The 274885-nt window shown below is 48.8% G+C and overlaps 3 protein-coding genes across 3 annotated transcripts in view; 2 read left to right on the top strand and 1 right to left on the bottom strand.

Moving 5' to 3' along the window:
• Positions 1-1533, top strand: part of LITAF (lipopolysaccharide induced TNF factor) — a gene marked incomplete at its 3' end in the record, with an annotated part of 6560 nt that extends 5027 nt beyond the window's left edge. The window contains exon 3 of the mRNA XM_079719896.1: positions 1425-1533. Within this exon, the coding sequence (XP_079576022.1) occupies positions 1425-1533 (109 nt within the window). The remainder of the gene's footprint in view (positions 1-1424) is intronic.
• Positions 1534-31365: 29832 nt separating this feature from the next.
• Positions 31366-172804, top strand: LOC307063034 (uncharacterized protein; the record flags this gene model as incomplete). The annotated part of the gene is made up of 73 exons (XM_079719028.1): positions 31366-31438; positions 32088-32159; positions 35723-35776; positions 37252-37412; positions 42129-42199; positions 43996-44161; positions 44238-44381; positions 45027-45198; positions 47498-47628; positions 53742-53845; positions 55928-56093; positions 62825-63010; positions 63138-63290; positions 64733-64877; positions 67002-67160; positions 67956-68080; positions 70604-70798; positions 74576-74731; positions 75322-75506; positions 76429-76611; positions 77726-77817; positions 79127-79290; positions 81331-81490; positions 81723-81802; positions 86563-86749; positions 87840-87995; positions 88422-88555; positions 89752-89910; positions 95928-96108; positions 100060-100271; positions 101916-102104; positions 102525-102664; positions 103701-103863; positions 103970-104056; positions 106262-106399; positions 106495-106614; positions 107743-107835; positions 111137-111354; positions 113181-113365; positions 127166-127474; positions 128137-128366; positions 129570-129647; positions 131854-132207; positions 133298-133657; positions 134890-135243; positions 137222-137353; positions 138238-138381; positions 138475-138591; positions 140040-140247; positions 142834-143000; positions 144429-144541; positions 145595-145676; positions 149047-149184; positions 151794-151956; positions 154187-154308; positions 154895-155035; positions 156464-156577; positions 156677-156805; positions 157430-157591; positions 158980-159144; positions 161994-162162; positions 162582-162766; positions 162986-163078; positions 163254-163458; positions 164748-164932; positions 165014-165111; positions 167557-167741; positions 170410-170615; positions 170751-170931; positions 171692-171801; positions 172116-172232; positions 172377-172518; positions 172728-172804. 73 exons carry the CDS (start codon positions 31366-31368, stop codon positions 172802-172804), a joined length of 11394 nt encoding a protein of 3797 aa, XP_079575154.1.
• Positions 172805-213438: 40634 nt separating this feature from the next.
• Positions 213439-217511, bottom strand: RMI2 (RecQ mediated genome instability 2; the record flags this gene model as incomplete). Its single annotated transcript, XM_079720250.1, has 2 exons — positions 213439-213587; positions 217211-217511. 2 exons carry the CDS (start codon positions 217509-217511, stop codon positions 213439-213441), a joined length of 450 nt encoding a protein of 149 aa, XP_079576376.1.
• Positions 217512-274885: the final 57374 nt, after the last annotated feature.

The raw sequence follows: 274885 nt of genomic DNA, 5'->3' as shown, positions 1-274885 counted from the left end.
CAACCCAGAATCTCTCCAAATTAGCTGTTCAAGTGTTTTTAAAACCCAGTCCTCGGGGCTTCCCTGGTGGCGCAGTGGTTGAGAGTCCGCCTGCCGATGCAGGAGACACGGGTTCGTGCCCCGGTCCGGGAAGATCCCACATGCCGTGGAACAGCTGGGCCCGTGAGCCATGGCTGCTGAGCCTGCATGTCCGGAGCCTGTGCTCCACAACGGGAGAGGCCACAACAGTGAGAGGCCTGCGTGCCGCCAAAAAAAAAAACAAAACCCAGTCCTCAGCCCCCCATTCCACCCCAGAGGTCTGTAGTTGAGGTTGAAAGTTCCAGCCCTCTAGTCACTTGGTCTTTCTGGTGACCAGCCCATCCCAAGCCCGTCTAGGGATCCACCCTAGTCACCTCATTAGCATAAACTCAGGTGTGATTGAAAGGGGCTCTTTGTGAATAACAGAAGACACTCCCGTCACTCAGGAGTCCCACGGGTTTTGGAGCTCTGTGCTGGGAACCAAAGACCAAATATATTTCTTCTTACGCCTCAGGCTCTATGGAGGTCCTGCCTGCATGCGCTGATGATGGATTATGCAGGTTAAGAGACATGATTTGTGGAAATTTATATGATTGTTGCTGTGAGAAGCAGGCTCTCTGTATGGAAAAGTGATCAGTCCAAGACAGGAGTCAGCAAACTACAGCCCAGGGGCCAAATCCAGCCTATTTTAAGTTCTATTGAAACACATCACGCCCTTTATTTACAGATTATCCGTGGCTGCTTTCATGCTCCAATGACAGAACAAGACCCATGTAGCCTGAAATACATACTCTCTGGCCCTTTACAAAAGAAGTTCACCGATTCCAATCTAACACTTTGAAAGATGCCTAAATGTCCCAAGACTTGATAATACACCCAGACCAGTCTGTCTGTGAGAGCAGCCTTGGCAATGGCTGGGGTCTTAGTTCCCCAGGGCTGCCATAACAAATTGCCACAAACCTGGTGGCTTAAAACAATAGGAATTTATTCTCTCACCATTCTGGAAGCCAGAAGTCCAAAATCAAGGTGCCATGCTCCTTCCGAAGGCTCTAAGGGCAGAATCCTTCCTTGTCTCTTCTAGCTTCTGGTGGTCCAGGTGTTCTTTGGCTGTGGTGCATCACTGCAGTCTCTGCCTCTGCTTTACGTGGGCTTTGTCCCTCTCTGTATTTCTGTGTGTCCTTTTCTCTTCTTATCAAGATCCCGGTCTTGGAGTTTAAGGAGCCCACCCTCATAATCCAGGAAGATCCCATCTTGGGATCCTTAATTACATCTGCAAAGACCCTTTTTCCAAATAAGGTCACATTTATAGGTTCCAGTGATTAAGACTCCGACATATCTTTTTGGCGGCTATCATCCAAACGACTACAGTCTGTAACACTCTCCATGTGTGGCCTTTTTTGTTCTAGGTGCATTGCAGGCTGCTGCTTCATCCCTTTCTGTGTGGACGCCCTGCAGGATGTGGACCACTACTGTCCCAACTGCAAAGCTCTCCTGGGCACCTACAAGCGTTTGTAGGACTCAGCCAGACCTGAAGGGAGCCGTGTGCTGCAGGAAGGCCTTTCCGACTCTCACCCAGCCCCGCCCCTGGTGAAGGCTCCATTTTGGTGGTCTCATCTCTCCAGGGTCTCCACCTTCGTGTCTTCTTTTGGGGGGAAAATATCGCAAAAATAACACACCTCCAAACCCCAGAAATTGCTGCTTGGAGTCGTGCACAGGACATGCAAAGACATTCTCCTTGAGTGCTGGTTCAAGGGTTTCCTGCCTCCCCGTCTGTGACCCCAAGTCATCCCATCCAACTGTGATCATTGTCCCGTCTGAGTATCTTCTGGTGATTGGCCACTGATTTTTTTGCCTCAGTGGGCCTTTCTCTTGGTGGTCTCAAACTGAGAAGCCCCAGATTGCCTTATTTTTTAAACTGTTCTGGCCCCAGTACGGCTGAACCAACCTTTAGTGCCTACCGTCATAGCCATCTGTTTCCACTTCTGATGACAAAAATCTTGCCTTACAGTTTAAGGGCTTGGCTTTCAGATTCTGTAACTGTAGGCTTTTAAATAGCACACAAATTCACTTTAATTTCTTAATTCGTTTTTAAGTACAGGGAGGGGTTATTCACACCCATCAGACACATAGCCATGAGGTCATAAACGCAGGCTAGGAATAGAAGGCTGGATCTTTTCACTGATCTGCCTTCTTTGGACCAGATCCTCTTTGGACCAGCCACTTTCCATGAAGAGCTTTTTTTTTTTGGTGGAGGAATTGTTTGTATTAACAGTTTTTGTGACCTCCTTTTGGTCTTAAACACCTTTGAACATAATTTTGAAAGGAGGGATTTATAGAACTGTTTTCCCTAACCATATGACTCGTATCATTTTCCCATTTGCCAATGCACTCTCACTTTTTTTTTTTTTTTTTCCTTAACAGAAAAAGTAACGGGGATAATTTCATCCACTGCCTTTACTTGGGTTTAGTGTTGTTCCTAAAGACCTCCATAATGGAACTCTTAAAGCGGGTCCCCTTTTGGGTTCCTGGTGGATATTTGGAAAGACAAAGGAAAGCGTGTTTGAGCACGTCTGAGTACCATGGTGCTGAAAAGTGTGGGGACCTGACTGTTTCAAAGGCATCTGAAGTCTGGATTTTATTTTTCAGAAATCAATTTGTTGTATAACATCTGAAGACATGATTTCTAGGACTGAAGCAGCAAGCCAGAGTTCTCTGTATGCTGCTGTGTCATCTTTGAAATCAAGACAAAGCTGGGCTCGACTTTGAAGAGTCCCCGTTTTGATAATAAATAGGCACAGGGAATGCATGTGAATAATATTATGTAGAAATCAAGCCTAGGTCTTGATCGAAAATCTGTATATTGGTTCAAAATTATAGTCATAACCCATTGATTCAGCTTATTCATTTGATGTTTCGAAAGTTCCAGTAATCATTTTTGCAATGATTATGGATACTACATAGTACTTTGGTGTTATCTGCTTTTCAAAAATAAAGTCTTTTGTTCACTCTGTGAACTATTCATCAATTCTTACGGTGTGAAGAAAGGTCTCATGTTGTGTTTCCAGCCATTGGTACAAAGAACCCTTTATTTGTTCCATAACAGTAGAAAATCCTTCATGATAAAAACTACAGACTTGCTGAATATCCCCTGATGTCAAGATGACCGATGTTGAGTTGGGTGGATAGCTAGCGAGTCAGATTTGAACATTAGGCTGTTGGAACCCAACAGGCGTCATCAGTGGCAGCAAGCCATAGCTTTCAAGTTCTAATAAAATGCACAGAAGAAAGCCGTCCTCATTCATGCTCCGAACAAAACATGCTTTGTTAATTGATCCGGGTAGATGTGAGATGCTAGAAGGAGGGCATTGTAACTCGCCGGGAATATGAATGTCACCCTCTTTTCCTACCTGGTGATAAAGCTTCATTTTGGAAGGTGCCGGAAAACATGCCACCTTGGTGTGACTTTTTCATTTAAACCCTAACTTCTGGTCTTAAAAAATCGCCACTCAGCCTATCCTGAGCATGTGTTTTTCTTGCATTTGACAAAATGGAAGGCCATGCATATTTAGCAGTTTTGCTCAGATGGTGGCATATAAATGGTCTCAAGCTGTTATCAATTACATATGCAGAGTCTTCAAAACAAGAGCCCTATTTCGAGGACCGTAACATATATATATATATATATATATATATATATTCTGGGAAACTTTAAAAATAACATCAGATGCCTGGAGCATGAAGTGTTTGTCAGACATTCTATTTTATTCTTTGAAATACGGGCTTATTCATATATTTTTACAAATTAAAAGGCTCTTTTGTTCTTCCCCTGTTTGTTGGGGACTTTGGAGTTTGTTGCAAACACTGAATCACATTCAATTAATGTGAGAGCTTTATTTTATATCTACTTGGACCTCAAAGAAGAATATTTACCAATTTCAAACCCAAGATGGCTGTACATCTTATATACTGTTAGTCCATCAAGGCCTTGTACACATACAAGTGTTGGTTTGTGTCTTGATATCAAAAAGAATTCAGTTTTTGCATCTGTTTAAGCCAACTTTGAGCACATGACTGATTCCTGGCTGACCACAACATTACCCATGAAAATGTTTTCTCTGGGACAACTGGCTTCCCAGTTGCTACCGAGAACACTTCTATTGGGCCCTGAACTGTTTATAAATGTGGCTTCATATACTCACACACAATTTGGCCTGTTTTCTCCCCAGTGACAAACCTCTCGTGTTTGGGATATTAAAATCCTCTGAATTTTGAGCTCAAAGATCTCTGTTTAGGAGTAAGTGTAGACGTTGGAATTTTACTTACAAAATTCTGATTTGCATTTTGGATCCTATTAAAGTTATCTCCTGCATTTATGACTCAGATGTTTATAATGAGTCGTCTGTTTTTCATGGGCACACCAGTGAATTGAAAGTAGATCCAGCAAGGGCGATGAAAGAGAGAAACCCAGAGTTTTTTTTTTTTTTTTTTTTTTTTTTTTTTTTTTTTGTCTTAAGAATTTTAAAGAAACAAGAATCTGAGGCTTGGAAAGATTTAAAAAAAGAAGGAAGAAAAAAGTTCATGGCCAAGTATACAGTCTAGTGCATTTAACTGTTTTGTGACTGTTCTCTGCAGTATTAGGTTCCTAATGTTCACACGTTGAAATACCTTTTTTTCCCCCTTTTAAATATTTTTTAGAGCAGTTTTAGGTTCATAGCAAAATTGAGCAGAAGGTACAGAGAGTTCTCATACATCCCCTGTCCACACATGTGCACAGCCTCCCCATCATCAGCATCCCCTACATTTGTTACAATTGATGAACCTGCATTGACATCTGATCACCATCAAAAGTCCATAGTTGGCGTTAGGGTTCACTCCTGGTGGTGTACATTTCTGTGTGTGTGTTTATTTTTATTTATTTTTTTGGCCATGCCTCTCAGCTTTTGGGATCTTAGTTCCACGATCAGGGATTGAACTCAGGGCCACGGCAGTGAAAGCCCTGAGTCCTAACCACTGGACCGCCTCATTCTGTGTGTTTGGGCAAATGTATAATGACATGTATCCACCATCATAGCATCATACCAAATAATTTCACTGCCCTAAAAGTCTGTGTGTTGCCTATTCATCCCTCCCTCCCCACTAGCCCCTAGCCACTGATCTGACTGGCTCCATAGTTTTGCCCTTCCCAGAATGTCATACAGTTGGAATCATGCAGAGTTGGAAACATATATACAGAATCATAGCCTTTTCAGATTAGCTTCTTTCACTTAGCAATACGCATTTAAGGTTCTCCATGTCTTCTCATGGCTGGGTAGCTCATTTCTTTACTATTCAGATAATATCCCTTTGGATGTGCCATACATGTAAGTACCGATTCTGTTCTTAGTACTGCGATGTCTCAGTGATGTTGTACCTGGTTTCCCAAACGGGCAAAATCAATGTAGCTCGTGTGTCCAACGTCAGTGTCATCAGAGAGCACAGTATTGTTTGTGAAACCTTTGTTTATATAGTTGTATATGTGTTGGGGGGGTTACCGGGCTCAGCTTTGGCTGCCCGTTGCTCAAGAATCCAATACTGAGAGACAAGTGTTGGGTAAAAGTAAAGATAGCTTTATTGGGGAATCTGGCAATCCTGGGGAGAAGGTGGACTCATGACCCAAAGAACCAACTCCCCACTGTCAGTCGGGGGCAAGAGCTTTTAAAAGGGTGTTTCAGGGTTGGGGGAGGGGGCTACGTGCAGAACAGCACAGTCACCTCCAACAGTCCCTTTGAAATTAGTCGTGTGGTGGCCTGATCAGCATCATCATGGTTGTTTTAGGTACAGTTCATCTTTAATTCCAGAGTTGGTTTGTTGTGAGGCCAGTTCTCAGAACTGTGTAAGATGGAGCAGCTTGTGTGATGGCTGCAGTCTGGTCATCATGTAGTTAACTTCTCCCACCTGGTGGGGGTTTTAGAATCTGCAAAACAGCTCAAAGGATATGGCTCGGAATATTGTTGATAGCCCTTGAGGAGAAACTAAATGTCCTTGACTTCATTTAATGGCTAAACTATTATTATTGGATTGGCCAAAAAGTTCGTTTGGGTTTTTCCGTGACATCTTATGGAAAAACCCAAACGAACTTCTTGGCCAACCCAATATTTTGTCTTGTTTGATTATTTTCCTTTGCTTCTGTATTTGCTCACTTCTCTGATTAAATTTATTCCTTGGCTAAAGTTTTTCTATATACAAGAGGCAGGTGGAGGACATGAGGGGTAGTCCTGGGAAGATTGCTCTGTTACAGGGGGTTCACAGTGCAAAGTGAGTGCCAAGGGCAACATCTGGGAACCTCTGGTCTGGCACATGTGTGGCTTTCATGTATCACTGATTGACTCCTGCTGTATTCAAGGCATTGTATAGCTTGGATACCAGACACAGCCCTGCCTGGGAAAAGTGAGCACTGGGCCTAGAACTACCCTGCCAACATTTCTGGTGGCTTCTTTATTTTTTGTTTTAAGCTAAAATTCATATAACATTATTTTTTTGTAATTTTTATTTTATATTGGAGTATAGTTGATTTACAATGTTGTGTTAGTTTCACTTGTATAGGAAAGTGATTCAGTTATACATATACATACATCTATTTTTTTTCAGATTCTTTTCCTATATAGGTTATTACAGAATATTGAGTAGAGTTCCCTATGCTATACAGTAGGTCCTTGTTGATTGTCTATTTTATATATAGTTGTGTGTATATGTCAATCTCAACCTCCATCATGTAACATTAAAGTGTATAATTCAGTGACATCTGGTGGATTCAGGGGGTTGTGCAGCCATCACTTGTATCGAGTTCCAAAACACTTCCATCAGTCCAACGTAAAACTCCATACCCATTAAGCAGTCACTAGTCATTCCTCCTCCCCCAGCACCTGGCAGCCACCAATTTGCTTCTATTTTTTTGGATTTATCTATTCTGGACATTTCAGATACATGTAATCATAATATGTGACATTTTGTGTCAGGCTTGTTTCACTGAGCATCATGTTTTTGAAGTTCATCCACAGTGCAGCATGTGTCAGGGCTTCATTCCTTTTAGTGGCTGAATAATATTCCATTGTATGGATATGCCAGATTTTGTTTATCATTTTATTTATGCATGGCCCATTTGAGTCATTTCCACCTTTTGGTGATTGTGAATAAGGCTGCCCTGATCATTTGTTTACCAGTTATTATGAGAGTATGTTTACAGTCCTCTTGGGTACATACATACAAGTAGAATTGCTGGGTCACATGGTAATTCAGTTTAACTCTTTGAGGAGCTGCCCGATGGCTTCTTAAAGAAATGTGTCCTATTGTAAAGCCACATCTGGCACAGGCTACCACTCGAAACTGCCCTGCCCTGGAGAATTCTGCCCTCTTCTGCAGTGAGAGCTGTTTGGAGCAGCCTGGTGGCAACAGAGCTGGATTTGGAGCAGGAAGACCTGCTCCCCGGGCTGTCCTGCCCAGACTCCTCAGCTGATCTGAACCCCATTCAATCCTCTGGGGCTCCCACTGAGCCTGAAAAATGAGGAGGGTTGGATGGTGCATCTCAGCCCCTCTGAGTGGACCCTCTAAGGTGTTCAACTGTTTGTCCTTTGTTTACCTGTATGCCCAGCTTGGGATACAGCAGTAAAGTGGGAAACACTGTCCTCTCCCTCATGGAATTGATGGTAGAAGGGGAGAGAGAGACACCAAAGAAGAAAACCTAACATTTCCAACCTGTTACAAACCAGGAGGGAAAAGTGCAGGAAAACAGCGTACAGTAAGTCCCCTACATACGAATGAGTTCTGTTCCGAGAGCGTGTTTGTAAGGCATCTTGCGAGCATTGAAGATGTTATGTCCAATCATTATTATTATTACTGCTATTTGTTATCAGAGAACAGAGAAATGCTGTCCCCCCAGGTCAGCTGCTTGGAGAGTAAGGCTTTGGGGTCCTTTGTTCCTTTAGACTACTCTGCAGGGGGTGATTTGCCAGTGGCCTTACAAGATCCCTCTTGAACTCTAGGTCCACTCTAAACAATAGCTCTTCTCTTAATTGGGAGGCTGGTGTCAGCGGTTCAGACCCTAAAGTCACACACCTGGTCTTATGTCCTGCCTCAGCCATTTATTCACTGTGTGACTATGGGTGAGATTCTTAACCTCTCTGGGCCTCACTTTCCACTTCCATAAAATGACATGATAAATAGAACCCATGTTCCAGGTTGACTGACCCTTGTGTGGGCCATGAGGTGGGCATCATCAAACCTACAACTGAGGGAGAATGTGGAGGTGGGGGGGTGGTCCTAGGAAACGGATCCTGGGGGCACAAGGGTCTAATTTCTGGGATCATCTCAACGGGATGAAGCTAGGCCTTTTGAGTATAAGATGGCAAGCTGTAGGAGTGAATAAAGCCCTGGAGGTGGGTTTGAGTCTGGGGAGGGTTCTGGTTACTGCTCTTTATTTACTGCTTCCTGAAGTGGGAATTAAATGCACTACTTGGCTCAAGTCTGGACATCTAACTAGATGTTCTGAGGTTTCTTCAAACTCTGTAGTTGATGGATAATTTCATCTTTGTCTTATTGGGATCGTACTGGAATTTGTTTTTTTTTTTTGCAGTACATGGGCCTCTCACTGTTGTGGCCTCTCCCGTTGCGGAGCACAGGCTCCGGACGCGCAGGCTCAGCGGCCATGGCTCACGGACCCAACCGCTCCGCGGCATGTGGGATCCTCCCGGACTGGGGCACGAACCGTGTCCCCTCCATCAGCAGGCGGACTCTCAACCACTGCGCCACCAGGGAAGCCCTGTACTGGAGTTTTTAACCTACACCTAAACATCATGACAGAAATGGGTTGTTTATAGTTTCATTCATTCATTCATCCTGCTCTTGTGGATTTCAGGTGGTGATAAGTTCTGTGAAGTATGTAAAACAAGGTAACGGGACAGTCACAGAGATGGGAGGTGAGGTAGAGCGGCCAGGGCAGGCTTCACTGAGGAGGTGGTATTTGAGCTCAGACCTGAATGACAAGCTGAATCCACACACACACAGAGTATTTCAGGAAGTGGGGACAGTGAGTGCAAAGGCCCTGGGGCAGGCAGAACTTGGTGTGTTGAGGAATGGAGAAAAATAGAGGACGGTCAGCACATAGTGAGTGGAGAAAGGAGGAGGAGCTGAGGCTGTGGTGGGAAGCAGAGGGCAGATGGTGCAGGCTTGTGGAACGCCAGTCAGAGGCCTGGGTTTTATTCAGATCACAATGGGAAAGACAGTGGACTACTCAACAATACAAAGGAACCAACTATTGATGCATGCGACAACATGGATGAGTCTCAGAACAAATATGCTGAGTGTAAGAAGCAAGACAAAAAAGGAGTGCATGGTGTATGATTCCATTTATATGAAATTCTAGAAACCACGAACTAATCAGTGTTTGCCTGGATAAGGGAAGGATGACCAAGGGGGCAAGGAAACTTTTGGGGCTGATGGATTCATTCACTATTTTGATTAGTGGCTGTGGTTTGTTTGTTGGACACATATGTTAAAACTGATCATACCGTACTTCTTAAATATGTGCAGTTTGCAATTCGTTGCTTACATGTCAACGAAGCTGGGAAAGATTTGGGAAGCCGCTAGTGGATTTCAGTGGTGAGAGGACATGATCTGGTTCAGCGAACAGACCTGGGGCAGAAGCCTGGGTTGCAGCAGGGCCTGGGGATGCTGCTCAGGCAGAGAGGAGGGTGGAGGGGTCCCCGTGAAGCAGGCGGAGCTCAGCTTCAAGGAATTCAGACCCAGGTGCCCCTTCTGATCCAGCTGTTGAGTAAAAGGAGACCTTGCAAATTCACCTTTTCAAGAGATGAGTATACATTTGAAGCCCATTTATTAAAATCTCATTTTACTCCTCAATGAAACAGAATTGTTTTCCCTGGGTTGTTTGACAGACAGCTGTGGCTGTGAGTTCTGTGAAGGCAGGACTCAGTCAGGCGGAGTCCTTGCTGGGGCCACAGTGCCCAGCACAGGTGTTGGCACGTGCCAGATGCTCGGTGAATATTTCAAATGAAGACATGAATGAATGATTGAAAGCTTATATCGAGTAAGGCAGCTTCAAAGGGCAACCCTCCGGGCTTCCCTGGTGGCGCAGTGGTTGAGAGTCCGCCTGCCGATGCAGGGGACACGGGTTCGTGTCCTGGTCCAGGAGGATCCCACATGCCGTGGAGCGGCCGGGCCCGTGAGCCATGGCCACTGAGCCTGCGCATCCGGAGCCTGTGCTCCGCAATGGGAGAGGCCACAACAGTGAGAGGCCTGCGTACCGCAAAAAAAAAAAAAAAAAAAAGGGCAACCCTCCTGTGTGTCCTAATCCGTAGCCGCCTTCATTCCCAGACCAGATGGTACAACTCTCGGCCCTTCAAAGTTATTGAAAGCAAGGACAGGCTCAGTGTGACCCCTCAGCTCTCCTTAACCAGTGGGAGAAAGTGGGCTGAGGGTTTCCTGCAACAGGCCTGGAAGTTCTGAAGAGAACAGGGTACCCGCTTCACCTCTAACTTGCTGTGTGACTGTGAGCAAGTCACTGTGCCTCTCTGGGCCTTCTCTTCTGAAAATGGGGGTTGAAAGTATCACCTCCTGAGGTCCTCGCGAGCTCCATCTATTCCTTCATCCATTCACTCAAGAAACATCCTGTGATTCTAAAGTTTAAAACCAAAAAAAGGACGTCCAGATCACCCTTGTTAACCAGAAAGTGAAAAATCCCCAGGACGTTCGCATTCCTAGAGCATTGCTGTTGAGGTTTTGTTATACTTTTCCTGGACTTGGTTTTGCTGAATTAGTGAAGCGGTATTGGGAAAGAGAATACAATAGCGTTCAAATTAATAAGCGTCCTGGCCGCCAACAGCTCCAGCCTTTATGTCTCAGACCCTATGCCCCTCATTGTTTTATTTTTGCCCCGTGTTTTAATGCACACCTGTTTGGGAGTAGACTGACAGCAAGGTCAGAGAGTCACTTTTGGTGTCAGGCACGATAATAAATTCTGAACAATTCACACGGGAAGAAGCCTGGGGTCATAGGAAGTCAACCGGACAGGAGTCAAGCAACCTGGTCCCCACCCCAAATCTGCCTCCTCTGTAGTCGTGTGACCCCACTTGAAGTGTGACCCCTTCTCCTCTCCAGCCCCTGGGCCTCAATTTTCTAGGCTGGATCAGAGTATCTTTCAGGAGCCTCAACAAGGTGAAATGACAAAATCAGCTGCATAAGGGGTCAGCAGGTGACATTTGTGAGTGAAGCGGGACTAGTGTGTGATGATGGGGGTGGTGGGGACTGTGGCAAAATGAATGCTGCAAGCTCAGTATATCAGCTACAGGGGGAGTATGCAAGCAGGGTAACCAGATACTTTTGTAGTGATTGTATTTTGGGGGAGGGGCACCTCATCCTCTCAAATTATCAAGTCATTCTGATGTTTTCATCTGCTTAGGGGGCGGCCTTTAGGTTTCACTGCCTGATGAGTCTGAAAACTGTGTTAGGAAAGTTCATTTCTGTCCTGTGTCTTTATGTGATTTCATTTGCTCTGTCTCCCTCTCTGGGGGGGAATCCCTGGATGCCTTCCATTTTCTTTGGAAGAGTGAAACCTAATCCTTTTTTATTTTTTTTGAAACCTAACCCTTTACTCTAGCTCTTGTCCCCGGATTTCCTGTTGATAACCAGGAAGGGCAAGGCTGACTTCAAGTAAGTGGGTGGATTCCAGGTGGGTGTGGTCAGCAGAAATTGTTCCATCTGCCCGGTGGGCCACAGGGTTTTCCCAGGCGTCTGCCGGTGATCGCCTCTCCAACCTGAGCTCATCTGAGCATCCCCAGCAAGGACACTGTGGAGAAAGGGAAAGTGAAACATTTGACAATCACTTTTTCTTTCAGTGGGGATTGGTTTTTTTTTGCTTTGTTCTAGGGCTGGGGGCTGTTCCAGCAGACAGAACCGGGAAGGGAGCATGAGGTAAAAAAAATGCTCACAGCTCTTTAGGGTTGTTTTCTAAGCCATAATTTGCATTTCTTGTTCATGTCTGAAATTAAAGTAGTAGAAAAAAAAAAAAGCTTATCATAAGCCTGATGGGGAGGTGGTGGGTTGAGGTCTCCCCTTTCTGCACATGCTTGAACTTGAAACTCTTAGCACAACAAGGAGCTCCCGGCAGCTGGGGGGACGGGGGTGTGGGGGAGGGGTGGTGGCTCTGAACTCATCGGCTTCATCAGCTGAATCTGATCACTGCTGCCTGTGATGATGTGATTTAGGGATTCTTTCCCTAGTTTCGCTGAGGGCCTGTCTTTTTTTTTTTTTTTTTTAGTTGAAGTATATATAGTTGATTTACAGTTAGTTTCAGGTGAACAACATAGTGATTCAATAGATTATACTCCACTTAATGTTATTATAAAATGTTGGCTACATTCCCTGTGCTGTCCTGTATATCCTTGTAGCTTATTTATTTTAGGCTTAGTAGCTGGTACCTCTTGATCCCCTACCCCTATCTTACCCCTCCCCACTTCCCTCTCCCCACTGGTAACCACTAGTTTGTTCTCTACATCTGTGAGTCTGTTTCTGTTTTGTTATATTCTTTTGTTTACTTTTTTAAATTCACACGTAAGTTGTGGTTGTATTGGTTTACCTTTCCTTACCTTGTTGTTTTTCTAACTAGATATCTTCCTCCTCACTTTATCTTCTTCCTGCCTTCTGGCCTAAAGTCTTATTTTTTTAATTAATTAATTTTTTTGGGGGGGGCACGCCATGTGGCGTGTGGGATCTTAGTTCCCTGAACAGGGATCGAAACCGAGCTCCCTGCACTGCAAGTGCAGAGTCTTAACCATGGACCCCCAGGGAAGTCCCTGTCCTAAAGTCTTAGATTAGCTCAGGCCTTCATCAATGACCAGATCTCGTGTGTGAGCATACGTGTGTGTGTGTGTGTGTTGGTGCACAGCCTCTGTGAGAGTACACGGGGGTCTGGACTTGTGTGTGTGTCTGGGTGTGTCTGTAGATGTTTGCTGAGGGATGGTTCTAGGTGTCTGTGATGTGTGTCTCTGTAGCCACTGTGAGTGGCTCTGTGTGTGTGTGTGTGTCCCTGGGTATTTGCAGGAGAAAGAGAAGTGACAGAGCTACTTGGAGCTGCGTTTCCCTCCAGAGCTCCCTGAAGATGGCTTCAGTCCCTCAGCTTGGGAGGCCTCCAAGGACTTCAAGCCAACCAACCCAGCGGGAGAATGGCTGTCACCTAGCTGATCTCAGGGACTAAGGGGTGAGAATGATCGTTCTTCTTCCACTCCCTACATGTAAGCTGCTTGGAATACTGCATGGGTGTGGACACCCTGGCCTCCCCTACCTTGTCATCACTTCCCATGGTAGGGGGTGACTCCAGTTTGGAAAGACTTATTGAAACCTCCACAGCACGACCAGGCCTGGCCTGCATTCAGCCTGGGCTGGGGGAGTATTTATAAAACTCCCCAATCTGGCCACACCCCAGACCAACTGGATCAGAATCTCCGAGGCTGCAACAAAGCCCAGGGCTGATTTCCCCACTGGGCACCTGGAGCCCATGATATTTTTAGGGACCCAGGGAAATGCTTGATTTTTAAATTTTTTTAATGAGGAGGGAAAAGCCTGTATAAAATAATAACGAATATATAATAATGAATCCAACCTGGATTATATTCCTCTTTCTATCAACGCAGCCTTAAAATACACTTTTGAATATATTTTTAAGGAGGGAGGGGCCCAGGGAAGTCCTCACATGGCTCCAGGTTGCAGGCCCTGGTCTACCATTGACATGATAGACTCAATCGTGCCTCCCTTCTTTCAGTAAAGGTTTATTGGGTGTGTAATGTGTAAGGAGACAGCCCCCTTGCTCTTGGGGAATTTAAATAAGAATTTCATCCCCTATTGTCTTCACCAATCCTGCCAAGAACTCTTCCAGATGGAAAAGAAAAACATCTTTGCTGTTTTACAGATAAAATAATGAAGAAGGACTTCCCTGGTGGTCCAGTGGTTAAGACTCAGTGCTTCTACTGCAGGGGGCGCCGGTTTGATCCTTGGTCTGGGAACTAAGATCCCATGTGCTGCGTGGTATGGCCAAAAAATAAAAATTAATAAAAAATAAAAATAACGGGGCTTCCCTGGTGGCACAGTGGTTGAGGGTCCGCCTGCCGATGCAGGGGACACGGGTTCATGCCCCGGTCCGGGAAGATCCCACATGCTGTGGAGCGGCTGGGCCCGTGAGCCATGGCCGCTGAGCCTGCGCGTCCGGAGCCTGTGCTCCGCGCAACGGGAGAGGCCACAACAGTGAGAGGCCCGCGTACCGCAAAAAAAAATAAAAATAACGGAGACACAGAGTAAGTGTGAGTTACACAGGGCTACCGGGGGACCCACCGCATAGTGAGGCCTTCTTGTCCTAAAATACACCTTGGGCTTGTTAAACATAGATTTCTGGGCCTTTTGCCAGGAGATTTGGATTCAGAAGGCCTGGGAGGGGACCCAGGAATATGCATTTTTATATAAAAGCACCTAGGTGTTTCCTAAAGGCAGGTGAGTTTGAGAAATGCTGTCCCACATGGCCTGGGGCCAGATCAGCCAGAGAGAAGGAACTGAAGTCAGGCCAGGGGAGGGGCCCCGACCTGGGCACTCACTATTGGCACCTTGGTCCAGATCATTTCTTGGGTGGGGGCTGTCCTGTGCATTGTAGGATGTCAAGCAGCATCCTTAGCCCCTACTCACCAGATACCACAAGCACATGCCTCAGTCAGGACAACCAAAAATTCTCCAGACATTGCTAAATGTTCCCGGGGGACAAAATGGCCCCATTGAGAACCCCCAGGATAAGTACATGGGTTGAAGCCAACATTTCCTGTGTTTGGGAGTTGGGGTGTCCCTCACTATCCAAGCATGTGGTTAACATGTAAAATATGCCCATTTCCATAAACAGGAATGGAGCATGGATCCCTGCTACCACGTGGATGAACCTTGACAACAGGGTGCTAGATGAAAGAAGCCAGATATGTGACGTGCAACCTGCTGTATGGCCGAGGCATATCATTTCAACTTCCCGGGCTGAGTTCCTCTCTTCTCTAAAAAGAGGCAGGCTGATCCTTCCAGCTCTAAACATCTGTGCTGGGACATGGGCAGATCAGAGAGAAGGCTCTTGAACATGCCAGAACATGCTGGAACATTCCAGGGGCTGGCTTTCTGGGGGTATCAGAGGCAAGCTCCTGGGCGAGCCAGGAAACCCATGAAGACACAGGCTTGGCATCCAAGAGTCTCAGTTAGGACCAGGCAGTGTCCAGCTTTGATAAGCCGGATCAGAATAGCCAAGCAGGGAGACTAAACCACAAGAACTGGCCACCTGGGTCCCCTTCCTGCCGTCTGCCGCCAGGTGTGAGCATCTGTGTCCGCACACCTGGCTTACCATGGGGATGAAGCCACCTCTGCAGTCATTTGAAAGCCCCCACATTCCTTTCACAAGGGGGTCATGGGGGCCGCCTCCCTCCCTGGCTGGCCCGAGAATGCCGTGTTTAGAGTGACTCTCTTACCTTCACTGACCCAAGGTGAAGGGTTTCTTCCTTGGGTCATGATTAATGGAGCCCACTCCCTGGAAGCAGGAACAAATAAATGCTTGGGCATGGTTTATAGTCCTCATGTGAGCTCACTTATTACCTTGCAGCTGATGTGAATGGAATATTGGGCAGGTGTGTCTCTGTTTGGAGGAGGTGGAGGTTGGAAGCAGGTTAATATAAAGCTGAGGCCCCGGCGCAGTGGCTGGTGGGTCTCTGAGAAGCAGGCGTCGGGGGAGAAGGTTCTGGGAGAAGCAGGCCTCCAAATACAGAGACGTGCTCAGACTCCACTATAGAATCTCCTCTGTAAACAGCCACTGAAAAAGGGCTTCTAGGTAAGAACTTATGTGTTTTTTTTGGTAATAGCTTTATTGAGATATAATTCACATACTATGCCATCCACACGTTTAAAGTGTACAATTCAGTGGTTTTTTAGTATATTCACAGAATTTTACAACTATCACTACAACCCATCTTACAACATTTTCATAATTCACATACTATGCCATCCACACGTTTAAAGTGTACAATTCAGTGGTTTTTTAGTATATTCACAGAATTTTACAACTATCACTACAACCCATCTTACAACATTTTCATCAACCCCCAAAGGCACCCCATACCTTTTAGTTATCACCCACCCAGCTACCCCACCTCACCACCCACCAGTCCTAAGCAACCGCTAATCTATTTTGCCTCTAGAGTTGCCCATTCCAGACATTTCAGATAAATAGAATCATATAGTGCGTGGGGTTTTTTTTGCATCTGGCTTTTTTTCTCTGAGCGTGTTTCCGAGGTTTATCCATGTTGTAGCATGTACTGGTGCTTCGTTCCTTTGGACGGTCAGATGGTCTTCCGTTGTATGGATATACCACATCTTGTTTATCCATTCATCTGTTGATAGCTACCTTTTTCTAAGGAATTCATGGTTCTAAAATGGCTACTCATTGTAGCGGCTGTTCAAGAAAGAATTAGCTGTGCGCCCTTTGTCAGTAAAATGATTGCTGGTTTCCTTCTGTGTTCTTTTAAAATCTTTTATTATGGTAGCAAATCAAGGTTGGAACTTTGGAGGATGAAAGGGGGCTGCTATTTATGATTATACCGGGCAACAGATGGGAAGCAGGGTTGTGCTGGGCAAACCCGAGGTACAGATGCCCTCATTCCTGGGCCAAGTGAGAATGATGAACGGCCTTGTTCAGCGGGCCCTGGGCTGAAGACTCAGGGTGCTCGAGAAACCTAAGTGTGGTTTTTTTTTTTCAGGGCTGGCCAAGTGCTTTCAAAGGCTCTACCTGGCAGCCCCCCACCCCTGCCCTGGGGAGGGGGGAAGGCAGCTGCCCTCCCTGGCGTGTTTGGTGACAGCCAATGAATTGCAGCCTCTGAGGGGAGTTGCAGACAAGGGCCCAGCCCCCCAACGCTGCTCTGCATACCTGCATTCCTAGGTCTTTTTATCTGAGGCCTCGGGCGGTGGTCTCCTTCAGGTGTCCCTGCTGAGGCCTCCCTGTGCTAGGTGGGGAGGAGGGGAACCTTGAAGATGCTCTTCCACTCCTCCTCCCACCCCCTCCAGCTCAGGGTCCATAAAACCGCCATAGACTTTTTGGGGAGCTCCCTCAATAAGTGAGAAAAGCCGCACTTCTGGGCTGATCCCCCGATCCTCCACGGGTGCCAGTTCCCTGGGGGAAAGTGGAACAAAGGGAGTCAGCGCTTTCCCCACTGTAGGAAGTGACGCAAAGTGTAACTCCTTTCATTTTGGGCTTGTTGCATGAATCGGCTGCTCTGACACCAGGCAGATTCTCCAGCTCTCTGCATGAAGCTGCGCGCTCCCGACATCAGCTGGAAGGGTTGCTGGATCTTTGAGTGTACAATGATGTCTGGGGGTGGAGTGGGATGGAGCTGGTGTATTGAATTTAGAATATGCAGATTGTGACTACCTGAAATTGGTACAAGCCACCCACTTGGGTCGTCAGGTAGCTCCCACTTTAGGGAAGTGAAAACCCCAGGGTCGTTTTTTTTTGTTTTTTTGGGTTTTTTTGCGGTATGCGGGCCTCTCACTGTTGTGGCCTCTCCCGCTGCGGAGCACAGGCTCCATACGCGCAGGCTCAGCGGCCATGGCTCATGGGCCCACGGGCCCAGCCGCTCTGCGGCATGTGGGATCTTCCTGGACCGGGGCACAAACCCGTGTCCCCTGCATCGGCAGGCGGACTCTCAACCACTGCGCCACCAGGGAAGCCCCCCAGGGTCGTTTTGATTAAAGGGACAGTTTCAATACTTTCACACCAAGGAAGTAAAGTAACAAATGTATTATTGACAGAAACAGTGGGGGAGGTGATATTGCAGTCAGCTGTGGGGAGGGCAGTCTTCCATCCCAGGTCACAGGGGTCAGGAGATAGACAGTGAGCACCTATGATTTACAGCCTGTGGTTGGGGCAGAGGCCACTCACTTTTCTCAGGCTCAACTCTTAAGTGGTTATTTTTCAAAGCACCCTGGGAAAAGCAAAGCAGGAGCTTGGCAGGGTTGGCGGGTGTACGGGAGGGGAATCCTAAACTCAGATCCTACAAGGCTGGACTCCTGGTGTGAGCAGGGTTGTCATACTGTAAAAAGTTTGGTGTGGACAAAAGTTGCCTGCTATTTCATTAAACAAAGAATGTTTCCCGCTGCTAAGCTATCAGCCACTGTAGCTGCCCCCGAGGGGAATTCAGGATGGAGAAAAATCAGCTCCACACACGACAGGCCAATAAATCGAGAGATGAGTTTTGGGGGGCAAGGAACAGCGACTTTATTCGGAAAGCCAGCAGACCAAGAAGATGGTGAACTAGTGTCCAAAAGCCATCTGCCCTGAGTTAGAATTCAGGCTTCTTTTATACTAAAAAAGGAGAGGGTCAAGTTCTGGTTCTGTTCAGGCTCCGGAGGGGACTTGTTAATTTCTTTCTTCCTGCAGCCATTCACAGGTGGGCCTGGTCAGGAGGTTTCCTGTGAGATAAACAAAGGTGTTTTAGCTTAAGGCTCATTACAAGGGAGCAGGGTTCCCAGAGGTGGGCCATTGTAATTTAAGCTTATAGGCAACATCCCTTTCATGATTAACTTGTAGCAAAAGTAATAGAATACAAAGGTTAAAGTAAAAGAAACAGATCCACTATGGGGTCAGATTTTTTCTTCCCTATTACAACACTGGCCCTAGATAAGATGCATATCAAAGGAATAATTTCAATGAGCCCAGACTCTTGCATCTTCCCATATGTAGAAAAGCACTAAAATCATTAACTTGAGATGTCTGCTTTTGGTGATTAGCAATAATCTTTTGATATTCTATTACATGTTTTCTTCAGCAAAAACTCCTGTATATCCTGGCTCTTCCCTTACCTCTTTGCAACAGTTCCTCAGAGCCATCTGTCCTGGGCTACAGCCCTCAGTAAGGTCCCCACAATAAAACATAACTGGCAACTTTTAGTTTGTGCATTTTTTTCAGTCGGCATTAGGCAACAACTCAAAACAGCTGTTTTCTCATCACAATTGACCCTGTGATGAGGAATACTAGAGGGAGGGGTGGGCTTAGCCCTTGACAAGATACATTGTCTGTTTTCAAGTGTTTCATATCCATGGCCTTTATGGGCCTCCCCACTTTCACCTGCAGAACGTCCAAACACCTTTTCACATTTCTTTTCCCTGATAGCACTGTGTCCTCATCCTTCAGGAGCTGCCAATATTACATCCAGACATCTTGGCCCTTTCACTTATAAACAATTAATTTTTTTATTATATTTTTAAATTTTTCTTTCTTTTTTGGCTGCGTTTGGTCTTCGTCGCTGCATGTGGGCTTTTCTCTAGTTGTGGCGAGAGGGGGCTACTCTTCGTTGTGGTGTGTGGGCTTTTCATTGTGGTGGCTTCTTGGTGTGGAGCATGGACTCTAGGCATGTGGGCTTCAGTCGTTGTGGCACGTGGGCTCTAGTTGTGGCTCACGGCCTCTAGAGCGCAGGCTCAGTAGTTGTGGTGCATGGGCTTAGTTGCTCCGTGACATGTGGGATCTTTCCTGGATCAGGACTCGAACCCGTGTCCCCTGCATTGGCAGGCGGATTCTTAACCACTGCGCCACCAGGGAAGTCCCAACAATTTATTTTTGAATAAACATCATATGCCCCAGAACAAAATTCAAATGGTACTGAGGCAGGAGATAGATGGACTCCAGGCTAGGCATTTATAATTGGCCTCCTTGCATTTCATAGGGCAGGAAAAGTGGGCTTCAGGCTGGACGCTTACAACGAGCCTCCTGTTTGCATTTCCTGAGACAGGAGATAGGTGGGCTCCAGGTAAGGCATTTACCATCAGCCTCCTGTTTGCTCTCCAAAATGGAAGTAACCACTGAAACAGGGTAAACAGCCAGGCTTTGTCTCTTGTGGATGCCCTAACAGTCATGGCAGGAACAGGGGCAAAACCCTATTTGAGTAAAGGATCAAGCGATCACATATCCCCCCCAACACCTTGGGGTAAGGGAGACACCACACATGTGCAGAAAAGCTCCTTGGGCCATAATGAGTCCTGCTTCTTCCAGACGCCTTTGTGTCAGTTCCGTCTTGGCTGAGAGGTGTGTGTGCATCTAGGGGGAGGGTCCTGAAACAAATTAGCTAGGGGGGATAAAACAAGACGATTGGCCAGAAGGAAGACAAAGACCCAGAAGAACTGCCCTATCTAAATGACTTAGCCGCCTCTTTACTGCCCTCCCCCTCATTAGGGAGGATGCCCACGTCCTTTCTCTCTAGGTGTGCATCTCTGCCTTGCTTCTACCTTAACTAAACAAACTTGTTTCTCTGTGTGCTCTCCCACTAGTTGTTGTGCTATGTCTCTAATAATGAACGTTGTACCTGTTTTTACAGTTTTTGCCTCCATGAGAAATGAATTTTTCACTGGGGGCAAGAGCCAGGGAAGAATAGTTTCTAGCCTCTAGCCCTTGCTGGCCTGGTGGCTAGGATTCCTGGTTTTCATCCAGGCTACCCAGGTTTAATTCCTGGGCAGGGAATTAAGATCTTGCTTAGCAACACGGCTCACTTCTCCCTCTCTCAGATCAGTACAGTGAAGATGGACTCCCTCACACCTCTGGCCCCCCATCCAGTTTTTTTACCCCAGACAAAACTGCTGTTACCAGTTCCTGGTGGGTGCTTCTGAAACCATGCAACTCACAGTGGGACTTGAACCCATGCAGCTCGGACTCGAACCTGGCCAAAACCCACTGTCTTCCAACTGAGATCACTCACCTGGCTTCAGGACTTAATGAAGCTCAGGTTCTTGATGTCTTATGGCAGAAAGAATTCAGTGAGAGACAAACTGATAGGTAAGAAGTGGATTTATTTAGAGAGAAACACACTCCACAGACAGAGTGTGGGCCATCTCAGAAAGTGAGAAAGGCACCAGGGTATGGGGTTGTCAGTTTTTATAGCAGTGGGTAATTTCATAGGGTGAGTGGGAGGAGTATTCCAGCTGTTTCAGGAAGGGGCGGGGATTTCTAGGCACTGAGCCACTGCTCAATTTTTGATCCTTGTGCTCAGCCTTGGAACTGTCATGGCGTCTGTGAGTGTGTCATTTCGCTTGCTGATGTGTTAGAGTGAGCCTATACTGAGGCTCCAGGTCTAGTGGAAGTAGAGTTGTCTGCCATCTTGGACCCATTTGGTTCTAATCAGTTTATGTCATGTCCTCAGGCTGTCATTCTTTCAAAGGTTGTGCCCTGCCCCCTTCCCTCCTGTTTCACTTCCAGAGAGTTCTATACATTAACAAGGGTATTTTCTCTCTTCTATCTTTTAACATACAATGGTGGCATATAACATGCAACACCCTGAATCTTTTTTTTTTGCTTTAACAAAATATTATGGATCTGGCCCATATTTTGTCTATAGTACATACAACTCCACTGTGTGGCTATACATGTCCTTTGTGTAATTCACCCGACCTCGTACAAAGGACATGGCAATGGTCTCCAGTCTTTGCCTATCACAGGCAATAATGCTGTGAAAGATCTTGTGGATTTGTAAGCAGATAGGATAGTGGGTCCCCAGAGAAAGAACAAGGCATGGCTTTCTTTTTTTTTTTTTTTTTGCATTACATGGGCTTCTCACTGCTGTGGCCTCTCCCGTTGCGGAGCACAGGCTCTGGACGCACAGGCCCAGCAGCCATGGCTCACGGGCCTAGCTGCTCCGCGGCATGTGGGATCTTCCCAGACCGGGGCACAAACCCGTGTCCCCTGCATCGGCAGGCGGACTCTCAACCACTGCGCCACCAGGGAAGCCCAGGCATGGCTTTCTTGACATAAAAGGAGCCATTTTTGGCCTAAGCCATTTTGTGATCTAAGCCTGACCACAAGGCTTGCCCTTGAACAAGTCTCAGTAATTAATCATCTTAAGGGAAGTGAAGAAATGCAGGAACAAAGGAAAAGCAGTCAAGAAACAATAGTTCAGCAGTAAAACTGGATCCTAATTCTTCCTCAAGGGATGTAGGTAACAATCTGATACAGTCTTTGATTTCTGTAGGAACTAAGTTCCCCACCCACGTGGTGGATGGAATGATGATGTTGACCCTCCTGATTTCAATCAGCTAAAGCTTGGGCTCTTGTCGACCAATTCTATGCTGAATTTTCCTCTGCTCAAGCCCCTTCATGAATATGCATGTACCCTTAGTTTAAAACTTCTCCAGTTTTGCTCTTTGGGAGACACTGCTTTGAGAAAGATCCCTGGTGTTCTCCTCACTTGATAAAGTAGTAAATCCTTCTCCTGATCTTTGGCTTGGTGGTGTCTCTTGGCCTGATGCCCACCAAGAGGTGAACCCAGTTTTCGGGTAACAGATTTACTGTCTTCCCCACAAGGAAGTACAGTTGTGGGATAATGTGGTGGGGAGGTGGCCCCTGAAGATGTCCACGCACGAGTCTCTGGAGCCTGTGAATATGTCATGGCCCAAGGCCAGAAGGACTTCGCAGATGGGATTAAGTTTATAGACCTTAACACAGGGAGATTCTCCTGGATTATCTGGGTGGTTTCAATGTGGTAAACTGAATAATGGCCCCCAAATACATTCACATTCTGATCTCCCAAACTTGTGAATGTTACCTTATATGGCAAAGGGACTTTGTACATGTGATTAAGGTGAAAACCCTGAGATGGGGGAATTCTCCTGGATTATCCAGGTGGACCCACTGTCATCACAGTGGTCCTTAAAAGAGGGAGGCAGGAGAAGTCAGAATCAGAGGAGCAGGCGTGCCAGAACTGAAGCAGAGATTGGAGTGATGCACTTTAAGATGGAGGAAAGGGCCATAAGCCAAGGAGTGTAGGAAGCCTCCAGAAGCTGGTAAAGGCAAAGAAATGGCTTCTCTCCACTCAGAGCCTCCAGAAGGTATCAACCCGGCCAACACCTTGACTTTTTTAGTCCAGTGAGGTCCTTGTCAGACGTCTGACCTCCAGAACAGTAAGAGAATAAATGTGTGTGGTTGTAAGTCACTAAGTTTCTTGTAACTTATTATCACAGCAGCCATAGGAAACGAATACTCCCAATCTATCACATGAGCCCTTAAAAGCAGAGAGCTTTCTCTGGCTGGAAGCAGAAGGATGTAATGGAAGGAAATATTCAAAGCATGTGAGGGGCCACGAGAAAGGCCTGAGAAGGAATGTGGGCAACTTCTGGGAGCAAAGCCAGACTCCCAGCTAGAAACGGAGACCTTAGTCCCACAATCACAAGGAACTGGGTTCTGTCAACAACCTGAATGAGATTGGAAGCAGATTCATCCAGTGAAATAAAATTCATATTTTATGGCAAGACCAGAAAATTCAAACATAAAAATTCTTCTCTGCCCTTTGGCCTCCTCTCTCCCCGCAGTGCATTGTCTGTCTGCATTGTGTTTCAACCAAACCTCCCCCATCCGCAGGAATACCTGCTCAACCATAAAGAGCAACATTCTCCCAGCATCAACAAGACAACTGCTTAAAAGATAACATTCCTTCAAGAGCTAGTAAGGGGTCACATGACCCACCACGATGATGTTTAGATTTGGATTATAATCTGTCAATAATATGTCATTTGATGTACAGCCCTCTGTCTCAAAAAAAAAAAATTATATAATTGTGCCTTGACTTCTAACAGGCAGAACAATTTTCAGAGCTTTCTGAGACGGTCTTCCTGGGTTATAATCCTCAAATTTGGCTTGAATAAAATTGTCCATTTCTTTCTTAGATCAACTGATTAATTTTTCTTTTTTTATTAGTTTCTGCTTTATAACAAACAACTGATTAATTTTTCATCGACAATCCCTAGAGCCTCCAGAAAGGAACACAGCCCTTGGCGGATTACGTAAATGGCACATGGAAGCACACAGTGTAGTAGTACGCAGCTGCAGAAAAGAACAGGTCAGATCTGTGATCTTTTATTAAAGAAAAAATAGGCACAGTGTTGCATATTTTAGGGCACCATTGTATGTTAAAAGACAAGACGGAAGAGAGAAAATACAAGGGTTTGCTTGTCAACGTGTAAAATTCGCTGGGAGGAAGGATCCACCAGGAGCAAGTAACAGCTTGATCTCAGCCTGTGAGGTCTGAAGCAGCTGAGCTAGTGCTGCACCTGGACTTCTGACCTCCAGGACTTTGAGATCATAAACGGGTGTTTTAAGCCATTCGAGTGGTGGTAATGTATGTTATAGCAGTAGTAAAAAAACTAGGTCAATTCCTAAAAAAAAAAAAAAAAAAAAAAAGTTTTCTAAAAGTGGGTCCAAAGTAAGTGCATTTAAATTTTAGCAGCTGCTAAATTTCCTCCTCAAAGTTTGTGTCGATTTCTGCCCTGATGTACTGCATGGAATGCTTGTTTCCCCACAGGACAGCCAGAAGACCATTTGTCACAGTGCTTTATCTTTATCTATCTGGTAGATGAACAGGATATCACATGGTAGATTTTAAAGAGTTTTATTGAGGTATAATTGACATACAGCAAACCACACATATTTAAAGAATACAATGTGATACAAGGTAGGGAAAATACTCATGACCTGCAAAAGTTTCCGCATTCTTTGTTATGTAAATTCCCCATTCCATGCAACTAGTGATCTGCTTTCCAAATTTTCAGTTTCTAGAATTTTATATAGGGACCACCATTCCCCGGTGGTCCAATGGCTAAGACTCCACGCTCTCAATGCAGGGGGACCTTGGTTCAGTCCCTGGTCAGGGGACTAGATCCAATATGCCACAGCTAAGACCCGTCACAGCCAAATAAATAAGTATTAAAAAAAAAAAAAAGACAAGAATTTTATATAAATGGAGACATGCAGCATGTACTTCCTGCCCTGACTTCTTTCAGAATAATAATAATAACATTTTTCTTTAAAATAAATTTATTTATTTATTTTTGGCTGTGTTGGGTCTTCGCAGCTGTGTGCTGGCTTTCTCTAGTTGCGGCGAGCGGGGGCTACTCTTCGTTGTGGTGTGCAGGCTTCTCATTGCGGTGGCTTCTCTTGTTGCGGAGCACGGGCTCTAGGCACATGGGCTTCAGTAGTTGTGGCACGTGGGCTCAGTAGTTGTGGCACACAGGCTTAGTTGCTCTGTGGCATGTGGGATCTTCCCGGACCAGGGATCAAATGCATGTCCCCTGCATTGGCAGGTGGATTCTTAATCACTGCACCACCAGGGAAGTTCCTCAGAATAATTATTTTGAGGTTCATCTATGTTGTTTTATGTACCAATAGTTTGTTTCTCAGGACTTCTCTGGCAATCCAGTGATTAGGACACCATGCTTCCTCTGCAGGAGGCACAGTTTCGATCCCTGGTCAGGGAGCTAAGATCCCACATGTCGCATGGCCAAAAAAAAAAAAAGTTTGTTTTTCTTTATGGCTGAATAGTGTTTCATTGTATGGATGTACTAAATATGTTTATCCGTTTACCTATTGATGGACATTCGGGTTGTTTCCAGTTTTGAGCTTTACAAACAAAGCTGTTATGAATATTTGTGTCCAAGTCTTTGCATGGACATGTGCTTTCTTTACTCTTGGTTAAATATCTCAGAATGGAGTGGCTGGGTCAAATGGCAGGTGTATGTTTGACTTTTGAAGAAACTCGGTAGCTTTATTTTGTATTTCTTTTATGCCTGAGGTTGAGCCTCTTTTATTTTGATGAAAATCTATTTATGCAGTGTTTTCTGTGAACAGGATGCTCATATACTTTGTCCATTTATTAAATTATCTGTCTCTCCAGCTATGTGTGATGCTATTTTCATCATGTGATAATTCCCATGTGTACTTGGTTCCTTTCTGGCCTCTCTCTCTTCCACTTGAACATAATATGGAGCCAGAAGACACTTGAGCAGTAATTTACAACCCCTTCATTTTGCCAATGAATAAATGAGTCCAGAGATATCAAGTGGCTTTTCTAAGATCACACAGCTAATTGAAAAAGTAAAGAGATGAGTTAGCATTCCCCCCCCAACCCTGGCATTTCTAGTCTCACTAACAGCCAACATGGAGCAGACTTTATTTCAAAGACAAAAGATATGGCAAAAAATAGAAGTCACACAGTGTCTGCTTTCAGATCACAATGGAATTAAACTCTAAATCAATATCAGAAAGACAGCTAGAAAAATCCTTAAATACTTGGAGATTGAAACACACTTCTAAATAATACATGAGTCAAAAAAGAAATCTCAAGAGAAAATTTTAAGTATTTTGAACTAAATGAAAATGCAGCTTATCAAAATGTGTGGGGTTCAATAAAGGCAGTGCTTACAGGGGAATTTATAGCACTGAATGCATATATCAGAAAAGAAGAAATATCTAGAATCAATAGGCTTCTGCCTGAGGAAACTAGAGAAAGAAGAGCAAATCAAAGAAAGCAGAAGAAAAGAAATGATAAAAACTCGAGCAGAAGCCAATAAAGTTGGAGCAGGAAACCAGAGAGAATCAACAAAATCAAAAGCTAGTTCTTCGAAAAGATAAGTAAAATTGACAAGCCTCTAGCCAGGCTAACTAAGAAAGAAAGAGAAAGGACACAAATCGCTAATAGCAGAAATGAGGGATGAGACATCTCTACAGATCCCATGGACTTTAAAAGGATAGTAAAGGGGGGCTTCCCTGGTGGCGCAGTGGTTGAGAGTCCGCCTGCCAATGCAGGGGATGCAGGTTCGTGCCCCGGTCCAGGAAGATCCCACATGCCATGGAGTGGCTGGGCCCGTGAGCCATGGCCACTGAGCCTGGGCATCTGGAGCCTGTGCTCTGCAATGGGAGAGGCCACAACAGTGAGGGGCCCGTGTACTGCAAAAAAAAAAAAAAAAAATCCACATAATATGTCATCAGGGAAATGAAAACTAAAACAAGAATGAATACCACTACATACTTATTTAAGTGGCTGGGCTCTGAAACTGACAACGTCAAATGCTGGTGAGGATATAGAACAACAGGAATTCTCATACATTGTTGACAGGAATGCAAAATGGTAAGACTACTTTGTTTTTTGTCTTTTGTGGCCGAGTCGCACAGCTTTCGGGATCTCAGTTCCCTGACCAGGGATTGAACTCAGGCCACAGCACTGAAAACCCAGAATTCTAAACACTAGGCCACCAGCCAACTCCTGGTACAGTTACTTTAGAATAGGGTTTAGTGGTTTCTTACAAAACTAATTATACTCTCACCATATGATCCAGCAGTAGTGCTCCTTAGTATTTACCCAAATGAATTGAAAACTTATGTCCACACAAAAATCTCCACATGGATGTTTATAGCAGCTTTATCCACAATTGTCAAAATTTAGAAGCAACCAAGATGTCCCTCCATAGGTGAAATAAACTGTGGTACATCCAGACAATGAAATATTATTCAGCTCTAAAGGGAAATGAGCTATCAAGCCATGAAAAGACATGGAGGAACTCTAAATGCATATTGCTACGTGAAAGACATCAATATGAGAAGGCTATGTACTGTGTGATTCCAATTATATGGCATTCTGGAAAAGGCAAAACTACAGAGGCAGTATAAAGATCAGTGGTTGCCAGGGACTTGGGGAGGGAGGGATGCAGAGGCTGATTACAGAGGATTTTTAGGGCAGTGAAAATACTCTGTATGATACTATAATGGTGGATGTATGTCATCATACATATCTCCAAACCCACAGAATGTACAACACCAAGGGTGAACCCTAAGGTAAACTCTAGACTTGGGGTGATGATGTGTCAGTAGTGTAGGTTCATCAGAGGTAACAAATGTACAGTACCATTCTGATGGGGGATGCTGACCATGGGGGAGGCTGTGCGTGCACGAGAACACGGGGTATTTGGGAAACCTCTATGCCTTCCTGTCAATTTTGCCGTGAACCTAAAACTGCTCTGAAGAATAAGGTCTTACAAAATATGGCTGTAAGGACAAAATCTTCTGCAAAATCCTCTACCCACGTAAGAAGAGCTCACTGCGCCCCCTACTGGTCAGGTCTTCTCTGCCGTGGGGTATCTCTCGCGGCAGCTCTGCAAAATCAAGCGTCTTTTGATGGTTTAAAAAGAAGTCTTCTTATTTTTGGAAACTCTGACTTGGATGTGATGGACCTTAGTTTATCCTCAGCCTTATTTCAGAAGTGGAAGCTCAGCCTCCAGTTGTCTGCCAACCCAATCCTGCAAATTCTTTCAAGGAGGAAGCAGGACCTAGTTTTCGTCGGAGGATGAAGAAAGAGGTGGGAAGGCTTGTCTAGGAGGATCTGATTGTGAATCAAGTCCTCGAGTCCCGGAGCTCCATCCTATAAGGGCATCAGATTTTTGTCTAGTAATGACAGATACGGGGAAGGGAAGCCAGAGATACCCGGAGCCCTACCCCAGTCAACTCCGGTAGATTGAGTATGGCAAACCCCGATGGTCAACAGAAGGGCCTGGGGGGACGCCCCCCCACCATGGTTCTGATTTTCCAGGCCTAGACTGTGATGTCGCTGTATTAACTGGGAAACACCACATGGAAGGTTGCACAGTTTTCTTTCAGATTCCTGACTGTGAAAGGAGAAGGAATCCAGACTTGTGGGCAGAGACCACAGTCTCCTGGAGGAAGAGATGGAGGAAGTGATAACCATTGAGCAAAGCTGCCCAAGTCAAAAGAACAAGGACTCTGGAGCAGCACTGGGTTTAAAATCCTCACAAGCTGTGTAACTTCGGGCAAGTGACTTAACCTCTCTGTGTCTCTTCTTCTTTGTCTGTACAACGGGATGCTGCTAGTTCAACCTTGCAGATTGTTGTTTGTGGGGGCGGGCGGGCGGGGAGGTTTGACTGAATGAGTTGATATTCAGTGAGTGCTTTGTCCTGTACCTGTACAGTTTTTTTTAAAAATAAATAAATAAATTTATTTATTTTTGGCTGTGTTCGGTCTTCGTTGCTGTGCGCAGCCTTTCTCTAGTTGCGAGGAGCAGGGGCTACTCTTTGTTGTGGTGCGCGGGCTTCTCATTGTGGTGGCTTCTCGTTGCGGAGCACGGGCTCTAGGTGCGAGGGCTTCAGTAGCTGTGGCTCGAAGGCTCTAGAGCGCAGGCTCAGTAGTTGTGGTGCACGGGCTTAGTTGCTCCGCGGCATGTGGGATCTTCCCGGACCAGGGCTTGAACCTGTGTCTCCTGTGTTGGCAGGCAGATTCTTAACCACTGCACCACCAGGGAAGCCCGCAGGTGTTTTTTTAATTGAGATATATTTGACATATGACATTGTGTGAGTTTAAGGCCTCGAACATATTAGTTTGATACATTTATATTGCAATACAGTTGCCATCGTAGCATTAGCTAACACCTCTCTTGCATCATATAATTATCATCTAGTGTTGGGAAAAATTCAATCTAGTTTCTTAGCAAGTTCAATGTTTACAATACCATTTTGTTGTCTATAATCACTGTACTGTGTATTAGGTCTCCAGGACTTATTTCTCTCCTAGTTGAAAGTATACAGTTTTCTAGTAACATTACTATGTATTCTTTGAAGTCCCGGGGAAGTTTCTCCTTTGTAAATTGCTCCCAGTGACTCCCCACACAATAACCATTCCTTTCTAACCAGAGCTCTCCTTGGTACATTTCTTGTTTTTTTGCACGTGCATCTCATTTCCCTTCAAGAATTTTAGCTCCTCCAGGCCAGCCCTGTCAGATGTAGTTTTCTGCTTTTCCTCACAGCATTTAGTAGCCCCCCAGAACACATCGTGGGCCCCCAGGCAGCTGTAAGCTGATGGGCCATTTGAATCTTCAACTCTATGGGGGTTTCTGCACTCAGCCAGTGAAGGTGTTTGAGCTGGAGGAAGGGAAGGTGAAATTACTGGTTTCAAAATGTAAAAGAAAATGGCCCAAGCCTAAAAGCTTAATTAGGGAATTCCCCAGTGGTCCAGCGGTTAGGACTCAATGCTTTCAATGCCAAGGGCCTCGGTTCAATCCCTGGTCAGGGAACTAAGATGCCACAAGCCACGTGGCATGTCCAAAAAAAAAAAAAAAAAAAAGACAAGCATAATTAATTATTTCCATAAGACATGATGTGTCAACCAGTCAAGTGGGTCTTAATTTAACTTTAACAAAATTACATTTAACTGTTAATTGAGGGATGAACAAACAAACAAATGTGGCTTATCCATTTGATGACACAATATTCAGCTATAAAAAGGAATGAAATACACACACTACAGCATGGCTGAACCTTGAAAGCATGGTCTCACTGAAAGAAGCCAGACACGGCAGGCCAGGTATTGAATGATTCCATTTCTATGAAATGACCCAAAGAGGTAAATCCATGTAGACAGAAAGCAGAGCAGTGGTGACCAGGGACTGGGGTGGCAGGAATGAGGAATGACTGCTTATGGGGGGTGGGATTATCTCTTGTGGTGATGAAAATGTTCTAAAATTGGTTCTGGTGTTGGTTGCACAAGTCTGCAAATATACTAAAAACCATTGAATTGTGTACTTTTTTTTTTTTTTTTACATCTTTATTGGAGTATAATTGCTTTACAATAGTGTGTTAGTTTCTGCTTTATAACAAAGTGAATCAGTTATACATATACATATGTTCCCATATCTCTTCCCTCTTGCGTCTCCCTCCCTCCCACCCTCCCTATCCCACCCCTCTAGGTGGTCACAAAGCACCGAACTGATCTCCCTGTGCTATGCAGCTGCTTCCCACTAGCTATCTATTTTACGTTTGATAGTGTATATATGTCCATGCCACTCTCTCACTTTGTCACAGCTTACCCTTCCCCCTCCCCATATCCTCAAGTCCATTCTCTAGTAGGTCTGTGTCTTTATTCCTGTCTTACCCCTAGGTTCTTCATGACATTTTCTTTTTTTTTTTTTTTTTTTTTTTTTTTTTTTTTTCTTTTTTTTTTTTTCTTTTTTTTTTTTTTTTTTCTTTTTCTTAAATTCCATATATATGTGTTAGCATACGATATTTGTCTTTCTCTTTCTGACTTACTTCACTCTGTATGACCGACTCTAGGTCTATCCACCTCATTACAAATAGCTCAATTTCGTTTCTTTTTATGGCTGAGTAATATTCCATTGTATATATGTGCCACATCTTCTTTATCCATTCATCTGTCGATGGACACTTAGGTTGTTTCCATCTCCGGGCTATTGTAAATAGAGCTGCAATGAACATTTTGGTACATGACTCTTTTTGAATTATGGTTTGCTCAGGGTATATGCTCAATAGTGGGATTGCTGGGTCATATGGAATTGTGTACTTTAAATGGGAGAATTGTGTGATATATTATCTCAATAAAGTGGTTTATAAAAAAACACACTTATTGTGGGAAGCAGGTGCCTAAGAGGAGGGGCTGGTCCACGAGGCCTGCAGGGGCTGACGGAGGTGATGCCTGAGGAACTCGGCTGCCTGGAGCCTGAACACCACAGGGTGCAGGTAGATGTGGGGCTTGGGATCACGTGTGAGAGGACCCCTCCCCCCGCTTCCTAGAGGACTTGTGCCCCTTCTCTGCTGGTGGTCCTAATGTGTGCAGGAGGGAGGCCTTGGGCCTGAAGGATTGAAACACCCCTCAGCTGCTGAGAGCCGTTTCCGAGGCTGGGCTGGCCCTTCTCTTTGCTTTGCCCACCATAAGTGCTGGGAAAGACAAGCCCAAAAGCAGACCTCAGAACTCGATAGTGGTGACGGTTGCACAGTGCTGTGAATGTATTCAATGCCAACAAATTGCCACTTTAAAATGGTAAATTTTATGTTATATCTATTAGACCACACACACAAAAAGGCAAACCATGCTACGTTGCCTTCTGCCCTGAGAGCTTCATTTCCAAGGCTTGAAGAGGCAAACCTTTTTTTTTCCCCCTAGACTGAAAAGGGATTTTTCCCCCTCACTGGTCAGAAGCCCCTCCCTCCCTCCCCGTGCTAAGCTCTTTATTGGAGGCTCCTGACTGGCTGGGTCTTCACCCTGGAAGCCACCTCCGCCCCTTCCCATCCCCAACTCCTGTGCTGGGAGTGTGAATTGAAGCTGAGCCCTCCGCTTCGGGAAAGAAGGTTCCTTTCGGGGCTGCTCTGAGCCGCTCTGGAGAGAGAGGCTGGCTGTGTCTCCCTCGGGCCAGCGGCAGTGCCAGCGCCCATGGGGCTCCTTGGTCTGGTCCTGCTCTGGGTGCTGACGGCCGCGACTTCAGGGAGTAAGTAAAGCTGCTGCAACCTTATTCCTTCCGGGGTGGAATGGCGGCAGCCCAGATGCACTGGGGACAGTGTTTTTATAGCCAAGTGTATGTTTACCTGTCCTTCTGCTGCCTCCCTTGGTTTTGCCTTTCATGGGGAAAAGGAGGGAGAGATTACAGGTGGATTCCTCATCTCTCACTCCCAACTTTCACCAACATCCTCTGGAAACTGAGACCAGATCTGAAATCCTGAGTGAGGAAACGCTGACTTCCAGACTCCCTGAGCCTGGGTGCAGGGATGCTTAGCTGTCTGCAGGGATACTAATACTCCGATGCAGGGTAACAATGTGGAATGAACTTTAATTTGTTGTCTATTTACTGCAGGAAGGTACAGGACAGTGCTATCCATTAAAAATACAACGCAAGCCAATATGTAATTTTAAATTTTCAAGCAGCCACATTTAAAAAGTGTAAAAAAAAAAAAAAAAAAAGCAAGTGAAATTAATTTAATAATTATTGTACTTAACCCAATACATCTAAAATATCATTAGAAAATGTAATTGATATAAAAAGTATTAACAAGATATATTTCCTGTTCCTTGAAACCCAGTGTATACTTTATACTTAGAACATATTTCAATTTGGATACCAAATTTTCATTGCAAATACTTGATCTCTTTCTAGATTTCTTAAAATTTCAAGTTGAAAAAGTACTTTTGTATACTAAGTTGTTTCAAACATACTTAAAAGTTTTCCAATAACTGACTTGAGCACAGTTTTTAATTTAAATTTAATTAAAGGTTTCTTCATAACACCAGCCACATTTCACACGTGGCTGGTGGCTACTGTCCCAGACAGTGCAGGTCCGATCACAGCTGTTTTACTCACTGTATTTTCGCCTATTTGCCTCCACACAGCTGGTGTTTAGTGAATCTTGTGCTGGCTGGATATATAAATGAACGGGGATCACAACTGACACCTGAGAAAGCTGAAATGAGACTTGATTTCATTTCTGAAATGAGATGACATCAACTTCAGTCTGTTTCAGATCTCTCCCTAGAGGCGATGGGAAGATTTATTACCTCCCGGCGCTCACTGTTTTCCCCTCCTTGGTTGATTTATTTAGTAGGATCATTGAATAGTCTTTGTTTTTCTGAAACCTTTTTTAAACTTTAGATATGTCTTTTTAAGTGCTTGAGAAATGGAAGGGAAACAGGCTTGGTTCAAGCAGAATGCTCTGAGAACACACTTTACTCCTGGGAGCTTGTGGTGGACCTGGGCTTGTAGGCATCACTGCCCTCGGCATAGCAGGGCGGAAAAGCAGACGTAGGGGTTATCGGTGGAGCAAAGAAGCCAGAATGCTGGGTCTGTGCACAACTGGGAGTTTAAAGATTATGCACACACATGTTCAATCTGACACCCAGGGTCCAAGTGATCAGAGTTGAAAGAAAGTTGAAAGGGAGACTGATTGACTTAAATGTCTTTGAAATGTGATTTTATCCATTGATATTCTACTTTAATGCAAAGAGCATTTTGTTGGATGAGCCAAAACATTCGGGGGAAAAAAAAAACCCTGCCGAATACCCTAACATGTTCTATTATCTCAAAGGGTTTAAATGGAATGGTATAAAATGCACTTTCCCCCCATTCTGGGAAAGTGTATTTTTCTTAAGGGATTAAACAGGCTGGCATGTGTAATGATTACCAGTTGAGGCACAGTGGGGTGGTTTTGAGGATAGAAATGGTATTATTGGAAAGTCATTGTATGAAAATGCCTGCAGATGGACCCCTGGCTAAGGCTGTTCTGGAAGGGTATGGATGATGCCCAGGAAATGCCCAGGCGTGTGGTTGGAAGGAAGGACAAATGAGGAGTGACAGTAGGTGGAAATGGGGAGGCTTTCAGGTGAGGTTGGGACAGGCAGATGGAGAGATGCTGACCCTTCCCAGGCAGGTGGCCTGAGGATCCCCTGCAGAGTGTCCTCAGCAGCCTGAGGAGGTCCCTGGCCGTTCTGTTCATACTCTGGTTGTTCTGCAGCTTAGATGGTGGCTAAATGAGGTATTACGAGATCTGTTGGGGAGCCAAACTAGACAACCATCCTTTACTGCTGTAGCCTCTCGGTCTTGCCTTTGTTGGTTCACCTGTTCCTTTATTCACTCACTCACTCACTCATTACTTCATGATAATGCAGTGGTTAAGGCTGTGGACTCAGGGTGCCTGGGTTGAAACGCTGGCTCCCCTCCTAACTGTGTGCTCTCAGTCCCTATGCCTCAAGTGTCTTTATCTGTAAAATGGGAGTAATAATTGCCCTCACCTCAGGGGATTCTCAGGAGATTGAAGGCGTTTAATGTATAAATTGCTTGGAACAGTGCTTGGCGGACGGTAACTGCTGTGCAAGTGTTAGTTGTATTCATTCACTTAATCATTCCAGTCTGTCCTGGGGATCAGGAGCTGGGGGATACAGTTTTGACAAAGGTGACCAAAATAATGAAATCATTAAAGTTTCACAAGCCTTATGAAGAGAATAGGATGCTAAGGTAGACTACCAGGTCTGTATCAGAGATAGACACTGAGAAGTGAGGAGGGAGAGATGTTTTATTGATTGATTGATTGACTGATTTGGCTGTGCTGTGTCTTAGTTGAGGCATGTGGGATCTTTAGTTGTGGCATACAGGATTTAGTTCCCTGACCAGGGATCAAACCCAGGCCCCCTGCATTGGGAGTGCAGGTCTTAGCCACTGGACCATCAGGGAAGTCGCCAGGGAGAGATGTTTATGCTGAGGCCTGAAGGAGCCTAGGATGTGAGAGCAGGTGGAAGAGTGTTGAGGCCAGAAGGAACAGCATGTGCAAAGGCCTTGAGCTGGAGAAGAACCAGCATGGCTGGAGGTCAGGAGTGGGGGTGAGATGTGGCCAGAGGGGCAGACAGAGGCCAGCTCTCATGGGAAGGATTTTATTATGAGTGCATATGGGTTGGGGTGGGTAGGGCGGGAGACTTAGGGGCTGTTAAGCAGGGAGTGATGTGATTGGATTTAGACTTTTAAAACATGACTAACTGTGGGGGATGAACCGTGGACATGGGGGATAATTAGGAGGCTGCTGCAGTTGTCTAGGTGAGAGAAGATGTGGCTTTGCCTAGAGTGATGGTGATGGGGATGGAGAGAGAGAAGGATGGAGGGAGGGAGGGAGGAATCAATAGAGGGGAGATGGATGGGTAGATGGAGGGAGGGAGGGATAGATGGAGGGAGGGAGGGAGACCTGATGGAATTGGCAGCACTTGCTGACACATGGGACTTGGGGTGATGATAAGGGAAAAGAGGGAAAGCACACACGACTCCCAGGTACCAGCTCTAGCAATGGGGTGACGGTGATGCCAGTGCCCAAGATGGGGAAGAGCAGGGTGGGGACGGGGCAGGGAGTCACTCCCAGCCCCATGAGAGAGAGGAGAGCTGGAATGATCTCTTTTTGTCCCCTTGGCCCCCGGACCCTTAAATGACCTCTTTCAAGAGCAGGTCAATGGCCCATGGGGTGGGGCTGTCGCATGCCTCCTCCTGGCCTTGCCCTGCTTCCATCTGATTTGTGATTTCAGAAATTCCAGACTCGCTGGTGGAGCAGGCGGCCTCCTGCATGACTTCGTGCTCAGGTGAGCAAGTCTCTCCGGAGACCTTATCACACTTCTGGTGACCCTGAACCTGAGACAGGGCCGGTAGGTGGTTGAGGAGGCGAAGCTGACCACTGCCAGGTGTGATTAGGGACAACCCCAGAGGGCCTTGGCTACATTCCCAGGGAGGCCCTTTTGGGAGGAGCAAGACCCGTTCTGCAAAGGCCACCAAGTCACCAGCATTTAGAGAAGCAAATAGCACCCTCAGGTTAAAATGGCCTTAAGCCATCCCAGCCCTAAGGCCCCTGGGCTTTTTCCTCATACTTTGTGGTCTCCAGGTGGAGTAAAAGACTTCAGCCAAGTGATTCTTTTTGCATCTTGGGGTAGAGTAGATTAGAGAAACTTGGGGCAAATTGTTCGGAAAGAAGCCTTTTGGGAATGTGAGATGTGGTTATATTTGAGCACAAAGAAATTAACATGAATATGTTAATTCAATTCCAAGCCCAGGAAAAGGGTGAGGTGTCATAATTAATAGTTTAATAGTATTTTGCAATTGGTCCACTGGTCTAAATAGAAGGTTTAAAAAGCATAGACTCTGATAAACCATAATGGAAAAGAATATGTAAAAATCTCTATATGTTTAACCGAGTCACTTTGCTGTACAGCAGAGATTGGCACATTGTAAATCAACTAGACTTCAATTAAAAAAATAAATAGAAAGAAAGAAAGAAAGAAAGAATGAATCACAGACTCTGCTCCCTAGATCTGATCTTCCCCAGAGCACCTACTTCACCTCCCCACTACCTCCAATACCTCCAGACTGGCCAGCCCTACAGCTCTGTTTTCTGTAAAGATCAGGATAATCTCTCCAACCCACTTCCTGCCCCCACTGATAACCACCAAGGCAGTAGGTGAGGAATCAGACTGCCAAGGTTTGGATCTCAGCTGTGCAACCTTGGGTAAGTTAGTTAACCTCTCTGAGCCTTGGTTTCCAACTCTGTAAAATGGAGAAAATAAGAGTGCCCACCTCAAAGTTGTTATGAGGCTTCCATAAGTTAATATAAAATAGATCAGTGGTTCTCAACAAGGATGATTGTATCTCCCAGGGACATTTTGCAAATTCTGGAGACATTTTTGCTTGTCACAACTGGGGTGTGCTACTGGCATCTGGTGGGTAGAGGCTGGAGATGCTGCTAAACATCCTACAGTGCACAACAGAATTATACGGCCCAAAATATTAATACTGCCGAGGCTGAAAAACCCTGATGTGTATAAAGAGGGCCTAGAACATGAAACACTGGGTAACATTTATTAAGCACTTATTGTTATTATCTTTATTTTCTCCTTCACTCTCTTGGGGTCTGCAGCCACCCAGCCTTCCCCTGAGCTGGGAGCAGGCAGCTCATAGACCAAAGGAGAGAGGGAGGTGGCAGTAAGGATGGCTAAGTAGTCCAGGTGGAGTTGAGTCTCAAAAGGTTTCGGACTGTCAAGGTGACACTGTGTCCTCTGCCCTCCAGGTTCAGCTGATCCCCACCTCCCCCTGGGCACCAGATACACCTATCACTTTTCCACCAACACCAGCACCAGCCTGCAGGGGGCCCAGGAGGAAGGGAGTGGCCTTGGTCTCCAAGGCTTGGTCACCCTTGATGTGCTTGGCCCCTGCCAGATGGCTTTACGGGTGAGTATCTTTGGGTAACCAGGAGGTCATGTTGACATGGGGGAGGGCCAAGGGGAAACCACAGCCCCTGAAATTTCCCATTTGTCTGATAAATGGAGAGGAGCTTTCTGAGGAATCTCAAATTCAGCGAGTGAGGGCTCTAGAGTAACATGGGAACATGGTGCCATTTTGGTTGTAGGAGATACCATGGTAGGTCCAGTGCGGGGAGGAGCGGGGGTTAAAGAAGGAGTGAAGGGTATTTCTTGGAGCAAGTAGAGCCACAGGATGGGGACACGCTGTGTCCTTGGGAGGACTGAGGGTCACAAATGGGGAAGCTGCAAGTCCCAGGGGTGAGCAAAGTCAAAGCAAGTTAAGGTCTTGTAGACAAAGGAGCAGACTAGGGTGGACACCGAAGACCTGGTTGGGGCCTCCAGGCCTCCCCTGGTTTCCTTTGTATAGGCACACCTCGGAGATATTACAGGTTCGGTTCCAGGCCACTGAAATGAAGCAAATATTGAAATAAGGCAAGTTATACAAATTGTTTGATTTCCCAGTGCATATCAAAGCTATGTTCACACTATACTGTCATCTGTTAAGTATGCAATAGCATGATGTCTAAAGAAAGTACATGCCTTAAATAAAAAGTATTGTATTGCTAAAAAATGCTAATTATCATCTGAGCCTTCAGTGAGTTGTACTATCTAATAGTAACATTAAAGATCACTTACACAGCTCATGCTAACAAAATAATAATGAAAAAGTTTGAAATCTTTTAAAAATTACTAAAATGTGACACAGGCAAAATGAGCAAATGTTCTTGGAAAAATTGTGTTGATAGCTTTGCTTGATGCAACCTTCAGTTTGTACAATAAAAAATGCAATATCTGGGAAGCACAATAAAACGAGGTATGCCTATACTGGGCAGTGGTGGTGTTAGTACTGGCTTCAGTCAAGGTGGAATTATGAGCTAGATTCTCTTGGTGGTTGTAGGTTTCTTTTTCATCAAGATTTTCCTGAAGCTCCTCCATGTTCTTGCAAATGGAAATGCCTGCCCATTCTTCTCTGTGCCCTTTCTGATGACTCTCATGTGTTTCCTGGACAAACCCTCCCACCCTGCCTAAATGGTCTCTTAGTTTTCACTAAAGTCTTATGTCCTACTTGGGAAGCGTTTTTGAACTGGCTGGAGCACTTGCTGACAAGAGTTTCTCAAAACTGCTTTGGGGGATTCCCTGGCTGTCCAGTGTTTAGGGCTTGGTGCTTTCATTGCCAGGGCTGGTTGGGGAACTAAGATCCTGCAAGCTGTGTGGTGCGCGGCAAACAAACAAACAAAAAACAAAACCCAAACTCTTTTGTTATGTTTCATGTAGACCTCCGGATGGGGTCTTTTATTGGGTGGCTCTGAGCTGCCTCTGAATTCTTAAACTATCCAAAATGTTAGTCCTGGTCAGAGCTGCCACTTTACTAGTCTTTGCTGTCCTTTAATGTCTATCAAAACACTAGTAGTTGTTTTTTCTGCAGGGCCAGTTTTCACAAGGCAAATTATGTACTGCGGTTTTATTTGCTTGTTTCCTTTGTTTTTAGCATTAATAAAATTGATAATGTCTAATGTTGGCAAGGGTAGAAAGAATTGGCTCATTTCAAAGATTTGTGGCACAGAGACTTCCCTGGCAGTCCAGTGGTTAGGACTCCGCGCTTCCACTGCAGGGAGCGCGGGTCCAATCCCTGGTTGGAGTATTAAGATCCCACAAGCCACGTGGCGCAGCCAAAACAAAAAACAAAAAAATCTATTTGTGGCATAAATGGAAAATTTACAGCCACTCAGGACGCAATCAATTAAATATATTTTTGAGGGAAAAGGGTGAAAATAAGTATTGAGAACAATGAATTTCACTGGTTAAACACTCCCCTGTAGCCACCCCCAGATCAAGAAACCCCCATAACCGCCCTCATTCTCTCTTCCAGTCACCTCTGCCAAAGGCTCTCCTGAGTTCTAGCACCATAGCTTAGTTTTGCCTGTCTTTGAACTTCTCTTTAAATATTTATTTATTTATTTAGGCTGCGGCCGGGTCTTAATTGCGGCATGCGGGCTTCTTAGTTACGGCATGTGGACTCTTAGTTGCAGCATGCAGGCTTCTTAGTTGTGGCACGTGTGATCCAGTTCCCCGACCAGGGATCGAACCTGGGCCCCCTGCATTGGGAGCTCAGAGTCCTACTCACTGGACCACCAGGCAAGTCCCTGAACTTCTCTTTAATGGAATCATACAGGATGTTCTCTTTTGTGCCTGGCTTCTTTTTATTTTGATTAAAAAAATTTTTTTTTATTGTGGTAAAATGTACATAACATAAAATTTACCATTTTAACCATTTCAAGTGTACAATTCAGTAGCAATAAGTATATTCCTAATGTTGTGCAACCATCACCACTCTCCATATCCAGAACATTTCATCATCCTAAACAGAAGCACTGTACCCCTTAAACACTAACTTCCCTTTTCTCCTTCTCACAGCCCCTGGTAACCTCTATTTTACTTTCTGTCCCTGTGAATTTGCCGATTCCAGGTGTCTCTTGTAAGTGCAGTCACTTATCACAAACAACTCATGATCAACCTGTGACCTTTTGTGTCTGGCTTCTTTCACCTTTTATAAGGTCTTTAAGGTTCATCCACATTGCAGCATGTAGTAGAACATCATTACCCCCTCTTTTTTTTTTTTTTTGATATGATACTTTACAGCTTTGTTTCTTTTTTAATATTTATTTATTTATTTTGGCTGTGCCGGGTCTTTGTTGCAGCATGCGGGCTTCTTCGTTGTGGCATGTGAACTCTTAGTTGCAGCACGCATGTGGGATCTAGTTCCCCGACCAGGGATCGAACCTGGGCCCCCTGAATTGGGAGTGTGGAGTCTTACCCACTGGACCACAAGGGAAGTCGCCCCCACCTTTATTTTTTAAATATGTTGGTGTTGTATTTTAATTCAATGTGTATATTTTTATTTTTAAAAATTTTTTGGCCACGCCACACGGTATGTAGGATCTTAGTTCTCCGACCAGGGATCGAACCCATGCCCCTGCATTGGGAGCGTGGAGTCTTGACCGCTGGACTGCCAGGGAAGTCTCCAGAACTTCATTCCCTTTTAAAAAATTAGTTTTTTTTTAAATTGTAAAAACGCTATAAAGTTTACTTTTTTTCATATTTATTTACTTATGTATTTATGTATTTATTTGGTTGCGTCGGGTCTTAGTTGTGGCAGGCAAGCTCCTTAGTTGTGGCTCACAGGCTCCTTATTTGCAGCTCTCTGACTTCTTAGTTGCAGCACATGGGCTTCTTAGTTGCAGGACATGGACTCCTTAGTTGTGGCAGGTGAGCTCCTTAGTTGCGGCTTGAGGGCTCCTTAGTTGTGGCTTGCTGTCTCCTTAGTTGTGGCACATGGACTCTTTAGTTGCGGCATGTGGGCTCCTTAGTTGTGGCATGCGAACTCTTAGTAGCGGCATGCATGTGGGATCTAGTTCCTGGATCAGGGTTAGAACCCGGGCCCCTGCATTGGGAGCGCGGAGTCTTAACCACTGCACTACCAGGGAAATCCTAGTTTACCCTTTTAAAGTGTGCAGTTCAGTAGGTTTTTAAAAAAAATCTCTACTTAACTTTTAAAACATATGCTTTAAAAATACAGTTATCATGGATAGCTTTCAAGCAAGTGGTCAGACATAAGCGGTATTGGTAATGTGGCCGAGGGATTCATTGTCCAGGACCACATCTCAGTGTCAAGTGGAACTGTATTTCACCCTAAGATTTCAAGCCTGGGTTACTGGGGAGGTGACAGACCCTCTGTCAGGGGACGGGAGCTGGTGTTGAGGAGACAGGGGAATTAGGTTTTAGACAAGATGAATGGGGACTAGTTACTTTGAAAAAGTGAAATCACAGGGCAGTGAAACCATGTGATACTATAACGGTGGATACGTGTCATCATACATTTGTCCAAACCCATAGAGTGTATGACACCAAGGAACCCATATGTATACTACGGACTCTGGGTGATAATGATGTGTCAGTGTAAGTGCATCAGTTGTAACAAATGTTCCACGCTGGTGGGGATGTTGATAATGGGGAGGCTGTGCATATCTGGGGGCGGGGAGTATACGGGAAGTCTCTGGACCTTCCCCGCAATATTGCTATGAACCTAAAACTGCTCTAAAAATACTCTAATTTTAGAAAAAATGAAACCAGTCAGGTTAGGGATGCAGGTTTTAGGGGTGATTTTATTCATCTTTAGAGAGCCCATCTTTTGCAATAAGTACACACACACACACACACTCACCCCCCCAAACACACACGCGCAACCATGGTGGTACTGGGACATCCAAGTTTTTTATTCAAGATGACAAAGCTTTTTTTTTGGTTTGCTTTGCAATCCTAACTTAGTTTTGTTTATACCGTGGAGCCATATGAATCTCTCACTCAAAGTTCCAGGGCCTTTTGGGGCAAAACGAGAAGCTAATGAGAATTTTCTGTACATTGAGTGGGGAGCAGAGGTGCCTGGCTATTTGAATGATTTATCCCTGGAGACAGTCAGCATCTACCACCCTGACACTAGACTCTTCCGCTCAAGGGATGGATCTCTCTGCCGAACCCTCCACGTGGGTCATGCTGGGTCCCAGAACTACTTTAGGTGGTGCTGGTGCTGGTGCGGTCCTGGAATTCCCCAGGAGAGGTCACCAGCTCTCCGTGCTTTCTGCTTCAGCTCCAACACTTCCAGGTGACATCCATCCTGGGGTCCAAGGTGGAAGTTCTGAAGGAGTCAGAGAGTTTGAGGTAAGACGCTGGGCCTTGCTCCCGACGGGGCTGGATATGTGAGCCCTGCGCCCTCTTCCAACGGCTGCCGGGCGCTGGGTGCACCAAATTATTTTGGAAGAACCCGATTCGGGTGACCCTGCTGCAGCAGAAAGAGGCTGTCTTGGACTGAAGTTCAAAGAGGGTTCCACCTTTGTTTTGACCGTGTAAACTCCCAGACCAGACCATTGATGAGGACCATTGTGATGTGGGAGCCTTGAAGGAGTCCACATTGCCTCAGGTGGCCTTCCCTTATCTGGTGGAAGGAACTCGCCCCATATGTTCCTGGCTGTCACGCCCGGCATGTCCAGATTTTGTGTCTGCCCAGCACCCTCTGGCCTTCATCCTTAAGAACATTCTGGAAGACACCGGGCACCCGTTGAGGTCTGCCCTTCTTCCTCACCCCCGCTAAGATGGGGGTTTTCCTGGAGACCCATAGCTTCCCCCTTCCCAAGCCAAGCTCCCCTTTGTGACTCAGCCAAGCCTGGAATTCTCCCTCGGCTGTGTTTCCCAGGGCTCCCAGCAGCGGCTTTAGTGGCCTCAAAGCTCAGTCCAGCCACCAGCCTGAGGACAAGCCATCTCCACAGATTCCTCTTCCTTTTTTATTGCAAATTCATTTGTTAAAAAAATAAAGCCTTTGTGTGGGCATACAGGGATGGGGGATGCTGCTGAGGGGTCAGATGGAGCCCTACTGAAAAGCTTAGGGTGGTCTTCTAGGAGGGGACAGCCTGGGCTATTGTCCCTGGGCGCCTCATCAGAAATGCGAGTGGGCAGGGCTGTCAGCTCCTGAGAGACCAGACTGACACTAGCTATTCTGGAAGGGGCGGGCGCCATTAGCATTTCTCTAGCCTGAGGCCCTGGGGGCTGCCTCCAGTGGGGGTAGGGTTGGGGGCCCCAGACTCCACTGGGAGCTGGAGAGGGGGTGGTAACCTCCCCTGGGAGATTCAATAGGGCCACTTTTATCCCTCAAGATTCTGCTTGCTGGCTAGCTGGTGAGGTTTGGGGTTTGAGCAGTTTCCCCTTTATCGTGGGGCACCTCTCTCTTCCACCTCCATCCACTGTCCACAAAGGTGGGCACTCCCCCAGCCCTCACCCCCGACCTGCCCCATCCCCTCCCTCACCAGGCCATACCAGACACAGGCTCCTTGTCGTCAGGCGAGGGGTGGCGGGAAGAGAGTACTGGGCTGAGCTCTGGTCCCAGCTCCTCGCAGACTGGCTGTGTGATCCCCTCCAGGAGCTCCCTCCACCCCATTTTCTCCTCTGTACAGTACTGGAGTCTCAGACACTTCCAGCTCAGGGTTCCTGAGACCTGTGACTCTGGAGCCATCCTGCCTGGGTTAGAATCCCAGCTGTGGCCCTGAGTGTCACCTTACCACTCTGAGCCTTAAGCTCCTCATATACAGCGTGAGTGGGGGATGCTTCCTCCCTGGTGAGCTGGGAAAATGAGAAGTTTTGCAATGCAGGATGCCCTTGGAAGCTCAGCTTTTTGTTCATTCAAGCTGGGTCGACACAGGTACATTTTGTCCAAGTGGCCACAAGGTTGGGAGCAGCTTGGAGCAAAGAGTTGGCTGCCTCCTGTGTAGTTTGAGAAGTAGCTGGAGAGCTGAGCTGAGGAGGGAAGCGAGACCATTTGGGGGGGATATGGGGGTACCTGGGTGCTTCCCATGGGACTGACCCATGGGGTGGCACACAAGAGGGTCAGGGATGTTCTGGCCCTGACGCGGAAGAGGTGGCCGGGGACCTTGGAGGGGTCCCCCTGACGCCGGGCCCCCGCGCAGTGCCGCTCTGGGCCGCGTGCCGCTGCGCTTCGTCCTGCACGCAGGGCGCGTGGCACGCCTGTGTCCTGGCCACTCCGAGCCGCGCTGGGCGCTGAACGTGAAGCGCGCTGTGCTGAGCCTCCTGCAGGGTCGCCCGGGCACCCGCAGCCCCCAGACCGTCGAGGAGGTGAGGTTCGAGCCTGGAGGGGGTAGGTGGTCGAGGGAGGGGGGAGCAGGGGACTGACTGGGCTCCGCTCGCCCAGGTGGATATCCTGGGCAGGTGTCCCACCGTGTACCAGCAACGCGGAACCAGGCTGCACAAGACCAAGGACCTGGCGCAATGCTCCCTGCGCAGGGTGCGCGCCTCCCTGCGCTCCCAGGCCCTGCCCGCGGCGGAGGTGAGTACCGTGCCCGCGACCCTCCCATCCTCTTTGCCGTGCCGCCTTCTTTCCCCTCCTCCCTCCTTAGCTCCCCTCCCTTTTCTCTTTATTCTCTGCTCCCCTCCCCCCTCCATCTCTCAGCCCCTCTGCCCACCACCCTGCTCCCCTCCCGCTGCTTCTGCCCTTTCCCTTCCCCCCACTTCTTCTCTCACCCTCCTCTCCTTCCACCCCTCACCCTACCCCCCCTTCTCCTCCCCTCCTCTTCCCCTCTCCTCTTCCCCTCTCCTCCTCTTGGGTCCGTAGCTCCCTGCAGGTGAAAGTGTCGTGTAAATAATAAGCAACTGTATAAGGATAAGGGATGATCACTGCTGATTATACAAAGCCTCAGCATCTAGAGGCTGATGCAGGACTGCAGACTCTGGTGGTGGTATTCATTTTCCAGCTGAGGCTTTATCGTTCCTCTCCTTGGGGTTACTGCTTACTGCACGTTCTTGCTTTTTTTGGCCTTCCACCTCTCTCTGTGGGGAGGGGGGTCCTGAAGCTCCAAGGCAGCCCCCAGTGGGCTCCCCCCAAGCCTTGGCCCTTGCTGCTGGTTTCAGGGGCCCCAGGGGGGGTTCTCTCACTGCCAAGGCCTGGCCTGAGCCTCCGCCTTTTCCCCCCACGGTCCAGGAGGCCTTCCGCCTGACCTGTGTCCAGAGTTTCCAGGCCGGAGTGCTGGGGGAGGCGTCCTGCATGGAGCTGGACACCGTGGGGCCCCTCTCCGGGGAGGCGAGTGCTGTGCAGATGCGGACCCTTTCCTCGCTCACCCTGCTGTCTGAGATGCCCCAGGACCCAGCGGTCGCAGGTGAATGAGGGTGGGCACAGGGACCCTTAGGTGAGCCTCACAGCCTGCTCTGGCCAGAGGGGCTCAAGCAAGCCTAGGCTCCACTCCTCTGTCCCTGTCTGGACACTTTCTTTTTTTTTTTTAATAAATTTATTTATTTTATTTTTGGCTGTGCTGGGTCTTTGTTGCCGCGCGCGGGCTTTCTTTAGTTGCGGGGAGCAGGGCCTTCTCATTGCAGTGGCTTCTCTTGTTGTGGAGCACCGGCTCTAGACGCGCGGGCTTCAGTAGTTGTGGCATGCGGGCTCAGTAGCTGTGGCTCACGGGCTCTAGAGCACAGGCTCAGTAGTTGTGGCTCACGGGCCCAGCCGCGCCGCGGCATGTGGGATCTTCCCAGACCAGGGCTCGAACCCGTGTCCCCTGCATTGGCAGGCGGATTCTTAACCACTGCATCACCAGGGAAGCCTGGACACTCTTGAACTGTTTCTGAAAGTGGCCATCGTCAGGAGAGTGAGCCTCTCTTTCTAGAAGTTTCTCTGGAAGTTTCTCTCGGCTCACAGGGCCCAGGCTTGGTCTTGGCCTCCTCCCTGGGTGGTCCTCAGTGGAGATGGAATCTTCTGGTTCCCAGCTTTTGTGGGAGAATCCACCTTACATCTGATGACCCTTCAACCTGACCATTTTGGGGGCAAACTGACTCAGGTTTCCTGATTTTCTGGAAAGTTCCTGCCCACATGTAGCATCCCCTGGAGCTTGGGTCCCTTCTATGATTTCGCACAGAAAGAAACAAGCAAGGCATGCATGTGAGGAAAAGAGTTGTTTGTTTTTGTTCTTGTTTTCCATGATGGAAAAATGGCTATTTCCCTGAATAATGAAATAAGGGTAGTTAGTTCTTATTGCTGACAGTTTGGAAGGATTTACTGTGGGCCAGTATCTGTGCTGAGTGCTTTATGTGGATTATTTGATTTAATTCTCATCATGACCCCATTAGGAAGTTACTGTTATTATTAGTTGTATTTTTCATTTAAGGAAAATGTTTCCAAGAGGTAAAATGACTTGTTTGAAGTCACAGAGCTAATGAGAGACCGAGCTGGGACTTGGACCCCCGGGGTCTTTTCTATAGCCCTGGTGGGTTGAATCATGTTTGCCTCGGAGGACAGACTCCCTGCCTGCACCACCCTGGGGAGAACCCAGCAGGTGGGGACTGAAGCCCCGGGTCTTCCCAGCATTCCCTCTGGCTCCACGGAGCCCAGGCTGAGATCCCAGGCTGACCTGCCCCCTGAGCCCTCCCTCAGGCACAGACACTGGCAGTGACTGGGACATCTAGTGTCAGGACCCGGTGGTTCCCCGTTGAGTGGACCGTTGAGTGGAATGAGCTTTTCATACATACGTTTTTTAAACAGCTGTAGTTGAGATGTAATTCACATACTGTGCAACTCATCCATTTAAAGTGAACAATTCAGGGAATTCCCTGGCGGTCCAGTGGTTACAACCCGGTGCTTTCACTGCTGGGGTCCTGGGTTTGATCCCTGGTTGGGGAACTAAGATCCCCCTAGCCGCGTGGCATGGCCAGAAAAAGAAAAAAAAGTAAAGTGAACAATTCAATGGCTTCTAGTAGAGTCAGAGTTGTGCATCTATCATCACGATCAACTTTAACTACGTTTTCATCACCCCAAAAGAAACCTTGCACCCATTTGCTGTCACCTCCTGTTCCCCCAGCTCCTGGCAGCCATGAATCTACTCTCTACATTAGTCCATTCTGGACATTTCATGTTAATAGAATCATATAGTATGTGACTTTTTTTTTTTCTTCTTTTTTTGGCCGCACTGTGTGGTGCGCAGGATCTTAGTTCCCTGACCAGGGATCAAACCTGTGGCCCCTGCAGTGGAAGTGCCAAGCCTTAACAGTTGGACCGCCAGGGAAGTTCCCAGTATGGGGCCTCTTATGACTGGCTTCTTTCACTTCCCGTAATATTTTCAAGGTTCATGCATTGTTGTAGCATGTGTCACAACTTGATTTCTTTTTCTTGCTGAATAATCTTCCATTGTATGGATGAAGTTTTTATGTTTTCTCTGTCAATCCCAAGAGGGCTTTGGAGTCAGCTTATTTGGCCATCCCTTACTGATGGGTACGTAGGCTGTTTCCCGTCCTTTGCTGTTAGCAGTAACGCTGCCATGATTTTCCTTATGCATGTTCCCCTCGCCTGTTGCCAGAAACATGCTGAAGGAAGCATTGGCAGGGTGAGGGGGTGGCTCCCAGGGGTCCCTCTACTCACTCTGGCATTTCCCCCACGTGGTCATCCCTGGCCAGCACTTCCCATCTCAGATCCAGACGATGGAGACTTAACCCCAAGCAGCCTGTTGTACGAATGGGAGGAGACACCGTCCCAGGCTACGGTGGCCATGGTGGCTGAATCAGTGAGGAAGCTGTGCCTGGCTCAGACCACAAGCTTCGAGGTAAGTGGCTTCTCCAGCTACAGGCCAGAGTCTGCCTGGGGCCTGGTTCCCTGGGACACCTTCCTCTTCCTACCAGATCCTTTACGGTCTACTTGCTCAGGTGTTCAGTATCAGGACTGCTGTGTACTGTTGGGTAGGTTGTGCACTGCACAACTATGCCCGGTTGTGAAAGCAAAGAAGGGGAAGAAATCTAGCTGGTGTATGCAAGCCTTGGCCTCGTGCAGGTTGGATATGAGCTTAGAGGAGGCCTTTTTCTCCTCTGTCTGTCTTTGGGCAAATGGTCCTTTTGGGCTCATAGACTAACCTTCTGGACCTGGCCTGTCCTAGAGATCTCTCAGGAAATCTCCAGCCATACCCAAGCCTCAGCATTGAGGAGTTTCCACCAAGTCAAAAACACACGGCCCAGGCCTTCCCTGGAATTCCCAGCTGTTTAAAGTCAAGGGGTGGACATGATGTCGAGGTCTCATAGCTCAGAGAGGCTCAGAGGTCTCTGAGACATCTGTCTGGTTCCCTCCTTTGTGACTGATGACAGTGTTTCTGAGAGTACCAAGGCCATGCTGTGATGATGTGCCTTCTCCCTGCCTGTTCTGTTCTGAGACAGAGCCCTCCACCTGCCTGTAAGAGGAGAGCCCTGAGGAAGGCTTAACGCCCTTCCTGGGGAAAGAAAATAATGCATCTGGGCTCCGTGTGGAGGCTGCCTTCCCACGTTCTCCTTCTGATGGGACCTTCCACGTCACAGGAGCAATGTTCCTATTGGCAGGGCCCTGGTTTGCTTAGCCTGTGAACTCTTCGGTTTGTTCAGCAAGATGAGGGGCTTACTCTGTGCCCTTATGATGAATGAGACGGAAATAGTCCCTGCTTTCCCAGAGCCTAAAATCCAGTGTGGGGGAGATGGATGGTAACCACTGCAAAGGTACAAGGGTTTTAGCTGTTGATGAGCACTGAGAGAACAGAGCGGGGATGTGGCTGTGACCACCTTAGGCCAGGGGTCTAGCAGGATACATTGGAGTTGAGACCTGGGCTGGTCCCTTGGGGATCCAGGGGACTAGTGCTCCAAAAAGAGGGTTTGGCCAGGGCCAAAGTCCTGAGTCTGAACCTCGTGGGCGTGTTTGGGGAGCAGGCAGCTCAGCCTGGCTGGAGCTCAATGGTGAGGACCAGTGGGGTCAGGTCCTGCAGGGCCTCGTGGTCAGGATGCCTTCCAGAACATTCTAGACACATAGTAATCTTTGTTGTAACATCCCTGCCATCCACAGCTTAGAGCTGGATGTCACCAGTGACATTTTGGGGACTTTCACTGTGTCCACTATTTCTGCCCATCTCAGTGTTGCTAATGACTTCAACATGAGAACCCTAGCCTTTCCTGGAAGGCATTAAAGATGCTGGGATTTTTCTGATTCAAGTCCCAGGGCCTGTGTGCCGAGGAGAGAAGCATGGGGTGTTTTTTCTTTGATCCCACAACAGCCTGGGAGGGTTCAAAATATACTTGCTTGTTGATTTGGGATGACGCAAATTTATAAATGCCTGTTTCACTGGCTGCTTTCATAGGACCGAGGACTTGGGGGCTGTCATGTGCCCAGCTGGACAGAAATAGGTCGTTCCAGGCGTGGACAGGGCTGGGTGTGGCACCACTTCTAGGCATGGTGCCAGGCACACCCCCTGCCCTCCGGAAGCTCGGCTTTCTGGGCAGCACTTGGGTAGGGGGCCTGTCAGATATATGGATGCCCAGACCCCAACCTTTGACGTTCTGGCCTGGCAGGTCTCGGCTGGGAACCAGGCATCTGGGTGCAGAGCTTTGTGTTTCTTGGTGTTGCTCACGTGAAGTCAGTGGAGAAGGATGTTATGAGGCCAGTGCCCGTCCAGCCACAGCCTCAGATCCAGGAGTGCCTTTACTGCCGAAAATGTCTCCATCTGGAATTCTCAGCACCAGAGGCCCTCATGGATGCCTCTGGCTGTGTGAGGCGAAGCATTTAGTTCAAAAGAGAACAGGGCTGGGGGCATCCAGACTGGGGTTAGCACCCCTCAGTCCCTGGGGTCTGGGCTGAGATGGCTCAGACCCTTGTGTCCTGCTCAGATGCAGGAAGCAGAGCCAGGTCCCACTGCGCCTGGGATCATGGGCCCCAGGGGGCTGGGGAGACAAGTAGAGAGGGGAAAAGGGGTGAAGGGGGCAGGTGGGGGAGGCTTGGGATGCAGTTGTAAATGATGGATGCCTGGGAAGGCCCCACGGGGGAGGTGATGTTGAGTAAGGACCAGGAGGTGAGGAGTGAGTGGGGTGGATAGGGGTTGCGGGGGGACTGCCAGAGGGGGCGGGCCCAGCATGTGCTCCAGGGCAGGAGCTGCACAGTGAGCGAGTTTCAGCACCAGTTTGAGTGGCAAGGAGGCCTTGTGACTGGAGCAGAGTGGGAGGGTGAGAGGGAACAGGGTCGCCCCCTTAGGGGAGCACCCAGATTGCTTTTTCTTTTCTTTTTTTTTTTTTTAACCTCACCGTGTGGTATGTGGGATCCTAGTTCCCTGACCAGGGACTGAACCCCTCCCCCTGCAGTGGAAGTGTGGAGTCTTAACTACTGGACCGCCAGGGAAGTCCCCAAGTTGCTTTTACTCAGGGTAAATTAGGAGCCTTGGAGGGTGTTGTGATCTGGTGTACATTTCAATGCTGACATTCTGGCTGAGGGTGGAGAATAGACTGAGGGCCAATGGGATGCCGGGAGACAGGTTAAGAGGCTGTTACAGTAACACAGGTAGGAGGTGAAGGAGGCTTGGTCTGGGGTGATAGCAGGGGGGTGGGGAGAAGAATCAGATTCAGATATACGTGGAAAAAAACATACCTAAGAATATGTTGAATATGCATAAAATATGTTGAATATGTCATCAGTAAATACAGACTAGTATATATGCACATACTGAATGCATATTGAACACTCATACATGTACACACACGATACATTTTGCGTGTGTATAGCAGAGACACGTGTGCAGCTGGCTGTTTACTGTTTCAGGGACCGGGAGGGAGCCAAGGCCCATACTCATTGCTCTCTGGAATCCTTGATCTCCTGGGCCTCACGGGGGTCAGAGAGCAGCCCCAAGGAGAGGGCCCTCAGCCCTGTGAGGTGTGGTCCAAGCCCACCAGCTAGTGGCTGACAGAGCCGACTGTTAGTCCAGGCAGCCCAGCCCGCAGCGGGGATTCTCACCCTGGCACTCCTGACTCTTTGGGCCGCCTTGTGCACTGTTGGATGTTCAGCAGCATTCCTGACCATTACCTACTAGATGCCAGCATCACCCGCATCCCAGTCACAATAACCAGAGGCTGCCAGCGTCCCCTGGGGAGCATGGTCACCCCCACTGAGAACCACCGCTCTACATCCTGTGTTCTAACCTGCCTCCTCCCGTCTGGCTCCCTGACTGGGCATTTCCTGGCAGAGGTGGCTCGGGGCCAGGCGTGCCGTGGGCCTGTGTCTCCCCTCCTGGAGACTGGCAGTGCCGGCCCCAGAGGGTGCAGGGCGGCTGTCCTGTATTTATAGTGCTAACAAGGAAGCAAATTGTTCCCACTAGGGAGGTCCCCTGGGCTGGGGGTGAATTACCAAGGACCTTGTTCCTGAAGATGGCTTTTCAGGGATGCCTTGGTGCATGCACATCGAGCAGTGCCTTGGCCTCCCCGGGAGGGCTGAGGGCCCGCCGGTTACCGGGGGGACCGACCCCGTGGGCTTCAGCTAAGAATGCCTTTGCCCCTCCCCATTGCTGATGGGCAGGAGACAAGATTGGTTTTTCAGTCTGGAAACAAAACCAGGACCCAGGACTCAGTAGAGAGCAGACCCTCCGCAGAGAGGCCCCCTGAGTTTCCACGTGGGGGGCAGCGGGCTGGGATGGCCAAGAGCCTGATGGAGTGAAGGAGAGGATGGGGAGAGAAGCAAGGCGGGTCGGGCCCCACCCGCTCCCAGGGCTGCCAGGGAGGACGCCTGGGGAGGGCACAGCTCCTGACCACCATCGGGTTCCTCATAATAGGACACCCAAGTCACAGATATTGATTCAGCACTGACTGTGTACAGCGAAGTGTGGACGGTGGTGTGCGAGGCTGGCTTGTACCGATTTGCCAGAGCCAATGGTTAGATCCCAGAAATCCTGCAGACTGGTTGTTAAACGGACATTACTAAGACTAAGTTATACCGACTTACAATGAAAATGAATCATATTCTAAACAGAGGTAATGAATACTCAAAATCGTCACTACCTAGTTATTTTACTACATTTTTATCTTTGCACTGGAGGGTATTTGCACCTACTGCAGGGTGGAACTGTGACGCAGTGCTGTGCTTCTGCACAGTGACTCCCACGTCTGCGTTCAGTGCTGGCACACGGGCCGCTGGTGACGGGCTGCAGTGGGAGTATTCGCACCTGGGAAACTGGCAAACAGGGCTGGCGCTTTTTTTTCCCCATGGCCTTGAGTGTAGGACTCTGGTTAAGAGTGTGGATTCAAGTCTTGCTCTGCCACTTAGTAGCTCTGTGTCCACTGGCACCTGACCTAAGTGCTCTCTGTTAAGTGAGGATAATGACGGCCCCTCACAGGATTAAGGTCAAATGAAATGGTGCCTGTAAAGTGCCTAGAACAGCACCTGGCACACAGCTGAGGCTCCAAACAAAGTAACAATTGTTGTTGTTATTATCATTTGCATAGATGTTGTTAGTGGCGATGGTGGGGGCGGGCTTCTCACCCAGGAGGCAGGAATGACATCCTCCTTCCTCCACCCGCAAGCCTTCCAGGATGAGCTGCTACAGCCCCCTCCTGCTGTGTCTGGCTCTGGAAAGCTGGTCCTGAAGCCAACACTTGCAGCCTGAGGCCTCCCAGAGCAGGAGGCATGCTCCTGAGCGGATGCCCAGACAGGCCCGGCAGTTGCACACGTGCTGGAGGTCTTAGAAGCAGATGTGTTCCGAGTCTAGGGAATCACAGATGATGCCCGGGCAAGGCAGCCACTAGCTGGAGGGAAATGCACATGAGCCTGTCCGGAAGGCGGCAGGGTTCCTGGGGTAGGTGCCCCAAACTAGGCCGATGCTGGTCAGGGCCACTCTAAGGGTGGTGGTCGGCCCCAACAGGGGGCTGCTTGTGTGTCCTGCGTGAGGAAGTAAAGGCAGAATGAAGGGTCCCCACTGGCTCCACCAGCAGAAGGCACACGATGGGGATGCTGTCCAGACCCTGGGGGCAGACATGCTGGTGAGAAGGGAGGGGAGAGTGGGCTAAGCTGGCCTGTGAGGGGCCTGTTTCACGTTTGCGTCTTGCTGAGGTCAAGCTCTGTGCACGGGGACTCAGTCCCAGCTTCTCAGAGCAGAGGAGGCCTGAGGTGAGGCAAACCCATCCCAGCAATAGTGGACCCCTGGCTGGGTGGGGTGAGGGCTCATTCTTGGCCTTGGCCAAGTGCAGCAGGAAGCCAGTACCTCGTCACTCTTTCTGTGGCTTTGGGCTCGGGCCGAGGCAATGAATCTGAGACTGAAGAGGCACGGGGGAGGGAAGGCAGGATGTGGGGTCGGCATCCCAAACCAAGCATCTCCTGAAACCCGAGAGGTGCGGGCTCTGAATAGAGTCCTTTATTTCCTTGAGTTTTTGGAGACTTGGTGACTGTGCTGGTCAGACCTGCAGACAAGGGGCAAAAACTGCAAACTCCTGTTGATTAGTCATCACTGCTCATAACTCTGAAAAACGTTCACATATTTTTTTCATTAAAAATATTAGAAAAGATGGCTATCTCACTAACTTTGTGAAATATGCTGACTCATTATAATAACTAGATTATAATCATAGTGAACATGTATTGAGCTTTTATTAGAGCATAAAGCCCACAAATGCAGATGCCATGTCTCTTCTTCACCTGCACATCCCTGGCCCCTAAAGCATGCCTGGCATGTAGTAGGTGCCCAATAAATGCTTGTTAAATTAACGAAAAAAATGGGCCAGCCTGTGTGCCAGGAGCTGGGATTCAGTGGAAGCCCAGACGAGCAGCCTCATCTCTTTGGGTCTGTGACACCGTAGGCAGGAGATCCTAGTGTTCCCAACCATGCCTGGAGGCAAGGAGACGGATGAGGTGACCCTTGCACTTGGGGCCTCTCACACTTTCCCCTCTGATTTCCAGGCCGCAGAGCTGTTCCTGACGCTGGTGTCTGAGCTCCGGGGCCTCTCTGCAGATGAGCTCATGGAACTCTGGGAACATTCTTTTTTCAAATGCCGAGACAACTGGTAAGGGCCTCTCCCCGAGTCGGGGGCTGGGCCAGGAGCTGCCTGGGGGTCCTGGTGGGCTGGGTAGTCTTGATGCTGTCTTAGGTCCCCATTGAGAGACGGATGGCGACATTTCAGCTCATCCCTGTGATACTGACTTGTCGTGCTTCAGTCTGGGGACGTCTGCCAAGAAGGCGATTAAGAGGGGAGCTTGGAGGGTTCCCACGGGGGCTTCGGGAGACTGGAGGCTGCAGGACCTGGCCGGATAAAGACAGGCATTGTTCCCTCCCCACACAGGGACCCTCTTGCTGAGAGCTGGAATTAGCATTCCAATGCGCCTTGGGTACCTTTCTCCTGGGGGTGGAGGGGTGCTGGGCAGGGCTGGGGTCCCAGCCTCAGAACCTGCTGATGTGAGGCCAGCGAGGGGTGTAGAGAGACCCCCAAGCGTGGAGGGGAACCTCTGAGGACCTAACTCCATCGGCTGAGGGCTGTGCAGGGGAAAGCTTGCGGCTCCTTCCCCGAGTCCAGCTGTTCACTGGGCCCCTGAGATCCGGATTTCAGGCTTGTGAGCTTTTCAAAGGCTCTCAAAAAGATCTTGAGACCTGAAAAAATTTTATCGACTTGGAACTATGAAAGACCCCCATCCCCAAATCAACATTACCAAATGTCTAATTGAATGACCACCAAACTTAGTAGCTAATAATGCACAGATACCTTCCAAGCATTTTGTCTCTTATTCACTCATTTAATCCTCACAATGACCCCATGAGGTAGGTGGTTTTATTATTCCTATGTTACAGCTGTGGAAGGAAACCAAGGCACAGAGCAGTTAGGAAACTTGCCCAAGGTTACACAGCAGAGTCGGAATTTTTGACCCCGGTGGTCTGTGCTGCTCCATCGAATTCTTATGGGCTTAAAGATAAATGATATTTGACTTGGGCACATTTTAATTATCTTTGGTGTAGGAAGGGGCCCCTGAGTCTTCCTGTGGAGCTGCCTGTTCCCTTCGTGACTCACCCTACTTGTCACTCGGGATTTTTCCACAAGCCCCTGTGTCTCACTTGTCTACCTAGATGTTGGGAATCAGGGAGAGGGGAGACCCTCCCCAACTCTAGAAGTTTCCAAGAGGACTGACACTCTTGAGAGATTTTTCTTGCCCTCACCTCCTCCTCCATTTCTGCCCAGAGCCTGGTTTTCCAAGGCCCAAATCTATAAGGAAAAGAGAGGAAACACAAGGGCAAGAGATGGGAAGGACAGGTAGGACGTTCCTCAGATGAAGTGGCCTGTGTTCCTGAGGGCTCACGTTCATCTAGGGGCTGGTCTGGTCATCAGCATTCCCATTTTATAGATGAGCAAACTGAGGCCAGAGACTATTTATGGGCAGATGGTATGTGTGGAGCGAGGCAGTGGGGGGTGCCTGGTCCTTTGTGGCCATGGATGCCACTCATCAGGGTTGATGGGGTGAGGGGTCCCCATCTACCCCACCCCCCCTCCGTGTGCCCTGCTGCCTCGTGTGACCCCAGCTCTGGGGTCCTCCCGTTTCTACTGTGACCTATGCACCCACCCCCGTTCAGTCATCATTTTCCTGTTTAGACCCATCATTGTGCAAAGGTTGGAAACGTTTCCAAAACTTCTCAACCTTTCTGTAATCTTAAAAAAAAAAAAAAAAAGGGAAAAGATCCTGATGTTGGGCTGAGAGCATTAGAGGTTTAGTGGGAGGCAACCTGCTAATTGTTGATTCCTGTTCTATGCAAGGGGTTCTCACCCTACGTGGTGGCCATGGTTGGTTTCTGGAGAGCAGTGGGCAGGGACTCATGTCGCCCCAAACCGCTGTGTCTCCAGGGTAGGCAGAACTGCAGGGGTTTAGACTGGGCTGCTGGTGTCTCTGTGGCCCTAAGAGCACAGGCCCCCGGCCAGGCTGCCTGGTTCCCAGGCCCGGCTCGGCCCCTTCCCGGGGGTGTGAGTGTGGGCAAGTCCCTGCTGTACCTCTCCGAGCCTCTGATCGCTCCTGGATGACCTGAGGCTTCACAAGAGATGTCCTGGAAGGCTCCTGGGGTGTGTGGGTTGCCATCATGATGTTCCCTGGGCCTCTCTCCATCTCAGGCGACCGCTGGTGGATGCCCTGCCCTCCTGTGGCACCAAGCCTTGCGTGAGCCTCATGGCGGAGCTCATTGTGTCCGGGGAGTTGGAGGCAGATGAGACAGAGGCGTGGCTCTGGTCACTGGCCTTTGTCCCGCAGCCCACAGATGCCATGGTCCACGCGCTGCTGGTGAGCCTCTGCATACCACCCTGCCCCGGGTCATCCCTCCTCTGCTCCACTGCTGATTGGATGCAGTGGAGAGGGGTGGGGGAATCTTCTGTCCTCTGGGCTTTGTGCCAGTGCCTCGTGGGACCAGTGGAGGCAGGTCAGAGAAATCCGGGTTGGAGTCTCAGCAGTGTCCCTCCCAGCTGTGTGAGCCTAGGCAAGTGACTTGATCTCTCTGAGCTTGTTTTCCAATCTGTAAGATGGGGATGGAGCAGTACTTCCCTCTTGGGCTCATGGTGAGAAATGAGATGCTGAATGTGAAGCGGTTCTCCTGATGCCTGGCACAGAGTCCAAGCGCTTTAAATTAGAGCCGCTGTTATTCCTGTAATCGAGCATATTTAATGAATCTTGAGATTAGGAAAGCATGTGAAACTAGGCCAATAAGTTCTGACAACACAAGGAGGTCTTATTTAACCCCCACGATGCCTCTGTGAAGTAGGTGCTTTTATTACTCCCAATTTACAGATGAGGAAACTGAGGCCCAAGGAGGCTGGGTAGCTGGGTGATGCAGCTGCTGTGCCTTTCCCTTGGACCATGGGAGATGTCCTCACTCAGCTGGTGGTGGGGTCACTTGTCAGTCCTCACCCTGCTGTCCCAGACTGATAGTGGGCCAGGATTCAGAGGTCACCAGTGGGGAGTGGAAGGGGTGATGGGCCAGCCAGGGTCCCTGGACCCCTGTGCTGGCTGATGAGGGGGTCTCCAGCAGGATCTTTCAGTCCCTCATGCAGGAGGGGCTCTGGCCACTCTGCAGTTGGAGTGTAGGGAGCATTCACCCCTGGCCTGACCCCTGACCCACAACTCCAGAGTTTGCAGTGGGGCTGTTCCAGGCTGTGTGGTTGGCTCCATTCATTAGGGAATCGGGCACTGACTTGGAGCCAGGCGAGGGCCGGGCCCCAAGGGGCATTGCCCATAGCTCATGGCCTAGCAGGTGACACTCTGGCCATAGGTACATCAGTGCCATCCAGGGCCTGCGGGGGCTCAGCCAGTGCTGGGCAGGGTCGGGCTCCCTATTCCTTGCTTGTTTGTTCGGCATGAATGCAGTGGCCAAAAGCACAGACTCTGGTGCTTGATTCCCCTGCTTCAGAACCCAACCCTGTCCCTACCAGCACGACCTTGGGCAAGATGCTTCACTGTTCTGTGCCTCGGGTGCCCATCTGTGCAGTGGGGGTAACTCGTAGGGTGATAGTGCAGACTAATAGTTGTTATTGACGTGGGCTAAGTTTTATGTACGCACTGGTGTCCCTGCTGTGACCACTTGCCAGGGACAGGCTGTGAGCAGAGCAGGAGGGTCCCTCAGCTGTCTTGGAGCCCAGGATCTTCTCTCGCCTGCTTCTCGTAGGTTCTCGTCCTGCTAGACCAGAGCTTGCACCTCTCTGGACTGTATTTGCTTGTTCTCTCAACCTGTCACAAGGATGCACGTGTGCTGTGCTGGGCATGTGCTGGGGATGCAGGCTTGCTTTGTGCAGCCTGAAGGGGGAGGATGGGAGGGAGAGGGGAGTGAGAAAAAGGGGGAGGGGGAGGGAGGAAGGCAAGAGGTTATTTTAATACGCTTTTTATTTTAGGACAATTTTAGATTTACAGAAAAGTTGCAAAGATAGTACAGAGAGTTCCTGTACACCCCTCCCCACTTCCCCCATTATTAACATCTTAAATCACCAGAAAGTGTTTGCCACGACTAAGAAACTGACCTTGCTACCTTACCGTTAACCAACTCCAGCTGTTCAGATCCTACTGCTTTTTCCACTAATGTCCTCTGTCTGTTCCAGGGTCCCGCCCAGGGTCCCACGTTACAGTTAGGGGGTGTGTGTTCTTACATTTTAAACTATACATTCAGGAGACTGCACTGCTCTTAAGTATCCAGTTTGATGTTTTCGCATCCGTGTTCACCTGTATAACCACCCATGGACAAGATATAGGACATTTCCAGCTCCCAGTCGGTGACCCCAAAGGCGATGGTGATTCTGACTTTTCTGACCATCACTAGGTTTTGCTTGCTTTTGACGTTCACACCCGTGGGCTCGTGTGCATCTGGAGTTTGGCTTCTTTCTCCCACATTCTCTGTGAGATTCTGTCCATGCTGCGTGTGCATGCACACGTGTGTGTCGGGACTTTGCTCTGTTCTGTTGCTGGGCTGTATTAATGGTGTCTTTTGATGAGCAGAAGTTCTTCATTTTGGTGAAGTCCAGCTGATCAATCTTTTCCAGCTAGTGCTTCACCTCCCCAAGGTCATGGTGCTTCCTATGTTTTTTTTTTTTTCCTACCAGCTTAATTGCTTGGCCTTTTGGGGAGGGTTGGTTTGGTTATGAGGAACTGGGTTTGGGACAAGATGAACGGGTGTTAAAGTCACGTTGGAAAAGTGGTCGTAGGCTTTGGGATGATTTTATCTTTCCATCTTTAAAAATTAAAAAAAAGAGAAAGTTGAATATTTTAAGCAGACTTTTAATTGAATTATTTTTTCAAAATACTGTTTTATTATTTATTTATTTATTTGGCTGCACTGGGTCTTAGTTATGACATGCGAACTCTTAGTTGCTGCGTGCATGCGGAATCTAGTTCCCCGACCAGGGATCGAACCCAGGCCCCTTGCACTGGGAGTGTGGAGTCTTACCCCCTGAATCATCAAGGAAGTCCTGAACCAAACCTTTTTAAGTCAGAGATTTTGGCATTAAGATCTGGTGTTCTGACTCTTGTGAAATTGAGGGAGGCTGGCAATTCTGGACAGACCCCCAGGGCAGCCATCAAACAAGCAGGGTCATTACTGTCTGGACCCTCAGAGCCCAGGCCTGACACTGACCCAGCTGTCCTGGCCCTGTAGCTCCCAGGTGGGGCCTGGCTCCCAGCAAACCAGTGGCTCCAGCTGTCCTGCCCTCCCCACAGAGCCCTCCCAGGCTTCTGGCTCCATCTTCGGCCCTGGGAGGGCCAAAGTCTGCCCTGCCTTCCCGCTGGCAGCCTTCCTGGGGCAGAGCGGGCAGAGGTGAAGGCCTCTGGCAGGCAGGAACCCTCATCCCGCGGGTCTGAGTGGCTTCTCTCAATCTTTTCATAACCCCTGCGTCCCAGCTGAGCCCTGCTTTCCCTCCTCTGTGTTAGGAAAACAGAGTGTTTGTTTTCATTTGCCAAATCTGGAATAACATGCTTTTCCAAGCCACAGGTCCCCGTTCCTTCCACAAAGGAAACACACACACACACACACACACCCAAGACTCACATACGTATACCCTGAAGACGGTTACATGGGAACATATGGGGACACACACCCACAGGAGGACGCATATCCACACGTACCCACATATTGAGACATATTGAGACATACACACCAAGACTCACACACGTGTACCTGGACATGCAGATGTACTCACACAGACATGCTATACATGTACACACACACACACCAGGACACTCACACACAGGGACAAGTAGGGACATCCACCCACATCTGGACACCCCCCCCCTCCAGGATAAACTGGGACAAGTATGCATTCACACACTGGGACTTGCATGTGTACATACAGGGACACACCCACATCAGTACATGTGCACACACACATCAGGGCACACTCAAATGAGTGCATACACACGCACTGGGACATGCATGTACACTGAGACACGTGCACACCTACCCAGGAATGCACACACCCACAAACACTGAGATTCTAAAACACACACACACTGAGATGGACGCACACAGATATGCTTGCATGGACACACAGACCTGGTTAAGACCATGAACCCAAGGGAAGAATAGCTGGTGCAGAGGCTGTATTTCCCCCAGGCTGCCAGGCAGTCCCTGCTCTGGGCTGTAGGAATAATAGAGGCCACTGCCTGATGCCCAGTGCCCAGGTCTGGTTTTCACAAATGAACCCAGAATATGTATTTTGAGAAACAGTGAGTGCAGGGGGAGCTCCCAGCCTGGGAACCAGACCCTACAGGGTCAAGTTTGGCTCTACCACTTTCTGGCTGGGTGACCTTAGGCAAGTTACTTAACCTCTCTGTGTCTCAGGCTCTAAGCAGGTGACATGTGTGCCCTGTTAACAGCAGAGCCTGGCACATAGGGAGTGCTGTGTGTTTATTAAATAAAATACGTCTTTCTTGTTTTTCCTCCGAGAGGCCTAGAACCAGTGCTCCCCTCTTCTGAGACCCCCGCCCCCCCACTTTTGTCTTCCTCTCAGCTGAAAGCTTCAGTGCCCTGGGGTAAGTGTGGCTGAGCGTCTGGGGGAGCTCTGCTGAGCAGCTGGAGTGACCCTCCTCCGACTCAGCCTGGTCTGAGTCCCTGCCACTGCAAGGCCCCCAGAAGAGAGGGGCCTGTTTGAGCTGGGTGGCTTGGGCAGTCTGACCCCCAAAGGAGGGCTGGCTCTCCTCTTGCTCTTCAGGGAACCAGACCAAAAAGGGCCCCAACATGTGCTGTGGGAGAGTCTTGATTTTCAGGTAGTTTTCGAGCTGATTGATAAACATAGCCATTATTAAAAATTAAATGATCTAAGCTTGCAGTTAGAGAAATCATATTAAAATAAAGGTACGAGATGGATAATTTATTTATTATTTATATTTGGTTGCATTGGGTCTCTGTTGCGGTGAGCAGGCCTCTGATTGTGGTGGCTTCTCTCGTTGTGGAGCACAGGCTCTAGGCGGGCGGGCTTGAGTAGTTGTGGCACCCGGGCTCAGCAGTTGTGGTGCGCAGGCTCAGCAGCTGTGGCGCACAGGCCTAGCTGCTTCGCAGCATGTGGGATCTTCCCAGACCAGAGCTTGAACCTGTGTCCCCTGCATTGGTAGGTGGGCTCTTAACCACTGTGCCACAAGGGAAGCCCTGAGAGATGGATAATTTCTAATGCTCTTACTATGCGGTCCCGTGTCCACACCCTCAGGTTTATTTGCATGGCTTGTGTTGTGTGTGGACCAGTCACAGGAGGTGTGCCTGCTGCTGACTCCCCATCTCTTCCCAGATCCCTTGTAGTGACTCAGCTCAAATCGGCCAGGGTGGGAGCATTTACACCATGGAAATTGGCAAGCACTATACACAAGGGACTTTCTTATTTCCTGGGTCTGTGTTACCAAACTCAGGTTCAACTGCTCACCACTAAAAAGCCAATAATTCGAGAGGCAAGTGTCAGTAGAAAGGAAAGTTGCTTTAATCAGAAAAGCCGGCAGTCTGGGGAGAAGGTGGACTTGTGTGTTGAGACCAACGTTGAAGATTCTGCTCAGCCATGACAGTTTTGGAAGGGAAACATGGGGGAGAATCTCAGTGAATCACTGGGGCAGGAGATTGAGTTCTGCATTGTTCTCTGCATGCAGACTGGCTGACTCTCTCTTCAGATGTTATCTTGCCCGCGTGATCTGCTTGCAGGATTCCTTAGGGGGCTATTGGGGGTAGAGAGCTAGTCATTCTTTATTCTTACTTACTTTCTTCTTTCTTCTTTTTATCTAGGAAAAGAATCAACAGGTTAGGCAACGCATGGTGTGCATTCAGAAAAGCATAAGTCAGGAGGACTTCGTTATAACTGCTTAGTGATCTCATTCCTATGATTAGGCTTTTAGGGTTAGGGGCGGGGACAGAAATGGGTGAACAGGAAAGGGGCAAAAGAGCTGCTTTCATCAGTAGGTGGGCTGGGCAGTTGCTAACCATTTACCCTAATGCTACTGGCCGTGCCTTTCCGTTTGGGTTCTTTTGGATTGGACCCAGCGCCGCCTCTGTTAAAGACAGTCTCCACCCAGAGCACATCCTTTCCTCTTCCCGCCTTTTTGCCCAACTTCCTATCAAGACCCTGGGAGAAGAGCAAAGCCAATGCTGGGTGCCCTCAAGCCCCCACCAGGTCCAGGACAGCATGGCCCCAGTTGCCCCAGCTGACGAGCAGGAGGTCCAGTGGCCTGGGAGCTCTCTCAGCCCTTGCCAGTTCTTCCCTCTCACTCCCAGAACTGGGGGTGGGTGATGCTATTTGGAGAAAACCAGCCTGGTTGGGCGGCAGGACACAGCTTGTCTGGTTTCCGTCTCCCCTGCTGTAGACAGGGGACTGTGACCACTACTTGGGGATCCTGTGGTCCCAGAAGAGATGGTTGGTGTCTCGTGCAGCTTTACAGAAGGGCATAAACAGCTGGCTTACTTGTTTTGCCCGTTGATCACAGAGAGAGAACTTTGGTTTTATTTCTTACACGTTTCATGTATCTTGGGAGGTGGCAGAGCCGTGCCACCACCCGGGGTGGGCCCTGACACTTTGTCGGAGATTCTTCACCATATTCCACCCAGAAAAATCTCACCACCCCACCCTGCTCCCCCAGACTGGTGACTTAGCCCAGGGTTTCTCAACCCTGGCACTGTTGACATTTGGGGCTGGATTCTTTGTTGTGGGGCCGTCCGGTGTCTTGGAGGATGTTTAGCAGCATCCCTGGTCTCTGCCCACTAGATGCCAGCAGCACTGTCCCCCATTTGTGACAACATCCCATCTCTAGACATTACCAAATGTCCCCTGTCCCCACACCCTGAGGTGTGGTTCTCCACCCTCGATGCACATAAATGGTCATCTGGGGTGTTTTAAGAAATGCTCCATGCAGGTCCCACCATGGCCAATTTATTCAGACCCTCAGGGGTGGGGGGCCGGGGCCTCTGTATTTTTAGGAAGCACCCTAGATCTGCACATGGTGAAACCTGTGAAGGACCACTTACCAGGCTTCTCGGCTGGGGTTGGGGGGCCGGTTTCTGTCCCCAGCCACTGCTTCAGACCCCGGAGGCCAGCCCCAGCACCTTCCTGGGCATCTCAGCTCTGGTGCATAACCTCTGTGTGTCTCTGGACGGGCCCTGCGGGCAGCTGCCTGGTGTTGGCTCCCTCATGAGGATCCTGGAAGACGCCTTGGGTGCCAACTGCACCTTCCAGGAACCCTCGGATGCTGATCAGGTGAGGACAGCCCCATCCTGGGCACGGCCCCTTGATGGGGTCCCTGTCAAGTGGGCGAGCTGTAGGCTGAATGGGTGGGCTGGGCGTACCCATCAGGCCTCAAGGCCCCACCACCATCTTGTTTCAGCTCCAGCTCGTGCTGAAGGCCATTGGCAATGCCGGCCTGGCGGCCGTAGCTCTCACCCCCAAGCTGAGCACTTGTGCGTCCCTCAGGAGCTGCCCCCCTGAGATCCGGCTGGGGGCCATCCAGGCCTTCCGGAGGGTTCCCTGCTCTGCAAACGTGAGCTTCTGCATGTTATTTCATCGTGGTTGGCATTGGGCAGTAGTGGGTCTCAAACCACTGTTAATTCACTTCTTTATTTGCTCATTCATTCATCACATTTACCGAGCACCTGCTATATGCTGGGCACTGTGGTAGGTACTTGCGTGAACAGGTGTCCAGGTCTCTGTTCTCATAGAGCCTGTGTCTATGTGGGAGGAATATATTTATCAAATAAATATACAAATAAGTATATGATTACAAACAAACTATACATAAGCCACCTGTGCTGCAAACGCTCTGGTTCAGGGGTCGGCAAGCCATGGTCCATGGTCTACATCCAGCTTATTGCCTGATCTTGTATGTAAAGTTTTGTTGGAACATAGTTGTGCCTGTTCATTTATGTGTGGTCTGGGCTGCTTTTTTGCTACGACTGCAGAGTTGAGTAGTTTGCAAGAGAGACTGCATGGCCTGCAAAGGCAAAAAAAAAATTGACTATCTTTCCCTTTACAGGAAAAGTTTGCTGACCCCTGTACTAGTGGGTCCTGTCTCACATAGAGTCAAAGCCAGAGTCCTTATAATGGCTCATCAGGACCTGTGGTCTGACCACTGACCCACTAGCACCTCTTGGCTTCACCTCCTACTTCCCTCGCCACCTCCCCACTCCTCACCAGCCACGCTGGTCTCCCTGTTGTTCTTCAAGCCTGCAGGGCTTACTTCTGTCTCAGGCCATTTGCACATGCTGTTCTCCCTTCCTGGAATTCCTTTCCCCTGTATATCCCCAGGCTTTACTCCTTTACCTCTGGAAGGCCTTTACTTAGAAATCACTTTGCTGTCAGTCTTCCTTGGCTATTTCACCTGAAATTGACCTTTTCAAGCCCCCCATGCCTCCTGCTTCCCCATTTTATTTTTCCCTCTTTAGCAGTTATTATTACCTAACATATTATATATTTCACACATTAACCTTGTTTACTGTCTGTCTCTCTGCACTAAAATGTAAGCTTCAGGTGGATAAAAGCTGGGTTTGTCTTGCTCATAATTGTCACCCAGCACCTCGCACCTTGCCAGGCACATAATAGGTGCTCAGTAAATACTGCTGCATGAGTGGATGGGTAAATGGCTGTGCTATGAAGGAAACCAACAGGAGCTGGGGCAGACCTGTGTGTCAGTCGCTGTGCTGTGCTGTTTTTGTAAATGAAGTTTTCTTGGAATGCAGCCATGCCCACTTGTTTATCTGTTTCTGGCTAGCCTGTGGGAGGATGGGGATTAGCAGTGACTGGGGAACCTACCACCTCCCGCAACCGGGCCACAGGTGAGAGTGTCCAGAGAGCTCTGGAGACGTCGGGAGAGCTGGGGCAGGGCATCGGGGCCACCTGCTGGAGCCAGTGCAGATGAGGGGACATCGTGCTCTTGGGTGGAGGTGGGTGGTCCCTGAGTGATGACTTTCCCCCTGCCCGAAGCAGCGATCCGTGCTCTCCAGCCTGTACCAAAGCCCCGAGGAGGATGCTGAGATCCGCATCAATGCCTACCTGGCACTGATGAGGTGCCCGGGCGAGGAGGTGTTTGCCCAGGTGCGGCGCACCCAGGCAGGAGAACCGTCCACCCAGGGTGAGCAGCTGCAGGTCGGGGTTGGGGGGCTGGGGCTGGCCTGGTGCCACCTGGTGGGCGCAGGGGTTCGGGAGCCCGCTCACGCTCCATCCGTCAGGGGTTCTGTCCCCTTCCCGCTCCCCTTCTCTTAGCACACTGTCTGGACAGGTGGCCTTGCATGCTCCCCTCATCCACGTGGCAATTGAACAACCTTGGAGAAGTTGGTTCTCTCTGGTCCTCAGTTTCCTCATCTGTAAAGTGGGGTGGAAGTCGCTGAGTTCCCTTCTAGCTCTGGTCAGGTCATGGCATAGTACCTGGAGGACAGACTCGAGGCAGAGGAGGGACAGTGTCTGCGAATCTCAGATCCCTTGTGGGGTCAGAGAGTTCCCTTTAAACAGGTGGAACTTCAAAAAATAGGTTCAACTAATTTTCAAAAAGTTTTTACGTAATGCACAGTGAGTTGACATAATTTACAGTGAGCTGAGAGCCTGGGGCCTGCCAGCCTGGGTTCAAATCCCAGGTCAGCCACTTCCTACCTGTGTGCCTTTGGACAAGTGACTGAACTTTTATGAGCCTCCATCTCCATCTGTGAAATGGGGATAATAACAATACCTCCCTCACAGAGGAAGCATAAAATGAGTTAGTACAGGAAGACATTTAGAACATTGTAAGAGCTGTGTGCATAGCTGTTACTTTTAATGTTATTACCACCATTGTTATTACGACTATGTAGCCAAAATTTCCAAGCAGATGGCAAAATATAAATGGAAAGTTAAAGTCTGCCTTCCATGTCTCCTGATCCCTAAGTCCTGTTTCCTGAAGGTACTGACTGTGACCAGTTCTCTTGTGTGTCCCATCAGGACGTGTGGTGTATGTATGGACATGGGCGTGTATCTCCTTAACAGCAGTAGCAACTCAGGATCATGTTATACATGTCATTTTGCTCCTCAGTCCGTCTGGGAGCTCCTTCCACATTGGCACACTTGGACTCTGAGCTACAGCTGTTCGGTGTTCCACTAGGAGCTTAACCGTAATCGACTTTACCAGCCCCACCGATGGGCACTTAGATTGTTTCAGGTCTTCTGCCATGAGGAACAACAACCAAAATGAATCTCTCTACATATCCACTCCCGGGCCCTTGTGCTAATCTAGCCAGAGGAGAAGTAGCCAGCGTAAAGGGGCACACATTTAAAAGTCTGAAGTGATACTGCTAAACTACCATCTAAAGAAACAGCAAACCCCGCCCCCTTGCCAAAAAGAAAAGAAATGGTGCTACTAGAAGTTGCAGACCGCTGTTGGCAGGTTCAAGGGTGGAATGGGGGTGGGAGAGGGGCCTGTTCTGCATCAATAGGCCACTGGGCCAAGCCCCTCAGAGGGGATCAGCCAAGGGACAGCTTCGATGGAGGCCCTGGGGTATCAGGCTTGCATGTTGCCTGATGGAAACAAAAGGCAGACTCAGCTCTGTTCTATGTGGATTGTTCCAGAAGCTCGATGCTGGGCATTCTGAGACATCCTCTGGGACAAGCAAGAGGATTGGGGTTCCCAGTTAGAATAATATCCTCTGTTGGACTTTCTCATTGGTGCTCTCATTTCATTTTTACCACTCTAGAGAGCCTCAGAGGGTCCCTGTCCCGGATTGCATGTCACCCCTTTCCCAGCCCTTTCAGTATCGTTCAGATACTCAGTCCTTTAGGTCCAGGCTCTGCCCTTGACTGCTCTGCACAAACAGCCCTGAGAGATAGGTCATTATAGTTCATTTTACAGATGAGGAAACTAAGGCTCAGAGAGGTGGAGTAACCAGCCCAAGGTCACACAGCTCATAAATGGTGGAACTGGGATTCAGACTCGGGGCTGACTTTCAAACCAGGGCTTTGCCCACAATACCCCCCTTTTCCTTCTGGAAGCCATGTCAGAATGCCCTGCACAGGCTAGATTTCTAAGTTCCATTAAGGCACTGCTCTTTGCCGCCGTTTCTTCAAAGAGAGCGTGGTTCTCAGTAGCTAGGCTCCTGAGAAGCCCCTGGTGGGTGGAAATAGCAGGACCCAGGAAGGGGGGTTGGGGGGTCTTTTCTCTGGGTTGTGCCAGCTCCGGGTCCTCCCTCACCATTCCCCCCTCCCCTCCCCGCTGGCTGCGCTGGGACTCCAGTGGGCTCCTTTGTGTGGAGTCACCTCCTGCAGCTGCTGGAGACGGGCGATCCCCTGAAACGGGCCCTCCGGGAAGCCATCCCTGAGGACATTGTCAGCCAAGAGTTCCATCCAGAGACCTGGAAATACTCATCCTACTCTGACGTCACCTTCTGCTCAGGTATGGGCATCCTGGGCAGGTATTGTCCTGCTGTGGGACCACAAAGGCTTGGGGACCTGGGGGTTCTAACTCCTGAGGACATGTGGATCAAAGATACTGTTTCCCAAATGTCAAATATTCATATGCCACTTGCTTGATTTTTTATTTTTTTGCTATATCCAAAATAGCACCTGCCATTTTTGTTGGAAGTTAAAAAATAGTTAGGTATGAGCTACTTCATAGCATTCAACTGAATAGTACTTCCATATTTTCTCTAAACTGGTTCTTTTAAACTTACACTTATTCTAAAAGGAAACCTTTTATCCCTACCATTAGTGGAAGATCAATTTAACTCTGTAAAAATAGGGTTATCCTAAAAAGAAATGCTATATCCGTGAAACACTGTTGTTCAGTTCTCATGGATTCTTGCCTGCTGAGGGCTGTGAATTTGAGAACTGCTTTTTCCTGGGTGAAAAAAGGAGATTAGCATCGAAGAGAGACAGCTGCCTCCTTGTAATTAATCAGAATCAAAAAGGGACCCTGTTCTAGCTTAGGTACCCAAACCCCCTCAACTACTCAGCAAGTCTGGGGGTGGGGTGCTCTGGCTGCCCCCTCTCTGCTTATCAGCAGGTGTGGGTACATTTGTGACCCTTCTGTTCTGACCTTCCCTCTGCCCTTGATAAGGCTTAGGTCTGAGCTTCGTATCCTGGCCAAGAGGATGCACTGTGTGTCTGGCCCTGTCTCCGGCGATGGCCCCTTGGTGGCCAGCTCCCACCCGGTTAACGGTGTGGTGTATACTGATCCTGTCTCTTCTAGCATCGGGCAGCCTGGGAGCCAACCTGGAGGGGACGCTTCTCTTCTCTCCGGCCTCCTTCCTTCCCCGTTCTGCCACAGCCAACCTGACTGTCCATGCCCTTGGTCGTGCCTTCAACCTCCTAGAGGTAAGAGGGGGCCTTGCTTCTCCTCAGGGCCTCTCCTGGGCTTGGGGCCATTCACCTATCTTTCCATCTATCACCTCTTGTATCTATAGATCTACTCTCACGTCTATACTTCCAGCTCTTGACATCTACCCACCCATTTATCTGCCTATCCACCCATCTATTCACCCACCTACTGACTCATACATAAATCCATTCAACTACCATCCACCCCATCCCTCCTTCCCTCCATCCTTCTCATCCATCTCATCCATCTATTTACTTTGCATCATCTCTCCATCTACCTTCTCACCTACCCATCTATTCTTCCAGTTATCATCCAGCTGCTCACCTATCCATCCTTCCACCCACCTACCCACCCATCCATTCACACCCCATCTGTCATCCATCCATATATTCATCTATCCATCTCATTAATCCCTCTCATCCATCTATCCATTTATGTACCCTCCTGCCCATCTCTCCATCTACACTTTCACTCAATCATCTATTCTGTCAGTCACCCACCCATCCATCCACCTAGTCACCTACCCACTTACCCCTCCATCCACCTGCTCTTCCATACGTCTATACCTCTTCTCTGTCCATCCATCCACCTATCCATCCTTCTATCCTCATCCATCTATTCATTTATGTACTTGTCTACCCATCTCTCCATCTACCCTCTCATTCACCTATTTATTCATCTACCCTTCCACCCACCCATACATCTATCTATCAGTCTCCTCACCCACCCATCTCTTCATCTGTTCTCCCACTTATCTATCCATCCTTGCATCCATCTATCCACCTGTCATCATTGGACAATATCCATCTTCTACCTGACATGTGCCAGACCCTGTGCTGGGCTCTGAGACTATGATGATGAATAAGAGAGACATGATCTCTGCCCGCTTGGTGCTCACAGCCCAGAGAGGTAGACAGATAAGAAATGAGTAGACACGTGGATAAAACGATGCCAACTTTAAGTAGTGTGTTTAGGAAGGTGAAGTTTCAGCTGAGGTCTGAAGGATGAACAAAAGCGGCCATGTGAAAAGCTGAGGTAAGAGCCTTCCAGGGAGGGGGCCCAGTATGTGCAAAGTCCCTGAGAAGAGAAAGGGCTTAGTGTGTTTAAGGAACAGAAATGGAGTAGAGAACAGTAAGTGCAGGAGAATGGTAAGATGGGAGCACAGTGAGGGGGCAGGGCCGTGTCGAGGAAGGGTTTTGAGTTGCCCAGTGATAACTTGAACGTTCTGGCTGTTGTGTGGAAAATGGATTGTGGGGGGCAGCAGCAGAAGAGGGAAGATCTCTGAGGCCGTATGTCCAGCAAACTTTATTTTTATTTATTTTTTGTGTGTGCGTCTGGCAAGTGTCGATTTTTCTTTATTGTCCAGCAAACTTTAAAGTAATGGATTGCCTTGGGACCCTTCCATCTCTTCCCCCCAGGTCCCTGTAGCTTGTCTGAGGGAGGGTGCTCTGTGCCGTATCCCAACCCTTTCTAATTTATGGAGAACAGGGAATCTATCATCCAGACTTTGCCCGCTGGGCTTAAGGCTGACCCTCTGGTGATTTCTCTGCAAATGCTCTCAGAGACACTTGGATGGGAGGATGGAAAGAAAGGATGCAAGAGTGAGTGGATGGATGGGCAGATGGAAGGAAGGAGGGACTTGTTCATTCATCCATCAAATTTTGAGAATCAACCAGCTCATCTGTTAGTCAGGGTTCTCCAGAGACATAGGACTATTTCAATAGGGTTATGGAGGCTGACAAGTCCCAGACCTGCAGTCAGCAAGCTGGAGACCCAGGAGAGCTGATGGTGTAGTTTCCGTCTGAAGGCAGGAAAAAACCAGTGTGCCAGTCTGAAGGTAGTCAGGCAGGAGGAATTCCCTCTTATTTGGAGGAAGGGCAGACTTTTGTTTTATTCAGGCCTTCAACTGATTGGATGAGGCCCACCCACATTATGGAGGGCAATCTGCTTGACTCAGTCTACTGATCTAAAATGTTAAACCCATCCAAAAATGCTCTAACAGTAACACCTGTAATACTGTTGGACCAAATATCTGGGCACCCCGTGGCCCGGTCAAGTAGACGCAGAATTAACCATACCACCAGGGATTGAGTGTGCTTAGTGAATGAAACATAGGTCCCTGCCCTCATGGAACTCAGGATCTTGCAAGGGAGACACACAGATTAGTATGAGTGTGACCTTGGAGTAGTGTGCTTGACGCTCAGAGGAAGGAGTGATACATTTGGCTGGGGGAGGGGAGGGGGAATGTGTGAAGGGAATGATATGGGAATTTAGGGAAGGCTTCCCAGAGGTGGTGACATTTGAACCAGGGCTTAAAGAATCAGTAGGAATTCTTGCTTTGTGGCACTTGCCAAGTAGATCTGGAGCTTGATGACTTTCTAAGATTGAACCTTTTGGCACTTGGGCCTGGATGGACCCTGGGGAGCTCAGGGCCCCCTGTTCAAGCTTCCAACCCCATAGCTCTTGGTCAGCCTTGTGACTGGGTTACTCCTCCCTGAGTCCCTGGCTTTCTTTCCTAGCTGGGGCTCCGGCTGGAAAATGCCGAGGAAATGGCCCGCAGGCTATTTGGCCCGAAGTCATTCCGGGGGCAGGAAGAGGAGAGACAGGCCCAGGCAGAAAAGCCCCCAGAGCCAGGACCAGGGCCTACACCACAGCCAGCCCACCCCGCCTGTCCAGGAGAACGGTCCAGAAAGATGAGAGACCTGCAGCGGAAGGTAAGGGAAACGCCCAAGCCCACCTCACGCCCATTCCTCTATGCTGTCAGGTGTCAGCTTGGGCTTTGGGACTGCGGGACCCAGGCGTCCATAAACTCTGACCCTGCCCTCCCACCCCCTTACAGAAGCAAATTTCTGGTCCAGGTCTCAGTAGTGAGCTGTATCACATACATAGAGAAGTGCCCACCTCGTGTGTTTCCCCCAGTGGAACACATCTTTACAACCAGCGCCCAGACCCTCATCAGCTCCCCAGACACCCCCTTTGGCCCCCCTCTTCTGGTTTACCCACCCATACCCAAGGGTAACCACTGTTCTGACCCCTAAAAGCATCAATGAACTCTATTTTAAAATCAGCTTTGTTGAGGTATAATCGAACTACAATAAATGGTATGTGTTTAAAGTGTACAATTTGATAAGTTCTGACATATGTATATACCATGAAACCATCACCAACTAAATCAACATATCCATCACCCCTAAAGTTTTCTTCATGCCTCTTAATCCCTTCCTCCTGCCCCCTGTTGTGATAGGCTTTTTCTGTCAAAATAAATGTTTGCATTTTCTGGAATGTTGCATAAATGGAAGCATGCAGCGTATACTTTTGTTTTTAAAGCACGTACTCCTTTTTGGCCTGACTTCCTTTATTCAGCGTAACTATTTTGAGATTCATCCATATTGTAGAGTATACTAATAGTTTATTTCTTCCTGTGGCCATGTAGTGGTTCATGGTATGGATGAACCACAGTCTGTTTAGGTATTCACCTGTTGGTGGATATTTGTGTTATGTCCAGTTTGGGGCTGTTACAAGTAGGACTGCTATGAACATTCGTGTACAAGTCTTCATATAAATATATGTTTTCATGTCTCTTAGGTAAATATCTAAGGATGGGATGGCTTAGCTCATATGGTAGTTGTATGTTTAATGGTTTAAGAGCTAGCTAAACTGTTTTGCAAAGGGGCTGTACCATTTTGCATTCCCACCAGCAGTGTATGAGAGTTTTAATTCTTGTACATCTTCGCCAACACTTGGTAGGATTAGACTTTTTAGTTTTTGCTATTCTAATTGTTTGTAGTAGTATATCTTGGGGCTTTAAAGTACATTTTCCTAATGCTACTGATGTTGGGCATTTTTTTTTTTTTTTTTTTGCTGTATGTGGGCCTCTCACTGTTGTGGCCTCTACCGTTGCAGAGCACAGGCTCCAGACACGCAGGATCAGCGGCCATGGCTCACGGGCCCAGCCGCTCCGTGGCACGTGGGATCCTCCCAGACCGGGGCACGAACCCGTGTCCCCTGCATCGGCAGGTGGACTCTCAACCACTGCGCCACCAGGGAAGCCCTGGGCATCTTTTAGGTGCTTATTTGTCATCCATACCTCTAGTGTACGTTCAAGTATTTTGTCCTTTTTTAAAAATCCGGTTGGCTTCTTATGACTGAGTTTTGAAAATTCCTGCTCTATTTTGAACACAAGGCTTGTATCAGATATGTGACTTGCAAATATTTTCTCCCAGTGTGTGGCATGGTCTTTTCATTCTCTTAACAGTGCCTTTTGAAGAGCAGATGTTCTTGATGTCAATGAACTCAAGTTTATCCATTTCTTTTATGCATAAAGTTTTGGGTGTTACATCTAAGAAATCTTTGCCTAATGCAATGTTACAGAGATCCTTGGGACCCCCTGGAAATTTCCAGAGTTCTTTCTCTGTGTGGCCCTTTCCTCTCTTGTACTCTGCCCTGCAAAGTCCAGCTACCTTGGTCTCCCTGGACTCCCAGATCCTCAACCCTGAGAGTCTGTCATGCCCCGGTGTTCCCCTCCCTGCACCTCAGCCTGAGCTCTCTCCAGGCAATAAGCTGGGGCTCACCTTGCTATTTCCCCATCTCTTGGGTTCATTGTCTCACATTACCTGATGTCTACTGTCTTGGGAACTTTTGTTTAATCTGTTTCATCCGAGTTTTGTGTTGCTCCACGTGGGAAGATAAATCCAGTCCTTGTTACTTGAATATGGTTGACAACAGAGGTCACATCCAGCTTCTTTTGTGAACTTAATATAAATGGAATCATTCACCGTGTACTCTTTAAGAAAATGAGGTGAAGTTCACATAACATAAAATTAACTATTTTAAAGTATACAATTCAGTGACACGTAGTATATTCACAGTGTTGTGCAGCCACCACCTCTGTTTGGCTCCAACATTTTCATTACCCCCAGGAGACCCCACACTCATTAGTGGTCACGCCCCATCCCCTCATTTCCCAGCCCCTGGCAACCACTAATGTGCTTTCTGTCTCTATAGATTTATCTATTCTGGACATTTCATATAAACAGAATCCTACAGTATGTGGCCTTTTGTGTCTGGCTTCTTTCACTGAGCACGTTTTTAAGGTTCATTTGTATTGTAGCATGTATCAGTGCTTCATTCCTTTCTTTTTTCTGTTGCACAAATAGTTTTTTCATTGAAGTATAGTTGATTATAATGTTGTGATAGTTTCCAGTGTACAGCAAAGTGATTCAGTTATATATATACATACATTTATGTATACACACATACGTATATGTATACATACATACACGTATGTATATATACACATATATGTATATATACATACATAACTGAATATATACACACACATATATACTTTTTCAGATTCTTTTCCATTATAGGTTATTACAAGATATTGAATATAGTTCCCTGTGCTATACAGTCAGTCCTTGTTATCTATCTATTTTATATATAGTAGTGTGTATATGTTAATCCCAAACTCCTAATTTATCCCTCCCCAACCCCTTTTCCCCTTTGGTAACCATAAATTTGTTTTCTATATCTGTGAGTCTGTTTCTGTTTTGTAAATAAGTTCATTTATATCATTATTTTTAGATTCCACATATAAGTGATTGCATACAATATTTGTCATTCTCTCTCTGACTTCACTTAGTGTGATCATCTCTAGGTCCCTCCACGTTGCTGCAAATGGCATTATTTCATTCTTTTTATGACTGAGTAGTATTCCATTGTGTATATATACCACATCTTCTTTATCCATTCATCTCTCAATGGACGCTTATGTTGCTTCCATGTCTTAGCTATTGTGAATCATGCTGCTATAAACATTGAGGTGCATGTATATTTTTGAATTAGAGTTTTCTCTGGATATATGCCCAGGAGTGGGATTGCTGGATCATATGGTAGTTCTATTTTTAGTTTTTTAAGGAACCTCCATACTGTTCTCCGTAGTGGCTGTATCAATTTACATTCCCACCAGCAGTGCAGGATGGTTCCCTTTTCTCCACACCCTCTCCAGAATTTATTGTTTGTAGATTTTTTTGTTGATGGCCATTCTGACAGACGTGAGGTGATACCTCATTGTAGTTTTGATTTGCATTTCTCTAATAATTAGTGATGTTGAGCATCTTTTCATGTGCTTTTTGGCCATCTGTATGTCTTCTTTGGGGAAGTAACTTTTCTGTATGTCGAAAATTATTCCAAAATAGAGTTTGATAAAACTCTCTCTTTCTGTCTCTGTCTCTGTCTCTCTCTCTCTCTCTGTCTCTCACACACACACACACACACACACACACACACACACACACACACTGCACTGGGCATTGGGTAGACTGTGCAGGTCCAAGAAAACACATCTGCAGGTTCTGCCTCTGGGCCATGAGCTTTGCGAGCCCTGTTCTGGACCCCACAAGCCCCTCACTTTTCTCTCCAGGTGCCCCTTGCCCCTCCCAAAGTCCAGGTACCTCGCCTGGCTAACCCAAACCTGCTCCTGGTCACAGGTGGCCCAGAGGCATCGGGAGCCGCGGGCGCTGCAGTGTAAGCTGAGCATGAAGGTTTTTGGGCACGAGCTGAGCTTTGTGAACTGCGGGGCGATGGGGAGTCATGTGACACGCCGGTCCCTGAACCTGGCCGAGCTTGCTGTCAAGCTCCTGAAGGTACCTCAGGCTGGGCTCGGCCCCTCCCTGCCCTCTGGTCCGAAGATGTTTCCTTTGATGCTTTGGGGAAATACTAAAGTACTTTCAGACTTAAGAGCATGGAATTTGGAGCCAGACTACCCAAGTTCAAAAACTGGCTGCACCACTTACCACCTTGGGCATGTTGCTGAACTTGCCACGGCCTCAGTTTCTTTATCTGTGAAATGGGAATGATAGAATAGTAATAGTATAATAATATCTACCTCATAGAGCTGTTGAATCAAGTGACTTAATGCAGTAAAAACGCAACAACACGTTTAGAGTGTGCCTGGCACATACTAAGTGCCCTGTACCACAGGCAGGGCCCACACCCCTCCTTACCTGGCTGACCCTGGATGCTTGACCTCTGACCATGTCCCTTGGTAAATTATCTTGGTTCAAACCCCAGCTCTTCCTGTTTCTAGCTACATGGGCTCGGCTGGGTTATTCTATCTGTTTGTGGGCTCTGTTTTCTCATCTGGAAACTGGAGACAATGATAAGGTCCCCTCTGAGGGCTGTGTGAGGGGTAAGTGAGGCCGTCACATGCACTGTTACGGTTCTCTGACTGCAGGGGCAGGAAGTGCAGGTGAACCGAAGGCTGAACCTGGCCATGGAGGAGCTCACTTTTCCCACCATGTCTGGACTCCTAGCCCGGCTCACCCTAAACGCCTCGGCTACCATCAGCATCCGAGTCAGAGGGACAGCCAACTTCCAGCAGCGCTCGGATTTCTCTGTGAATGGTTATGTCAAGCCCAGGTAGCTGGCTCCTCAGAGCTGGGGGAGGTGGGTGGGTGGGGGCCTCCCCCTGCAGAGGGCTGGGGCATCGGCATGGGCTGGAGGGGAGCCCCGCTCTGCTGACCACCTGCTATATCAGCTACTGTTGATGGAGTGTTTTTTGTGCCAAGAGACTTTGAGGGGAACCTGGGTGGCTACACCCACTTTACAGGTGAGAAGACTGAGGCTTGGCAAGGTGAGGTTCCATGCCCGAGGTGGCACAGCAGTGTGAGGCAGCTGGGATTCGTCTCGTGCCACAACTCCACTCTTCCCTCTGCCTCCTCTGCCTCTGAGGGGAGGGGAGATGGGAGAGAGGGAAATGCATTTAAGGCACATGGGCTCTGAGCCCACTGAACACACATGCACTCACGAGGTGGACACTTTCCTTCTTCCCACTAAGGGCTGAGGAAACTGAGACTCAGGATGAGTGCACAGCTGACCCAGGGCCACATGGCACGAAGGATTTTGAGCAGAATTTGACAATGCTCACCTTCCCAGGCCTGCTGGCGATTGTCCCAGCCACTAAGCTGACCTGTCCTTGGTTTCTGGGTCTGACGTGGGGTATGTGGGTGTCCTGTGCTGGCTGCTCTTTGGCATGGAAGACCCTGGGTTTGGGCTCAGTCAGCTGGGGCTCCAGAACTGGCTGTTCCATGTCCCAACTGTGGGACCCATACAGCTGGTGTCATCTCTCTGAGCCTCGGTTTCCCCATCTGTAAAATGAGACCAGTGATGGTGAAGATTCGGTGGCGGTGTGTAGAGTGCTTGGCACACACGGAGTGCATGGTCGGTGGTGTCCATAGTGGAGGGGCTGCTCTGGCTCAGGGCCACGAGAGCAGCCGGGTGGGCTGGTGCTGGCTGTGCCGTTGCTGGGGCTGCAGGATGCAGTTGTGCACCTCTTCCTCAGCGCCCTGCTCCAGATCTCAGCACAGATGGGCACAGTGGGCACCCTGGGGCAGGCTGGGCTGAGGTGGGTGACCGGAGTCCGTGGCACTGCCAGCCTGGATGGAGGGATCCGGACAAAGAAGGGCCAGGACCTCAGGGTACATCTGAACACACCCGAGGAGGCTGTGGAGCTGCTCCGCTTCAGGTGGGTTCCCACACCAGGGGAGGGAGCCCGTGAGTGCACCTGTGTGCGAGCCAGGGTGGGCACAGGTGTGGGTGCATGTGTCTGTGAGAGTGTGTGCACGATCGCCTGTGCGTGTGCACCTGTGTCTGACCACGTGTATCTGTGAGTGTGTGCGCCTAAGGATGTGTCTGTGAGTCGGTGTATGTGAATGTGTGTCTGTGGGCGTGTTTGTGAGAGTGTGTGTGCATGTCAGTGAGTGGGGTGTACGTGGGTGTGCGTGTGTGTGCACGTGTGTCAAGGTGGGGTGGGTGTGTCTGTGACAGGGACTGAGGGCAGCCTAGAGGTGGGGATTCCCACACTCCTCGGCAATTTACGGGGGTCCCCCCTGAGGCCTGCTTGTCCCCAGCCCCCTGGAGAGGTGACACTTGGAGAACAGTGATTTCCAAGGAAACAGGAGAAGCCAGGCTGCCCCCACCTCCACCTGCCTCCTTCCCTGTGTCCCACCCTTGCTGGAAGCACTGCTGCCCTCCTGACCCTCTCCCGGCAGCAGCCAGTAGGGTCCTTTAAAATGTCAGTTAAGTCCTGTCGTGCTCCCCCCTCCCCTGTTTAAAATCCCTTGCTTGCTTCTAGGATAACCCAGCTCCACATGATTCTCCTGCCCGATGGAGGCCCTGCCCACCCCCCTCACCTGTCTCCTGTCACTACTTCCTGCCCCTCACTCCCCCCTTCCATTCTGACCCCCTCTCACCACCCTTTAACTGTGCTCCCAAAGAGCCCCCTTTTCTCCCACCCCAGGGCCTTTGCACCTGCTGTTCCCTTTGTTTGGAGTGCTGGCTCCTTCTCCTCCTTTGATTCTCTGACCGAATGTTACCCGTACAGAGAGTCCTTTCCAAACCCTGAGCTGAAGAACGTGCTGCTCTGTCTCCAAGACAGACCCTATGCCCATGCCGTGCCCCATTTTAGGTTTTCATACTGCTTGTCACCCTCTGTGTTCATGGAGTGTCTCCCCAACCAGTGTGCAGACTCCCCAAAGGCCTGTCCTGTTGATAGTGGGATTGGCCCCAGTGCCTTGCCCTGGTGGCTTTATGGTTGAATGAAAACAACTTGCCTGGCACTTTCCTCCTTTCCCACCCAGCTCTCAGCTGTTTCTCATCACTGGGGATGGCATGAGGAACCTCAGTCACGCTCACATCCCTTCTGAGGCCCAATCCTGTACCGATAAAGAAGGTAGGTGCCAGCAGGGCCTCCGTGTCATTGTCCCAAGATGGTTGTCCTGGGGGCTGAGGGTAAGATGCCAGATCCAAATTCCAGAGTTACTCTTCTGCCCTAAAAGTACTTATGCCCCTTAACTCAATGATGCTGTTTCTCGAACTCTACCTTATGAAAATAAACCAAAATCATTTAAAAATGCCCTGTGCCCAAAGATGGTCTTTGCATCATTATTTACAGAGCAAAAAATAGGCAGCAACTCAAATATCCAACAGTAGGCGAATGGCTTATTATAAGGGCCTTTGAGCTAAGAATAGACTTTTACATTTCCAAATGCAGAAAAATAATCAAAAGGACTATTTCATAACATGAGAAATTTGTGAAATTCATACTTCAGTGTCCATAATTGAAGTTTTATTGGTACAGAGCCACACCCGTTGCCTGTGGCTTTTCTTCAGCAACAGCAGAGTTGAGTAACAGACTGTGTGACCAGCAGAACCTCAAATATTTACTATCTGGCCATTTACAGAAAACGTTTGCCAACTCCTGGTTTAGTAAGGTACTGAGATATCCCATAACTTTTAAGCTCTGTAATGAAGGGCATATTTTAATAGCACGAGAAAATTTTTTGATAATAACATCAGGTGAAAGGCAACAAAAAAATTGAAAACAGAGGGGAAGGAGATATACCAAACAGTCACAGATCTTGCAGTCATGTTGGGGGTGAGGTGGGGGAGGGGCCTACTTAAATGATTTCTTTAGGCTAAATTCTGTCCTAAATGCTTGCTGAGCTGTTAATCCTCACAGCTACGCCATGGGGCTGGAACTGTTATCACTCCCAGCTGACAGATGAGAAACACCAAAGCACAGAGATGTTGAGTAACTTGTCCAAGGTCACACAGCTGGGAAGTGGCAGAACTGGAATGTGGATCCAGGCATTCTTGCTCCAGAGCCTGTGTCCTACACAGTACTGCCTGACACTCTGATAGTCTACACCAGGGGTCCTCAACTGGGGACAATTTTTGGCCCCTCGGGACATTTGACGATGTCTGGAGACATTTTTGGGTGTCATCCTGGTGCTACCAGTATCTAGCGGGTTGAGTCCAGGACAGCTTCCCACAACAAGAAATTATCCAGACCAGTGTGTCAATGGCACCAAGGCTGAGAAACCCTGGTCTACACAGTACTGCCTCACACAGTTAACGTCTACACAATACTGTTTCTCAGAATGTAGAGATGCTCCTTCTTTGCTGATGGGAGCATCCATGGCCCTGCCTCGAGCCCTCTTGCTCTCTACTGACCATGCTGCCTACTCCCTTTCTCACAGCGTCCCGCACTTGGGGCTGGCAGCTGTGCACTGAAGTGAGCTGGGCTCCAGCCGGGCAGCCCTACCTGCTCTCAGTGCCTGTGTTTGCGGCTGTGATGCTGAAGAAGCAGGACCGGGGGCTCCAACACTATCTTCTGGAAGCTGCCTATACCCTCCACCCCCCGGTAGGCCCTACAGAATGGCTCCTCCTTTCCCAGCCAGGTTCTGGGTCTCCCTAGGTCTTCTACTCAGGCCTCAGCCTTGGGGATCACTCATAAAGACATGGGCCTCCTCCCTGGAGCTGGACCAGCTGGGCTGGTCCTGCTGTAGTCTCCCTCCTGCCTCAGGACCCTTGCACATGCTGATCCTCTGTCCCTGGCTTGATGACTTGTAACTCTGAATCAATCTTCAGAGCTCACTTTAGGGGGGTCACCTCCTCAGTGAAGCCTGCCCTGATTACCCCGAAGTGGTCATATTCCCTTGTTATGTGCTCTAGTACATGTTCCTTCCCTTTAGATCACATTTGTGTTCATTACTGAAACCAGTTGGTTAAGATCTGTCTTCTCCACTAGTCACTCAGTTCCTGGGAACAGGCCCAGTGCCTGTTTTTCTCACCCCTGTGTCCCCAGCACCTGGCACAGAATGGGCACTCAGCAGCCCCCTATCTGATTTCCCAGTTCCAGCTCTTGTCTCCTTACCATATGTTCTCCACCAGCAGCCAGACAGACCTTCCAAAATCCCAAAATGACTGTGTCCCTCCCCTGCTCAGAACTCTCCAGTGACTCCTATTCCTCTCAGAGTAGGACCCACTCGCCCTGACCAATAGGCTTTCAGTGATCCAGCCATGCCAGCCTCTCCTCCCCATCTCAGCAAATGTTTACGAGGCTCACCGCTCTCCAGAAACACCGACCTCCTTTTTATTAAATGCCAAGTGCATTGCTGCCCCAGGACCTTTGCACTGTCTGTTTCCTCTGCCTGGAACAATCTTTTCCCAGACATCCACTCAACTCCTTCCCTTGCTTCCTTCAAGTCTCATCAAATGCCCCCTCCTCAGAGACAGCTTCCCTCCCTGACCACCCAGTCCAGAACAATGACCCTGTCAGGGCCCCTGACCCTTTGAGTTTGTCAGCAGAGCGCTCAGCAGCTGGTGGTGGTGAGCTGCTGTCTTACCTACTTCTGTGTCTGGAGGTCCTGTGCCTCCCCCTCTAGAATGTAGGTGCCAAGAGGGCGGGACTTTGTGTCTAACACTCAGTTGCATTCCCTATGCCTGCAACTGTGCCTCACACACAGTAGTCAACATTTATTGGTACTAAATGAATGACGATGATGCAGGGTTGTTTTTTTTAATTAATTAATTTTTATTTATTTTTGGCTACATTGGGTCTTCTTTGCAGTACATCGGCTGCTCATTGTGGCTTCTCTTGTTGTGGAGCACAGGCTCTAGGCACGTGGGCTTCGGTAGTTGTGGCACACGGGCTCAGTAGTTGTGGCTCGCGGGCTCTAGCGTGCAGGCTCAGTAGTTGTGGCGCGTGGGCTTCGTTGCTCCGTGGCATGTGGGATCTTCCCGGACCAGGCCTCAAACCCGTGTCCCCTGCATTAGCAGGCGGATTCTTAACCACTGCACCACCAGGGAAGTCCCTGATGCAGGTTTTTAAAGGGGACCCGTGTCTTAGGCTGTGTTTTCCCAGAAGCAGACTGGAGCCAAGGATTTGAGTACAAGTGTGGATGAAGGAAAGACTCCAGGAGGACCCAGGAAGAGGGTGGAGAAAATAGGATAGGGAAGGGGAAGAAGCTGAGCAGGAGTGATGGCAGGTGCAGTGGCAGCCTCAGCGTGATCCCTGGGCTAAGGAGCCGGGATGTTTTTCCCTCCTGTGCCGGAGGGCAATGCTCTGGAGGTCCCAGGTGCCAGGGGTTAAGAGCAAAGTGCACAGAAGCTGGGAGATGAGCATGCTGAGCTGGTCAAGGGGTCCGAGGGGACCTGGGCAGGGTGCCGATGGTGTGCGATAAGCCTCCTTCCCTGGCTGTTTGCTGAACAAACTGAGATCCTGTCCCTGTGGTCCTGAGTTGTCCTGTACGACTCTCCTCCAGGATACGGATCCCCAAATTCCTGGTTTGGGGGTTCTTATCTGGCGAGGACAAGGATGAGCATAAGAACTCAAGTTTTTGAAGGTGGGGGGGGGGGCCTGGATGGGTTCTTAATCTTGAGGACTCTGCTGTGTTTCCAGAAGGACGGCTGGCTCCCTCAAGAAGCCTCAGCCCACATCTTCATGGGCACGCCCAGGTCGGAAGTGCCCAGGGACGTCGGGGTGGATGTCAGCTACAGCTGGCCCCAGAGGAAGTTCCGGCTCAAGCTTCTCCATCCCAAGAAGAAAATTGAGCTGGACGGTAATGACAGTGCTCCTACCCATCACTGTGCCCTCGGCCATGTGCCAGAGGCAGCCCGCTCACTGTTGATTCCTCAGCCACCTTCTGAGGTCGGCACTAAATATAGCCCTGTTTTATGGATGAGGAGCCACAGGCTCAGAGATTAGGAAACCAGCAGGATGTCCCCTGGTGAACACAGGGGCGGATCCAGGATGTTGAACCCTGGTCTCTAAACTCTCGTTTTGTCTCCCAGGAAAGATCGACACTCTGCAAAGTGCCTGCATGGGTCACCTGGAACTGATACTGGATGACAGGGATGTCTACTACATCAAGGTTTGTTCCCTGTCCTTAGCCCACTGGTGTTGGCTCCTGCCACCTCCCTGGGCATTTCAAGCCCCAGTCCCTGCTTACTCATCGCCACTTCCTTTGGTGTTCTGGCTGTTCTTCTCCTTCCACCTACCAATAACGTTTGTGACTTCTTGTTACCCAGAAGAGTATGAAAAAGAAAAAAATGAGCTCAAATCTCACCACTATTGATGTCATAAATAGATAATATTAGTAACACAGGAGCATGCTTTAAAAAATTCAGAGTAGAGAAAGGTATAAAAAGGTAAGTGAAAGAGTGCCACTCCCCAGATTTCCAGAAGAAATGTCAATGCACACACCAGGAAATCTGTATGAGTTCCCCAGAGCTGCCTTAACAAAGTGCCCCAAATTTGGGGGTGCTTAAACAATGGAAAATTTTCCCTTGCAGTTCTGGAGGCTGGAAGTTGAAAATCAAGGTGTTGGCAGGGTTGGCTCCTTCTGAGGGCTGTGAGGGAGAATCTAGTCCATGCTTCTCTCTTAGTTTTTAGTAGCCTCAGGCGTTGCTTGGCTTGTAGATGGCTGTCTTCTCCCTGTATCTCCACATTGTCTGCCTTCTGTAGGTATCTGTATCCAAATTTCTCTTTTTGTAAGTTTACCAGTCATGCTGGATTAGGGCCCATCCTAATGACCTCATTGGATCATCTGCAAAGTCCCTTTTTCCAAGTAAGGTCACATTCACAGGTCCTGGGGGTTAGGACCTCAACTTTTTTTGAGGGGGAGCACAGTTCAACCCATAATACTATAGATTTATAAAACCTTTCAGTTCTGAGTTTAGTTTTTGTTTTATTCTTTGCATGTTGCTTTTTTTTTTCAGTCAAAAATACATCTTTTTGTACCAGCACATACTGGTACCATTTAATTTAGTTAAAAAAATAGGTAATACATTTAAATGATTCCAAGTTCAAAAGGTACAGAAGGGCATAGAACTGAGTGTCTAGTATGATGGCCCCTATACACATGACTATTTAAGTGAGTCAGAGTAACAGAAAGTTAAAGATATGGTTTCTCAGCTGCACTGGCCACTTCTTAGAACTTTCCCATCATTGTAGAAAGTTCTATTGGTCAGCACAGGTACAGAGTTAAAAACTTTCCCTTATACCTCTCTTCAAAGCCAATCATTGTTCATTTTCTGTGACTCCTCTTAGAAATCATCTATGCCCACAATCCCCAAGTAGATATCAATATATTCCCCCCCATCTTTTATTTTAAAAAGAATGTCTACCATGTTTTTTTTTTTTTTTTTTTTTTTGCGGTACACAGGCCTCCCACTGTTGTGGCCTCTCCTGTTGCGGAGCACAGGCTCCGGACGCGCAGGCTCAGCGGCCATGGCTCATGGGCCCAGCCACTCTGCGGCATGTGGGATCTTCCCGGACCGGGGCACGAACCTGTGTCCCCCGCATCGGCAGGCGGACTCTCAACCACTGTGCCACCAGGGAAGCCCTACCATGTATTTTGAATGGCCGCATAATAGTCAATGGGATGGAATTTATTTAGCTGTTTCCGTAGTGGAGGGCTCTGGAGTTTTTCCCGGGTTCTTGGTCTTATAATCACCTTTCCATCTTCAGGGTAAACTTTTAGCAGTGGAATTCCTGGAGCAAAGGTGTGTGCGTTTTTCTCTTCGTTATAGGTACTTTTTTTTTTTTTGTGGTACGTGGACCTCTCACTGTTGTGGCCTCTCCCGTTGCGGAGCACAGGCTCCGGACGCGCAGGCTCAGCAGCCATGGCTCACGGGCCCAGCTGCTCCGCGGCATGTGGGATCTTCCCAGACCGGGTCATGAACCCGTGTCCCCCACATTGGCAGGCGGACTCTCAACCACTGCGCCACCAGGGAATCCCCCGTTATAGGTACTTTTTAAGGTTCTCAACCAGGAGGACCTGGATGGGACTCAGTGGGTCCATTGAAGCCCCTGCAATTGTGCAGAAGTTTTGTGTCTGTCCCCCTTCTGGGGAGAGGGTTTAGACCTTCCATCTGACGCTCAAGCAGGTCAGTGACTCCAAAAAGGATAAAAACAGCAGCTGTAGACTCGCTCCTGCCAAGCAGGACCTCTGGGCCCCTTTGGCCATGAGGCTGGTCCTCAGTCTCCAGTGATTTCTCAGAGAGGTCTGGGTTGAAAATCTGGAGCCAGGGCTGGAATCTTTGCTACATAAACACACTCTCAGCTCCTAGATCTGCTTCCTGTCCGGGTGGGAAGACCAAGTATCAGGGGAGAGCATCTTCCTCCTAAAGCCCCAGCTGCTTGACGGCTGAGACTACGAGTTGTTTTCAGAGCTCCCGGGAGCCCTCGAAGCAATTCCTGTTCACTAAGCGCACAAGTGCTAATTGCCTGCACCTCCCTGCAGACCTGCCTGCCGCTCTCCAGAGGGCTGTCTGCAGCCTGGAAACATTGGCCTTTAGAGAAACTCCAGTTCTAGCTGCCTCAGACCCATCATGATTAATGGTAACAGCTGGCGCTCTGGAACTTTCCAAAGCCTGTTCTCGGGGGGGCCACGGGTGGCTTTGACCCCGGGTGCCTCTTTTAGTCCTCTCGGTAAGCCCATAGGAGATGAGGAAACTAAGGCAGATGAGCTCAGGAATACAAAGCAGCAAAGCTGGGTTCAACTCAGCTGAGTGTTTATGGGGTTTAAGGATGGCGTGGAGGAAAGTGTTAGATTTCAGCGCCCCCTCCCCTGGGTGCAATGATAGAGCATCCCCAAGTCCCAGGTTACCTGGAGAGCCCCAGTTTACCATTGACCCAGCTCAATGTGATTAGTGGTCTCTTTAACCGTTAAGTGTCCTGGTTTGGATGAGAAATTCTCCAATCATCCTGTTCACGGGCTGCACTTTGAAAACAACTACAGCTAGTGCCAAGAAGCTTCTGATACAAACCAGAGAAAATCATCTCCAAGACACACCGTGAAGTGCGAGAAGCAGAGCAGAGTGGAGAGCCTGCATCTGTTTTTGTGCAGAGAGAGAGGGAACATGCACGTGTGTGGTGGAGTGCACACGTACACACACGTGCGTGCACACGCACATATACACACATACATACAGACTCACGCATACATATAGGCCCATGCTGTCTCTGGAAGATGCCCAAGAGGTGGACACGGTGGTTGCCTTGAGGGAGACTGGGAGACCAAGAAGGGGAACAAAACCTATATTTTTCATTGCCTTTATTAATTTATTCAACGACTGTTTATCAAGCACCTACAATGTGCGGGGAAGACAGCACACAAAAGAAATACACACACAAAATTCTCTCCTTTTGGAGCTTACATTCTCATAGGAGAGATAATCAGTCAAATAAATAAGCAAATTGTGGTGATAGGTGAGTGTAAGCTCTATAGGAAAAGGGAATCAGTGAGCTGGATCCAGGGGTCTGAAGTTATGTGAGAAGAAGGGTCTGAGGGTTGGCTTCAGTTTTATTTTTTTTAATTTTTATTATTTTTTAAAAATTTATTTGGCTGCGCTGGGTCTTAGTTGCAGCACGCGGGATCTTTGTTGCAGCATGTGGGATCTTTCTTTAGTAGCGGCACGTGGGATCTTTAGTTGCAGCATGTGGGATCTAGTTCCCTGACCAGAGATCGAACCCGGGCCCCCTGCATTGGGAGTGTGGAGTCTTAGCCACTGGACCACCAGGGAAGTCCCACAGCTTCAGTTTTAAATAGGCTGACAGGGTAAACCTGATTGAGAAGATAGCTTTTAGCTAAGACATAAAGCATGTGCAGAAGAGAGCCATGTGGTTCTCTGAGGGAACGGTGTTGCAAGTAAAGAGCACAACATGTGCAAAGGTTCTGGGGCAGGAATGTGCACAGAGTGTTAGAAGCACAGCCTGAGGCCCCATGTGCTTGGAGTGGAATAGGAGAAGGGACAGAAAGGTGGGAGGCCAGATCGTGTAAGCCTTTGCCAAAGAGTAATCAGAAGAGAGTGATGTGTGACCGTGGTCAAGGAACAAAGGCAAAAACAGGATTTACAAGAGAGTATAAAGTAGTGGACAGTCTGGAAATAGTGAGGTCGTTTTTACATCTTTTGGGTAAACAGATCAGCTGGCAGCAGCAGAGAGGTCCATAGGATTGGTCCACAGTTGGCGTGGCCGTCAGAGATGACAGCTGCCATTGCTATGGGCTGTAGTTGCTCTGGAAAACCTCAGTGATGGAGACACAGAGCATGTATGGGGCCATCTGTGTGTCCTGCCTCCCGGTGTCTGTGGGCAGTTTTGCCTTCATCTGGCCAGGGCTGTGCTGGTGACTTCTGGAGAAAGTCTTGGCCTTGTTGGCCTTTGCAAGGACTTTGGCTTTTGCCCTGAGGAAGAGAGGTGTGCCATGATCCTGTGAGTCTGAAAGGGCTTGCCCTGGTCACCAGGGTGGGAGCCAGGAGATCCAGGAGAAGAATGTCACAGGAACGCAGTGGCAATGAGCAGGCTCAAGCCGGGGCAGTGGTGCAAGTGACTGAAGTGGTCGGGTCCCAAAATATTCTGCAGGGAGAGCTGGCCAGAGTCCCTGATAGATTGATTGGGGTATTGAGGTTGGGGGGAGAGGGAGGAAGGGTCCTTCAAACTTATGTCTGAATTTGTAACAGAGATGACCTATTTTGAACAATATCGAGCTTAAGAAATTGCAGCAGGATCAGCCTAGAAGCCCATTAACCAGGCTGTGTCTCCTGCCCTCTGTCTGGTCCTGGTTCTTGCGGTCCGGGTGGAGTCTGCTGGCAGAGCCTGTCCCCTCAAGGGATGCTGGGGCCTTTCCAGGGCCGGAGCAACCTGTGGCCAGCAGCAGGTGGTGAGGCTCAGCGGATCGAGGCCCAGGTGGAGGTGAAACTGGTGACATCGGGCAGCCCTGTGGTCCTTGCCGGGAACCTCAGCCGGCAGGCAGGCAGCAGGCTGGCCTTCTCCATGTCATTGAGCAACCTGCTGAGCGACCAGGCCCACGTGTCAGGTAGGAGGAGGGACCCCTTTCTGCCACCTTTCTTCAATGGCCAGGCTTGGGGAGGGGAGGGGAGGGCGGAGTGCCCCCCTTGGAGTCCCCATCACCCGATCCCCCAGTATTCACATTCCATCCAGGGAAAATCCAGGCTCTGTATCTGCTCGCAGCTTCTGCCTGAGTCCCCCAGATGCCCCTCCAATGCGCTCGACTGCTCTGCAGGAACCGTCAACCAGCACCTTTTGGGGTGTTTGGATTCTGACCCACATTACATGTTACACAATGTGTGAAAAAACACTTTTCATTTTGACCCTAATTACATGGGGTGCTGTTTGTATCTTGAACACACAGCCTGGCCTGGGTACTGACCAGTCTGACCAGATGCCCACCCTGGTGCCGGAGCTGGCTTGGAGCCCTCCTGGCGATGCTGCTCGTGGGGTGTTCTCGGAGATTCCAGGGGAGTGATGTGAGTGGCTAGGGCTGTTGACTAGCTGGCCTATGCAATTTTTTTTTTGCGGTATGCGGGCCTCTCACTGTTGTGGCCTCTCCCGTTGCGGAGCACAGGCTCTGGACGTGCAGACTCAGCGGCCATGGCTCACGGGCCTAGCCACTCCACGGCATGTGGGATCTTCCCGGACTAGGGCACGAACCCGTGTCCCCTGCATCGGCAGGCGGACTCTCAACCACTGCGCCACCAGGGGAGCCCTGGCCTATGCATTTTTGGTATTTTAGCCTGCGTGGCTATACCTGTGTGATCTGGCTGAATATCAGTGTAGCAGAAACAAGTTTCAGGAGGTGAAATTTACCTGATGATCCTTGATGCACTGTCATTTATCTTCTGGTCCATTCTATTTTGTTTTGTTCTACTTTATTTAAAATCTTTTGGTCTGGACCCACAAAAGTGACTTTTGGGGTTGCCACCTGGACAGTGCAAAACACTGTCAGTGGCCCTGACATCAGCATTCCTTGGCGGAGATTCAGGCATTGGTTCTATCGGGACACCCCCCTGGGCGGTTCCCACTTCCTTTCCTCACCTGGTGCTGGGGGTAGGGTGTCAGTCTCTGGGGCACAGGCCATGACCACACCATGCCTGCTCTCCCCGCAGCACTGCTGGAGAAGAAGGCGGAGGAAAGGCAGCAGGTGGTGGCCCTGGGTGGCGAGCTCTTCGTGCCAGGGCTTGTGGGGCTGCGCACCCTAGGCCTGCTGCAGCAGCGGGCCCGCCTCTGGACCAGCTCCCTGAGGATCAAGTATGGCCTCCTGGGTACGGCACCGCATGCTGGCTGCGGGCGAGGTGGGGAGTGGCCGGACCTGCACCGTCTCCTGGGGCTGTGGCTCCGAGGGCTAAGGTGCCGCTGTCACCTCGGGTGTTTTGGCCTCACCATGAGGCTCCTTAGCTAGTGAGTCATTCCATTTGCTTTGTATGGAGCTGAGCGCCTGCTTGTTAAAAAAAACAAAACAAACAAACAAAAAACACTACGTGTGTGTGTGTGTGTGTGTGTGTGTTGGGGGGGACATAAATCTGTCTCTTAAAACCTCCCCATCGGTAGGTTCCAATGAGTGACATTAGGTGAGGCAGATCCAGGGGGCTGACTGAAGCTGGGCTGTACTGAACACGCCTCTGCTTGGGATGAGGATGGAGGGCTACCTGGCAGAGGAAAGGCAGGGGTTTTTGGGTTGCCCTGCACAGGTCAGGCGAAGCAGCTGGCACAGGAGTGCAGCACCAGGCAGAAGCTGCGGGTGGAGAGCGGCTCAGAGGCCACCTACAAGCTGGAGCTGGACCACGAGCTCCACTGCACGCAGATCCCAGCATTCAGCCACAAGGTAGGTGCCGGGGCTGGGCAGGGGGTCTGGAGAGAGCCCCCGGGGTTAGGGAAGTGGTGGGTGAGCACCCTGAACCCATCCTCAGAGAGATGTATTTACTCAAGATCGTGAATGGGAATGCATTAGGGATTGGAACTTTAGCCTCATCTTTCCCCTGTTCAGTTGGTGTTTATTAAATACCTACTCTATGCCCAGCACTGGGGGAGAGCTGTGCTTAAGGCAGCACCTGGTCTCTGCCATTCCATTGCTGAGGGAGGGTGTGTGGTAGAGAGCAAGAGACATGGACCAAATCAAGGGAAACATAAGTGCCATGGGTGGTAAACAGGGCAGAGGCCGAGAGAGTGTAGCACAGGGGAGTCTAATTTGGACAGGGCAGCAGGGAAGGCTTCTTTGGGGGAAATGAATTTTAAGCTGAAAATTAAAGTATGAGATAGTTCTGTTCCCAAGGAAGTGTGCCACAGGCAGAGGGAACAGCAAGTGCAAAGGTCCTGGGGCTGGAGGGTGATTGGAGCAGCTAAAGAACTGGTAGTTCATCAGAGTGGCTGGTGGGGTGAGCAAAAGGGAGAAGTGACTGTTCCTTTGTTAATTGTTACAAGTTTGCTTCTCCCCCTGAACTGTTACCCCCACAAGGGAGGGGGCTTCTGGCTTCTTCATTCCTGGCTATCTAGTGCCCAGCGAAGTATCTGCTTGGTACTTGGGGGAAAACGTGTTCAGTGAGTGAATAAATGGATGAGCCTGTGTTGCCTCGACCTGTGGTTCAGAGGTAGGAGGAGACAGTGGCTGCCAGGAGCCCACAGGTGGGAAGCCCTGATCCACAGAGGATCTGTCCAGGGAGCCGGAGGCTGCTGTGGGAGAGTGGGGGGAGGGGGAGATTTTAGGTTCATATGAAGCAGATCAGGAGTCCTCTTCCCATGGCAGCTGGTTCTTTCTACTCCTTATCAGGGCGTGGACCAGCGTGGGGCAGGTTAGTTTTTCACCTCGGGGCCAGAATTTAAGGGGACACCAGAAACTGTGAAGATGAATCGTATTCTAATGCAATATTTTACAAAATCAAAACCAGTGCAAAAAAATCCATACTTCCTACAGAGCTGTCACCCCAGATAAGTAAGCCTGCATCTCAGGGCGGGTGGCTGTGAGGAGGCTCAGGCCTGCGTACACAAGGCTTCCTTGGGGGTCTTCCTGGTGGGGTGTCCCAGGTCCAGCTGCGGCATGAGGAGGGCTCAGGCCACCTCCACTGGGAGCTGGAGGCGAGCTATGGGAGGCACTGGGATGACAGCCGCAACAAGAGGCACCTCCGCATCAGCCAGACCTTCCAGAACGACTCGGGCCCAGCCCTGAGCAATTACTTCATGGAGGTGAGTCCAGCCTCCACAGAGCCACGTCCCTGGGGCTCAGGTTGCACATGGCAACTGGGCAGCCCCGCTGCCTGTCCCTGCAGGTCTTGGTTGCAAGGATGCAGGAGCTAAAACTCAGGCTCAGAGACCTTACCTGTGGCATCTCCAGCCCCCATGCCCCTGGGGCAGTTAAACATTTGCTGGTGTGCCAAGGATTGCCAAGGGGCAGTTTGCAAGAGGGGCTTGGGAAATAGATTTCCAGCATAAAAATGCATTTTGGAAACGGTTCACTTGCAGGTTTTCCTGGAGGGTGAGCTGTTTTTGGTAAATCAGGAGTAACTGAGTGCTTAGCCCCTGAACAGGTATGTGCTCTTATAAGGCACACGTTACGTTTCTGAGTTTCCTAATTGTTTTTAAAAATGTTTAATTGTGGTAAAATATACGTAACATGACGTTGACCATTTTCACCATTTTTAGGCTCAGCAGCATTAAGCACATTCATATTGTGCGCCATCACCACCGTCTATCTCAGAACTTTTTCATCTCATAGAACTGAAACTCTGAACCCATTAAACAGTAACTCTCCATCCTTCCCTCCCCCAGGCCCTGCAACCACCAATCTACTTTCTGTCTCACTGAATTTCACTACTCTAGGTAAACTCATATAAGTGGAATTGTATAGTATCTGCCTTTTTGTGACCGGCCTATTTCATTTAGCATAATGTCCTCAAGGTTTATCCACATTGTAACATGAGTCAGAATTTCCTTCTTAGTCTGGATAATATTCCGTTGTATGGATGGACCCCATTTTTTTGATCCATTCATTCATCAGTGGACACTTGGCTTCCACATGTGGCTTGTGTGAATAGTGCTGCTATGAACATGGGTGTACTAATATCTGTATGAGTCCCTGATTTCCATTCTTTGGGGTGTATATCCTGAAGTGGAATTGCTGGATCATACCATAATCCGACTTCTAATTTTTTGAGAAACTGCCATACTCTTTTCCATAGCAGCTGTACCATTTCACCATCTTAACATCAGCACACAAGGGTTCCAGTTTCTCTACATCCTCACCAACACTTCTTAATTTCTGGGGTTTTTTGATAGAGCCATTTTAATGCATATGAGGATCTTGTAGTTTTGATTTGCATTTCCTTAGTGATTGATGACGTTGAGCATCTTTTCATAGGCTTATTGGCTGTTTAATTATCATCTTTAGAGAAATGTCTATGCACATCCTTAGCCCATTTTGAATCAGGTTGTTTGATTTTGTTGTTGTGGTTGTTCAACTGTAGTTCTTTATATGTTCTGGATATTAACGCCTTATAAGATATATAGTTTACAAATATTTTCTCCCATTCCGTGGGTTGCCTTTTTACTCTATGAATAGCATCCTTTGTTGCACAAAAATTTTTAATTTTGATGTCGTTCAGCTTATTTATTTTTACTTTTGTTGCCTGTGTTTTAGATGTCATGTTCAATAAATCAATTGCCAAATCCAATGTCACGAAGCTTTTCAATCCCATGTTTTCTTCTAAGAGTTTTATGGTTTTAGTTCTCATGTTTAGGTCTCTGATCCATTTTGAGTTAAACTGTGTATATGGTATAAGATAAGGATCCAACTTCATTCTTTTGCATTGAATATACAGTTTTTCCAGCACCATTTGTTGAAAAGTCCTTTCCCCCAACCATAAATGTGAGAGTTTATTTCTGGGCAATCTGTTGTATTCCATTGGTCTATGTGTCTCTTTTATGTCACAACATACTGTTTTACTTTTTTTTTTTTTTTTTTTTTTGCGGTACACGGGTCTCTCACTGTTGTGGCCTCTCCCGTTGCGGAGCACAGGCTCCAGACGCGCAGGCCCAGCGGCCATGGCTCATGGGCCCAGTCGCTCCGCAGCATGTGGGATCCTCCCGGACCCGGGCACGAACCCATGTCCCCTGCATCAGCAGGTGGACTTTCAACCACTGTGCCACCAGGGAAGCCCACAACATACTGTTTTGATTACTGTAGCTTTGTGAGACCTCCCACTTCGTTCTTCTTTTTCAAGATTGTTTTGGCTATTTGGGGGTCGCTTGAGATTCCATATGAATTTTAAGATGGACTTTTCTATTTCTACCAAAAAAATACCGTTGAGATTTTGATAGGGATTGCATTAAATCTGTAGATTGCTTTGGGTAGTATTGAACCTTAACAATATTAAGTCTTCCAATCCATGAACACAAGATGTCTTTCCATTTATTTATGTCTTCTCTAATTTCTTTCAGCAATGTTTTGTAGTTTTCAGTGTACAAGTCTTTTGCCTCCCTGCTTAATTTCATTCCTAAGTATTACGTTGATTTTAAATCATACCAATACTCCATAAATAAATTCTCCTTGTGAAAAAATATAACATTTAAAGTAAGGTTAAAATCCCCTTTCACAGTTACCATCCCTTTTCCTGGTCCCCTCCTCATCTGCCTGGAGAGAACCATGGTTATAATCTGGAGAACTGGAAAGGAGATCTTTTTCTATACATTTGCTCTGTGGAGCTGTCACAAGCACTTAGTTTTGTTTGGTGAGTCATGTTGTATGTCCTTTAGCAATGGATCTTGGAGAACTTCCCGTGTTGTTGTTGTTGTTGTTAATTAGTTAATTTATTTATTTTTGGCTGCGTTGGGTCTTCGTTGCTGCGCATGGCCTTCCTCTAGTTGCGGTGAACAGGGTCTACTCTTCGTTGCGGTGTGCAGGCTTCTCATTGCGGTGGCTTCTCTTGTGGAGCACGCTCTAGGCATGCGGGCTTCTCATTGCGGTGGCTTCTCTTGTTGCGGAGCACGCTCTAGGCACGCGGGCTTCAGTAGTTGTGGCTCGCGGGCTGTAGAGCGCAGGCTCAGTAGTTGCGGCACATGGGCTTAGTTGCTCTGCGGCATGTGGGATCTTCCCAGACCTGAGCTCAAACCCATGTCTCCTGCATTGGCAGGCAGATTCTTAACCACTGCGCCACCAGGGAAGCCCCTATTGAATCATATTCTTGATTGAAGTCGTCCTTGGATAACCTTACCTACCTCTGATCATTCCCTGCTTCTGTCAACAGAAGCAGAAAAAGTTTCTTATTTCTGGAAAACATCTGGCCCCAAGGGTTTTAGTGAAGAGATTAGAGGTTTGTGGCAGCATTTCTGCAAGCCTTCATAAGTGTGACAGACACCATGCTAGGTTCTGGGGAGACAGGTATGAGTAAGATAATCTTTATCTTTAAGAAGCTGACAGTGAGTAGAAGAGGGAAAGGCAGAGTGATCAATGGTGAGCCAGACCATGTGTCAGAGGCTTTGTTTGTATTATCTCATGTAATCCTTGTGAGGCAAGAATTATCTGTTCTCACTTTACAGAAGAGAAATGGTGTAAACAGACTTAGCTGAGGTCTCACAGCTACTATGTGGCAGAATTGGGATTGAAAGTCCAGTCTGCCTCCTTTCAAACCACAGGCTCTTAGCCACTTGGCTGGACTGAATAGTGCCAGACTTAATTTACTATAAAATAATTGACTAAATGATCTGTCAAGAGAAAACTCTTCCCAGTTCATTCTATGCAGCCATTATTATCCTGATGCCCAAACCAGAGAAAGACATCATAAGAAAAGAAAAACTAAAGACCATTATACAGATGCAAAATCCGCAAGAAAATACTACCAAACTGAATTCAGCAATATATAAAAAGGATTATACAACATGTCCAAATGGGGTTTATCCCAGGAATGCAAGGTTGGTTTAACATTTGAACATCCATCAAGGTAATACATCATATTAATAGAATAAAGGACAAAAACCACATGATCATTTCAATAGACACAGAAAAGTATCTGGCACAACACCATACCTTTTCATGATAAAAGTACCCAACAGTCTAGCAATGGAAGGGCACTTCCTCAACCTGATAAAGACCATCTATGAAAAACCCACAGCTAATATACTTAATGGCAAAAGGCTAAATACTTTCCCCCTAAGATCAGTAACAAGATAGGATGTCTGCTTTCACCATTTGTATTTAACATTGTGCTGGAGGTTCTAGCTAGGGTGATTAGGCCAAAAAGAAAAAAAAAAGAAAAAGAAAAAAGAACTGAAGAAAAGGCATCTAGATTGGAAAGGAAGAAGTAAAACTCTTTCTATTTACAGATGATACGATCTTATATATAGAAGACCCGAATGAACTCACCAAAAAATCTATTAGAGCTAATAAATGAGTTCATCAAAGTTTCAGGATACAGGATTAATATACAAAAATTAGTTGTATTTCTCTACATTAGCAATGAAAAACCTGAAAATGAAATTAAGAAAGCAATTTCATTTACATTACCATCAAAAAGAATAATACTTAGGAATAAATTTAACAAAAGAATGTAAAACTTATACTCTCAAAACTACAAAACATTGTTGAAAGAAATTCAAGAAAACCTAAATAAATGGGAAGACATCCCATGTACTTGGATTGGAATATTTAATGTGAAGTTGGCAGTACTTCCTAAGTTGATCTTCAGATTCAATGGTCCCCATCTATTCCTATCAAAACCTGAGTTATCTTTTTGCTAAAATTGACAAGCTGATCCTAAAATTCATGTGGAATTTCAAGGGACCCAGAGTAGACACAACTGTCTTGAAAGAGAAGAACAAAGTTAGAGGATTCACTTTTATCGATTTCAAAACTTACTTCAAATCTACAGTAATTAAGACAGTGTTATGGTAGTGGTATATGGATAGACATATAGACCAACAGAGTAGAATTGGGAATCCAGAAATAAACCCTTGTATTTACAGTTAGTTGATTTTCGACAAGGGTGCCAAGATAATTGAAGAGGGGAAAGAATAGTCTTTTCAACAAATGGTGCTGGGACAATGAATATTCACGTGTAGGAGTATGAAGTTGGACCCTTACCTCATACCATATATAAAAACAAACTCAAAATAGGTTGTAGACCTAAATTTAAGAAGTATGAAACTCTTAGAGGAAAACATAAGGGTAAATCTTTATGACCTTGGATTAGGCAAGGGTTTCTGAGATATGACACTGAAAGTATAAGTAATAACAAAAATACTTTGGTCTTCATCAAACTTAAAAACATTTGTGCTTCAAAGGACACCATCAAGGAAGTGAAATAACAGCCCACAGAAGGGAAGAAAACATCTGCAAATCGTATGTCTGATAAGGGATTTGTATCCAGAATATATGAAGAACTCTTACAACTCAACAAGAAAGAGACAAAGGATTTGAATAGATATTTCTCTGAAGAAGGTACACAAGTGGCCGATAAGTACATGAAAAGTTGCTTAACCTAATTAGTCAGTAGGGAAATTCAAATCAAAACCACAGTGAGATGCTGCTTCAAATCCACTAGCATAGCTGAAACGGGGAAAAAAAAAAGACAATAACAAGTGTTGGTGAGGATGCAGGGAAATTAGAACTTATATTGCTGGGATCATAAAATGGTGTGACTGGAAAAAGAGTTTGGTGTTTCCTTAAAATGTTAAACACAGAGTTACCATATGACCCAACAATTCTACTCCTAGGTACTCAAGAGAATTGAAAACTTATGTCCACACAAAACATTTATAGCAGCATTATTCATAATAACCCAAAAGTAGAAACAACCCAAATGTTCATCAATGGGTGAATAGATAAAGTGATTTATCCACACAATAGAACGTTATTCAGTAATAAAAATGAACTCCTGACACCTGCTACAACATGGATGAACCTTGAAAGCATCATGCTAAGTGAAAGAAGCCAGACACCAAAGGCCACAGACTGTATGATTCTATTTGTAAGCAATGTCCAGAATAGGTAAATTCATAGAGACAGAAAGTAGGTTAAAGGTTTCAGGAGTCTATGGGAAGGAGGCAATGGGGAGTGACTGCTAATGAGTGCAGGGTTTCTTTTTGGGGTGGGGTGGGGTGGGGCAATTCCTGGTAGCCAGGGATCTCAGGTTGCAGTGGAGAGCCAATGGAATGTTCTAGGTCAGGAACAGCATGATCTGATTGGCATCTTGGGTGTGGGTCTCCTCCAGTTTGTGCTGCAGGTGCCCACGAGGCAGGTGGATTACCATACGCAGCTGCACCACTTGAGCCTCCGCCAGCCCCACGTGGAGAGCAGCACATACCTGAAGGTGCAGTACAATGGGCGGCTGCCCTTTGTGGCAGGCTTGCAGTGGAAGGACACATCCAGGGCCACCCTGTGGAAGTGGGAAGGTGAGTGTCATCTAGGGAGTGTCCTTGGCTAGTGGTGAAGATTTCTGCCCTCTAGGCCTTTGCTCAAGCCATGTCGAGTAACTGGAACACCCTTCCCGTTTGTTTGCCTGGGTAATTCAAGACTCAGACCTCACATGTGGCCCAGGAAACTTAAAATCACATCCTGATTTCTTGCCCTCACCCATAGAGCTCTACATTACAGGGCCTTGCCTACTTCTCCAACCTTATCTCACCCCACTTTTCCTATTGCCCATCATCCTGCAGCCCCACTGGCCTCTCTTCTGCTCCCCAGACATACCTCAGGGCCTTTGCACTTGCTGTTCTTTCTCTCTGGAACACTCTTTCTCTTATTTAAAAAATGAATTTACCATGGTTTTATCCTTAAATTAATTTTTGAACTAATTTTTATTTTTATTGAAGTAATACATAGTTTAAAAAGTGAATTAGACTATGACTTGGTAATTGTTGAAGATGGGTGAGTGTTATATGGGAGCTCATAATATTCTCTGTGTTCATGTAATATGTACTTGAAAAAATTTTAAGTTTTTAAAAGTTAAAGTTATAGCAAATACAGTAATTTTCTTCTTCACATCTTCCAATCCCAAATTTTGCTGAAAATGGCAAGCACTGTAAATTCTTTTTGCTGTTTCTCATCAGACCCTCCATCTTTTAAAATAATCACACTTCTTTCTTTTTTTTTTTTTTTTGTGGTACGCGGGCCTCTCCCTGTTGTGGCCTCTCCCGTTGTAGAGCACAGGCTCCGGACACGCAGGCTCAGTGGCCATGGCTCATGGGCCCAGCCGCTCCACAGCATGCGGGATCCTCCCGGAGCGGGGCACGAACCCGCGTCCCCTGCATCGGCAGGCGGACTCTCAACCACTGCGCCACCAGGGAAGCCCCACACTTATTTCTTGATTTTTCTTTCATAGGCATTCTCAATATATTTCTTACTAGAGAGGAAGAAAATTTAACTCTTACACCAGCCCTTTTCACATGCCTATTTCCCTCCATCCCCCTAAAAGAGTTACAGTTTGTTAATATTCAATGTTTACATCATTGTGGTGATAAATGTCCCTCACAGCTGAGGCACATGGTATACTAGGATTCTAACATTTTGTTTTTCCTGGACTTATAATAGCCTTTTTTCCCTGTTTGATTAGTTTTCTATTTTCCTCCTACTGATTATTCCCAGAATTTTTAGCAACAATGCAAAATTCTTCCCCAGATGGTTGAACACGTCAGATTACTTATCAGCTTCAATCAGTTCTCATATTTTTCTTGTAGACCCTCTTCCTGGAGCCTCTGTTCTGCTCCTCCAGTGTAGACCAGTTGCACAGCTGTAGTCGTAGGGCATCCCCTCACTGTCATCCTGGGAGTGCCTTCCACTTCTCTGGGTCACAGGCCCTGCTTCTTGCACTCATGTCATCTTCTTTCTTGGTTAACTCTTTTGTTCTGATGGAGTGCATCTTCCAGTAGCTTCCTGAGAGAGGGTGCATGGGAGATACATTCATTAGCTAGGGCTGCTTTAACCCATTACCACAAACTGGGTGGCTTTAAACAACAGAAATTTATTCTCTCACAGTCCTCGAGACTAGAATTTTGAAATTAAGGTGCCACTTTCTCTCTGTGACCCTGGGTAGAATCCTTCCTGCCTCTTCCTACTTGTAGTGGTGACCACTGATGCTTGATGTTCCTTGGTTTGTAGCTACATTGCTCTAATCTCTGCCTCTGTGGTCACATGGTGCTCTGTGTGTGTGTCTGTGTCTGTGTCCAGACTTCTCTCTTCATATAAGGACACCACTCATATCAGATTTAGGGTCTTCCCTACTCCAGTATGATCTTATTTTAACTAATTTTATCTGCAATGACCCCATTCCCAAATAAGGTCACATTTTGAGGTACCAGGGGTTAGGACTTCATATCTTTTTGACAGACACAATTCAACCTATAACAGGATGTAAACATTTTGAAACCCTGAATGTTTAAACTGTCTTTTTTCTTTCTTTTTTTTTTTTTGACGTGGACGGTTTTTAAAGTCTTTATTGAATTTGTTACGATATTGCTTCTGTTTTATGTTTTGATTTTTTGGCCGCGAGGTATATGGGATCTTAGCTCCCCGACCAGGGATGGAACCCGCACCCCCTGCATTGGAAGGCAAACTCCTAACTACTGGACCGCCAGGGAAGTCCCTAAATTGTCTTTTTTTGATTTGGCTGAATAGAGAATTCTAGGCTGGAAATTATTTTCCCTTGGGATTTTTGAAGACATTGCTCCACTGTTGATTTGAATCAGTTGAGAGGTCTGGTGCTATTTGTGATCCATCATCTTTTGTCTGTGACCATTTTCTCACTCTCTGGAAGCTTCCAGGAGCTTCTCTTTATTCCTAGTGTCTTTAAATCTTATGATGATGAGCCTTGGTGTGAACCTCTTTTCATTCACCGTACTGAGCACTTAGGCCCTTTCCATTTGGAGACACACCATTTGGGTCTTGGTAATTTTCTTGTACAGTTTCTTTGGCAATTTCCTTCCTTCTGTGTTCTGGAATTCCTGTTGGTCAGATGTTTTCCTCAGAAACTACGCCTTTAATTTTCTTTCTTTTCTCTCCTTTGTTCTATCTCTTTGTCCTTTTGTTCTGTTGTGAGGGCTGATTTCCTCAACTTCATCTGCCAGCCCCTCTACTGTTGTTTTAATTTTAGCTAGCTTATATTCCCAAGAGCTCATTTTTTGTTCCTGAAAGTTCTTTTCTTAGAGTGTCCTGCTCCATGAATGCATTGTCTTCTCTTCTCTGAGAGCATAAATTATAGAATTGGGGGGCTTTGGTCTGTTCTCCCTGAGTTTCTTTTTTCTTTTTATTTCTGAAGTTCCTGTTAGTGGCTTTTCCCACATGCCAGGCAAGACTTGGATATGTGCTTTTGTTTAAGAGTTGGTCACTTGGAACTTGTTTGGAAGGGTGCTCTATGTGCGTGGGGGTGGTGCTCTTTTTAAAAAAAATTATTTTATTGAAGTGTAGTTGATTTACAATGTTGTGTTAATTTCTGCTGTACAGCAAAGTGATTCAGTTATACATATATGTGCATTTTTTCGTATTCTTTTCCATTATGGTTTATCACAGGATATTGAATATAGTTCCCTGTGCTATACAGTAGGACCTTGTTGTTTATCCATCCTATATATAATAGTTTGCATCTGCTAATCCCAACTCCCAATCCATACCTCCCTCACCTCACATTATGCAAAATGTCAACTTTTTGATGATGATGATGATTGGTCTTTACTCTTCTGAATGGGTGCTTCCTCTGTCCCAAGACCCAGTGATCAGTACTGTTGTACCCATTTTACAGACGGTGGAAGCACGGGTTCGAAGAGGTCACACAGCTTGGAAGAGTAAAGGCCACGTTCTTGATCACCACACCCCAGTGCCCCCTCTCCAACTGTCCCAGCATTTCTTTTGTCTAATATGTCATCATGAAAAAATTTCAAACATACAGAAAAGTGTAAAGAGTTGTGCAGTGAACACCAACATACTCTCAACCTAGATTCTACCATTAACATTTTACTCCATGTGCCTTCTTACACATCTGCCCACTTATCCATCCATCTTATTTGTTGGTGCAGGTCAAATTAAGTTGTAAACTTCAGTACAATTTCACCCCTACACATGTCAGTATTATATCATTAGCTAGAGCGAATTGCACACATCTCCAGGGTACCATTTGATGAGTTTCAACAGGTGCACAGACCCGTGAAACCCAAGCGCCTGCCAAAATTCAGAACGTTACCATCATTCCAGAAAGTTCCCTTATGCTCCATCCCAGTCATTCCAAGTTTTGAGATACGCCCATAGTGACCGTGATGAGACTATGGGAGCCTCTAGCTCGCTGCCTGCGCTCCCTTCTTCAAAAGCTCCCTTCTTGCCAGGGATACCAGTTTCTTCCTCTCTGCCTCTCTCAGGAGCCTTGAACCTGGATAGTCCGTGGCTGATGGTCTCTGTGGCTCACAGGCTGTACTGGCCCCACCGAGCCACGTTCCAGGCTGTTTTGGAGCTGACGCTGGGCAAGGCCTGGACCCTCAAGAATCTGGTGATGAACGTGGCCTGCAAGAGCCAGGGCCTCCACAGGGAGGGCAAGATCCACGTCTACACCCCAGCTACCACCTACCTCCGGGTGCGCATGCTCAGCCACACCACCTGCCCCTCACTCCCGCCCCCGCAGACAGGGAGCCTGATTTTCTGCAGTTTAGATCTTCTGTGCAGAGGGTTAAAACCGAGGTCTGGGGTCGATAACAGGTCGCAGATGTGTGAAGTCTGGCTCACACACTATTAACATTCTTCAGAATTTGTTGCCAAGTGAGTTTGGGAGAGGGAAACAAAATAAATCTCAATTTCCCATATTCTTGCTTAGCAGCTGATAAAGTAAAATATTAAAGTAGTTTGAACTGGTACCTCGGAAACAAGTAGACATCAGTCGGGCTTTTGCCTAAATCCAGAATGGAAACTTCAAGGATGTGGGTCAGTTTCCCACCACCTGCTCAGTGTGTCTGCTTCTTTGCACACATTTGATCGTTTGACCGTAGAAGCATAACAGAGTTTGGAAGAAAACCAACCAGAGAAGGACTTCCCTGGTGTCACACATGGGAACCTGGCACATCAAGCCTCTCCCTGTGTTGGGATGATGAGCGGACACAGGGTGTGGTCCAGGCCTGGCATGGGCCCAGAAGGAGGCAGCTCGGTGGGCGTGCTAGGGGACAGCTCAGTCCCCTCTGAGGCAGGGGCCAGGCGGCACCAGGGTGGAGTCGGAAGGAGCAGGTGACTCCTGGCAAGCTTAGGGACCCTGAGGAGGCCACTGTGTGACAGATAGACCCAGGACAGGATACAGGGTGGGGCTGACCAGCCCGTTCCTTCAGATGACCCAGCCCAGGGAGGGGCAGGTGGTGGCCTGGTGGTTTGACGGTGTAGCTGACTGATTCGCTGACGGATTTGCTGATGGATTGGTTGGGGGAGGGGGTGAAGAAAAGACAAGTAACCCCAAGTTTTTGGTTCAAGCAGCTGGGTGGAAGCAGGTGCCATTTGCTGAGATGGGGAAGCCAGCAGTGAAGGGCCTGCAGGTTCTGGGGGTGACCTGAGGTTGGTGACATAGGGGGTAAGGTCTTGGGGAGTTCTAGTATTTGTCAGGAGGTTCAGTAATTCCCAAAGCCCATCTTGGCCCTGTCACCTCTCCTTGTGAGTCTCCCGAGGGAGCTGCGTGAACAAGGGACAGAGGCCAGCTGGGCACGAGGCACCTTGATGTTCCTAGTAGGGCTTGTGCCGAGGGCAGTGTGCTGGGGTACCCAGCCCAGCACAGGGCTGAAGTGCTGTGCCTCCCCCAGCCCCAGTGCAAGCCAGAGTAACACCCAGCTCCTCCCAGGGCTCTGGACACCATGACGATGATGCAGGGACAGAGGCCACCTGCAGGCATGTGCCCTTCAAGACACAGAGACCCTGCCTGCTAATAACAGTGGCTCAGTGGATCCTAGTCCCTCCTTGAGCTGAAGGGGAGAGAGGGGAAGGGGTGGTCTTCTCTGATAACTCAGATTCTCTCTCTGTTCAGGGCTGAGAGAGAGAGAGAGAGGTTTTTCCTCTTTCCTCATGACCCTGTACGGAACAACCAATTCTGCTCGGACCCATCGGGAAAGGCCTAGCAGAGATGGCATTGGAGGGGTTTTGAAGGATGAGCGGGAGTTCACCAAGTGGGACTGGGGACAAAGGGCATCCCAGGAGGAGGAAATAGGGTGTGCAAAGGCACTGGTCAGCCTCTTCACCCTCACTGCAGGTTTCCACAGTGACAGCCGTGGCACAGAGCATCTTTCACAGCTGGAGTGAAGTAGAATCAGCCTGGAGTGCAGCAATGCAGGGTGAGATCCATGCCAAGAACAGCCTGGACCGTAAGATCCTTCACGGCTGGTTGAAGGGCCCCCAGCAGGAGTTGAATTTAACGGCGGCCTACAGGCATACAGAGCAGGTAAGGGGTCCAGGCGGCCCGTGCTGGAGGCTCTGCCATCGAGAGACCCCAGATCCATCACCTGGGATGGGAAAGGGCTACTAGCTTGGCCTATGACCTTGGGCCTCCCTGAGCCTCAGTTTCTTCATCTGTAAAATGGACCCCAGCCATATTAGCACAGACCCCAGAGCAAAGGTCAGCCACCTGGAGCTGGAAGCCCAAGTCCTTTGTTCCTGCTGGGCACCTGGGGAGGTCTGGCCATGGCAGTGTCCCTGTGCCTCCTCGTGGTCTGATGAGGTGGAGGCAGCAGCCCTTCTCGGCTGGTCATTCCCAGGGTGATGAGCGGGCAGTGGGAGCTGCCCCTCGTGACCCCCAGGGCAGGGTGTTTAGCAGCTTGGATCCTGTGGGCATCGCTCTGCATCAGCCTGGTCCTCGTTGCAGCCATGGAAGAGCCACGTGTTGCTGACGGCTCTGGGGGCCAGTGCCGGGGGCCAGCTTCAGGGCCTGCAGCTGGAGGGCGAACTGGAGGAGCTAATGCAAGACAGGAGGTTGTACCAGAAGCAGGGGACTTTCTTCCTTAGGTATGTTTGGCCCCTTCCCCCAGGCCGATTCCCCTGAGGTGTGGTGCCAGCCTGGTTTCCACTTCTCCAGCATGGAGGGTCACCAGGGAGCAGGGTGTGCAGTGCTGCCTGGAGGGACCCAGACAGAACCCAGAGCTCAGAGACGAGTTGCCCCTGCCCCGAAAGCCCCCATGTCCCCCACCCCCTTCCATTAGTGTGCTACGGTGGGCACAGAAATCAGTCTCATCACCCCAGCCTGAAAGCTGCTCTGGGGAACCATGTCAGTTCTTGGAGGCACAGGGGTTAAAAAGCTTGTTCTTTGTGGGGGGCGAACAGCACAGGGTTGGAGTCAACAGCCTGAAGTCCAGGCTGTGCACTGGCCAGCTGAGGGACCTTAGCCATCTACTGTCCAAACAACAGCAATAACCCAAAAGTAACAGCAACTGTCATTTGCAAAGGTCTCATTCATTTCTTTATTTCATTTATATTTATTGAGCACCTAGTATGTGCCAAGTACTTTTCTGGGCCTGTGGAGAACAGCAGAGAATAAAAAGGACAGAAATCCTTGCCCCTAGGGCGTTTGCATTCGTGGCACATACATTATCCCTAATAACCCCACTGCTGTGTGAGTTGGATATTGTTATTTTAGCCCCCACTTGACAGATGGGAAGACTGAGGTACAGAGAAGTCAATCAAGTCCTTTGCTGCCCAAGGTCACAGAGCTAGTGAAAGGCTGAGCCTGGATTCCAGCCCCAGTCTGTGTGACTCCAGGCCCCATGTGCTGCCTGGACCCTGGGTCTCTGCTGCCAAGTGGTGACCCCAGCTGTGTCCAGCTCACTGGGTTGTTGAGAGGGCACAGCGGGATGGTGAATGGGTGTTGATTGGCAAATGTAACGCACAGGGCTGATGTGTGTCGTGATGTTCTTCTCCTGTCTGTGACAAAGTCTTAACTCTGCAAGACAGTGACAGGCCCAGTCTGAGCCCCTGGGCCACAGATGTCCCCTGACCCTGCCAGCTGCTTTAATGACTTCAGCCTGTTTCCCCCTCTCCACGCCAGGCACCCTTGGACTCTGCCCATCCCGCAAAGCATCCTCCTGCAGGAGACCTTCACGGTGGACAGGCAGCACCAGCGTTACTCCCTGGAGACGAGGGTTGTTCTGGATGGCCAGGAGGAGACCCTGCAGACCGTAGTCCTGGGCTACCAGGCCGGGCACCCATACGTGAGTGGGCTCCAGGGTGCAGTGGGAAGGGGCCTGAGAGCGGGAGGGAGGGCCCCATCTGCCTCTGACCCATCTCTGTGTGTGTGCGTGTGGTTGTCCCTCCCAGGTCTGCGCGGGCCTGACCCACCCATACAACGGCAAGGCCATCCCCAGGAACTTGGAGGGGTGTGTGGTTACGTGGAACCGGCACATCGTAAGTGAAGATCCCAGAAACCTTTTCACCCCAGCGGTCCCCAGTTCAAGCTGTCATCTTCTCTCAGCTGGGTGAACAAAACATTCCCCTGCCTCAGTTTTCTGTTCCACTTTCTCTGCCTGATCCAACCTACTTGACATTAGTCTTCCTAGGAGTGAAACTCATTTTGCCTCTGTGTCCTTAGCAAATTATCTCATGTCTCTGGACCTCAGTTTCCTCGTCTGTACAATGGAGACAGCAACACTCTTACACAGTGGTGGTGAGGATCAAAGTGTAGTACAGCGATCTCTCTCGAGTACTTACGACATGGCCATAGGCCCTCATCCAAGTCTCCTTCCTGACCCCTCTAGGAGTAGCATCTCTGGGAGGTGACTCCATTCTCCAGCAAGCATTTATTGGCACCTACTGTGTGCTGGGCCCTGGACAAGGAAGATAGTGGTGGTTTCTCCCTTGTGGGATATCCAAAGGCCTGAGGGTGAAACCGGGCCAGCTGTTGAGCATGGAGACCTGTGCTTCTGGGACCTCACTTCCCCGCTTATTAAAGTGGGCTGTAAGCAGCCCCCAGGTTTGGGAGCTGAAGTTCTTGGAGCTCCTGAGGGGAAACAGCAGGCAGGATGGCCACCCAGAACACCTGCAGAAATGTTTCCCAGTGATGTGTACTGTTTTCTAAACCAGACATTGCAAAATGGTGACGTGGGCCGAATCCAGCCTGCAGATGTGTTTTGTTTGGCCTGGTCAGAATTTAAATTAAAAAAATAATAAATTATCAACATTTAAAATCAGAAGACTGGGAGTAAAACCCGGATCTCTGCTTCTAATTAAAAAAAATCAGAAGATCTGACCCACCCGCCAACAACAGGCTAGAACCAAGTAGATGGGGATCATTTAATGTAGTTTAATTTGGCTGTCCATTCTTTTTAAAACCCTGTCTTTGTTTAATGACACACATTTTTCTCTTCTCTTGGACCTTTGTTTATTCTCCCTCCATCCAGGCTCTAAAATAAAGCTGTGTATTCCTTTAAAGATGTACACCAATGATAAAATTCTGTGGCAAGAAATTTTTAACTTCTCAGTCAGCACAGGTGGGAAAAGGTGGCAACCTGCTACTTGTACGTTGCGTGGGCAGAAGCCAAGTGGTTGTTGAGTGAATAAGTGATTAGCTATGTGTATGCGTTTCCTATTGCTACTATAACAAATTACCACAAACTTAGCGGCTTAAAACAACACAAATATATCTTACATTTCTGGAGATCTGAAATCCAAAATGGGTTTCACTTGGCTAAAATCAAGGTGTTGCCAGGATTGCATTCTTTCTAGAGGCTCCAGGGGAGAATCTGTTCCCTTGCCTTTTCTGGCTTCTAAAAGCCACCTATGTTTCTTGGTTCATGGTCCATTTTGCTAAAAGCTAGCAGAGTAGCATCTTCCACTCTGACTGTGACCCTCCTGCCTCCCTCTTATAAAAACCCTTGTGATGGGAATTCCCTAGTAGTCCAGTGGTGAAGCCTCCATGCTTCCACTGCAGGGGACACGGGTGCAATCCCTGGTCGGGGAACTAAGATCCTGCATGCCACGTGGCATGGCCAAAAAAACCCCCCAAAACAAACAAACAAAAAACCCCTTGTGATTAGCTCACTGGATAATCCAGAATAATCTCCCCATCTCAAGATCCTTAACCGCAAAGTCCCTTTTTCCCTGTAAGGTTACAAATTCACAGGTTCCAGGGTTGAGGACATGGGTGTCTTTGAGAGGGCGGATATTATTCTGCCTGCCACACTGTGAGTTAAACATTCTTCTACTTAGCGTGGCTTTGGCTTTGGGGTTTCAGGCTACAACTACAACTAGTGATTCTGCGTGCTTCTAGATATTTATTGAGCACCTACTATGTGCCAGGTCCTGTGCTAAGTGTTAGGAATATAGCAGTGAGTAGAACAGACTAATACCAGGGGACTCCCTGTGAATGAGACACAGGCCCTCAAGCCCACCCCACTGCTCCTACCTGTGGGCTCTGGAGTTTACCATACCTGTTCAAAGACTCCATGTGTACCTGCCCTGCACTTTCTCTCCTGTGAGCAGGACAGTGTAGGCTGTGCTTTCAGCCATCAATCTTGGGAACCACTTTAACTGCTGGGTTCCAAGGGTGGCCTCTGCAGGCACTCAGCGATGGGAAGTCCCCTCTCTCAGGGCTCTTGGTTCTTGTACACCCAGGCTAAGAACAAGGACGTCGAGGTCACTCTGAAAGTCAACCAGAAAGTCTTGCTGCACTTAAAGGGTCTGCACCATGACCGATCTCGGCGTGGGGAAGTCTGGCACAGCCTGGCCCTGGATGTGGCTCACTCCTCCCAGGTACCCATCCCCGCATTGGGCAAATGCTGGTTGGTGGCCTCCAGGCAGAACTTGACTGTTGGTGAGAGTAAAGGGTACTGTCTGTTCCTTCCCAGCTGAGGTTCCCCCAGGCCCTGAGTTTGGATGGGGACATTGTCTTCAGGCGGAGTCACCAGGGAGCATTTGACTGCGGTGTGGATGCACGGGCTGCCGTCAACCACAATGTCATGTCCCAGGTCAGAAGACTGAGTTCTGCCTCCTTGCTGAGGGAGGAGGGGATTTAATGTTAGCGAGTAGGTGTCCTGTATGGGACAGCACAGGAGGTGGCAGGGTGGCCCTGGCAAACTGACAACACAGCCCTTATTTTGGCAGTGTGCGTGTGATGAATCAGGATGCACTATTGTAATAAAAGTTTGCTTTACTGTGAAAGTTTATTCCCCAGTCACGTCACAGTTCAGTGTGGCTCTGCTCCCCAGTCAATCAGGGACCCAGGCTCCCTCCACCCTGTGGCTCTGCCCAGCTGGTGGATGGTGAGAAAGAGGGTGAGAATTATGCAGGAGGTTTTCATTGGCCAGGCCCATACGTAGTCCATGCCACTCCTGTCCACAGTCCATTGGCCAGAACTCATCACATGACCCTACCCAGCTGCAAGGGAGGCTGGGAAATGTAGTTTTAGCCATGTGTCCTGGAGGGAAAGGAAATACATTTTGGTAAATATATAGCAGCCACTGTAGGTATATTCATTAATTCACCATATACAGATTGTGTCTTTGCTGTGTGCCAGGCTCTGTGTGATGTACCAGGGCTGCACAGATGACTGTGTTTCTATTCCCATCTCCAAGGAACTTTCAAGTTCAAATCCCAGCTCCACTGCTGACTTGCTGTGTCACCTTGGGTAAATTACTTAACCCCTCTGAGCATCAGTTCTTCCAGCTGTGAAATGGGAATAGTAATACCAGCATATGAGAGCAGGGGTGATGATTAAATAAGACGATAATTGTAAAGCCAGCTTCCCAGTGCCTAGTTCATGGCCAGGGTCAAATAAATGGCAGCCGTGGACATGGGAGGCACGAGCAGGCACCATGGCAGGGGAAGGAGGGGGTTCAGGGTCCCAGAGCTGTCCTCCCAGCCCCGTGTCTTGGGCCTCACTTCTCAAGCTTCTGAGTAATGCAGGCTCAGTAAGATTTAGGCTGAGAACCATCCAGGGAGGGTGGTGGCTTCTGGCATCTGCCGTGGGGCCCGGGTTTGGGGCAGACTCTGGGATGACCTGTCCCTCCTCCATGCCAGCCAGCCACCTTCTGGGATTCTGCATCTCATTCTTCTGCTCCCTCTGACCCTGCTTCTCCAACTCCCCCTCCCAACAGGTCTCAGTCCAGCTGAACGGGTCTGACTCCCACTTGGTGTTTTCCCTCCAGCTCAGGCATCCCCACAGACCAACATTTCCTCCAAACTTACAGGTATGGATGGTGGTCCCTTTGGGATGGCCTCAACTACCTGCCAAGTGTTGTCTCCAAGCAGCCAGCTTGCTGGGAGATGCGGGGGAAGGAAAGGAATGGAGGCCCCGGGGAGGGAGCAGAGGGAGGGCCACGTGACGATGTTAAGCTTCGCCGGACAGCCCCTCCGGAATCAAGAACAGATGGCAGGGAGGGTTCCACGTCCATCATTTGGAAGTGATTGTCCAGGCAAGAAGGGTTCTCAGTTCCCTGGCAGGGGCTGTGTGTGTGTGTGTGTGTGTGTGTGTGTGTGTGTGTGTGTGTCAGGATCACATTTCACCCTTGAAAATGGAGAGAAGCAGAATTGTCCTCAAACCCTGGCCTGGCCTGTCGCTGGATTTGGGAGAAGCTGTATGATCCTTCAGAATGGCTTTTTCAACCCCAGAGTATTTTGCCCAGTGTGGGGCAGAAACACTGAAGGGTTTCACTCTACAAGGAAAGGAAGGAGCAGAGAGAGGAGACCAGGTGGGAAGGGTGTGCTCTCCCCTCCCAGGGCTGGCTCCTTGGAAAGCCCCCCGTGTCGGCTGCTTCCCTAAGGAAGCCGTGTGTGCTGTGTACGCAGGAATTAGGCCGTGGGCTGGGGAGATGGAGGTGTGGATGGGTAATCCCAACAGGGATGAGCACTGGAATTCGATAGCAATTTTTAAATGCCTGCTGTGCCTGTGGGTTTTGAAAACTTGAGTGGAGCCTGAGAAGGGCTCTGAATTATGGAAACTGATCATTCTCAGAGGCACGTTTTTTCACATGTCAGCATCTGTGAAGTCAGATGTGTCTTCAAATCCACGCTGGTTCGTTGTTGCATTAGCAGCCTTTTCACTTTCAAGGAGATATATAAAATCATGGCACATCTGAGGGCAGCTGGCATCTAGGATTTGAAACCGTGCCGTCGCTGTCATCCGTTGTAACGGGAGCTGATGTCCGTTGAGTGTTTACTGTGTGCCAGGCTCTGTTCTAAACCCTTTATGTGGATCATCTCACGGATGCCTCGTGGTGCTGCTGTCTCGGCATTCTGCAGATGAGACTCTGAGACAGAGAGAGGTGACGTGACCTGTACAAGGTCATGGAGCGCATAAGTGCAGGATCTTGCATGGGGACCCAGGCAGTCTGGCTGCAGAGCCCATGCAGCCTCCGGCACTCAAGGCGGGTGGTGGGTGGGTGGTCCTGCTGGAAGCTTGGATGCTGGGTCACCTAATGGGTTTGTACTTTATTATTACTTTTTAAAGCAGCAGAATCCTTTGCTCACATTATCTCTGTGATTGAGTGGGGGCTGGGGATGGGGGCAGGAGCCTGGCCTTCTCAGCCCCACCCTCCCTCTTGAAATCCCTCCGGGGTATCTTTCCACTGGTGTTTCACAACCTAATTTTCATTATTGCCTCCCTGCCCAAGGAGACTTTTTAGACATTTTTTTCCTCTAACCATCCCTTTTATGAAAATTTAAGGCCATAGATGTCCTGTATTTCTGTTATGTGCTGATGCATACCTATGCCTTATATAAGACGTTGTTGTTTTTTTAACCTACCTGCTAAGAACCAATTATGCATTTGGGGTGCTATTGCCCCTGTTGAGAACGCACACTCTGTAGGACCCCTCAGGCCCACGGAAGCCAATCAGAGAAAGAACCGTGTACCCTGGACCTTCCCAACCCAAGCTGCATGTTAGAATCACCTGGGGAGCTTTTAGAACATACCTGGACCCCAGCCTGGAGATGCTGAGTTGATTAGTCAGGGGGTCACAGGCACACTTTTAAAAAAATTAATAAACTTCATTTTATAGAGCAGTTTTACATTTACAGAAAAATTGAGCAGAAAGTACAGAGAGTTCCCATATACCTCCTTTCCCCACAATACAGTTTCCCCTCTTATTAACATCTTGCGTTAGTGTGGTACACTTGTTAAAACTGATGGACCAGGGCTTCCCTGGTGGCGCAGTGGTTGAGAGTCCGCCTGCCGATGCAGGGGACACGGGTTCGTGCCCCGGTCCGGGAAGATCCCACATGCCGCGGAGAGGATGGGCCCGTGAGCCATGGCCGCTGAGCCTGCGCGTCCGGAGCCTGTGCTCCGCAACGGGAGAGGCCACAGTAGTGAGAGGCCCGCGTAACGCAAAAAAAAAAAAAAAAAAAAAAAAAAACTGATGGACCAGTGTTAATTTATTATTAACTAAAGTCTATAGTTCACGTTTAGGGTTCACTCTTTGTGTCGTACATTCTGTGGGTTTTGCCAATGCATAACGTCGTATATCAGCCTTTACGGTATCATACAGAGTAGTTTCACTGCCCTAAAAATCCTTCTCAATCCACCGATTCCTCCCTCCCTCTCTCAACCTCTAGCTGTCACTGAGCCATTTTCTGTCTTTCTGGTTTTACCTTTTCCTTCAACGTCATATAGTTGGACTCATTCAGTATGTAGCCTTGAAATAAAAGATTGGCTTCTTTCGTTTAGAATATGCAGTTACATTTCCTTCATGTCTTTTCATGGCTTGATAGCTCATTTCTCTTTATCACTGAATAATGTTGCATTGCATGGATCTACAGTTTATCAATTCAAATATGGAGGTACCAGGCGTACTTATAAAAGCTTCCCACGTGATTGTAATGTGCAGACCGGTCTAGGCCAGTTTCTACCCCATAGATGGGGAAACTGAGGCCCAGATCAGGAGAGGGGCTTCAGGTCCTGCAGAGCTGGTGGAGGAGTGGGCCTCGCTGCTCCCACCACCCCCAATCCTCCCCGCCCTCCAACCATTGCCCTGGTCAAGCCTTTGCTCCAGCCTGACCCCAGGTGTGGCCCTCTCCTTATGCACTGGGCACTCTCCCCTTTGACCTCCAGAGCTTCTAGGGGTCCTCTGGGCCCCAGGGCACACTGTTAGGAACATCCTTTTCTGTAACTGAGCTGCACAGGGGTCCTCTGCTTTCCCAGCAGCCCCCTTTCAGGCACAAGCATGAGTTTTAGAGCCAGGCCCACGTTGAATATGTGACCCTCTCTGAGCCTCAGTTTCCCCATTTGTAAGAAAGTAATCCCACTTCATATGTGGTGGAAAGGACAAGATGAGACTCTTGGGCCAGGAGCTGGGGTCAGGGAAGGCTGTCCCCCATTCTTCTCTCTGTCTCATTTGTCTTCCTGAGTGTTTGCAGTCTGCTGCATTTGATGATGCTCAGAGCTGGAGTGGCTCAGGAAGACTTCCTGGAAGAAGGGGCCCTCCTGCATTCCCAGCTCCCACAGACCCTTCCTGTCCCCCCTCCACTTCTGAGCTCTCTCCTGCCTCCCTGCAGGTGCAGGCAGCTGCTGGGTGCTACAAAGAGCGCAACCTCAACGGCTCCCTGTCTGTGCACGTGTCTGGTGAGGTGCTCGTTCTGCTGGAGGCCACTGCCAGCCTGGATACCTGGAGGAGCAGCCGGGGCTGGGGCATGAACGTCCTCCTCCGCCAGGAGGTCCTCAGAGCCCCCAGAGCTGTTCAGCTCCAGCTGTCCGGCAAGGTCGCCCCAGACAGGTACCCATCCCAGAGTGGCCTGTGAGCGGTGAGGGGGCCTCTGAGGTCAAAGGCCTGGCGTCCTGGGAGATGGAAAATCATCATCCAGAGGTGCCTCTGGAACCATGCCTGAATTACCCCCATTTGTGCCATTCTTGATTTTTAAGGCTTTGAGGGAATGGAAGGGAGGAGGCATTCAATTTTCCACTTCGATCTGTTTTCTTTTTTAGTTACAACAGCATTCATTTTAGATGACTTGAAAGATTATAATAATGAATAAGGAGTAAACCAAAAATCACTAGAGGCAGTCATGGGGAATATGTTGGTGTATTTCCCTCCAGTTTGTCATCTCTGACTATATTTTCACATAATGACATGTTCACTGTGATATGGCCTGGGATAGGGAGCCAGCCTGGGTTCAAATGCCAGCTCTGCCATTGCTGCCTCGGGAACCTTGGGTGAGACACTGTGCCCTTCTGTGCCTCAGTTTCTCAACCTGCTTCTTAGGGTTGTCCTAGAATTAACTGGACAGCACGTGTGATTTCCAAACCAGCTTCTGGCCAGCGAGAACGTTCACTTCCAGCTGCCATAGAGCTGCTCCTTTGTGTATGGCACATTCTGGCACATATTAGGTCTCTGTTAAATGTTAGTTTCCTTTTTCCTCTGCAGTCCTAGCTTTGGCAGCTTTTTTGAATTCAAGGAGATTTAAGGCTTTGGACATGGTCCTAGATAACCCTGTCCCCAGAATTACCATCTACGGCTGTCTGTCCGCCTGTCTGTTCATCCATCTGCGCATCCTTATTCCCAATCTAAAAAGGGTTTGAGGCAGATTATGAAAATATATATTGTTCTAGGTCAAGAATTAGCAAACTTTCAGGAAAGGGCCAGATGGTAAATACTTTTGGACCTGTGGGCCATGTGGTCTCTGTTGCAAGTACTCGTAGATGACATGTAAATGAATGGGTGTGGCCGAGTTCCAATAAAACTTTATTTACTAAACGGGGTGGGCTGGTTTTGGCCCACAGGTGCATAGCTTGCCAACTCTTGTTCTGGGTTTTAAAAAAATACATAAGGAAATTAGGGTGAAGGGAAGGAAAAATGGGAAAAATGGGAAGGTGCTCAAAGTGGCATTGGTAAACAAAATGCATGTCATTTTCTAGAGTGGAGCTGAAGATTTGACTCTGGGCTTCCTAGTAGCCAGTGCAAAACAGAAACCAACCAATGGCATTATTTGCAAACAGTGCCCTTTCTTATGGGAAAACACACACACCCTCACATACCTGTGTGAATGTTCACCAAGGAAAGTATGGCTGATCTTGTTCCTGGTCTTGGTACTTGAGGGAAGTATCTCTTATGGTGTCCTATCAATAACATACCACAGGGATGATAGGGACCAGGTTCCCTGCTCCAATTCTCCAGGAAGTTTAACAGCAGGCTTCCTGGGGCTGTTTTTTCCCTTGTCCCTCACCATAATAACATACATGGATAACTCATTAGCAATGTCAGCTCATCAACATCAGTAGTTCCATTTTTGCCTCCACTTTACAGAAGACGAGCCTGAGGTTCCGGGAGGTCATGTCCTTGTGCAGGGCCACACAGTGAGTGAGCAGCAGCACCGGGATTCGAACTCATGTTTGACTGACTTCAAGGCCCATGATCTTAACCCCCTATTACCCTGTATCCCTGTGGGCTGAGGGCCAGTAAGGCAGTCCCTTGATGGGTCTGGACAGTGGGGTTCAGGAATGCACCTCTTATGGGCTGGCCTGCTTATTTGAAGAGGAAAAATACCATTTGCCTGCAGGGATAGATGCCAACGTTTTCCATGCCCCCATCACTTTCCTTCCTAGGATTTGGCTGTTTTCCAAGGCACTCCTAGACCAGAACACAGTGCAGCTTTTTCTCAAGGCATCTGAAGAGCAGAGGGGAGGCCAGGTCCTGACCCTGCAGAGCCAAGCCCAGCACACCTGGGCAGCCGTGCCCCGTCTTCTGACCCTCACAGGTGTGCTGAAGCAGAAGGAGACACTCACAGAAGGTGAGAGCCTGGGGAACGCCACGGGGCAGGGACAGTGGGGATCTGGCAAACACTTTCTGTGGGTCCACAGCGTAGGTGAAATCCTACACATTTTCAAGTCCACTGACGCTCTGTTCCAGTGTCTGACACACTGGTGAAACCCCTCTGTCAGAAATTAATACCCGTTCAGACAAAGTGAATCTCTGCTGTCTAAATACTAAACAGGCTTCCTTGTGCAGGACTTGTCAGAGCCTTAACATGCTAATGGACATTGGAAATATCCAGGTAGGAGAGTTGGGTGCACTGTCCCCCAAACAAATTTTTTCTAACACTTTTTTTTCTTCCAGTTGTATCGAGATGTAATTGACAAGAAGCACTGTATAAGTTTGTGTACCACATAATGATTTGACTTACATACATCAGGAAATGATTATCACAATAAGTTTAGTGAACATCCATCATCTCACATAGACACAAAATTAAAGAAATAGAAACTTTTTTCTTATGGTAAGAACTCTTAGGATTTATTCTCTTAACAACTCTCATATATAACAGAGCAGTGTTAATTATATTTATCATGTTGTACGTTGTATTCCTAGTACTTATTTATCTTATAACTGGAAGTTTGTACCTTTAAAAAAAATTTTTTTTGAAGTATAGTTGATTTACAATGTTGTGATAATTACTGATGTACCGCAAAGTGATTCAGTTATACATATATACACGTTCATTTTTTAAATATTCTTTTCCATTATGGTTTGTCATAGGATATTGAATATAGTTCTCTGTGATATACAGTAGGACCTTGTTGTTTATCCATTCTGTATATAAAAGCATCTGCTAACCCCAACCTCCCACTCCATCCCTCTCTCAACCCCCTCCCCCTTGGCAACCACCGATCTGTTCTCTATATCCATGATTCTGTTTCTGTTTCAAAGATAGGTTCATTTGTGTCATCTTTCAGATTCCACATATAATGATATCATATGGTATTTGTCTTTCTCTTTCTGACTTACTTCACTTAGCATGATAATCTCTAGTTGCATCCATGTTGCTGAAAATGGCATTATTTCATTCTTTTTCTATGGCTGAGTAATGTTGCATTGTATATATGTACCACATCTTCTTTACCCATTCATCTGTCGATGGACATTTAGGTTGTTTCCATGTCTTGGCTATTGTGAATAGTGCTGCTATGGGCATAGGGGTACATGTATCTTTTTGAATTAGAGTTATGTCCAGATATATGCCCAGCAGTGGGATTGCTGGATCATATGGTAATTCTATTTTTAGTTTTTTGAGGAACCTCCATACTGTTTTCCACAGCGGCTGCACCAACTTACATTCCCACCAAGAAGTTTGTACATTTTGATTGCCTTCATCCAATCCCCCACCTCTGGTAACCACAAATCTGATCTTTTTTTAAAAAATTGAAGTAGAGTTGATGTACAATATTATATGTTACAGGTGTACAATACAGTGATTCACAATTTTTAAAGGTTATACTCCATTTAAAGTTATTATACACTATTTGCTATATTCCCTGTGTTGTACAATATATTCTTGTAACTTTTTTGTTTTATACATAATGGTTTATACCTCTTAATCCCTTCCCCATTCTTGCCCCTCCCCCCTTCCCTTCTCCCCACTGGTAACCACCAGTTTGTTCTCTATATCTGTGAGTCTGTTCCTTTTTTGTTATGTTCACTAGTTTGTTTAATTTTAGATTCCATGTATAGGTGATATCATACAGTATTCGTCTTTCTCTGTCTGACTCATTTCACTTAGCATAATACCCTCCAAGTCCATCCATGTTGCTGGAAATTGCAAAATTTCATTATTTTTTTATGGCTGGGTAGTGTTCCACTGTATATATGTACCACATCTTCTTTATCCATTCATCTGTTGATGGATGAATTGCTTCCATATCCTGGCCATTGTAAATAGCGCTGCTATGATCATTGAGGTGCATGTATCTTTTCAAATTAGTGTTTTCATTTTTTTGGATATATACCCAGGAGTGGAATTGCTGGGTCATATTGTCATTCTATTTTTAGTTTTTTGAGAAACCTTCATACTGTTTTCCATAGTGGCTGCACCAATTTACATTCCCACCAACAATGTACGAGGGTTCCCTTTTCTCCGTGTCCTCGCCAACATTTGTTATTTGTTCTTTTTGATGATAGCCATTCTGACAGATGCGAGGTGATATCCATTGTGGTTTTAATTTGCATTTCCCTGATGGTTAATGATGTTGAGCATCTTTTTCATGTGCTTATTGGCCATCTGCATGTCCTCTTTGGAAAAATGTCTGTCCATTTTTTACTCGGGTTGTTTGTGGGTTTTGGGGTTTTTTTTTGTTTTTGTTTTTTGCGGTACGCGGGCCTCTCACTGCTGTGGCCTCTCCTGTCGCGGAGCACAGGCTCCGGACGCGCAGGCCCAGCGGCCATGGCTCACGGGCCCAGCCGCTCCGCGGCACGTGGGATCCTCCCGGACCGGGGCACGAACCCGTGTCCCCTGCACCGGCAGGCGGACTCTCAACCGCTGCGCCACTAGGGAAGCCCTTGGGGGTTTTTTTGATGTTGAGTTATATGAGCTATTTATATGTTTTGGATATTAACCCCTTATCAGTCGTATCATTTGCAAACATTTTCTCCCATTCAGTAGGTTGTTTTTTTGTTTTGTCAATGGTTTCATTTACTGTGCAAAAGCTTTTAAGTTTAATTAGGTCCCATTTGTTTATTTTTGCTTTTATTTCCTTTGCTTTAGGAGACAGATCCAAAGAAATATTGCTATTCATACGATTTATGTCAAAAGAGTGTTCTGCCTATGTTTTCCTCTAGGGGTTTTATGGTTTCTGGTCTTACATTTAGTTCTTTAATCCATTTTGAGTTTATTTTTGTATATGGTGTTAGAGAATGTTCTAATTTCATTCTTCTACATGTAGCTGTCCAGTTTTTCCAGCACCATTTATTGAAGAGTAATCTCTTTTTCTATGAATTTGTTTGTTTTTGAAGTATAATTGAAGTACAACACTATGTTAATTCCTGTTACACAACATAGTGACTCAATATTTCTGTGTTTCCAACTGATCATGATAAGTCTAATTATGATATGTCACCATACAAAGATATTGCACAGTTATTGACTCTGTTCCCCACATTGTACATTTTATACCCATGACTCATTTGTCTCGCAGCTGGAAGTCTGTGCCTCTTAATCTCCCTCACCTATTTCTCTCTTCCTCCCCCCACCTCCCCTCTGGCAACACCTGTTTGTTCTCTGAGTCTGTGACTCAGTTTCTATTTTGTGTTTGTTGGCTTATTTGTTTCTTTTTTTAAGATTCAACATATAAGTGAAATCATACAGTTTTTGTCCTTCTCTGTCTGACTTATTTCACGTAGCATGATACCCTCTAGGACCATCCATGTTGTTGGGAATGGCAAGATTTCATTCTTAGAGCTGAGTAGTATTCCACTTTATATATATATATATATAGACATACACACACACACTACATCTTCTTTATCCATTCATCTATCAATGGACAGTTAGGTTGCTTCCATATCTTGGCTATTGTAAATAATGCTGCAGTGAACGTAAGGGTGCATATATCTTTTCTAGTTACTGTTTTCATTTTCTTCAGATAAATACCCAGGAGTGGATTTGCTGGATCATATGGTAGTTCAATTTTTAACGTTTTGAGGAATTTCCATATTGTTTTTCAGAGTGGCTACATTTAATACTTTTTATTTTGACATGATTTCAGACTTACAGAAAAGTGGCAAGAATATTACAAGGAATCCCATAGGCTCTTTACCTAGCTTCACCAATTATTGACATTTATCACAATTGCTTTATCATTTTTATTCTCTCTTTGTCTGTTTTTCTGTCTCCCTTTATATGTGTGTGTGTGTGTATAAGACATTATTATTTGCATATAAGGTTTTTTTTTGGCCAAGCCATGCAGCATGCGGCATCTTAGTTCCCCAACCAGGGATCAAACCTGCGCCCCCTGCAATGGAAGCACAGAGTCTTAACCACTGGACCGCCAGGGAAGTCCCTAAAATTTTTTATTCTTGAACTGTATTGTACTAAGCTGCAGACATGATAGTTCTTCACCCCTAAATAGTTCAATGTTTATTTCCTAAATATAGACATTCTCCTACATTCCATAATACAGTTCTCAAAATCAGAAAATTAACATTTATATAAGGCTGTTGTCTACGAACCTTATTCAGATTCCACCAGTTATCCCATTAATGTCCCTTATAGTAAAAGAAAATCCTGAATTGTGCATTACATTTAGTCGTATTGTTTCTTTGGTCTCTTTTATTCTGGATCAGTTCCTCTGTATTTCTTTCTCTTTCATGATTATATTTCAAAGGGTACAGGGCAGTCAGTTTGTAGAATATCCCTCATTTGGGGTTTGTTGGATGCTTCCTCATGACTATTTTCAAAAAAGCCTCGTTGGCAGAATACCACCTGATGTCAGTTTGTCCCAGTGCTACTGGTGACATCAGTTTTAATCACTTGATTAAGGTAATGTCTGCAAAGTTTCTTCACTGTTAAGCATTTTTCCCCTTTGTATGCTAACTTATAAAACAAGTTGAGAAGTACTTTCTTCCCTTCTATTTTCTGAAAGAGTTTGTATAAGATTAGTGGGAATGCTCCTGTAATTGTCTGATGGACTCTAGGAGAGAAGCCATCTGGACTTTTCTTTGTGGAAATTTTTTTTTTGGAAAATGAATAGATATATAAAGCTATTCAGATTTTCTATTTCATCATGTGTCAGTTTGCGTAAGTTATATTTTTCAAGGAATTTGTCCATCTCCACTAAGTAGTCAAATTTATTGGCATAGTTGTTCATTATATGTGTTATAATCCTTTTCATGTATGCAGGATCTATAGTGATACCCTTGCTTTCATCACTAATAGTTGTTACTTGTGTTTCTTCTCGCTCTTCCTTATTAGTCTAACTTGGATTTCATCAATTTTGTTAATCCTTTCAAAGAACCAAATTTTGGTTCTGTTCATTTTCTCTCGTCTCTTTTCAATTCCATTGATTTCAGCCATTATCTCTATTATTTCCTTTCTTACACTTAATTTGGGTTTACTTTACTCTTCTTTTTTAAATAAATTTATTTATTTTTGGCTGTGTTGGGTCTTCATTGCTGCACGTGGGCTTTCTCTAGTTGCGGCGAGTGGGGGCTACTCTGTTGGGGTGAGAGTGCTTCTCATTGCTCTGGCTTCTCTTGTTGCAGAACATGGGCTGTAGAGTATGCAGGCTTCGGTGGTTGTGGCTCGTGGGCTCAGTAGTTGTGGTTTGCAGGCCCTAGAGAGCGTGGGCTCAGTAGTTGTGGCACATGTGCTTAGTTGCTCCGCGGCATGTGGAATCTTCCCAGACCAGGGCTCGAACCCGTGTCCCCTGCATTGGCAGGCGGATTCTTAACCACTGCGGCACCAGGGAAGACCCTTTTGCTCTTTTTTTATAGTTTATTTATGGCAGATCCTCAAGCCATTGATTTTTAGACCTTTTTTCTTTTCTAATTTAAGCATATAAAACCATACATTTTCCTCTTAAGTTCCTTTAGCTGCATCCCACAAATTTTTATGTCATGTGTTTTCATTATCATTTATTTTGAAATATTTTCAAACTTGTGATTTCTTCTTTGACCCATGTATTTGAAGTATGTTGCTTAATATCCAAATATTTGAGATTTTTCTAGATAGCTTTTTAATATTTAATTTCATTGTGATCAGAGGATCTTTTCTGTAGGATAAGTCTTTTAAAATTTGTTGTGACTTGTTTTATGGGCCAGTCTATATCTATCTTGTGAACATACGTTATGCACTTAAAAAGAATTAGTATTCTGCTGTTGTTGGGTGTAATGTTCTATAAATGTTAAGTCAAGGTGCTTGGTTGTATTGCTCTGATATATACCTTTACTGATTTTTTTTGTCTGGTTATTGTATCAATTAATGAGAGAAGTGTGTTAAACTCTCCAACTATGTGGATTTCTCTATTTCTTGCTTTCATTCAGTCTATTTTTGCTTCATGTATGTTGATGTACTAGTATTAGGTGCATAAGCAAATATGATTATTATGCATTCTTGATGAATTAACCTGTTTATCATTGTGAAGCAGACTGTTTATCTCTCACACAGTTCTTTGTCTTGAAGTCTGTTTTGTCTGATATTAACGTTGCCACTTTTGTTTTTTATTGGAATTTGTACTGTATATATTTTTCCATGCTTTTTCTTTCAAATATATATTTCCTATGTTTGAGGTACATTTCTTGTAGCACACATGCAGTTGGATTTTGCTTTTATTTCCAGTCTGAAAATCTCTGCCTTTTAATTATGGTACTTACTTGATTTATCTTTAATGTAATTATTGATATGATTAGATTTGGGTCTACTATTTTGCTGTTTTGTTTTCTACTTTCCCATATATTTTTTTGTTCCTCTGTTACTCTTTGTTTGCTTTCTTTTGGCTGATTTTTAAAAAATTTTAGAACTCAGTGTTAATTTATCTGTTGCTCTTTCAACTATGTTTCTGTATGTTCTTTCACATTCTACTTAGAGTTTCTGGTATCATTTCTCTTCAGTATAAAGAATCACCTTTATAGAAACTAACACAACATTGTAAAGCAACTATACTCCAATAAAAATTTTTTTAAAAAAAGGATCACCTTTCGCATTTCTTGTAAGTCTGGCTTACAACAATGAATTCCCTTAGTTTTCATTTATTTGAAAATGTCCTATTTTGCCCTGATTCTTGAAGGATATTTTAAAAATGCATATATATATCTCTTAACACATTTAGAAGTTTTTCATATTTACTTCTTCAAAGATTTCTTTCTGTCCCATTCTCATTGTCCTCTCCTGGGATTTCTAACTGCACATGCTTTAGAATTTTCTATATTGTTCCACAGATCTCTGAGGCTCTGTTGACCTTTTTAGTCTTTTTTCTCTTTTCTTCAGATATCTATCAATCTATCTTTCAGTTCACTGGCTCTTTTTTTTTTTTTTTTTTTTTGTGGTATGCGGGCCTCTCACTGTTGTGGCCTCTCCCGTTGCGGAGCACAGGCTCCGGATGCGCAGGCTCAGCAGCCATGGCTCACGGGCCCAGCCGCTCCGCGGCATATGGGATCCTCCCAGACCGGGGCACGAACCCGTATCCCCTGCATCGGCAGGCGGACTCTCAACCACTGCGCCACCAGGGAGGCCCTTCACTGGCTCTTTAATCTTTCTTCTCCAAACACCAGCCAATAAAAATTTTAAGACCATCCAATAATTTCTTTTCAATCACAGATTTTATGTATTTTATTTAGTTCTAAAATCACCACTAGGCTCTTTTTATTAATTTATATTTTCCTTATATTTTTGAACATGGTTGTAAGAGCTGTTTTAAAATCCTTATCTGCTAATTCCAATGTCTAGGTCATCTTGGGGTTGATCTCCCTTGATGATTGCCCTTTCTCTTAAATATAGGTTACATTTTCCTATTTCTTTGTACGTCTAGTAATTTGAGATTGTATTCTAGACGTTTTGAATGATGTTAAGACTCTGATTCTTTTATATTTCTCTAAAGAGTGTTGTTATTTTTTAAATTTTTAGCATGCAGTTAACTTGGCTGGGCTCAAAATCCAAACTCTGTCTTTCCTCTGGTGGGCTGCAGTGGAAATAATTTTCAGCTCTTTTATCTTAGCTGGTCTGCTTGGAGTCTGTACCACCCTTGTGAAGTTCAAGGATTAGCTTTGGGATTCTATAGGTAGAATTTGGGATTCCCCCATGTGGCTTTCTCTGGAATTTCCCACTTCACTTTCCATTTGCTCTTGTCACCTTGAACTCTGTTCTTTGATTCTTTAATCAGTAAGACCATAGATTTCTGTGTGAGTTTTCTTCACCCTGCATGGCACCAAAAAAGAGTAAAAACATACAACTCAACTATTGCTGGTCCTTTCCTCCAAGTTTTAACTCCCCTCCACTGACTGCCTGTTTATGGTCAGTCTCCAGCCACTTCAGGTAACTGTTTCATATATTTTGTCCAGAGTGTACAATTATTACCTTGGGAGGGTTGGTCCATTTAAGTGTCTCCACCATTAATGGAAATAGAACTCCTCCTGTGTCCTTTTGACATGTCCCTATCATTCCTTGACCACTTCCTTCCTTTATGACCAAAAAGATGTTTCAATCTCATGTTATATTTTCCCTGAGATGGAATAAGTCATTTCTCCAAGTATTCCTGGTTCCTTTTTGTGCAAAACAGTATTTAGAAACTAAGATCTGGGTTCTAGGTGTATTTATTCCTACTGAAGTATCTGTCTTTCTAGGCCTTCTCAATGGACAGACCAAGAAAATAGATGTATGTGTACATACATGCACACACACCTATATCTGTCTATCTACAGATATATAAGCTTACAACCATTAGTCCTTAATTCCAATCCATCATCAAAAAGCTCATTCTGTTTCTTCCCCCTTTTCATATTTCTTATTCCCTTCTTCAACAGTAAGAAACCTGGCTCCAATTATTCATAACATATTTACTTATTTCTTCAGCCCTAGGATACATGGAAAGTAGTCAGAATTACTAACCTGTACCTTTGAGGAAATAAACCCTTTTAACTAGAATTCAATATTTGTTTAGAGTTCTTCTTGTCTTTGGCCTGAGGGTATAAATCTAAACACGGTGTTTATTTATTTTTAAATATTTATTTACTTAGTTGTGCCGGATCTTAGTTGCGGCACACAGGCTCCTTAGTTGCAGCAGGCGGGCTCCTTAGTTGTGGCATGAGAACTCTTAGTTGCGGCGTGCATGTGGGATCTAGTTCCCTGACCTGGGGTCGAACCTGGGCCCCCTGCATTGGGAGTGTGGAGTCTTATCCACTGCACCACTAGGGAAGTCCGCAAACACGGTGTTTAAATGTTAGTTGGGGTTAATCTCCCACCCACCCCGTGTGATGCTGTAAATCATTCGAAGTACAATTGGTTCACTGGTTTCTGTTTGTATTCCATTTTCAGGTTCCCCCATCTTTATTGATTTTGTGTATTTATTTTTCAATTATGTGAAACATTAACAAGTTTCCAAAAGTCAGAATTATACAAAATGGGATCTTTTGCCCAAGCATCCTTGACCGTAGCACCCTAGTTGGACATCTGTCCAGGGCCCTGTGTTTCAGAATCTAAAGACTCTGCTTTCCCACCTACCTTGGGGGAATAGTATCATTCTCTAATCTTAATATTAGCACTGACCCTCCTAATTCCTAATTGGTTAAATTGTGGCAAAACCAAATTGCATAATAAAATACCTGTGTAAAGATCAAATGACATAGGTTTGAAAAAATTTAAATACAATCAAGCAGCTTACTGTTCTTCTCAAGTTTACTTTGAGTTACACTGATGGTCTCCCGTTCATCTTTCTGAAGTTTATAATTTGCAGCTGATAACTAACAGACCCTCATGCTGATCTCTTAACACACATTGCTTCTTTTTTTTTTTGGCCATGCCATGTAGCATGTGGGATCTTAGTTCCCTGACCAGGGATTGAACCTGTGCCCCCTGCAGTGGAAGGGTGGAGTCTTAACCACTGGACCACCAGGGAAGTCCCACATTGCTTCATTTTTGAAGGCAATTATTGAGGTATAATTTCTTGGGGTGCAATTTACATATGGGGAAAACCCCTTCAAGTTTTGATAAACTCATACAGTTGTGTACCCACCAACACAGTCCTGATACAGAGTAGTTCCATCACCCCAAAAAGTTCCTTACTGCTGCTCACTGTCATCAGCCTTTCCCCCACCCTCTGTCCCTGGCAACCACTGAGATGTTGTCTGTCCCTATAGTTTGGGCTATTCCAGGATGTCACATGAATGGAATCATACAGCACATAAGCTTTGAGTATGGGATCTTTTGCCCAACATAATGTGGTTGAGATTCATCAAAGTTGTATGTATCAGTAGTTCTTTTTCCTTTTTACTGGTGAGTAATATTCTATTCTATGGATATACTGCAGTTTATCCATTCACAGCTGAAGGATATTTGAGTTGTTTCCAGTAATTTCCAATTATGAATAAAGCTTCAATAATCATTGGTCTATAGGTTTTTGTGGGAACATATGGTTTCATTTCTCTTGGGTGAATACCTAGGAGTGGGATTGATGGGTTGTATGGCAAGTATATGTTTATAGGAAACTGCCAGACTGTTTCCAGAGTAGCAGTACCATTTTCCATTCCCACCAGCAATGTGTGAGAATTCTAGTTGCTCTGCATCCTTGCTAGCAATTTGTACTGGCAGTTTTTGGCTTTGAGTTTTTTGGGTTTGTTTTTTTTTTTATCAGTCGAATTGTTTTTGTAGTTGTATCTCATTTTGGTTTTAACTTGCATTTCCCTAATGACTAATTTTGTCGAACATCTTTTCATCGGCTTATTTGCCACTTGTAAATCATTTCTGGTGAAGTGTCTATTCAAACCTTTTGCCCATTTAAAAAATCAAGTTGCTTGTTTTTTTATTATTGAATTTGGGAATCATTTATACAAGTCCTTTATCAGATATGTGTTTTGAAAATATCTTCTTTATTTTATTTATTTATTTTTTTTTTGCGATACGCGGGCCTCTCACTGTTGTGGCCTCTCCCGTTGTGGAGCACAGGCTCTGGACGCGCAGGCTCAGCGGCCATGGCTCACGGGCCCAGCCGCTCCGTGGCATGTGGGATCTTCCCGGATCAGGGCACGAACCCGTGTCCCCTGCATTGTCAGGCAGACTCTCAACCACTGCGCCACCAGGGAAGCCCTGAAAATATCTTCTGATCTATGTCTTTTTATTTTTTTTATGGTGTCTTTTGAAAAGTGGAGGTTTTAAATTTTGATGAAGTCTGATTTATCATTTTTTTTCTTTTGTGAATCATGCTTTTGATGTCATATAAGAAATATTTGCCTGAGGCCACAAATTTTTCTCTCATATTTTTCTTCTAGAAGTGTTATGATATTAGGTTTTAAATTTAGGTCTGTGGTTAATTTTATTTATTTATTATTGAAGTACAGTTGATTTCCAATGTTGTGTTAGTTTGAAGTGTATAGCAAAGTGATTCGTTATATATATATTCTTTTTCAGATTGTCTTCCACTATAGGTTATTACAAGATATGGAATACAGTTTCCTGTGCTATATAGCAGGACCTTGTTGTTTATCTATTTTATATACAGTAGTGTGTATCTCTTAATCACAAATTCCTAATTTATCACTCCTTCACCCTTTCCCCTTTGGTAACCATAAGTTTGTTTTCTATGTCTGTGAGTCTGCTTCTGTTTTGTAAATAAGTTCATTTGAGTCATATTTTAGATTCCACATATAAGTGCTATCATATGATATTGATATTTGTCTTTCTCTGACTTACTTCACTTAGTATGATAATCTCCAGGTCCATCCATGCTGCTGCAATGGCATATTTTATTCTTTTTTATGGTTGAGTAATATTCCATTGTATATCTGTACCACATCTTTTTTTTTTGAATTTTATTTTATTTATTTTTTTATACAGCACGTTCTTATTAGTTATCTATTTTATACACATCAGTGTATACATGTCAATCCCGATCTCCCAATTCATCACACCACCACCACCACCCCTGCCACTTTCCCCCCTTGGTGTCCATACATTTGTTCTCTACGTCTGTTATACCACATCTTCTTTATCCATTCATCTGTTGATGAACACTTAGGTTGCCTCCATGGCTTGGCTATTGTAAATAATGCTGCTATGAACATTGGGGTGCATGTATCTTTTATTTATTTAAAAAATTTTTAAATTTTATATTGGAGCATAGTTGATTAACAATGTTGTGTCAGTTTCAGGTGCACAGCAAAGTGATTCAGTTATGCATATACATGTATCTATTCTTTTTTAAATTCTTCTCCCATTTAGGTTATTACAGAATATTGAGCAGAGTTACTTGTGCTATACAGTAGGTCCTTGTTGGTAATCTATTTTAAATACAGTAGTGTGTACATGTCAATTCCAAACTCCCAATCTATCCCTCGCCCACCCTCCCCCCTGGTAGCCATAAGTTCGTTCTCTAAGTCTGTGAATCTGTTCCTGTTTTGTAAATAATTTCGTTTGTATCACTTTTTTCTTAGATTCCGCATATAAGCAATATCATATGATATTTGTCTTTCTCTGTCTGACTTAATTAACAATATAATGTGGATAATCTCCAGGTCCATCCATGCTGTTGCAGATAGCATATTTCATTTTTTTATGGCTAATATTCCATTGTATATATGTACCGTATCTTCTTTATCCGTTCATCTGTTGATGGACACTTATGTTGCTTCCATGTCTTGGCTATTGTAAATACTGTTGCAATGAACATTGGGGTGCCTGTATCTTTTCGAATTAGAATTTTCATCTTTCCTGGATATATGCCCAGGAGTGGAATTGTGGATCATATGGTAACTCTATTTTTATATTTTTCAAGAACCTCCTTACTGTTCTCCATAATGGCTGCACCAGCTTACATTTTCACCAACAGTGTAGGAGGGTTCCCTTTTCTTATGTGGTTAATTTTGAATTAATTTGTGTATACGTTTGGGTAAAGTTCACGGTAGTTTTTTCACATGTGGATTTCCAAACAATTCAGCACATTTATTAAAAAGACTATCCTTGGGCTTCCCTGGTGGCGCAGTGTTTGAGAGTCCGCCTGCCAATGCAGGGGACACGGGTTCGTGCCCCGGTCTGGGAAGATCCCACATGCCGCGGAGTGGCTGGGCCCGTGAGCCATGGCCGCTGAGCCTGTGTGCCCGGAGCCTGTGCTCCGCAACGGGAGAGGCCACAACGGTGAGAGGCCCGCGTACCGCAAAAAAAAAAAAAAAAAAAAAAAGACTATCCTTTTCCTGGTTAGTTACCTTTGCACTTTTGTCAAAAATCAATTGACAATTTGTGTATGGGTCTATTCCTCGATTCCACACTGTTCCATTGACATTATTTCACACTGGTTAACATCCTGTAGGGCATGGTGACATAGGGCCCTAAAATGTAAGTAATTTGTAAAAAGATGATTTCAAGATTCTGCAAGAAATTTCCATCTGTATAGAAAGTGCTCTGGACTCTGTGATAGAGGTTAGCCAGAGCTCTGTGTCTGGTAGCATGGAACAAGGGTGTCTAACACAGCCTGGGGGTGCAGAAAGGCCAAGCAAGGCTTCTTGGAGGTGGTGACCCCCGAGTCAAACCTTGAATGAAAGGAGAGAGGTGTCAAGACCCTACTGGAGCCCAGTGGGGTCAGGAGATGTAAATGGTTCTGATAAGAGCAAGAATTTCTCTAACGCATGAGTTATGTATTGGAATGGGACTAGTTTAAGGGTGTGTGGGACTAGCTTAAGGGTGTGGAATCTTTTTCTCCAGTGGGTGGAAGAGACCTCTGAGCAATTTTTCTCTCCGTAGAGTTCTAGGTTGGACCCCTCGAGGCTTTCTGGGTCTCAGTTTTGTTGTCTGTAAAATGGGGGCTTTCTATCACTTTGATCCGTGACTCTCCTGAGCAGGATTCAGCACTGGTATTAACAGACACGCCTTATCAGGCTTGCTGCTTTTTTGCCAAAGCTCTTTTATTTGTGAATTAGCTTGCTTGGTCCTCGGAGCATCCTGCAGGGGAGGTGGTTTAAGTTGGTCCATTTCCCAGATATGCTCTCTCCGACATGAATTAGAATTTTATCATGGATCTAGGAACTTCCTGCCCCAGGATTCTTTGCCTTACTTCCCAAAGCAGCCCAGTACCCTGGGCTGACCCCCTTCTTTGTATGGGTTCTCTCCCATCCTCTGCAGGTACCATCATGGTCACTGCTGACTCAGCTGTCCTGGGATTCCTCTTGCGGGACAAGCATGAGAAGGCAGGGAACACCACCAGTGTGCACAGTGTGACCTGCATCCTTGTCCAGAATGGCAGCCGGGCCTTGCCAGGAGAGCTCCAGCTGAGGGGGCGACTGCAGGCCCAGACGGGGAGCCTTGAGGGCCAGGCCAGCCTCCGTGCTGACACGGCCAGCCTAGCTCTGGGTGGAGTCTGCATCTGGGGCCCTGGGCACGGCCAGCTCTCGGTCACACTGAGTCACAACATCAGCACCTTGAGTGAGGCAGGTAGGAGGGGTGGATAGGGCCCAATGGCTTCCTCCCCCAAAGACTCCCAGAGCCTGAAGCCAAGGGAGTTAAAGGAGCCCCCAGTCCCCAAACCCACCTTCCAGCTCTATTTCCTCCCCCTACCAGCTTCTCCCAGTGCCTCCATCTTCCCTGGGCTGTTATTCAGCCAGAACACTGGTTGCTACCCAGTACAGACACACTTCTAAACTGGAGGGCAGAGGCCCCTGCCACTGGCCCCTCCCCCAGGACTCCCCGCCCCCAGTCTGGCTTCTCCAGCTTGGAAGCCTGGTCTAGCAGGGCCTCCAGGATGTTCTCGGCACTGTGGTTAAGAAATAGCTCGGACACCCCCAGCTCTAGCTTCTTGGGGACATTTCCACGGGACCTGGGGGGGCCCAAATGTGCAGCAACAAGAGGAGAACACAAGATCAGACCCGTTCCCCTCGTGCTTTCTGAGAGCCCATGCCCTGCCTTTGGGGAGGTAGGAATCCAAAGGGGACACGGGGCCTATCACTTGCTAGGTGTGGCCATTGTAGGTATAGGTGGGAGCTGGGGGGTTTGTCTGCCTCAGGGCTCAGGGGACCCTCCAGAGAGAAGGAGGGCTGTCAGTGACCCCGTTCTGGCTCCCGTGGAGGGTACCATCTTCTGGTTCCTCTCATCCCCAGGACTCCCCTCCCAGGCAGAGATGCTCCTACTGCACAGCCACGTGGCTTCCAACCTCTCGGTGCGTGTGATGCTGCGCAGTGCAGAGCGTCAGCTGGATGCTGCCCTTGGCCTGGAGGGCCCGGTCACCAGCACCCCGGGAAGCCGGCTCCGTGCCAGCCTTGGCCACACGGTGCCTGGCCTCAGGCGCTGGGGCCTCCCCTTCTCCGTGGACGGCCGTGGGCACTTGCAGGTGGGTGAGGGGGCTGGGCCCGGGCCCCGTGGGGGCAGTGGGCCTGAGGGACACCCACAGCTTTGCTTCTCCCAGAGCGTGGGACCCAGTCTGGCAGTCGCGCTGGTGGTGAACGTGGATGGCGATCAGCTTCGTGTAGCCCTGGAGAGGAAGGGAGCCGGCGGCCGCTGGGGGCTGGCCCTGGGGCTGCACCACGGCCTCTCAAGGCTCCAGGTAAGTGACCCAAGGTCCCCATTTGGGTGGGGCCCCCTGCCTATGCAACTTCTCTAGTCACCTTCCCAGCTCCCACCAGCTTGCCCCTCCCACCTCCCTAGCCCCTCCCACCAGCTTGCCGCTCTCACCGTCCCAGCCCCTCCCACCTTCCCTCCCAGCCTCTCACCAAATTTCCCATCCTCCTTTCCCATCCATCCTTTCTCCTTTCCTCCCACCCTCTCCTCCCATCCATCCACCCTCCCTTCCTTCCTCCCACCCTGCCTTCTACTCTTCTTCTCTGTCTTCTGTCCACTTGTCCTCCTGTCCCTCTGTCAATGCTCCCTCCCCTGCCCTCATAAATGGAAGTATATATGAGGCAGCTCCCTCAGAGGCGCTCTGGGTCTATCTAGTAAAATGAAAACTGCTGAGACTCTCATCCTTCAGCTCGTGTTCTGGGTTACCTCCCCTGGAGAAACCCGGAACCCTAGACAAGGAAACACACACACAACTGTCTTTTGCATCGTTCTCAAGAACAAAAAGCAGGAAACCACCTCTGGGCCTGGCACAGGTGTGGCTAAACCATCCAAAGTGTGCGAGTGTCAGGGTGAGCGAGCCAGGCATGCGGCCCGAATCCAGCCTGCTTCATCACTTACCAATTGTGCAACTTTAGTCCAGTTGCTTACTCTTTCTGTGCCTCAGTGTTCTCATCTGCAAAATGGGGCTGTTTATAATCCCTGCCTCCCATGTTTACCTTGAGGATCAGATGAGGAACCAGTTAGAACCTGGCACACAGGTTACTTCTGTTTTTTTCTGGTTACTTCTGTTTTTGACGATTCTGTGGGTTAGCACTTAGGTCTGCACAAACCTCTCTTTGGGGGTTATCTTCCCAGGGAGGCCTTCACAAAGGGAGATGGGGTCAAGCTGTATCTCAGTACTCTGTCCAGGGTTAAGATCGGTGAGAGACACCTCATGCCTACACATGCCCCCTACCCACCCTGCTGGTCTCCCTAGGTCAACTGCAGTGGAGACGCTTCGCCTGCCCAGCTGTCAGGGCTCTGCTGGGGGGACATCACTGGGTGGCCTCACGAGGTACAAGGGTCTCTGTCACAGGCAGAGCAGGGTGGGAGATGGTGGTCTGCCTCTGGAGGGGTGGGGTGGGCACAGGCTGAGCACCAGGGACTGCCTGCTAGATGGCTTAGGGCCTGTGGCCACTGCCAGGCTGACCCACATGGTCCCCTCCTCCAAGCCCTCCACGTCCCCAGTAACATGCATCTGGGCTTCCAGCCCTGAGGGGACCCAGCCCAACCTGACAGCAGATGGGTGGTCCCTTCTGTAAGCGCATTTAGATAGTGACCTAGAATCCAAGTGTTTCAAGCCAGCCTCTGCCACAGGGAGCTGGGCTGGTGACAGGCATATCTGGGTTTTTCGGGGGAGACAGACAATGGGGCTCACAGGCACACATGCTGCCCAGGCTGGGGCACAACACAGCTTAAGTAGCTCCAGGCTCTGCCGGGCCAGGGTGCAGGTGGATAGTAGGTCCTCTCCTTCGAAGGCAAGGCATGGCTGGGAGACCTGAGCACAGCACCTGGACTCCCTGATCTCCAGCGGGGCCCTGTGGCTCCTGGGCCAAGAGCTGTGGGTGAACTGGACATGGGGCGACCACTGGGGTTGCCTGCAGACCTTGTCAGTGCTGCCCTGTGGGCAGCTGGGTGGGCAGCTTGTGGTAGGCTTGGCTCAGCTGAGCTCTCAGTCCAGTTAGCTCTGGGGGACCAGCCAGTGAGCACAGCCCTGAGGACGGCCTGGGGGAAGAGAAGGACAGGTTTTTCTACTCCTGAGGATCTGCTCTGGGACCAGGGAGACATGAGCCTGGAGGTGCTGAGTGGATGCTGCAGGGTGTCTGGCCTGGGGCACTGCCTGGGGGCCCTGGGAGCTGGTGCTATGGGCTCACTGCCTGGCTGTCCAAATAGAGGGAACATGGCCTCCTTGGGAGGACTGTTTCTGCCAGCTTCACCTCTGTGAGCGTAAAAGATGCAGTACTTTCATGCCTCCAGCTTGGCAGTGGTAGCAGCTCCACCCAGTACAGGGACCAGAAAATCAGACCAACACAACTTCCTGCCCAGACCTGCCACTCACCTGCTGTGTGACTTTTAGCCAGGCATTAACCTCTCTGAGCCTCAGCCTTGTCATCAGTAAACTGCAGGTGGCAACACCTACCTTACACTGTCGAGCATGAAATGGGCCAACGCATGTCAGGTGCCAGCTCAATTTGGTATCCTTTCTTTTGGTGTGGTTTCAGCTACCAGGGAATCATGATCTCATTTTACAGATGTGGAAACTGAGGCTCAGGGAGGTGAAGTCACCTTCCCAAGGTCACACAGTGGCCTGAATGGCAGGAGGGTTAGCCAAGAGAATTGAGGATCAGGATTGAAAGGGTCTTAATGAGCTAGACAGATGGGCTGCCTCCCCCCAGAGGAAACTTAAGACCGAGGGGGCACGTGGAGTTAGCAGCTATACCTATGAGAAAGACTCAGGGCTGGGGCGCGAGGGTGACTTCTGCAAAGACTAACTGAGTGGGAGGGTTAGGACAAGAGCCATGAATGGACGGCCCTTCCCTCCGAGAGCCGTGGTCTGGAATTCCAGGAAAGGGCTGCAAATCGGGCTTTTCTTAGTCCTAGAGCAGGTCAGCAACATCCAGGCGGGAGAATCCGTGGGCTGTGCCCCGTGGGCGGCCACCCCGAGGTCCGTGGCTCCTCTGTGGCCTCCGTTTAGCTGTGGTGGGGGTGATACGTGCATTCACCCTGTCGTCAGTGGTGCTGTCCCCACCCAGGGTGGACAGATGAGCACTGGGTGACAGGAAAGGGCTGAGAGCAGCTCCTGGTTCTGTCACGGGCGTGCAGACACTCCAGGACCGCCAGGTACACTACTTAGAGATGCAGTGACTTCCATTCGAGGCGTTGAGGGACGTGTCCAGACCAGAGAGGTTGAGAGGCCCAAGGTTCCATTATGGAAAAGAGAGGAGGAAACGGGAGGGAGGACCCAGGGGCCTCGTGGGGAGCGGGGAGCGGGCATCAGGGGCCCTAAAGTGCTCTGAACGGTCGAATTTCTTGACTCCCTGGGAGGCCAGTTTCAGCTCTTCAGAGAGAAGTGCTTCACAGGAGCAATCACCTGTTAAGGGTGGGTGCTCCTGGGGAATGGGGGCTCCCTTGACCACCTGTGGACAGGCAGACGGTGGACATGCTTGGTGGGGTGTTGTAGGGACACCCACTCGGGCTCACCTTGCCTTTCTTGGTGGCAGAATCCAGCTGTGCTTATCTTGAATGGCTCCTTCCTGGTCCACACCTTTGGGGCCAGCCTCGCGGCTCAGGTATCTTCTGGGGACGCTTTCGCCCGGGCCCATGTCCACACAGCCTGCGGCCACCATGCCTGCCTGGACACCAGCCTCCAGCACACATGGCCTCCACTTCAGGCGCTGGGGGTGCCCCCCGACAACCACATCCGAGTGTCCGTGGGGGGAGATGAAGCCCCCAGGGCCCAGCTGGAGATGGCCCTGGGCCCGTGCACCCTGACTGCCCATGGGGACGTCAGGACAGAGGCCAACGCCACATGCAACTGGACCCTGGCCCTGGTGAATCACTGCCCCCTGCTGGAGGTAAGCCCCCACCCCACCGGTCAATGTAGGTTCCCACCTCCCCCCACAAGTTTTTTTTTTTTTTTGGCGGTATGCGGGCCTCTCACTGTTGTGGCCTCTCCCATTGCGGGGCATAGGCTCCAGACGCACAGGCTCAGCGGCCATGGCTTACGGGCCCAGCCGCTCCACGGCATGTGGGATCTTCCCGGACCGGGGCACGAACCCGTGTCTCCTGCATCGGCAGGCGGACTCTCAACCACTGCACCACCAGGGAAGCCCTCCCCCACAAGTTTTTAACCGCCTGCTGTATGCCCATCTCTGCACTCAGCATGAGAAACTTCAGTCTTTTTTTGCCGTTGTCACTTGACTTGGGGGACTCGTTGACTACAAAGTTTTGAGCCAAAAATGGGAGCAGAACTGAATTTTCTCCCCTTTTGCAAAGGGCCTTCCTGAGACACCGGTTCCCTTCCTTTCTGGGGCTCAAGTTGATTCTGTTCTCCCATCTCACTTCCCCCATTCCTGGGGTTAAGGCTCCGGGAGTAAGAATGAGGATAGAACGAAGCAGCAGCTGATATTCATCAGGCACGTGTGCTGAGTGCCCTCTGAGGCCCCTTAAATCCTCACCCCCTAGAGGACGGGGCTGCTTGTACCCCTCCTTTCATTCCCATCTTGGGTCCCTGCCCCCATGTGGGGTGCGTCCTGGGCCCCAGGGGAACGAGTTGCTTAAGGTGTCTGCCCTCCAGCCAGTGGACATTGATGTTAGTGATGTATTTCCAATAGCCGGTGCTTTCTGGGTGCCTGGCTCTGGGCTCACAAGTATTAACTTACTTACTTCTCCCAGCAACTTACGATGCTATACATCAACTCCCATTTTAGAGATGGGTAAGCTGAGGTTGCAGGTTGGAACAACCGAGTTAGTGGTGGAGCCAGAACTTGAGCCCCAACCTCTCCATGGGATGCCCTTGGTATCAGTCACCTTGCAGAGGGAGGTGCTCATAGAGTTCAGGCTGTGGGTCCACCGCTGCCCTCTTAGCACCCAGGCCCGTCTCCAGATCCCCCACCTTGGCTTCTGGAGCTGCCCCTAAATCTGACCACTTTCCCCATATTCCAGGCAACTGGAATCCCACAGGCCCTGCACTCCGAGGGCCACCTGAGCTGGGGACCCTGTGAATTCGACCTGGCCGCAGGCCTCCGCAGTGACCACGGAGACGCCCACCTGCAGCTGGCCCGTACCTGCGGGGCCCAGCCTTCTGCCCTGGGGCACCTGACCCACTCCCTGCCTCTTCTGGGTCGCCTGGGCCTGCCGCCCAGGAGCGCCGTCAGCCTGACTGCCCGGCCCGGCCCCCCCATCAGCCGTGGCTCCCTGGCCCTCCGGATGGGGCCGTGCCAGCTGCAGGGTGCACTGGAGCAGCAAGCTGAGAACCATAGCACATGGACACTGGCCACTGAGCCGGGCTGCCCGCTGCTGGAGGTATGTATGGCGGGCCAGAAAAGTGACTGGAGAGGCAGCTTCCAGAGCCCCTGTCAGCGTGAGGCCTGAGCCTGGCTGACACTCCCCTCCAGGGGCTTCCCAAGACCCCAGCTACTATTTCCCAAAAACCCTGTCGGATACTTGGTTCCTCTTATCTCTAATCCTGCATTCCCATTCGGCAGATGAGGAAATCGAGGCTGGGAGAGATTAGAGGCACGCTGTGAAACTAAAGGACCACAGATTCAGAATATAAATTCTGAATATAAATTCTTATAAAAGTCTGTCTTCTTAGTAAAATTCTGAGAGCAGGAAGGGAATGAGGGAAGCTGTCCTCAGCTGATAGTGGGGAACAGTCACATCTTGGTTGCATAACCTGTTAAAAACCATAGGCTGGGCTTTATCTGAGCTGAGAGATGGTCTGAGAATTGTCCTGTGATGTTTGGGGGAGGGGAATCCCTGACACTGGAGTCTGGGTCAGGAGACAGGACTGATGCCCTCATCTGAGTGAGACAGGTCACTCCCCTGTCTCCTGACGGAGCTTCCTGGGCACAGGGACAGGGTCTGGTCCACTCGGCATCCCTGAGCATAGGGCTGGGTGCCCACAGATGCTCTGTCAGTGTTAATCAGGTCAACACAGGATTGGGCCATGAGAGAGCAGAGCATCACGGGATAAAGCAGCCCTGCCCACTAGAACTTTCCATGATGACGGAAATGTTTCATTATTTGATATCCAGGACAGGAGCTGCCAGCCGTGTGTAGCTTAAAATGAGCTCACTAGTGCTACAGAAGAACCTGAATTCTTTCTTTTACTTAATTTTAATTTAAATTGAACGAGCCCCAGTCTGAAGCACAGACTGAAGACAGATCAGGTTCAGACCTTGGCTCTGCTACTTTACTAGCTATGTGACCCTGGATAATGACTTCGCCTCTTTGAGCTTCAGTTTTCCCATCTGTAATATGGGGGTATTAACTACCCATTTCAGAGCCATCAAATAGGGTGAAAAGAGAACATTCTTGTGAGTTCCTTAGCATGAGGCTGTGCATGTACTAAGTGTTCTATGATGGACAATTGTTGTGTATTATGATTGCTGTTGCAGTTTTGTTGTTACCGTAATGGGGGAGGGACACAAGTTGGTAGGCAGGGCTGGAGGGGTAAGAGGGTAGAAGTTGGAGAATCAGGGTCACTCCTGATGTGGGACCACCTTCCGACCCCGCTCTCTGTGGTCCTGCAGGGCCTGGGCCTCCCAGCAGGGATGCAGCTCAGCGGCTCCCTGCAGGCCTCAGGTAGGGAAGCAGAAGCTTCAGGGGTCCTTGCAGCGGCCGGCCAGACTGCCTCCCTGACCTTGGCGGTGGCCCTGCACCCATCCGAGGCCACACTTCGAGCGAAGATGAGGCACCTGCTGCCTTCACTGCACTCCATTCCCCCAGAGACCTCGCTGACCGTCCAGCTTGGGTGGGAGGCCGGGCACCAGCTGGGCCTGGAGCTGCATGCGGGGGCCTGTGAGCTTTGGGGCAGCGGCGAGCTGCAGCTGGACCCCTGGCTGCAATGGCGGGTGCTGTCCGAGAGCTCCTGCGAGGCCCTGCAGGTAGGTGTGCCAGGGGTGAGCGGGAGGGGTGGGCACCAGGGTCTCCAGGGGACAGGACAGGGGCCTCCTTTTTGACCACTGCCAAAACCAGAGAGATCGGGTGAACCCTGGAGGGATGGACTCCTCAGATACTTACTGAGGATCTCCTCTGTGCCCTGGACATACACCCATAAACAAAGCAGAGATGAATGCCTGCCTGGGGCAGACTGGCAACCCCCAGAATAAATCACTGCACTGTGGAGTGTATTACACAGTGGTGAGGGCTAAGGGGAGAGAGAAAGTGGGAAAGGAGGGCATAAAAAACGGGGCAGATGTTGCAATTTTATAGTCGGTCAAGATTGGCCCCAAAGACAGGATGACGTTTGAGCACAGACTTGAAGGAGAGGAGGGAGTAGCATTGTTTTGTGTCTGGGGAAAGGGTATTCTAAGTATGGCCAGTGCAAAGGCCCTGAGGCAGGGCTGGAGAGGGAAGGGCATTCTCTAGGACTGGGGTCAGCAAACCATCTCTATAAAAGTTCATATAGTAAATATCTTTGGCTTTGCAGGCCATTCAGCCGCTGTTGTAACTGCTCAGTGCCGCTGTTGTAACTGCTCACTGCTGCTATTGTAGTACAAAGCGCCATAGACAATATGCACTGTGTGGGCATGTCTGTGTTCCAATAAAGCTTTATTTACAACAGGCAGTGGGCTGGATGTGGCCTGTGGGCTGGATGTGGCCCATGGGCCATTGTTTGCTGACTCCTGTTTTATAAAAAGCCCATGGGGTGGGAGCACACTTGGTTTCAGGATCCATCACAGGGGACTGGATAGAAGTTGCATGTGGGTGTGAGAAAAAGAGGGGAGTGGATGGCGACTGTGCTTTTGTCGTACATGATGAGAGGTCTGGGGCTGCTGTTCCCCGAGTGGGGAGAATGGTGGATGGAGGAGGAGGGTTGGGGAAGTGGTGTCACCAACTCCAGGCCTATTTTGGATGTGTTAAATTTGACAGGGCTCTTAAACGCTCAAGTGGAGATGTTCGGGGCAGCTCTCGAGTCGGGAGGTCGGCTGTGGTCTGGACTGGAGGGTTCCACCTCGAGGTGGTCACATTTAAAGCCACAGAATGGCTGACATGGCTGTGGGGCGGGTGGAGACTAAGGGCTCAGGCTGCAGAGCTGGAGGGATGAGAAGGAAGTGGCCAAGGGTACCAAGAAGAATAGGCCAGGAGGAGGAGAAACCCCAAGGGAGAAGGCTGGGGAGGAAAGGATTCCAAGAGGAGGGAAGGGTTACCAGGGTCAAACGTCAGACAGGTAGAGAGTTGGGCAGCCGACCTGGGTGCTGGGAAGGCCACCTTTGAGGCCAGGAAGCGCCAGACTGAATGGCAATTCTGCCCCTTGTCTCTGGTGACCTTGAGCAAATCACTGTTCCTCCCTGGGCTTCAGTTTCATCATCATAAACGGGGTGCAAAGGCCTCCTCCACTCTCAGGATTAGATGAAACCACACTGCCGATGTGCTCTGGGATGTGCTTGCGGGAGCAGCCGAGAGAGATGCCCGCGTGGGCCAGCCTTGCAGCCTGCTTCCTGGACAGGCTCCCGTCTGCCTCTTGGGAGCAGGTGTTTGAGTTCTGTGCGCCTGGGAAGGAAGAGGGGATCGGGGAGGAGAGGTGGGGAGATGCACATTCGCAGCTGCCAGTGGTTGGAAGACTCTTGGCCAGTTGGTTTCACAGGATGTGATTCTCTTGGGTATAAAGATGCGATCCTCGTAGTTTGGGGAGGTGGAAGGGGGTGGGGAAAGCTCATTGAACAGTGCAGGGCTACCGATGTGGGGACCTTGGGCGCTCTGGGAACCTGATCAAAGTCACAAACCCTCTCCTGTAGAGACTCTCGTGGGCACATGCCCCATTTTGTGGTCAGTTCAAGGGGGATTATAAGACCCCTGATGCCCACTTGGGACCCCACCCTAGTTAAGAAGCCCTGCTTCCATCTCCTTAAACCCCTCCAGGCCCTGGGGGTCCCGGGTCGAGTGGATGGCTCCGGCTACATCATGGTGAACTCCATGGCCGTGGACGCCCAGGTGCTGGTCACCGTGGATGCCAACACACTACGGGGGCTGCTGGTCCTCAATACCACCGAGGTGAGGGTGTGGATGGGTGGGGTACCCAGGGTGGCCTGGGAAGGGGTGCTGAGGCCATGTGCTCCCGAGGCCCGAGGAGAAGCATTTGGATACCCGCTGAGCTCCAAAGAGGACCCTGGCAGGTGAGAGCATCAAGGTCCATGAGTAGAGGAATGAGGCTTCCAAGGAAAAGTCCCTCAGCTGCCCTTTCCCCTTCCTAACTCCCCAGGAACCACCACTCATACGATTTCTTTAATGTCATGTTCATGGAAGCACACAGCGTGCTCCCTTTTGCATCTGCCTTGTTTTGTTCGACATTATGTTTGTGAGATTCACCCATGCTGTGTTGGTTATCCTTTTTCACTGCGGTATAGTATTCCATGGTGTGCCTCTATCACAATTCATCTATCTATCCTATCCATTAACACTTGGACAGTGTCCAGTTTCTTATTGTATATTATTTTATTAATTAATCACATACATGATTTTATTTTATTTTAAAAATATTTTTATTGTGGTATAATGTGCATAACAGAATTTACCATCTTAACCGCTTTTTAGTACACAGTTCAGCGGTATTAAGTATGTTCACATTTTTGTGCAAACATCACCACCATCCATCTCCAGAACTCTTTTCATCTTGCAAAACTGAAACTCTATACCCACTAAACAATAACTCCTCATTTTCCCCTCCCCCGAGCTCTGTTAATTTCCTTCCCTTTTAAGACTGAATAGCATTGCATTGGGTGGATGGACCACATTTTGTTGATCCATTTATTCATCAGTGGACACTTGGGTTGCTTCCACCCTTTGGCTATTGTTACGAGTGCTGCTGTGAACACGGGTGTACAAATATCTCTTCATGATATCTCACACGAGTCTTGGTTTCTCTTTCTCTATTGTAGACCCAGCAGGAGGTGAACTTGCTGATCACACATAACCTGCTTCAGCCCTTGGCCCTCCCAGCCCAGGTCCTGCTGGACCTGACCACCGAGAGGCTCGGGCCCAGCTACAGACACACCCTGCGGGTTGGAGTGGATGGCAGACAGGTGGGGGCTCTGCTGGAGGGACCTTGGGGGGCTGGGGGCTGTGGGGATGGCCCAGCCCAATGGCCCCAGTCCCACGGTCATCCACCCTGACAGGTGTCTGAGGAGCTGACCTTCACTAGGTGGCCGGAGCACATCTCCCTAGACTTCACGTTGCAGCACAACATTCCCACACTGCAGACGCTGTGGGTGGAGGACAAGCTGGGCCTGCAGGTCAGCCTTGGCAAGTACCAGTGATAGTGGAAATCATTCATTCATTCAACAAAACTTTTTGGAAATACCTCGGAGACAAGGGGATGGTAGAACAAGGTTCAGACCTCCCTCTGAGCCTCAGTCTCCTCATCTGGAAATTGGGGATGCTAATACTCATTTTTCTTGCCCAGCCATGCCCCCCGGGGCTGTTACACATTCTCCTCCTCCAGAGATCCCCGCACCCCCAGCAGACCTGGTGTTTGTCCTCAGCCCTCTTTTTCCCTGTTTTCCACACACACTCCCTTCATGGGCTCATCCAGTCTCACACCAGTGCCATCTCTGCACTGCCATGTCCCCCATTTCTCCCTCCACTGAACCCCAGACCCGTAGTCCCACCTGCCTGCTGTATCTCCACTCAGATGCCTGGCAGGCACCTCCGACTTGACTGTTCCAAACCAGACAGGCCGACCCCCCCGACCTGCCCCTCCCCGTCTCAGCAAATGGCACCTCGTCCATCCTTCCAGTCGTGCAGTCAAACCCTTGAAGTCAACCTGGATTGACCAGCCTCCACCCAGGAGCCCCCCAGGAGTCACCTCATTAGCACAAAAGACTTTCCTATCACCCAGGAAATTCTACATCTTATTATTTCACACCCTTCCTAGCCTCTTCCTAGCTTTCTCTTTTCCATCATCTTCCCATTGTTTGACACGTGATGCCTTTGACCTTGTCCTGGTCTGTCTCCCACTGCTGGTGTTTAAGCTCCACGGGGTCAGACATTTCTGTCTGTCGTGTGCATGGCAGCGTCCCTAGGTTTAACAGGGCCCAGCATGTAGTAGGTGCTCAGTCAGCATCGTTGAGTGATGGAGTGACACTTCCCGCTTTATAGAGCGGGTGACATAAAGCAGTGAGGGGCCTCGCCACCTGTTGCCACGCACTGCGTGTTCGGCCAGTGATGGCTGCTGTGCTGTCGTGGCTTAAGTGATTAACTTATGTACATATGGTGGAGAGGTTGCGAACTCAAAGGCCTTTGAGGGCCAAGGTGTGTATTTTTAACTTTTTGAAAAAATGAAAAAAAAATTTTTGTTAACTTTTTTATTGTGGCAAAATATGTATTGACCATTTGGACTATTTTAAAGTGTACAATTTAGGGGCATTTAGTACATTCATAAATTTGTGCGACTGCTGTCTAATTCAGAACGTTTTCACCCCCCCAGATGTGAACCCCGTACCTGTTAGCAGTCACTCCTCAGCAGGCAGAGCCCCGCGCCACCAGCACAACAGCACATGTGTAGTTGGCCACGTGTGACCCAGTTGTTCCTCCAACCTGCTTCCTTGAAGGGGTCCTGGTTCTTCCAATCCCAGCAGCATGGGTGGTACAAAACCCCAGGGTTTGTGGGAGCTGGTGCCAGCTGGGCTGGGCAGACGCTGTCTGTGCAGGGTGGTCCAGCATCTCCTGGGTGTCATTCCAGGTCTCCGTGGACGTTCATGACAGTGACTCTGGCTTTGAGAATTCGGGACGCGTCTCGGCAGGGGCCACGTCTCTGAACTACTCCGTGAGCTGCCGTCACCGCGATGGGCGCCTGGAGCTTTCTGGCTGGAGTGAGCACGACAGCCAGGCCCTGTGGCAGGCGGGGTTCCCGGCGGAGGCCCGCATCAGCGCCGAGCTGCAGACACGCGGTAAGGCAGCCAGCCACTGCCCATGGGTGAGAGCTGGCTTCCCCCATGTTGGGGGACTGCCTGCCAGCCTCAGGCCCAGTTGACCCTGAGCTCCAGGACTAACCAGGACACCCTTGGCCTTGGAGCCTCACTCCTAAGGGAGCGTCTGTTCACTTCCCAGGGCTGCCAAAGCAAAGTACCATAAACTGGGTGGCTTAAAACAACAGAAGTTTATTCTCCCGCAGTTCTGGAGGCCGGAAGTCAGAAATCAGGTGTTGGCAGGGCCATGCTCCTTCCAAAGTCTTCAGGGGAAAATCCTTCCTTGCCTCTTCTAGCTCCTGGTGGCCCCAGGTGTTCCTGGGCTTGTGGCTGCATCACTGCAATCTCTGCCCCTGTGTCTCTGCCTCCTCTCTTTATGAGGATGCCGGTCATCGGATTAGGGCCCATCCTAATCTAGCACCTCATATTGGCTTGATCACCTCTTCAAAGACCCTATTTCCAAGTAAGGTCACGCTCACAGGTCAGGGACTTAGGACTTCAACATAATGTTTAGGGGAAAACAGTTTAATCCATATTGGAGGAGGAAGGGAAGATGACAGTGATAAGAGCCACCATTGATTGAGTGCTTACTGCATACATACCAGGCAAGTCCTCAATACACAGGAGCTAAGGGAATCTGCTCAACCATCCCATGCACACCAAGGGAAAGTGGAAGCCCCTAGTGGGGCCTTTGGGCCCTCAGGATCCACACTCTAACCTCTGTGACCTCTCTCCTGGCCCCTGCTCATTCCACTCCTTGCTATTCCTCCAACGCATGAGGCTTGCTCCTGCCTCGGGACCTTTGTACAGGCTGTTCCCTCGGCTTGGAATGCTCTTCCCTACAGTCACTCTCACCTCCTTTGGGTATTTCTCAAATGTTGTCTCCTCAGTGAAGCCTTGCCTGCTCCCCCTATTTATTTGCACCCCACCTCTCTCCAGCTCTCCCCATCCCTCTCCCTGGCTTTGTCATTCTAACATACTGTGTAACTTACTTTTTAAATATCTTTATTTCTCATTGCCTGTCTTCCACTCACCCCACACTAGAATGTACACTCCACAAGGACAGGGATGATCTTTGTTTGCAGAGTGACAGATAGTAGGTGTTCAATTAATCATCTGTTGAGTGACCGTGTGAACATATGAGAGAGGGGTTAGTAACACCATCCCCATTCTGCAGGGGAGGAACAGAGTACGGAGAGGTTGAGTCACTTGTTCCAGGCTACACAGCTGGTTAATGATGAATCCAGGCAGTATGACTCCAGAGCCGCCCTCTGACCCCTGTGTAGATTGCAGAGATCAGGATCCCTGTGTGTCCCCGAGTCCCTTGGGTCATCTTCTTCTGGTCTCAAACTCTTCCATCCTCGGCTCTCAGCATCCTGTGGGGTGAGCGGGGGCCTGGATCAGACAGGGGACTGTCTCAATGTGCACTGACCTCACAGATTGCTCTGAGGAAGGGTTTGTAGGGGTGGGGGGAAAGTAATGGGACAGTCGTCCCAGGGATAATTTCCACACTCCAGTTCCCTGGGCCCAGGAGGCCTGGTGTGCTGGCCTCCAGCCAGGGTGACCTCTCACCCCCCACCCACTACCGTCCCAGTCCCTCGGGGGGCGTTTTCTGCCTGGCATCAACATTCTTGGTGAGTTTCCACAATCTGGAACCTCCCCGGGCAAGAGGACTTGGTCCCCTTCACTGTGTGTCCCCTAGTCCCTCATGCCCCCCCACACACATAGTAGGTGCACGTGGTTGAACATTGCATAATGAAGGAAGGAAATGACCCCTTCCTGAGACCTACTATGTGCCCCACGCACAGGTGTTCGCAGATGTGGTATCTCAGTTGATCTTGGCAACGTCCCTCGAGGTGGGCGGGCTGTGCCCACTTTATAGGTGAGGAGATTGAGGCTCAGAGCTGCCGGGCTTGTCTGTGTCTGCCAGAGAGGGCCACCCACCCTGCTAGGCCCAAGTGGCAGGTGGTGGGGCTGGGCCAGATCCTGGACTCTCCTTTTCTGGAGAGTTTTTACCTGCTGCGAAGATGAGGGGCAGCCCAGCGGGAGGCAGGGGACTGGAAGAGATGCCCCTGTGGGGTGGGAGGGGACACAGACCCTCCAGCCTGGGCCAGGCAAGCTGCAGGTCAGTATTATTTGATATTGATTTGATATTTGATGAACCCTGAAGAGAAGCATCATTGGTTTGTTCATTCCCTCAACAAGTACCGGACACCTATGATGTGTCTGGCTGGGGCTGTGCTAAGTGCTGGGGTTATAGCAGGGAATGAAACAGACTAAAGGCCCTCCCACCCTGGAGCTGACCTTCTGGCAGGGGAGGGAGCAGGAAGCGCCGGGAGGGACTTTAGATGGGCAATCCTGGGAGGCTCCTCGGAGGAGTTGTCCTATCAGCAGCGACTCCAGTGAGAGAAGGAACTGGCCAGGCCTAGATTGGGGGACGCCTCGTGACAGATGATGTCACTGGGACTCAGAGAGGTGAAAGACTTGCCCAGGGTCAATCCCACTGGTATCCTCAGGAAGGGAGGTGAACCCCAGTCCCTAGCAGCCTTTGCCATTCTCTGCCTTTAGAGACCCAGACCCAGGCCCACGTGGTCCTCCGAGGTGGGGATGGTGGGATCAGCATGGACGTGGCAGCCCTGGTGGCCTGGCCGATGAACGGCCCCCTGGAGCTGGTGGTGAACGTCAGCCACACGGCGCCTGCTCTCCGGAGGCTGGGCCTGCCCTTTGCCAGCCAGGTGAGGAGTGGGGGCCCAGCCTGGGCAGGGGCAGGCTGCCTCCTAATTCTGTCGGCTCCCATCCTGTTCCCGGGAGCAGAGGACCACTGTGTGCACGACTGACCCAGATGCTCTTGCCTTGTGTCCCTCCAGCACTTTACAGTTTGTAAAGGCTTTATTAATAATAGTAATCATTGTAACCAGTGTCTACTGAGTGACCTCTATTCCCAGCTGGGGGGCTGGTGCGGACTGGCCCCCTGCATCTCTGTGTTCCAGTTCCTGATGCTGTGTCCTTTCCGCCCTTCCACTTTTTATTCAAAATCAAAGCTCAGCTTCCATTTGTAGAGTGCCTACTGCGTGCTCGGCACCATTCTATGGGTTTTATATGCATTGACTCATCTCCTGACACCCCAGCGAGATTCAGAGCGACACACTTGTTACGGAATGCCGTCTCCGGAGGTCAGTCCCAGCTCTGCCATTTGCTGGCTGTGTGGCCTTGGGCAAATTCCTTAGCCTCTCTGTGCCCTCCATCTCCTCATCTGTGAAATGGGGATAATAATTGTATGGATAATGTGGGGGTTATGAGGATGGAGCGAGGAATACCAGTAATGCACCTGGGACGGTGTGTTGCTGCAGCAGATGCTTTAGAAGCTTTTGCTGGTCTGGTGGTGGTGATGATGGTGGTAACTGTAATCATCATCATCATCTCTGGGTCACACATGAGCGCCTAGGTGACCTGCCCAAGGTCACATAACAAGTAGACATCAAAATAGGGACTCAGGCTTGGTACGGGGCCCTTCCCTGAGATGCTCCCCACCAACAAGCTCTGAGAAAGGAAATGTGCTGTGGCCCCACTGCATGGGGCAGTGTCCCAGCCACTGTCGTTTGGTGTGAACTCACCTTGCTTGGCGGGGCCCTCCCACTCCCCCACGAGTCACAGAGCGCATGCGTCAAAGCCTCTTTTCCAACCTCCTGTTTTGGATTATCCAGCAATCCCCCTGCCCCTCACTCCCCTCTGCCATGGGAGGAGTCCTGGAGGGCCAGAATGTCACTCTTGATGCAGAGGGTCTGCGTCACTGTAACCCACAACGGAGCAGCCCGAGCTCCCTTCTCCCCTGACGTCATCTCAATCCCCTTTTCCTGGCCTCGGGACCAGGTGATGGGAGACCCGTGGGGAGGTCATTCTTTGCCAACGTCAGGGGCGCAGGTCTGCACTGGGGGCCCACAGTAGGCAACCTGGGCTGCAGTGAGGGAGCCGGTCCAGGCCCTGCCCAAGGGTCCTCACCGTCCAAGAGGTTGTTAGATGGGGCCGGGCCTGATGGGCGTCTGCCACGCCGGGCTGGGGGGACAGGGACATGCTGGGGCTGTGGAGCATGGCCTGGCCTGTGAGGGTCCTCAGGCCCCTCCCCTCCCCACACCTCACAGCCTGCCCCCCCCACCCCTCTTCAGCTCATGTTCTGGGAGCTCTGGGCAGAGGAGGAGATGAGTTCTTCCCTGCAGCTGACCTGTGATTCTCAAGCCTGCCTGGTCTTCAACGTCCGTGGCCAGAACCGGGCGCTCAGGTGAGGGGTTCTCTACATTCTGGGGGCCCTGAGAGGAGAGGAATGAGTGAGGGAGACCACAGCTGAGCACTCCTGACCTACAGCCCCACTGCGCAGGTGTGACAAGGGAGGCTCAGAGAGGCCAAGTGACTTACCCAAGGTCACACAGCTGATAAAATATCTTTGACCTCTGGGGGCAGGCCATGGATGAGGAGTTCTTGGTCTCACAAACTAAATGCATCCCAGGCCTCGAGTACATATTAGTAACTATTATGGCTCTTCAATCCAGGGACCTACTGGGTGCTGAGGTTGGGGGTCTTACAGTCAGATGAAGTCAGGTGGCCACTGGTTCTCACCTGGGGGAGAGTGTGCCCACCCAGGACTGTCTGGCAATGTCTGGGGAAATGTCTGGTTGTTACGACTCAGCATGGGATGCTACTGGCTCCTAGTGGGCGGGGGGCAGAGGTGCTGCCAGACTCCTATAACGCACAGGTCAGCCCACGACAGTGAATCGTGTGGCCCAAGGTGTCAGCTGTGCTGAGGTTGAGACACCCTGGTGTAGAGGCACCACCAGGCCAGGGCAGCCCCCAGGGCTGGCAGCAATGGGGAGCCATGAACACCCCAGCCTGAAGAGGCAAGGAAGGGGTGCTGTGTGCACAGGGCTGCTGGGAGACAGCCTGGGTTTAAATCCCACAGTCCACTCTGCTGAGGCTCCGCTGGCCAAGCCCGAGGGGGCCCATCGGTGGGCCTCCAGAAGACGTGCCTTCCGGTACCACCCAGCCCCTGTGCTGAAGGGGAAACTGAGGGACTTGCCCAATGTCCCTGCCCAGGACCAAGCAGAGGCCAAGCTGGGATTCAAACTCAGGTCGCCTGGGGCAGGGTGCAGCCCCGACCATTACAACCCATGGCCCTCAGGCCTTGGGGCGTGTGAATAGCCCTTTATCGGCTCTTCTGCTGCTGTGTTCCTGAGTCTCCACCCCTCTGCTGGGGAGGTTGGCTTGGTCCTGACCCGGCCCTGGAGGCCCTGGACAGGGTGCCCTCAAGCCAGGCCTCTCACATCCTCTTTCTTTCCAGCAAAGAGCTGCGGCTCTCAGGCCGGCATCACCTCCCCATCCTCCTAGACTGCTGCCCCAGCAGAGCCTCAGCCTCAGCCAAGGTAACTGTGTCCCCGCCTCTCCTGAGCTCCTAACTGGTTCCAGATGCCCTGCCCGAGGCGGGTGTGGAGAGTGTTAACACATCCACATCTGTCTGCCGGCTGCACAGGCCCCCGTGGGCGACTCTCGGAAACCCCTGGCTCCAGCTTTCCCAAACAGGCCCAGGTTTACATTCCTGGGCTAGCCCCTGCGGCCCCCAGCCGGGCCCACGAGACCCTTAGGAGCCAGGGGAGGCTTTGCCCGCCTGGTGCCTGGCGCCGCCTCACCCTGCCTGGCACGCTCCCGGTCGCTGGATCAGATGACACGGCCTTTGAGCTGAGCCAGCATCACCTCCCAGGTGTCCCGTCTGCCTTCCCACAGGTCTTTGCATGTCTTCATGCCCTGTGTCCACAAATCCCATTTTTACCTGGAACCCCCAGCATCTCCTGCACTCACGCATCTGCCCTGTGTGTAGCATCTGGAGGTCCTGGGGGAAGACAGGAGGACCCATGAGACCCATGATTCCCCCTCCCTCCGTGCAGCTGCCATTGTTTATTTCTGTCTGCCCCTCTTCCCCAAATCAGGAGATCCTGGAGGGTGTGCCCAGCACCTGGCACAGGGCCCAGTACATAGTAGGTGCGCGTAGTGAATGAATGAAAGAAAGAAAGAATGAATGAATGACAGGATGTGTAAATGAGTGAGTGATTACAATCACCAACTGGTCACTTCATTATCCCACCAGCCACCCAGTTTTGTTAAAAGTCCTCCCTGCCCTGGGCCAGGCTGCCTTTGTTTATAGAGCACCTACTGTGTGCCAGGCCCTGTACCCGCACATCACACAGAATCTCAGTGCTCCCCATATTTCACTGCACCATCATTCGGGGAACCTCTTAGTTTTCCCCTAATCTTTATTTTGAATAATTTCCAACCTATGGAAAAGTTATTGTAGGACAGTGGACATTTACCAATCGGTTTTTTCCCCAGTTTTATTGAGACGTAATTGACATACAGTACTGTATAACTTTAACATGTACAGCATACTGATCTGACTTACATCTATTGTGAAATAACTACAGTAAGTTTAGTTAACATCCATCGTCTCATAGAGATACAGAAAAAGAAAAGAAAAGGAAAAAAATTATTTCCTTGTGATGAGAACTCTTAGAATCTTCTCTTTTTTTTTAAAATTAATTTTTACTGGAGTATAATTGATTTACAGTGCTGTGTTACTTTCGGCTGTACAGCAAAGTGAATCAGTTGTACGTATACATATATCCACTCTTTTTAGATTCTGTTCCCATGTAGGTCATTACAGAGCAGTGAGTAGAGTTTCCTGTGCTCTACAGTAGGTCCTTATTAGTTATCTATTCTATATATGTGTATATATCCATCCCAATCTCCCAATTTATCCCTCCCCCCTTTCCTCCTTGGTAATCATAAGTTTGTTTTCTGCATCTGTGACTCTGTTTCTGTTTTGTAAATTGGTTCATTTGTACCTTTCTCTTCTCTTAACCACTTTCAAATATACCGTCCAGCAGGGTTAACTGTAGTCATCCTGTTGTACATACATCCCTGGTATTTATCTTATATCACCAAGTGTTAATATCTTACCACATCCTTCTATTTATACTTACATATGTTATATACATTTGTATATTCGTACACGTATTTTCTGTATTATTGTGAGTTAATATTGAGTTGTTTCTGGAGGCATCTCTTTACTCCTAAATACTGCAGTAAGTATTTCCTATAACAAGGGTATTTTCTTGTATAACACAACAGAATTACAAAATTCAGGGAATTTAACATGTGACATAATACCATTATCGAATATATAGTTCATCATAAAATTTCCCAGTTGTCACAGTCATTCTTTTACAATAATGTTCTTCCGAGCGGTTTTGTTTTGTTTGTTTTAAATCCAGAATGCAGTTCAGGATCATCCAGGGTATTCAGTTTCTTAATCTAGAAATTCAGTTTCTTAATCTGAAATCTCTTTAGTTTCTTAATCTAGAACAGAGGTCTGCAAACTTTTACTGTAAAGGGCCAGATAATAAACATTTTAGCCTTTACACCCAATACCCTCTCTGTTGCAACTACTACCATTGTAACAAAAGAGCAGCGATAGACAATATGTACATAAATGGGCGTGGTCGTGTTCCAATAAAACTTTATTTACAAAATCAGGCAGTGGGCCAAATTTGGCCCAAAGACTGATCCCTGATCTAGAAATTCTCTTCCCACCACCTACATTTTATTATTACACTTTTCAGACACTGAAAAATTAAAACAATTTTATAGTGAACACCCACGTACCCATCACCTAGGTTTTTTTCATTCATATCTTGCTCTACTTTATCGCATAGTTCTCCATCCTTCTTAATTTTTGGTGCATTTCAAAGTAAGTTGCTGATATTGATATACTTCCCCCTAAGCATTTCATTGTCATTAACCACATTAAAGAAGAACTCCTGCATTGAACAACAAGGATTTACTGTGTAGCACAGGGAACTGTATTCAGTATCTTGTAATAACCTATAATGGAAAAGAATCTGAAGCTGTATACCTGAAACTAACACAATATTGTAAATACGCTGTAGTTAAGTTTTTAAAAGAACTCCTGAACTGACGATTTTGCAGTGTTCAGGCAGTTGTTCTGCAAAAATCCCCCATTTGAATTTGTCAGATTGTTTGTGTGAGACATGATTCAGGTTGAACATTTTTGACAGGGGCATCACTAAATTAATGATGCTTCTGGAGAGCTCTTAAGAATACCAGCTCTTGACCCAGTTTCCAGAGGCTCTGTTTTTACAGGTCTTGGGTGGGGGCCCAGAATCTATATTTTTGGCAGGTGCCCTAAGTGATTCTGCTATTCGGCCAGCCTGGAAGTTAGTACATTATTTCATATAGTTTTCATATCAACCCATTGATAAAGTAGGTATCATTATCCCAATTTATCTGATAAGAAAGTGAAGGTGGTTATGGAACTAGCTAGAGGTCATTCATCCCATACCTGCTAGAGCCCGAATTGGGGCCCTGGTCTGTTAAATGCAATGCTTGTGCATCGTCCTCTGCAGTAGACTGCCCCCTGCTGTTCACAATGGTAATACAACTAGAATTCTTGCCTGCCCGCCCCAGGCTGGTAGCTATCTACAAGTCAGTGTTACAGCATGAAGGGCACAGGGAGATTGTTGTCATGGCCACTCCTGGTGGTCTAAACTGAGGTTCAGGACCCTCATGTCATCAGAGTTTGTCCCATCTAGGGAGCTGTGCATCTTTCGGGCCCGGGGCTTTGGGAGGCAGAGCTTGCTTACAGTGTGGAGCCAGCGTCTTGCTCAGTGTTCCGTCAGAGACTTGGATGAGGAGACCTGACTTGCTTTTCTTCTGGCCCAGCTACGGTACTCTGAGGGTGGAGCCGAGAGCACATTTGCCTTGATGGTGGAGGAGCATCATTTCCACGTTGGCTCCAGGCTGGTGGCTGCTAAGAACAGTCTGACCAACATCATCACGCTGGAACAGACCTTCCCCCAGGTGCGTGGAGGAGGCCAGAGCCAGGGCTAGGGCAGGCTGGGAGGCTCCTGGGGCAGCCCTTTGAGAAAAGAGGAATTGTCCCGGTTCCTGGGAGGATCCAATGCAGGCAGAGCTGTGATATGGGCAAAATTTGCTGGAATGGATTCTCAGATGGCCTCTGTACCCATCCATCCTCCCTCCTTCCCTCCCTCCCTCCCTCCCTCCCTCCCTCCCTTCCTTCCTTCCTTCCTTCCTTCCTTCCGCATTATTTATTGAGCATCTACCAGGTGCCAGACCAGACACTATTCCGGAAACTGGGGATGTTGCCTAGAACAGGGTTGATGAGTCCTTCCTCTCATCAAGTGTACAGTCTAGTGGGGATATTGACCAACAAAAAAATCAAATAAGAAAATATACCAGATGATGATACATACTGTAGAAAAAACAAAATGGGGTGATATGAGTGGGAATTACTGGGGAGCTATTTAGGTGGCCAGGAAAGGCCCCACTAAGGAGATGACATTTGAGCTAGCCGGAGATGACAAGCAAATATCAGCCATTTGAAAATCTGGTGAAAAGAAGATATACAGATTGCCAGCAAACACATGAAAGGATGCTCCACATCACTAATCATTAGAGAAATGCAAATCAAAACTACAATGAGGTATCACCTCACACCAGTCAGAATGGCCATCATCAGAAAGTCTACAATCAATAAATGCTGGAGAGGGTGTGGAGAAAAGGGAACCCTCTTGCACTGTTGGTGGGAATGTAAATTGATACAGCCACTATGGAGAACAGTATGGAGGTTCCTTAGAAAACTAAAAATAGAACTCCCATATGACCCAGCAATCCCACTCCTGGGCATATACCTTGAGAAAACCATAATTCAAAAAGAGTCATGTACCACAGTGTTCATTGCAGCTCTATTTACAATATCCAGGAGATGGAAGCAACCTAAGTGTCCATCGACAGATGAATGGATAAAGAAGATGTGGCACGTATATACAATGGAATATTACTCAGCCATAAAAAGAAATTGAGTTATTTGTAGTGAGGTAGATGGACCGAGAGTCTGTCATACAGAGTGTAGTAAGTCAGAAAGAGGAAAACAAATACCGTATGCTAACACATATATATGGAATCTAAAAAAAAATCGTTCTGATGAACCTAGGGGCAGGACAGGAAGAAAGACGCAGACGTAGAGAATGGACTTGAGGACACTGGGAGGGGGAAGGGTAAGCTGGGACGAAGAGGGAGAGTGGCATGGACATATATACACTACCAAATGTAAAATAGATAGCTAGTGGGAAGCAGCTGCATAGCACAGGGAGATCAGCTCGGTGCTCTGTGATCACCTAGAGGGATGGGATAGGGAGGGAGGGAGGGAGACGCAAGAGGGAGGGGATATGGGGATATAAGTATATGTATAGCTGATTCACTTTGTTATAAAGCAGAAACTAACACACCATTGTAAAGCAATTATACTCCAATAAAGATGTTAAGAAAAAGAAGAAAAGAAAATATATACTGAAAGAGCATTCCAGGCAGAGGGAACAAGACGTGCAAAGGGCCTGGGCAGGAATGAATTTGGCATATTTGAGGAATGGCCACTGGGCTGGAGCAGAGTAAGTGAGGGGGAATGGGGGGCAGTAGTGGGAATCCAGTCACGCAGGGCACGTCAGGTCACAGGGAGGAGTTTGGAGTTTATTCTCTCTGAAATTGGACGCCTTTTGAGGACACTATCCAAGGGATGCTTTCAGATTCCTCTGGCTGCTGTGTGGGGAGGGACCTACAGGAGACAGCAGAGACAACAGTGAAGAAGCCAGTGAGCAGGGCCAGAATGATGATGTCTTGGACCGAGGTGGGGGCAGTAGTGATGGGCTTTAGAGACATTTAAGAGTCAGTTCCCCTCGTCCCACCAAAAGTCCCCTCCACCCTCCACCTGTGGCACCCACCAGCAGGGAGAGTGCTCCTTGCTGAGCCTTTGCACAGGCTGTTCCTTCTGCCTAGAATGCCCTTCCCTGCTTTGTCCACTTATTTTCTTTGTGTTCCTTTGTCCCTCTAATATCTTTTGTGGCTACTCTTGTCACCTTGTCCCACCATTTTCTGTTTCTGTGACTGTCTCCCCACCAGCCTGGAGCCACTGAAGGGCCAGGGCCAGTCTTGGTTATCTTTGTACCCCAACCCCCAGCACTGGGTCAAGGACATAATACATGCTCACTAAATGTTTGAGAAATCCTACTACCAACTGCAGCAGCCCCACATGGCATTGTCCATGGGTCCAGCCCTGGGCTGAGCACATCACACCCATTATATCACTGAAGTAGGCACTGTTATTCTTACCCCATTTTATATGCAAGGAAATGAGGCCCAGAGAGGTTGGGAAACTGGCCTAAGGCAACACAGCTTGGAAGTGGAGCTGAGAGGCGGCTGTCCTCTTTACAGGGGGCGTCGGTCTCCTATGTCACACCCCTTCCACCCCGTCCCTTACAATATCTGCCCAGCCCAGTAAACTGTTAGAACTTTGTTTCTTGTGTTTCCTCTTCTGAAAGCTTCTCTCCTTTCCTACCCTCAGCGGGAACATGGGCCGGGTTCCCCTGTGACCCAGCTCCATCTTTCTCTTCCAGCTCCACACCCTTCCTGGGGAGCTGGTCCTGCAGACCTCATACGAGCGAGCCCGTGGCACCCGTGTCCTGCACCACGTGGTGCTGTGGGACGGCCAGGAGATGGCCATCAACGGGAGCCTCTCCGGGCCCTTCCTCAAGCCCGCCGGGACCCTCAGCCTGCAGGGTGAGTCTCCCAGCAGCTGCAGCAAGGGTGGCCCATTCACCCACTCACTCAGAGCACCATCATTGAGCACCTGCTTATCCCAGGTGCTGTTCCAGGTGCTGGGGATCCACTGGGAAATAAGATGGCCCAGGTCCCCGCCTTCAGGGAGGCAGGCTGTGAGCAGGGACACATACTGAACAAGATAACGTCAGGGTGTCTCCTAGAGAGAAGGGCTGAGAAAACAAGCAGGGCTTGGTTTGGGGGCCTGGAGATCCTCCAGGTGGGGTGGTCGGGGAAGGCCTGTCTCAGGAGGTGATGTTTAAGCTGAGCCCCGAGTGACAAGAAGGCGAAGCTCTGGGGAGATCATTGCAGGCAGAAGGAACAGCAGGTGCAAAGGCCCTGGGGTGGGAACAAGCTTTGTGGCCGGAGCAACAACAGCAAGGCCAGTGTGGCTGGAGTGGACTGAAGGGAGGAGCAGGGGGGAGATGAGGTGGGAGAGGTCAGGGGAGCCAGGTCACACAGGATCCCAGGCCCCGACAAGGAGTTGGGGTTTTACCTGAGTGTGTTAAGACAGGAGGGTAGGGCCAGGGCGTGGAAGGTGTGCCAACTCTGAGCATCCCCAAGAGGCTTCAGAGCTGAGGCTGACAGACTGAAGGTTGGCAGGGGAGGTGAGTGCAACCCCAACGGTGGCACCCGTGACCCCTGAGGCACTCCAGGAAACAACCCCGTCCCCAAGGGGCTGTGCAGACACACAGACTGTCAGTTAGTGTTTGAGGAGCCCCCTTACACCGAGCAGAGCCCGACTTGCTGGCCTGCCAAGCGGGAAACACGGTGCAGACCCTGGCCCCGGGGGCACGGCTTGCTGAGTGGCCCAGTGGAGTTCCCCATGGTCACGGTTGCCACACATGTGCCCTGCAAGGCAGAGGAAATGAGAAGATCCTCAGCATGCCAAGATGGTATGTGTATGCCCTTGTGTGCATGTGTGAATGTGTGCATGCTCGGGGGCCCATGGGTGAGCTGAGCAGTCCGTGGACCCTGCCATGTGGTTACAGAGCATAGGAGCCAGCAGGTCAGGGGTGGAGGGAATGAGGGGTGTGGCTCTGCATGTGGCATGCAAATGTGGGCAGTGCTCCCTGGACTGGTGACCAGATGATGCCTTGAGAACCAGCTAGTGCCGCCGTCTCTGGGCACAGCTCCCCAGAGTCTGTGGGGGGACAGGCAGCACCCCTTCCAGAGGGCTCAGAGGGCAGCATGGTGGCCGTTGTCTGCAATGGGGTCTTGGGTGGACTCCTGCTCTGGGGGTCTAGGAAGGCAGGACCAGTTGGTGGCCTCACAGGATGGGATCAAGTGGTGCAGGAGGTCAGGGCAGCTGGACTCAGCCTTAAGGGATGCAGGAAGAAAATCTAGGGCAAGGAGACTGTCTGCTGTGAGGCCTCAGCTATGCAGGTACCACCTGTGTCACACCCCGAGGTGGAATGAGAGCATAGGGCAGGTGAGTGTGGCCAGGTAGGTGTGGGACATTCAAAGAGGCCTGGGCAACCATGAGTGTGAGGGACCTGAGAGTGATACAAGAAGGAGACTGTATCAGTCAGCTATTGCTGTGTAACCAATGACCCCAAACTCAGTGACTTACAGTAATAAGCATTTATCACTGCTCATGGGCCTGTGGGTCAGCTGGGCAGCTCTTCTGGTCTTATTCACGCATCAAAGTCAGCCCCAAGTTGGGTAGGTGGTGCTGCTGATCTTGGCTGGGCTTTCTATCGTGTTCGGGGGCCGGCTGCCTGTCAGCTGGTCTGGGACAGCCTCGACTGAAACATTCAGGTTCTCGTCTGTGTGGTGTCACCGTCCAGCAGGCCAGCCTGGGTTTGTCCTCACAGTGGCTGGGCAGGGATCCCAGAGAGCCAATGGGAGCTGAGGACTCTTTAGGCCTAGGCTGGGGTTTGCCAGTGTCAACTTCACCAAATTCTACAAGCAAATCACAAGGCCAACCCAGGTTCAAGGGCCAGGGAAACAAATTCCACCTCTTGATGGAGGAGGTACAAGGCCTCGTTGCAGGAGTAGAGATTTGGGGTTCTCACGGGGACACTGAGGGACTATACTGAGTGGTATGGGGACCAAGTGAGGGTGTAGCTTCTGAATTTTGTGCAGATTACCTGAGCATGTGGCCTCAAAGTGGCCCCCTATACCCTCTCGGCCTCAAGCCGATGTCCTCAGCTCATGTTCCTGCCCCTCCCTGTGTCCCCGCCTCCAGTGGAGCTCACCCACCTGCTGCCGCTCCCCCTGCCTCGGCACTGCAGCCTCCGCCTGGCCTCCGAGCATTCGCGACGCAGCCACCATGATGACCTGGTCGTGGGCTGGGATGGCAAAAACCAGGTAGGCATCAGCGCTGGAAGGATACCTGCGAAGCCCACCCTGTGGCCTTAGTGGTGCACTTGGGGCCCTGCCCTGCCCGAGGAGCCTTACAGAGACAATGGGGCTGGGCCCCGGTCCCCAAGGGACCATCAGAAGGGCACTGGGTGGGAGGAGGAAACCTGGGTCCCAGCACCACCTGGGACAGGAAGACCAGTGGCTGACACATACTGCAGGCCTCTTGTGTGCCAGGCACATCAGCCCCATTTCTAGAAGATAAAATTGAAGCTCAGAGAGGCATGGGGTCTTGCCCAGAGTCACGGAGCTACTGGAAGGCAGGGCTGGGATTTGAACCCATGAAATGCCTCCAGCCACCACATGTGTGACTCCCGGTCCCATCTTTGTCATATGCTTGTCCCCATCTGCTTCTCTCCAAGCCTCAACTTACTCCTCTGCAAAATGGGCTGAAGCTCTCGGAGGGCCTCCCACAGTGCTGGGCCAGCAGCCCTCACTCCCGTGACCTTGATGAAGAAGGTTGCCTGCACTGGGTGGTGGGGAGGGGGTTGGCCTCTCTGGGGGAGCCCTCCCCCTCAGCCTGTCCCCTCCCCAGGTGGTGCTGTCCTCCTCTCTTCGGCTGGGGAAGGGCGAGCTGGCCGCCCACCTGGCCCTGGCTCACCCTTTCAGCCTCTCCTGGTGGCGGGCCGAGGCCAGTGGCTTTGCTGAGAGCAGGGGTGGCAGGCAGAGCCGGCAGGTGAGCAGGGAGCATCCGAGGGGCCCTGGGTGTAGGGGTCTTGGGGGTTGGTGAGCTGCGTGGCTGAGCCTACGGGTGGGGCATCTGGGACCACGTGTGGGGGAGGAGGATCCTATTTGTTCATCAGAGACAAGGACATCTCTGGAATCACAGATTCCTGAAGCTTTGAACCCCAAAGGGACCTTCATTCATTCATTCATTCCTTCATCGGTACCTTATTAAGCACCTACTGTGTGCCAGGCAGTGTTGAGGTACAGACACAGTCCCTGCATTGATAAAGCTCACATTTTAGTGAGAGAAACAGTTACAAGCATGTCCAATTCATCACTGAAGTGCTCATTTGTTTAGTCAGTCACTGCAGGGGTTTGAGCAGGGCAGCTGGACTCTGCATCTGACTGGGAGGCCTTGGGCAGCTCACAGCACCTCCCTAAGCCTCAGTTTTTTTCTTCTGTGAAATGGAAGACAGTAGGCCAGTGTGTGCCAGGCAAAACAGGCAAAAAGATCAAAACTCAAGCAAATGAATGAATAAAGAAATTAAGAGTTGTGGTAAGCACCATAAAGAAAGTAAGGAGGGTGCTAAGAGAGAGAAACATTGGAGTGTTGCGGGGGGGCTACTTTAGATGGGGTGGACAGCGAGGGCTTCCTGGAGGAGATGGTTTGTCCGCTGAGGATCCACAGATGAGGAGGAGCTGTCTGTGACAAGCTGGAGAAGCAGCGCAGTCCAGGCAGAAGGAACAGCAAGCGAAAAGGCCCCGAGGTGGGAACGGGCTGGGTGCTTCAGGAAGAGCCAGAGGCAATTGAGACCAGAACCAAGGACGCGATGGGGCAGGGACAGGGGAGGGGCAGACCACGCAGGGCCCCTCTCTTGGCTCGGGCTGCCACGGCAAAATAGTATAGGTGTGTGGCTTAAAGCACAGACATTTATTTCTCACACTTCTGGAGGCTAGAAGTCCAAGATCAGGGTGCCAGCACTGTCAGGTTCTGGTGAGAGCTCTCTTCCTGGCCTGCAGCCATCTCACTGTGTCCTTACATGTCGGGGAGAGAGCTCTCTGGGGTCCTTCTTACAAAGACACTAATTCCATCAGGACCCCACCCCTGCCCCAAACCTCATCAACCCTAATCACCTCCCAACGGCCCCACCTCCTGATGCTGTCACACTGGGGATTAGGGCTTCAACATATGAACTTGTGGGGTGATGTGAGTCAGTCCACAGCAGCCCCATAAACCCCAGTGAGCAACTCAGATTTCATTCTGTCTTTGGGAATGATGAGTCTGGGTGCTGAGAATGAGGAGTTTTCCATCTAAACGCCTCTGGCCTCCCAGCCTGAGCGTGGCTTTAAGCTCTTACAAACACGAGCCGCAAGAGGAGGCACCGTCTCCACTGCCCACCTCTCTCCTCCGCCCGCCACTGGCCCCATCTCCTTGCAGGTACAGCTTGCCTGGAATGGAGGGCAGCCTGCGACTTTGCAGCTCACCTGGGCCGACAGGTCCTTGGCGCACAGCACCTCCTGGGATGGCTGCGTGGCCACCTCCCCGGGGCAGGTAGGCACTGGCTGCCCTGCTGATCAGGCACAGGCCTTTCGCTAACTCTGAGGCCTGTGTTGCCCCCCTCCCCCCAGTCACATCCTCCATCTTCTTCAGCTCCAGGACACCTGGGGCCTGGGCACCCTCAGGGCCTGTGGGGCCTTAACACAGACCCCAGCCGTGTTCAGCGAGTGGCTCGATCTGTCTTGGGACGGACGCCGGGTGCAGCAGAACCTGACGTATGAGGTGAGGCCTGGGGGGCTGGGGGTCCCCACCTGCTTCAGGAAGAGCCTGGCTCTGGGGCCCTAGGGTCCTGGGTATAAGTGCTAGTTGTGCTGGGGATCGCGGGCAACTCATTTCTCCACTGTGAACCTTGGTTTTCTCATCTGTGAAATGGGTGCAGTAATCCTTCCCTGACTGGAGTGTAGTGAGAGCTCTGGGAGGTAAGGAAAGCAAGGCGCCCAGCATGAGGCAAACACTTGGGGAGCAGACGGGGAAGGAGCTGGTGATGCCAGTGGGCTTCTGGGAGGGGTGGGGGGAGGTTGGGAGGTCAGGTTTCCAGAGGTGTCAGGGTCAAGGTCTCTCCAGCAGCACCGCCTGCCTGGGGCTCCTGATGGGCTATGGAGAGACAGGGACAGCTAGCCCTGGAAGTCCCTTGCCCCTTCTGGGTCTCCTCAGGCCCAGTCCCCCTCAGTCTCCCAACAGAAGTCCTGCTCGGAGTGTAAATGGCTGCTGTGGGGCTGACCAGGGCTCTGATGGTGGGATTTCGGGCACCTGCCCTCCTCTCGTGAGGGTCTCCTGACTGCCGCTGGCCATGGGCACTCTCTCTTCCGGGACGAACCCCCATCCCATGGTGCCTTCTCCTTCCAGAGGCACCAGCCGTCCCGCCCGGACAAGATCCGTGCAGAGGCCACACTGGAGCGCATCCTCACGGCCTCCTGCACCACGCAGAGTTTCCAGGGAGTCATGGAGACGGACTATGCCCACTGGCTGCGCCATTCCCTGCATCTGGGGCTCTGCCACCTGCCCAGGGTGAGTCTGTCCCAGGGAAAGGCCCAGGGACCCTGGTGGTGAGGAGAGAGGATGGTGCCCGGCCAGGTCAGGGGTGTGAGTGAGGGAGCTGGGTGCCATCATCACGGCTCTGCACACGCCACTGGGCGACCCTGGGCAGGGCGCTCTTCTCTCTGAACATCCGGTGTTTCATCTGAAGGATGGAAGATGCACTTGGTTCCAGCATGTAGGGTGATTGTGAAATTTAAGATGTGACACTGGGAGAGCGCTCAACGCATAAACAAAAGCTGCTGCTTTCGTCATCATTGTTAGGGGGAGGTGTTGGGACCCCTATCCCCCCAGCATTCCCCCGAGTTTGTTAGCTGGTTGATTGGTCTTTCCTGCATTCTTTCCACCCTTCCTTCCACCCAACCACCCACCCACCCATCTTCTCAACCATCCAAACATCCATCCATCCATCTACCCACCCTCCCATCCTCCCTTCCATCCTCCCTCCCTCCCTCCCTCCCTCCCATCCCTCCATCCATTCATCCATCCACCCTCCCATTCCCCACATCCCAGGGGTCAAACTTTTTCTGTGAAGAGCCAGATGGTAAATATTTTAAGTCTTGCAGACCATATGGTCTCTGTTGCAACTCTGGCATTGTGTCATGAAAGCCACCATAGATGACATGTAAATGAATGGGTATGGCCATTCCCAATAAAAATCTGTCTACAAGAACAGGCAGTGAGCCAGATTTGGCCCATGAGCCCTAGTTTGCCAACCCCCAATCTGTTCATCCGTTCAGAAAGCATTTGTAGGTCTTACCTCTGCCAGGCTCTGTTCTAGGTGCAGGAGCAAGGATGGTGAAAGGGACAGACCAGGTGCCTCCCCTCCTGAAGCTCACAGTCCAGTGGGTAGAAGAAGAAAAAACAGACAAGATGCATGATATGCAGTCAGGTGTGGTGAATGCTGTGAAGGAATGAAGCAGGGAGAGTGGACAGGGGATTGCAGGGGGCCTTGCTGACGAATGCAAACTGCAGCGGGAACAGCCAGTGCAAAGGCCCTGTGGCAGGAGCATGCTTAAAGTGTTTGAGGAACACAGGGTGGCCCTTATAGAGAGAGCAAGAGGGCGAGGTTAGGAAGATAACGCAGACCCATAGGACCTGCCAAGGAGACCGGCTTCTCCTCTAAGCGCAGTGGGAAGGCAGAGGCTTTGAGCAGGGGTGACAGTGTCTGATTTGCATTTTTTTAAAGCTTGGTCTGGCTGCCAAGGGGAGGAGGGGCTGTGGGCTGGGGCAGGAATGGAGGCTGATAGGCTATTGTGACAGTCCTGGCATGAGGGATAGTAGCCTGGACCACGGCATAGGGAGAGGAAGCTGTGCTCCTGCGCCTCCCTGACCACTGACACCCCACCCTTTCATTCCAGGCCCTCTCGGTCTCCGGGGAGCACACCTTGGGCAGCGGTGGGCTTCTGCTACACTCCAAATGCCAGCTGGGCCTCGCCCCAGACCCAGACCACAGCCTGCACCTCAGCCTGACCCTCCGCAACCACAGCAGGCCCCGGATGCCTGACTTCTCCGGGGAGCTAGAGGTAAGGTGGCTGGGTCGGGGCTGCCCACCCCATAGGCAGGATACTCTGATGTCCCTCTGTCCCTCTCTGCCCAGCGGACCACCACTGCCTGGGTGGCCCTGCCATCTAGTGGCCAGTATTAGAACTGCAGACTGGCACCCTAGTGGGGACCTGAGCTTAACTGTAGGTGGGACACCCCTGTGGCTGCCCCCGCTCCCCGCCCTGAGCAGCTCCTCTGCTGCCCCAACGTCAGCCCCTCCTATAACCGAGAGGCAGTGGCTGGACTCCCAGGGTTTGAATCCCAGCCCAACCTCTTCCGGGCTAGCAACGTACTTCACCTCTCTGTGCCTCAGTTTCTTTGCCTGTAAAGTGGCGGATAATCATTGCACCTACCCTACCTCCCATGGCATTAATATTGCAGGGATTAAGTATGTTAACATGTATAGATTGCAAAGCAGCCACTAAGTATTAGCTGCTATTATTATTAGCTATCATTGGCCAAGTCTTCTCCTACCCCTTGCACCTCCCAGCAGCCCAGGGTTCAATACCTGCTGTGCTCCCACCTGGCCAAGGGCTACTGGGAAGGGACCTCTTTGAGCCCCATTTCCTCATCTGTAAGTGGGGATCAGGTATATTTCACAGGGTGGTCAGTGGGGTTCTGGGCACCCCTCCCCTCCCCCCACACAGCACGGGCCTACGGGAAGTGCTCCATAAGTGCTGTCATCCACCCATCTCTGTGTCTCCCTGGCTGGGTGACCTTGACCTTGTGACTTTCCCTCTTCAAGCCTCAGTCTTCTCTGTCAAATGGGAACAAATCCCACGTCCTTTGCAGAATTGTTGGGAGGAAAAGAAACAGAGTTTGCACAGCACGTGCACACAGTAGGTGCTCATGAGATGGGAGTTTCCTTCCAGCATCCAGCGCTGGATGAGGCATTTCTGTGTCTGGAGCTCACTCAGCTCCTGTTTCCGAGCCCAGGAGCAGTGGCAGTTTCAAAAGAGTTTTCCTTTCTGAGTTTTGCCAAGGCTGGCTCTTGTTTCCCTGTTTGCCAGCCAGGCCCCCAGCCACTCCTGCACCTGTAATCCCGGTGCCCCAAGGCTCACTTCCCCAGAATCGGAGGCCTGGGAGTGAGCCCCATGGGGCCCAGCCCACGGTGGGTGGTCAGGGAGTGGCTGGTCCTCCTGGTTCCATCCTGAGCATGTGGGCAGCTGGTTCTAACCGCTTCTCCCTTGCCCACCACCCCCTCTCTGCTTGCCCCAGTTTGGGGTCTGTGGTGTGGAGAGAGGCCTTTCACAGCCTTGTTTGGTCTCTACACCAACACGGTGGAGAAGAGGGACAGATTTGGGAGGTCAGGCACCCACCCCAGCTGCTGGGGCGCTTGCCACTCAGTGACAGTGACTAGGACGGACACCTCAGGTGTGGTCTGCAGACCCCCCCTCAGGCTCACCTCATGCACTGTGAAATCTAAGGATTCCTGGGCTCCACCCCTCCCACCCACTTAGGAAGCTGCATGTCTAGTGAGCACCCTGAATTGGATTCCTAGGGCTGCTGTAACAAATTAGCCCCAACTCAGTGGTTTAGCACGACAGAAATTTCTTCTTTCACAGTTCTGGAGGTTAGAGATCTAAAATCAAGGTGTCAGTAGGGTTATGCTCCTTCCAGAAGCTCCAGGAAAGAATCCTTCCTTGCCTCTTCCAGCTTCTGGGGGCTGCCAGCAATCCAGGCGTTCCTTGGCTTGTGGCTGCATTATTCCAATCTCTGTCTCTGTCTTCACATGGCCTTCTTATAAGGACAACAGTTATTGGATTTAGGGCTCACCCTAATCCAGTATGATGTCATCGTAATTTTATTTCATCTACAAAGAACCTATTTCCAAATTACATCACATTTACAGGTACCAAGGGTTAGAACTTCAACAGATCTTTTTGAGGAACATAAGCCCATAACACACCTCCTACACACACACACACACACACACACACGCACACACACACACTCTCACTCACTCACTCACTCACTCTCTCTCTCTCTCTCTCTCTCTCTCTCTCTCTGATTCCTGATAAATTTTGAGAACCACCATTCTATATCTGATCTTATAGATTTTGAAACTGAGGCCCAGAGAGGGTAACACACTTACTCAAGGCTGCACAGCTTGTTAGCCACAATATCTGGACTAGAATACAGAGCAGCTGAGTTCAGGCCAGAGGTGGCTCCCCTCCCCTACAACGGCTTCTCAATCAGCCTGTTGGCCTCCCCCCTGCAAGGTCTCCCTAGGGTTCCTTCTCTTAAGGCCTCTGAGGCTTTTCCTGCCTTTGCCCCACCCCATTCAAAACCCTTCTGTCTTGTGTCCCCTTCCCTCAAGGCTGGTGGCTGCAAGGGCTGGGATGAAATGCTCAGTGCCAGCCTTTATGCCAGGTGCTACCCACGATGTCTCCTTGAACTTGTGGAGACATTTGCAGTGGTTCTCATGCAAACATGGAAAACCTGGCCTGTAGGTGGCGACACCTGGGCACTGGGAACAAAAATGCCAGTGCCCAGCCCCTCCCTCAATCAGTTAAGTCAGAATCTCTGGGGTGAGGCCTCGCAGCAGGAATTTTTAAGCTACTTGGATGCTGTGCACCATGCTTGGTTAGGTCCCTGGATGTGGATTTTAATAAGCATTTTCTGCAATTGGTAGGGATTCTGAGCCCTGTGGCAGGGGTGTAAGGTGGGGGGATCCAGTGCCCCTGAAGATGGGGGGGGGGGTGGGCATTGCCTTTTCCCTGCAGGTTCAACCTCACCCTCCTCAGCCACCTCTCCCTTTGCCTGGGGCCAACTGGGGCCAGTGGGCAGAGGCTAGGCTGCACTCAGGAGTCTGCCCTTTGCCTCCCAGCTCCGCGGCCCCAAGGCTCAGCAGTTTGGCCTGCTGGGCCGGGTCTCCACCTCAGCTTCTCGAAGCTTGGTCCAGCTGGAGGGAAATGTGGATGACGGGGACGAGAAAGTGAGGCTGTTGGTGTCCCGAGCCCCGAACTGCTTCCAGGCCTCGGTGGCCCACAAGGAAGGTGAGTGGAGGTACTGGTGTGGCTCAGTGGCCTGGCCAAGGCCCCAGCTTGGCCCAAGAGTGGACAGAGATTGGGGTGCTGAGGGCTCGAAGTCAAAGGAAACCCTGGTAGGACTTGGTGGCACCCCCAGCTTGGAGGTGATGATGAGCTTGCTGTGGTCACCTGTGGTGCCAGGAGAGGCTGGGATAAGTCTGGACCAGAGGTGGGTGTGGGCTGGAGGATGGGGAAGAAACCAGGCTTCAGGGGTTTGGAGGTTGATTTAGGCAGCTCAGTTCAAGGCCCTCAAATCCTAGAGCCTTTGAGACTCTGCCTGTGGGCAGTGGGGAGCTACAGAAGGCTGTGGAGAGCGGGAGGAGTGGGCAGCTGGGAGGCAGATGGACGAGTCCTGGTTACAACAGCAGGTCCCTTCCTGGCCCCAGGGAGCCAAGAGGAGAGCGTGGTGCTGCGGGCGTGTGCCCACAGGCGGACTGCGGAGGTGGAGGCCCTGCTCCAGGACAGCGGGCAGCCCGTCCAGCCCCTGGGACGCCTGACCCTGCAGGCTGCCAACCAGAGCCTCCGCTTGGCTGCGTATGGCTGCCAGGGGACCCTGCTGGGCCACGTGGAGGTGAGAGGGCCGAGGGCTGGGGGGAGGGGTGTTATTCCTACTCCCCCACCCTGCCCGGGCAGAGGCCACAGGACCAGGATCCCTAAGTCCAGGAGTACCAAGGAAACCAGAGGCAGACAGCCCGTAGTGTGGCCAACACATGCTTGGGCGTTGCTGCTGGCACCTTCATTCTGTCCACTTCATTCCCGTGAGGCCCAGCCTGTCCCTCTGTGTCCGCAGTCCAGGGTGGCTGCTCTTGGGTCCCAGGTGCAAGCCCGGCTGGAGGAGAAGATCCATGGCTTGGACGCCTACGTGAGACGGTTCCAACGCCTGGTGGGTAGAGTGCACTGGGATGTCGGGGGCACCCTTGGAGAACGGGAGGGAGCGTGAGGCTGTGGAGGGTCACCCCTCTGGCTCATCCTGGGCCTCCCTCATGGACATGAGGGTCTTCTGGAGCTTTCTGTGCCCCAGACCCTCACGCTGATCCTGCCCCCGTTCCCCTGCCCAGGTGCAGCCGGCAGGCGCCCTGGATGGCGCGGTAGGCCCCCTTCTGCAGCTGTGCCAGGCGGGGCTAGGGGCCGTGCAGGAGAGTGGCCGGGCGGTGGCCGCGCTGTGGAACCAGAGCCGGGCCAGGCAGGGGCTGACAAACCGCGTGCCGCTCTACCTGGAGAGGCTGCAGGCAGGGCTGGAGCAGCTGCGGGATGAGCTGGAACGTGAGTGCAGGAGACAGGGCGTGACCCTGCACCCAAATCCACGCCTGATCCCAGGGCCCCCAACTCCAGGCCCCTCACGCTCGGCCTGGGGTACTGGTTCAACCAGAAAGGCCACCTGATTTCTGGCAGGCCTGCAGCCCAACTTCATTTAGACCCTCTGCCTTATTTCTCATGGATCTGTAGCCTTCAGACTTTTGGAACAGTGTCCATTCTTGTCAGTCTCCAAGCTTGTATCCCTCATGCCTGCTGCCTTATCTCTTCTGGGACTGCTGCCCAAGTTTCTTCAGTCCCCGCCTGATTTCTTTTGGGTATACAGCTTTACTTCTATTAAGCCCATTGCCATAGATTCTAGGGCCTATTTCTTGTTCTGTGATAAGCACCAGTGAGACCGTGAGGGTCGTGAAGGCTGCTGTCCCGAGCGCCCTCCTGGCGGTGCTGGGACCCTCCAGCCTCTCCCGGGGCCAGGAGCACCAGGGCTGACAGCTGGCCCAGCAGGGAGCCCCAGGACCCTGCCCAGCACCAGGGCGGCCATCCCTCTGACTGGCCAGTGCTCAGGCCAGACAGGCTATTAAATGTACTCTCACCCCTGCTTGTGTCCCTTTGTCAGAATCCCAGGGCCACCCCCAGCCTTGTGATTCACTAGGACTCACAGCTCTCAGGACGTAGTTGCACCCACGGCTATGATTTGCTACAGGGACAGGATACAGAGCCAGGTGGCGGGGGGACAGGCGCGGGGGAGGTTCTAAGGAGACGAAGCACGAGCTTCCAGACTCCTCTCCCAGTGGGGGCACACAGGACTCCCTCCACTCCCCCAGCTTTGAATTGTGACAACACGTGTCAAACGCTGTCTGCCAGGGGAGCTCGTTAGAGACCCTGCGCCCAGGCTTCTCACTGGGGGCTGGTCACGTAGGAGCCTCTGCCTGGCACAGACCAACCTTCCAGACTCACAGAAGGAAAGCGGGCGTTCAGCATAAACCACATTGTTTGTGCAATCCAGGCACAGTGAGGCCCTCTTATCAGGTCTGGGAACGGTGGGAACCCCCCAGATTCCAGCCAGGGCTGACCCTGTGAACGGGCCTTGCAGTTGCGCAGTCTCAGGCCTGCTGGGCTAACTCTTTTCCAGTCTCTGGTGCCACCACCTCATTCCAGGTCACAGGCCCTATTTCTTTCCTGGAGGCCCGGGTCGTCGGGGGGCTGGTTTTCCTGTGTGGGCCTGGGATGCGGGTAGCGGCATCTCACCTGCCACCAGGACCGGGAGGCCTCACGGTGGGTAGTGGCTGCCTTTGCAGAGCCCCTGGCCACGCTGAAGGACGCCTACTTGGAGGTGACAGTGCAGCCCCTGGACAAGGTGTGGCAGGAGCGGGCCGAGGAGGCCGTGCAGCGGCTGCAGGCCTGGGTGTCCGGGACGCCGGGGACCTGGGGGTCCGGGCCCATCGCGGCAGCGCTGGAGGCCACTAGGGGCGCCCTGGAGCTGGTGAGGTGGGGCGAGGGGGAGGGAGGCGGCGTTGCAGGCAGGGATGGCCCTGACGGCTCTCATTGCCCCCACCTGCTCCAGGCCACCCACCAGGTGCTGTCTTGGGCTGAAGCTGTGTTCTCACAGGCACTGAGGCGGCTCTGCAAACCCTTGCTGGACCTGTACAGCTTCTCAGCCAGGTAACCTGTCCCCTCTGCGGTCCTGCCCCACGCCAGGCACACCCTCCGTCTCATCTGCTCCCCTGACAGCCCTTCCATAGAGACATTTTCAGCCCCATTTTACAGATAAGGAAACTGAGGCTTATTCTTCATTCCGCGGATATTTTATGAGCACTCTCTTTGAGCGGGCGCTGTTTTAGGTGTGCAGACACAGCGGTGAGTGGGATAGATCCTGGCCCTCACGAGGGCCATGGCTGAGCAGGGAGACGGTCACTGAACACAATGACCAGGTAATCTACCCTCAGGGGCAGCGGGCCTTCCTCTAAAGGGCCTGAGAGTGATGTGTTCAGGATTTGTAGCCCGATGGTCTCTCACGTAGCCTTCGTTTTTTGTTTTTGTTAAGAATCCTTTAAACAGTAAAAGCCATTCTTAGCGTGCAGGCTATCCAAAAGCAGGACACAGGTTGGATTTGGCCACGGACCACAGTCTACCAACCTCTGAGCTAGTATGTTAGGTACCAAGTGCTACAGGAAAAAAAAAAAGGCAGGATGTGTGGGTTGATGGGGGCATTTTATTTTATTTTTATTTTTTAAATCTTTTTGTTTATTTTGGCTGCGGCGCATGCGGGATCTTAGTTCCCCAACCAGGAATCCAACCCGTGCCCCCTGCAGTGGAAGCACAGAGTCTTAACCACTGGACCGCCAGGGAGGTCCCCGATGGGGGCATTATAAAGAGTGAGGCTGTGGTTGGCTTCAGTGAGAAGGTAGCATTTGTGCAAGGGCTTGAAGGGTGAGGGAGTGAGCCGGGTGCACATCATGGGAAGAGTGTTCCAGGCGGCGGGCACAGCTGGTGCAAAGGCCCAGGGGTGGGAGTGCACTTCCTGCTTAAGGAATCTGAAGGAAGCCAGGGGGCTGGAGAGGAGTCGGGGTGGGGGTAACGGGGTTCCGGGCAGCCTGGGGCCTTTGTCTCTTACTCTGAAATGGGAACACACAGGAGGTTTGTTTGTTTGTTTTTGCGGTATGCGGGCCTCTCACTGTTGTGGCCTCTCCCGTTGCGGAGCACAGGCTCCGGACGCGCAGGCTCAGCGGCCGTGGCTCACGGGCCCAGCCACTCTGCGGCATATGGGATCTTCCCGGACCGGGGCACGAACCCGTGTCCCCTGCATCGGCAGGCAGACTCTCACCCACTGCGCCACCAGGGAAGCCCAATACAGGAGGTTTTGAGCTGAGAAAGGACATGATCTACCTTTCATTTAAAAAGGTCCCTCTGGCCCCAGTGTTGAGAATAAAGACTGGGGACAGGGAGGGGGATAGAAGCAGGGAGCCCAGTTTATAATGGTCCAGGCGAGATGGGAGAGTAGCTGCGCCAAGCAGTGGTAGCTGCGGAGGGGGTGCGAGGCAGTCAGTTTCCGGGTGTTGTAAGGACGAGCCTGTAGGATTGGCTGACAGATTGGATGTAGGTGGCGAAAGAGAAGAGCCAGGGATGACTCCCAGGGTCTTGGCTTTGATGACTGGAAGGACGGAGGGTCCATCTATGGAGTAATGGGGATGACTGGTGTGCAGGGAGCAGCTTGGAGCTTTGTTGGTTTCCTGTGGCTGCCATAGCAAATTACCACAAGTTCAGTGGCTTAAGCGACACAGATGTGTTCTCATGTAGTTCTGGAGGTCAGAAATTCGAAATGAATGTCAGGTTCCTCCGAGAGGCTCAGGGGAGAACCCTTCCCTTCCCAGCCCCTGCAGGCTGCCTGCTTGCCTCAGCTCGTGGCCCCTGCCTCCATCTTCAAAGCCAACAGGGCACCATCTTCTCCCCTCTGACTGTTGTCCTTGTATCTTCTCTCTGACCCTCCTACCTCTCTTATAAGGTCCAGTGTGATTCCATTGGCCACCTGGATAATCCGTCTCAAAATCTTGTGTAGTCACACCTGCAAAGTCCCTTTGGCCTCCTAAGATAACAGTCATAGGTTCCAGGGACTTGGGCGTCTTTGGGGCTGTTGCTCAGCCTACTGTGGTGGGAGGGGGTGGTCTGGAGCTCCTTCCGACCTGCTGAGTTTGAGACGCCATCAGGACACCCCACCGAGGCAGCTTTCTGAGGCCTGGGCTGTAGAGCAATTTGGAGGTTTTAGAGAAGTCACTGGCCCTGAAGGAGCAGCAGAGCCAGCCTCAGGGACAGGCCTGAGGAGCCCCTTTCCCACACAGGCCGGAGGCCCTGCCAAGGCACATACGTTCAGGCCCCTGGCAGGAGATCAGATGCCTGCGTCCTTAAAATAGGACAGTCATTTCTACCCCCAGCCTCCACCTCATTGTGCCACCTCCCCAAACAAAGCCTGTTCCCTCCCTAAGAGGCTGATGTTCCATGGAGGTCAGCTTGGGCCGGACCCTTACATGGCCATCCTGCAGCTGCGGAAAGTGAGGCTCCGACAGGCACGACTTGTGCTGGGGTCTCCCAGCTCCTCTGTGCTCCCTCCAGGGACCACTCAGTGGTGGTGACACTGCCGATGCTGCCTGCAGGGGACGAGCCCCTGGACGTGGCCCGGGTGACCAGCCACCTGGTGGAGGAGAAGCTGCTGCGGCCACTCCGAGAGCTGTATGGGACCAGCGTGCTGGCCGAGTACCACCGGCTCAAACGCCGTCTGCTGGGGGCCCCCTCTGGATGTGAGTCGTACGCCGCCCTCCTCCCCGGGACCCCTCTGCCCTTTGGAACGTGGCAGCACGACCTGGCAGGGCCAGATAGACAGTGGGACCATCCCCCAGTAGTACAGGGAAGCCTTAGCATTGTAGCACTGGGCCCACCTGATCCCAGGCTGATTCCAGAGGTTACTGGGCTTCCCAACGTCAAACAGGATGAGGGTTGGGCTGCAGATCCAGGCTTTTGTCCAGAAAGTAAAAGCCTGAGCCTGGAACCCAGCGCGGAGGCGTGGCGAGGGGCTGAGGGCCAGGGCCAGCTCCCTCCTGGCGGACTCTGCAGGAGAAGCACCAGGCAGACCTCCAGTTGCAGCCGGAAGGCCACTAATTGAGTCCAGACTGTCCGTCAGGCAAGGCCTGGAGCCACAGGCAGTGCTGGGACCAGACGCAGCTCTGGGGGCCCTGGGGGCTTGGAGCCCCTGGAGTTTGCATCCGCTGCCCTGAGTGCAATCTGGTGAGTCTCCTCACCTCTCTGTCACCTGGAGGGGGCAACGTGGCTCACTGATGTGGTAACGAGCATGTGCCTTTGGTGCCCGGCAGGGTCTCAAGTCAGTGGGAAAGCTTGGCAAGGACTGGTATGTAGCATCGGGTCTTGTGATCTCACAGGTGGGAATGCGGAGGCTTGGGCAGGTGGGAGCCCCCCCAGAGTCTGGGGTACTTGTCCGCTAGGCAGCGTGGCGACTGGAAACAGCCTGGTCTTTGGGTTCCACGTGTGCGACCTGGGACCGGCCTGTGACCTTCAGCTCTGACACCTGACAAGGGGCTCCCAGTACCCTCCTCGTGAGGCCATCATGGGCTGGCACGGGCCAGCAGCTGCCGGGTACCTGGCCCGGGCGTGTGTTCAACGGGTGGGGCTTCTCCTACCCGACCCCCACGCAAGCCTCTGCTCCGCAGCAGCGCCGGCTTGGGGGGTCCGAACTACCCTCTCTCAGGCCACCTCCTGCCCACCATGAAGAGGGCTGGGCCTGGCCCACGTGGCACCTCCCTACTGTTGGATGGAGGCTTTGGCCATACTTTTTTTTTTTTTAATGAAGACATTTGACTTTTGTGGGGGCATTCTGTTGTTTCTTTTAAAAAAAAATTTATTTATTTGGCTTCATTGGGTCTTAGTTGCGGCATGCAGGATCTTTCGTTGCAGCGCACAGGCTTCTCTCTAGTTGTGGCATGTGGGCTCCAGAGCACGCGGGCTCAGTAGTTGCGGCACATGGGCTGTCTAGTTGTGGTGCGAGGGCTCAGTAGTTGCAGGGCATGGGCTTAGTTGCCCCACGGCATGTATGATCTTAGTTCCCCAGCCAGGGATCAAACCCGCATCCCCTGCATTGGAAGTGCGGAGTCTCAACCACTGAACCGCCAGGGAAGTCCCTGTGTCATATTTTAGATTCCACATACAAGTGATATCATGATAATCTCTAGTTGCATCTATGTTGCTGCAACTGGCATCATTTCATTCTTTTTTAAGGCTGAATAGTATCCCATTGTATATATGTACCACATCTTCTTTATCCATTCATCGGTCAATGGACATTTAGGTTGTTTCCATGTCTTAGCTATTGTGAATAATGCTGCTGTGAACATAGCGGTGCATGTATCTTTTTGAATTAGAGTTTTGTCTGGATATATGCCCAGGAGTGGAATTGCTGGGTCATATGGTAGTTCTGTTTTTAGTTTTTTAAGGAAACTCCATACTGTTCTCTGTAGTGGTTATACCAATTTACATTCCCACCAACAGTGTAGGAGGGTTCCCTTTTCTCCACATCCTCTCCAGCATTTGTTATTTGTAGACTTTTTAATAATGGCCATTCTGACCAGTATGAAGTGGTACCTCATTGTAGTTTTGATTTGAATTTCTCTAATAATTAGCGATGTTGAGCATCTTTTCATGTGCCTATTGGCTATTTGTATTTCTTCTTTGGAGAAATGTTTATTTATGTCTTCTGCCCATTTTTCGATTGAGTTGTTTTTTTAATATTGAGCTGTATGAAATGTTTGCATATTTTGGAAATTAAGCCCTAGTTGCTCTCATCGTTTGCAAATATTTTCTCCCATTCTGTAGCTTGTCGTTTCGTTTTGTTTGTGATTTCCTTTGTTGTGCAAAAGCTTGTAAGTTTGGTTAGGTCCCATTTGTTTATTTTTGGTTTTATTTCTGTTGCCTTGGGAGACTGCAGGTTGCCCATTTAAAGTGTCTGATTCAGTGGCTAGTGTGCATCCATCACCACGGTCAATTACAGAACCTTGATCACCCCAAAAAGACACCCTGCATCCCTTAGCTCTGTGTTCCCATCCCTCAGCTATACCCCCAGTCTACTTTCTGTCTCTGTGGATTTGCCTGTTCTGGACACCGCGTATGAATGGAGTCACGTAACACGTGCCCTTTTATAATGGGCTTTTCACTCAGCGTAAAGTTTCTGAGGTTCGTCAGTGTTGGAGCGTGCATCACACCTCCTTCACCTTAGGGGACCCCTAGAGCTCAAGTCATCTTGAAGCCAGAGGTTCTTGGGGACAGACCCCACTCCCCACGTGGGCTGCCCATGAGGACATGGGCCAGGGAGCAGGCTCTGGACAGGCTGGGCTGCCCCGTGGGCTCAGGGCCTGGGCACAGCAGGCCCCACTCCCCCTGCGTCCGGCCTCTTCTCTGCAGACCACGCTGTGGTGGCCGGCACCAGGCATGTGGTGACCTTCGACGGCCAGGTGTGGGGCATCAATGCCCGCTGCAGCAGCCTGCTGCTGGCCAAGGACTTCACTCACGACACATTCTCGCTGACACTAAACCGGGCGGGCTCGGGGCTCACATCCCTGACCGTGAAGTTGAACCACACCACCCTCGTCCTCTATCCCAGCCTGAAGGTGAGCCTGCAAGAGCGGGCGGGCGGGTACGGGTGGGCAGGTCGCCCAGACACTTTCCTGCCTCCTGTCACGTCCACACACCTGTGCCCCGTGGAGACTGTCACCTGTCCTGCTCAGCCCCTGTCTTGCCCACAGACCTACAGGCTGTACAACTCCTCCCTGCCTGGGGAGAGCTGTCTGGACCTGGATCTGCCTCCTGCCAAGACCAGGAGAAACAACGTCCCCAGGATCGAGCTGACTAGTGAGGACGGTGTCTCTGTTGTCTGTGACCTCCACGCCAGCCTCTGCAGCCTGACTCTCAGCGTCTGGCAGCACGGTGGGTCTGGGCCCCCGCTGGCGGCCTCTGAGCCAGTGCGGTCAGCTTCCAGGGCTGAGATTGACAGATCCCAGTGGGCAGCACTCTGAGTCCTTGGGAGGCTGTGGGCGGGAGGCCCAGGGACTCTCTTGGGCCTCTGCTGCTCCTCGGGGCTGACAGCCCAAGCGGGTATCAGAACAGCCCAAACAGCTCAGAACTGGAAGAGGGTCAAAGGCCACCTCTCCCGGCTTTGATCACGTCCAGCACTGGGACAGCCCCTACTCCAGCGGCAGCACAACTCTGGATGCAGCCCCGCTGGTTGACCGCTGCCCTGTTTCAGGAGCTCCAGCACGCACGGTCTGCTCCTTCTCATGGGATCCTCCCACTGTTGTCCCCTGGGACACAGGACATGACCCAGATTAACTTACTGGCCCCCCACTCCTCCAGCCACGAACATCCGGGCCAGGCTTTGAGCCCAGAGCTCTGACCCCACGTTCTGCCCCCTTCTCTGGGACGTGCCGCTCCCCTTGATCTGGTTGGGCAGCCCCAGGAACACTGGTAAAGAATTTGCATCCCAAACACTTGGGACGGGGCTGGCGGATGGGGGAGGGCCCAGGGAGGGAACAAATGCTTTTCTCAGTCCTTTTTCTCTTCTCCCTCTGGTGAAATTTCAGAGCCAGGACCAGTGTTGGGGGGGTCAGGCATGGAGGGTGCAGGGTCTGGCCATGCTCCACCCGCCAACACTCGCCAGCAGGCTCTCACAGCCTTCCCTGCCCCACAGGCCTGTCCGCTGGCCTTCTGGGCACCAACGACAACGAGGCAGGCAATGAGCTGATGCTTCCGGACGGCACAGTGGCCAGCAGCCTGGAGGAGGTCACCCCCGCCTGGCAGGTGAGCTGGCTAGCCAGCCCTCCCTCCCTCGGGGCTGGGCGTCATCACTAGGAGGCCGTGGCCGTGGATGGAGAGGGGAACCGGTGTGACCCGGGCGCGCCCTGGAGAGGGAAGTCTCTGTGTGGATTGGCTGTGGACCTGAGGAGGGTGGGGCCCCCATCTCCGAGGCTCCTGGGCCTGCATGTTCCACACCTGCGGGGGACCTCTCAGTCCAAGAGGGTGGTGGTTCCCTCCTGAGGCTGCAGCCCCCGGTGGAGCTGCCTGGGAGAAAGGAGGTCCAGGCAGGAGCCTGAGTCTTGGGTTCGTCTCCCCAGGTGGGTGGTGACTGCAGGGCCATGGAGAAGACTCGGCTGGCATGCCCGGTACAGAGCCCCACCTGCCGGGCCTTCTTCCAGGACCCCCGCTCCAGCCTGGGGAACTGCTTCGGGGTGGTGAGTGTGCAGCTGAAGAGGCCACTCAGCAGGTGGACCGCAGGACAAAGAAGGCCCTTGCCCTGATCTAGCCTATAGCCCTCCTCTGTGCTACCCCCCAGGGTGTGGTGGGCAAGGACACTGACTGTGGGTGCTGGATTTCAGGTGGACCCCACACCCTTCCTCAGCCTATGTGTCCAGGACACCTGTGGCACCCAGGAGCGCCAACCTGCCTGCAACCTGGCGGCCGCCTACATCCACCTGTGTGCCCGGGGCTTCGTGCCCCTGGACCCTCCTCCACAGTGCGGTAAGCAGTCTGACCCCTGCCTGGGGGCGGAAGGTTGACCTCTGCCTTCCATCCCAGAGGGAAGACCAATTCTTTTCTCTTAGCTTCCGCCAAGAGGACGGGCACTCAGTTGTTGTACAGTGAGCTAAGAGTCAAAGGAAAGTTATGTGTAAAGGGGTACGTATTAAGAAAGGGAAAAAGAGGACCACAACCTCCACCTTCCACCCCAGGTCCAGTGAGCCCTGTGACATCCAGCACAGGAGACGAGAGCTCGGGGAGGTCAGGCAGCTATGAAGTCAGCTGCTGAAAACTCAGAACCACAGACTTGCTGTTAGGGGATGTGAATGTACACACCCTACAAGGTCTGGGAACCCCTGGGCACACCTGAAACCAATGTCGTGCATGATTCCCACGGCTCAAGTCCTGCTACATAGACACAGAAGTTGGCGACTGCAACAAACAACGGCAGTGGACCCCCTGATAATGGAGCAATTATTCATGACACTCATAAAAGAACAGTTAGTAGTAGTAGCTACTGGGAGGGGGAGTGGGTGTGACTACAACAGGGTGGAAAAAGGGAGATGTTTGTGGTGATAGGGCAGTTCTGTATTTTGATGGTGGTAGTGGTTACATGAATCCACACCTGTGACGAAATGTCATAGAACTATACACACACACATTCTACCAATGTCAATGTCCAGGTTTTGATATTGTACTATAATTATGGAAGATTTAACCATTGGGGGAAATGGGATGAAATATGTACAGGACACCCTGTACTATCTTTGAACTACCTGCAATGCTATAATTATTTTTAAATAAAAAGGCTTTACAATTAAATATAAAACATCAGAGTCACATAGTTTTATAGGCAAGTTGTAATAATTTACTGTAACTGTTCCAGAGTATAAAAAGGAAACCTTCCTCTTCCCACCTCATTTTAATGAAGTTAGTGTTATCTTATGGGAGACAAAACCCCAAGGACAATACAAGAGGAAAGTTAGAAGCCCAACTGCAAACTTGAACGTAGATGGTACTAATATGTTAGTGGGTGAAATTCAAAAATATGTTGAGACATGAGCTAAGAAAGCATCATAACCAATTGGAAGTAATCTGTGGAACCCATGGATGGTATTTAAGAACAGTGTACTAAAGTAGGCAATTTAAACTAGGTAATTCAAAACAGTCCTTCTGGTGGGATATCTAATAGTGTTAGACAAGATAGAGAAAATGGGGTATTGGAAATATCTGGATCAAAATCCAGGGGAAGACAGGAGAGTGACATCAACAAGGTGGCAGGCTAGGAATCTACAGATCCTCAGTCCTCCATGGAAACACTGAATATAGAACAATATATGGGCCAAAGTAGCTTTGTGAGAACCCTAGAAACCAGTTAAGCAGCAGCAACAACCAAGTGACTGCCTGATTGAGAAAAAGTCTCACTCTAAACAGCAGGAAATTTCATGGCATTTGTGCTTGCCTTCCACAGTACAGTTTTGAAGAAGCCAGCCAGTTCCTGGCTCATCCCTTGGGAGGGAAGGGAAGGAGTGGAACTTGCTTGCAGTGTTCTGACTTCTCTGGGACCTGCCAGAGGAACAGGTCTCTCTTAGTGATGATGAGAATGGTGGCATAGTTTGGATATCATGTGGGTGATTGCTGAAAGCAAGAGTGGGTGCTGCTGCCAGAGACAGCTGCAGGGAGTCTGCGGTCCTGTAGGTGACTGCGAGCAAGACTATGGACAGAGGAATACAATACTATATCTAAATCCCTGAGAAGAAGCAGGGGTGAAAGCTAGGGAAATAATTAGGACATTTAAAAGCAGCTGTGTCTACTGGGGATGTGGAGTTAAAGCACACACTCAGGCCCAGGGAAGATGCACCCATAGAAAGTATTTGAGAGAACCCTGAGCTTTCTTACCAGGTTGATTAGTGAAGGCCTTCCGCTGCACAGGGACAGTCTGCAAAGAATGGGAGAGGTGGTTGTCTTTTCAAATGCCCAGTTCCAACAAAAGATGACAAGACATACAAAGAAACAGTGAGATAGGGCCCATTCAGAGGAACACAATAAATCTCCAGAAACTAACTCTCAAGAAACATAGGCCTCTTATTGACAGGCTTTAAAACAACTGTCTTAAATATGCTCAATCAGATGAAGGAGAAGAAAGATGGCAGACAACTAAGTGAACTCAGGAAAACAATGTATGAGAAAAATGAGAATATCAACAAAGAAGTAGAAATTACAGTAAACAAATTCTGGAGCTGAAAAATGCAATTTGTGCTGTCTTCAAGAGACTCACTTTAGATCTAAGGACACACACAGGTTGAAAGTGAAAGGATGGAAAAAAATATTCCATACAAATAGTAACCAAAAGAGAGCACACTTTCAATAATACAACAACCAAAGAGAAGATCAATAAGGAAATAGAGAATTTGAACAACACTGTAGATCAACCAGACCTAGCAGATATATACAGAACACTCCACCCAACAGCAGCAGGGTATCCATTTTTCTCAAGTGTACATTGAACATTCTCCAGGATAGACATTAGATAGATAGATATTAGGCCATAGAACAAGTCTTAATAAACCTCTAAAAATTGAAATCATACAAACTATTTTCCAATTACAATGGAAACTAGAAATAGAAAACTGGAAAAATCACAAATTGTACAAAATTAAACAGCACACTCTTAAACACCCAATGGGTCAAAGAAATCACAAAATAAATTAGAAAATATCTTGAGACAAATGAAAACAAAAACACAACACGCCAAAACTATGGAATTTAGAGAAAGCAGTGCTACTAAGGAAATGTACAGCTGTAAATCCTCACATTAAAAAAGAGCTCAAATCAACACCCTAACTTTACTCCTTAAGGATCCTGGAAAAGAACAAATCAAACCCAAAACTAGCAGAAGGAAGGAAATCATAAAGATTAGTGCAGAGATAAATGAAGTAGAGTGTAGAAAAACAACAGAGAAAGTCAACAAAACCAAAAGTTGGTTTTTTGAAAAGAGCAACATAATTGACAAATCTTTAGCTAGATTGACTAATAAGAAAAAAGAAGACTCAAGTAAAATCAGAAGTGAAATAGGGAACATGACAACTGATCTTTACAGAACCAAAAAGGATTATGAGAGAGTACTATGAACACTTGTGTGACAACAAATTGGACAATCTAGATGAAATGGATAAATTCCCAGAAACATATTGCCTGCCAAAACTGAATCATGAAGAAACAGAAATCTGAAAAGACCTATAACTAGCAAGCAAATTGAATCAGTAATCAAAAACCTCCCAACAAAGGAAAGCCCAGGACCAGATGGCTTCACTAGTGAATTCTACCAAGCATTTAGAGAATTGAAACCAAGGCTCCTCAAACTCATACAAAAAACTGAAGAGGGGGGCTTCTCTGGTGGCACAGTGGTTGAGAATCTGCCTGCCAATGCAGGGGACATGGGTTCGAGCCCTGGTCTGGGAAGATCCCACATGCCGCAGAGCAGCTAGGCCCGTGAGCCACAACTACCGAGCCTGCGTGTCTGGAGCCTGTGCTCCGCAACAAGAGAGGCCGTGATAGTGAGAGGCCCGCGCACCGCAATGAAGAGTGGCCCCCACTTGCCGCAACTAGAGAAAGCCCTCGCACAGAAACAAAGACCCAACACAGCCAAAAATAAGTAAGTAAGTAAATAAATAAATTTAAATTATATTGGAAAAAAAAAAAACTGAAGAGGGAACATCTTCAAATCCATTTTAAGAGGCCAGAATTATCTTGATACCAAAGCCAGACAAAGACACTTCAAGAAAACTACAGAACAATATCCCTGAAGCATATAGATGCAAAAATCATCAAAAAAAAAAATACAGTTGGCCCTCCATATCTATGATTTCCACATCCACAGATTCAATCAACCACAGATTGAAAATATTTGAAAAAAATCCAGAAAGTTCCAAAAGCAAAACTTGAATTTGCTGCATGCTGGCAACTATTTACATAGCATTTATATTGTATTAGGTACTATAAGTAATCTAGAGATGATTTAAACTATACAGGAGAATGTACATAGGCTGTATACAAATATTATGTCATGTTATATAAGGGGCTTTAGCATCCACAGATTTTCGTATCCGTGGAACCAATCCTCATGGATACTGAGGAACAACTGTACTGGCAAACAGAATTCAAGAGCACATTAAAAGGATTATATACCATAACCAAGTGGGTTTATTCCTGAAATGCAAGGATGGTTCAACATAGGAAAATCACTGTAATACACTACATTAAAAGAATGAAGGGGAAAAAAAAACATGACCATCTCAACTGATGTAGAGAAAGCATTTGACAAAATTCAACACCCTTTCATGATAAAAACACTCAACAAACTAAGAATAGAAGGAAACTACCTCAACATAATAAAGGCCATATTTGACAAGCCCATAGATAACACCACATTCCATGGTAAAAGACTGAAAGCGAGGGGCTTCCCTGGTGGCGCAGTGGTTGAGGGTCCGCCTGCCGATGCAGGGGGCGCGGGTTCGTGCCCCGGTCTGGGAGGATCCCGCGCGCCGCGGAGCGGCTGGGCCCGTGAGCCGTGGCCGCTGAGCCTGCGCGTCCGAAGCCTGTGCTCCGCAACGGGAGAGGCCACGGCAGTGAGAGGCCCGCGTACTGCAAAAACAAAAAACAAAACAAAACAAAAGACTGAAAGCTTTTCCTCTAAGATCAGGAACAAGACAAGGATGCCTACTTTTGCCACTTCAATTTAAAGTAGTATCAGAAGTCCAAGCCAGAACAATTAGTCAAGAAAAAGAAACAGAAAGCATCCAAATTGGAAAGAAAGAAGTAAAGTTCTCCGTTCTCAAATGACACAATCATATATATCTAAAAAACCATGTATATGTAGAAAACACTAAAGCTTAAAAAAATTTAAAAACCTATTAGAATTAGTAAACAAATTTGGCAAAGTTGCAGAATGTAAGTCAACACACAAAAATCAATTGTGTTTCTATATACTAATGAGCATTCCAAAAAGGAAATTAAGAAAATAATTCCATTTCAATAACATCAAAAAGAGTAAAGTACTTAGGAATAAACTTAACCAAAGAGGTGAAAAACTTATACACTGAAAAATACAAAGCACTGCTGAAAGAAATTAAAGAAGATACAAATAAATGGAAAGATATCCCATGTTCATGGATTGAAAGACTTAGTATCATTAAGATACTAATACTACTCAGTGATCTACAGATTTAACGCAATCTCTGTCAAAATCCCAATGGCTTTTTTTGCAGAAATATAAAAACCTACCCTAAAATTCATACAGAATCTCAAGGGGGCCCCAAGTAGCCAAAACAATCTTGAAAAAGAACAAAGTTAGAGGTCTCACACTTCCTGGTTTCAAAACTTTTAACATAAGCTACAGTAATCAAAACAGTGTGGTACTGGCATAAAGACAGACATATAGACCAAAGGAATAAAATAGAGAGCCCAGAAATAAACCCTTGCATAGATGGTCAAATAATTTTTGACAAGGATGTCAAGACCATTCAATGGAGAAAGTACAATCTTTTCATCAAACAGTGCTGGGAAAATTGAATATCTACATGAAAAGAATGAAGTTGGACCCTTACCTTACACCCTATAAAAACATTAGCTCAAAATGGATCAAATACATAAGTATAAGAACTAAAACTATAAAACTCTTACAAAAAAACATAGGGGGAAAGCTTCATGACATTGGATTTGGCATTGATTTCTTGGATATGACACCAAAGGCACAAGCAATAAAAGAATAAATAGACCAATTGGACTTCATTAAAATTAAAACTTCTGTGCATGAAATGACACAATCAACAGAGTATAAAGGCAACGTATGGAATGGGAGAAAATATTTGCAAATGAAGTAACTGACAAAGGATCAATCTCCAAAATATACAAACAGCTCATGCAGCTCAATATCAAAAAAAACCAAACAACCCAGTCAAAAAATGGGCAGAAGACCTAAATAGACATTTCTCCAAAGAAGACATACAGATGGCCAACAAACACATGAAAAGATGCTCAACATCACTAATTATTAGAGAAATGCTAATCAAAACTACAATGAGGTATCACCTCACACCAGTCAGAATGGCCACCATCAAAAAATCTACAAACAATAAATGCTGGAGAGAGGGTGTGGAGAAAAGGGAACCCTCCTACACTGTTGGTAGGAATGTAAATTGGCACAGCCACTATGGAGAACAGTATGGAGGTGCCTCAAAAAACTAAAAATAGAACTCCCATATGACCCAGCAATCCCACTACTGGGCATATACCCAGAGAAAACCATAATTCAAAAAGATGCATGCACCCCAATGTTCACTGCAGCACTGTTTACAATAGCCAGGACATGGAAGCGACCTGTATGTCCATCAACAGGAATGGATAAAGAAGATGTGGTACATATATACCATGGAATATTACTCAGCCATAAAAAGGAACAAAATTGGGTCATTTGTAGAGACATGGATGGAACTAAAGACTGTCATACAGAATGAAGTAAGTCAGAGAGAGAAAAGCAAATATCATATATTAACGCATATATGTGGAATCTGAAAAAATTGGTACAGACAATCTTATTTACAAAGCAGAAACAGAGGCACAGACGTAGAGAACACATGTATGGATACCAAGGGGGAAGTGGGGGGATGAACTGGGAGATTGGGATTGACATATATGCACTATTGATACTATGTATAAAATAGATAACTAATGAGAACCTACTGTATAGTACAGGGAACTCTACTCAGTGCTCTGTGGTGACCTAAATGAGAAGGAAATCCAAAAAAGAGGGGATATATGTATACATATAGCTGATTCACTTTGCTGTAAAGTATAAACAAACACAATATTGTAAAGCAACTATACTCTGATAAAAAATTAATAAAATTGGTCAAAGGACTTGAATAGACATTCCTCCAAAGAAGATATACAAATGACCAACAAGTACATGAGAAGATGCTCGATATCACCAATCATTAGGGAAATGTGAATCAAAACCACAGTGATATATAAACTCACACCCATTAGGGTGGCTACTATCAAAAAATTAGAAAATTGTGTTAGCAAGGATGTGAAGAAATTGGAACCATCATGCACTGTTGGTGGCAACGTAAAATGGTGTAGCCAATATGGAAAACAGCATGGCAGTTCCTCAAAAAAATTAAAAGTAAAATTACCATATGATCCAGTCATTCCACTTCTGGGTATATACCCCAAAAGAATTGAAAGCAGGATCTCAAAGGTATTTATACACCCATCATAGCATCATTATTCACAACAGCCAAAAGTTATAAGCAACCCAAGTGTCCATCAGCAACTGAATGGATAAGCAAAATATATATATACATACAATGGAATATCATTCAGCCTTAAAAAGGAAAGAAATTCTGACACAAGCTACAACATGAATGAACTTTGAGAACATTATGCTAAATGAAATAAGCTAGTCACAAAAAGACCAATACTGTATGATTCTCCTTCTATGAGATACCTAAAGTTGTCAGATTCATAGAGACAGAACACAGAATGATGGTTGCCATGGGCTGGTCTAAGAGGATAATAGGAGTTGTTTAATGGGGACAGAGTTTCAGTTCTGCAAGATGAAAAGCGTTCTGGAGAATGGATGGTGGTGATGGTTGCACAACAAAGTGAAAGTACTTAACACTACTGACCTGTGCACTTATTAAGATGGTCAGTTATTTTGTGATGTATATTTTGCCACAACTAAGAATTTTTTAATTAAAAATTTTTTACTGAGCACCTACTTTATATGCTAGGCATGGTGATACAACTCTAAACACTGAACTTGTAACCGCTGTAATTATAAAAAACAAACACACTTAAGGAGACAAAATTCTAAGAGCAAGAACCAGCATAGTCAGACAATAGACACAAACCCACAGGAATTCAGAAATGGGTTTATCCAACACAGACCGTAAATTTTGGCAGGGATTACAAGCAGCTCATGCAGCTCAATATCAAAAAAACAAACAACCCAATCCAAAATTGGGAAGAAGACCTAAATAGACATTTCTCCAAAGAAGATATACAGATTGCCAACAAACACGTGAAAGAATGCTCAACATCGTTAATCATTAGAGAAATGCAAATCAAAACTACAATGAGATGTCACCTCACACCAGTCAGAATGGCCATCATCAAAAAATCTACAAACAATAAATGCTGGAGAGGGTGTGGAGAAAAGGGAACCCTCCTGCACTGTTGGTGGGAATGTAAATTGATACAGCCACTATGGAGAACAGTATGGAGGTTCCTTAAAAAACTAAAAATAGAGCTACCATATGACCCAGCAATCCCACTACTGGGCATATACTCTGAGAAAACCATAATTCAAAAAGAGTCATGTACCAAAATGTTCATTGCAGCTCTGTTTACAATAGCCAGGACATGGAAGCAACCTACATGTCCATCGACAGATGAATGGATAAAGAAGATGTGGCACATATATACAATGGAATATTAAAGGAATATTTAATATTCCATTGTATATATGGAATATAAAAGGAAACCAAAAGGAACCATAAAAGGAAACGAAATTGAGTTATTTGTAGTGAGGTGGATGGACCTAGAGTCTGTCATACAGGGCGAAGTAAGTCAGAAAGAGAAAAACAAATACCGTATGCTAACACATATATATATGGAATCTAAAAAAAAAAACGTCATGAAGAACCTAGGGGCAGGATGGGAATAAAGACGTAGACCTACTAGAGAATGGACTTGAGGACACGGGGAGGGGGAAGGGTAAGCTAGGACAAAGTGAGAGAGTGGCATGGACATATATACACTACCAAATGTAAAACAGGTAGCTAGTGGGAAGCAGCCACATAGCACAGGGAGATCAGCTCGGTGCTTTGTGACCATCTAGAGGGGTGGGATAGGGAAGGTGGGAGGGAGGGAGACGCAAGAGGGAAGAGATATGGGGATATATGTATATGTATAGCTGATTCACTTTGTTATAAAGCAGAAACTAACACACCATTGTAAAGCAATTATACTCCAATAAAGATGTTATAAAAATTTTTGGCAGGGAACTAGAAATTTTTAAAAATACCATATCTGGGGCTTCCCTGGTGGCGCAGTGGTTGAGAGTCCGCCTCCCGATGCAGGGGACACGGGTTCGTGCCCCGGTCTGGGAAGATCCCACATGCCGCAGAGCGGCTGGGCCCGTGAGCCATGGCCACTGAGCCTGTGCGTCCCGAGCCTGTGCTCCGCAATGGGAGAGGCCACAGCAGTGAGAGGCCCGCACATGGCAAAAAATTAAAAAATTATATATATATATATATATATATATAAATAAAATAAAATAAATAAAATAAATAAATATCATATCCGGAAAGAACCAAAGATATCATATCAACTGATGACAGAAAAGGCATTTAATAAGATTGTCTAATGCTCATATTTTCTTTTTTAAAAATTCTCTTAGCAAATGAGGGCTAGGAGGGACCTTCCTTAACCTGGTAACTTGAGGTATTTGGTATCCAGCCTTTAACATCACAGTTGATGGAGAAACATCAGAAGCAGTTCCTTTAATGTCTGCAAGGAGATAGACACTCTTTCTCTCTGCTTCTATTACGTATTGTATTGATGACCCCATCACACTCAGTAAGACCAGAAAAAGAAATGAAGTACAGAGATTAAAACTCACCTGCTGGGACTTCCTTGGTGGCACAGTGGTTAAGTATCTGCCTGCCAATGCTGGGGACATGGGTTCGAGCCCTGGTCTGGGAAGATCTCACATGCCGCAGAGCAACTAAGCCACGAGCCACCACTACTGAAGCCTGTGTGCCACAACTACTGAAGCGCGCACGCCTAGAGCCCATGCTCCGCAACAAAGAGAAGCCACTGCAATGAGAAGCCCTCTCACCACAAGAGTAGCCCCCGCTCGCTGCAACTAGAGAAAGCCCGCACGTAGCAACGAAGACCCAACGCAGCCCAAAATTAATAAGTTTAACAAAAAACCAAAAAAAACTCACCTGCTGATGGTGTGCCTTGCCCAGAGAGGTGCCGAGGGTCTTCCTGGGTCTGTGACCCCTAAGTTGAAGAGGTCCCTGCTTCAGTGTGAGCTGGATATCCAAGGGGTAAGGCTGGCTCCTTCTGAAAGTGCAGAGAAGTCATTCAGATGTCAGCAAATGTTCTGGAAACATCTGAATGTCCCTGCTGCTTTCATGACCTGGATACCCTCTCTCCATCAGGACTCAGCCCCTGAACTCCCCTCTACCCCCCACTTTGGGTGCACCCTCCATGCTCCCAAAGCATCACGTGCTGGGGTTCAGCCTTCTCCCAGGCCAGGAACTCCTGCGGTGGGGGTGAGGGCATGTCTCACAAGTGCAGGGAACCATCTAACCATACCCACTGCTCTTCCAAAGGGGGAGATGTCCTTTTAATGAGGGCCACTCAAGGCCTGACCCTGCTGGGCCTACAGCATGCCAGGGGCTGTAACAGGGGCCCTCAGCTCGCTTCCAGGAAACAGAGGGAGCTCCCTGTCCTCTGGGCCCACAGCAAAGCCTTACTTCTCTTCTTTTTTCTTTGCAGTTTGAGATTTTGCCTGAGCCAGCACCAGGCTGCCAAAGATTTCAGACTCCCTCTCCTTCTACCACAATCCCATCTCGTCAGCAAGGTCAAGATTCCCGTCTGGGGCAGAACAAGCAGCACGAAATGCCAAGAAACTCAGAGAAGACCAGGAAAGATACAGATCCAGGAAAGAAGGGCTGTTAGGCGTTGATTTCAGAATGCTTCTGGGGGCAGTAAAGCCCACACTGGTCTGGGTAATGCTCCACCTCCCTCAACACTTGCCCTGTAATTCCAGGAGGCAGCCTGGCCCGCGGGGCCCAGCTCTGGAGAGCGGACGCCACTCCAACTGTTCTGCCTGAGATATTTAGTCACTCGCCGGCTGCTGTTTCGGAAGCCTCTGCTGTATAAGCCAGGCTGCCCCAGGTCTCCTAGCTTGGGATTGGCTTCCCCTGCCCTCTTCAGGGTCTCCCCTGAGGCATGAGGTTCCTTGAGGGGAAACTGATGGTCCCAAATTCCTTAACCACAAGCCTGGTTGGGTGCTTCCCTCTTTGGGGTAGAGCCTGACTCTAAGACTGAATGCTCCAGGGGGCCGGTTTCCACAGACGTGTGCTCTGTGCACCTGGGCACTCAGACCCCAAGAGTACAGCCCTAAAAGTTGTTCATTTTCTTTGGGGGGAGGTTTTTCCCTTGAGTTTTCAACTGAAAAAATAAAGCTGGCGGATTCCAAGAACGTGTCCATTAGATTGCTGGGGTCAGCCATCCACTGGAGAGATTGGCGGCGGGGGGGGGTTGTTGGGTGGCTGTGAAACCTGCCCACCAGTAGGGGGTCCCCAGGGCCCTCTCTACACCAAGTCCAGAGTCCAGAGCAAAGGGTGAAGCGTCAGCCATGAGGCATGGGGCCACCAGAGGGCCAGACGCCAGACTGTCCCTGGCTTCCGCACACGTAAATGCCTGGCACACAGCAGATGCTCAGTGAAGTTTAGAAGAAGGAGCTCTAGAGAGTTTTAGAGTTTTTAGGAGTGAATGGGAATCGGGGAGCCGGTCCTGCTCATTCCCACACTCTGGAGGGAAGCGGGAGGGGATGGCTGCCGTGATAGATTGAGCAGGTGCCATCCATGTTGCCATGGTTACAACTAGAAGATCCCAGAGTACAGGCGCTGCTCTTTGAAAGACGTCTGCTCTTCTCTCAGACTTTATAATAACCCAATGAGGAGTGGACGATCCCCATGTAATAGAAGCAGCAGGCTCAGAGAGCCCAGGGGATATACCCAAGGTCACACAACTAGCAGATGCCAGGCTGGCGCTGATCCCCAAGGCTGCCCAACAACAACCATCTGCCTTCTACTTTCTCAACAGCATTGTGCCATCTACAGGCACACCTTGTTTTATTGCACTTTGCAGATGTTGTGATTTTGTTTTTGTTTTTACAAATTGAACGTTTGTGGCAACCCTGAGTCGAGGAAATCTATCAGTGCCTTTTTTTTTTTTTTTTTTTTTTTTTTTTTTTGCGGTACGCGGGCCTCTCACTGCTGTGGCCTCTCCCGTTGTGGAGCACAGGCTCTGGATGCGCAAGCTCAGCGGCCATGGCTCCCGGGCCCAGCCGCTCCGCGGCATGTGGGATCTTCCTGGACCAGGGCACAAACCCGTGTCCCCTGCATCGGCAGGCAGACTCTCAACCACTGCGCCACCAGGGAAGCCCTATCAGTGCCATTTTTCACAGAGCATTGATCACTTCGTGTCTGTGTCACATTTTGGTAATTCTCACAATATTTCAGACGTTTTCATTATTATTATATGTGTTATGGTTTAATTAAGGTATGTATGTTGTTTTTTTAGAAGCAATGCTATTGCACACTTAATAGACTATAGTATAGTATAAACATAACTTAGATGCAGTGGGAAACCAAAAAATTCACGTGACTTGCTTTATTGCAGCGGTCTGGAACTGAACCCCGGTATCTCTGAGGTGTGCCTGTAGTCTGCCATTTACTTTAAGAAAGAGTCAAATTAACTTTAGCCTTGTCCCAAGCCATGATGTGTAGTGCTTGTTCATTCTTTCCTAATATGCATCAAAACAGCCCATAAGCCGTGTGACACCCGAGCAGAAATGCACCCACAACTGTCTGAAGTGCTGTGCTAGGCCTTGTTGCTGGGAACTTGACTCTGGAAGAGGGAAGGAGACAACGGAAGAGAAAACTCTGGAATGCAGGGGCCTGAACAGGCCGGAGATAGATGCGCCTACAGTTTGCAACCACCTGTAGTTTTCTAAATCTGTGCAGTGGCTCAGCGATTTCTGGTCCAGAAAGGAAACTGCAGACTTCCCAGCCTGCCTCCCGGCTCTGTCCCTCACATGCTTACCAGGAACCCAGCAGTGGGCTGGGCACAGTGGGGGCCCCAGGAGGGAGAGCAGTTCTCCCTTCTCCAGGCTGACTTAAGATCAACACTTGGCAATTTGGGGTGTGTGGGTGGGTGTGCATGCACATGTACGGCATTTAAAGAAAAACAGAGAGGGAAGGATTCCATTAAAAATACCTATAAATATTCAACCCTCAGAATGGGAGAAAATATTTGCAAATGAAGCAACTGACAAAGGATTAATCTCCAAAATTTACAAGCAGCTCATGCAGCTCAATAACGAAAAAACAAACAACCCAATCCAAAAATGGGCAGAAGACCTAAATAGACATTTCTCCAAAGAAGATATACAGATTGCCAACAAACACTTGAAAGAATGCTCAACATCATTAATCATTAGAGAAATGCAAATCAAAACTACAATGAGATATCATCTCACACTAGTCAGAATGGCCATCATCAAAAAATCTACAAACAATAAATGCTGGAGAGGGTGTGGAGAAAAGGGAACACTCTTGCACTGCTGGTGGGAATGTGAATTGGTACAGTCACTATGGAGAACAGTATGGAGGTTCCTTAAAAAACTACAAATAGAACTACCATATGACCCAGCAATCCCACTACTGGGCATATACCCTGAGAAAACCATAATTCAAAAAGAGTCATGTACCAAAATGTTCATTGCAGCTCTATTTACAATAGCCAGGAGATAGAAGCAACCTAAGTGTCCATCATTGGGTGAATGGATAAAGAAGATGTGGCACATATATACAATGGAATATTACTCAGCCATAAAAAGAAACGAAATTGAGTTATTTGTAGTGAGGTGGATGGACCTAGAGTCTGTCATACAGAGTAAAGTAAGTCAGAAAGAGAAATACAAATACCATATGCTAACACATATATATGGAATCTAAGAAAAAAGAAAAAATGTCATGAAGAACCTAGGGGTAAGACAGGAATAAAGACATAGACCTACTACAGAATGGACTTGAGAATATGGGGAGGGGGAAGGGTAAGCTGTGACAAAGTAAGAGAGTGGCATGGACTTATATACACTACCAAACATAAAATAGATAGCTAGTGGGAAGCAGCCTCATAGCACAGGGAGATCAGCTCGGTGCTTTGTGACCATCTAGAGGGGTGGGAGGGAGGGAGATGCAAGAGGGAAGAGATATGGGAACATATGTATATGTATAACTGATTCACTTTGTTATAAAGCAGAAACTAACACACCATTGTAAAGCAATTATACTCCAATAAAATGTTTTTAAAAATACCTATAAATATTCATACCTACAGCAAACAAAGAGCAGGTACAGATAAATTTCTTTGAAATTGACTCCCCATGAGATAACTTGGTAAAGGGTGGGAGAAGGCAATTCAAAAGTAGAAAAATACAACTGAGGAGTAAACATTAGGCAGAAAATTTAATTTTACTGGTAATCAAATGTGAATGAAAATAGTGATTATAACTTAATCTATTGCAAAATAGATACATAAATAATGATACCCAGAACTGGTGAGGCTGTCAACAAAACCTATCCCCTCAAATTCTGTAAAGGGCAGTTTCAATTAGTACAACCTCAGTAGCATGTTTTGAAAGTCTTAAAACCATTCGTTCCTTTGACCTAATAAGCCCACTCCTGGGCCTTTATCCAAAACAAGGGAGGGAAGGAAGACATAAATGATTCCAAAAGATTTCAAAATAATTTCATTATTCAAAATAATGGAAAATTAAAAACAGCCAACAGGGAAATGGTTTTTTAAAGTTGTATTAGTTGCAAACATTATCTTGAACTCATCTGTCAAAAGTTCAGCATGAGGCAATGTATTAACATGAAAAAAAGATTAGCCTCCAAGTAAAGCAGAAGACAAGACAGCATAAAAATCTGCACTAATAGTGACTGCATATGGACAAAAGCTGGTAGGGAATAGAGGAAAATAAAAACAGTTCATATAAGAAGGGCAGGACACTGTAGCTGATTATTTTTCTTTTAAAATTTCCTTTATAATTATTATGATGTTTCTTGTCCCAGAGAGTTTTTAAAAACTAAAAAGTAAGGAGGGGGCTTCCCTGGTGGCTTAGTGGTTAAGAATCCGTCTGCCAATGCAGGGGACATGGGTTCAAGCCCTGGTCCGGGAAGATCCCACATGCCATGGAGCAACTAAACCAGTGGGCCACAACTACCGAGCCTGCGCTCTACAGCCTGCGAGCCACAACTACCAAAGCCCGCGTGACTACAGCCTGTGCTCTGCAACAAGAGAAGCCACCGCAATGAGAAGCCTGCGTGCCGCAACGAAGAGCAGTCTCTGCTCACCGCAACTAGAGAAAGCATGCGCGCAAGGAAGACCCAATGTGACCAAAAATGAATGGATAAAATAAATTAATTAATTTTTTAAAAAAAGGAGGGAAGGAAGGAAGAAGGAAGAAAGCAACCCAAGTGTCCATCAATGAATGAATGGATTAAAAAAGTGGTCTCTCCCATAACGTTATGAAATTAGAAATCAACTACAAGAAAAAAAGCTGTAAAAAACACAAACACGTGGAGGCTAAACAGTATGCTACTAAACAACCAATGGATCACTGAAAATATCAAAAGGGAAACCAAAAAATACTTAGAGACAAATGAAAATGAAAACACAATGATCCAAAACCTATGGGACACAGGAAAATCAGTTCTAAGAGGGAAGTTTATAGCACTACAATCTTATCTCAGGAAACAAGAAAAATCCCAAACAAACAACCTAAACTTAAACCCAAAGCAACTAGAGAAAGAACAAACAAAACCCCAAAGTTAGCAGAACAAAAGAAATCATAAAGTTCAGAGTAGAAATAAAGGAAATAGAGACAAAGAAAGCAATAGAGAATATCAATGAAACTAAAAGCTGGTTCTTTGAAAAGATAAACAAAATTGATAAACCTTTAGCCAGGCTCATCAAGAACAAAGGAAGAGGACTCAAATCAATAAAATTGGAAATGAAAAGAAGTTAACAATGGACATCACAGAAATACAAAGGATCATGAGCAACTATATGCCAGTAAAATGGACAATGTAGAAGAAATGGACAAATTCTTAGAAAGGTACAATCTCCCAAAACTGAACCACGAAGAAATAGAAAATATGAACAGACCAATCAGAAGCACTGAAATTGAAACTGTAATTTAAAAACTCCCAACGAACAAAAGTCCAGGACCAGATAGCTTCACAGGTGAATTCTATCAAACATTTAGAGAAGAGTTAACACCTATCCTTCTGAAACTATTTCAAAAAATTGCAGAAGGGGCTTCCCTGGTGGCACAGTGGTTGAGTCCGCCTGATGATGTGGGGGACATGGGTTCGTGCCCCGGTCTGGGAAGATCCCACATGCCACGGAGCGGCTGGGCCCGTGAGCCATGGCCGCTGAGCCTGCGCGTCCAGAGCCTGTGCTCCGCAATGGGAGAGGCCACAGCAGTGAGAGGCCCGCGTACCGCAGAAAAAAGCAAAAACAAAAAATTGCAGAGGAAGGAACACTCCCAAACTCATTCTGTGAAGCCACCCTGATACCAAAACCAGACAAGGATACCACCACAAAAAAAGAAATTACAGGCCAATATCACTGATGAACATAGTTGCAAAAATCCTCAGCAAAATACTAGCAAATCAAATCCAACAATACATTGAAAGGATCATACACCATAATCAAGTGGGATTTATCCCAGGGATACAAGGATTTTTCAATATCTGCAAGTCAGTCAGTGTGATACACCACTTAACAAATTGAAATTAAAAACCATATAATCATCTCAATAGATGCAGAAAAAGCTTTTGACAACATTCAATACTCATTTATGATAAAAACTCTCCAGAAAGTGGGCATAGAGGGAACATACCTCAACATAATAAAGGCCATGTATGACAAACCCACAGCTAACATCATATTCAACAGTGAAAAGCTGAAAGCATTTCCTCTAAGATCAGGAACAAGACAAGGATGTCCACTCTCACCACTTTTATTCAACATAGTTTTGGAACTCCTAGCCACAGCAATCAGAAAATAAAAAGAAATAAAAGGAACCTGAATTGGAAAAGAAGTAAAACTGTCACTGTTTGCAGAGGACATGATACTATACATAGAAAATCCTAAAGAAACTACCAGAAAACTACTAGAGCTCATCAATGAATTCGGTAAAGTTGCAGGATACAAAATTAATACACAGATATCTGTTGCATTTCTATACACTAACAACAAAAGATCAGAAAGAGAAATTAAGGAAACAATCCCATTTACCATTGTGTCAAAAAAAAAAAAAAAACAAACAAAAAACCTAGGAATAAACCTACCTAAGGAGGCAAAAAGACCAGTACTCAGAAAACTATAAGATACTGACAAAGAAATCGAAGATGACACAAACAGATGGAAAGATACACCATGTTCTTGGATTGGAAGAATCAATATTGTTAAAATGACTATATTACCCAAGGTAATCTACAGATTCGATGCAATCCCTATCAAATTACCAATGGCTTTTTTTTTTTTTTTTTTTACAGATCTAGAACAAAAAAATCTTTTGCATGGAAACACAAAAGACCTGGAATAGCCAAGGCAATCTTGAGAAGTAAAAATGGAACTAGAGGAATAAGGCTCCCTGACTTCAGACTATACTACAAAACTACAGTAATCAAAACAGTATGGTACTGGTACAAAAACAGATATATAGATCAATGGAACAGGATAGAAAGCCCAGAAATAAACCCACGCACCTATGGTCAATTAATCTATGACAAAGGAGGCAAGAATATACAATGGAGAAAAGACAGTCTCTTCAATAAGTGGTGCTGGGAAACCTGGACAGCTACATGTAAAAGAATGAAATTAGAACATTCTATAACACCATACATAAAAATAAACTCAAAATGGATTAAAGACCTACATGCAAGACCAGATACTATAAAACTCTTAGAGGAAAACATAGGCAGAACACTCTTTGACATAAATCATAGCAATATCTTTTGGGATCCACAAGGGATTAATCTCCAAAATATACAAACATCTCGTGCAGCTCAATATTAAAAAACCCAAACAACCCAATCAAAAAATGGGCAGAAGATCCAAATAGACATTTCTCCAAAGAGACATACAGATGGCCTAAAAGTACATGAAAAGATGCTCAACAATGCTAATTATTAGAGAAATGCAAATTAAAACTACAATGAAGTACCACCTCACACTAGTCAGAATGGCCATCATCAAAAAGTCTACCAACAATAAATGCTGGAGAGGGTTTGGAGAAAAGGGAACCCTCCTACACTGTTGGTAGGAATGTAAATTGGTACAGCCACTATGGAGAACAGTATGGAGGTGCCTCAAAAAACTAAAAATAGAGTTGCCATATGATCCAACAATCCTACTCCTGGGCATATATCTGGAGAAAACCAAGATACATGCACCCCAATGTTCATTGCAGCTCTATTTACAATAGCTAAGACATGGAAGCCACCTAAATGTCCATCGACAGATGAATGGATAAAGAAGATGTGGTATACACGCACACACACGCACGCACACAATGGAATATTACTGAGCCATAAAAAGAACAAAATAATGCCATTTGCAGCAACATGGATGGACCTAGAGATGATCACACTAAGTGAAGTAAGTCAGGCAGAGAAAGACAAATATCATATGATAACACTTATATGCAGAATCTAAAAAATGATACAAATGAACTTATTTACAAAACAGAAACAGACTCACAGACTTAGGAAAAAAAAAAACCAACAACAACTTCTGGTTACCAAAGGGGAAAGGTGGGGCAGAGGGATAAATTAGAAAGCTGGGATTAACATATACACACTAGTATATATAAAATAGATAATCAAAAAGGACCTACTGTATAGCACAGGGAACTCTACCGAATACTCTGTAATAACCTATATGGGAAAAGAATCTGAAGAAGAATAGATATATGTATAACTAAATCATGTTGCTGTACACCTGAAACTAACACAGCATTGTAAATCAACTATACTCCAATATAAAATAAAAATTTTAAAAATAAAAAGTGGTCTCTCGGGGCTTCCCTGGTGGCACAGTGGTTGAGAGTCCTCCTGCCGATGCAGGGGACACGGGTTCATGTCCCGGTCTGGGAGGATCCCACATGCCGCGGAGCGACTGGGCCCGTGAGCCATGGCCGCTGAGCCTGCGCGTCTGGAGCCTGTGCTCCACAACGGGAGAGGCCCCAACAGTGAGAGGCCCGTGTACCGCAGAAAAAAAAAAAAAAAAAAAAGAAGTGGTCTCTCCATGCAATGGAATACTATTCAGCCTTAAAAAGGAAGAAAATTCTGATGCATCTTACAACATGGATGAACTTTGAGGATATTATGCTAAGTGAAGTAAGCCAGACATAAAAGGACAAACGTCATAGAATTCCACTTATCTGAGGTTCCTAGAGCAGTCAAACCCTTAGAGACAGAAGGTAGGTGAGGGTTGCCAGGGCAGGGGAGAGGGGGAAGGGGACTTAGGGTTTAATGAGTGTAGAGTGTCGGTTGGGGAAGACCAAAATGTTCTGGAGATGGATGGTGGTGATGGTTGCACCGTCAATGTATTTAATGCCACTGAATTATCCACTTAAAAATGTTTAAGATGGTAAATGGTATATGTTTTTTACTACAATTTTTTTTAAAGGAAAAAAGAAAGGAAGGAAGGAAATAAGAGGCTTGAAGGATTTTTTTTCTGAAATCGAGGGGCTGGGGAGCAATGACCAGTGCATGTTTATAGGGACAGAAGCCTAGAGGGTGTGCGAAGGTAGACACAGCAGTGAGGAGGAGGAGGAGGAAGGAGGTAGAGGCAGCTTGGTGAGGAAGCAAATACCCTTTCCTACTTGAAGGTGGAGTTCTAGTTTCAGGGAAAATAACATGCAAGCCATTTGCTGGCAGAAACTTCTGTAAGGAAGGGAAAAATTGCTTTTCTCTCTTCCCATCTTAGGTTCATTGGCTGGGGCCCTGTAAATGAGACTGAGCAAAGACAGATAGAAACAGAAGTTTATTAGCACCTGCATCAGGTATGCACATGGGAGCACTCAGAGATTAGTAGCTCAAAGGAGTGGTTAGCACTTGGGCTTATGTAGCATCCTAACCAAAGAACAAAACATTTTTAGAAAAGTGACCAGATAGGGCTTCCCTGGTGGTGCAGTGGTTGAGAGTCTGCCTGCCGATGCAGGGGACACGGGTTCGTGCCCCGGTCCGGGAGGATCCCACATGCCGTGGAGCGGCTGGGCCCGTGAGCCATGGCCGCTGAGCCTGCGCGTCCGGAGCCTGTGCTCCGCAACGGGAGAGGCCACAACAGTGAGAGGCCCGCGTACCACAAAAAAAAAAAAAAGAAAAGTGACCAGATAAAGGAAAAGGACTTGGAGCTTCTACGGGCAGTAAATTGTGGTGGGAGGGTAAATATACGGGGAACTAGGGGTAGAGAAAGGCTAGTTTTTGGCAGGATTTGTTATGTAGATTACTCTGTGCAGACAAGGGTCTAGTGTTGTCTCCAGTAATTAACCTCTGTCCCTCTGGTAGAGAGAGGAGGGGAGACACATTTACATATTATGTCCTGCTTTTAGGCAAATAAGGGGAAGGCAGAGCTTTTCTTATATCTGCTTCTTCTCAACTGCCTTCAGCTCAAAATAACCATTACACCGAAGTGGCATATTTTGGGGTGCCATGTTCTGCTCTCCTTCACCACCATCAGTCCCATTCTTGCCATGTGTTGGGGTTATGACCAAATTAAAGGGTGGCCATTGTTTAAGTGTGAGCCTGAGTTTTACAACAGAAGTGGAAGAGGAAAAACAGTTCATGTTGACCCTTGTCAAGTGAGGAGGAAAGTGACCCAGTCAACCCACATCTTATGAAAAACTTAGTCAGCTTTTATTACCTAACCTCGCTTTTCAATTATTTTCAAAGACAGGGAAGGAGTGGGTGGAAATGAGGTCACGCTGAAGCACTCTGGCCAGTAAACTTGGAATTGAGCTGCCCGGAGAGGAGGAAGACGCTTGACTGTCTAACAAAGATGCTTTCCAGCGAGTTCCTGCTGCCCCAGGGGGTCTGGGATGTGATGCACATCTCAGTGTATTTCTCCTTGGAAGCATGTGTGCATTTCCTGAATGTAAAAGTTTCACAATAAATGAACAGAAAAATGCTGACCTTAAGTCAGTCCAAAAGTTGTTTTGTTGGGGGTGGGGGGGTGTTGAGCTAATCAAGAAGAGAAGGGGACAATCAAGGCTGACTGTCTATGCAAAAAACTTTGAAAACTTAGAGGAAATGGATATTTTCTAGGGGGGAAAAAAAGTACCCACAAGTACCAAAACAGAAAGTATCTAACTAGACTAGAAGAAACTACCACCATCCCCCAAGCCCCCATGGTGGTGGTGGCGAGGAAGAGAGCCTGATCTCAGGCAGGAATGGTTTCCCAGGTGAAGTCAGCCAGTTTAAATCCTAACTCCAATGCTATTTAAACTGCTCCAGGGCCTAGAAGAAGAAGAAACACTTCCAAATTCTTGATCAGGAACCTGTAGAACACTGATGCCAAAAGCCAACAACTATAGCACAACAAAGGAAAACCACAGGCCAATTTCATTTATGTAAAAATCAGTGCAAAAGTCCAAAATAAAAGATTAGCAGATAAAATCCACAGGAACATCAAAAGGGAAAAATCACCAGAACCGAGTGAGACTTGTACAGTATGACAAGGACAGTTTGATATTAGGACATCTTTTTTTTTTTTTTTTTGCGGTACACGGACCTCTCACTGTTGTGGCCTCTTCCATTGCGGAGCACAGGCTCCATGGCCATGGCTCACGGGCCCAGCCGCTCCACGGCATGTGGGATCTTCCTGGACCGGGGCATGAACCCATGTTCCCTGCATTGGCAGGCGGACTCTCAACCACTGCGCCACCAGGGAAGCCCGATATTAGGACATCTTTTAATTCACTTTACATTAATATATTAGAGAAGAAAAATCATGATTGTAACAGATGTTAAATGTCATTTGACAATATTTACCCATTTATTAGAAAATCTTTCACAGAATCAGAAAAGGGATACTTCATTAACATGATAAAATTACACACACAAACAAACACACACACATCAAGCCAAAAATCAGCATCATTTGTGATGGGTGGAAGCAACAAGTTTCCATGAGACTCTGGAACAAAAGAATGCCCTGCACCACTACTTTGTTTGGAAGTTTCTAACTGATGAAAGTAGGCAAGAGAAAAAAGTAAGCAATTTAAGGAGAAAGAAAGAGGTGAAATAATTATGTTTACTCTGGAAAATCCAAGAGAAGCAACCAAAAATGTGGCAGGCAGTGAGAGATTTCTCTAAGGGGTCAGATAGAGAAGTAACCTACCAAAACAACTAGCTTTCCTATGTACAAACAGCAAGCAGCTGGCAAAGTTAACAGAAGAATATATCCCACTTACAACAGCACCCCTCCCCAGTAAACCTCCCAGAAATAAATGCACAAAGACGTGTACAATCTATGTGAAGAAATCTATTAAAAGCTGCGAGGGATGTAAAACACTACAAATGCAAAGAAAGCCATACTGCATATGTTCTGATCTAGAAAGCTTCAACACTACAAAGATATAACTATCAATACCAAGCGTTAGGGAGTGTGTGGGACTGGAGCTCTCACGCATGCTTGTGGGAATGTAAGATGGTGTGGCCACCCTGGGAAACTAGCAATTTCTTAAAAGTTAAACATAAATTTACCATATGGCTCAATGATTCCACTCCTAGGTATCTAGTCAAGAGAAATGAAAATGTACACTCAAACAAAGACTTGTGCACAAACACCCATCAGCTGTTAAATGAATAAACAAATTGCAGTATGTCCATACTACAGGATGCCACTCAGCAATAAAAAGGAACAGAGATGAATCTTAAAAACATGGTGCTAAGTGAACGATAGATGCAAAAGACCACATATTGTATGATTCCATTTATATGAAATGTCCAGAAAAGGAAATTAGACAGAAAGAGAAAACAGGTTGTTGTTGCCTAAGGATGTGGGTAGAGAAAGTGGCTGCAAATGGTCACAGGGAATCTTCTTGGGTGATGGAAATGTTCTAAAATATGTAAAGATGGCAGCACAACTCGAAATTCACTAAACATCATTGAAATGTACACTTTAAATGAGTGATTTTTATAGTATAAAAATAAAGCCATTACAAAAGTAACTTCTCGGGTCTTCCCTGGTGGCGTAGTGGTTAAGAGTCCGCCTGCCAATGCAGGCGACACGGGTTCGTGACCCGGTCCGGGAAGATCCCACATGCCATGGAGCGGCTGGGCCTGTGAACCATGGCCGCTGAGCCTGCATGTCCGGAGCCTGTGCTCCGCACTGGGAGAGGCCACAACAGTGAGAGGCCTGCATACTGCAAAAAAAAAAAAAAAAAAAAAAAGAATTGAGGAGGGGCTTCCCTGGTGGCGCAGTGGTTGAGGGTCCGCCTGCCGATGCAGGGGACACGGGTTTGTGCCCTGGTCTGGGAAGATCCCACATGCTGCGGAGCGGCTGGGCCCGTGAGCCATGGCCATTGAGCCTGCGCGTCCGGAGCCTGTGCTCCGCAACGGGAGAGGCCACAACAGTGAGAGGCCCGCATACTGCAAAAAAAAAAGAAAAAAAAAAAAAGAATTGAGGAAAAAAATTAACTTCATAAATTTAACATACGGATAACATGATCTCAGTAAAAATACCCCACAGGGACATACATGCATGTGTGTGTATATGTTCATGCATATTTTTTAAACTAGACAAGCTGATTCTAAAGTTTATGAAATTTTTGGGCTTCCCTGGTGGCACAGTGGTTGAGAATCCACCTGCCAATGCAGGGGACACGGGTACGAGCCCTGGTCTGGGAAGATCCCACATGCTGCGGAGCAAGTAAGCCCGTGCGCCACAGCTACTGAACCTGTGCTCTACAGCCCATGAGCCACAGCTACTGAGCCTTCATGCTGCAACTACTGAAGCCCGCGCACCTAGAGCCTGTGCTCTGCAACAAAAGAAGTCACAGCAATGAGAAGCCCACGCACCACAACAAAGAGCAGCCCCCACTCTCCACAACTAGAGAAAGCCCGTGCGCAACAACGAAGACCCAATGCAGCCAAAAATAAATAAATAAATAAATTTATAAAAAAATAAAGTTTATGAAATTTTAAACAACAACCAGAAAATTTCTGAAAAGAAGAATAATGAAGTAAAACTAACCCTACTAGATACTAAGTCAGGTTATACTACAGTAATTAAAACAATTTCATACCAACAAATATCTATGCACGTATATGTATATATATGTATAACAAATCAATGGCACAGAAGAAAAAGTCAAATACACATAATACATTCAAAAATTTAGTATATAAATAAGACTTTATTTCAAGTGGAGAGGGGGCACTCTCTAGTTACTGGTACTAGAACAACTGGGTAGCGTCTGGGATAAAACTTGTTAGGTCCCTCTACCTTATTCCTTCCACCAAAATAAATTCTGAATGAGTAGATGATTTAAACATAAAAAATTAAACAGTAAAAGTACTAGAAGGGGCTTCCCTGGTGGCGCAGTGGTTGAGAGTCCGCCTGCCGATGCAGGGGACGCGGGTTCGTGACCCAGTCCAGGAAGATCCCACATGCCGCGGAGCGGCTGGGCCCGTGAGCCATGGCTGCTGAGCCTGCGCGTCCGGAGCCTGTGCTCCGCAACGGGAGAGGCCACAACAGTGAGAGGCCCGCATACCGCAAAAAAAAAAAAAAAACAACAACAAACAAAAGTACTAGAAGAAACTTTTTAAACCATCTCTTGTTAGGGAAGCCCTTTCTAAGCATGACTCAAAACCCAGAAATCATATATATATATATATATATATATATATATATATATATATAATCTAATAAAAAGTTATAAAAGTCTGCATGGCCAGCCCCAAAGGATTATCCGTCCCTCATCATAAACAACTCTAAAAGTAAACAGTATATATATACCAGTTGTTTGCAGGAACTGGGCAGTGCAGCACAGAGCTGCAATTCTTGAGAGAAGGAAAATACTTGAGATAAAATTTCACTATGGCCTTCTTTGGAAAGGAGCACTTTCCAAACTGCTGAGTGAGGATGTACAGTTCAAATAGAAAGCAGCAGTCTTGTCAACTGGAGGAAATGGAGATCAGAGTTCAAGGATGTTAGGGTATTTGGGACTTGCAGGACAAGGCACAGAGGGGGAAGGAGCCACACAGAAGGAGGCACAGAAATCTGCACAGAGGATCCTTGGCCAAATTCTAAACCATGCTTGTATACAATGAGACTCTATGAGGTGTAGTGGAAAACCCATTCTAACAAAGTTGAAAACCAAGCCTTGATATGTTCAAAGGTGATCAGTCACTAATTTAACTCTCTGCAAGAACAAAGCTCAACATTCTTTAGAGGAAGATAATATATCTGGAATTTTTACATGTTATCCACAATGCTCAGCATACAATCCAAATTACTAACCATGTGAAACAGGAACACACTGTTAATAAAAGCAGACCCATGCATGAACCAGATGTTGGAGTTAGCAGACAAGGACTTTAAAATATGTTAAAGGGCTTCCCTGGTGGCACAGTGGTTGAGAGTCTGCCTGCCGATGCAGGGGACACGGGTTCATGCCCCGGTCTGGGAAGATCCCACATGCCGCGGAGCGGCTGGGCCCATGAGCCATGGCTGCTGAGCCTGCACGTCCAGAGCCTGTGCTCCGCAATGGGAGAGGCCATAACAGTGAGTGCATACCGCAAAAAAAAAAAAAAAAGTTAAAGAATTTAGAGGTAAAACAAGACAATGGATGAAGAGATGGAAAATTAAAAGAAAAATGGAAACTCTAGAAGAGAACCAAATAGAAGTTTTAGAATTGAAAGATACAATACTGGAAATGAAAAATCCACTGAATGGATTTAACAGCAGACTGGACACAGCCCAAGAAAGAATCAGTGACTATGAAGACAGGTCAATAGTAATTATCCAAACTGAAGCACAGAAATAAAGAAGAATTATAAGAACCTGCTATTAAAAAAAGAAAGAAAGAAAGAAGAATTAAAAATAAAAATCACAAGAGGAAAAAGAGAGAAAGAAAGGAAGAAATAAAGAATAGATTCTGAGAAATGCAACTAGAGTCCTAAAAGGAGACGAGAGAGAGAATAGGGCAGAAGAATATCTGAAGAGATAATAGGCAGTAATTTATCAAAGTTGATTAAAGATATCAAACCACAGATCCAAGAAGCTCAGCAAATCCCAAACGGGATTAATACAAAGAGGACCACACCAAGGCACATCATAATCAAACTAATGGAAACCAACGAATAAAAGAAAATCTTAGAAGCATCTAGAGGATGAATATGTTACATTCGTGGGAATAACAACAATAGTGACAGCTGAATTCATTAGAAACAGTGAAAGCCAGAAGAAGGTGGAATGAAACTGTCAACCTGGTATTCTATATCCAAAGACAACATCTGTCAAAAATGAAGGCAAAATAAAAATTTCAGGCAAAGATGAGAGAATTGTCACCATCACATCCTCAGTGCAAGAGATATTAAAAGAAGTTGTTCCCACCTAAGAGAAATGATCCTATGTGGAAGCCCAAATCTGTAGAACAGGATGAGAAGCAATCCAAAGAACTGATTTTTACAAGTGTTTTACTCCTGCTAATCTGAATTGGGAAGGAAAGGATAAGAAATTTTACCCTCCTCTCTCAACTGGGCACTACAGAGAGATCTGGGAGAGCTGACTTTCGTAAGAATTTTTATCCACTGGCTTCTGCCAGTTTACCCAGGATCCCATCTTCAGGCTCCAGAGCAAGTAGGGCATCCCAGTGGGTCTCATCTGGGTCACCGGAAACTGAAGGGGAGAAAACAGAATTTTCCCTCTATCCTTCCTAGTTCTTGGCTGAGACTTTTGTAATAAAAGACAGATTAACAACAGAAAAATGAATAGAAGTTTATTAATATGCCTACCTCATGTAAACATGGGAGATACTCAGGGGAAAAATGAGTTAACACCCCAGGTGACCTAAGCCACCAGCTTAAATGCTATCCTCAGCTAAAGACGAAAGATGTGGAGAAGTCAGTTGTGGGGAGGTTACCAGGAAAAGCATAGTTAACAAGGGTAAGAGAGGGAGGCACCCTTACAAATAGAGATTTCCTTTAAAAATGTAAATTTTCCTTACAAAAGGGTAACTTTCGCTCTGTTTTTAAAGCTTCTCAGGTATCTTCTATTTCTCAAAATAATCCTATGTCAAAGAAACATATTTTGGGGTGGCATATTCTGTTACCCTTCAGTGCTTTTGGATGGAATGGTTAAAAACTGAGAAATGGGCTTTTTTAATGAGGAATACCAAATACTATACTATCTGTTCCCTACCTTCCAAGTAAATGTTTCTGTTTTCTAGGAGCCAGGCACAGCCCTGAGATTCCTGCAGTTTCATTAGGTGTTAGGAGTCCCTTTTCCCAAAAACTAGAAACAACCAACTGCCCATTGACTGATGAATAAACAAAATATGGTCTCTCCATGCAATGGAATATAATTCAATCATAAAAAGGAATGAAGCACTGACACATACTATAACATTGATGGGCCATGAAAACGTTATGCTGAGTGAAAGAAGTGTGAAAATTAAAACAGAAACCTCATTTAAAATGGAGTCAGGAGGCCTGAAGGGGGAGTTCTCATGCCCCACTACTGGATGTCAATTCCAGACCCCAATAGTAAGAGGTGTACCTTGCATCTCCACAGTACTACTTTACTACCCCAGCAGGAGGAAGGAAGATTTTCTCCTCACCCAGCAACTGCCCAGCCAATGAGAGACTGTCACAATTCAGCGAGCGAAAAGCCACTACACTTCAAACTCCCAGTTTCCTCCAATGGACTCTTTGTTTATAACAGCCCCTCCCAACTCTCCTTTCTCCTCTATACCAGAACCTGCCTCTCTTTTGTTCTCTATACTTGCCTGTGGTTCGCCATGGATTGCATGTCCTGAATTGCAATTCTTTGCTATTCCCTAATAAACCTATTTTACTGGTAAAATAATTGGCTGTTTTATTGTTTTAGGTCAACAGAAGCCAGACACAAAATGCCACATGTTATATGATTCCGTATACAGGATATGTGCAGAACAGATAAACCCAAAGTGACAGAAAGTAGATTCATGGTTGTCAGGGCATGAGGGGGATGGGAGGACTGTGGGGAGATGATGGGTATAGAGTTTCTTTCAGGGGTGATGGAAATGTTCTGGAATTAGTGGTGATGGTCGCACAACCTTATGAATACACTAAAAACCACTGAACTGTACACTTTAAAGGGGTGAATTGTATATTATGTGAACTATACCTCGATTCTTTAAGAAAGACTAGTAGGAGAAGGAAAGTGCTGCAAATGGTATTTTGGTTTCATAATAAAACAAGGGATTTTCAAAAAAAAAAAAAAAAAGGAAGGAAGGAAAAGAAAGAAAGAAAAGAAAAAGAAATCTCTTTCAGTTTCTGCAGACTTCTTTCATCCCCCCATCCACCCACCCAGAGAATCTTTTGTGTGCTCCCACCCAATCAGATAAAAGGCCTTTGTTTGGGCTTCCCTGGTGGCGCAGTGGTTGAGAGTCCGCCTGTCGATGCAGGGGACACGGGTTCGTGCTCCGGTCCGGGAAGATCCCACATGCCGCGGAGCAGCTGGGCCCGTGAGCCATGGCCGCTGAGCCTACGCGTCTGGAGCCTGTGCTCCGCAACAGGAGAGGCCACAGCGGTGAGAGGCCCGTGCACCGCAAAAAAAAAAAGGCCTTTGTTTGCCTTTGAATTTGGAGCCCAGCAGGTAAAATAGAAATGGGCCCCAAGTAAAGAGAGAGGAGTCCCACAGCCCCACTTGGATCTGAGCTTCCCATGCTCCATGACTCACTTTACCCAGTAACAGCCTTCCCTTCCTGTTTACCATCTGCAAGAAAGAATAAAATGGCACTTGTTTTTCCTTTTTCACCAATAATTTATATATGCCAAACTTTGCAAACAATGGTTTCCTTAGCAACCTCTGACCCAGTCTCTTCAGATACAAATTGCTCTCCAGGTGAACTGTCCTTTTCCAGCCAATCTAAGTTTATTTTGAAATCTCACTTAAGACAGAAAAGTTGAAGTTTTCACAAAGGTTGGCCATGGGCAAAGCATTAGCAGGAATGCCCCGGGCTGAGGGCCAAAGGCCAAGGAAACAAGGCGTAAGTGCTTTTACCATGTTTTAGTTTATCCTTCCATGACCATGGTTAGTAAGGTCTGGCAGTAATGGATTTGCTTTTGAAGTTCATCAATTTGGTCTGTTTTCTCCAGTAGCAGTTAAAAAAAAAAAAAAAAAAAAAAAAAAGATGCATAATCCAAAATCACAGATAGGAAAAATCAGAGGAAAAAAAGTTGTTTTGGAAAATGCTGACTTGGGGAGTGACAATTGTAACACATCGTTGTCTGGTTTTACTTTGAACCCTGTGACAGATGATCAGACCAGGTGTCCATGCTCAGGGACCTTCTGTTCTAGAGAAAAGACGCTGCCTGGAACCCTGCCCCCTCTTTGTCACTGCATGTCACACTCAGCCCACCTCTCAGCTCTGCTCATCTCACCAGCCTTCCCCAACCAACAGTCTAGAAAAGAGGCGTGTCCACTCACCCAAAGGGTAGGGTGACCAAATTCACCCCAGTACTGTGGACCAGCTGCCTGCCTTGTGCTCTCTCTCCAGACCAGGGCTGGCTTCACAGGTGAGCAAAGTATACAACCCGGGCCCTGTGCTCAGAAGGGCGCTCACACTTTCCTGCATGCTCTGTGTCACCATCTTGAATCTTAATTTTTTTTTTTTGGCCTGCATCCTGCAGCATGCAGGATCCTAGTTCCCCAAACAGGGATTGAACCCATGCCCTCTGCAGTGGAAGTGTGGAGTCTTAACCACTGGACTGCCAGGGAAGTCCCTTGAATCTTAATTTTTGAATGAGGGGCCCTGCATTTTCATTTTATACTGGGCCCACCAAATTTGGTAGCAGGTTCTGCTTCAGAGCTGTTTAACGCAGGTCCTCAGGTGACTGGAACAGGTCAGAGTGTCCATAAAACAAGGGGCTGGCCAGCCATGGGACCCCTCCCTATAGGGAGACCCATCCCTGGCTCTAGAATTACTGTCTCGGAGCTACTTCCTAATGCAGCCTTAAACAGCTTGGTAACCGACCCCAAGACTATTTTCAGATTGGCAGCCCACCGCTGCAAGAGCAGGTCTGTTTCACGTAGCTGTGGCATTAATAGTAACAAGAGGGGCAGGTGCCAAAGGACTAGGACCTGTTGTACGCGTTCTGTGCTAAAAATTCCCGGGAGGCACAGGACCAAGTCTGTCCTTATGGTGTTACTCTAAGTGGCATGTCCTGAGTGCAATAAGACCTGACCATCTTCTTCATCTGTGTTGGAGCACCTCCCAAGGGTGTACAAAGGCGATGTTTGCAGGATGGCTGGTAGCACCCAGCGGTTAGCCAGCTGTGCCTCAGTGGCCCTGGTGGATCAAACCCACAACCCAGCCTAGTCACCCTGGGCTCCAAGCCATTCCCAGCTGCGTGCCGGGATCTGAAAGGCCCTTCCTTTCCCGAGAAGCCTCTTCTGGAAGGAAGTGAAGACAGAGAGGAAACCGCAAACCCTTATAACTCTAATAGCAGCGTCACCTTCTGGTCCACAGCCCCCTCCTAGAGACACGCTAGGCGGGGGTGGGGTGGAGGGATGGGGGAGGGCGCTGCATGTGCTGCATTTCATCCTGAAACCACCCTGGGGAGGGGAGGGTGTCATCCTCCCATCTTATAAGCAATGCCATAGTGGCTGTGAGAGATGAAGCCCAGGCACTGAGAGAGGCCAGCAAAGCCAGGACAGGGACATGCTGAGTCTCTCTGACCTGGGGGCCTGAGGTGGGCCATTTGTTTCTACAGCACCTGGACCAGAGGAGCGGTGGTGTCAGCCAGGGCTGAGTTTCACTCTGCTGACAGAGGCTTCCTTCTTCAGGACACTGGTGGGGCGGGGCCCAGCCAGACCATCTGTCCCTGGGAACATTCTCTTACAGAGAAACCCAGCAAGGAAGCGACCGTGGGACCATCAACTTCTGCATCTCTGAAAAGAACTTCGTAAAAGAATGGAAGGATGGGCTTCCCTGGTGGCGCAGTGGTTGAGAGTCCGCCTGCCGATGCAGGGGACATGGGTTTGTGCCCCGGTCCGGGAGGATCCCACATGCCATGGAGCGGCTGGGCCCGTGAGCCATGGCCGCTGAGCCTGCGCGTCCGGAGCCTGTGCTCCGCAACGGGAGAGGCCACAACAGTGAGAATGGGAGGAGCCAAGCACTGTGCTTACAATCAAAGGCTCAGGGGTTTCTCAGCTCAGAGAGGACTGTTGGCAGTTTCCTTTTCCTGTCTGGGTCCCAAATTCTGCCTCCAGATTTCTCCGTTTCAAAGGCTAACTTTAAAGCCAGAATGAACCCCTACTCTCTGCTATGCCTGACACCTATCCCTTGGCCCTCGCCAGGAAGGCTGGTGACCCACCAGGTCTTTGCTCCCCTAGACCGAGCTGGCAATAGCTGCAGGACTCTCAGATGCAGGCATGAGGTCTTTTCCCCCTTTATCACCGTAATGACCACCCTGGGAGCCTACTGACCCCCCTTAAACCTTCTGGGAACACTTAAGGCCTGAGCACTGCAAAAAGGATTAAGGCAACCGAGAAGAGTCATGTTTTTCCAATTAGTTATAAACCACCCATGTTGGAACTTTTGCAAAACTGGCCACTCGCTTACGCATTATCCAAGATTCCTCATTCTTTCTTTCTGCATTAATAAGTTCACAAGGTTTTCAAGCAGACTTTGTACTAAAGGCCCATAACCATGGACTAAACATGGAATAAACCATGGCAAAATGCCTACACCAGAATCCCAACGCCAAAAGTCCCATCTTCCGTGAGCCGTGCAACGAGGGAGGAGATGGAAATTAACCTCTACCTACCAAACATTCCCCACCTCCGGCTATTAACACAGTCCAATGCGTGCAATTACCTTTATTTTGGATTTGGATATACATTTTACTATGCGCATACGTTTTTAAAAAGATTTTCCCTGCTGACATTTCTACCCCCTGTCAAGTCTGGTCCAGCCTGCCAAGAAGGGGAGACCAAAGTCCCAAGCCATGAGCTCATTCTCCTTAAAGAGCCGTGTAAGAAAGGCAGGGAATGTGGGGAAAGCAGGGGAAATGTCACTCTCACGTCTACAAAGACAAAGTAGGTCTGACAATGGACAGGGCGGCTCTGGCAGCAGAAGGAGAACAGCAGGAATGCCAGAGCATCAGTGCTAGATACAGGCCACCTGGTGAGCTAACAAGGTCATTCTGATTCCCATTTTGCAGATGAGGAAACAGGCTCGAAGAGGCTATGTGTCCCAGGCCACACACACTTTGAGTGGTGGTGGAGCTGGGCTCTGAAACCATGTTGTCTGTCTCTAGAACCTGCTTGACCCCTTATGCTGTTGCATCCAGTGGGTCCTTGTGATGGACAGAATTCTAAGATGTCCCCTCCCAAGAGTCCCACCCTTGGTGTGTACACATCTTCTCCGCAGTCATTCAATCCAACACTAATCTAGGTGTGGCTGTGAAGGGAATTTAGAGATGTAATGAAAGTCCCAAATCAGCTGACCTTGAGACAGATGGGCCTGACCTTATCATATGAGCCCCTTAAACTGGGGCTCAGAGGACAAATGAAATCAGGTTGGAAGCACGAGAAGAATTTGACACTGTCTGGGGCTTGAAGATGGAGAGGGATACATGGCAAGGAATGAGGATGGCCCAGGAGCTAAGAGCAGTCCCCAACTTACAGCCAGCAAGGGAAGGGGACCTCAGTCCTGCAGATGCAACAGTGCTGCATCAGAGAAGCTGCTGAGTTTGGGCCGATTTGTTAGGAGACACTACAGTCCCTGACCAATGGTCTGGAGCACCAGTCCCGGCTATCACACCTTCCGAAGTCTGCATGCTCAGTGCCTCTCCAGGCCTCCGAGGCCTCACGCTGCCCCTTCAGGCTCCCACAGGCCCTTAGAGCACTATTCTTTTCTGCAGGAACCAGGTAAGTGCAGTGAGAAGAGGACTGCCCTTGGAATTAGAAAATTCTGAGCAAGTCTTGAGCCTCTCAGGGCCTCACCTGCTTTAACTGCTGACCTCAGAGTGAGCCAGACAGCTCTACACCTGTGCCCCCCAAGACTACCTATAGTCATTAGCCACAAATGGCTATTTAAATTCAAATTAACTAGAAATTAAAATTAACTAGAATTAAAAATTCAGGGGCTTCCCTGGTGGCGCAGTGGTTGAGAGTCCGCCTGCTGATGCGGGGGACACGGGTTTGTGCCCCGGTCTGGGAAGATCCCACATGCCGCGGAGCGGCTGGGCCCGGGAGCCATGGCCGCTGAGCCTGCATGTCCGGAGCCTGCGCGTCCGGAGCCTGTGCTCCGCACCGGGAGAGGCCACAACAGTGAGAGGCCCGTGTACCGCAAAAAAAAAGAATTCAGTTTGGTGAGTTGGCTTGCCAGGTAAAATACAGGCCTCCCAGTTAAATTTGAATTTCAGATAAATCGTTTTTTAGTATAACCAAGTCCCAAATATTGCATGGGACATACTTATACTAAAAAAAGTTTTCGTTTCTCAAATTCAAACTTAATTGGGCAGCCTTATATTTTTTTTACTAATTCATTTTTCAGAACAGTTTTAGATCTACAGAAAAATCATGACAACAGCAGAGTTCCCACGTACCTCACACCCAGTACCACCTGTGGAATGGAGTTAACACATACCGCCCGTGCTTAAGGAGTGGGAGGCATCCTGTATTTTTATTTACTAAATTTGGCAACCCTATCAGTGGTACCCGCCACATGTCAAGTGCTCAGTAGCTACCTGAGGCCAGTGGCTACCACAGTGGACAGCATCAAGTCAAAGCACACGGGCTGTCCAAACATGGGTTGTTCACGTACCACCCCCCACTACCGTTCACTTAACATTTTCCTGTAAATGGGCTCACTTTAAAAAAAAGGAAACGGCATATCACTACCTTACGACATCATTAGCAGCAGCCGAGCACCGAGGATGCCCCAGGATGTCCAAGAGTGCCTGAGGGTGGTCTGGCCCAGTTCCTCCCTGTTGGCTTTTTCCATCCTCTGTTTCTCCTCCTCTTCAGGGAAGCTGGGGGGTGAGTGGCCCCCTTGGTCCTGGTCCTGTGGGCTCCTGAGTTCTTCATTTGTCTTTCCTCTGGCCAAGGCCCATTTCCTCTGGACGCAGGATCCCCAACCGAGGAGGCAAAGGGCTCAGCAGTCAACCAGTGCAGGAGCAGCTCTGACTTCCGCCAGGTGCCTCCAAGCTAAGAAGCTGTAGATCTGCAGCTGCTACACCTGGTTGATTATAAGACTTGCCTGGAGAGCTTTCTAATGCTTATATTTTCCTGAGCCCCGCCCATGCGGATTCAAATTAAAGATGTTGGCAGACCAGTATTCATAGCAGCACTATTTACAATACAGTAGCCAAGACATGGAAGCAACCTAAATGTTCATACACAGATGAATGGAGAAAGAAGATGTGGTGTACATATATGCAATGGAATAATACTCAACAATAAAAAGGAATGAAAGGACTTCCCTGGTGGCACAGTGGTTAAGAATCTGCCTGCCAATGCAGGAGACATGGGTTCGAGCCCTGGTCCAGGAAGATCCCACATACTGCAGAGCAACTAAGCCCGTGCGCCACAACTACTGAGCCTGGCTCTAGAGCCCACGAGCCACAACTACTGAAGCCCTCACGCCTAGAGCCCGTGCTCTGCAACAAGAGAAGCCACCGCAATGAGAAGCCCATGCACTGCAACAAAGATTAGGCCCCGCTAGCCGCAACTAGAGAAAGCCTGCATGCAGCAACAAAGACCCAAAGCAGCCAAAAATAAATAAAAATTTTAAAAAAAAGAATGAAATAATTCCATTTGCAGCAACATGGATGGACCTAGAGATTATCATACTAAATGAAGTAAGTCAGAAGTAGAAAGACAAATACCATATGATATCCCTTATATGCGGAATCTAAAATATGACACAAATGAACCTATCCACAAAACGGAAATAGACTCACAGATATAGAGGACAAACTTGTGGTTACCAAGGGGAGGGTGGGGTGGGGGAGGGATGGATTGGGAGTTTGGGATTAGCAGGTGCAAACTATATATAGGATGGATAAACAACAAGGTCCTACTGTATAGCACAGGGAACTATATTCAATATCCTGTGATAAGCTATAACGGAAAAGAATATGAAAACGAATATATATGTATAACTGCAGAAATTAACACGACATTGTAAATCAACTATACTTCAATTAAATAGATAAATAAAGATGTGGGTAGAGAAGAGGTTAAAAGCAGCCCAATGGGGCTGATAATCAGCCACATTAGACGGCCCTGAGGCTGCCGTGCAGGAGGCCCAGGCTGGACAGTTCTCTGGGAAAGTCTGCAACCAGAGGCAGCGCAGTTGTACCCTGAAGACGCCAGGGCAGAGCCTGAGTCTGACTGATGTTTTAAAACAGGCACTACCTGTTTGATGAGAAGTTCTGGTTCTGCTTCTTCCTCAGTGGACACAGAATTAGGTGCTAACAGACCCTTCAGAGAAACTCCTCTCCTCTTCCTTCTTGCCCAGGTGGAAGGGAAGCTTACTTAGCATTTTGTTATTTTCAGGTGCTAGAGCCTCATTGTTTCTTCTTTCTTCTTCTTTATCTTTCTTGCCCATAACACATCTCTGGTCCCCTTGGATCAGGGACAGAGCTAGACTACATCCCCTCTGGGTTGCCACCCATTGTATTTTGGGAGATTAACTTGTTTCTTGGGATCCACAGGTTCACAGATGGAGAGAAGCTGCTCTCAGGGTGAATTACATCCAGACCCTCCCCCCACCAGACATAGATAATTTAGATAATGAGATTTGGCTGAGGTGTGGGACTGAGTTGTGGTGTAAATGGGATGAGATCTTCGGGGACCCTGGGACCAGGTGAATGTATTCTGCATTTGGGATGGACGTGCATCTTTGTGGGGCAGAGGGCAGGCTGGGTAGGCTGAATGCCCTGCCCCAAAGGTGTCCATGTCCTAATCCCTGGAACCTGTAAATACGTTACCTTTCACGGCAAAGGGGACTTTGCAGATGTGATTGGAGATGGGGAGATTGCCCTGGTGAGCCTAATCTAATCACAGGAGTCCTTAAAAGTAGGGAAATTTCTTGGGCGCTGAGAAGGAGAGATGAGGCGGAGTGGGAGGGCAGAGAGACAACCACATGTCTTTTGTTCACGTGACTTTTCATGTCACCGAGCCTGGAACTTCTCAGGAAGTGCTTGGTGACAGAAAGACCCGTGAAGTGAACAATTTTTTGAGCCCCTGCTAAGACTGGATTCTATAACAGCCATGTAGACAAGTTACTTCACCTCTCTGACCCCAAATCATCCCTTTTCTACAGATGACAGAAATAAGCCTCAGAGAGGTGAAGTGACTCACCCAAGGTCACCCAGTTAATAAACAGCAGGGCTGAGATGCGAAAGTGGGACCATCGGAACCCATCTGGTTGACAAACTCTACCCACCCCATTAGGGCTTGGCGATAATGGGCGAAACTCCCGGGGTGGACAGCCTCGAAACTTCTCGTGGCCCCATTTGCTCCTTTGCTTCCTTCTGTGGCTTTTCATTCAGGTCACTGGCTGTCAGCCCGTTTCTGATGGAACGGGCCAGCTCTGCCCGGGACAGACCTGCAGAGGGTGCTAGCACCCAAGAGTAAAGGCCTAACGTTCCCAGAGGGTCTGAGGAGTTTCTCAGAAGGAAGGCCCTGGCCGCTTCCCCCACGGCGAGGGACACCAACTGGCCTGAGACCCATCTCTGCCATAGCCTGCTGGCCAGATGTCCTTGGGCAAAGGGCTCCACTTCCTTGGTGGCACTTTTCCCAGAGGAGGGGGAAAGCACCTCCCAGGGGCACTGACACAGAATGAAGTGACACAGGGGAAAGCTCCTAGCCCAGTCCCTGGCTTGCAACCCTTGGTTGAATTTGCATTCTTTATCAAGAGATGTTCCATGATTCTCATAGGACTATAATTTCAGATTCTGCCCAAACCACATGAATCTTTTATTTTGACTCAGCTGTCTCTCTCCTCTTCCTTTTATGTTTTTTACCAAGTCTTCCCTATTTGTACTTCAGAGGGCTCTCAAACATTCTGGCATGCGCCCTCAGGCCAATTATAAACTACCAAAGAAGCTTGATTCAAAAGGCCCTCTTAGACGGCCTGTCAGGGGGCTCCTTGCATTTGGAAACTCTGGAGTGCTGAGTGTAAATTCAAGAACATGGTGCCTTTCCATGTGTGTCTCCTCTGCCTTCCTACCTAAAAACCAGCCATTCACGGAACATTTACTGACTGCCGTGTGTGCTATGCATGTACGGAGACAGATAAATAAGATACAGTCACATCACCAGAGGCCCCTCCGACAGGGACAGAGATACTAACAGACATTTCAGAACAATTTATGTACCTGTCTACAAACCGCACTGGGAAGGGGCATCTAATCCAGTTCCCATGACCCTACCATGTACCATCCACTTCACAGACTGACCTCCAAGCCCAAGGTCAGATAGGCAAGAGCAGGACCAGGACTGCTCAGGTGTGGCTAAGCCTCTCACTCCCTCATCCTCAGCAGGCAGGGGCCCCTGAAAGTCATCCTTTGCACAGGCTCCACGATGTCTGCTAAATGTAGGTCACTAAGGCCGAGGATATGTGTTTTCCCCTCATCCTGACACACAGGCAGCTGCTCAGTGAATTTGGACCATGGCCTGAGGTTTAGTAACACCAGCCTAGCCCATCTGGTGGCCCAACAGATTTCAGGGCCACGCAGTCACAGCTGGATCCCTGGGGTTTGAAGATAATTCTGTCCGCGGTGTATTCTCCAGGTTCTTTGCCTTCTCACCATTAAATCACACACAACAGGCCAGGAAACAAAACACTCGACTTTTTCATGTGGTCATTCCTTCTCCTTCCTGCTTCACCTGATGCATAAAAATTTTGCGGTAAAACTTCAGCTTTACAAGAATATGCAACAGAAAGAATTAGGGAACTCAGTGATCCAAAACTAGCTAAATGAGGGTTTTTTGTTTTTTTTTTCTTATAATGTAAAGCAGTTCCAAGAAAAGTGAAGTCACAGCCCAGGGTGCTTATTTTCAGTTCTTAGAAAAGAGCCAATTTCAAAAGGGAAGCTTTGCAGCCAGAGCACACAGCCTGCCCTTGTCTGGTGAGGGGAGCTTGCTGATAAACCAGCTTTGATTTGGCATCAGAAAACTAAAACCCCCGCCCGAGATGCATTTTCATTTGTGATGTCAAGGAGGAAACGCTAGCCGAAACAGTGAGAGTTCTTAATATTCAGGGAAACCACAACAGCTCAGCTAACAGCTAACATGCTGAGATGGCACACCGCCAGCTCGGAGCCACCGGGAGCCGTCGGCAGTCTGTGCGGACTGTCGGAAAAGCATGGGGCACCCTCGTTTTCCCACCTCCCACACTCCTGAGGTTGTTCACTGCCCAGGCGACGATATCGGCCCAATCAGCGATTTTCAATCAGGCATTTGTTACCAGAAGTTTGGTGAGGACGAAGTGGGCAGGATATGTTTCTCAGCAGCCTGGGTCAGTCTTCTAGCAGAAGAGCAGGCGTCACATAAGGGAACCTCAGTAGGGTCGACTTCGGTTTTAAGGTCTTCGGGAGGCTACCACACACCCAGCTCAGGGGCTACTATTGGGAAACCCATACTAGTTTTGGAATAAAGTGTTGACCTAAGAATCCTATAATAGAGACGCCATGGACTACATCAAAATTAAATGTCAATGTAATCAAAAGCAACTGGTCAACCGTCCCAGCCAGAAGGAGCCTAAGGAGACAAGATGACTCCATGTCATAGGGTGTCCTGGATGGGATCCTGGAACAGAAAAAGGACATTAGGAAAAACACTAAGGGAATCTGAATAAAGGATAGAGTTTGGTTAATAACATCTCAGTGCTGGTTCACTACTTGTAACCAATGTGTCACATTCATGTAAGATGTTAATAATAAAGGAACCAGGAATAATAAAGGAAACAGGGTGCAGGTGTATGGGAACTCTTTGTATTGTGTCTTTGCAATTTTTCTGTGGATCTAAAGCTATTCTAAAAGTATATAGGGAATTCCCTGGCAGTCCAGTGGTTAGGACTCCACACTTTCACTGCCAAGGGCCTAGGTTCAATCCCCGGTCAGGGAACTAAGATCCTGCAAGCTGTGTGGTGTGGCCAAAAACAAGAAAAAAATAAAAATAATAAAAATAAGTAAAAATATATAAAAATTTTAAGAGGCAACTAATGGATGTGAGTAGGAACTTACTGCTCTTCCCAGCAACAATCATTTGGGCCCTACCATGTGCCAGACACATGTAAAAGTGATTTACACACACCTTCACAACAGTGCTGTGAGCTCGGTATAATCTACATTTTATAGATAAGGAAACTAAAGCACAGAGAAGGTAGGTAACTTGCTCACAGTCACACAGCAAGTTTAATGACAAATGAAGGGCTTGGGGGCTTTCCTGGTGGCACAGTGGTTAAGAATCCACCTGCCAATGCAGAGGACATGGGTTCGAGCCCTGGTCCGGGAAGATCTCACATGCCGCGGAGCAACTAAGCTCGTGTGCCACAACTACTGAGCCTGCTCTCTAGAGCCCATGAGCCACAACTACTGAGCCCGTGTGCCACAACTACTGAGCCCGTGAGCCTAGAGCCTGTGCTCTGCAACGAGAAGCCACTGCAATGAGAAGTCTGTGCACTGCAACGAAGAGTAGCCCCCGCTCGCTGCAACTAGAGGAAGCCCACATGCAGCAACAAAGACCCAAAACAGCCAAAAATAAATAAATTTATTATAAAAACAAACAAAAAAACAGTGCGCACTTTCCAATTTTCCCACCTTTAAAAGAAAATGCTAGAGTTTAAAATTATAGCACATCCAAAACACTGACAACATCAAATGCTGGTGAGGCTGTAGAACAAGAACTCCATACACTGCTGATGGGAAAGCAAAATGGTGCAGCCACGTTGGAAGACAGTGCTACAGATCGAATACGTCCCCTCCAAAGTGCTATAGACTGAATATGTATTCTAACCAGGAGGCTGCCTCCTCGCAGTGTCTCACCAAAAGTTATGAGGCAGAAGTTTAGTTCATGCCTGGAAGTTGTTCTTAGTCTTGATTTTTAGTTTCAACAAGAAATTCTTAAAGTGTTTCAACAGCCCTAAGTGAAGGAAGAAAGGCAGACATCATCGTCCACATCTGCAGGGAATGCACCTTACACATTTAGGGCTGAGTGGTGTCTGAAGCAGAAAGAGGGCTGTGTCTTTGAGAGGCCCTAGTGCCTGCAGTTAGAAAATGCCGTTTGACTTGCAAACTGGATACGGAAGCTGTTGATGGAGAAGACGGCAGAGCCATGAGGTCATTCCTTTTTTATGCAGCCTCTTTTCCTGCCCATAACCACACACTTTACTCTCTGCGGACAATGACTGAGGTTCAAATTCTGCCTCGTAAAGTAGGGTTGCAGTGGTAATGGAAAAAGTATCATCACTTGTAAAACTTGGAAAATGCAACATGAGATTTCTGTGTGCTTTAGAGAGAGAGAATTAACACACATAAAGAAAAAAAAAAAAGGAGAGGAAAAAGAGAAAGAGAACAAAACATCTGCTTTTCATCAGCAAACAGTCAAAGCAAGGGGCAGCAGGGGCTGAGTTCACTGGAGTGTCCCAGCATTTAGAAATCCTACATCCAGACTCCTCGAAGCAAAGCTCTCTGATAAACTTTTGAGAAATACATATTGAGTGATGTCCATGAGATCCATACGGTATAAGAACCTAAGTTGTTTCTGAATTTCGGTTGTTTTTATTGACGGTTCCAACATCCTCTAAGGAATATTCCTGTGTAAATCTTCCACTTCCAGCTCCCACATGCTTTCATGGAGGGGATTATCAGAAAGATCTGTCATCTTCACAGCCTGCAGGAACGGCTCAGGGTTGCAGGCCTGAACCACTCCCATCACCATCACATACTTTCCTAGAAGAAGAAAAGCCCAGCGGTAAAGTTCACATTGATAGAGAAGATAAAAACAAAACAGACACCTTAAGTCCTTGAGAGGGCTTAAATTTATCAGGGAGGCAAACTGGAGACAAAAAAAAAGCAGAGAGTAGATACCAAAGTGCCAAGGCAGCTAGTGGTCAAAATACATACATTGCCAGCAAATTCCGCATTTAACCTGGAGAATGACATTTGTATCTTCTTTGGTTTCTGGTTTTAAAATGCTAAAACAGGGACTTCCCTGGTGGCGCAGTGGATAGGACTCCACAATTCCAGTGCAGGGCACCCGGGTTCGATCCCTGGTCAGGGAACTAGATCCCACATGCATAACACAACTAAGAGTTCACGTGCCCCAACTAAGGAGCCGGTGAGCTGCAACTAAGACCCCACACAGGGCTTCCCTGGTGGTGCAGTGGTTGAGAGTCCGCCTGCCAATGCAGAGGACATGGGTTCGTGCCCCGGTCCGGGAAGATCCCACATGCTTCGGAGCGGCTGGGCCCGTGAGCCATGGCCGCTGAGCCTGCGCGTCCGGAGCCTGTGTTCCGCGACGGGAGAGGGAAAAAAAAAAAAAAAAAGACCCCACACAACCAAATAAATAAATAAATAATTTAAAAAATAAAATAAAATGCTAAAACAAAATCACAGCACATTGCATAAAGCTATCACGCCCAAAGAGTGGAAGAGTCTCTCACATCAGAGGATCAGTTGTAATTAGACAGACTGCTCTAAGGCGGGGCCTGAAAACTCGAGCTTTTCTCTTCTCCCTGTTCCTTGCTCCATGCCACAGTCTGTGCCAGAATCTGTGCACAGGACTGGTCCCCTTTCTGCAAAGACAACCCCTGACAGCCCCAAAGCAAATCCAATTTTCCCTTTATGTTGCCAAAAGAGCTGGGCAGGTGGTAGCACCCCCCATGCCGCCGTTATTCCAACTGCCTGGGACCAATCCCTGCCACCTCCTGCCACCAGCCGGGCATACGCAAGCAAATCAACAAGAGGGCAGGCTGCCATCACAATGATCTAATGACATATTAACCACGACTCTATTCCCATTCCCTTGGGGAAGTGGCTCTCCTTGAAAGCAAAAATGGCCAGTCTTAACCACACAAAACTCAACTGTGTAAAAAAACCCAAACACAGCAGGAAGAGCAGGCACGTTGCCAGCCCCCACGGAGTGCCCCTGCGAGGCCGCTTTAATCACACTGCTTCCAACGTCAGGACTGGGTTTGTATGCGGGCCTGGGGCTCTGACTGAAGGAAGCCAGGCAAGCTGACACCTTACCCTCTGGTCTTTAGCTCCTGGCATGGCGTACTTAGGTTTCCCTGAACCCATCCCTACATTCTACCTGAGCAAGTAACGTGGGGTTCCTCAGTGACGGAGGCTCATTCTAAAATTACACTTGCCATACCCTCTGAATGGGCCTAAAAAGCTGGTGGAGATGGAGCCCTCAGAAAATGACTGAAGACCCTGGAAAGGAAGAACAAGCCCACAGAGAGTCCCAACAGGCGAGGTAAACACGGAATCCACAAACTCAAAACCTACATGCACCAAGGCGTATGACACAACTATACGGGTGAACTCAAAGGCCTGAGCTCTTTCCTCCCGAGAACAGACCACCTGGTTACTAGTCTGGTTCATTCTACCCACACCCTCTCCCCCAGCCAGAGTCTCTCTCCACTGTCTCTCCTTCTCCTTCCCCACCACGCCCCTCCCTCCTATCAGGCCTTCACCCCGACCATACAGGACTGGATCAGTTGTCCCTCTTCTGCGCCCACGGCACCCTGTGCTAAAGCTCAAGCCTATGACATCACTTTGTGTTTCAGTGGCCTGCTTACTCTTCAGGCTCCCTACGTGAAGCCAGTGTCAGACTTGTCAATCAAGCCCTGGTATTAATTAGCAAGAGGAAATGGTATGGCCCAGGCACACAGGCCAGTAGGTAAGTCAGATGGGTTCACCAACGCGCAATGCCCACTCAGGTACCCACTGGTGCCAACCTTATGCCAAGGCTGGGGCCAGACATGGGAGACAGCCCCAGCTTGCCTTCAAAGAGCACTGCCTGGGGACCAGCACACCAAACAGCTCGTGCTACATGCTATGCCAAGGGTGGCAAACTTTTTCTGTAAAGGGCCAGATACTAAATATTTCAGGCTTTGAGGCCATAGCGTCTCTGTTGCAACTATTCAGATCTATAGCTGTAATGGTAAAACAGCCCTAGACAAAACCTAAATGACGGTGCTCCAATAAAACTTTACTTATGGACACGGATATTTGAATTTCATATATTGATACTTTTCCCATGTCATGAAATCTTCTGGTTTTTTTTTTTTTGACCATTTGAAAACATAAAAAACATTTTTAGCTCATGGGCCGTGCAAAAAGAGGTGGCAGCCTGTAGTTTGCCGATCTTGCGCTAGACTAACATTGCAATGGAGGGCAGACAGAGAGGGAGGCTGAAGGATGGAGCCAGGGTGGGGTGAGAAGCGTGCAGGAGCATTGCCTAGCAAAAAAAACAATGGTCACTATGGCCTAGGAGCTGTGTTAAGGACATTTTTAAAATGTATTGAATCCACACAACAGGCAGGAATTATTGGTCCCTTTGGTAAGAGGTCCAGAAAGGTTAAGAAAAGTGCTCCTGGGAGCTCAGCCAGAAAGGGCCAGGGCCAGAAAAGTTCAACCTAATACTGAGAATAGTTGTCAGAAAGACACAGAGCCCGCCCTGCCATAGTCTGGCCCAGTGGTTCTCAAAGTGTGGCCCCTAGGCCACTGGCACCAGCAGCACCAGGAAGCTGGTTAGAAATGCAAATTCACAGCCCCGCCCAGACCAACAGACTCAAACTCTAAGGGTGGTGCCCAGCCGTCAGTTTTAACAAGCCCTCAGGGTGAGTCTGATGCATGCTGAAATTTGCGCACCACTGGTTTAAAAGGAAACAGTAGTGAACTACAGCCTAAGATAGTCCCACTTAGGAGGGGTACAGCAGGGCTCCTCATTCCTGGGAAATGGGGAGAGCTTCCCAAAGCAAGGTACATTTGAGTAGAGTCGTTAGGGATGAACCAAGTTCCCCACTATGATATTTTCCAAAACTTGATAGGGAGAAAAAAAATCACGCGTGGTGAAGGGACTCTGTTAACAAATACACATGCTGGGGGTCCCTCCCCCGGAGACTCCAACTGGGAGGGCTGGTGGAGTCCTCGGAAACTGTATTATTATTTTTTTTTGCGGTACGCAGGCCTCTCACCGTTGTGGCCTCTCCCGTTGCGGAGCACAGGCTCCGGACGCGCAGGCTCAGCGGCCATGGCTCACGGGCCCAGCTGCTCCGCGGCATGTGGGATCCTCCCGGACCGGGGCACGAAACCGTGTCCCCTGCATCGGCAGGCGGACTCTCAACCACTGCGCCACCAGGGAAGCCCGGAAACTGTATTTTTTGAATGGGCTGCAAGTGATGCTTATCAGAACTGCTTGGGTGGCGCTTGGCTGGGGAGGGGAGGGAAGAAAGGGTATCGAGGCGGGGGACCAGCACCGCAAACACCGGGAGGTAGGACGGCCAGGCCCCGCCCTCGGGCGGTACAAACCCAGGGTCAGCCACGGGGTTGAATACGGCTGTTACCTGGGACGAGGCAGGGCCGCCCCCGCGGCACCCGCTCCAGGCCGCAAACCGAGAAGGCCCCGCTCGGGTCCCGCAGCCGCGCCTCGCCAACGCCCGCCACCAGCACCGTGCCCTGCATCCATACGGCCGTCAGCTCCAGCGGCTCGCGGCCCGCCGCCGCCCGCGACAGCCGCCACGCGCCCGGGCCGCCCTGCGCGTCGCGCCGCAGCTGCTCCGCCAGAACCTTGAGCGGCGGCGACCGCGGCAGCCTCACGGCCGTGGGGCACCCGCCGGGCAAGGAGGCCGTGGGCGCCGCCGCCATTCTGCCCCGCCGCCTCTTTCCCGCCAACCTTGATGAGCGGCGAGACCTGGTCCGCAGCCACCAATCAGGGGCGCGCTGGCGGAGCCGGCCAGTGGTCGGCGTCGGGAGGCGGGGCCGCCGGACAGAGCGGCCCACTCCCACCCCAGGAGTGCGCAGGCGTATGTAAAGTAAATAACCGACCCGCAAGCTAGGAATGGATGAAATGAATTAAAAGAGAAAAAATAAATGGAGGGAGGTACAGAACTCCCTGTTTCCAGGCACCTCAAAATTTGGCGTGCACGCAAATCATCTGGAGAATGTGAGTATTCATCTCTATATCGCCTTGCCTAGTACGGTTCTCTGAGGCTAACAAATAACGTGCAAATACTGAAATGGATTGTAGCAATGGTGAGCCTATGTTTATTGGGAGTTATCAAGAATCGAGTCGAGAGATAAGGCTGTAAAGAGGGACAGGAACAGCTAGTAAAATTGCCCTTTTTTATTACTATTTTTATTTATTATATTTTAATAACAAAATAATTTAAAAGTTAATAAGATATATTACTATATTTTTCACAAAAGGAATGAACGTTCATTGTAGAAAATTTAGAAAAGGAAATCTAGAATAAGAAAAGAATTGTAAAAATCACTCAGCGATATCTACCCACTGTTGGTGTATTAGCATTCAGGTTTTAAAATATATACATGTGTATATATATTTTTATACACAAATATTGTTTTGTATATTACTTTCACTTAATAATAAACATCTTTCCATATCAACAAATATCCCTCTGCTTCTTCTTGAATGACTGCGTTAAGATTCTATTTGTCTCATCACCTACCTAACCAATATCCTAGAGGTGGACATTAGGCTATTTCCAGTTTTTCACTTTATAAGTCGCTACTGTGAACCTATCTAGAGCTAAATCTTTGTGCATGTTTCAGGTAAATTTCTAGAAATGGAATTGCTCCCTAAAAATTGCATGTCCACAATCAGTCAAATCCACAAATCCTAAACCAAGCAATCCTGTAAGTCAAGACCAGTTGTCAGAAGACTTTGTCCTCCCGGGGCCTCCCGCAATACCAGGCTTACAGAGGGTATTCACCAAGAGCTCGATTTTTATAAAGCAGCTAAGAAATACTCAGCCAGGTTCTGACCTAAGACCTTTGCAGGGAGTATCCCATGTACCCACACCCTGTAAATACTGTTCTAACAAAGGGGGAAATGGAGGCTCACAGAAGCTAGGTGGCTTGCCCCCAGCCTCTCTGGCAGTAGCCTCCGTGGGATCCTGGCCTCTATACCTCAACCCTAAGTTGTAGAGTAACCAGGCTCCTAACCTGAGAAGGAAGCAGAGATTTTAACCAAGAGAGAATCCCACCCCCTTCAAGCCTGGTGAGTCCCCACTGGCCTTCCCCAAGGCACCTGAAGGCCAGAAAAGTGATGGGGAAGGGAGTTGAAGTAAAGGCCTGGGAATTTCCCACCATTCTCTTGGCCTTCAAATTTGTGTGTGTGTGTGCACGGACACACACACACACACACACTGGGCACTGATATGTTCAGACTAGTGTTTTGGAAAGATCACTCTGCCAGCAACACGCATGGAGCTTGAGGGGTGTCCTAGTTTATAACCTCCTATGGTGTCATCCCTCCACCTGGAATATGACCATCCCTCCAGGCAGAGCAAAATGTACAAGGAGGGCCCAGAAAGGAGAGAGAGCAGGAAGCATTGAGCAAACTGCCAGGATATCAGAACGGCTGGGACACAGAGTGCAAACAGAGGAGTGGGGATATAGGAGGCTGTACCTACATAACCTCACTTCTTACCCCCATTTTACAGATGATGAAACTGAGGTTCAGGCTAATGACAAGGCTGAGGCCACATGGCTAGCGAGGGGTGGAGCCAGGACTCAACCCAAGTCCATCTGACCCCAAACTTCATGCTCCTTGAACCACACCTGCCATCTCACTGTCCACACTATTGCCCATCTCCCCATCAAAGATGTCTCAGTACATTTGCTCATGCTGTTCTCTGCCCGACATGCCTTCCCCCAGGCTCTCCCAGCTAACTCAGTCACCATGTGCCTGCCACCACCAAGACCACTTCTCTTCAGCGAGCCATTCTTGAGCCCACAACTGGAGTCAACCCCTCCCTTCCAGACCAGGCTGACACCCCTAATCCAGGGTTTCTCAGTCTCAGCCCCACTGAAATTTGGGGCTGGGTAATCCTGTGTTTAGGGAGCTGTCCTATGTGCCTTGTGGGATGTTGAGCAGCATCCCTGGCCTCCACCCACTAGATGCCAGTAGTACTCTCCTCAAGGTGGCAATCAAAAGTGGCTTCAGGGCTTCCCTGGTGGTGCAGTGGTTGAGAGTCCGCCTGCCGATGCAGGAGACATGGGTTCGTGCCCCGGTCTGGGAAGATCCCACATGCCGCGGAGCGGCTAGGTCCGTGAGCCATGGCTGGTGAGCCTGCGCGTCTGGAGCCTGTGCTCCGCAACGGGAGAGGCCACAGCACTGAGAGGCCCGCGTACCGCAAAAAAAAAAAGTGGTTTCAGACATTGCCAATGTCCCCTGGAGGGTGAAATCACCGCCTGCTGAGAGCCACTGCACGCATCTACAGACTCACTGCATTCTGTCTTGAACCATAAATACCTGAGTCTGAGTCCGTCTCACCAGCAGATCAGGGGTCCAAACTCTGATGCCAACAGCAGCCAGGCAGGTAACCCTGGTGGAGCAGTGACACACTAGCCTTCGCAGGCCCCAATAAAGGGGCCAATCACACTTGTGCAGGGCCTTCCTGGGCCCCAGCTTCCCAGTGAGATCAAAGACTCCTGCAAGGGGGTTTCCTGCCACCTTGAGGACAAAGGTAAGCTAAGGGGAATTCTGGGCCTTGGCTACACATTCACCAGTTCCTGGGCAGATAAGGCCAAAAACGCTTCTCATTGCCAGGAACAAAACCAAACCCTAGTGCCCAAGGAAAAGAGTTTGTTCTGGAAGATTATCCACACAGTAACATCTACAAAATGGCAAAACTGTCAGTAGCCAAGCGCTTACTATGTACTAAACACCATGCCAGATGCTTCATGTGCAGAGTCTGTGACTCTTCAGAACAACCCTAAGATGTAAGTGCTTTTCTTTTCTTTTTTTTTTAACTTTTTATTTTATATTGGAATATAGTTGATTAACAATGTTATAGTTTCAGGTGTACAGCAAAGTGATTCAGTTATACATATACATGTATCTATTCTTTTTTTTTTACATCTTTATTGGAGTATAATTGCTTTACAATGGTGTGTTAGTTTCTGCTGTATAACAAAGTGAATCAGCTATATGTATGCATATGTCCCCATATCCCCTCCCTCTTGAGTCTCCCTCCCACCCTCCCTATCCCACCCCTCTAGGTCGTCACAAAACATCCAGCTGATCTCCCTGTGCTATGCAGCAGGTTCCCACTAGCCATCCCATGTATCTATTCTTTTTCAAATTCTTTTCCCATTTAGGTTGTTACGTAATATTGAGCAGAGTTCCCTGTGCTGTACAGTAGGTCCTTGTTGGTTATCCATTTTATTTTATTTTATTATTTATTTATTTATTTAGGCTGCGTTGGGTGTTTGTTGCTGTGAGCGGGCTTTCTCTAGTTGCCGTGAGCGGGGGCTACTCTTCGTTGCGGTGAGAGGGCTTCTCATTGCGGTGGCTTCTCTTGTTGCCGAGCACAGGCTCTAGGCGTGTGGGCTTCAACAGTTGCAGTACGCGGACTCAGTAATTGTGGCACACGGGCCCTAGAGTGTGTGGCCTTCAGTTGTTGCGGCACACGGGCTCCAGGGCGCACAGCCTTCAATAGTTGTGGCGCGCGGGCTCAGTAGTTGTGGCTCGCGGGCTTAAATATAGCAGTGTGTACATGTCAATCCCAAACTCCCTAACTATTCCTTCTCCCCACCCTTCCCCCCCGGTAATCATAAGTTCATTCTCTAAGTCAGTGAGTCTGTTTCTGTGTTGTAAGTTCATTTGTACCATTTCTTTTTAGATTCTGCTTATGAGCGATATCATACAATATTTCCCTTACTCTCTCTGACTTACTTCACTCAGTGTGACAATCTCTAGGTCTGCCCATGTTGCTACAAATGGCATTAGTTCATTCTTTTTCATGGCTGAGTGATATTCCATTGTATATATGTGCCACATCTTCTTTAGTAAGTGCCTTTCTTAAGCCCATTTTATAGATGAGGCTTGGACAGGTGATGTGACCTGCCCAAAACCACACAGCTGGTAAGAGGTAGGGCCAGGGATTCCAATCCTCATCTGGAACAAAGCATCCCTCTCCTGTGTCTTTCAATAATCGGGACCCCAGATAAGGTGGGGTCTTACCCACTATTCTGGGTCATCACCAGGGTGAATTCCCTGGGGAAACATTTTTAAGTACAAGTTCTATCAGAAAGACATATCTTGGGGACTTCCCTGGTGGTCCAGTGGTAAAGAATCTGCCTTCCAGTGCAGGCGACACAGGTTCAATCCCTGGTCGGGGAACTAAGATTCCCATATGCCTTGGGGCAACTAAGCCTGCGTGCCGCAACTACTGAGCTTGGGTGCCTCAACTAGAGAGCCTGCGTGCCGCAAACTACAGAGCTCATGCACCCCGGAGCCCATGTGCTGCAACTAAGACCTGACTCAGGCAAAAAATAAAGAAAGAAAAAGAGAAAAAAATAAAGACATATCTTGAACTTCAGTTAACAAAATACACAGGGATAAGTGGGTATACAGATGTCTGCAACTTGCTTTGAAGGTCAGCAAAAAGTAAGGTAGATTGAGGGGTGGACAGAGGGGAGGATAGGAGACGAGATACATGATATGGTGAGTAAATTTCATTGTAGAATCTAAGTGGTGGATGCAGTGGGGGTCCACTGCACAATTCTTTCAATAATACAGTGATGGGGGATAATTCTAGGTTTCAGGGCCTCACCACAGCCTTCCTACATCAGAATCTCGGGGAGTGAGAACCTAGAATGATTCTGAGGCCCAGCCAACACGCAGCCCCCACCCAGTGACCAGCATGCTTCCTGTTCCTTCATCACAGAATATCACCAGACGGTCTCAGGACCGTCTCTGGTCGCCTCTTGGTCTCTGGCACCCTTTTTTCATGACTCCACGCTAGAGCACGATGTCCTCCTTTCCACAGGCCCCAGCCATAGCAGCCGCAATGCAGGCTAGCTCTGGGCTGGGCTCAGAGGAGATCAGGAGGAAGAGGTGGAGTTTCATGCCTTAGTGCATGATGACCAGCACTCCCGGGCCCCGTGAAGCAATGGTGATGTCTGCTCTCCACTGCACACTCAAGGTGGCCAGCTGCTTTCCAGCTTCCTGGAGGAGCCCCGAAGCACAACCCACATTGTGAAAGTAAGAACCATCCTTCTAGGCTAATAATAATAATAAAAGCAACTGCTTCTGCCACGACCGCTACAGGCCAGGCACGGTGCCAGCTGCTATATCTAAATCAGCTCATTTCATCCACAACCCCCTGCCGGGGACCTACCTCCACCCCTACTTTACAGAGGAGGAAACTGAGGCTCAAAAAGGCACTAAGCCTAAAAAAATCAAACCCATGTGGTACTGACATAGGAGAGACATATAGATCAAGGGAATGGAATTGAGGGTTCAGACATAAACTCATATACCTAGGACCAGCTGCTTTTTGACAAGGGTCGACAAGATCATTCAGTGAAGAAAAAATAGTCTGTTCAGTAAATGTGCTGGAACAACATGCAAAAGATGGAAGTTAGACCCCTACCTCATACCATACACAACATGGATCAAAGACCTACATATAAGAGCTAAAACTATAAGACTCTTAGAAGAAAACATAGGGATAGATTTTCATGACCTTGGATACGGTGATAGATTCTTGGAAATGGTACCAAAAGCACAAGTAACAAAAGAAAAAAAACAAACTGGACTTCATCAAAATTAAAAATGTTTGCACATCAAAGGACATTATAAAGACACATCAAAGGACATTATAAAGAAAGAAAAGACAATCTACAGAATGGGAGAAAATATTTACAAATCGTATATCTGATGAAAGCCCAGTATCCAGAATATATTCAAGAACACTTGCAACTCAGTAATAAAAAGACAACTCGATTTAAAACGGGACTTGAATTTTCTCCAAAGAAGATATACAAATGGCCAATAGGCACATGAATAGATGCTCAATGTCATTAGTCATCAGGGAAATGCAAAAAAGCACTAAGCTAGAATTTGAGCCTGGATCTGTCTGACTCCAGAGCCCCGAGCTTCCTGGGTCTGCTCTCTTACCGCCCCCCAACATGAGCCCACACCCTCTAAGGGCCTCTACAGGCCAGCCCAGGGAGCTGAAGCACAGTCAGGTCACCTGGCCACGGCGGCAGGGGGTGGGGCTGGCAATGGTGCGGCTGGGAGATGAGTTGGTCTTGGTGAAGTCTGAAAACCTGATTGCCAACATCCCTCAAACAAACAGTCCTGGTCTGTCTGGAGTTGCTGCTGGACCCCAAAACAATGTCCGGGACATAGTAGTTGTTCAATACATATTTGTTGAATGAATGAATGCTGGTCCAGCTGGAACAGCCCCACAGGGGTGTCCTACCTGGGGAAAGAGGGCTGGACCTTTGTACTCCACAAAGGCCAGTCATTGGAGTGGGATGTATGACTTTGGGTCATTTCCAGAGAGGGACGCAGGTGGGTGCCATCAGTCAGCCAGCAACTTTCTCAGCAGCCGAGGAGTGAGCACCTCAGTCCAGAAGGTGGATCCAGGCACACACCACAGTCGCCACTGCAATGGGCAATTTGTCCTCTCCCTCCTGGCTGCTCAGTTCAGCTCAGCTACGTTCAGTTCCCACTGACATGCATTCATTCATTCACCAGGCATATAACAGGCACTTACTATAAGGCAGGCACTGTGCTGACCTCTGGAGTTATAAAGACCTACAAGGCAGACCCAGCCCCTGCCCCAAAGGAGCAACATTCAAGTTGGGGGACAGACAGAGGAACAGATACCACAGGGTCACCTCTCTGCCTTCATCTCCTCTCTCTTTCTCTCAGTTTCCTCCACTCCAACCCCACTTGCCTCCCTGCTGTGCCTCAAATATGCCAGGCACCCTCCTGCCTCAGGACCTTTGCACATACTGAGTCTTTGAAATCCATAGTGTATTGACACTGACAGCCCATCTCAACTCACATTACCCACAGCTCAAGTGCTCAGTCATCTCATGTGGCTAGTGGCTGCCGTGCTAGACAGTGCAGCTCTGAGTAGTAGAAGGCAGGGTGCTCTCAGCTGCTGGCCACAGGGCCCTGGGCGTGACTTGACCCACGTTTTCCTTGACTTTTCAATAAATCACAAACCACTGAGAAGCAGATCTGTTCTGTCTCTGGCAGATCCATCAATGCCCTGAAGTCTGTTTGCAACCCTGCCATGTTCCTGTCATTAATTCCTTCATTAAGAAAGTTAGCTTTTATTGACACTTACTGTGTGCCTGGCACTGTTACGAGCCTTTGCATACTTAACTCATTTAAGCCTCTTTATGACTGTATTTGGTAGACACAATCATTATGCCCATTTTATAGATAAAGAAATTGAGGTTCACCTCCTACATTGTTGGTGGGAATGTAAATTGGTGCAGCCACTATGGAAAACAATATGGAGGTTCCTCAAAAAACTAAAAATAGAGTTGCCGTATGATCCAGCAATCCCACTCCTGGGCATATATCTGAACGAAACTATAATTCAAAAAGATACATGCACCCCTATGTTCAATGCAGTACTATTTACAATAGCCAAGACATGGAAGCAACCTAAATGTCCATCGACAGATGAATGGATAAAGAAGATGTCATATATATATATATATGTGTGTGTGTATGTGTGTGTGTGTGTGTGTGTGTGTGTATAATGGAATATTACTCAGCCATAAAAAATGAAATAATGCCATTTGTAGCAACAATGGATGGACCTACAGATTACCATACTAAGTGAAGTAAGAAAAAGACAAATACCATATGATATCATTTATATGTGGAATCTTAAAAAATGACACAAATGAACTTATCTCAGAAACAGAAACAGACTCATAGACATAGAGAACAGACTTGTGGTTGCCAAGGGGCAGGGGGGAGGGGTGGATTAGGAGTTGGGGACTAGCAGATGCAAACTATGATACAGGGAATGGATCAACAGCAAGGTCCTACTGTATAGCACAGGGAACTATATTCAATATCCTGTGATAAACCTAATAGAAAAGAATATTAAAAAGAATATATATATATATATAAAACTGAATCACTTTGCTGTACACCAGAAACTAACACATTGTGAATTAACTATACTTCAAAAAAATAAATTAGGGGCTTCCCTGGTGGCGCACTGGTTAAGAATCCACCTGCCAATGCAGGGGACATGGGTTCGAGTCCTGGTCCAGGAAGATCCCACTTGCCGTGGACCAACTAAGCCCATGCGCCACAACTACTGAAGCCCACTCGCCTAGAGCCCGTGCTCCACAACAAGAAAACCACCACTATGAGAAGCCCGCGCACCGCAACAAAGAATAGCCTCCGCTCTCCGCAACTAGAGAAAGCCCACACAGCAACAAAGACCCAACGCAGCCAAAAATAAATAAAATAAATAAATAAATATATTTTTAAAAAATAAATTAAAAAAAAAGAAATTGAGCTTCAGCGACGTCAAGACGCATGCTCAAGTCACACAGTTCTATAAGAGGAAGAGCTAGATGTGAAAACCTGGAAGGCTGGCTGCAGAGTCTGTGCTCACACCTGTTACACTGCTCTCACTCACTCATTCACTCATTTATCAAACACTGGGCCCTGGAATCAAGGTGGGGTTACACTGGGCTGGCACATCAGGAGCCCTGGGGCCAGGTCCTTCTCTGCTGCAGGCTGGCTGGGTGGCCTTGGGCAAGACTCAATCCCTCTCTGAGCTTCAGTTTCCCCTTCTGTGGATTTAAGGAGCTAGGTCATCCTAACTCACAGCTCTCCTGCAGATAGGACCTCTGTCTGCAGCCAGACTTGAAAATGAATTCCCCAGGAATTCAACATCTGGCCCCAGAAGGGAAATCCTCTGGTCCTAAGGAAATCCTCACATCTCAGCTCTCATGCCAACATTGGCTGGTAACCCCCCCACTGAAGGTGAAAAGTTGGCCAAAAACATGGATGACCACACACCCCTAAAAGAGCTAGAACATTTACTCTATGCCTTATGTACGTCATTGCATTTCATCCTCACAATAACCTGATGAGGCAGCAGTGTTATTACGCCCATTTTACAGATGTGAGAGACTGAGGCCCCGTGTGGTTTAACTTACCCAGGGTCAAACGTAGAAGAATCACACACACTCACCTTACAACCCAGCGTTCCCACTTCTGAGAATCTAGCCTAGAGAAATGAAAACTTAAGTTTGCACAAAAACACGGATGTTTATGGCAGTCTATTCATGATTGCCCCAAACTGTAGACAACCCAGATGTCATTCAACAGGTGAATGGAGAAGCAAACTGCGGTACATCCACACCACAAAATACTACTCAGCCATAACCAGGAATGGACAGCTAAGACACACAGCAACTTGGACGAATCTCAAATCCATTACATTGGGCAAAGGAAGCCAGACTCAAAAGTTCACATACTGTAGGATTCCATTTATACGACATTCTTGAATGGCTAAAACTATAGGGACAGAAAACAGATGAGTGGTTGCCAGGGGCTGGGGGAGGTGGAGGGGGCTACTAGAAAGGGGCATGAGGAGGGAACTTTTGGGGTGCTAGAATTATTTTGTGTGCTGGCTGTGGTGGTAGTTACATCACACAGTGTCTACCTGTGTTAAAATTCAAAGAACTGTACACACACACATACACACCCAAAGCAGAATCCTAGCCCCAGGATAGGCAACTTCATGAAATTGACAGCAGGTTGCCTGTTGTCACTGGCTGTGGCCCAGCTGGAAAACACCATTTCTTCTTCACTCAGCCTAGGAGACCCAGGGAAGTCCGGCATTATGCAAATTAATGCTTAGAAGTACTGAAGAAGTGGGGAGAGTGATTGCTAATGGGTACAGTGTCTCATTTTGGGCTGCTGAAAATGTTTTGGAACTAGATAAAGGTGGTGGTTGTACACCATTGTGAATGTGCTAAATACCATTGAATTGTTCACTTTAAAATGGTTAATTTTATGCTATGTGAATTTCATCTTTATTTTTTAAGAAGTTTCAAACAAGAAAAAAAAAAAGTATCCAGGGATAACTGTGCCCTAAATCTACCCCAGGGAAGCCAGGCCTCAGAGAGGTGAAGTAACTTGCCCAAGGCCACACAGCCAGTAGGAGGCTGACCCTGAGTCAGTCTGCCTCCAAAGCTTGAGTCCTTTCCACGGGCAGATGTGATAGAATGGGTTAAATATTACCCCCAAAAGTGAGTGGTTATTACCTAGAAGCTCTAGCCGACCTTTTCTCCTTTGCCAAGGACAACCTCTGATCAGTATATGTGTGGCTTCAAAGAACATATTTTTCAAACCAAAATCAGGGACACAAATCTTAGTCCAGGTTTCCTTCCTCCCTGAATGGTGTGACCTGATTTACATGAAAAGTCTTCCAGGGCTGTAAACAAGAAACCTGGGCCAATATATTGTACTGTAATGAACCCCTTTCCCAAAAGGATCACAATTCTGTGAAAGTAGAACTATTCTAGAAAATCAAGGCTGAGCACCACTGTGCACATTTGCACAGAAAAAAAACCTTCTGAGCAAGACAGGGAATAGGAGTGCCTTATTTTGTGGGGTAGGAAGGAAAAGTAGGGGACATGTGATGTTGAAATGGCCCCCCAAGGGCAGCAGGTGCCTTTTTCTGCTGGGTTTCAGGCAGTCCTAGGCTGGGAGGCAAAGGGGTGGACATGATGACTGCCCGCAAAAGCCTCAAAGCAGTTTCTCCAAACTGGAATGCCCCAAGTGCCAGAAAGAGTTGTTTCCCAACTGTCTTGAGATTGAGGTTTTCGAGGAGGGGCATGATCCTCATTACAGGGTCACTGAGGCAGACAGCAGAGTCAAACCTCAGCCTTGCAAAACAGCAACACTCTTGAGTGAACCCAGCTGGGAACAAAGGAAGTATGAGTCAACCCCAAAAGGTTCTTTTAAAAAGGCTGTATTAGGGTGCCACAGCTGCTGGGCTGGGAGAAGAGTTTGCATGAGCCTGGGGCTGGGGCTCTGGGGGCCAAGCCCTCAGCCATCCTCAGGGACCTGTGGGCAGAGAGCCAGCTGCAGAGAGCTGGCTGGACTGGGCAGTGCCAGTGCAGGAGCTCGTAGGACAGCCCTTGGACGAGGGGAGAGGAACTCTGGCTATGCGCAAGCATTACCTCTGAGCCACACCTCCCTGTCAGGGAGCTCTGATGAGGCCCCACTTTCCAGACAGAAAGACTGAGTCTGATCTCTCTACTCATTTCTCCACTTTAGGTATTCACCTGGGACTTCCCTGGAGGTCCGGTGGTTAAGACTCTGAGCTTCCACTACAGGGGGCACGGGTTCGATCCCTGGTCAGGGAACTAAGATCCCACATGCCACCGGCCGCAGACAAACAAAAACAAACGAACAAAGAAAAAACAAGTATTCACCAAATGCCTGCTATATGCCAGGCAGTGGGATGCAGGAGTAAACAAAACAGACGAGGACTCTGAGTTTATGAAATTTATAGCTTCGTGAAGGGTGAGGAGATAGAGGCCGTGTATGTGTATGGGTGATGTGTATGCAGGGGGCCAGGGAGAGGGTCTTTATCTGGAAAGGCTCTGTCAGCTGGCGATGTTTAGTCTGAGACCTGAAGGATGAGAAGGAACCAGTGATTCGAGGAAGGGCACTCCTGGCAGAGGGAACAACACAGGCAAAGGCCCTGAGGTGGGAATGACCCTTGTGAGAGGAACAGAGAGGCCAGCATGGGTGGGTGACCTGAGTGGTGGGTAGTGGGCGGTGAGGTCAAGAGGTCGGCGGGGGCCTGATCAGGCAGGGACTCACGTTTTGTTCTAAATGCAACAGGGATTCTCTGGAGGGTTGAGAGAGAGAGGGAGAGAGGTGTGCTCTGATTTCCATTGTTAGCAGATGCTGCCGGGGCAGAGGCGCAGGGAGATCAGGCAGGAGGCCTGCAGTAACTGGAGATGCCGAGGCTTGGGCAGGAGGTACGAGGAGATGAGGGGAAGTGGCTGGTTTCAGCCCAACCCCTGTGGCCCGATAATGGGTGACAAAGAGAGGGGTCAAGGATGATGGCCTGGTTTGGAGCTTGAGCAACTGGGTGACTGAGACAAGGACAATATGAGCAAGTCACCCAGCCAGGAACTGACTCTGCCGGTCCCCCTGGGACTCCCATCACCCGCTCCCGCCACCCCCGCCCCCCGCCCGAAAAGCCTAGAGTGCTCATGGCCGCATTCAAGGACCGCTGTGCTCCGACCCTCTCGCTTCTCCATCCTCATCCCCACCTCACGCTGCTCCACAAGGCGCTCTTCCCACTCTCTCCCCTGACACGCCACGCTCATGCTCCGTCCCACCTCCTCACCTTTGCTTTCTCCCTTCCTCCAGCCTGTTCCTCCTGCCTGAGGGCTCTCCCTCCTCCTGGGACTAAGTGGAAGCCCCACCCCCTTCAACGGAGGCCTCTGAAGGGCTGGCTATCTGGGGCAGCGGCTCTAAAGCCAGTCCTACTTGATTAGAATTCCCACTTCACCACCTCCCAGCCGGGTATCCTGAGCAAGTTCCTTAATGGGATTCAGTTTCTTCATCTGCAAAATGGGTTGAAAATAAAAGTACCCACCACACGTGGGTAGGTGCAGGATTAACAAAGGACCACTCACTCGTCTGGCCACTCCAACATAACGACGGTTAGCCAGTGTTATTTCCAGGTGGAACAGAAGTGGCGTGGGGAAGCAACTGCTCTTTGATACGTCCGTGCTCAGGCCTCTGTGCTCACTCAGGGAAGCACGTATGGGTGTAGGAAGAGGCTGGCGCCCACGAGGACTGTCCCATTCACGTCTGAGTCTCCAAGGTCTCACCAGTGGATGCATGAATGACTGCATGTTCCCCTGCACGGAGGACTTACTACCTCACTTTTACAGGAGGGGAAACTGAAGCCCAGGGCCACATGGTTGGATATGCTGAGAGTGGATTTCTTCACCAGTCATGCACTCTGGCCAGTTGGACCCGGGTGACCCCTGAGAAGGGGTCCCAAGATGCACCCACAGTTCCTGAGGCAGCTGTGCCCTGGCCAGCCTAGGTAGTGTGTGTGACTTTCCTCGGGCTTACAGTTGGCTTCATGCCACAAATGCCACAGCCGGCGAGCCTGCAGCTGGCAGTGGGGACAGATGTCCTGCCCTCATTAACGTCCCCTCCACCCACTTCAGCCAGAGGAGTGAGAATAGGAAGCCACAAATCAGACGAAACTGAGGTCTTGGTGCCCACTGCCACTGCTGTGCAGTGTCTGCTGGAAACCAGACCAAGAGGTTTACAGGAATCGGGGCCTCTGAGCAGCACTGAATGCGAAAGCAAAACTCTCTCTCACACACACAAAGACACACACACACACAGAGACATACATGTGTGTGCACATGCATATGTGCACACACACACACACACCCCTCATACAGGTACATGCAGAGACGATCATAAGGCAGGCACGTGCAAGGCACACACACTCCTGTCCCTACAAACCACCACCCATCCAAGTGGTCAGCTCTCACCAGCCCCACCCACCAGGAAGCCCCCTCCAGCAATCATTGCTGCTCAGAAGTGGGGGAGACCTGGGCTGGGGTCCTGGCTCTCTCTCTCTGCTGGCTTGGTGCCTTCCACAAAGGATTTACCCTCTCTGGACCTTGGTCTCCCTCGTTACTCAAGTTGAGATAATTATAATCATAACAAGAACCCTTGTCCTTGAGAGGGGTTGCATGGCCAGCCAAGCAGGCAGTAGGTACTCAGTAAAAGCTCATTAAAGGAACAAGAATGACATTTGTGGCAGACGAAGGCTGGCCATGTTTACAGGAGGAGCCCTGTGAATGCTCCAGTGACTGCAGGAGGCCAGAGGGCTCTCATCTCACAGAAAAGGAAACTGAGGCCCTGAGGGTCGTGGTGTCTTGTCCAAGTCACCAAGGTCAGCAACGGAGCCCAGTCTACTGACCCCAGCCTCGCCTGTCTGCATGGGAGACAGGTCTAGGCACAAACCCACCGCGGCCCATCCAGTGCTGTCCCAGGGGAGGCTCCCCGGCCCGCCACACTCCCCACAGGTCCTGAAGGGGTCCCCGGGCAGCTGGCGTCAGGGGCCAGTGAGCAGGGGACCTGGCAGCTGCACGGTGGGAGCTGAGAGGAAAGGGGACTCGCCCAGGGTTACCCAGCACATCAGTTTCCTAGGGCTGCGGTAACGAATGAACTTGATGGCTTAAAACAATAGAAATTTAGTCGCTCACAGTTCTGGAGGCCAGAAGTCTCAAATCAAGGTGGCTGCATGATTCTAGTCTCTGACTCCATCTTCTTATGGCCCCCGCCCACCCCATTCCCCGCTCCCCACCCCCATGTCTGTGTGTCTCAAACCTCCCTCTGCCTTTCTCTAATAAGAACACCTGGTGATGGATTTAGGGCCCACCCTACATCCAGGAGGGTCTCAACTCCAGATCCTTAATTACATTTGCAAAGACCTTCCTCCCTCCCCAAATAAGGTCACATTCACAGGTTCTGGGGTGTAGAGCACAGACCTATCCCTTTGGGGGACACTGTTTAACCCACTACACCCAGTAAGCCAGGGTTAGTACCAGGCAGAGCTCTCCCCACACCCCAGCCCTGATCTGGGCTATCATTACCAAGACCACAGGTGGGACAAGGGACAGATTCTGGAGCCTTCGAGCCTGGCTTGGAATCCTGACCTTACCTCTTATGTGCTGTGAGACCTCAGGCAAGTAACTTACCCTCTCTGTCCCTCCGTTTCTTCACCTGTAAAATGAGGATAAGCTAGTCCATTATCCTTCTCGTAATGGAAATTAAGTGAGTTGATAAACATAAAACCTCAGAGCAGTGCCTGCCTGGAACCTAGAGAGCTCTCAATAAATGTTTGATAACTAAATACATAAAACCGTGTCTGGCACACTGTGAATGCTCAGTAAATGCTAACTATCATCTGAGGGTGCCTGGTAAAAAGGATTCCTTACCAATCATCTCCTGGTTCCCCTCCTTACTCCCCTGCCCCCTGGAGAGAGACAGAGAGGGTCACAATAGTCCCATTTATCAGATGGGACCACTGAGCCCTGGTGGTAGGGGGGCAGCCCAAATCTGGCATCCTGGCCCCACTGAGGGTACCATGTGCTGGCTCCCAGAATAGGTCTGACCCCTGACAACATCTTCAAAGCAAAAAGAGAAAAGCAGAACAAGTTAGCAGCTATTTCCTAGAGTTAAAGCTAACCACAGGGACAGTATGACAAAGACTAGTGGTTCCCAGAGGGTGATCCCCGGGCCACCGTCACCTGGGGACTTGTTAGGAATGCACGTTCCCACTGATGCCTGAAGTTGGGGACCACTGGCCTAGGGGTGCAAAGCACAGGTGGAGAGCTGGCCCCCGTGGGCTAGAGTTATGTATCTGCCACCTAAGAGCTCTGTGGCCTCAGGCACATCCCTTCATGTCCCGCAGCATCCACTTCCCAGATGGAAACGATGTGTCTGGCTCCTGGGGCTGCACCTCAGTGAGTTCAGACCTGGCGCCGTGCAAGCGCTGATCACTGTAATTATTCCCTAGGACTAGCCTGCATTTGACATTATGAACTTCCTTGTGTGCGTGCGTGTGTGCACGTATGTGTGTGTGTATGCACACGTGCACAGTGAACATTCTTCCTTTTAGGAAGGGATGAAAATGGTAGATATTAGTTGGTTTCTTCAAAACTCCATACTTTGTACATTTTTTTTTAAATTAATTAATTAATTTATTTTTGGCTGCATTGGGTCTTCGTTGCTGCGCACGGGCTTTCTCTAGTTGCGGTGAGTGGGGGCTACTCTTCGTTGCGGTGCACGGCCTTCTTATTGCAGTGGCTTCTCTTGTTGCAGAGCACGGGCTCTAGGTGCATGGGCTTCAGTAGTTGTGGCATGTGGGCTCAGTAGTTGTGGCTCACGGGCTGAGTTGCTCCGCGGCGTGTGGGATCTTCCTGGACCAGGGCTCGAACCCATGTCCCCTGCATTGGCAGGCGGATTCTTAACCACTGTGCCACCAGGGAAGTCTTAGAATTTTAATATTAAAATATTTGCACATTTCATTCTCACAAACGTTCCCACGAGGTCGCTTTTAACAGGCAAGAAAATCAGGGCACAAAGAAGTTAGGTAGCGGCCCACGGTCATACAGCAGGTCAGTGTGGAGCAATTCTGACCTCACACACCGGTTCCAGAGCCCACACTTGGCACCCCTCAGCTCCGTGGCCCTGGGGGACCAGAGACTGAGTGGGGAAATGAAGAAATAGAGAGAGGCAGTAGGGTCTGGAGGAGCTGGGCAGGACACAGCAAGAGCGGCCAAGGGTGGGGGCAGGTGGGCTGGGCAGAAAGCCGTGGGGGTCGCCGACAGCAAGGGGTTGGGGGGACAGCGGGAGAGTGGGCCCTGCTGCAGAATCGCCCCTGCCTGGGCCTCACTAAGCAAAGCAGGGCTTGTCTGGGCCCTTCCGGAAGGCAGTTATCAGCCGCCTTGAGCCGTGCACTCCCTTCACAGCAGTAATCCCACTTCTTGGAAACACTCCTAAGGAAATTCTCCCCTTCCTCGTCCTGGGGCTAAGCTACTAAGAGGGTGGCTTTGTCTCTCAGCCCGGGGACCACACACATTTCCTGAGAAAGGCGAGGCTGCTGGGTGTAAGGAGCTCCCCTCCCCCCAGCACCTGGTGGGAAGGGTAATGCGGTGGGGTATGGAAGGCGGAGGGCTGAGGGACCCTGTGGGTGGCCAAGGCCAGGCCTGGGTTCATTAACCTTTCTGAGTTCCTCTTGAGACCATTTTTGGGATGAATTTTTTTCTGAATGCTATTTAATGCTGTTTAATTCCCTGTCCATGTGGCACCCAAAATCGATCGTGTGTGTGTGTGTGTGTGTGTGTGTGTGTGTGTGTGTGTGTGTGGTTTTTTTCATCGAGGTATCTACAACCTACATACAGTAAAGTGTACAGCTTTGTGAATTTTTACACCTACATACACATTCGTAAACCGAGACCCAGATCAAGATTCGAGCCCTGGCTACTCCAAGCGTGGTCCTTAGACCAGCAGCATCCACCTCTCCAGGGAGCTCTGGGAAATGCAGAACTGCAGGCCCCACCAGCATCTCGTAGGTCAGAATCTGTTTCCACTGAACAAGACTCCAGGGGATCAATCAGGTCCTGGGTCTGGAAGCAGGCTCAGCCGGGCCTGGACCTCACTCTCTCACCAGGCCTCACTCTCTCACGACTGCTCAGAGAGCCTTTCCAACTGAGGGAAGGGAGTCACACAGCAGGTGACTAACGGGTCCAGGGCACCAGTTGCCCCAACCAGGCCTCTTGCCCTGGACATTGCTACTTTGTGTCTCTACTTACCCATCTGCAAATAGGCATAAAGATCTCTTCCCAACCGCCTCCCACAGCCGTGGGAGCCCTTGTAACACTGGGGGCTTATGCCCCACCGGGCACTTTCTCAGGCATGTCTGTGCACCACCTCACTTAAGCCAACAAGCTTAGAAGACAGGAACTATTATTAATATCAACACCATATCGATACAAACATATCATCTCAATAACGGGCCATTTTACAGGGCAGAAAACCAAGGCTTGGGGAGGTTAGACAACTTTCCCGAGATCACTATAAAGCAGTGCAGCCAAGATTTGAACCCATTCTGTCTGAATCCAGAGCCCTACCTGATTTTAACCTGAGTCTCTCACACAGTGAGCAACATGGGATGTCCCTCCAGCAAGCTAGTTTAAGAAAGAAAGCTTCTGGACTTCCCTGGTGGCACAGTCGTTAAGAATCTCCCTGCCAATGCAGGGGACATGGGTTCGAGCCCTGGTCGGGGAAGATCCCACATGCCATGGAGCAACTGGGCCCGTGCAACACAACTACTGAGCCTGCGCTCTAGAGCCCGTGCTCCGCAGCAAAAGCCACCGCAATGAGAAGCCCACGCACTGCAACAAAGACCCAACGCAGCCAGAAATAAATAAAATAAATTTAAAAAAAAAAAAAAGAAAGAAAGCTTCTTTCTTCTCTTTCTTCCTTTGGGAAAAAACAAAAACAAACCGAAAAACCCAACCACAAGAATAATGCATGCACATGATGTAAACAAAAATTCAAAGCATCCAAAGGCTTTGCAGGAGAAAGCATCCAAAGGCTTTGCAGGAGATGTAAACAAAAATTTAAAGCATCCAAAAGCTTTGCAGGAGAAAGTCGGCTTCCCTCCCATGCCATCCCCAGCCTCCCGTTGCCCTCCCTGGAGGCAATCCCTGTGATCAGTTTCTCATGCCCCCTTTCAAAGATGCTCTGCGTGGACAGTACGTGGAAATAAATACACAGTGTTTTCTCACTTATGTTGTACAAAAGGGGGCATATTCTATATCCAGACTCGCTCCTTGCTTTTACTGCCCTGCACTTCGTCTTCCTATCAGCCCATAAAACCCGCGTTACGGTATGGCTGTGCTGTAATTCACCTCGCCCGGCACACGGGTCGTCTCCAGTCTTTTATGACCACAGCATTGCTGTGCCCAGGCCCCTTGCACTCCCATTCTTTCGAGCTCCGATGAACCTTTCTGTAAGATGCCGCCCAGAGGTGGAACGCCCAGCCCTGGGTGTGTGTGGTTTCAGGCTTGGCAGATACAAGGGGCATTTCTTATCTGCCAGCCTTGGACCGGGCTCAAGATGCCTGGAGCCTCTGGTGCCCAGATCCTGGGTGGGGGCTGACGGGAGGGGCCCAGGGTAGGGGAGGTCAGTGCTTTCCAAGAAACTAAAAATGGAACCAGAGAAAGGTGTTAGCAGCTCCTTGGGACAGAGGAACCTGGCTGTGCAGCTACTTCTCCAGAGATAAGGGTCTGGAGCTTCCCTTTCCCTGAACGTCTTGGGGGACAGCCCTGCCGCACACCCACCCCACTCCCATCCTTCGAGGCCTCTCAGACCTGAGCTTTGCCTTGGACCAGGGCCTGGAAGGCAGCGGAAGATTTTCTGTGTGTTCACTTCATCGACAGTCATACGGCAGCGACGTGCCAGGCTGCGTTGGTGCTAACCTCCCTGGGCCAGGCAGAGCCCCTCTTTTCGTTTCACAGCTATTTGTTGGGTGCTAGCTAGGCGCCAGTGTTTATTTCAAGTTCCAGTGACTGTGTAGACATTAGTTCACTTAATCCTTGAAAATATACCGTGAGGTAGGTATGGTTATTATGCCCATTTTACAGATGAGGAAACAGAGGCCTGACAAGTTAAGAACCACATCAAGGTGACACAGCTAATGAGGAGCAGAGCCCATGTCCTCACCATTAAGCTGCAGGCAGTGGCTCTCACGGGTGGGTGAGCTCCAGCAGCCCCCGGGGGACTTGTTAAAACATGTTGTGCTGTCCACATCCCCCCAAGTTCTTGACTCCATAGGTATGAGTTGGTCATCAAGGCCCTCAGACCAGGGATTCCTCACGAAAGGTCTCATGTGCGCCCACCCCCACCCCACGGCCTGTGGCCTCGGCTTCACCAGCATCCCCAACCCCAAATAAGGAGCCACTCAGGACACACCCACCAGAAGGTGCAAAATGAAAAAGAGGCCGGGCGTGGTGAGGGAGGGCGGAGCCGCTGCTTGCTGCTGGGGTGAAGGTGGTACAACACTGCAGACGTCTGTTTGGCAGCATTGACTGAGGCTGGACGCAACCCCACAATCCCACCTCTGAGTCAATGCAGCTGCGTGTTCACCAAAAGACAGACAAGAGTGCTCGGATCGGCGCTATTCATAACAGCCCAGTTGGGGACGTAGAGCTCATCGGTAATAGAGCAGATAAATAAACTGTGGTCTATTCATACAACAGAATATTATACAGCGATGAAGATGAACTAATGTAACCACACACAACAGAGTGAGGAACACAGACCTAGCGTTCAGACAAAGAAGCCAGACACGAAAGAGGACGCGCTGCAGGACCGCATTTATGGGGAACAGGGCAGGGACTCTGGTGACAGAGTCTGATGGCCAGGGACCTGTTGGGGGAGGGGCATCGGCTGTGCAGGGTGGGTGGGAGCTGCTGGGAGCTGCCTGTCCTCTGTCTCAGTCTGGTGGCCACCACACGAGCGTGCACACAGGCGTGCACACAGGCGTGCACACATGTAACATTCCATCAAAGTTCTGGGAACTCTCCTATTGATGTTTTCCCACAGTAATTTATTTTACAATACAATAAAATTTATTTTAATTGTAGCAAAATACACATAAAACTTACCATCTTAACCATTTTTAAGCGTCCAGTAGTGGTAAGTAGGTCCATATTGTTGATAGCCAATCTCCGGATCTCTTTCCCGCTCACTAAACGGAAACTCTACACCTAGGAAGAAACCACACCCCATCTCTCCACTCCCTCCAGTCCCTGGCAACCACCATTCCACTGTGTCTCTGTGACTGTAACTACTCTAGGGACACACGTAAGTGGAATCATACAATAGCTGTCCTTTTGTGACTGGCTTCTTTCACTGAGCATAGTGACCATAAGGTTCACGCATGCTGTAAGATGTCAGAATTTCCTTCCTTTTTATTTTTTAATTTTTTTGCGGTACGCGGGCCTCTCACTGTTGTGGCCTCTCCCGTTGCGGAGCACAGGCTCTGGACGCGCAGCCTCAGCGGCCATGGCTCACGGGCCCAGCCGCTCCGCAGCATGTGGGATCTTCCCGGACCGGGGCACGAACCCGTGTCCCCTGCATCGGCAGGCGGATTCTCAACCACTGTGCCACCAGGGAAGCCCTCCTTCCTTTTTAAAGCTGAGTAATATTCCATTGTATGGATACACCACATTTTGTTTATCCATTCCCCCGTGATGGACACTTGGGTTGTTTCCACCTTTTGGCCATTGTGAAGAATGCTGCTATGAACGTGAGTGTGCAAATGCACAATTTTGTTTTACAATTTCACACCCACAAATGATGAGGCATGGAGGCTGGCAGGACAGAGGTTCTAAGGCAGAGTTCTGGAGTCAGACTGGGTTGGAGACCCAGCCCGGGTACTGTCAAACTGTGTGACCTTGGGTCAGACACTTTCCCTCTCTGAGCTTCCATCCGTATGTCCTCATCTGTACGGGGTGAATAATGGAGAGCACTTAGCATATCAGCTACTGTTACTATTCTCATCATCATCACCCCCCCAAAGACACACACACACACAGCCTCTGTACTCAGCTCCCAGACCCCAGAAAGGGTTTTGATCTCCCTAGATCAGTCATTCTCACAGAGTGGGGCAGGGGCCAGGAGAACCCCCCGAGGAGTGCCAAAACAACTGAAAATCCAAAGGCTGCCATCTTTTCCTGAAGGCCAGGATCTACCTGTTTTTCAGTAGGGGTGGGGGGCGGGGGGCTGTGGAGATGTGGAGGGAGGCTTCTTACTAGGAACGGAGTGAGTTATTGAGGGTCATTAAAAATGGGACAGTTTTAACTTTACTTTATTGCCCTCCAATCCTTTGTTACCACCAAGCTGATTGCTCTTCAGTTACAAGCTGCTCGCGGTTGTGTCCTGTGTCCCCAGGGCCCAGGGGTCCTCAAGCCCCTGAGATCTCGGCATCGTGCAGTTTCTGGGCAGAGGGTCCTAACGCTCGGCAGCTGGGCCCCCTCACGCACACAGCTGTCTTAAACCAGAGGGTTTAGTCCTCGCATGTGGAGGTGTATTAAGATCCATATTCCCAGCCCCATTTCTCTACAGCATCGGATGCGGGGCTGGGGTCGACCCCCAGAACCTGCATTTTAATAAAACTGCAGGAGAGGCCACAGTCCACGCTTGGAACTACCCGGCGCCCACCTCGTCCCGGCCTCCTCTGCCTCTGGGGGCCCATGGGTACCAGGTCCTCTGAGCTCAACTGCCCCAGCACTATGGTTCCGGGCCAGGGCGAGAAGATTTCCTCTTCTAGAAAGTTTTAAAGTAACAGCTCTATTGAGATACAACCCACAAACCATACACTTCACCCGTTTAAAGTGGTTTTCAGCGCATTCACAGAGTTGTGCAACCATCACCACAATCAATTCCAGAACGTTCTCATCATCCCAAAAAGACACCCTGTACCCGTTTACGGTCCCTCCCCACGTCACCTCCCCCAGCCCTAGGCAACCACTAGTCTACTTTCTGCCTCTACGGATTCATATTTAAACATTTCCTATAAATGGAATCATACAAAATGTGGTCTTTTGTGTCTGGCTTCCTTCAAATAGCATGTTCTCAAGTTTGATCTGCGGTGTAGCATGTGTCAGCACTTCATTTTTTTTTTTTACATCTTTATTGGCGTATAATTGCTTTACAATGCTGTGTCAGACTTCACTCATTTTTTATGTTATTTATTTTTTATACAGCAGGTTCTTATTAGTTATCCATTTTATACATATTAGTGTATAGATGCCAATCCCAATCTCCCAATTCATCCCACCCCCTACCCCTCACCACATCCAGATCTAGAGTCTGTCATACAGAGTGAAGGAAGTCAGAAAGAGAAAAACAAATATCGTATATTAACGCATATATGTGGAACCTAGAAACAAGGTACTGATGAACCGGTTTGCAGGGCAGAAATAAAAGCACAGACAAAGAGACTTCATTCATTTTTATTGCCAAATGATATTCTGTCATATACCCAGGAACTTTTTTTTTTTTGATTGATTGATGATTTTTTTTGGGGGGGGTCTTCCTTGCCGTGTGTGGGCTTTCTTTAGTTGCGGCGAGCGGGGGCTACACTTCGTTGTGGTGCCTGTGCTTCTTATTGCTGTGGCTCCTCTTGTTGCGGAGCTCAGGCTCTAGGTGTGCAGGCTTCAGTAGTTGCAGCACGTGGACTCAGTAGTTGTGGCTCACGGGCTCTAGAACGCAGGCTCACTATTTGTGGCACACAGGCTTAGTTGCTCCGCGGCATGTGGGATCTTCTTGGACCAGGGTTCGAACCTGTGTCCCCTTCTTTGGCAGGCAGATTCTTAACCACTGCACCACCAGGGAAGCCCCACCCAGGAGGAGCTTTTATTTATTTATTTATTTATTATTATTATTATTATTTTTTGGTTTTATGGCCTCGAGGCATATGGGATCTTAGCTCCCTGACCAGGGATCGAACCCACGCCCCCTGCATTGGAAGGCAAAGGTTTAACCACTGGACCGCCTGGGAAGTCCCCACCCAGGAGCTTTTAAAACATACTGATGTGGCCGCCCCACCCCAGACTGATCCAGTTAGTTGGAGGGGAGGGGACAGGACAGGATTTGTAAAGCTCCCTGGACAGACTAGGAGAATCCCTGCTGTCACTCCTTCAAAACTCCAAGCCATAAAAAAAAGATAAAATCTTGCCATCTGTGATGAGGTGGATGGACCTTGAGGGTATTATGCTAAGTGAAATAAGTCAGATGGAGAGAGACAAATACCGCATGATTTCACTCATATGTGGAATAGAAAAAACAACAACAACAGAAACGCACACACAAAATAAATGAACACATCAAACAAGAACAAACAATTCGATTCAGAGAACAGAGTGGTGGTTACCAGGGGAGTGGGCGGGGGATTGAAATGGGTAAAGAGGATCAACTGTGATGTATAGAAACTAAATTTTTGGTGTTGAGCACGCTACAGTGTATACAAAAGTAGAAACATAATGTTGTACACATGAAACATATGTTATAAACCAATGTTACCGCAATAAAAAATAAATTGAAAAAAAAAAGATTCCAGGGCAGATCTTATGAGCACCGTTTCACAGACTAGGAAATTGGGGCTCAGAGAGGGGATTGTGTCACCAGCCCAGGGTCCTGCAGACAGAACTGCTGAAGTGGATCTGACTTCCTCCCTCCACTTGCTCAACATTAATGAGGTGCCAACTGTATGCCTGGCACCATGAGATTCAAATGATCCAATGACTGAGACATTCCTTCATGTTATTCAGTTATTTAGCCTGGCCTCTGTTTAACCACGAGTAGAATGAATGGAATGAGGATGGGAAGGCAGAGCGACTGCAGCAAGGGCAGGTGATGGGTTCCTCAGTGTTTTAAATCAAGTGGTGCTTCTCAGTCTTTGGGGAGTGCCCACCCCATAGAGAATCTGATGGACACAATGGGAAATGCTTTTATGGTGACCACATTTTTGCCTATAATTATAGGGGATTCTCCATCCTTTGAAGCCCACCGGTAAGAACATAACCATACACTGAATACATTCTTCTCTGAGCATCTGTGATTCGCCAGGCGCTGGGGCTGCAGCCATGAGCTCGTCCACGTCCTTGCTCTCAAGGGGACTGAGATCTGGCACAGGGCGGCAAACAAATAAGGAGGCGGTACCATCCAGCCGTGTGGAGGACAGAGAATGCAAGCAGGCTGGGAAAGGCTCCCTGTGCCTGGGAGGGCAGGGCAGACCTGTGACTTTTTGCTGAGATCTGATGATAAGAAGGGCATTCCAGGCAGAGGGAACAGCCCGGCAAAGGCCCTGAGGTGGGAACAGGATTGGAATTCCGGGAACTGAAAGGGGGCCATACATAATGTGTAAGAAGGTGGGTAGGGGCCAGGGTTAGAGAGGTGCGCAGGGCAGGGGGAGAGGTCTTAGCTATTCAGTGGACAAATGTCTGTGTCTGGCTCTTTTCTAGGCAAGAGGACGGGGCAGTGAACAGGCCAGACTTGGCCGAGTCCTCTTGGAGCTAGGGGTGGACAGAGCCAGCGCTTTTACAAAACCCATCTCAACAGCCGGGAAGGGGGAGGGCAGGGGCACGGTGTCTAGGCAGGGAGAAGCAGAGGCCTGAGGCTGGGCAAACAAAGGCCCATTTGCAGGCAAAGTGTCACAGGAGGGACTTGCACAGACCTGAAGCTGGAATAGTGGTTGTTTCCCAAGAGGAGAATGAGACTAAAGGTGGTTTCAACAAAGTCCCGAGAGAAGGGGTCCCAGCTGCAGTCAAACCCACTGGCGTTTGCTAAAACTTCTAAATGGGGCAAAACCGGAGCGCCCAAATGTTTTCTCTGAGCCGGAACATTTTATATATGGAAATAAATGTAGACATTTTTTTGAGCACCCACAATGTGCCTGGCACTGGGCTGTAGGCTGCTATAACTACTATTCATATCCTGGTTGTTATTTTCAGACAGCTTCCTGAGTCCTTTCAGCATTTACCTGCATCTCCCATGGAGTGGGTTGAACAGTGGCTCTAAAGAGATATGTCCCTGTCCTAACCCCCAAAACCTGTGAAGACGACCTTATTTGGAAATAGGTTCTTTGCAGATGTAATTAAAATAAGGCTCTCAAGTTTGGGATTGACTGCTATATTTAAAAAGGATAACCAGAAAGTATAGCACAGGGAACTCTGCTCAATGTTGTGTGGCAGCCTGGATGGGAGGGGAGTTTGGGGGAGAATGGATACATGTATATGTATGGCTGAGTCCCTTTGCTGTGCACCTGAAACTATCACAACATTGTTAATTGGCTATACTCCGATATAAAATAAACAGTTAAAAAAACACATAAAATAAGGCTCTCAAGATGAGCTAATCCTGGACTAGGGTGAGCCCTAACTCCAGAGACAAGAAGGCCATGTGAAGATGCAGGCAGAGCTTGGAGTGACATATCTACAATCCGAGGAACACTAAAGCTTTCTGGTGGCCTCCAGAATCGGGGAAAGAGGCCTGGGGATTCTCCCCCAGAGCCTCCAGGAGAAACCAGCCCTACGGACACCTTTTTTCAGACTTCTGGCCTCCAGAACTGTGGGAGAAGACATTTCTGTAGTTTGAAGCCACCCAGTCTGTGGTCACTTGTTACAGCAGTCCGAGGAAACTAACACAACATATATAATTTATTACGGGGTTCACATACACAGGGGTTTGTGCTAATCTTCTACATTGATATGGGAATGGAGGTCAAAAACTTTGGGGGAGGGCTTCCCTGGTGGTGCAGTGGTTGAGAATCTGCCTGCCAATGCAGGGGACACGGGTTCGAGCCCTGGTCTGGGAAGATCCCACGTGCTGCGGAGCAACTAGGCCCGTGAGCCACAACTACTGAGCCTGCGCGTCTGGAGCTTGTGCTCCACAACAAGAGAGGCCGCGACGGTGAGAGGCCCGCGCACCGCGATGAAGAGTGGCCCCTGCTCGCCGCAACTAGAGAAAGCCCTCGCACAGAAACAAAGACCCAACACAGCCATAAATAAATAAATAAATAAATAAATAAATAAATTTAAAAAAAAACCAACTTTGGGGGACCCCTCGCTTAGCCTGCCTGATTTCGAATCTCCCCCTCACGCTGTAACCTTGGACAAGTTCTTTGGTTTCTGTGGCTTCAGTTGCCTCATCTGTCCAAAGAGATTAACCAATGGGTTAAGTGAAATTCTGATATGAGGCTCAAGTGGTGTGGACATGTAGTGGATCTCCATCACCAGCTGCTGGGAGTTCTGTTGTCAGGGCTGCTGCCTTAGAGTCAGTGGTGGCTTCCGCTCCGGCAAGCCCTGTCTGGCCCCACGATCCCCCTCCCTTCAGGAAGGGGCAGAAGGAGTAGGTTTCAGGGTGATGGGGTACAGCCTCCGGGTGGGATTCTGCAGAGGGAACGCTGCTCCCTGAAAAATTCTGGGCCAGGTTTTCAGTCCAGCAATGGAGGCCTCCCAAGAAGAGGTCAGGGGGGTGATTTACGATCTGAGAAAGCCCATGCAGGGTGACCTCTCTGCCGGGCTCAGAAGGAACAGTCCCTGTGGCCAGGATACTTCTGGGGGCCCACTGAAATGTTCTGAGTGCTTTTAACATAGGAGGGAAAAACAGATGTGGTAATAATGAATATGTAATAATGACTCCAGCCTAGATTATAGTCACTTCATACAATGTGGCCATAAAATACAGCTTTATTTTTCCTTTTTTATGGAGGAGGTATTCATGGAAGCATCCCTGGACAAACGACCCCGGAGAGGGATGGAAGCTGAGGGACAAGAGGGCTTGGCCGGCCCAAGTAAGGAGTTTCAGAACCCAGACCAGCAAGGGAGCAGAGAGGCCTGATCTGGAAAGCGGTGCCGGCCATGCCCATACTCCCTGCCCTACTGGTCATCAGGCCACCATTGTGGGAGGGCCGCTGCTCCTGGAACAGCAAACCAAGTGCTTGCTGACCAGGTGCTGTGCCCAGGCTACATGGGGAAAATAATATTTAATCCTTCCCGTGACCCTGTGCGGGAGGACTGTTATTCCCATTGGGCAGATGGAGAAACTGAGGCCAAGAGAGTCCCTGCACATACCGCAGGGCCTCAATAAATGTCTGCTGAGTGTGAACTGGATGCATAGAAGGTCCTGTGCCCAAACTAGCACCACTGGTAAGGGTAGAGCTGGGATTTGAACCCAAGCATCCCTGCTCCAGACCCTCAGCTATAACCACCACCTTTTACTGCCTTCCGGTGCACATGCCAGCCCTGCTCTGGTGGTATTTCTAATCCTGTAAGGTTGATCTTACCAGCCCTGTTTCCAGGTGAGGAAACCGAGGCTCAGAGGGGTGAACACGCCTGTCCAATTTCCACTTGATTCTGTAAGTGGCTTCCTTTCCCTCCCTCTGCAGTGTCCTTTGTTCCGAAAGCCGGGGAGGGGCAAGCGGCAGTGCCCATCCAGGCAGCAGAGTGTTGGTGTTTACCTGACGCCCTACCCCTACCCGACCACAGCAGGCTGACCGTTGCCCATTATCCCAGCAGGAAAACAAGGGAGGGGTTCCTGCCAGCCCTGGGGGCAGGGGCAGGGCTGGCTGCTGCCCACCCCCGTTGTCTTGATAGCCAAAGGGCCACCATCTGAATTTCAGGGACAGGCCTCCTCAGGCTACAGGGCAAGAGAGAAGGGTCTGGGCAGGGGAGGCTCCCCCAGGGGAATGAAAAGAACCTCAGACCCAAGTTCCCCCAGTTGGCTCTCACCTTGGATAAGTCAGTTCATCCCTCTGATCCACCTGTAAAATGGGGCCTTCCAAGAGGGGCTTCAGGGATGAGAGAGCCAGTGTGGGCCAGCCTCAGCTTCCTCATCTTTAAACTGGGGATAAGGACACCGACCCTGAGGGCTTCTCCTGGAGTGCAGACGTGGGAGGTGCCCAGCACAGCTGCCCTCATCAGATGATGCATGTAGGCTCCTGCATTTTTTTTTAAATAATTAATTAATTAATTTTGTAATGGCTGCGTTGGGTCTTCATTGCTGCTAGCAGGCTTTCTCTAGTTGCGGCGAGCGGGGGCTACTCTTCTTTACGGTGCACGGGCTTCTCATTGTGGTGGCTTCTCTTGTTGCGGAACACAGGCTCTAGGCGCACGGGCTCAGTAGTTGTGGCACGCGGGCTCAGAAGTTGTGGCTCGCAGGCTTCAGAGCGCAGGCTCAGTAGTTGTGGCGCATGGGCTTAGTTACTCCACGGCATGTGGGATCTTCCTGGACCAGGGCTCGAACCTGTGTCCCCTGCATTGGCAGGCGGAGTCTTAACCACTGAGCCACCAGGGAAGCCCAGACCCCTGCTTTTTAACAGATGTCATGGAGGTTCTGACCCATAGGATCTGAGGACAGCTATAAATAGTTCTCAAAGCACCTTTTTCTCTGGTCTTATTAGCTTTTTGTTGCTGTTGTTTTTTAAACCACAAAAATACCACCATGTGTGCTGGATCATGTCACCCAGGACAAGGCAGCTGTGCTGAAGGGCCCATCATCTCCCTTCCTTTAATCCAACCTTTGGGGGAAAACAGGGGTAACAGTTCGGTGTTATACGAGTTCCACACTTTTCTCTCTTCTCAGACAAACATATTTGGACATAATTTGGGTTCCCTTCTTCTAGGTTTTATTTTTTTTTGGTCACGCTTGTGGGATTTTAGTTCCCCTACCAGGAATCAAACCTGGGCCCTCAGCAGTGATCACACGGAGTCCTAACTGCTGGACCGCCAAGGAATTCCCTAGTTTTTTTTTAAATTGAGGTATAGTTGATGTACCGTATTATATGTTACAGATGTACAACATAGTGATTCACAATTTTTAAACGTTATACTCCATTTATAGTTATTATAGATCATTGGCTATATTCCCTGTGTTGTACAGCATTTCCTTGTAGCTTATTTTATACATAATAGTTTGTACATCTTACTCCCCTACCCCGATGCTGCCCCTCCCCGCTTTCCTCTCCCCACTGGTAACCACTAGTTTGCTATCTACATCTGTGCATCTGCTTTTTTGTCATATTCACTAGTTTGTTGTATTTTTTAGATTCCACATGTAAGTGATATCATAGAGTATTTGTCTTTCTCTGTCTGACTTATTTCACTTAGCATAATGACCTCCAAGTCCACCCTTGTTGCTGTAAATGGAAATATTTCATTCTTTTTTACGGCTGATATTTTAAAAATTTTATTTAAAAAAAACAGGGGCTCATAACCATTCATGTTTTCTGCATTCTTGTTTTGACAGCCCCTAGTGTCGACACACAGAGCATGGAGGAGGGGCTTTAGGGAAACGGAGGCCCGCCTGGAGGGAGTCCCAGCGGAGGCACTGCAGCCTCAGAGGTGATCTGGGGACCGGGTGGCCCAGCAGGGGTACCTGGGCTTCCTGCAGTCCTCCCCGGGGAGCTGCTCACGTGCTGCCTCCCCTGCCCTGGTGGGTGAGGGCCCATATGACTAGCTGCACAGCCCGGTCAACCGCAGACCAGGCGGGAAAGTGAAAATAAACGCTGGCTGGCATCCGAGCTTCTGTTTCCTGTCACACAAATGCCTTATCGTCCCCTGGGCCATGTGTGCCGTGGGGTCACCTGGGCTGCTTTTGATTTTCTTAAGGAATAACATTTACATAACGAGTGTATGAACTATATCAAAAAACTGTCAGTGCCCAGCTAGACAATTTTATACATTCGCCACTCAAATCAAAATCAAGGTCATTCCCAGCCTCCCAGAGGGTTTCTTTACACCCTTTCCCACCCACCCCCCAGCAGAGGTAACCACTGCTCTGCCTTCTAGAAATATCCGTTAGCTGTGCCTGTTCTTGAACTGTGTACAAAGCAAGCAGTCACACGGTATGAGTCTTTCTTTTCTGGTTTCTTTCACCCAGCGTGACATGGGTGAGGGTCATGTATGATGTTGCATGATGGGCAGTCTGCTCCGTTTTATTGCTGAGACGTGTCCTACTGCACGGATATACCTCAGTTTGTTCATCCAATCTCCTGTTGATGGATATTTGGGATGTTTCCAGTTTGGGGCTGTTAGGAACAAAGTTGCTGTGAACATTTGTGTACAAGTCTTTGCGTGGACACAGGCTTTCTTTCCTCTTGGGTAAATAACCTAGGAATGGGACTGCTGGGTCATAAGGTAGGTGTATGTTTAACTTTAGCAGAGACTGCCAAATGGTTTTCCTCACTGGCTGCTCACAGCTGTTTCTAGACCTCAGAGGCCCCGCTCCACATCACAGCAAACCTATAAAATGACCCGTGAGCCACATTAAGCATCTTTTTTTTTTTTTGGAGTAAAAATAGTTTTTTTCACGGGCTTTTCTAATTTTGCTTTTTTAAATAATTTGGCCCGAGTAACTCATTTGCTCAGTTGGGTCTGCTGGAGTTTCTCAGCAATCACGTTTGGGCAGTCTGACAAGGGAGATAACTGAACACCCAAATTGTTTTTCATTTAGAGTCAGGTTTTTATGAATAATACATTTAGAACCCATGAATGTCCCTCCCTTTCTCAATGGATTTCTGAACTCCTTTGCACTCCTCAAAACCCCACTCAAAGGTCCACACATCCATGAAGGCTTCTAGTTATAGACAATGGCAGCCTCTCCTCCCCCACCCGACCCCAAGCGCAAAGCCTGATGTGTGACCCTGACGGCACGCTCCCTTGGAGGACAGCACTGGGCACCATCACGGTTCGTGCACCGAGGTGCATATATCTGGAGTACAGGGAGTGCTTCATGCCTTCCTGGATGCTTGGCCCAGGCTGGATGCCTGGCACATGTTTGTTGATCTGATTTTTCCAGAATTCTCTGTATGTCAGATGCCTTTACCCAGAACTGCAGGGTCCGGTGGCAGAGGAGCTCATAGCACCTTGAACATGTATGTAAAATACTAAGTGCTGGGGGGGCAAAGACCATGTTTTCTTCCGATTCTCTGAGAAGCTGTCTGTGACCCCCAAAGGACTGAGGGGGAGAACCTTTGATGGCCCTGGAAGGAGTGTTCCCTGGGAGAGGGCACTGGTGACTTGTACCATGGGGAACAAAGGAGGGGACAGAGAGGGTTCATTCAATGAGCATTTAGAACACACCATCGCCCCTGCACTGGGCCCTGGGGATGTGGCAGAAACAAGACAGACAAGGTCTTGGGGTAGACAGTAAGCAGAGAAATATGACTTTAGATGTGAAAGATGTGATAAAGAGGAGGAGGAGGAACATCAGACAGGGAGGTCAGGGAGGACCTCCTGAAGAGCCAAAGACCTGTATGGCAAGAAGACGCCAGCCAGGCAAAGCTATGGGCCAGAGTGTTCCAGACTGGGGAACAGCCAGTGCAACGGTCCTAAGGCTGGAACACCTTGCTGTGTTGGAAGGCTAGCCAGGTGGCCCTCGGGATCCCGGGTGTCTGCAGCATGCAGAGTGGCGGAGGTGAAGATGGGTGTGTGCAGGGGAGGGGAGTGGGTTTGTCTCAGGCCAGCTCTGGGGGCCCATGGGACTTGGGGCTGAGAGGATTCCAGGCATAGTGACAGCCTGGTGCCTCTAAGTACAACCAGGACAACCCAAGTACACCTTTGGGTGGGTGGCAGATTAGACAAGGGACAAGTGACTTGCCCAAGGTCCCTTGGCACCCTGTGCCATGCTCCCTCACTGCACCCCAGCCTGCTGGTCCTCTAGCACGTCCTGACTCCCCAAACTCTCTCCCTCCTCAGGGCTGTTCCACTGCCCAGAACACCCTTCCCTGTGCTCCTCCCAGCCAACTCCTACCTGCCCTGTCGGGTCTCAGCTTAAAGATCATGTATCAGAGATGCCACCCAGACTGCACCCCCAACTTAAACTAGGTCCTCCCTTCAATCTCCCCCTTACAAGCTTGACCTTTTCCTTTGTGGCGTTTAAGACAACTGGCAATTTATTTTATGTGTGTATTTGTGTAAGTCTTTGTTTACCGAGGGTCTCCCCACCTGAGAGGCCCTGGGAGGCTCATGTTCTCTGCCATCTCGCCCCACAGCACAGTGCTGGCCCACGCTTACTACAGGAGGGAAAGGCCTGGATTCTAAGACCAGCCCCCTCCGAGCCTCTTCGCCCTCTCCAGCTTCCTCTACACAGGGGACCCGAGTCCCCTTCCCCAACCTCTCCCATGTCCCCAAGATGTAAAAGCCCAGGTTATCCCCGATCCCTCTAATTACAACGCTGCCCTGGGAGCCCACCCACCCCAGGGCCTGAAGGGATGACAAAGCCTCCCCCCAGCCCCAGCCGGCCAGAGGAGCAGGTCCCTTGGCCAGAGGGGAGAGGGACCCACCAAGGGAGCCAAGCCCCTGGCCCTGTAGCACTGCCCCTTCCCCGACCCCTCATGGAACACATCTGCACTTGTGGGGTTTTCCCCAGGTTTGCTCATTACTAAATTAATTTTAAAAGGAATACACCAAATGCAACATGGAATTCTGATTTAGATCCTCGAACAGAAAGAGGACATTAGTGGAAAAACTTGAAATCTGAATAAAGTCGGTAGCATCTTAATAGTGATGTACCAATGTTGTGTTTCTAGTTTTCACTAAGGTAATGTGACAAAGTAAGATGTGAACAGTGGGGGAAACTGGGTGAGGTGGTTTACGGGAGCTCTCTGTACTAACCTCGCGAGTTTTCTGTAAATCTACAATTATTCAAACAGAAGAGGTTTGGTTTCAAAAAATAAATTAAAGGAAAAAAAAAGAAAAGCAAGCCACCCATCAGATTGGTAAAAAAAGGTAAAGCCAGACAATGCCAAACATCCGTGAGGACTTGGATAAAGAACAGGGTGTGTGTGTGTGTGTGTGTGTGAAGTGGGACAAGCACTCTGTAAAGCCAGGTAGCACCTGGGGTCAAGTTCAAAACGGGTCTATCCTGCAGCCCCACAATCTTCTACTGCAGGGGCTCTCAGAGTGTGGTACTCAGGCCAGCAGTATCAGCATCACCTGGAAACTTATTAGAAATGCAGGCCCACTAGAGATTATCATACTAAGTGAAGTAAGTCAGAAAGAGAAAGACTAATACCATATGATATCACTTATATGTGGAATCTAAAATATGAAACAAATGAACCTATCTACAAAACAGAAATAGACTCACAGACAGAGAACAGACTGGTGGCTGCTAAGGGGGAGGGGTGGGGGAGGGAGGATTGGGAGTTTGGGATTAATAGATGCAAACTCTTATATAAAGGATGGATAAACAACAAGGTCCTACTGTATAGCACAGGGAACTATATTCTATCCTGTAATAAACCATAATGGAAAAGAATATGAGAAAGAACGCATATATATGTATAACTGAATCACTTTGCTGTACAGCAGAAATTAACACAACACTGTAAATCAATTAAACTATAATAAAATAAGTTAAAAAAAAAAAAAAAGGAAAGAAAGAAATACATGTCCGCAGGCTCCACCCCAGACAAACTGAAAAAAAGGAAAACAAAACCCCAAAGAAGTCAAACCCCTGGGCTGGGTGGCAGCAATGGGTGTTTTCACAAGCCCTCCAGGTGACTCTGATGCGTGCTGAAATTTGAGAACTACTAGTCTACCAATGTATTCTAGAGTAATCCTTGAGCATGGTCACAGAGAGAACTGGAATCAGCCTAAGTGTCCGTCACGAGGAAATGAAGATATTAGGGAAAAGGCAGAGTGCAACAGTGCAAATGAGGCTCAGCCCCACTGATCTCTTCCTTGCGTGTCCACAGGGGTGAGTCTTACACACAAAACCCCGCAAACAAAGCAAGTCACAAGATACATGCAAAGGTTTCGGCGTCCAAAAGTGTTCTGATTGGGAACATACATGTGTGGATATAAAGATGGGCCCAGGAATGATAAACACCAATATTCTGGGAGAGAGAGGGAAAGGGAATGAGGTGGGGAAGGAAGGAGTGGAAGGGGGGATTCAGATCGGCCTAAAGCGTTTTAAGTTTTAAGCCAGGGACTGGGGAGAAGATACTTTGCATGCCTGAGAAGGTTGGTTAACATAATTTTAATGAGTACGTGCTCTTTAAAAATGATTCATCGAGACCCACACAGAGTTAAAAGTGAGGGCCCCTCATCTCAACCCCACAACTACTCTGAATATTTGGTGAATATACCTGCAAAACTGGGTCTCTGCATTCTTTAAAAAATAATGAATGTAATATGCTGGAAAAGACAAAACTATGGAGACAGTAAAGAGATCAGTGGTTGCCGGGGTAGGGGAGAGGAGGAAGGGATGAACAGTTGGAGCACAGAGAATTTTTAGGCCCGTGAAACTATTCTGTACGATACCATCACTGGGGACACATGTCATTATACATCTGTCAAAACCCTAATATAAGCCATAAACTTTAGCTAATAATAATGTATCAATATTGGTTCATTAGTTATAACAAAGGCACCACAGCAATGCAAGATGTTAATAAGAACAGGGGGAAAGTGGGGAGGGGGCTGCCGGGAGGGGTTGGAGAGGGGGTATATGAGAACTCCCTGTACTTGCTGCTCAATTATCTGTAAACCTAAAACCGCTCTTAAAAAAAAAAAGCAATTCATTTAGAGAAATAAATTAACCCCCAAAATGAATGTTTTCTTTGATGATGGATGTTTTAATGTTTTGTAAAATGCAAAGCAGCTCTCAGTAACACGTGGACCTCACCCTCCAGGTGCGTATTCTCCGAGCAGGTAGCCTTGCCAACGGACCTGCTGTAAGTTTCTGGCCAGCCCCCCGGTGAGGGGCACTGAGATTGGCTGCAACGCTGGCCAGCAGGGCTGCAACGCACTGTGACCTAGTCTCTGCTCATCCGTGACAGCTCATGGCTCATCACCGTGGGCCGCACTTTCCCACGCAGGAGCCTCGAGCCCTGCGTGGCAGATGAACACCTGAAACGTGGCTTGTCTGAACTGAGGAGTGCCGTGAGGGGGGAACCTACCCAGACTTCCTGGACTTGGCACAAGGAGAAGGTAAAGCATGTCGTCATTTCTATATTGACGGCAGCCGTCCCTCCTTCTGCCAGCACTGACACAGCCGCCCTTTCCCTCCGCCCGGCAGCCCTTCTCCACGTGGCTCCCAGGACTCTGGACACTCTCCCAACTCCCTCAGACCCGGCTGCTCCCCAGCTCCCCAGCTTCCTAACACTGGGGGGCCCCAGGCCTAGTGCTTGGGACAGTCTTTGTCTCCAGCTCCACTCACCCCCTTGGTGCTCGCAGTGGGTCCCCAGAGATGTCCCCATCCTAATCCCCGAACCCATCAACATGTTACCTTACATGGCAAAAGGATTTTGCAAGTATGATTAAATTAAGCTTCGTGAGACGGGGCGATTATCCTGGATTGTGCAGGTGAGACTAACGCAATCACAAGCAACCAGAAAAGGGAAAGAAGGAGGGAGGAGGAGAGCCAGAGTCGGAGATGTCTGAAGATGGAGGGCAGAAAACACCGTGGGCAGCCAGAGGCTGAGAGAGGCGAGGGAACGGATTCTCCCCTGGAGCCTCCAGAAAGGACTGCAGCCCTGTGGACACCTTGATTTTAGCCCCATAAGACCAATTTTGTAAGTATCAATATTATGTCACAGCAGCAATAGGAAACCGAGACAGTGATATGATCCAGTCTCATAATTTAAATGCTGACAATGCCCAAATGTATCACCTCCAGCCCCGACGTCAGGCTCAGATACTGAACTGCCCACTCAGCACCTCCTCTTAGATGTCTGAATTCTGGACCTTTTCCCACAAACCTTCTCTACTCCTTGCCTCCTACATCTCAGCTGATGGCAACTCCATCCTTCCAGGTGCTCATGCCAAAAGCCTCAGCTTTGAAGAGTCCTTGACTCTTCTTTCTCTCTTGCTCCCCTCATTCAGGCTGCTAGTAAGCCCTGTTGGCTCCATCTACAAAACTGAGCCAGAATCTGACCACTCCTCGCCAAGCCCACCACTAACACCCTGGTCTGAGCCACCATCGCCTCTCCTCTGCATGATGGACACAGCCTCCGAACTGGACCCTCTGCCTCCACCCCTGTCCCCCACGTCCTTCCAACACAGCAGCAGCAGGGGGGCCCCTGAGTCAGAGAATGTCATCCCTGTGGTCCCCATCTCCTTCAGAGTAAAGGCCAAATCCTTAGCATGGCCGACAAAGCCATCCATACTGTGCTACTCCCCCCCGACCTCTATGACCTTGTCTCCCCCAACCCCTCGCCTCTCTCTGCTGCAGGCACACTGGCCTCCTTACTGTTCCTTGAACACGGCAGATACATTCCCAACCAGGAGCCTTTGCACTGGCTGTTCCCTCTTCCTGAGTATACTTCCCAGATAACCACATCACCGACTCCCTCACTGCCTTCAGGATTTGCTCAAATGTCACCTTATCAACAAGGCCCAGGACTTCCCTGGTGGTGCAGTAGTTAAGAATCCACCTGTCTGGGCTCCCCTGGTGGCACAGTGGTTGAGAATCTGCCTGCTAATGCAGGGGACACGGGTTCGAGCCCTGGTCTGGGAGGATCCCACATGTCACGGAGCAACTGGGCCCGTGAGCCACAACTACTGAGCCTGCGCGTCTGGAGCCTGTGCTCCGCAACGAGAGGCCGCCGTAGTGAGAGGCCCGCGCACCATGATGAAGAGTGACCCCCGCTTGCCACAACTAGAGAAAGCCCTTGCACAGAAACGAAGACGCAACACAGCCACACAAAAAAATTAATTAATTAATAAACTCCTACCCCAAACATCTTTAAAAAAAAAAAAAAGAATCCACCTGTCAACACAGGGGACATGGGTTTGAGCCCTGGTCCAGGAAGATCCCATGTGCCACAGAGCAACTAAGCCCGTGTGCCACAACTACCGAGCCTGCGCTCTAGAGCCCGTGGGCCACAACTACTGAGCCTGCATGCCACAACTATTGAGCCCGCGTGCCTAGAGCCTGTGCTCCGCAACAAGAGAAGCCACCGCAATGAGAAGCCCATGCACTGCAGCGAAGAGTAACTCTCTGCAACTAGAGATAGCCTGCGTGCTGCAACGAAGACCCAACGCAGCCAAAAATAAATATAAATAAATAAATAATTTTATATTAAAAAAAAAAAAGAAACAAAAAACAAGGCCTGCCCTGATCACCCTGAATTGCCACTCATCCCAACCACCCGCAGCAAGCCCAGCCATCCTCATACTGCTCTACTTTCTCAGTTTTCCTTTCAACATACTATATGATTATTTATCATACTTATTGCTCTGTTGCCTGCACTAGAATATAAACTCCATGCGGGCAGGGATCTTTGTTTTGTTTATTGTGTTTAGAACAGTGCTCAGCACAAAAGGCATTCAATAAATATCAGCTGAATAAATTCATAAAAGGAAAGGTAGCGGGGTAAAGGTTAACAATTCTAAAACCACTATACATGCATACTGGAGTTGAACATAAGAAAATGCATGGTGGATGGTAGGAGCCAGGTCTTCCACTGTTGGGGTAAGAAGTTAACAGCTAAGCAAGGGGAGGAGGCTGGAGGCTAGAATGATCCATGTGGTGGTGGATTAGAGTTAGAGACATCAGGATGAACTTATGTTTAAAAGTGATACAGATGGCCACACATACAAATATTTATAGATTTGTATACATACACAGGTTAGTATATACGTTATATTCCCCAGAGAGCCTAGAAGAAACAACACCCCATAGCAACGAGCACACCTAGCATCCAGACTTTGGTTTCTAACACCATTCTCCAATAAAAGGAACTAGGGCTCCTTGGAGAAGTGGTTGATTCTAGGTTTAAAGCAGGAAATACACAAGATGGGCCTGGGGTATCTAACAGGGCCAGAAAGCAAGGAGGTACTCAAAAACTCACAATGATGGGCCATGTCAAAGGGACACAGGGGCCAATTGAAGAGCTCCTATAGGCCAAAGTGGGAACAATTTGAGCAATACAATAAAGCAGTATTGGATTATAACCCACAGTATGAAATATCCATGAGTCTATACTGATGTAAATATATGACTGAATAAATAAAGGAGGGAGCACAGGCAAATTTCCAGTGCAGAAGAATTTCAAATAATTTGTGTATATACTCTGCCCTCAAGGAGGTGGGGCATAACTTTCCAGCCCTTACATGTGGGATGCACATGACTCACCTCCGAATATTGGATTAAATAAAGTAGAGAAACCTGACACACAGTGCCTCAGTCAGGTGATCAAGGTCAACTTCAACCGTTGTAAGGCAGCTCAAGAGCGTGTGCCCTTGTTAGGAGGTGAGGAGAAGGACCCTTTCCCTCTGTGATATTCCCCCTCAAACACATAATCCCCAGTCTAATCATGAGAAAACATTAGACAAATCCTAAGTGACGTTCTGCAAAATACCTGATTAGTGCTCCTCAAAACTGTCACAATCATCAAAGACAAGTCTGAGAAACCAGCACAGTCCAGAGGAACTGAAGGAGACATGATGATTAAATGGGATCCTGGAACAGAAAAAGGATATTAAGGAAAAACTAAGGGAATCTGAATAAGGCATAGACTTTAGTTAATAAGAATGCATCAAAATCGGTTTATTAATTGTGACAAACACACTATCTCTAATAAGATGTTAATAATAAGGAAAACTGGATGTGATATCCTGAACTAGATCCTGGAACAAAAATGGGCATTAGTGGAAAAATTGGTGAAATCCAAAGAGAGTCTAGAGTTGGTTAATAGTAACGTTCCGACGTTGGTTTCTTAGTTGTGACAAATGTGTCATGGTGATATAAGACGTTAACAATGGGGGAAACTGGGTGAGATGTAAATGGGAACTCTCTGTAACTAACTTTTCAACCTTTCCCCAAAGAAAAGTGTATTAAAGGAAAAAAAAAATAACCTGTATTAAAGGAAAAGAAAATAACCTGACAACTAAATGGGATCACGGCACATGGCAGTTGCTCAGGTAACAAGGTAATGTGTATTATGAGTTTCCGTTATTTTTTTTTCACATGATGGAAATAACTCATCCAGTATTCAGCAATGCAATGGCCCTTGGACAGGTAAAAAATTCCAAACAGGGCTTCCCTGGTGGCGCAGTGGTTGAGAGTCCGCCTGCCGATGCGGGGGACACGGGTTCGTGTCCCGGTCCGGGAAGATCCCACATGCCGCAGAGCGGCTGGGCCCGTGAGCCATGGCCGCTGAGCCTGCGCCATGGTCGCTGAACATGCGCGTTCGGAGCCTGTGTTCCGCAACGGGAGAGGCCACAACACTGAGAGGCCCACATACGGAAAAAAAAAAAAAAAAAAAAAAAATCCAGACAATAAAAAAGTGAATAAAGTAGAAAGTGAAACCTTCCATGATTCCACTCCCCACTGCTAAGTCAATATATTATATTCTGGACTTTTCCCTATGCTTATGTAAACATTTATTTTAAAATGTTTACAAACATGGGGTGACACCCTACATTTCAGTTTGCTTAGAGCTGATAACACTGTGGACTTCCTTTTGTATCAGGGCACATCACTCTAGTGTTTTTTTTTTTTTTTTTATTGGAGTAGAGTTGAGTAACAATGTTGTGTTAGTTTCAGGTGTACAGCAAAGTGGTTCAGTTATACATATACATGAATCTATTCTTTTTCAAATTCTCTTCCCATTTAGGTTATCACAGCATATTGAGCAGAGTTCCCTGTGCTATACAGTAGGTCCTTGTTGATTGTCTATTTTAAATATAGCAGTGTGTGCATGTCAATCCCAGACTCCCAGTCTATCCCTCCCCCCTTCCCCTTGGTAACCATAAATTCATTCTCTAAGTCTGTGCGTCTGTTTTTTAAATAAATTCATTTGTAGTTTTTTTTTTTTAGATTCCACATATAAGTGATATCACATGATATTTGTCTTTCTCTGCCTGACTTACTTCACTTAGTATGATAATCTCCAGGTCCATCCATGTTGCTGCAAATGGCATTATTTCATATATAAAATGGAATATTACTCAGCCATTAAAAAGAATGAAATATAGTGTTCTCCTGAACAGCTGCAATATGGATGTAACAATGGACCATTTCCTTAAGGTCAATAGTAAGGTATTGCCAATTTTCTTCCCACAAACAGTGCTCTAGTGGGCACCCTCCTACACACACCTTCATGCCCACATGTGGGAATTCCTGCAGGACAGACCCCTGGCTGCAGATGGTGGGCACAGTGGTACATTTAAAACATTGTCTTCCTACTGCTGATCGTCCTCTCGTTACCCTGAGAATGAACTGCCTGGCTCTGTCCTTCTCAAAGGCAGAGGGGAGGACGTAGCTCCTACCCCTCCCTTCATCTCTTTGGTGACATCTCCCCTTGATCCAGGCAGGGGTGGGGGGGGACACAGGACACACCATGTGATTGACCAACTGGGACCTCAGAGGACAGAATTGGACCTCCTTCTGAGATTCAGGTTGTGTTTGAGATGACAGGAGTCTTGGGGGTTTCTCAGCAGCGCTAGGGCAGCGGGCAGGGAGAGGGTGTGTGACATTTCAAAAGTCGTAATCTGAAACCATGATTTTATATTTGGAAAATGACAATAAAAGAATTTTACCACACAAAGCATCCATTTATTGTTCAGTTCTTCAACAAATATTTGGATTTCTTTTTTTTTTTTTTTTTTTTCGGTACGCGGGCCTCTCACTGTCGTGGCCTCTCCCATTGCGGAGCACAGGCTCTGGATGTGCAGGCCCAGCGGCCATGGCTCACGGGCCCAGCCGCTCCGCGGCACGTGGGATCCTCCCGGGACCAGGGCACGAACCCGTGTCCCCTGCACCGGCAGGCGGACTCTCAACCACTGCGCCACCAGGGAAGCCCTGGATTTCTTTTATGTACTGATTACGCAGTGCTAGGATGGCCTCAGTGAACAAAATTAAGTTCCTGATCACACAGAACTTACATTCTCCTTGGACACAAATAATAAACGCAATAAGTCTGAGTTAGTAGCAAGTGCTGCATTATTTAGGGTAACAGGTGGCTGCTAGAACCCAAAATCCCAACATTTCTGGTGGCCCCCACAGTCCTCCGACTCCAGAGCAGACCAAACGTCCCATCCCAGAACTCCGAGGGCCTCCTCTTTCCAGGGCGCCTCACCTATTTCTGTGATGATTTGACTCATACCCGTCTCCTCCACTAAACCGTAAGGCCGAGAACTGCTTCCTCCTCTACAGCCACAGGGGCCTCCTTTCAGTTCCAAACTTTTTCCTGTTCCCCTGCCGAGTCCCCAAACCAATGGGCCGCTCCTGCCAGCCAAGTCTCAGCTCACATGGCCCTTCCGCCGAGCAGAGTCCCTGAGTGACCGCGTGGAACAGAGCCACTCGCTCCCTCCCCAGCTGGGAGACCCACACGGGACAGATGTTGGCACGGCTGGCTCCTTCTTCTCACTCAGCTCTTAACTCAAATGTTGCCTCCTCAAGAAGGCCTGTCCCCAGCATCCTAAAGTAAACCTCCAGTCAGCTGCTGTCATATCAACTGATTCTATGCACACTGGTAATAAAATTCAAAGCCTTTTGTTCAGTTGGTTGTTCACTTGAATAATGCCGTCTGTCCCAACTAGAATGTAAGCTTCTTGGCGGCAGGAACTCCGACCTCTCTTGCTCACGCTGTAATCCCAGCGCCTAGAAGAGTGCATGGCACAGAGTAGATGCTCAATAAAAACCTGAGTGAGGGAGGGATCTGGCCTGGATGTCTCAAATTCCTCATCAGCAAAACAGGGTAAATTCCCATCTCTGTCATCTCATGGGGTTCCTCCGGGATCCTGTAGGTTATCTTCAAAAAGTACTAAGTATTATAAGATTGGGGGTGATCATTTTAAGTCAGTCTAGACAGAAGTCAATAACTGAGAATTTGCTGACCTCCTATGTGCCAAGTGCAACACGCTTGTAACTTATTGGACTTCAGCTTCAAATTCATGGTTTTCCCACCTTGTTGTGGGTTGCGGGGTGGGGTCCTGAAAGTTTCTGGCTGCACACCCCCTCTGGATATTAACTATCCACTGGCCCCGTTCTCCTTCCTAAGAACCACAGCTTTATCCTCAGGGGCAGGGTGCTGTCACGGTAAGGCAAGTGATCAGAAGAATTTGCTGGGTGGGGGTGTCTGGGAAAGCTCTTTATAGAGTTATAACTCCTTTGCCCCCCACCCCCTTTCTTCTTCTTCATTTATTCTTGCACAGTGGATATAACTGAATCTCCAGCAGGGCCGAGGCTAGCCCTTAATGTGTCTTTGTTCAAATTAGGAAAGACTTCCACTGTGAGCAGTCTAATTAGAAAAAGACAGCTCCCATGGGCAGAAGCATGCTTATGGGTGCTGGGCCTGGCCTGCACCATTCAATGCCCTGGCTGAGAGCTTTGAGCAGTACACGAACTGCACAACCGTCCATGGCAGCCCTGATTTTGGACTCCGAGTCAACCTTGAGGATGGAAAGTACTTGTCTAGGGCAGAGGCGAAAGATAAAAGAAGTCTGGGCTCTTGTTAAGGGCGGAGTCCTTATACCAGCCCTGGAAGGCCTTCCTCCTGACTTTTTTCTCTTTTTTTTAAAAAATTATCTCAATAATTTCTTTCAAAATAACTTCGAATTAGAGAAAAGTTGCAAGAACCATACAAAGAACTTCCCTTCATCCAGACTGGTCAATTGTTAATATTCTATTCCGTTTACTCCACTCCCCCTCCCTTCCTCCCTCCCTCTCTCTCCCTCTTTCTCTATGTAGATACATACCCCTTGTTACTGTTCTTTTTCTGAATCACCTGACAGCAGTTGGCAAACGTGATACCAATTATCCCCAAATACTCCAGCGTGTAGATCCCCCAAACAAGACACTCTAATGACCATCCAAATCACCTCTGACTTCTTCAATGAAACAAAACTTCTACGCCCAAGTCACTTATTTTGGTTTCCTGTTATAATTAATGAAATGGAATTCTAACCACTGCCCTCTTTACCCCTCAACTTCATGGGGACGTGGGAAAGGTTAGACGAAGCTGAGAGTGGTCTGGTACTGTATTGCCCCCGTCCGCCACAGTCTCTGCTCCTCCTCCTGGGCCTCCTTTTGATTTCTTACACCTTTAAAGCACCTTTCAGCCTAAGAACTTTTTTTTTTTCAATTGAGGTAAAATTCACATCATGTAAAATCCAGCCTTCTAAAGTGAAAATGCAGTGGCATTGAGTACAATCACAGCATTGGGTAACCATGGCTACTCTCTGGGTCCCAAGCATGTTCATCACCCCAAAAGGAGACCCTGCCCCCGCTGAGCAGCCCGTTCCCATTCCAGCCGCTTCTAGGCAACCACCCACCCACCTCTGTGTCTCTGGCTCTCCCTCTCTGGACATTGCACGTGAGTGGAATCACACACACGTGCTGCCTCTGAGCTTCGCCACAGCTGTTCCCTCTTCCCAGATGCTTTTCCCACCTCCCATTCTCACTCATCCTCCTTAGGAGGCTTTCCTAGGGCCTCTCCTGAGGTCAAGCCCCCCCACAACACGCATTCTCATGAAAACCTGAACTTCCTCTCCTCGGCACTTTTCACAATTATCATTACTCCGTGTGGTAATTTCATTCACGTCTCCTGTACTTAGACTGTGAAGTTTATTAGGCAGGAACACGTCTGCCTCGTTTATCACTGGGTGCTGGGGCCTCGCCAGAATCTGGCACATAGCAGGTGTTCAGTGATGTTTTGCAAACTGACTGACTGACGAACTGAAGGAGCGAGTGAGCGTCCTTACAGGGAAGTCACCTCGTCTCCCCTCCGCTGATGACCTGGAGGCCCACACGCATCACGGCCCCGCCCTCCTTCAGCGAGGGCCTCCCACATGCCCATATATGGACATGATGCATATATGGACATGATGCATATTCCAGGCCTCTGTGACTTCACAGGGACCAGGGACCTCGCCACGCCTATAAGAGGCCTGGGGGTCGGCCCCTGGTTTACAGCCCACAAGGTTCCACCTGCTCACAGGTTGGCTGGCTCAACCAAGGCGGTATCCCCTGCTCTGAGCATCCAGGCCGAATCCATCCATCACCATGGCCAGAAACAGATGTTGCCGCAGCCAGAGCCAGAGCAGACGCCGCCGCCCGAGACGAAGATATCGCAGCAGGAGGAGGCAATGCTGCCAGAAGCGGAGGAGAGGTGAGGGGGTCCGCCCCGTGGGTGGGGGCCGGGAGCTGGGGGGAGCTGGGGGTTCAGCCCGTGCTGAAGTCTGCTCTCGCCCCCTCGTTCTCCGCAGTGTGCTGCCGCCGCTACACCGCGATAAGGTGTGCAAGGCAGTAAGCGCCCAGCAGCAAGACCGCCACACTCCTGCCACTCCTGCCTGAAACGCTACCAGCCTTCAAGGCCCTCTTGCCACGTCTCGAACATGCCACCGTTCCGATGAAATGAACAGGAGCCTGCCAGCAAACAATGCTGCCTGCCAATAAACGCTGAAGGAAAAATGCCACTCTCCTCTCTTTGCTTTGAGGGACTCGGTGGCGAGGAGGGCTTGGGGACACCGGCAAGAGGGGACACGAGGGATGGTTGTCGCACGGGATCTTGTTTCAAACTCTTGACTACTCCCAAGTCACAACCCAAATCTGCCTCCCCGGCCACCCCTTTACAGGCCCCACGGCCGTGCCGGTTTCTGAACGCACGCTCCCCAGCTCTGCGCTCAGTGCCTTTCTGCTGGCAGCCTGAAATGGGCCACAAACTGGCAAATGCTACCAATCAAGACTGGCTTGCCACCCCTGCTCCCCACCCCCGAGAGCCAGTAAACATTTCCCAGCTCAAGCTCGATTCACCAGCCATCACTACATCCCACCAATCCCCCAAGGTGCCAGATGCTGAAATTCCCAGTTTTTAAAAAGATGCCTCCGTTTGGGTACAGTGAGAGTAACCTGTCCAGACAGTGGTTGAGCTAAGCTTTCATTTAATCCTCGGGTACAATATCATCCCTGGCTGAGGAAACAAGGTAACTTGGTCCACTAACCATAGGATACACTGAGATACGTGAAGGTGGTTCACAAAACACTGTCAGAACTGTCAGATCTTTTAACACAAGAGCCTGGGTCACGATCTCATTGCAGAGCAAAGCCCAGGGCATTTCATCAGTCACCAGAACCCTGACCCAGTTGCCTTGACAGGGCCACAGAAATGTCGCGGGCATGGCTTCCATTTTTTTTTTTTTTTTCATTGCAAAGAAGGTCATTCTTTTTGACGTTGGGGGTAGGAGTTTATTAATTTATTTTTTTGCTGTGTTGGGTCTTCGTTTCTGTGTGAGGGCTTTCTCTAGTTGTGGCAAGCAGGGGCCACTCTTCATCGCGGTGCGCAGGCCTCTATCGCGGCCTTTCTTGTCGCGGAGCACAGGCTCCAGACGCGCAGGCTCCGTAGTTGCGGCTCACGGGCCCAGCCGCTCTGCGGCGTGTGGGATCCTCCCAGACCAGGGCTCGAACCCGTGTCCCCTGCATCAGCAGCCAGGTTCTCAACCACTGCGCCACCAGGGAAGCCCCATGCCTTCCATTTATAGAGCACCGTGGAGCACAGGTATTGGGCATTCGCCACTTCCAGGCCTCACATCCAACCTGCAAGGCAGGTATTGACGGCCTCGGCTTTGCAGGTGAGGCCACTGAGCTGGGAGATGAACTCGCTTCCATGACCCACCTACCAGATTGGTTCCACAGCCAGTCAGAAGATGCTGGCAGGATGGCCGAACATGGATCCCGGGCAGGCTTTTACAAAATAGATCAAGCTCCAGCCATGGAGATTCTGACTTAGCAGGGTCTGCGGGTAAGGCCTGGGCATTCGTATTTTGAGCAAGTGCCCTGGGGGAGCCTGAGGGCACTAATATAAGAGGCCTCTGTATTAGTTTCCTGTCACCATTGTAATAAATTTCCATGAACTTCATAGCTTAAAACACACATTATCTCACACGGGCCTTATGGCGCTAAAAGCAAGGTGCAAGCAGGTTCTGAAGGCTCTCGGGGAGCATAACCTTTCTCCTTGTCTTTCAGCTCCTAGAGGCCTCCGGCTTGCCTGGGCTCGGGGCCCCTCACTCCACCCTCCAAGCCAGTGGCGTAGCATCTTCACATCTCTTCCTGTGACCCTCCTGTCTCCCTCTCCCATGCTTCCCAAGCATGTTCATCACCCCAAAAGGAGACCCTGCCCCCGCTGAGCAGCCCGTTCCCATTCCAGCCACTTCTAGGCAACCACCCACCCACCTCTGTGTCTCTGGCTCTCCCTCTCTGGACGTTGCACGTGAGTGGAATCACACACACGTGCTGCCTCTGAGCTTCGCCACAGCTGTTCCCTCTTCCCAGATGCTTTTCCCACCTCCCATTCTCACTCATCCTCCTTAGGAGGCTTTCCTAGGGCCTCTCCTGAGGTCAAGCCCCCCCACAACACGCATTCTCATGAAAACCTGAACTTCCTCTCCTCGGCACTTTTCACAATTATCATTACTCCGTGTGGTAATTTCATTCACGTCTCCTGTACTTAGACTGTGAAGTTTATTAGGCAGGAACACGTCTGCCTCGTTTATCACTGGGTGCTGGGGCCTCGCCAGAATCTGGCACATAGCAGGTGTTCAGTGATGTTTTGCAAACTGACTGACTGACGAACTGAAGGAGCGAGTGAGCGTCCTTACAGGGAAGTCACCTCGTCTCCCCTCCGCTGATGACCTGGAGGCCCACACGCATCACGGCCCCGCCCTCCTTCAGCGAGGGCCTCCCACATGCCCATATATGGACATGATGCATATATGGACATGATGCATATTCCAGGCCTCTGTGACTTCACAGGGACCAGGGACCTCGCCACGCCTATAAGAGGCCTGGGGGTCGGCCCCTGGTTTACAGCCCACAGAGTTCCACCTGCTCACAGGTTGGCTGGCTCAACCAAGGCGGTATCCCCTGCTCTGAGCATCCAGGCCGAATCCATCCATCACCATGGCCAGAAACAGATGTTGCCGCAGCCAGAGCCAGAGCAGACGCCGCCGCCCGAGACGAAGATATCGCAGCAGGAGGAGGCAATGCTGCCAGAAGCGGAGGAGAGGTGAGGGGGTCCGCCCCGTGGGTGGGGGCCGGGGAGCTGGGGGGAGCTGGGGGTTCAGCCTGTGCTGAAGTCTGCTCTCGCCCCCTCGTTCTCCGCAGTGTGCTGCCGCCGCTACACCGCGATAAGGTGTGCAAGGCAGTAAGCGCCCAGCAGCAAGACCGCCACACTCCTGCCACTCCTGCCTGAAACGCTACCAGCCTTCAAGGCCCTCTTGCCACGTCTCGAACATGCCACCGTTCCGATGAAATGAACAGGAGCCTGCCAGCAAACAATGCTGCCTGCCAATAAACGCTGAAGGAAAAATGCCACTCTCCTCTCTTTGCTTTGAGGGACTCGGTGGCGAGGAGGGCTTGGGGACACCGGCAAGAGGGGACACGAGGGATGGTTGTCGCACGGGATCTTGTTTCAAACTCTTGACTACTCCCAAGTCACAACCCAAATCTGCCTCCCCGGCCACCCCTTTACAGGCCCCACGGCCGTGCCGGTTTCTGAACGCACGCTCCCCAGCTCTGTGCTCAGTGCCTTTCTGCTGGCAGCCTGAAATGGGCCACAAACTGGCAAATGCTACCAATCAAGACTGGCTTGCCACCCCTGCTCCCCACCCCCGAGAGCCAGTAAACATTTCCCAGCTCAAGCTCGATTCACCAGCCATCACTACATCCCACCAATCCCCCAAGGTGCCAGATGCCGAAATTCCCAGTTTTTAAAAAGATGCCTCCGTTTGGGTACAGTGAGAGTAACCTGTCCAGACAGTGGTTGAGCTAAGCTTTCATTTAATCCTCGGGTACAATATCATCCCTGGCTGAGGAAACAAGGTAACTTGGTCCACTAACCATAGGATACACTGAGATACGTGAAGGTGGTTCACAAAACACTGTCAGAACTGTCAGATCTTTTAACACAAGAGCCTGGGTCACGATCTCATTGCAGAGCAAAGCCCAGGGCATTTCATCAGTCACCAGAACCCTGACCCAGTTGCCTTGACAGGGCCACAGAAATGTCGCGGGCATGGCTTCCATTTTTTTTTTTTTTTTCATTGCAAAGAAGGTCATTCTTTTTGACGTTGGGGGTAGGAGTTTATTAATTTATTTTTTTGCTGTGTTGGGTCTTCGTTTCTGTGTGAGGGCTTTCTCTAGTTGTGGCAAGCAGGGGCCACTCTTCATCGCGGTGCGCGGGCCTCTATCGCGGCCTTTCTTGTCGCGGAGCACAGGCTCCAGACGCGCAGGCTCCGTAGTTGCGGCTCACGGGCCCAGCCGCTCTGCGGCGTGTGGGATCCTCCCAGACCAGGGCTCGAACCCGTGTCCCCTGCATCAGCAGGCAGGTTCTCAACCACTGCGCCACCAGGGAAGCCCCATGCCTTCCATTTATAGAGCACCGTGGAGCACAGGTATTGGGCATTCGCCACTTCCAGGCCTCACATCCAACCTGCAAGGCAGGTATTGACGGCCTCGGCTTTGCAGGTGAGGCCACTGAGCTGGGAGATGAACTCGCTTCCATGACCCACCTACCAGATTGGTTCCACAGCCAGTCAGAAGATGCTGGCAGGATGGCCGAACATGGATCCCGGGCAGGCTTTTACAAAATAGATCAAGCTCCAGCCATGGAGATTCTGACTTAGCAGGGTCTGTGGGTAAGGCCTGGGCATTCGTATTTTGAGCAAGTGCCCTGGGGGAGCCTGAGGGCACTAATATAAGAGGCCTCTGTATTAGTTTCCTGTCACCATTGTAATAAATTTCCATGAACTTCATAGCTTAAAACACACATTATCTCACACGGGCCTTATGGCGCTAAAAGCAAGGTGCAAGCAGGTTCTGAAGGCTCTCGGGGAGCATAACCTTTCTCCTTGTCTTTCAGCTCCTAGAGGCCTCCGGCTTGCCTGGGCTCGGGGCCCCTCACTCCACCCTCCAAGCCAGTGGCGTAGCATCTTCACATCTCTTCCTGTGACCCTCCTGTCTCCCTCTCCCATGCTTCCCAAGCATGTTCATCACCCCAAAAGGAGACCCTGCCCCCGCTGAGCAGCCCGTTCCCATTCCAGCCGCTTCTAGGCAACCACCCACCCACCTCTGTGTCTCTGGCTCTCCCTCTCTGGACGTTGCACGTGAGTGGAATCACACACACGTGCTGCCTCTGAGCTTCGCCACAGCTGTTCCCTCTTCCCAGATGCTTTTCCCACCTCCCATTCTCACTCATCCTCCTTAGGAGGCTTTCCTAGGGCCTCTCCTGAGGTCAAGCCCCCCCACAACACGCATTCTCATGAAAACCTGAACTTCCTCTCCTCGGCACTTTTCACAATTATCATTACTCCGTGTGGTAATTTCATTCACGTCTCCTGTACTTAGACTGTAAAGTTTATTAGGCAGGAACACGTCTGCCTCGTTTATCACTGGGTGCTGGGGCCTCGCCAGAATCTGGCACATAGCAGGTGTTCAGTGATGCTTTGCAAACTGACTGACTGACGCACTGAAGGAGCGAGTGAGCGTCCTTACAGGGAAGTCACCTCCTCTCCCCTCTGCTGATGACCTGGAGGCCCACACGCATCACGGCCCCGCCCTCCTTCAGCGAGGGCCTCCCACATGCCCATATATGGACATGATGCATATATGGACATGATGCATATTCCAGGCCTCTGTGACTTCACAGGGACCAGGGACCTCGCCACGCCTATAAGAGGCCTGGGGGTCGGCCCCTGGTTTACAGCCCACAGAGTTCCACCTGCTCACAGGTTGGCTGGCTCAACCAAGGCGGTATCCCCTGCTCTGAGCATCCAGGCCGAATCCATCCATCACCATGGCCAGAAACAGATGTTGCCGCAGCCAGAGCCAGAGCAGACGCCGCCGCCCGAGACGAAGATATCGCAGCAGGAGGAGGCAATGCTGCCAGAAGCGGAGGAGAGGTGAGGGGGTCCGCCCCGTGGGTGGGGGCCGGGGAGCTGGGGGGAGCTGGGGGTTCAGCCCGTGCTGAAGTCTGCTCTCGCCCCCTCGTTCTCCGCAGTGTGCTGCCGCCGCTACACCGCGATAAGGTGTGCAAGGCAGTAAGCGCCCAGCAGCAAGACCGCCACACTCCTGCCACTCCTGCCTGAAACGCTACCAGCCTTCAAGGCCCTCTTGCCACGTCTCAAACATGCCACCGTTCCGATGAAATGAACAGGAGCCTGCCAGCAAACAATGCTGCCTGCCAATAAACGCTGAAGGAAAAATGCCACTCTCCTCTCTTTGCTTTGAGGGACTCGGTGGCGAGGAGGGCTTGGGGACACCGGCAAGAGGGGACACGAGGGATGGTTGTCGCACGGGATCTTGTTTCAAACTCTTGACTACTCCCAAGTCACAACCCAAATCTGCCTCCCCGGCCACCCCTTTACAGGCCCCACGGCCGTGCCGGTTTCTGAACGCACGCTCCCCAGCTCTGTGCTCAGTGCCTTTCTGCTGGCAGCCTGAAATGGGCCACAAACTGGCAAATGCTACCAATCAAGACTGGCTTGCCACCCCTGCTCCCCACCCCCGAGAGCCAGTAAACATTTCCCAGCTCAAGCTCGATTCACCAGCCATCACTACATCCCACCAATCCCCCAAGGTGCCAGATGCCGAAATTCCCAGTTTTTAAAAAGATGCCTCCGTTTGGGTACAGTGAGAGTAACCTGTCCAGACAGTGGTTGAGCTAAGCTTTCATTTAATCCTCGGGTACAATATCATCCCTGGCTGAGGAAACAAGGTAACTTGGTCCACTAACCATAGGATACACTGAGATACGTGAAGGTGGTTCACAAAACACTGTCAGAACTGTCAGATCTTTAAACACAAGAGCCTGGGTCACGATCTCATTTCAGAGCAAAGCCCAGGGCATTTCATCAGTCACCAGAACCCTGACCCAGTTGCCTTGACAGGGCCACAGAAATGTCGCGGGCATGGCTTCCATTTTTTTTTTTTTTCATTGCAAAGAAGGTCATTCTTTTTGACGTTGGGGGTAGGAGTTTATTAATTTATTTTTTTGCTGTGTTGGGTCTTCGTTTCTGTGTGAGGGCTTTCTCTAGTTGTGGCAAGCAGGGGCCACTCTTCATCGCGGTGCGCGGGCCTCTATCGCGGCCTTTCTTGTCGCGGAGCACAGGCTCCAGACGCGCAGGCTCCGTAGTTGCGGCTCACGGGCCCAGCCGCTCTGCGGCGTGTGGGATCCTCCCAGACCAGGGCTTGAACCCGTGTCCCCTGCATCAGCAGGCAGGTTCTCAACCACTGCGCCACCAGGGAAGCCCCATGCCTTCCATTTATAGAGCACCGTGGAGCACAGGTATTGGGCATTCGCCACTTCCAGGCCTCACATCCAACCTGCAAGGCAGGTATTGACGGCCTCGGCTTTGCAGGTGAGGCCACTGAGCTGGGAGATGAACTCGCTTCCATGACCCACCTACCAGATTGGTTCCACAGCCAGTCAGAAGATGCTGGCAGGATGGCCGAACATGGATCCCGGGCAGGCTTTTACAAAATAGATCAAGCTCCAGCCATGGAGATTCTGACTTAGCAGGGTCTGCGGGTAAGGCCTGGGCATTCGTATTTTGAGCAAGTGCCCTGGGGGAGCCTGAGGGCACTAATATAAGAGGCCTCTGTATTAGTTTCCTGTCACCATTGTAATAAATTTCCATGAACTTCATAGCTTAAAACACACATTATCTCACACGGGCCTTATGGCGCTAAAAGCAAGGTGCAAGCAGGTTCTGAAGGCTCTCGGGGAGCATAACCTTTCTCCTTGTCTTTCAGCTCCTAGAGGCCTCCGGCTTGCCTGGGCTCGGGGCCCCTCACTCCACCCTCCAAGCCAGTGGCGTAGCATCTTCACATCTCTTCCTGTGACCCTCCTGTCTCCCTCTCCCATGCTTCCCAAGCATGTTCATCACCCCAAAAGGAGACCCTGCCCCCGCTGAGCAGCCCGTTCCCATTCCAGCCGCTTCTAGGCAACCACCCACCCACCTCTGTGTCTCTGGCTCTCCCTCTCTGGACGTTGCACGTGAGTGGAATCACACACACGTGCTGCCTCTGAGCTTCGCCACAGCTGTTCCCTCTTCCCAGATGCTTTTCCCACCTCCCATTCTCACTCATCCTCCTTAGGAGGCTTTCCTAGGGCCTCTCCTGAGGTCAAGCCCCCCCACAACACGCATTCTCATGAAAACCTGAACTTCCTCTCCTCGGCACTTTTCACAATTATCATTACTCCGTGTGGTAATTTCATTCACGTCTCCTGTACTTAGACTGTAAAGTTTATTAGGCAGGAACACGTCTGCCTCGTTTATCACTGGGTGCTGGGGCCTCGCCAGAATCTGGCACATAGCAGGTGTTCAGTGATGTTTTGCAAACTGACTGACTGACGAACTGAAGGAGCGAGTGAGCGTCCTTACAGGGAAGCCACCTCCTCTCCCCTCCGCTGATGACCTGGAGGCCCACACGCATCACGGCCCCGCCCTCCTTCAGCGAGGGCCTCCCACATGCCCATATATGGACATGATGCATATATGGACATGATGCATATTCCAGGCCTCTGTGACTTCACAGGGACCAGGGACCTCGCCACGCCTATAAGAGGCCTGGGGGTCGGCCCCTGGTTTACAGCCCACAGAGTTCCACCTGCTCACAGGTTGGCTGGCTCAACCAAGGCGGTATCCCCTGCTCTGAGCATCCAGGCCGAATCCATCCATCACCATGGCCAGAAACAGATGTTGCCGCAGCCAGAGCCAGAGCAGACGCCGCCGCCCGAGACGAAGATATCGCAGCAGGAGGAGGCAATGCTGCCAGAAGCGGAGGAGAGGTGAGGGGGTCCGCCCCGTGGGTGGGGGCCGGGGAGCTGGGGGGAGCTGGGGGTTCAGCCCGTGCTGAAGTCTGCTCTCGCCCCCTCGTTCTCTGCAGTGTGCTGCCGCCGCTACACCGCGATAAGGTGTGCAAGGCAGTAAGCGCCCAGCAGCAAGACCGCCACACTCCTGCCACTCCTGCCTGAAACGCTACCAGCCTTCAAGGCCCTCTTGCCACGTCTCGAACATGCCACCGTTCCGATGAAATGAACAGGAGCCTGCCAGCAAACAATGCTGCCTGCCAATAAACGCTGAAGGAAAAATGCCACTCTCCTCTCTTTGCTTTGAGGGACTCGGTGGCGAGGAGGGCTTGGGGACACCGGCAAGAGGGGACACGAGGGATGGTTGTCGCACGGGATCTTGTTTCAAACTCTTGACTACTCCCAAGTCACAACCCAAATCTGCCTCCCCGGCCACCCCTTTACAGGCCCCACGGCCGTGCCGGTTTCTGAACGCACGCTCCCCAGCTCTGTGCTCAGTGCCTTTCTGCTGGCAGCCTGAAATGGGCCACAAACTGGCAAATGCTACCAATCAAGACTGGCTTGCCACCCCTGCTCCCCACCCCCGAGAGCCAGTAAACATTTCCCAGCTCAAGCTCGATTCACCAGCCATCACTACATCCCACCAATCCCCCAAGGTGCCAGATGCCGAAATTCCCAGTTTTTAAAAAGATGCCTCCGTTTGGGTACAGTGAGAGTAACCTGTCCAGACAGTGGTTGAGCTAAGCTTTCATTTAATCCTCGGGTACAATATCATCCCTGGCTGAGGAAACAAGGTAACTTGGTCCACTAACCATAGGATACACTGAGATACGTGAAGGTGGTTCACAAAACACTGTCAGAACTGTCAGATCTTTTAACACAAGAGCCTGGGTCACGATCTCATTGCAGAGCAAAGCCCAGGGCATTTCATCAGTCACCAGAACCCTGACCCAGTTGCCTTGACAGGGCCACAGAAATGTCGCGGGCATGGCTTCCATTTTTTTTTTTTTTTTCATTGCAAAGAAGGTCATTCTTTTTGACGTTGGGGGTAGGAGTTTATTAATTTATTTTTTTGCTGTGTTGGGTCTTCGTTTCTGTGTGAGGGCTTTCTCTAGTTGTGGCAAGCAGGGGCCACTCTTCATCGCGGTGCGCGGGCCTCTATCGCGGCCTTTCTTGTCGCGGAGCACAGGCTCCAGACGCGCAGGCTCCGTAGTTGCGGCTCACGGGCCCAGCCGCTCTGCGGCGTGTGGGATCCTCCCAGACCAGGGCTCGAACCCGTGTCCCCTGCATCAGCAGGCAGGTTCTCAACCACTGCGCCACCAGGGAAGCCCCATGCCTTCCATTTATAGAGCACCGTGGAGCACAGGTATTGGGCATTCGCCACTTCCAGGCCTCACATCCAACCTGCAAGGCAGGTATTGACGGCCTCGGCTTTGCAGGTGAGGCCACTGAGCTGGGAGATGAACTCGCTTCCATGACCCACCTACCAGATTGGTTCCACAGCCAGTCAGAAGATGCTGGCAGGATGGCCGAACATGGATCCCGGGCAGGCTTTTACAAAATAGATCAAGCTCCAGCCATGGAGATTCTGACTTAGCAGGGTCTGCGGGTAAGGCCTGGGCATTCGTATTTTGAGCAAGTGCCCTGGGGGAGCCTGAGGGCACTAATATAAGAGGCCTCTGTATTAGTTTCCTGTCACCATTGTAATAAATTTCCATGAACTTCATAGCTTAAAACACACATTATCTCACACGGGCCTTATGGCGCTAAAAGCAAGGTGCAAGCAGGTTCTGAAGGCTCTCGGGGAGCATAACCTTTCTCCTTGTCTTTCAGCTCCTAGAGGCCTCCGGCTTGCCTGGGCTCGGGGCCCCTCACTCCACCCTCCAAGCCAGTGGCGTAGCATCTTCACATCTCTTCCTGTGACCCTCCTGTCTCCCTCTCCCATGCTTCCCAAGCATGTTCATCACCCCAAAAGGAGACCCTGCCCCCGCTGAGCAGCCCGTTCCCATTCCAGCCGCTTCTAGGCAACCACCCACCCACCTCTGTGTCTCTGGCTCTCCCTCTCTGGACGTTGCACGTGAGTGGAATCACACACACGTGCCGCCTCTGAGCTTCGCCACAGCTGTTCCCTCTTCCCAGATGCTTTTCCCACCTCCCATTCTCACTCATCCTCCTTAGGAGGCTTTCCTAGGGCCTCTCCTGAGGTCAAGCCCCCCCACAACACGCATTCTCATGAAAACCTGAACTTCCTCTCCTCGGCACTTTTCACAATTATCATTACTCCGTGTGGTAATTTCATTCACGTCTCCTGTACTTAGACTGTAAAGTTTATTAGGCAGGAACACGTCTGCCTCGTTTATCACTGTGTGCTGGGGCCTCGCCAGAATCTGGCACATAGCAGGTGTTCAGTGATGTTTTGCAAACTGACTGACTGACGAACTGAAGGAGCGAGTGAGCGTCCTTACAGGGAAGTCACCTCGTCTCCCCTCCGCTGATGACCTGGAGGCCCACACGCATCACGGCCCCGCCCTCCTTCAGCGAGGGCCTCCCACATGCCCATATATGGACATGATGCATATATGGACATGATGCATATTCCAGGCCTCTGTGACTTCACAGGGACCAGGGACCTCGCCACGCCTATAAGAGGCCTGGGGGTCGGCCCCTGGTTTACAGCCCACAGAGTTCCACCTGCTCACAGGTTGGCTGGCTCAACCAAGGCGGTATCCCCTGCTCTGAGCATCCAGGCCGAATCCATCCATCACCATGGCCAGAAACAGATGTTGCCGCAGCCAGAGCCAGAGCAGACGCCGCCGCCCGAGACGAAGATATCGCAGCAGGAGGAGGCAATGCTGCCAGAAGCGGAGGAGAGGTGAGGGGGTCCGCCCCGTGGGTGGGGGCCGGGGAGCTGGGGGGAGCTGGGGGTTCAGCCCGTGCTGAAGTCTGCTCTCGCCCCCTCGTTCTCCGCAGTGTGCTGCCGCCGCTACACCGCGATAAGGTGTGCAAGGCAGTAAGCGCCCAGCAGCAAGACCGCCACACTCCTGCCACTCCTGCCTGAAACGCTACCAGCCTTCAAGGCCCTCTTGCCACGTCTCGAACATGCCACCGTTCCGATGAAATGAACAGGAGCCTGCCAGCAAACAATGCTGCCTGCCAATAAACGCTGAAGGAAAAATGCCACTCTCCTCTCTTTGCTTTGAGGGACTCGGTGGCGAGGAGGGCTTGGGGACACCGGCAAGAGGGGACACGAGGGATGGTTGTCGCACGGGATCTTGTTTTAAACTCTTGACTACTCCCAAGTCACAACCCAAATCTGCCTCCCCGGCCACCCCTTTACAGGCCCCACGGCCGTGCTGGTTTCTGAACGCACGCTCCCCAGCTCTGTGCTCAGTGCCTTTCTGCTGGCAGCCTGAAATGGGCCACAAACTGGCAAATGCTACCAATCAAGACTGGCTTGCCACCCCTGCTCCCCACCCCCGAGAGCCAGTAAACATTTCCCAGCTCAAGCTCGATTCACCAGCCATCACTACATCCCACCAATCCCCCAAGGTGCCAGATGCCGAAATTCCCAGTTTTTAAAAAGATGCCTCCGTTTGGGTACAGTGAGAGTAACCTGTCCAGACAGTGGTTGAGCTAAGCTTTCATTTAATCCTCGGGTACAATATCATCCCTGGCTGAGGAAACAAGGTAACTTGGTCCACTAACCATAGGATACACTGAGATACGTGAAGGTGGTTCACAAAACACTGTCAGAACTGTCAGATCTTTTAACACAAGAGCCTGGGTCACGATCTCATTGCAGAGCAAAGCCCAGGGCATTTCATCAGTCACCAGAACCCTGACCCAGTTGCCTTGACAGGGCCACAGAAATGTCGCGGGCATGGCTTCCATTTTTTTTTTTTTTCCATTGCAAAGAAGGTCATTCTTTTTGACGTTGGGGGTAGGAGTTTATTAATTTATTTTTTTGCTGTGTTGGGTCTTCGTTTCTGTGTGAGGGCTTTCTCTAGTTGTGGCAAGCAGGGGCCACTCTTCATCGCGGTGCGCGGGCCTCTATCGCGGCCTTTCTTGTCGCGGAGCACAGGCTCCAGACGCGCAGGCTCCGTAGTTGCGGCTCACGGGCCCAGCCGCTCTGCGGCGTGTGGGATCCTCCCAGACCAGGGCTCGAACCCGTGTCCCCTGCATCAGCAGGCAGGTTCTCAACCACTGCGCCACCAGGGAAGCCCCATGCCTTCCATTTATAGAGCACCGTGGAGCACAGGTATTGGGCATTCGCCACTTCCAGGCCTCACATCCAACCTGCAAGGCAGG

Source organism: Hyperoodon ampullatus, assembly GCF_949752795.1.
Source record: "Hyperoodon ampullatus genome assembly, chromosome: 14".
Classification (NCBI taxonomy): Eukaryota; Metazoa; Chordata; class Mammalia; order Artiodactyla; family Ziphiidae; genus Hyperoodon; species Hyperoodon ampullatus.
This window is presented reverse-complemented; position numbering and strand designations above follow the sequence as displayed.